Source organism: Salmo salar, chromosome 14 (assembly GCF_965601325.2).
Source record: "Salmo salar chromosome 14, fSalSal1, whole genome shotgun sequence".
Classification (NCBI taxonomy): Eukaryota; Metazoa; Chordata; class Actinopteri; order Salmoniformes; family Salmonidae; genus Salmo; species Salmo salar.
The window spans coordinates 25,657,785-25,925,000 of record NC_138304.1 but is presented as its reverse complement, the minus strand read 5'-3'; the positions used below and the strand labels follow the sequence as shown (position 1 = coordinate 25,925,000).

The following is a 267,216-nucleotide window of genomic DNA, read 5'->3' as shown; positions in this document are numbered from 1 at the left end:
TCAAACATATTTCTTTTACATTTTTGAATATGAACTCAACATTATCCAATCCATTTTAAGTTATTCCTGCATTTTTTATGTAGTTGTAATTTCCCAGCCAATCTGGTATAAAATTATGAAAAATATGTGTAGCCTTTTTGGCTGACAGCTTTCCTGTCCCTGTTTTGAGCTGTTGTAGGCTACTTAATAATATCATCTTCAGAAGGAGTAGTTGGCTCCAGAACAAACAGTGCGTAGGCCTAAAGATAGTCTCAAGGGCCACAGTGAGTGTGTTGTTTTGAAACAATCTGAGGATCTCGTCTTAAATAGCTGTATGTATAGCCTCACTCATGTAATGCAGCTAAACTAGAGCTACTTCAAAGACTACAAATGCCTTCTTGTGATTTGCCTGTAATGGTGGCATGTCCATAGTTTCACGTCATCTATTTTTGTTAGATTGTATTCCACCCTTTTTGGGGGCCAAGTGTTAATTTCAGCTATTGTTGATTTCTACCTAAATTCAGATGTTTGGAACAATGCTCATGCTCAGTTATCAACCATTGCAGAGATGTGTTGGTCCTTACCTCTGAATACATCTCTGTGTATATGTCAATCAGAGCATCTCCAAGAAGGACCCGGATCTCTGGGAGCTCTGACTCAGGGACATGCTCCACGATAAGATTCCACACTGATTGTGGACATTCGGTTTCTTCCATGAGGAACTTTATCTAGAAGTTGAAAGGTATAACAGAGGGAATAATGTAAAGTAGTCAGTGAAATACTGTATGTCTGGGCTATAAGTATTTTGCGTCCTAGCCGGTTTGCAACAAGGATGCGAGCGTGGCTTGGTTGCCTCAATTGCCTGGCATTGGTAGCTAACGTTAACTGGAATTGGGTAATGTTAGCTAGCTAGTTTGTCTGGAATAAGGGTATTCACAAGAACGTCCAGCGTCTCAGTAACACCATTCACTTAGTTATTTAATGCACGTTACATTTGTGCTTAAATTATACATTTTACAACTGTTCAGAGGAACTAACATGCTACTAAATAAAAATAGTAAACTCACCTTGTTGCTTTCTGTATCCAGTGTAAGCGTTCTTGTCTCCAAGGCAGAAATATCGCGAGATCACTCTCCCTCTACCTCATCTTGGAATAAACTATTTTTAACACAAGGCTGATGTAAATAAAATGTTGAAAAGTTTAATTTTGGGCCGTGAAAATCCATGGGAACATTATTACTGCTTAATATAATAGGCTGCAGATTTCTTTATTTTTACTTTCAAATGTCATTACCAAGATTGAATACAAAAGTCAAACAAGAGGTATTATCTATATAACAACCACATTCATCTTAATTCATCTGTTAATTCATCAAATGGTACGATAAAAAATAAGAAGTTAATATTATCTCAAAGCGGTTCAAATATTGTCTAGACAATGAATAACAGTTATTTCTGTAGGGGAAACCCCCTTCTCATAATTTGACCATAAATGAGTAGGCTATAGCTCACAGAGAGTTGACGGAAGAGCAGAGTATGTGCACTAGACTAGGTTGTCACGTGTGAATTGTATAACCCACATAGAGGCGTAATAACTTTCCCTCTGCAAGTTTCTGCCTCTGATCTGTGAAAGACCGGGAGTCGAGAACATAACCTTAGAAAAGTTTTAGGCTAGGACACCTGAAGAAATGTTGTGAGGACGTTATATTCTGCAACAATGTGGCAGATATTGCTCTATAACCATAAACACTAAAGCACATTTTGGAATTTTTAAATCGTGGACACTGGAACACAATCTTTTTGTATTTTTTGTATTGTTTTTTTGGTCATGAAAATGTTTTCAAATAAGCACTATTCGATGGGGATTATGCGTTCCGTGATGTCTCTACTGTTCTGTGTCCAGGTCGGTCCGGCTTTCTCTGTAGCTGGACAGGAGAACACTTGTGATGCAAACAGCAGCGTCTACTATGTAGGAGAATGGTATTTTTTAGACTCGGACCACTGCACGCAGTGTGAATGCACCACAGAGGGGTCTTCTTGTGCAAGGACGGAATGCACCTCTTTGCCCACCGCTTGCATCCATGTCAGCCACTATCCCACTGATTGCTGCCCAAGATGTGAGAAGATAGGCTGTGAGTACCGGGGAGAGGTGTACGAACTGGGACAAAACTTCCAGGTAGGCTACAATAAATATTGACGTACTTATCACGATATGATCAGGTGAATCTTTTTCTCGAATGAATAAAAATAATATTTCTGGGTTGTCACTTCTCAAATGTCTATTGAGTTGACTGATGTATATTGATTTGCCTCTTACTGTCATGATGGTCGTTCTGTCTGTGCGCAAATACACACCTCCAAACTTTGGAGATATTATTCAAAAGTAAGGTATTTTATTTCCTGTTCACAATTCTCTTGTTATACACTATATATACACCCAATCAAATGAGTGGATTTGGCTATTTCAGCCACACGTTGCTGACAGGTGTATAAAATCGAGCACACAGCCATGCAATCTCCATACACAAACATTGGCAGTAGAATGGCCTTACTGAAGAGCTCAGTGACTTTCAACGTGGCACTGTTATAAGATGCCACCATTTCGACAGGTCAGTTAGTAAAATTTTGAGTTGCCCTGGTCAACTGTAAGTGCTGTCATTGTGAAGTGGAAACATCTAGGAGCAACATCCACTCAGCCGCAAAGAGGTAGGCCACATAAGCTCACAGAACAGGACCGCTGAGTGCTGAAGCGTGTAACGCGTAAAAATTGTCAGCACAAAAACTGTTTGTCAGGAGCTTCATGAAATGAGTTTCCATGGCCGAGCAGCTGCACACAAGACCTAGATCACCATGCGCAATGCCAAGCAAAGGCTGGAGTGGTGTAAAGCTCGCCGCCATTGGACTCTGGAGCAGTGGAAATGCATTCTCTGGAGTGATGAATCAGCTTCACCATCTGGCAGTCCGACAGACAAATCTGGGTTTGGCTGATGCCAGAAGAACGCAACCTGCCCGAATGCATAGTGCCAACTGTAAAGTTTGGTGGAGGAGGAATAATGGTCTCGGGCTGTCTTTCATGGTTCAGGCTAAGCCCCTTAGTTCCAGTGAAGGGACATCTTAACGCTACAGCATACAATGACATTCTAAATGATCTATGCTTCCAACTTTGTGGCAACAGTTTGGGTAAGGCTCTTTCTTGTTTCAGCATGACAATGCTCCCATGCACAAGCGAGGTCCATACAGAAATGGTTTGTTGAGGTCGGTGTGGAAGAACTTGACTAGCCTGCACAGAGCCCTGAATTTAACTCCAGGCCTAATCACCCAACATCAGTGCCTGACTTCAGTAATGCTCTTGTGCCTGAATGGAAGCAAGTCCCCACGGCAATGTTCCAACATCTAGTGGAAAGCCTACCCAGAGGAGTGGAGGGAGGCTGTTATGGCAGCAAAGGGGGGACTAACTCCATATTAATGCCCAGGATTTTGGAATGAGATGTTTGATGAGCAGGTGTCCACATACTTTTTGGTCATGTAGTGTATGGCCTAGAATAACTCACCCAGCAGTATGTTTTATAGTATTGTCTTTACTGAAACATATCAGGGTGTCGGGCTGTTTTTGGCACTGCATGCTGATGAAATTTTGAATATGGCTAATTTGCTCTACCGAGTGGTTTGTTATAGAACTACCACTGCAGCTATGAAGGCCTATTGGTCGTCTTTTATTATTATTTTTTATTTATTTCACCTTTATTTAACCAGGTAGGCTAGTTGAGAACAAGTTCTCATTTACTACTGCGACCTGGCCAAGATAAAGCAAAGCAGTGTGACACAAACAACAACACAGAGTTACACATGGAATAAACAAACATACAGTCAAAAATACAATAGAAAAAGTCTATGTCACGAGTGCTGTCTTCGAATTCCCTGTCATAAATTAGCCAAGGCGCAGCGTGCCGGTAGTTCCACATATTTTATTTGTGAACTTGAACAAAACAATAAACAGGTGAAACTGAAACAAACGTGACATTCTGGGGCTGCTCACACACAGCTGCACAAAAACAACATCCCACAAAAACACAGGGAAAAATAGACTGCCTAAGTATGGCTTCCAATCAGAGACAACGATAGACAGCTGCCGCTGATTGGAAACCATACCCGGCCAAAACATAGAAAACAAAACATAGAATGCCCACTCACCTATCACACCCTGACCTAACTAAACAGAGAAAACACAGCTCTCCTAGGTCAGAGCGTGACAGTCTATATACAGTGTGTGCAAATGAGGTAGGATAAGGGAGGTAAGGCAATCAATAGGCCATAGTGGCGAAATAATGACAATATAGCAATTAAACACTGGAGTATAGATGTGCAGAAGATAAGTGTGCAAGTAGAGATACTGGGGTGCAAAGGAGCAAAATAAATAACAGTATGGGGATGAGGTAGTTGGATGGGCTATTTACAGATGAGCTATGTACAGGTGCAGTGATCTGTGAGCTGCTCTGACAGCTGGTGCTTAAAGTTAGTGAGGGAGATATGAGTCTCCAGCTTCAGTGATTTTTGCAGTTCGTTCCAGTCATTGGCAGCAGAGAACTGGAAGGAAAGGCGGCCAAAGGAAGTTGGCTTTGGGGGTGACCAGTGAAATATACCTCCTGGAGCGCGTGCTACGGGTGGGTGCTGCTATGGTGACCAGTGAGCTGAGATAAGGCGGGGCTTTACCTAACAGAGACTTATAGATGACCTGGAGCCAGTGGGTTTGGTGATGAATATGAAGCGAGGGCCAGCCAACGAGAGCATACAGGTCGCAGTGGTGGGTAGTATATGGGGCTTTGGTGACAAAACGGATGGCACTGTGATAGACTGCATCCAATTTGTTGAGTAGAGTGTTGGAGGCTATTTTGTAAATGACATCGCCGAAGTCAAGGATTGGTAGGATAGTCAGTTTTACGAGGGTATGTTTGGCAGTGTAACCGATGTGAAATGGCTAGTTAGTTAGCGGTGGTGCGCGCTAATAGCGTTTCAATTGGGTGACGTCACTCGCTCTGAGAGCTGAAGTAGTTGTTCCTTGCTCTGCAAGGGCCGTGGCTTTTGTGGCGCGATGGGTAAGGATGCTTCATGGGGTGTCAGTTGTTGATGTGTGCAGAGGGTCCCTGGTTCAAGCCCAGGTTGGGGCGAGGAGAGGGACGGAAGCAATACTGTTACAGCAGCCTGGGTGAAGGAGGCTTTGTTGCAAAATAGGAAGCCAATTCTAGATTTACTTTTGGATTGTAGATGCTTAATGTGAGTCTGGAAGGAGAGTTTACAGTCTAACCAGACACCTAGGTATTTGTAGTTGTCCACATATTCTAAGTCACAACAGAACCGTCCAGAGTAGTGATACTGGATGGGCGGGCAGGTGTGGGCAGCGATCGGTTGAAGAGCATGCATTTAGTTTTACTTGCATTTAAGAGCAGTTGGAGGCCACGGAAGGAGAGTTGTATGGCATTGAAGCTCGTCTGGAGGTTAGTTAACACAGTGTCCAAAGAAGGGCCAGAGGTTTAGAGAATGGTGTCGTCTGCATAGAGGTGGATCAGAGAATCACCAGCAGCAAGAGCAACATCATTGATACAGAGAAGAGAGTCGGCTCGAGAATTGAACCCTGTGGCACCCCCATAGAGACTGCCAGAGGTCCGGACAACAGGCCCTCTGATTTGACACACTGAACTCTGTCTGAGAATTAGTTGCTGAACCAGGCGAGGCAGTCATTTGAGAAACCAATGCTGTTGAGTCTGCTGATAAGAATGTGGTGATTGACAGAATCGAAAGCCTTGGCCAGGTCGATGAATACAGCTGCACAGTATTGTCTCTTATCGATCACGGTTATGATATTGTTTAGGACCTTGAGCGTGGCTGAGGTGCACCCATGACCAGCTCGGAAACCAGATTGCATAGTGGAGAAGGTACGGTGGGATTCGAAATGGTCGGTGATCTGTTTGTTAACTTGGCTTTTCGAAGACCTTAGAATGGCAGGGTAGGATAGATATAGGTCTGTAGCAGTTTGGGTCTAGAGTGTCTCCCCCTTTGAAGAGGGGGATGACCGCGACAGCTTTCCAATCTTTGGGGATCTCAGACGATACGAAAGAGAGGTTGAACAGGCTAGTAATAGGGGTTGCAACAATTTCAGCGGATAATGTTAGAAGGAGAGGGTTCAAATTGTTTAGCACGGCTGATTTGTAGGGGTCCAGATTTTGTAGCTCTTTCAGAACATAAGCTATCTGGATTTGGGTGAAGGATAAATGGGGGAGGCTTGGGCAAGTTGCTGTGGGGGGGTGCAGTGCTGTTGACCGGGGTAGGGGTAGCCAGGTGAAAAGCATGGCCAGCCGTAGAAAAATGCTTATTGAAATTCTCAATTATCGTGAATTAATCTGTGGTGACAGTGTTTCCTAGTGCAGTGAGCAGCTGGGAGGAGGTGTTTTTATTCTCCATGGACTTTACAGTGTCCCAGAACTTTTTGGAGTTTGTGCTACAGGATGCAAATTTCTGTTTGAAAATGCTAGCCTTTGCTTTTCTAACTGCCTGTGTATATTGGTTCCTGCCTTCCCTGAAAAGTTGCATATCGCGGGGGCTATTCGATGCTAATGCAGTACGCCACAGGATGTTTTTGTGCTGGTCAAGGGCAGTCAGGTCTGGAGTGAACCAAGGACTATATTTGTTCCTGGTTCAATTCTTTTTGAATCGGGCATGCTTATTTAAGATGGAGAGGAAAGCACCTTTTTTTATTTTCCCCCTTTTTTCCCCCAATTTCGTGGTATCCAATTGGTAGTAGTTACACTCATCACTGCAACTCCCGTACGGACTCAGGAGAGGCGAAGGTCAGGAGCCATGCGACCCACGAACACAACCCAACCAAGCCGCACTGCTTATTGACATAATGCACATCCAACCCAGAAGCCAGCCGCACCACTGTGTCACTGTACACCTGGCGACTTGGTTAGCGTGCACTGCACCCGGCCTGACACAGGAGGCACTAGTGTGCAATGAGACAAGGATATCCCTGCCAGCCAAACCCTCCTCAACCCGGACGACGCTGGGCCAATTGTGTGCCGCCCCATGGACCTCCCAGTCGTGGCCGGCTGCAACAGAGCCTGGGCTCAAACCCAGAATCTCTGGTGGCACAGCTAGCACTGCAATGCAGTGCCTTAGACCGCTGCGCCACCCGGGAGGCCCCAGGAAAGCACTTTTAAAGAATAACCAGGCATCCTCTAATGACGGAATGAGGTCAATATCCTTTCAGGATACCCGAGCCAGGTCGATTAGAAAGGCCTGCTTGCTGAAGTGTTTTAGGGAGCGTTTCATAGTGATGAGGAGTGGTCGTTTGACCGCAGACCCATTACGGACGCAGGCAATGAGGCAGTGATCATGGTTGGATACAGCAGAGGTGTATTTGGAGGGCAGGATGGTTAGGATGATATCTATGAGGGTGCCCGTGTTTACGGATTTTGGGGTTGTACCTGAGAGGTTCATTGATAATTTGTGTGAGATTGAGGGCATCAAGCCTAGATTGTAGGATGGCCGGGGTGTTAAGCATGTCCCAGTTTAGGTCACCTAACAGCACAAGCTCTGAAGATAGATGGGGGGGCAATCAGTTCACATATGGTGTCCAGGGCACAGCTGGGGGCAGAAGGTGGTCTATAGCAAGCGGCAATGGTGAGAGACTTGTTTCTGGAAAGTTGGGTTTTTAAAAGTAGAAGCTCAAATTGTTTGGTTAGTAAGACAGAACTCTGCAGGCTAACTCTGCAGTAGATTGCAACTCTGCCCCCTTTGGCAGTTCTATCTTGTTGGAAAATGTTATAGTTAGGGATGGAAATTTCAGGGTTTTTGGTGGTCTTCCTAGGCCAAGATTCAGAAACGGCTAGGACATCCGGGTTGGCACAGAGTGCTAAAGCAGTGAATAAAACAAAATTAGGGAGGAGGCTTCTAATGTTAACATGCATGAAACCAAGGCTTTTACGGTTACAGAGGTCAACAAATGAGAGCGCCTGGGGAATGGGAGTGGAGCTAGGCACTCATGGCCTGGATTAAACTCTACATCACCAGAGGAACAGAGGAGGAATAGGCTAAGGGTACGGCTAAAGGCTATGAGAACTGGTCGTCTAGTACGTTCGGAACAGAGAGTAAAAGGAGCAGGTTTCTGGGCACGGTAGAATAGATTCAAGGCATAATGTACAGACAAAGGAATGGTAGGATGTGAATACAGTGGAGGTAAACCTATGCATTGAGTGACGATGAGAGAGATATTGTCTCTAGAAACATCACTTAAACCAGGTGAGGTCAACGCATGTGTGGGAGGTGGAACTAAAGGGTTAGCTAAGGCGTATTGAGCAGGGCTAGAGGCTCTACAGTGAAATAAGGCAATAATCACTAACCAAAACAGCAATGGTCAAGGCATATTGACATTAGGGAGAGGCATGCGTAGCCGAGTGATCATAGGGTCCAGTGAGTAGCTCAGCGGGCAGGAGACACGGCGATTCAGACAGCTAGCGGGCCGGGGCTAGCAAGCTAGCAGAAGAAGGACGAGGGACGTAGTGATGGAAGAAGTCTGTTGTAGCCCTCTCGTGCTGTTACTGTCGGCAGATCAGTCGTGATGGATCAGCAGGGCTCCGTGTGGTAAAAGGGTCCAGACCAATTGGCAAAATAGGTATAGTGGCCAAAGAATTTGTCCGATGGGCCTCTTCAGCTAACAGTCTGATATGCTCTAGACAGCTAGCGGGCCGCGGCTAGCAGGCTAGCAGATGGGCATTCAGGGGACGTCGCGACGGAGGAGCCAGTTGAAAAAAACCCTCAGGCAGATTACGTCAATAGTCCAGTCATGATGAATCGGCGGGGCTCCGTGTCGGCAGTCAAAGGGGTCCAGGCCAATTGGCAAAATAGGTATTGTAGCCCAAGGAGTGGCTGATGGACCTCTTCGGCTAGCCGGGAGATGGGCCTAGCAAAGGCTAGCTCCAGGCTAATTGGTTCTTGCTTTGGAACACAGAGACGTTAGCCAGGAGTGGCCACTTGGATAGCAGCTAGCTATCTGCAATGATCCAGGACAAAAGGTTCAGTGCTTGCAGTAGGAATCCGGAGATATGGAGAAAAATAAGTCCGATTTGCTCTGGTTTGAATCGCACTGTGCAGACTGGCAAGAGTCGTTCGGGCTAAAGGTTAGCTGATGACCACTAGCAGTGGCTAGCTGACTACTAGCTAGTAGCTAGTTAGCTGGCTAGCTTCTGTTGGGGGTTCCAGTTCAAAAGTAAAGAAAATAGCAGATCTATACCACATTGGTTGAGGCGGATTGCAGGAGAGTATGTTGAAGTTGAGGTTAAGAAAAATATTTTAAAAATATATGCATAGAAATAAGATATAAAAAGATATATATAAAGATATATACATGGGACACAACAAGACGAAGACAAAGACGTCTGACTGCTACACCATCTTGTTTGGATACAGTATAGCTGGTTTATTTTACACCTGCTCAATTAGGTTAGTAGCTGAAAAGCTGTTACTGACAGGGACTGTAACTTGTGGAGATACTGCCACATGGAGGCAGTATGCTGCTGTTAAATGCTGAATCTTGCTACATTTACAGCCAGTCTATTGAAATGTGACAGTGCAGATGTAAATTGAGAGAACAGATATAGACATAAATCACCCAGTTGATATTGAGATTCTCCTGGGGGCACATTGTAAATGTTTTGATAATCTCCTTCATGGTCCTCATCCATAATATTGAATGGGTTCTTCAGTCATATTTGTTGTTTGTTTCTAATTGCATCTATGTTTCTTGTTTGTGATTAGGTTGCTGTGCTATTGATTACATACAACTCTTTGTTGTCTGTTGCTGTAACCAGCAGAATCATTAGCCACTGTTCAACCTGCTTGAAGAATAAACTCCTTTGCTTCAGTGGAAAGAGGAAAGCAGAGCCAACAAAGCCAAGCAGAAATTCAATACCCCCTCAGTCAATGAATTAGAATATGAAACGACTCTGGCAACAGAAAAGCCAAGCCAGTGAGATTTACTCTTGGCTCATTGTCCTCTTGATGAGGTTATTATGGTTAATGGGCGATCCCTAAGGGGATAATCAGAGGCCCTCTGACACAGCACTGGATGAGCTAAGAGACATTAAGCCCAGAGCCTCATGGTGTTATTTTCTTCCACTTCATTTAACCCAACCTCTGTATCTGAACCACATGCAGAGATGCTGATAAACATCCAATACCGTGACAGGGGAAAACATCTGTTAACGCTTTACATGAACTCAATACAATAAAATATACATTACACATAACAGTACCAGTCAGAAGTTTGGACACACCTACTCATTCAAGGGTTTTTCTTTATTTTGCTATGTTCTACATTGTCGAATAATAGTGAAGACATCAAAACTATGAATTTTATTTTTTTATTTCACCTTTATTTAACCAGGTAGGCAAGTTGAGAACAAGTTCTCATTTACAATTGCGACCTGGCCAAGATAAAGCAAAGCAGTTCGACACATACAACAACACAGAGTTACACATGGAGTAAAACAAACATACAGCCAATAATACAGCAGAAAAATAAGTATATATACAATGTGAGCAAATGAGGTGAGATAAGGGAGGTAAAGGCAAAAAAAGGCCATGGTGGCAAAGTAAATACAATATAGCAAGTAAAACACTGGAATGGTAGATTTGCAGTGGAAAAAAGTGCAAAGTAGAAATAGAAATAATGGGGTGCAAAGGAGCTAAATAAATAAATACAGTAGGGGAAGAGGTAGTTGTTTGGGCTAAATTATAGATGGGCTATGTACAGGTGCAGTGATCTGTGAGCTGCTCTGACAGCTGTTGCTTAAAGCTAGTGAGGGAGATAAGTGTTTCCAGTTTCAGAGATTTTTGTAGTTCGTTCCAGTCATTGGCAGCAGAGAACTGGAAGGAGAGACGGCCAAAGGAGGAATTGGCTTTGGGGGTGACCAGAGAGATATACCTGCTGGAGCACTTGCTACAGGTGGGTGCTGCTATGGTGACCAGTGAGCGGAGATAAGGGGGAACTTTACCTAGCAGGGTCTTGTAGATGACCTGGAGCCAGTGGGTTTGGCGACGAGTATGAAGCGAGGGCCAGCCAACGAGAGCGTACAGGTCGCAGTGCTGGGTAGTATATGGGGCTTTGGTGACAAAACGGATGTCACTGTGATAGACTGCATCCAGTTTATTGAGTAGGGTATTGAAGGCTATTTTGTAAATGACATCGCCGAAGTGAAGGATGCTTTGTTGCGAAATAGGAAGCCAATTCTAGATGTAACTTTGGATTGGAGATGTTTGATGTGAGTCTGGAAGGAGAGCTTACAGTCTAACCAGACACCTAGGTATTTGTAGTTGTCCACATATTCTAAGTCAGAACCGTCCAGAGTAGTGATGCTGGACGGGCGGGCAGGTGCAGGCAGCGATCGGTTGAAGAGCATGCATTTACTTTTGCTTGTATTTAAGAGCAGTTGGAGGCCACGGAAGGAGAGTTGAATGGCATTAAAGCTCGTCTGGAGGGTAGCTAACACAGTGTCCAAAGAAGGGCCAGAAGTATACAGAATGGTGTTGTCTGCGTAGAGGTGGATCAGAGACTCACCAGCAGCAAGAGCGACATCATTGATGTATACAGAGAAAAGAGTTGGCCCAAGAATTGAACCCTGTGGCACCCCCATAGAGACTGCCATAGGCCCGGACAACAGGCCATCTGATTTGACACATTGAACTCTATCAGAGAAGTAGTTGGTGAACCAGGCGAGGCAATCATTTGAGAAACCAAGGCTATTGAGTTCGCTGATGAGGATGTGGTGATTGACAGAGTCGAAAGCCTTGGCCAGGTCAATGAATACAGCAGCACACTATTGTTTCTTATCGATGGCGGTTACGATATCGTTTAGGACCTTGAGCGTGGCTGAGGTGCACCCATGACCAGCTCTGAAACCAGATTGCATAGCGGAGAAGGTGCGGTGGGATTCGAAATGGTCGGTAATCTGTTTGTTGACTTGGCTTTTGAAGACCTTAGAAAGGCTGGGTAGGATAGATATAGGTCTGTAGCAGTTTGGGTCAAGAGTGTCCCCTCCTTTGAAGAGGGGGATGACAGCAGCTGCTTTCCAATCTTTTGGAATCTCAGATGACACGAAAGAGAGGTTGAACAGGCTAGTAATAGGGGTTGCAACAATTTCGGCAGATCATTTTAGAAGGAAAGGGTCCAGATTGTCTAGCCCGGCTGATTTGTAGGGGTCCAGATTTTGCAGCTCTTTCAGAACATCAGCTGACTGGATTTGGGAGAGGGAGAAATGGGGAAGGCTTGGGCGAGTAGCTGTGGGGGGTGCAGTGCTGTTGACCGGGGTAGGGGTAGCCAGGTGGAAAGCATGGCCAGCCATAGAAAAATGCTTATTGCACTTCTCAATTATAGTGGATTTATCAGAGGTGACAGAATTTCCTATCCTCAGTGCAGTGGGCAGCTGGGAGGAGGTGTTCTTATTCTCCATTGACTTTACAATGTCCCAGAACTTTTTTGAGTTTGTGTTGCAGGAAGCAAATTTCTGCTTGAAAAAGCTAGCTTTGGCTTTTTTAACTGCCTGTGTATATTGGTTTCTAACTTCCTTGAAAAGTTGCATATCACGGGGGCTGTTCGATGCTAATGCAGAACGCCACAGGATGTTTTTGTGTTGGTTAAGGGCAGTCAGGTCTGGAGAGAACCAAGGGCTCTATCTGTTCCTGGTTCTAAGTTTCTTGAATGGGGCATGCTTATTTAAGATGGTGAGGAAGGCATTAAAAAAATAAAAATAACCAGGCTGTTACGGCTTGGTAATCGTGGAGGAGGAATGAGGCGCAGGAAGCAGCGAACACAGGGTAGTGGTGTTTTTAATATACACTCACACAAAAAACAAATGTTCCCACACACAGGGGAGAAAATACATACGGCGTCCAACAACGTCGACACGAACATAAGCCGTCTAACAAGAAACAATCATTAATCCCGCACGAACAGGAGCGGGCCAGCTAAACTAAATAGCCCCTCTAATGGCTAATTGACCACAGGTGTCACAAAATAAAAAAAGGGAAAAGCAAAAGGGAATCGGTGGCAGCTAATAGGCCGGTGACGACGACCGCCGAGCGCCACCCGAGCAGGAGGGGGCGCCACCGTCGGTGGGAATCGTGACACAGGCATCCTCTACTGACGGGATGAGGTCAATATCCTTCCAGGATACCCGGGCCAGGTTGATTAGAAAGGCTTGCTCACTGAAATGTTTCAGGGAGCGTTTGACAGTGATGAGTGGAGGTCGTTTGACCGCTGACCAATTACGTATGCAGGCAATGAGGCAGTGATCGCTGAGATCTTGGTTGAAAACAGCAGAGGTGTATTTAGAGGGCAAGTTGGTTAGGATGATATCTATGAGGGTGCCTGTGTTTATGGCTTTGGGGTGGTACCTGGTAGGTTCATTTATCATTTGTGTGAGATTGAGGGCATCAAACTTAGATTGTAGGATGGCTGGGGTGTTAAGCATGTCCCAGTTTAGGTCACCTAGCAGCACGAGCTCTGAAGATAGCTGGGGGGCAATCAGTTCTCATATGGTGTCCAGAGCACAGCTGGGGGCAGAGGGTGGTCTATAGCAGGCAGCAACGGTGAGAGACTTGGTTCTGGAAAGTTGGATTTTTAAAAGTAGAAGCTCAAATTGTTTGGATAGTAAGACAGAACTCTGCACGCTAACTCTGCAGTAGATTGCAAGTAGATTGACTTCCTAAGCCAGGATTCAGACACGGCTGGGACATCCGGGTTGGCAGAGTGTGCTAAAGCAGTGAATAAAACAAACTTAGGGAGGAGGCTTCTAATGTTAACATGCATGAAACCAAAGCTATTACGGTTACAGCCCAGGAGTGGCTGATGGAACTCTTCAGTTGGCTAGCTCCGGAATAATTGATGTTAGCTCCGGGACTGACGTTAGCCAATAGTCACTCGGGTAACAGCTAGCTAGCTGCAAGATCCAGGTGTAAATGTCCAGAGCCTGCGGTAGAAATCCGTAGATATGGAGAGAAAAATAGGTCCGGTATGCTCTGGTCTGAGTCGCGCTGTACAAAACTGGCGATAGCTTTTCGAGCTAAGGGATAGCTGATGACCGCCAACCGTGGCTAGCTGAACTCCAACGTTAGCCAGTGAACTGGCCAGCCTCTAGCTACTCTCTTGGCTAGTTTCTGTTGTGGATTGCAGATTTGAGGTAAAAAAATAATAATCGGTGATGCGAGTTGCAGGAGTGTGTTTTGAGGTTGAGTTTTTAGAAAAAAATATATAAAAAGATATGCGACAAAAAGATGTAAATATATATATACACGGGACACGACAAGAGGAGGACAACGGACGTCTGACTGCTATGCCATCTTGGAATCAATTAACACATATGGAATCATGTAGTAACCAAAAAAGTGTTAAACAAATCAGAATATATTTTATATTTTATAGTTTTCAAAGTAGCCACCCTTTGCCTTAATGACAGCTTTGCACACTCTTGGCATTCTCTCTACCAGCTTCACCTGGAATGCTTTTCCAAAAGTCTTGAAGGAGTTCCCACATATGATGAGCACTTGTTAGCTGCTTTTCCTTCACTCTGCTGTCCAACTCATCCCAAACCATCTCAATTGGGTTGAGGTCGGGGGATTGTGGAGGCCAGGTCATCTGATGCAGCATTCCATCACTCTCCTTCTTGGTCAAATATCCCTTACACAGCCTGGAGGTGTGTTGGGTCCTGTTGAAAAACAAATTTTAGTCCCACTAAGCATAAACCAGATGGGATGGCGTATCGCTGCAGAATGCTCGGGTAGCCATGCTAGTTAAGTGGGCCTTGAATTCTAAATTAATCACAGACAGTGTCACCAGCAAAGCACCCCCACACCATCAGACCTCCTCCTCCATGCTTCACGGTGGGAACCATTAATGCGGTGATCATCCATTCACCTACTCTGCGTCTCAGTGGCAGTCCTCATGAGAGCCAGTTTCATCATAGCACTTGATGGTTTTTGCTACTGCACTCCAAGAAACTTGAAAAGTTCTTGACATTTTACAGACTGACTGACCTTCATGTCTTAAAGTAATGATGGACTGTCATTTCTCTTTGCTTATTTGAGCTGTTCTTGCCATAATATGGACTTGGTCTTTGGTCGAGTGCCCAGTCTCAATAAATGACAAATAACATCTTGGGAGGTATTTTCTGTCCAACTGCTCATGTCTAACAGTGATACAGTATCTGCCATTAGCAGTCTAAAGAACACTGGTAGGACTATGCCTGTGGTTGCATCCCAAATTACACCCTATTCCCCTATGGCTTCTGGTCAAAAGTAGTGCACTATAAAAGTAATAGGGTGCCATTTGGGACACCGTCCTCTGTCTCTGACAGCCTGTGTTCTGTTCTGTGTGATTGGCAGCCAAGTGAGTGCGAGCAGTGTACCTGTGACAGTGATGGCATCGCCCGCTGCCTGGTGGCAGACTGTGCCCCACCGCCCTGCGTCAACCCTGTCAACACCAATGGGAAGTGCTGCCCTGAATGCCCAGAGGGTGAGTGAACTGACCTCGTGGTTATTACATAGAACCTGTGAACGGATTACACATTTTTTAAAGATGTCCAGGAGAGACAGAGAAGTGGGTAATCTCCTGTGGATGATATAGAACATTAAGGGAAATAGGGAAAGAAGGAACTTGTCTAAGTATGTCTCACCTAAGTAGGAGCTAGCATATCCATCAGTATCAATATCAGCTAGCTACAATCATGATTCCTAAATTATAATTAGCAAAACTCACTCAAATAACACCTATTTTTCTCCACACACGCTTACAGTAAGTGGCTGTGCGATATCAAAGGTCATCAAATTCTTTATTGACAATGAAGCATTCTATTTTATTCTACTCTAGGCAAGGGAAGATGAGAGAGGGCTAGATACAGGGAAGATGATGTTCACATTCCTCACATTGTCTGTTCTCTGTGCAGAAACAGTTGTTCATAATTGACCGCTTATTGTGATTGATGCCTGCCGTTAGTTTTGTCACATTACTGTTGTCAGCACCACAAGCAGCAATATACTGTATGAACGTGATCATTTATCCAAACAAATAGAAGTAGTGGGGGAAGAATAACTGTATCAGCATGAAATAATGCTCTTCACACACCGTTACCAATGACCGATCCACTCTCTCCTGTTCTACTGAGACACACAATAGCTATTTAAAAGGAAGTTTATCGAGTTGGAAAATAGCCAGTTGAAGATGCTTTCATGGTTTGATTTTAGGTGGTCTATGACCGCACAATTAAGTGTTCATAGTTTTTTCAATTACAGTAATTCAGAGTTAATCAAGTCTTATTGTCTGTAGTTCAACTTCCACTGAAAATACCCTCTCCTCTTTACGGTAGAGGTGACAGTTATATCCTCATGGAAAGAGAAGTACAATGCAAAATATCACAACCAAATGGCAAGTCAAGAGAAATGATTGTGTGTTTCCCCAGGGCCCAACTGCTATGTGGATTTGACCCGCAGCCATGTGATCCCAGGGGGGGAACCTGTATGGGTGGACTCCTGCACAAAGTGTCGCTGTCACGACTCAGGTGACGCTGGCTACTGGGAGGGCAACCGCTTGGCCACCTGTGCTCGCGTACATAACTGCACCCCTGAAGAGGCTAGCCAGAAGAACTGATGAAGTAGGACCAGTCATTTGCCCCGGTGTAGGGTGAAGCTGCCCCTAGACAGTGATCTTGCATTTCCTCCCACCAATGGTTAAGGTTAGGATTGGGGCAGGGTAAGCTGATCCTAGATCTGTACCATGGGGAAACGTCACCCCAGAATGCTTTTCCCCTGAAGGTTAGGTGGTTATCAGCAGGACTAGAAGAGGAAGAGACACTAACTGACATACTGTATCATGTAGTACCAATGTGGATCTATTTGCGTTCTCTTGTCTAAACCTAAAACTATTTCAAATGACTATCAATGAATGAACTTGTGAAGTGGCAGTTCACCCTCAAATCAAAGTTTGTTCAGACTTAAGAAGTGGTCTAATGTCAAGATGAGTTCACGTCCCACACAATCTGCTGTCGATACATAAAACGTATGCATGCATGACTGTAAGTCGCTTTGGATAAAAGCGTTTGCTAAATATTATATATATTATGTTATAAGCTCCAACTATAAGCCTCCATCCCAAATGAATGGGAAACAATGGCACTATCTATTTTTTGGGAGATGGAGGCAGATAGCTGGATCAACACAACAGATGGTTTGGGACCATCTCATGATTCTCATCTTGATATTAAGACCACTTTTAAGATCTGAAAACACATCTGATTAACTTAGATTTGGGAGTGAACTATCTTTTCAACATTCCTTGACAAAAACATTTCCTAATGTAGTTGAAGGAGGGGGCAGTTTGACCCAACTTAAACTGTATGTATACTGTAAACAAGGATTAAGCCAGTGAAGTAGTAAATGTATATTTCTACGCTAGTTAAACTGTTTCGATGTGATGTAGATTATAGAGACTATCCTACATTTTGAGATGTTACACTTATTGGAAGATTTTATTAATTGAGGTATAACGTCTCCATTGCATTTAAATTTGATATGAATGGAACATTATAGATATGATAAAATAGGTTCTGAAAGCTAAATGTCACGTCCTGACCAGCAGAGGGAGGTATGGTATCAGTTTTGGGTCAGGATGTGGCAGGTTTTTTGTATGTTAAGGGGTTTGTGTTGGTGATTAGACTCCCAATTGAAGGCAGGTGTGTTGAGTTGCCTTTGATTGGGAGTCTTATATAGTGGTGTGTGTTTTTCTTTGGGGATGTGGGTAGTTGTTTTTGCGCTGCGTTTTGTATAGCCTGCAAAACTGTTGCTGTCGTGAGTATCATTTATTGTTTTTTCACTGTGGATGCTTTGCTTGTGTCTCATTAAAAGAAAATGAGTATCCACAACTCTGCTGCATTTTGGTCCTCTCTTCAACACCACGACATAACCTGTGACACTAAAGGCTAGTGTAGGAAACATTAAGTAGTGTATGAATATTATAGTTTTGTAAACTATAAACAACTCACTATCAGAATGTCAGAGACCCATAATTGTATAAAACTGTCTCAATTTTGCTGGACCCCAGGAAGAGCTAATGGGGATCCATAATATACTGAATAAACATATAAAGGCAACATATAAGAATCTGTCAATTTTAAATAAATGTATTAGGCCCTAATCTATGGATTTCATATGACTGAGAATACAGATATGCATCTGTTGGTCACAGATACCTTAAAGGGTAGGGGTGTGGATCAGAAAACCAGTCAGCATCTGGTGTGATCACCATTTGCCTCATGCAGTGCGACTCATCTCCTTCGCAAAGAGTTGATCAGGCTGTTGATTGTGGAATGTTGTCCCACTCCTCTTCAATGGCTGTGCGAAGTTGCTAGCTATTGGTGGGAACTGGAACTTCCAGGAATTGTGTACAGATCCTTGCGACATGGGGCTGTGCATTATGCTGAAACATGAGGTGATGGCAGCAGATGAATGGCACGACAATGGGCCTCAGGATCTCGTCACGGTATCTCTGTGCATTCAGATTTCCATTGATAAAATGCAATTGAGTTCTTTGTCCATAGGTTATGCCTGTCCATACCATAACCCCACCGCCACCATGGGGCACTCTGTTCAGCAAACCGCTCATTCACACGATGCCATACACATGGTCTGCGGTTGTGAGGCCAGTTGGACATAATGCCAAATTCTCTAAAACGACGTTGGAGGTGGCTTATGGTAATTGAATGTTAATTTCTCTATCTGGCAACAGCTCTGGTGGACATTCCTGCAGTCAGCATGCCAATTGCACTCTCCCTCAAAACTTGAGACATCTGTGGCATTGTGTTGTGTGACAAAACTTCACATTTTAGATTGGCCTTTTATTGTCCCCAGCACAAGGTTCACCTGTGTAATGACCATGCTGTTTAATCAGCTTCTTAATATGCCACACCTGTTAGGTGGATGGATTATCTTGGGAAATGAGAAATGCTCACTAACAGGGATGTAAGAAAATTTGTGCACAAAATTTGAGATAAAGACTCATTTTGTGCATATGGAACATTTCTGGGATCTTTTCTTTCAGCTTATGAAACATGGGACCAACACTTTACCTGTTGGGTTTATATTTTTGTTCAGTGTAAATACAAATACAAACAAATTGGTATGAACATGAAAACTACACGCTGTTCACATCCATTTTGAAGGGACCATTGCGTGAAAAATCTAAAAAGGAGAGAAACTGTTCTTCTGTATGTTTGTGTGCAGCATATTGGTCCATGCTGGCATGAATAGACAATATAGATAGACTACATGGATAGACTATATGTGTGTCACGCCCTGACCTGAGAGAGCCTTTTTTATGTCTCTATTTAGGTTTGGTCAGGGTGTGATTTGGGTGGGCATTCTATGTCCTTTTTTCTATGCTTTGTATTTCTTTGTTTTGGCCTGGTATGGCTCTCAATCAGGGACAGCTGTACATCGTTGTCACTGATTGGGAGTCATACTTAGGCAGCCTGTTTACCTTTGTGGTTTGTGGGTAGTTGTTTTCTGTTTTGTACATTTTGTGACCTGACAGAACTGTTGGCTGTCGTTCATTTTCTTGTTTTGTTTGAAGTGTTATTAAAATATTATTAAATCATTAATATGAACACTCACCATGCTGCGCTTTGGTCCCCTTCTTCTACAGACAACAAGCGTTACAGATACACTACATGGATAGACTACATGGATAGATATACTACATGGATAGACTACATAGATAGACATACAAATCATTCAAATCCAGACGGAAAATATTTACACAAGAAGCAACCTAATATCACACAGTAAACTCTGGATAGATTAATGATGGATAAATATGGATAGACTACATGGATAGACTATAGAGATAGACTACATGGATAGAGGACATGGATAGATAGACTATATGGATAGACTACATGGATAGACTACATGGATAGACTACATGGATAGATCAAATCAAATCAAATGTATTTATATAGCCTTTCGTACATTAGCTGATATCTCAAAGTGCTGTACAGAAACCCAGCCTAAAACCCCAAACAGCAAGCAATGCATGTGAAAGAAGCACGGTGGCTAGGAAAAACTCCCTAGGAAAAACTCCCTAGAAAGGCCAAAAACCTAGGAAGAAACCTAGAGAGGAACCAGGCTATGAGGGGTGGCCAGTCCTCTTCTGGCTGTGCCGGGTGGATATTATAACAGAACATGATCAAGATGTTAAAATGTTCATAAATGACCAGCATGGTCAAATAATAATAATCATAGTAGTTGTCGAGGGTGCAACAAGCACGTCCGGTGAACAGGTCAGGGTTCCATAGCCGCAGGCAGAACAGTTGAAACTGGAGCAGCAGCACGGCCAGGTGGACTGGGGACAGCAAGGAGTCATCATGCCAGGTAGTCCTGAGGCATGGTCCTAGGGCTCAGGTCCTCCGAGAGAAAGAAAGAATAGTAGTCGAATAGATAGTCGAATAGATAGTCGATATGGATAGACTACATGGATAGACTACATGGATAGACGACATGGATATACTACATAGATAGACTACATGGATAGACTATATAGATAGACTACATGGATAGATAGACTATATGGATAGACTACATGGATAGATAAACTATATGGATAGACTATATGGATAGACTACATGGATAGACGACATGGATATACTACATAGATAAACTACATGGATAGACTATATAGATAGACTACATGGATAGATAGATTATATGGATAGACTACATGGATAGATAAACTATATGGATAGACTATATGGATAGACTACATGGATAGATAAACTATATGGATAGACTATATGGATAGACAACATGGATAGATAAACTATATGGATAGACTATATGGATAGACGACATGGATATACTACATAGATAGACTACATGGATAGACTATATGGATAGACTACATGGATAGATAGCCTATATGGATAGACTATATGGATAGACTACATGGATAGACTACATGGATAGATAGCCTATATGGATAGACTATATGGATAGACTACATAGATAGACTACATGGATAGACTACGTGGATAGACTACATGGATAGATAGCGTATATGGATAGACTATATGGATAGACTACATGGATAGACTACATGGATAGATAGCCTATATGGATAGACTATATGGATAGACTACATAGATAGACTACATGGATAGACTACGTGGATAGACTACATGGATAGATAGCGTATATGGATAGACTATATGGATAGACTACATGGATAGACTACATGGATAGATAGCCTATATGGATAGACTATATGGATAGACTACATAGATAGACTACATGGATAGACTACGTGGATAGACTACATGGATAGATAGCCTATATGGATAGACTACATGGATAGACTACATGGATAGACTATATAGATAGACTACATGGATACACTACATGGATAGACTGTATAAATAGAGTACATGGATAGACTACATGGATAGACTACATGGATAGACTAAATGGATATACTATATGGATAGACTATATGGATAGACTACATGGATAGACTACATGGATAGACTACATGGATAGACTATATGGATAGACGACATGGATAGATAGACTACATGGATAGACTACATGGATAGACTATATGGATAGACGACATGGATAGATAGACTATATAGATAGACTACATGGATAGACTACATGGATAGACTATATGGATAGACTACATAGATAGATAAACTATATGGATAGACTACATGGATAGACTACATGGATTGACTGCATGGATAGACTATATGGATAGACTACATGGATAGACTACATAGATAGATAGACTACATGGATAGACTACATGGATAGACTACATGGATAGATAGACTATATGGATAGACTATATGGATAGACTACATGGATAGAGTATATAGATAGATAGACTATATGAATAGACTATATGGATAGACTATATGGTTAGACTACACGGATAGATAGACTATATGGATACACTACATGGATAGACTATATAGATAGACTACACGGATAGATAGACTATATGGATACACTACATGGATAGACTATATAGATAGACTACATGGATAGACTACATGGATAGACTATATGGATAGACTACATAGATAGATAAACTATATGGATAGACTACATGGATAGACTACATGGATTGACTGCATGGATAGACTATATGGATAGACTACATGGATAGACTACATAGATAGATAGACTATATGGATAGACTACATGGATAGACTATATGGATAGACTATATGGATAGACTACATGGATAGACTACATAGATAGATAGACTATATGGATAGACTACATGGATAGACTATATGGATAGACTATATGGATAGACTATATGGATAGACGACATGGATAGATAGACTACATGGATAGACTATATGGATAGACTATATGGATAGACTACATGGATAGACTATATGGATAGATAGACTACATGGATAGACTATATGGATAGACTATATGGATAGACTACATGGATAGACGACATGGATAGATAGACTACATGGATAGACTATATGGATAGACGACATGGATAGATAAACTATATGGATAGACTACATGGATAGACTATATGGATAGACTACATGGATAGACTACATGGATAGACGACATGGATAGATAGACTACATGGATAGACGACATGGATAGATAGACTACATGGATAGACTACATGGATAGACTATATGGATAGACTACATGGATAGACTACATGGATAGACGACATGGATAGATAGACTACATGGATAGACGACATGGATAGATAGACTACATGGATAGACTACATGGATAGACTACATGGATAGACTACATGGATAGACTTTATGGATAGACTACATGGATAGACTTTATGGATAGACTATATGGATAGACTACATGGATAGACTATATGGATAGATAGACTACATGGATAAACTATATGGATAGACTACATGGATAGACTATATGGATATACTGCATGTGTAGACTATATGGATAGACTACATAGATAGACTATATGGATAGACTACATGGATACACTACATGGATAGACTACATGGATAGATAGACTACATGGATAGACTACATGGATAGACGACATGGATAGACTACATGGATAGGCTACATAGATAGATACAGTATATGGATAGACTACATGGATAGATAGATTATATGGATAGAATATATGCCAACATCCAAGCCTTGTCATTTCAGGAAAGGCTCTGATTACACCTCTCCAGTCTACTCTCCTAATGTCTCTTGATTATGTTATTGAATTGTTGTACATTGTTTATCTTTTATCCATGCCTTTTGTAACTCCCTCCATCTTTCGTTAAAAACCCAATGTTAACTTACAGTAAGTGAAAATAAAGTGTCTTTGTATGTCCTTATATGTCCATTAACTATACTGTCTACAGTGTGTTGCCATTGTTGTGTAGAATGATGTTTATTACACACTGGATGTCTTGTCAATAAGGGGATGCCAGTGGTTCATTGTTCTATTTCCCCAAATCCCTGTTGTTGACAGTTTGGGGACAGTGCTGGCATCTCAACAATAGCTGTTAGGTTTTCTGTTTAACCAAGGTGGTGTGGATTTCTCTCTGAGACAGTATGAACATAGTTCTAACACAACCTAGAAATGATCCTTTCGTTGTAATGCATCCACTGATGGGAGCGGGGCTTGGTCCATACTGCTATTAGTAAATATTATATTGTTGATGATAATTCCAAAAATGTGCACCACATTATTAGAATTTGGCTAACGCAAACAATTTCTAACCTAGGCATAGCCTCCCCTTAGAGGAGCAAAGTCGTTTTAGTGTTTCAATTTGAGCCGCAATGCAGTGTGGTGTTTCTTATCCTCGCTCTGACATAAATACTTACTAGTCGAAAGAACAGCAGTGGCTCAACCATTATAATTACTGATTTATAAAAAATTCTAATACAACTTTTTTTTACCGCTACCAATTCCACTTTGTCTTTAAAAGCAGAAGGAGTTCTTTCTTCAGTCTCAGCACATTTTCTATTTTCTATTACGCCCCAAAGACAGAGTGAATGAGAAATGTTTAAGAAGTTTCTTTGAATGCCATGGCAACTGGAAACTATGGAGGAAAAAAACTATTATTAGCCCCCATTGTCAGGACCGTGGACAGATCCATCCCAATGGCACTACTGTTCCCTACTTAGTGCACTACTTTTGCCTGAAGCCCTATGGGCCCTGGTCAAAAGGGGCACTGGACAAAAGTAGTGCACTATAAAGGGAATAGGGTGCAATTTGGGATGCAGTTGACAACATGCATGTGAAATCTGGCAAGGAAAAACAAACCAATCACATAAGTGTATCTCATTTACCATCAGATTTATTGATTGTATAGAAAAAGTAGGTTTGATATGACATTATGCATTCTATATAAGATATAATATTTTCAACATTCAATGTACAAAACCTAGATAGATACAGTAAATCTTTAAAAATGCACTCAGGCTTGAAGACCTGAGGCAGTCAGTAGTTGATGTTGTTCTCCAATGCCCTCATCCTATCTTGTTCCTGTTTCAGTTACCCACCACTTCCTTTAAACGACGGCTCTGACAATTAGGGAAAAGATTGCTCAATGAGCATTAGGTTCAAACATATAAGAAGGAGGAAGCTGTGCAATGTCTGCCAACAGGAGATGGATGAAGAGAGAACTTCAGACACACTCCAAAGGGTGGATAGTACATTAGCATTCCATCTGTCAGCTTTTCCTACTCAAGGCTGCATCAAAAACATGGTCAACGAAACAAGCTGATTCCCAGCAATTATTAGCAGGACAAACTGACAAACTGACAATTAGCAGGACAAACTGAAGATAATAATAGTTGACTGCGGGGAGGGTGGGAGCAGAGGGATGCAGCCAAAATGATTCCCTATTGCCTACATAGTGCACTACTTTTGACCAGGGCCCATAGGGGCCCCATAGTGCACTATGTGGGGAATGGGGTGCCATTTGGGACGCAGACGAGGAGTGATGCTTTATCACTGATTCATAGCTGGCGAGTTGTGAAAGAGAGAAACAGTCCTGGGAAGGATGTCTCTAAGCTTATGCTGAAAGGTCCCCCTGTCAATACGCATCATATCAAATCTATATTATACAGTACCTACAATGTTATACCACAGTCACTATGTGTGGGGTAGTGGGGCAGAATACAGCCTATAGGCCAAACAAGATAATATCATGGATATACCAATATGATTCATGATTAGATTGATACAATAGAACCAATAGGATGTATTATTCCTGTTATAGCCTACTTGGTTCATGATCTCCGTATAGATATCAAGTCAACAGAACAGACTGAGTTCTATTATACGTTTTCCTCTGTTCACAACACAAATTACATTATAATGCCTGTCCATGCACCTGTAATGATCGCTACGAGCTGTTGAGTGAGTCTACAAGTCTGATATGTACAGAAATCCCATCCTGTGGTCTACCATATAGTAAACCAAATATCCAACCATTTCTTGGACTGGAGTTATGATAAAAAAAAGTCAAATGATTTAATTTAATGAAACCAGTGAATACAACTTCAGTACCAAGTTTTTTTTTCGGGGTTGTGTGCTGCATCAGTAGTGAGCTCGTTCTGTTAAACAGATTTTAGGTAATGAGGATGCTAGCTATATGTAAAAGCTCCTTCCCAAAGTTCCAAGTAGTATATTTAGCCTTTTGGAAAATTATTCCCTCAGCATTGAACATAAAAGCAGAAGCTTGGCAGCCTGATGAATCATACTATACTGGGACCATAGGCAGGAATATGTGAAATTCTAAGTCCTGTGGTCCACAGTCATCAGAGAGCAGTGCATACACAGTACATCCATTTGACAGTTACATTTAAATAGAGTAGTGTAAAAGGACATCAGTCTCCGGTGTTGAATGGGGAGTAGAGCATTCACTTTGCGAGGTGCTCTCTTTTCCAAGGGCGCAGCAACTCACACCAGTAGTAACAAACTGAAAAATGAAAAAGCAGAATGAGAGAGAAAGGAGAGAAGAGAGAGAGAGAGAGAGGATTGTTGAAATACTGCTGATATTTCTATAGAGGAGCTGTGTGCTTCAGATACAGCTGTCTGTGTATTCATCAGATGGCCAAGTACAGAAAAACATTGTGGTGTTCACAGACACACACGGCACAAAGAGAGAGATATGGCCTTGCCAGAGAGAGGAATAAAAGGCAGTGGAGGGTGTTGTCGAGAGAAAAAAGGGAAATGCACTCTATCTTTAAAAGACTCTTAAAAATAAACAGAGGGGAAACTGGTTGGTTGGGGCATCTCTAGATACTCACTGCCTCAAGCCTGGCCAAGAAAACCATTGATAATACAAAAAGATTTCCCCGTCACTTCACACAACAGGAATGTCATTAAAAAAAATCCCAAAATGCAGCATTCCTTATCATTGCCCCTCATAAAAATTCTGAAGGCATCAGTTTGGTGTTTAGGCAGTACAAAAAAAGGAGAAGAGAGTGAGAGAAGAGAAAGCTTACTTACTTAAGACGTTAAAAGGCTTTCATACACTGGAGGTGTTAATAGTAATACGATATTAGATTTGTTCTTACTGTATGTGGGCTAGTTTTCCATTTATTCTCGGGGAATCCACCCTGAGGAAATAACTAACTTCCGTTGTGTCCTTATCACCTCAGTGCAGTGTGCTTCTGCCTTTGAATGGATGGAATGAATGCTACAATGCAAATATTCACCATACTAGACTCTCTATCAACATCATTCACAATTTCCACTACTAGGTTATCAATGCCTTATCATTTTATTAATTTCGAAACTAAAACTAAAAAATTGAGTAAAGAGTCTTGTATTTTGAGCAAGAGATGATCCTCTTCTAAAACTGCCGGTATCCATTGTTAAACAGCAAAGGTTTAACCTCCCATCACTATCTACTGTAACCTTTGTGAGTGAGAATACGTCCGAACACGTCTGATGATCACCAGTTAGAACCCTGCCAGAAGTTCATCTTCTGTTCTATTTACTGGACCTCTCTTCTCCACAAACAGGTCCAAACCAGGTCCTTAGATAGTCATACCCATCCACTACTAGGAGGTCTTTATTCACTATATGTCTCTCAAACTTGTTTCCATCCACAGATAGTAACAATTCTTTGTCACAAAAAAAAAGAGACCAAAGAGAGACCGGAGTTGGTGCACAATGTCGCTCTGCTCCAGAACCATTTGTCAATGGCAGAGACATGGGAAATGGAGAAAGCCTGCGTTAGATGCAGGCACAGACAGTACACATTCATTTTGCGCCAATATAGTATGTTCTGATTGACAGATAGATTCTCACAGAGAGATCAGGGCTGCTCTTCTTGGTTCTGCTCCAATAACTCTGAATCCCAAACCCAACCCCCAGCGTGTCAACAATCCAATGTCGATATGACTCCCCTTGAACCCTGGACATCCTCATCCCTGTTGCTGTGTGTTTCATGTACAGTATGCACATTTCCAGAACAGCACTGTGGCTCCAGCCAGGAGAATGAATCTGATCTAATACATCCCCCCTCTTCATCTATTCCTGAGAGTTAGTCCCCCCAGAGTCAGCTGGTCAGCGTCCCAGGTTGGAGGCCTGCCGTAACCATTGAGCTGTGAGCAGTGTTGGACTGCAACAGGTATGTATCTCCACTCAGAGTGGGCTGTGAGGGATCTGGGCGGGCTCCTAGCCCAGGTCAGTGGGGGGTATCTGGGTCTGCGTCGGGCTGAGGGAGGTGGAGGCAGAGATGGAGGCTCTCTACTGTGCATTATCGTTCTCTGCCCCATCTCCCTCCCTCTCCATGTCCAGGCCGGGTCTCTCTATCTCTCTATCCCCTGAAAGGCCGGGGCGGGGGCTTGCCGATCTCCACAGAGATGTTGGTGTAGAGAGGGTACTTCTTAAACTGGAGCACACGGTACGTTAACGTGCTGATCCCGTCTCTCTTCATAGTGTTCTTGGTGTTCTGGATCTTATTGAATCTGGAGAAGATGAAGAAAAAACTCATTATTATTATTACAGGGAAATGTTATCATTGTAGCAAGCACTGAAATGTTATTTTATGTTTTACTTTTTCATCATGGCTAACATACTGTACAGGTTGGTTTTGCATGTTTCTTGTTATTCCCATATTGGACAATAGGTGGTGATATGGGCATGTATTGGAACTCAGAGGACACATACAGGAGTCATCCAGCTGTAACAGTCATCCATTGTCCAATGCCGAGGCTACAATGCCCAATGGTTTTCTCAGATGTCTTTTTACTGTTTGAGAAGAACCATGGAGAAACTGCCTCAGTAGCTGTGTGCAGCGCATATCCAATCTTCAAAGAAATGTGAATGGCTCAAACAAGATGTATTTTTATGTGCTTTGACATTAACCCACTTCGACACAATCCAAGTCAACCCAAGAAGAACCCTGCAGCAGCAGCTAAACAGAGATTTCTATAGACACAGATCTAGTCAGGAATCTAAATTAAAGCTAAAATACTTTTAGGCTATGAGCCCTTTAAATGACAGGGGAAAGAGTGACAGAGAGAGAGGGGGGAGAGATTTATCTATAAAGAGGAGAGAAGATTAAAAAGCCTGACTGTGCTCTACTACTGTACTTAATCAGTCTCTCAATGATCTCACAACGAGGCCTGTGTTGGAGAGATCTGAGATATTCTCACATATTACTTAAATATGGACTGTAATAGTGGAAAACGGCATCTCTCAGAGTAAGGAGTCACACTAAAAGCTTCCCTAATTCATGTTTTGGTGCCTACTTATTTAGGCAAGGCAGCAGGCAAAAAAGCCATAAAACCACCACTTAACATGAGATGATTTATGATTGGATATTTGATGATGACGCTACTCTGTGGAAGGAGGAAGCCTTGAATCCACTGATTTAATATGCATGAGCCCCGGTGCAAGGCGTGCTAACTAATCTTTTGGACTTGTGATGAATGGTAGGCTTTCTTCTTTTGGCAAGCCTAATGTCTCATTACCATGTCTAAACCACATCTCCTACTTCCTACTGACCAAACAGAGCAGGGTGGGGGCAGTAACAGAGCTATAGAGGTAGTCAACATGAATCAACAAAAACATCCATGTTGGTAAACAGTAAACACTGACCGCAGTAGGAGATTAGAACCACTCTCTCCTGGATACACTGATGGATGCCCTGGAATGTGTGGAGGGTAAGATTGGTTTTCTAGCAGAATCTGCATAATTGTGGTAAACAAGGCTAATTTGTTGAGCTAAGAGTAATTTTGGAGGTCATAATGCTTTATCATGCGAGGACAGGTACAACATAATAATCAGAGTGCAAGGATAGAATAATGAGTTTTTTTTCAGGAAATAAAACAATTTTTAGAGACAGTGATTTAAAAAAAAAATATATTTATATTTTTTATTAGGATCCCCATTAGCTAACGCCGTAACGCTAGCTAATCTTCCTGGGGTCCAACACCAATTAACAAGACATTACAAACAACCACAATCAAGACTTCACAAACATTCAACAAGTAGACAATACAGACAATTAAAATACCTGACAGGAAACACATTTAACATTCAGTTGATGCTTTCTATTTGCTGTCCAGTCATATGGTCTATAGCATTAGATGTTTTTTGTAGTCTTTTCTTGAAGGTGTATTTACTTTTTGCCTGAAAAATATGGATTGATAAAGAGTTCCGTTCAGCTATGGCTCTATATAAAACTGTAGATTAAGGCGATTTGTCTTTGGCTTGGGTTGTCTTAGCTGCCCCGAATTTGCCTGTCTGGTTTGGTGGTTATGCGTGTTGCTAGTATGTACTAACTGGCCTTAAAAATACTGTGTTTAAAAAAATATATATAACATTCCAAAAGAAAATCAGAAGACTGGATAGTAATTTGTTTTTAACGTGAAGCCATGAGAGATTCTGATGCATTTGGATAAAATTATTATTATGACCTTATTATTAAAACATCAGAGGCTTTAATATCTTAACTCCAGTGAACCGGGCTAAAGGCCCTAAACATACTGATCAAAGCACCTTAAAACTCCTCAATTAATACCCAAGAATAAAGAGGCAAACTTCAACAGCACCAGTCCAGTAAATACGCTGGCAGAATTTTGAGCAGTGCTCTCTCTTTAAAAGGTTTGGCTATAAAAACCCAGATCCTTTCAAGGCCTTTCTACTTTCCTCCATTTCAAAACCCAAATCTCTCATTATACAAATCAAAACACTCTTCAAATAATCCCCATAGCATTTTAATGAGGGACAAACCTTTTTTTTGGGGGGGGGGGGGGGGGGGGGTGTCCCTAATAGGGCTTTCTCTGTCTTTCTTTCCTCTTCAAGACATGAATGAATAATTTATTGGCCCCAAATAAATTGTATACATGGCACCTCAACTTTTGCTAAAGCCGAGGCTCATGGATCAGAACCAAGTCAGGCTGGAGAATAAATAAAGCTTTGTTAGAAATGCCAGTCAGCGGACGAAAGGCTATCTATCTATCTATCTATCTATCTATCTATCTATCTATCTATCTATCTATCTATCTATCTATCTATCTATCTATCTATCTATCTATCTATCTATCTATCTATCTATCTATCTATCTATCTATCTATCTATCTATCTGTCTATCTGTCTGTCTGTCTGTCTGTCTGTCTGTCTGTCTGTCTGTCACACAGTGAGTCAGTGACAGATTCAATCAACCTAGTCATTGTCCTGTTGGAAGGTGAACCTTCGCCCCAGTCTGAGGTCCTGAGCACTCTGGAGCAGGTTTTCAGCAAGGACCTCTCTATACTTTGCTCTGTTCATCTTTCCCTCCCTCCTGACTTGTCTTCCCATCCCTGCCACTGAAATACATCCCCACAGCATGATGCTGCCACCACCATGATTCACAGTACAATCTTGGTTTCATCAGACCAGAGAATCTTGTTTCTCATAGTCTGAGTGGGCTGTCATGTACCTTTTACTGAGAAGTGGCTCAGTCAGAGTGACCATCGGGTTCTTGGTCACCTCCCTGACCAAGGCCCTTCTCCCTCGATTGCTGAGTTTGGCCGGTCGGCCAGCTCTAGGAAGAGTCTTGGTGGATCCAAACTTCTTCCATTTAAGAATGATGGAGGCCACTGTGTTCTTGGGGACCTTCAATGCTGCAGACATTTTTGGTACCCTTCCCCAGATCTGTGCCTCGACACAATCCTGTCTCAGAGCTCTACGGACAACCTCATGGCTTGGTTTCTGCTCTGACAAGCACTGTTAATGTGGGGGACCTTATATATACAGGTGTGTGCCTTTCCAAATCATGTCCATTCAATTGAATTTACCACAGGTGAACTCCAAACAAGTTGTAGAAACATCTCAAGGACCATCAATGGAAACAGGATGCATGTGAGCTTAATTTCGAGTCTCATATCAAAGGGACTGAATAATTATGTTTTTTTTAACACATTTGGAAAAAACAAAAACAAAAACGGTTTTCGCTTTGTCATTATGGGGTATTGTGTGTAGGTTGATGAGTAAAAAAATAAATGTAATCCATTTTAGAATAAGGCTGTAACAACAAAATTTGGAAAAAGTATTTGCGAATGCACTGTACATACACTACAGTACGTTACAAAAGTATGTGGACACCTGCTAGTCAAACATCTCATTCCAAAATCATGGGTATTACAGTTTTTCTCCATTGGTTTGGCTCATTTCTTGAAACAGAAATGACATTCTCAAAACTACATGGACAAACCTCCAAACCACTTGGCAATTGTTCACAACAGAATTGAATTTCTCATTCATTTCATCAAATTGCAAATGTCTAAGTACATGTCTCAATGTCTCAGTACATCTTTGCAAATGATTAAGTACATGTAGCCTACATTTAGCACAATTTCCAAGTGAATAGATCTTATCGATCTAAACTGATTGTTGATTCTCAGTCTAATGGTTGTTCGCTCCAAAACGTGTCAGCGTCATTTCATTGTATAAGTCATCACATGCACAATAGTCTGTTCAATTGTCAAAATTAGTCAAGAACATAATACCATGAATACCATATATGAATCCCTTGGAACATTTGATACATTTATTACAGCAATTGACAGTCAGGTGAAACTAGACTAACGAAGGAGGAGTTTCACACATCTCAGATGACCAATCAAACAGTATGTTTAGTTACCTGACAGGTGCTGTCCATGACTGTGAATGCTGCCAAACATGTATGTAAAGAGCTTGACCATGCAGGACCAGTACAATTTCTGAACATGGAGGCACCTGGCCAAGTAAATGAACAAGGGCAACTGCCTACTCGAGGAAGAGGAAGAGGAAGAAGAAGAGGAGGAGGAGGAGGAGTAAGGGTGCGTGGTGGTGGAATAGGGGGAAGAGGCCGAGGAGCACAAAGACACCATGCTGTCCCGGATGAAATTCGGGCCACAATTATAGACCATGTCATCAACCATGGCCTCACAATGGCGGAGGCAGGTCGCCGAGTGCAGCCTAATGTGCCTCGCTCAACAGTCATCCAAACCTTTCGCAGGGAAAACAGGTATGTAGTCAGTCAATGATGTAATTATATGTTGTATAGGACAGGACACTGTGCATAGAGCAATAAATATATTTATTTACACATTTACCTATTCATTTAGTGTGTGTGTGTGTGTGTGTGTGTGTGTGTGTGTGTGTGTGTGTGTGTGTGTGTGTGTGTGTGTGTGTGTGTGTGTGTGTGTGTGTGTGTGTGTGTGTGTGTGTGTGATAGGCCTACAGTAATATCTTACCTCAATGGGATGTTATGATACTAAAAATGACAAGAAAAACATTGGAGAAAATAAACTATGGAATAGTTTATTTTCTACAGTATTGATGATACAGTTTACAGTAGTATTCCAGTCACTGTGCAGTGATGCATTAGAATTGTGGTAAAGTTACTGTAAGTAAAACAACAATACAATTACATAGGTAACTCATTCTGTAAGGAATATATAAGGTACACATTACGAATGGAGTGTTGTCCTTTGACTTCTATATCTAGGATTGGACGACAACCTTGCACGGGTGGCAGAGGAAAACTTCTCAATGAACAACAAGAACAAGAGATCTGTAACATGGTGATGGCAAATAATGCCATCACATTGAGACAGATCCACGCTGCAATCCTACAAGACAATGCCATATTCCAAAATGTCAACTCTATAAGCAACTCCACAATAGACCGGATATTGAAGAAGCATCAGATGACAATGAAGCAAATTTACAGGGTACCATTTGAGAGGAACTCTGATAGAGTGAAAGAGCTGCGGTACCAGTATGTACATGTAAGTCAGTTACTGGTTGTCCATCATTATAACCTTTTTACAATTAAGCAGTGGTTCCCAAACTTTTTTGGCTTCAGTACCCACTTTACCTGATTTGTGTATCCAGGTAATCCAGGTATGGAAGTATTTGATTTATCTGACTTCAACATTTCGCCTAAAAACTGCAGCTTACTGTATGATGCAATTATCATTATAATCCTTATTTTGAAGAATATAACATACAATAAGAAAAGGGGTCAAAGAGCTGCAATTAGTGCCTCCCATGTACATCTATCTAATACTGTGGGTTTTACTGTAACATTTCAGTAAGTCTAGTCATTGATGATTTCCCCCTCCCCTTTCTGTCAAATACCCCCTGTAGTACCTCTGCATAGGGGTACATGTACCCCAGGTTTGGAACCACTGGAGTAGTGGCCAGTAGTATATTGAACTTGTGGAGAACATAAAACATTCCTATGTAATTGTCTGTAACTGTAGTGTATGACTCTTCTGTATGACTGATTTGATGTTTTTCTTTTTTTACGCTATTGTAGAGAATAATGGCATTGGAAGGAAACGAGACCCATCACATCCTCGTGTTTGTGGATGAAGCTGGCTTCAACCTGGCCAAGGGCCGAAGACGTGGCCGTAATATTATTGGCCACCGGGCCACGGCGGATGTCCCAGGCCAGCGAGGGGGCAATATAACTATGTGTGCTGGCATATCTGAGAATGGTGTGGCCACTCACATCCCCAGTCTTGACCCATACAATACACAGAAGCTCCTAATCTTCTTGGACCGCCTTCATTTTGATTTGATCCCTGAAAATGAGAGAGGTCTCATAGGGCCTCACCTACCACAATATGTCATTGTATGGGACAATGTGAATTTCCACCGTGGCCCGCTCATCAGGGCCTGGTTCACTACTCATCCAAGGATGGTCATGGTGTTCCTACCACCTTACTCTCCTTTCCTCAATCCTATTGAGGAGTATTTCTCCGCTTGGAGGTGGAGAGTGTATGAGCATCGGGCTCAAGATCAGAGGTCCCTGCTCCATGCAATGGACGCTGCGTGTGAGGATATTACAGGAGATCAGTGTAGGGGATGTTTGCGACATGCACGCCGTTTCTTCCCTCGTTGCATCGCAAGGGAGAATATACGCTGTGATGTGGAGGAGAATCTGTGGCCAGACAGACAGCAGTGTGTGGATGGCCAGGAGGGTGAGGATGGTGGCCAGGAGAGGGAGGGTGAGGACAGCGACCAGTGAAGAACTGTTAGTTGTGAAACTCCAGCTTTATTTACAGCACTGTAGGCTGCATATCATTTTCATTGTTTTTTGTTTGTGTGTTTATATTACAGTATATTATGCTGTATACATTTTCTTTTTACTCTGATGTATGGAAGTTACTTTATGTGTGTGAATGATAATGGTTACAATTTCCTTGGCAGTATGAGTGCAATGTGTGATGTCAAACCTTGGAGGCTACTCTTACCCTAAAATCCTATTTCTTTTTTTTCAGTTTTATACACAATTGTATTCTGTTAGCTGGACAAAAAACAGTACAGTAACCATTGTCAATGAAGGACTGGGCTAAGACTGAAAGGTGGACATGAGGGATATTTCAATGGTCCTCTGCCATAGTGACAAAACATCTAAACATTTTGACTTGCAGTGCTTACACAATGCCAAAGGGACAAAGCATTTTGGGGGCACTGACTGTTTAAATGAGAAGGACATTTAGTTTTGGTTAAAGCACCAAGAGTGTTGAGAACGTCCGGTCTGTTTCAAGAAATGAGCCAAAGCAATTGAGAAGGATCTTTGCCATTTTCGTGGCACTGACTCTTTATATGGGAAAGGAATTTAGTTTTGAAGCATGAGTGAACAGTTTTAGGAGAGATATGAGCTTTTGCAAGTGAGCTATAGTGTTGTGCTGAACTGTAAGACTGTTTTGCCAAATGATCTTAGAGTTTTGAGAATGTAATTTCTGTTTCAAGAAATGAGCCAAACCAATGGAGAAAAACTGTAATACTGAGTTGGTCCCCCCTTTGTTGCTATAACAGCCTGCACTCTTCTGGGAAGGCTTTCCACTAGAGGTTGAAACATTGCTGCGGGGACTTGCTTCAATTCAGCCACAAGAGCTTTAGTAAGGTCTGGCACCACAACCCCAGGTGTTAGATGGAGTTGAGGTCAGGGCTCTGTGCAGGCCAGTCAAGTTCTTCCACACCGATCTCGACGAACCATTTCTGTATGGACCTCGCTTTGTGCACGGGGGCATTGTCATGCTGAAACAGGAAAGGACCTTCCCCAAACTGTTGCCACAAAGTTGGAAGCACAGAATCGTCTACAATGTCATTGTATTCTGTAGTGTTAAGATTTCCCTTCACTGGAACTAAGGTACTGCTCCAGAGTCCAATGGCGGTGAGCTTTACACCACTCCAGCCAAGTCTTGACATTGCACATGGTGATATTTGGCCTGTGTGCGGCTGCTTGGCTATGGAAACCCACTTCATGAAGCTCCCGACGAACAGTTCTTGTGCTGACGTAGGCAATTTGGAACTCGGCAGTGAGTGTTGCAACCTAGGACAGACGATTTTTACACACTACGCACATCAGCACTCGACGGTCACGTTCTGTGAACTTGTGTGGCCTACCACTTTGCGGCTGAGCCGTTGTTGCTCCTAGACGTTTCCACTTCACAATAACAGCATTGACAGTTGATCGGGGCAGCTCTAGCAGGGCAGAAATTTTACAAACTGAGTTGTTGGAAAGGTGGAATCCTATGACGGTGCCACGTTGAAAGTCACTGAGCTCTTCAGTAAAGCCATTCTACTGCCCAATGTTTGTCTATGGAGATCGCATGGCTATGTGCTCGATTTTATACACCTGTCAGCAACGGGTGTGGCTGAAATAGCCGAAGCCACTAATTTGAAGGGGTTTCCACATACCTATGTGTGCAGGATAGCTACATCTCTTATAAATATGTTATAAGTAGGGTGACCACATGTCCTGGATTCTGTTGGACAGTCCCATATTTTGTCCCTTTGTCCTGCATCAAACAATCATGTCCCACATTTTATCAACACATTCAAACACCACTAATTTACAAAAAAAGGCCGATATGTCCCGTATTTCAGTCAGACATTCTTACTTGTATCTTTTGCAGCAGGGAGGGAGAGGCAAAGCGAGAGGTTTCACTCTCGCCAAAATCTTCCAAAATAAGCCCAATGTGTTTCTATGGGCTTATTTTGGACCTAAACTTGTCGCCTGCCTTCCCATCTTTGGGACAACGACTGCCATAGTTAGGGCGGAGACATAAGCATCGCGTCATAATAGATCTGTTTGCAGTCATGTTGAATTTTTTTATAAGATGTATATCATAAGGATGTGGTACTGGGGATGTTAAACACTTCTCCAATCGTTGTTGAGATCTGATATTCTGCGCAGCGCAAGGTCAGACGTAGGCCAATGTAATATTGTCAATCAATCACATTGGTCAAATCCTTTCGATCTAAATTCCAGCTAAACTTGGAAAGAATGTTTAACTACTTACAAAAAGCCTGCTTCTGACGAAGAGCTACAAAAGTAAGTAAATAGCCGTATTAGACTGAAAAGATATTAGGTGATTTCGTTCAACTTGTGAGGTTCTCCATGCTCATTAGTTGCTCATTCAACATATTTGCTGCTACTTCACTCAATCCCGGTTTCAAAGTGTTACATTCCCAGACCAACCAGAAATGTTAACTTGGTCAAGTATTCCCAGACGTTCATAAAACAGCCACACACATTAGGTATCTCGTTACTGCATGACTACATTTTGAGCGAGGCAAAGGAGTCGCCTATAGTTGTGCTTCAATTAGCTTGTTCGGTGCAGTGTGAGTTTTTTTTTTTGAGGGGGGGGGCTGCCAAATAATAAATATACCATGCTTTTTCCCCGCAATGGGGTATTTTAAATGATTGGGGTATTTTAAAGTATTTTAAAGATTCAAGACAGGCGCAATGGGACCCTATTCCCTATATAGTACACTACTTTTGACCAGGGCCCTGAGCCCTATGGGCCCTGTTCAAAAGTAGTGCACCATAAAGGGGATAGGGTGTCATTCAAGATGCCTCATGTTGCATGGTAAGAACTTTGATCATGTATTACCCCATCAACTTGTCACCACACAGCCACAAGCCAAACGGACAACAGCATGCTTCCCTGGCTCTGTCAGCACAGCAAACCCCTCTTACATCAATGTGTTTCAATTCATTAGGCGCAGTCATAGGCGTGGGAAGTAGTTTGGAGGTGGGGGTGCTGCAATATTTATTGGGGGGTGCTGGAAAAAAAAGTTTTGCCCGCGCTGCAGAGGAAGAGGTTTCGCTCTCGCCAAAATCTGTACAAAATATATTGATCCTATTATTATAAAAAAATATATATATATATATATATAATAATATTAATAATATTACATTTTTTTTTATTCATATTTTTTATGGGGTGCTGCAGCATCCTCAGCACCCCTACTTCCCACTGCTATAAGCGCAGTAACAACAAATTCCTTTTAATTCAGTTATTCTCTCATCTCCCATGGAAATTAGTTTATCACGCTCTCGAGCTTGCGATGCAAGGGGTCTGCATTGGTTCATTATTAGTAATGTATGAGGCACTCATCAGAATGATTGTTGTTTTCTGTGGCTGTTATCTTCGCACACTGGGAGTCCTAGGGACTGAGAGTTCATGGAAAACAAATAACAAGAGTAGCCCAAGGATTAAATGGCCACCCGTGGTTTTTTGGCCTTTCTATCATGGTAAGAGCCAGCAAGGGGGTTAGATGTGATCAATAAAAGTCTGTAAATTCTACAGTGAGTCCATTCATGCAATGCAATAACTGTTTTGCAAATTGCAGCTCAGCTCTGTAGGGTTCTGGCTTTAGGAACAATCACAACTAACAGCGCTGCATATAGCCATGCTGTTATCGATCTGCTCTTTTTAGAGTCATTGATGGGTTGGCTATTCATGCATGAAAGAGCCCTCTTAGTGGTGAATAAACAATGATAATCAATTTCTATGAGGGGTTATTTTCCTGCCAAATCTATGGGATGGGGGATTCATCTTAGAGCAGCCTTCAACCGTAAGATGGTAGTATAATGTGTGAGTGTGAGACAACCTTTATCAAAAAGACAACTTTGGTAACTGAGAAAACAATAGCTACAGAACCTGCACTTTCTGTACCTTCTATAGTTAGAATGAATGCTGTGTTTAGGGAGGAAAAGACAGCCTGGTCCTAGATCTGTTTGTGTTGTCTTGCCAACTTCTATGTCATTGTTGGCAAGACAGCACAAACCGATCTGGGGCCAGGCTAGTGTCTAGGGAGGAATCAAAGGCAAACCTTTGTGGGTTGGGTTCATTGTGCTTGTCTCTTTCGTGTTTGATCATCCTGTAGCGGCCGATCCGGACGTCCGGTCGAACCACCTTCATCCCGTTGAGGGTGATCCTACAACAGAGGAGTCATGCTTTAGAAAGAATCAGTTAGAGTGTGCCTCCCAAATGGCAGCTTATTCCCTACATAGTGCACTACTTTTGCCCAAACCCCTATGGGCCCTGGTCAAAAGAAGTACACCACATAAGAAATACTGTCGGTTGCCAATTGGGAAGTCATAACTGCTCCAAAGCAGCTGTAGCAATGCCAGCCATGACGAGCCACTGCAATAGCAATCTCGAGTTAAGCTTCAGCTGTAATGCAACAGAAATGGGGTAAAGCAAGGCACTGACTGTACAAACCAATCTGTAGACAACCAATCTGTACAAACTATCCTAGACCTAGATGGAGGAAAATAAGAAATTATATTCATTCACGCAGCGACATGGAACCGTGTGTGTGTTTGGGTGTTTACAATGTTTGGTCCCCAAGATGGGATGAAATGGTTATATTTCACTCTGTAATGCTCTGATTCATTCTAAATCTCCTGTGTTATTGGTGCAGCCAAGCCTGACAGTTTGTATCTGTGGGCCTCGCTCTTACTGACTGACAAACAAACAGCAAAACACATTGCTTCTGCATCCCGCCATCAAAGCCTCATTAGCCCAGATGAGAAGAAAATGCCAAGCCAGTCAAAGAAAACATTTATGAAAACAAATTCAGTAGAACAGATTGAAGAGAATCCAGGCTCTTCCCATTAAGTGTCTCTTAGCTTTCCTGAAGAGACCAGCCTAAGCCGCCATGCTAACTGTCTTGGAAAACAAAGCCATTTGTTTGAGTAAAATGCTGCTTCCAGCTGCTTGATTGCTTGAAGAATGAGGTCATTATAATATCCCCCCTTGCCTCTTTATCCGTGTAAAGCCCCTGGATAAAAAAAAATGACCCTCCCTGCATTTGTCATGTGAGCCTCACGTTGCTCCAGCTGGGTCACTAAGCTAGCTTCTGCCTCTCTCTCTGAACCTCCCTCTTTCTCTGGAGTACACGGAGATCAATAACATAAACAGTGTGTTTGTGCGCACGTGAGTGCGTGTTTGTCTGTCTGTCTGTCTGTCTGTGTGTGTGTGTGTGCGTTTGTGTCCGTGTGTGTGTACAGTAAGGGTGTTTGTGTTGTGTTAGGGTTTGTGTGTTTTCTGCAAGTAAAAACAGTGAGAAGGTTTGGTAATACATAATGCAGAGAGTGGATTCAAAATATTCCCCTTGTGTATTCTTGACCCAGAAACAATAGCACTAAGGATTACCTGTTTAAAAACCTCGTATAGGTTAAAATCAAATGTTATTTGTCACACATTTCAACAGGTGTAGACTAACAGTGAAATGCTAACTTACAGGTCCTTTTTCCAAAAACGCAGAGTTAAAGGCAAAAAAATTCAAATAGAAATAGTGACACAGTGAATAACAAATAACAATGACAAGTAAAAACAACATGGATATATACAGGGAGTACCAGTACCGAGTTGATGTGCAGGGGTATGAGGTAATTGAGGGAGCTATATACATATAGTGGCGGCAGGTAACCTAGTCGTTGGAGCGTTGGGCCAGTAACTGAAAAGTTGCTAGATTGAATCCCCGCGCTGACAAGGTAAAAATCTGTCGTTTTAAACAAGGCAGTTAACTCACTGTAGGGTTAAAGTGACTAGGCAACAGGATAGTTAAGGCAGCAGTGGGTAGCTATTTAGCAGTCTTGTTTAGAAGAACTGAAGTGGGTGTCTGGGATGATGGTGTTGTGAGCCATGACCAGCCTTTTAAAGCATTTAATGGCTATAGATGTGATTGCAACAGGGCAATAGTTATTTAGGCAGGTTACCTTGGCGTTGTTGGGCACGGGGACTATGGTGGTCTGCTTGAAACAAGTTGGTATTACAGACCGGGTCAGGGATAGGTTGAAAATGTCAGTGAAGACACTTGCCAGCTGGTCAGCGCATGCGCTGAGTACTCATTCTGGTATTCAGTCTGGCCCCCCCGGCCTTGCAAATGTTAACCTGTTTAAAGGTCTTACTCACATACGCTACAGAGAGAGAGTTCACACAGTCGTCTGTAACAGCTGGTGCTCTCATGCATGGTTCAGTGTTGCTTGTGCCACTGACTTAGTCAGCTTTAATTCCAGTTTGTCTACAAATTAATAACTGATATGTTGGATTCAGGTCTCCATCTCAATCAAAAATCTGAGTTAGAGAACAGCACTAAACCGAATAAAACTTTAAATGCACTTTAAATATTATTGAACTTACATTTTTGGTTGAGATGGAGACGTGCATCCAACTGGAATTAAAGGCGACTAAGACAGTGGCACAGATGGAATTATCCAAGCAGAGGATACATCTCCTTCTAATGCTGATATTTGGTTGTGTCGACAAACACAATTCAATATCACTAAATATCATTACATTTGAAATCAACCAGAGCTTGAAACCCTAGGCATATTGTATTGTCTATTTTTAGTTGAATTCTTGGTTGATTTGAAACAATATTGTTGACTATATAGACCTAAATAGCATCATTTATGATATATGAGTGATAAAATATGGTCAAATTTAATTTTCTCTGTTAAACGTAACCTTTAGAATGACTTCGATAGCAACAGTGAATCTATTTCATTTTTAAGTGGAGATCTCTCAACAATAACTCTCACGATAGCAAAGTCAGGGACAAATATCATAGCTAAGCAGGGCTGGGTTTGGTTAAAACCCTGGATGAGAGACCAAAGGGTAGCTATAGATAGATAAATTCTCCAGAAATAAGTGCTGCCCAGCCTATTGTATGTTGCTCTGATAGCGGATATAACGTTGAAGATCTGACATTGTTTTAAAGGTACAAAGGTTTGTCTATATTGAAATTTGGTTACCATGATGACATAATCCTGTGGTTGAAATTTCATCCTCAAAACAACCTGTTCACATGGATGACTTTTTTTCAAATCCAATGTATTTTCCACGTAAATTCCATGTCACAATATGTTGACAAATTACATTAAAACAACATTGATTCAACCAGTTTGTGTCCAGTGGGATGGCTCTGGTCAAAATGAGTGTACTGTGTAGGGAATATGATGCCATTTGGGATGAAGCCTACTGTATGCAACAGGGTGGCATTTAGCCTAGTGGTTAGAGCGTTGGGCCATTAACTGAAAGTTTGCTAGATTGAATCCCTGAGCTGACAAGGTAAAAATCTGTCGTTCTGCCTGAACAAGGCAGTTAACCCACTGTTCCTAGACAGTCATTGTAAATAAGATTTTGTTCTTAACTGACTTGCCTAGTCAAATAAAAATGCAACCAGAACAGGTATGTATACCTTGCTCATTTAGGGCTTGGCAGAAGCTACTAAAACTAACTGGGTCTGTGTTAAATACTATATACCTACATGATTATCATTCAGTCCAGCTGGAAACTGAACTATTCAGTGACTTATTTGGCTTCAGGACATTCTGTAGTGTTAACTGTGGTTTCAAGGTATCAGGTTGAAAAAGCTTCAACCATCTGCAGTGATTTCAAGGAGATAAGAGGGCAGGCAGGGGGATGGGCACAGTCTCAGCTATATCTCCCAATCAATGGTTAGGCTTGGCTGGGTAATCCAGGTGTGAGTTAATCAATACTATGGTACTTAGTTTGCAGAGTAAGCTGAGGATGTTGGGTCCTTAAGGACCACCAAGTGTCTGAAAGAACTTTCAAAAGAATTGATTTAACTAGATTTTTTTCTACCAAAAGAAGAATGGACCGACATCAGGAGGAGGTAAGGCATACATCCTTTTTTTGTACCATTTCTTTACTTTAGGACAAGTTGAAGAGTAAATATTTGGACACGTTCCGGGAACAGTCTTCACCAGAGACCTTGATTGATTGCAAGATGTAGTGTCCGTGACATGAGCTGTACTGTATGAAACATGGGCCAACAACATGGGCTTCTGACAGGTTTTCTTTATAATTTAGTGTTCTGTTTAGTCACAAGCCATGGGGATCCATGTGCTGCTGCTGCACCCTTCGACTCATTAGCTTGACTTCTCTCTTCCATGCTGCTGTCTCAGACCAGCGAGCACACAAAATTGGCTCAATCGTATTGAACAGCGCTGTGTGCCAAGGATCTGTGGGCCCTTTCATTCAGAACCAGATTCCTTGAACTCCATCAAACCTTTTCAAAACTCTCAGAGGGGCCATGATGAAGAGAAAGCATTGAGCGATATAATATAATAATATAATACAAAGCATTTTCGGTAGAAAATAAAAAGGAGAGGAAAAACAGCCCTCTGACCTTTCACAACAGATTTTTTTTATATCTGTTCTTCACTCTGCTTTCAGGCACAATGACATAAGATTTTCTTTGTCGAGAAGCAAAATATCTGTTTCCCTAAATTAACATTGCCCTTGAACGCAAAGTATTATTCAGGCATAGCGAAAGGGGAAGAAACAGAAGCACGATTACATTGTCAGTTGTGTGTATGGTTGATGTATGGTTGACATTCCTGCAAAATGGTTTCTCTCTCTCAATACATACACATTGCAATGCTTGTCCCTTTGTTGACTTCCTTTGTATTCTCACATTGCCACTGATATCATTCACTCTCTGTGTACTTGTTAAATATTGCAACAAAAAATAATTGTTTTCCTGAGTGGTAATTTTGATACACATGTCTGGACAGCTAATTTGGCCTTGCGTGCCCTTTTGATTGAATTAATGAAGAATTTCTCTAGCTTTTTTTTCTCCATTTCTCTCCAGTCTTTATTAAATGCATTAGACTCTTGTAGTCCAGGGGAATTGGAATCTGCGGCATTACCTCATCAGAACCGAAATGAATGGAGTGCTGCTGAGAAAGAAGCCATTGGGGAGAGATGAGGAGATGAGTGGAACGAACCTGAAATCGCTCATGTTGGATTGAGTGTGTGCTCTGTCTGTCTTGCTGACTGCAGTGGTTCAATCTCTGCTGCCTGCCTGCCCACTCTCTATCCACTCCCTCCTGTCTCCCTCTAATTAGAAATAGCACACAAGGGCAATCGTGAAATGAGAGTCCTGCCAAAGCTGGCATTTTTCTCCTCTATCTCCCTCCCTCTATTAAAGATGTAAATGAAAATGTAAAGACAGAACACAATAGAGTGACACTGTGCACTATGTAAATGTAGAATAGATAGTGTCTGGACTGTTGATGTTTGTTAGGGAAAGTCCTATGATAGTTAACGTATTTACGGACCACTTATGCCCATGAAATAGGCTATGACTTGGGATTGTATATTTCTCAGTATCAGCCAGGTGTACGTCTAGGCCAGGGAGAGCACTTGTCACCAGACAGAGCCTGTCTGTCTGTTTGTCACAAGAGACAGTCGGAGCTCTGACAGTTAGTCACCTTGTAGTAGAAGTAAATATGAGGGAACTAACTGTCCCTCCAGGTCCCTGTTTCACTGCACAGATGCTGACAGCCAAGGAGTTGCCCATCCAAGACACTGGATGGATCTGCTGCTCTTCAGTTGTACGTACATGCCCAGGAGGGGTGATAGGAGGGATGATAGAGAGAGCACAGTTCCCGCTCAGCCCAGTCAAAACTGTTCGCTGCTCTGGCACCCCTATGGTGGAACAAGCTCCCTCACGACGCCAGGACAGCGGAGTCAATCACCACCTTCTGGAGACACCTGAAACCCCACCTCTTTAAGGAATACCTGGGATAGGACAAAGTAATCCTTCTAACCCCCCCCCCCTAAAAGATTTAGATGCACTATTGTAAAGTGGTTGTTCCACTGGATATCATAAGGTGAATGCACCAATTTGTAAGTCGCTCTGGATAAGAGCGTCTGCTAAATGACTTAAATGTAAAATGTAAATGTTTTTTAAGTATCCTTCCATTCCTGTTGCTGGTCTCAGGGTGAAAGGGCTCTACAGGAAGCAGGGAAAATACTGTCATCTATCTGTTTTGTCCAGTAATGCCAAAATCACCTCCAGCTATTTCTGTTTACCCTTCCTTCCTTTACTGAATGAAACTGTATAGTGATGACGGAGCTCAGTCTCAGCTCTATCTCCCAATCAATGGTTAGCCTTGCCTGGGTAATCCAGGTGTGAGATAATCAATACTATGGTACTTAGTAAACTGAGGATACTGGGCCCTTAAGGAACACCATAGAGTTCAATTAAGTGTCTGAATGTACATTCAAAATAATTTCATTAACTAGATTTTTTCTAACAAAAGAAGTAGAATGGACAGACATCAGGAGGACGTAAGCTCAAAGCAGTCCATTAAAATAACGCCAGAAAATAACCCCCCTTTTCCCTTTAACTGTTTATTTGAGATGGGGTAAATCAACCCAGGCATTTTTCTGAAGACGTATGATTATTAAAAAAAAGTGGAGAAGTTGGCACCGTCTGTAACATGAGGTATTCCCTCCAAGCAAATCATAAGGGATTTTCCCCAGCAGGTTGTGACAGCATGCCACAGTTCCAAAAAGCACTACAATTAACAAGGAACTCCCCACAATATTGTGCTGCAGTTCACGCAAGGCTCTGAGTGCACTACCGTGCATCACCACTAGTTGTGCTATGCTATCACTGGAGTTACAACACAGTATAGCCTCTGCAGTCTAACCAAGATATGATGTAAATGACAAAATGGAAATATCACAAAATACACTTTGAGGTCTTAACACATCTTAATACATTATGAATCATACATTGGGGGCGGCAGGTAGCCTAGTGGTTTGAGCGTTGGGCCAGTAACCGAAAGGTTGCTAGATTAAATCCCTGAGCTGACAAGGTAAAAATCTGTTGTTCTGCCCCTGAAAAAGGCAGTTAACCCACTGTTCCTAGGCAGTCATTGTAAATAAGATTTTGTTCTTAAGTGACTTGCCTAGTTAAATAAAGGTTAAAAAAAATCATGATTCATAAAATATATGTTTTGTCTTTACTGCTCTAACAATAACTGTGGTTCGATTCTTGGTGACTGTGCTCTTCTGAACTACAATATGTCAACACAGTAACACACTACTCCCCTTAATCACTCTAATCCCAGTTAGCCTCTCTCATTGCTGGAAGATCTGTTGTGCTACATCACAGAGTGTGTGAGGCATCAGCTATTATTACAATATGGGATTGTGAGCCAGTATGCCAGTGCCACATAGTGCACTCCAGGCAGGTGCAGTCCCTGCTTTAGGCTGAACCCACTGAACCTTACTGTCACAAAGGAATCACACTCTCTCTTTCTCTACAAGTCATAGGAGTCATTCCATGTCATTTCAGCAAGCAATGACACCCACCATCTCAGATTGTTCTGAAGTTTCTGTAGATAAAAACAGGTAATATTAGCATTCATTAAACATTATTTTGTTGAAATTGTATTTGAGCATATGGAAATGAAAGGTGCTACACATATTTTTTTATATATTTTTATTTTAGCATTGTAATTTCAGAAAATGTCCATAACATATCTGCCACTAATATTGGAATCATAGTGTTTCACAGTATTACTTACATGTCAGTGTTGAGATTGTCTGTGATATTCACCTATTGATTTCTCCCGCCGGAGCGCCATTTGTTGTCATATTGGGAAAGCTGTTATGACTTTGTGGCTGGGTTTTCTACATTACATAGTATGGAGAAGCAATACTACAAGCCATAGCGTCATGCTACTTGTCAAACATAGAGAACTGGTATACTGGTTGTTGGGGTGGGATTGGCATAGGGTATGGGGGGTCCGTGGGTGGCTTTTGACATTTTGTTGCAATTCCTTTGTGGCTTACTCATTGGTAGGAAGAAGTTTGGTCCAAATCGGATGTTGGGTACTATATTTATTGAATATTATCTGAATCCTATAAATTAAAATGGCACATTTGGGTGCAATCAATTAGTTTAATTTCTCAGAGATCAAATTATATTTAAACAAAATAATGTTTCAGGAATGCTAATCGTATCTGTCACTAACTACAGAAACGATTTCAGAACAATCTGAGATGGTAGGTGTCAAAATCCTCTTTCTTGTGTTTTTTTTTAATATGGAATGACCCATATGCTAGCCTACAAAGAAGATGTAATTTTAAAGAGAGAAGAGCGCTGTCACTGACATCCCTTGGACCTCTGATCAACAGACTGTGGGCACGGCCTCAAAGCACTGAGCAGGGACATGGACTCCCCCGAGCTGGGATTGTGTTGGCAGGCCCCAATTTGGGCTAGGATGCCATGTCCTGTAGCAGCTAGACCCAGGGAAAGGAGCCATCCCCACAGGGGCTGTAAGAGAGGGGGAGAGAAAGAGAGACACCAGCAACAGCCCAGGCCCCATCACTCACACATCACCATCTCACTGAGTGCCTAGGGGAGAGACCTACAGCATCCCCCTAGGCACAGCTCAGTCTGGGGCTGTATCCCAAATGGTACCCTATTCCCTATATAGTGCACTACATTTAACCAGAGCCAAAAGTAGCACACTATATAGGGAATAGAGTGCCATTTGGGATACAGCCTGAGTCTATTCACTCTGCGGCAAGCTAGCCTAACACCATCATCATCAGTCCCCTCTCTGCCTGGCCATGAGATCCAGTGTATATTCAAGGACATTTCAAATTGCTTTATATAAAATTGTATTAAAACAAGTGAGCCCTGAAAATGTTCTAGATTTCAATGAAAGACAACCTTTATGCTCTTTTATATATGCTTATTTTGGTGTCTACAACGTTGAATTTAGCCTTTCATGCTCATGTATTGGCATAAGCAGCAGCATTCAGGAGGATAATATCCCAGCGCATCCCACATCATCCACTGAAACAAAAATAGCTCTGTTGAAGAAAACATCTCAGGGGAAATCTTGATGCTTTAATGGATCAAATCTATGGCAGCTACTATCATGCTATTAAAGTTTTGACCGTCTGTGAGCTAGCAGCACTGCGAGGGAATGTGGTCGGGAAGAACAATGACATTCTATCTGGACATTCAGGAAAAAAGTATTTCAATGATAAAGTAAAGTGACAGGCCAGGCATACACTTTGCGTTTAATAAGACCTGTAGCTGTGCCTACTTCACTCTTTTAATACCTCATCTGTGCCTTTAGAATGTTATCAGCATTAAATAATTCAAAGCTGTTAAAGTACAGCTGTTAAAGTAGCGATGACTGATACTGCTCCCGAGTGGCGCAGCAGTCTAAGGCACTGCATCTCAGTGCAAGAGGCATCATTACAGTGCCTGTTTCAAATCCAGGCTGTATCACATCCGGCCGAGTCCCATAGGGCGTTTGGCCAGGGTAGGCTGTCATTTTAAATAAGAATTTGTTCTTAACTTACTTGCCTAGTTAAATAAAGGTAAAAGATATTCTAACCAATATGCAAATTACTGTATCAGCTATAATCTAAATGTCAAATAAATTGGCTGCACCATTCTTTTTCTGGTACTGTGCTGGGATTGATGGGTGTTTTTGGAATATTTCTGCTATGCAGTCTTACCTGTTATAGATATCGTCATCCTCTCCTCCCCAGCCCCAGTACTCGTTGGGGAAGCCATTGATCTTGAGAAACTGTTTTTTGCTCAGCCCAGAAACCCCGCCAAAGTACCCCGCGTAAGGAAGCCTGCAAGGGGAAAATAACTGTCAAAGCATTGAGGCGGTTGTCAGATTTGAGGTTTATTACAGATCCTGGATTTTTTTTAAAACAATCCTGTCAAATATGGATACTCTACTGTATTGCATTCAAGACAACAGAAAATTACAACATAACATATTTTGTATTCATGCACTTTATGTGTATACTGTAAGAATGGGAGAAGAAGTAACTAAATAAAAAAACATAAATTAACAATGTATTGTTTCTATAGCTACAGTAGCTCGGATTGCTTCAAAAGTTAAAGAGAAAAAGTGTCACTTGATGTGAGGTGCTATTATTTATGCACATGACGTGAAGATATGCAGAAGGTTTGGAGATGGAGAGAGAGCCTTTCTACAGAGCCCCATTGTAATGTTGCACGGTGCAGAAGGTTAGCCGAGTATCATGGCGGGTGCCTGGAGTCTGCCTCAGGCCAGTGGTGAGTGTGTGTGTGTGTGTGTGTGTGTGTGTGTGTGTGTGTGTGTGTGTGTGTGTGTGTGTGTGTGTGTGTGTGTGTGTGTGTGTGTGTGTGTGTGTGTGTGTGTGTGTGTGTGTGTGTGTGTGTGTGTGTGTGTGTGTATGTGTGTGTGTTTGTGACGTCAGACAGAGCCAGCGACAGGGAGCTTTATGTAAAAAGACAACAAGCAAAAAACTAATGAGGACATCTGCTGTAGCAGCAGCCTTTCACACAAACAATATAGAGAAAATGTTGTGTGTGTGTGTGTCCTTGTATGCGTGCATCCGTGTCTGTGTGTGAGTGCTTGCATGCATGTGTGTTTCTAAGCAGCCTATTTGCTGGAGGATGTGTGAGTTATTAGAGAAAGTAATGTTGCAGCCAGGAGAAAGCCCCTCTAGTGTGAATTCCATACAGTTTAGAAATGGGATTATCATCACAGTTTATTGATATTAGCAGTCAACGCTGGTGCATTGAGGGACTTGCATAAGATGTCTAGCAAATAGGCTGCTTAGTCCACATGCACTGGATAGAAAGCCTGGCTAGATGCTGAGGAATTGTGTTCAATCAATCTGTCACAAATTATACAGTAATTCTAATTCCATATCCAAGCAGGTAAAATGGCATTGGGGTGAATTTGTCTGTTAGGCATGGGTGTCTTGAGGGCTTTTTGTAACTATATGTCAATTTGAAGGCTATAAAGTATGTGGATAGGGCTGAGTTAGATGTGAGAAAAGGCTAACTTTAACTCAAGTTGATGTTCACTGACATCAGAATGAAGCAGTGGGTATCAGTGTACAGTAGGGGCAGGACAAATTCACTGGATAAAGTTGTGGGTATTCAATTTGACATTAAAATGCTTGTGTTATCAACAGCAGGTAAAGTTATTCGTAAAATGATACCACCAAAAAAACGTCTTGACTCCTGACAATAACAAAAGCGATATAGAATAATGTGTTAGGATTGGGTTGCTCTTTGGCCCCACACAGAAAATGAAACATCAGAGAGCGCTGGGCGAATTTTCTGGATTCCAATGAAAGACAGAGGGAAAGTTCACCTTAAAGTCAGTCAAAAGAACTGGAGATGAGTCTCCAACAGTACTTTTGGTTACATCATCCTGTACAGATCATGTGTGCAGTCCCAAAAGAATATCTTCAAACTTTTATATGAGGACTATCCCTTTAAAAGCATATACCTTTACAAATTAATAAACTTAAGATGGTAGGAGAATAGGTTCAGAAAATGAATAACAGATTTATTTTAGAGTAAATATACATGAGAGTGAGAGTACACAATACAATTGACCTACCTAAAGCCAAACTTGTCCATAGCGATGGCAAAGTGTCGTGGCTGGTCGTAACAGTGGTAGAGGTTACGGTCGTCCATAGGGATGAGGTCCACGTCGCTGAAGATGAAGCAGTCATACTCTGCATCCTTCAGGGCCTCAGTGTAGCCCACGTTCAGGAGCTTGGCTCTGTTGAAGGTTTCCTCACCAAGCTGCAAGATAACATCGAGAAAAAAAACTGGTCAGAAACTGATGGACACTGAGATTTAAGTGAATTCAGTTATATTTTGCCATAGTTCATAATGGGTTCTGAAGGATGAATTTGCAAGCCTCAATTTAACGTGTTGATTGATGTTCCTGTCAGACCATCTTGTGCATAAGGACAGTTTAGACAAAGGTCCATGTTGTAAAGAACTCTACATGAAGAATGGCCGTCATTAGATGTCTGACATCTAAAAATAAACAATGTTATGTAAAGAAAAATTACACATCACAACATGCTTCGCTTATTTTGATTACAGATCCAATCAGAGTGTCGCAGGTCAAGTACCGTACCAGTTTTAACATTTGAACTCATAATCTAGTTCAACACATAATCCCTTGTAATCCTGTAATACCTGAGATGCAACCAAATAATCCTCAGGTAAAATATATTGTTACAAATCCACTGGCACTGGCATTCAAAACATGAACTCCATTTGAGGAGACATGGGGTTTGGTAAGCACATTAACTTGGTACAAACATATCACTGAGGACAGTTATCAGTAAAATGAGATCAACAAGGTCAACACATTTATGACAGTTTTTTTTTGTTTTTATATCTTTTTTTGACAAGATGTCAACCTATATTGGCTTCATGCAAATCTGTTTTTAGATGTAATGTAGCTAAGAGCTGTACAATACATTAAAAACATATTGTACGTCATTAAAAAGTAGGAAGCAAAAATATTCTGTTACAAAAAGTTTCTCCTCCCAGTTCTTGCAGAGAAGATGATAGAGTGTCTCTCTTTTGCAGCCTCTGGTTCCAATCAATACTTATGTTCATTTTAATATTTTCAATGGCACGAAAAAGGGAACATTAGAGACTTGTGGCTTTATCCGACAGACAAAGACCGATAAGGTAATATATCTTTAAAATGCCAAATTGCCTTTTTTTTCTCCAGTTGGTGAGCTCATTAAACATTATTGGAGTCATTTTTATTGCTTTAATAAGACATGTTCCCCCTGAACCATCAGGCATCGCTAGCAAATGGAGCTGTATATCTTGTGTAATCACAAGGCTGTGAGGAACATTCACATCCATAATAGGGACGACAGGACTGCACACCCACCATTCTGCCACCACAGAAGAAGAGCGCTGGTGTTAGGATGATAGGATCAGGAGACATGGGTTTCAAACAGATGGTTAGAGAATCTGAATGGGACCTGCTAATTAAGCAATCTCATCACTCAGCACAACAACAGAAATTTCCTGAGTATTTTTCTGGGTTATTCTGAAATATTAATTGTCCAATATTTCATGCATTTCAGACTGGAAAAGGTTTTCATGTTAATTCTTGTGTTTAAACTTCACCAGCAGACATGGATCTGTCTGTGTGGTCAATCTACAAAAAGTAACCTTCCTAGGATGAAAAGACACTGGCAGTAGCCTTAAGGTGAGGGGATTCCTTAAACATTGACAGAACAAGGAGGAGGAGCTAGAAAATATATATATATTTTTTTATAATTCCAAAATTCGAACTATAGTGTAGATAGTGTAACTATATTTAGTACCTAAAATGACTGATGTTGGGGCGTATGGTACTGTCCAGTCCACCATTACCTTCAGCCCATACCTGATACACAACGCATCCGTAAAAACTCCACAACTTCCAAGAACAGGAGACAGAGAGATAACTTTCCCTTCCATCTTACAGTATTGTCCTGTCCTGGCTCTCTCTGGCAGCTCAGTGGTGTTCTCTCTATACATGCCCTGTGAGGCAATCAACCCCATTATCTTTATCTGATAATCACCAGGATAACTCATCAGGGCTCTCCCTCTGTATCGCCACTGTGTTGCCACGCTGACGCTGTCTCCCTCCAACTCTCCCAGCTGGCTGACCGACCGCAGTCGCAGTCAGACGTACCTGGACAGTTGCTATGGAGACAGATTAGGTCCAACCTTCAGACCCAGCGATGCCTGGCTCATTCTTGAGTGATTGCATTCAGCGTTGTCGGATGGACTGCCGCTGTGCGCTGAGTTTATCAGTCCCTAGCAGACTGACCCTATCACCCATCGCTGCTATCAATGCAGGGTGAGGGAGGTCACCAGTGAGAGTTAAACTAGATTGAGGGCCGTCACTTGCTGACCGTGTGTGTGTGTGTGTGTGTGTGTGTGTGTGTGTGTGTGTGTGTGTGTGTGTGTGTGTGTGTGTGTGTGTGTGTGGTGTGTGTGTGTGTGTGTGTGTGTGTGTGTGTGTGTGTGTGTGTGTAAGGGAACAAGTGGCATAATAAGGTAAAGCATGACACTATCAGATAAAACTCAAATATGCACTCTGTTTTAAGATGATACACTGTTCAAGATCTAACAACCTGCTGATGTTGTTTTTGTAAACTACAGTATCTTTGATTTGGGGTTGTGATCTCCTCTTCACGTCAACATCTAGAATTCTAGCACGCTCATCAAAGCTCCATTAGCGGTTGCTTTCATAATAACCATATTCCACCATAGCATTGGCTTTATGAAAGGCTCTTACAAGGGAGAGGTGCTGGCTGGCGAAGGGCCAGGCTAACTAATTTCCAGTAATGAATCAGGGCTATTGAAGCAAAGACGATTCCCGTCATAATAAAGGCTACGCACTCCGGAGAATTCAATTGGAGGTTCTCTTTGTCTCATCAATAGCTTTACATCGCAAGTCACACTGTAGGAACATGACAAAACAGGCCATAAAATACTGTGCGAGACATAAGACATGGACAAGCACGCAATTATCTCACGAAGCCACTGAGGCATACAGTACATGTACACACATCGATCCAACAGTATGCTGCACTCTGATGCTGTGCTGCTGCATAAGCTGCATAGCTGGTCGAATATAAAGCAGAGAGATTGCAAGTAGCACGGCCATTCCAACATGAAAGTCAATATCAAATGGCTTGACATACTGTGCCTATCTATCTTAAGATGAATGCATTAACTGCAAGTCGCTTTGGATAAGAGCATCTGCTAAATTACTAAAATGTAAAATGTAATTCAAACCTCCCTTGAGGATTAAAGAGTTTTTGGTACAAAACATAAAACATAGCGCATGAATTAAAGAAACTATGGCTAGGTACTGTTCAGCAGGACTGTACACTGATAAACAAGCAGACTGTAGCATTTGGAATGTTGTGACATGACAGCATAGGTCACAGTAGCTTTATGGGAGGTTTGATGGCATGTGTCACTCAGTGGAGATCAGCACACATCATCAGTCATCCAGGCAGCGACAGCCAACCAGGACTGTCCTTCACTCACTGTGTTGTTCTCAAATGGCTTCTGCCAACATGTCCCTGAATTAGACTGAGACAAGCAGCACTCAGGCCATGGGGAGCAGGTGGTAACTGCCGCGTCACGAAGGCAGGAGTCACAGGAGTCAGACGTGCCAAATGATCACGGAGGTGGAAAGAGAGGATCTACTGGACCACTCTCAACAGTTTCACAAGCTGAGCCAAGACATTCTACCTTGTTGCATTCCATGTTAACTGGGCCAGGGCCAGGGCCAGGTGCCTGTGGATGACTCTCTGGGTGGGTGAGTCACGCATAGTGTTGATGGCTTCAAATCACTTTGTATTAGGAGCAATTGGGCACAAGCTGCCTCGCAATAATACTGACGGAGGCTCCTCAAATCCCCCTGTCACTGTGAGTTATACCCCCGTTCGTTGGTGTTATTGCTGCTAAGAGAAGAAAAAGGTCTGGGGCTTCTGCTGTGTAAGCGTGCACGACAAGCCCTGCTAATTTGATTGCGATGTTCTCGTATCTGTCCGGATGCATCAAGCATGCATGGCATGAAAAGACCGCTTATCCTGCCATTTACTTTTAAGGCAATTCTCCACATGCAACTAACTGGATCTCAGGCGAGCATGCCACAAAACATTTGGAAATATCATTACCAACATCCCACAAAGAAGGACCTTTCTGCTGTAGTATTGGTATACAAGAGATAGTGAATGAAACAAACTACTAGCCTACATTTGGTTCACATCAGCAAATAATTAATTTCTTGGTTTCACTGTAGGTTTGTGTGAAAGTGCCTTTAATAACCTTGGATAGTCAACTGAACATGAAAAGGTTTCACCCCAATCAGAGAAACCAGTTAACATCTCTTTGATAGCTGATTAAAGAATAGATGTAACATAACTGTAATCGCATATCCCTTTCCATTACCAACTGCAACATGATACACTAAGTATTATGAAAGAGCATATTCTACTCTTAGGGAAGAGAGAGAGAGAGAGAGAGAGAGAGAGAGAGAGAGAGAGAGAGAGACGGAGGGACGGAGGGACGGATGGAGAGAGGGAGAGAGAGACGGACGGACAGACGGAGAGAGGGAGAGAGAGACGGACGGATGGACGGAGAGAGGGAGAGAGAGACGGACGGACGGAGAGAGGGAGAGAGAGATGGACGGATGGACGGAGAGAGGGAGAGAGAGACGGACGGACAGATGGAGAGAGGGAGAGAGAGACGGACGGACAGACGGAGAGAGGGAGAGAGAGACGGACAGACAGACGGAGAGAGAGGGAGAGAGACGGACAGACAGACGGAGAGAGAGGGAGAGAGAGACGGACAGACAGGTGGAGAGAGAGGGAGAGAGAGACGGACAGACAGATGGAGAGAGAGGGAGAGAGAGACGGACAGACAGACGGAGAGAGAAGGAGAGAGAGAGACGGACAGACAGACGGAGAGAGAAGGAGAGAGAGACCGAGAGAGAGAGAGAGAGAGAGAGAGAGAGAGAGAGAGAGAGAGAGAGAGAGAGAGAGATTCTGGGCAATTCTGTTTTGCATGGCCTCGTTGATCAACAGACACCATTATAGGATAAAGTATCCCATAGAAAAACTGGGGGAAAAAATGATCCAACAGGGAAAAGCGACACAGGACAAGATACTCTTCAGAAGTACACAAGGTGAGTGTTGTCAGGCGTCTATTCCATTGGACATGTGATATGAATATCAATCCAAACTAATTAAACCTGTTAGTTATACATGGCCTGGTTTGAAATTGTAACAGACATTAGCAAAATGGAGCAGTCTCCAACTCATCGGCTGTAGTGTTATTAATACACCATGGCTTCCACTTGGACGGTCTCCCAAATGGCACCCTATTCCCTACAAAGTGCACTACTTTTGACCAGGGCCTATAAGGATCTGGTCAAAAGTAGTGCACTATATAGGGAATAAGATGCCATTTGGGACACATCCTTGGTTATTAACTGGTGCAGTGAGATACTGATAAGGCTTTTACTGGGCCGAGGGAACATAAATCACCTATTTTTAAATAAACGTGGTTGATGTTACATAAAGAGATAGTGCCTGTGTGATGTATTAGGAATTTTAAAGCTGTTGTTTATTCATGACCATACATACAGGGTCAATACATTTTGAGACAGCGGCAGGGGCGTCATGCACCCAGGATTTTAGAGGGGGCACAAAGTACATGAAAATGGATGGGGTTGGAGAATTCTGCATTTTTCAAACACCTGAAACAGATTTTTCCTGCAATCTAGAGCCATAATCATAATACCTAATTGTATATAAAAATATACGTATTTTTTTCTGCCTAGGTTATCAAAGCATACCTCTTTACCTGTTCAAATGCCATTTTAATGAGGATGTCATTCTGACTGTTGTAAATCACACATCTCAATATAATGCACTAACATGCCTAGGATGCTAGACCAACCAAACAGGATTCTAGGTACACCAAACATGATGCTAGGCTAACCAAACAGGATGCCAGGCCAACCAAACAGGATGCTAGGCCAACCACACAGGATGCTAGACCAACCAAACAGGATTCTAGGTATACCAAACATGATGCTAGGCTAACCAAACAGGAAGCTAGGCCAACCAAACAGGATGCTAGGCCAACCAAACAGGATGCTAGGCAAACCACACATGATTTTTTTCTCTTCCAGGATGGAAGGTGGAGAGAGGTGATGGACTCCTTTCTCTGTGGTGGATGGATGGCTTGCTGTTAAACGACTGGATGGTTCACTTTCAACCATGTCCCCTGAGCCGGAAACAACTACTATGTTTTACTGTAGCATGTAGACTTGATCTATCTATCTGATGACATGCAAGTGTCTCTCTACTGTCTCTGTTTGACGAAGATGCCGGCAAAGGGATTTCCTTCCTATCTTTTCCATTTCCATTTTAGAGCATATTTTAACTGTAACATAGCTCCTCATGATACCTGCATATCTCTGGATCAAGTACAGTACTGTTGGCACTTTCAATTGTATGCTGTATCACAAATGGCACCCTATTCCCTAAATAGTGCACTACTTTTGATCAGGCTTTGGTAGTGCACTATGTAGGGAATGTGGTGAAATTTCTGACACAGCCCTACTGCTAGTACTGTATTATTCCATTTGTTAATTAAAAGGCTGTCCACAAGAGCTTCTATAAGAACTGCCTATTCATTCCCCTTCACACAGATAGGAGAAATTGAATAGGAATGCCACTCTCTTAAATTAACCTGTTAACTGGAAAAAAAGGATGTTGTTATCCCCCACATTGACCACATTCATTCCCCCCCAAAAAGATACAAATATATATGTTTTGTCGTCACATAGGTGGAGTAAAATGTGTTGTTTTACAGGGTCAGCCTCCTCGCTCAAGGGCACATCAACAGATTTAAGAACTGTAGCACTAATAATACAGATAACTGTAGCACTCTTTTCACTTCAGTAAACTTGACCTTACAAATAAAACGTGGTTGGAAGATTTGTAACTATCCTCCTAGTACCTAGGGTTGCAAAGGGTCGGAAACTTTACGATAAATTTACGAAATTTTTCATGGGAAGTTAAACCCTGGAATTTGGTGAATTTTGCTTAAATTCATCAACAAAGTTAGCTTACAACAGTCAACCTTTTTTGTGGGATACACATAAGGCAATTCTAGTGTCTTGTGGCATATTTTGGTTAAACTATCCCCAATTCAATGGAATTGCAACCCTCTGCTTGCACAGTGCATTATTCCATCACATGTGCAGCTAATTCTCTGTCACAACTTCCGCCGAAGTTGGGTCCTCTCCTTGTTCGGGCGGCGCTTGGCGGTCGGCGTTGCCGGTCTTCTAGCTATCATCGATCCATTTTTCATTTTCCATGTGTTTTGTCTTGTTTTTCCTCACACCTGGTTTCAATTCCCTCAATTAATTGTTGTGTATTTAACCCTCTGTTCCCCCCCATGTCTTTGTGTGGGATTGTTTATTGTAGTGCTTGTGCACGTTCCCCGTGAGCGCACAACGGGTTATTTGTGTGCCCATTTATCTTGTTGTTCTGGATGCCGTTGGATGCCGTTCATTTTCCATGTGTTTTGTCTTGTTTTTCCTCACACCTGGTTTCAATTCCCTCAATTACTTGTTGTGTATTTAACCCTCTGTTCCCCCCATGTCTTTGTGTGGGATTGTTTATTGTAGTGCTTGTGCACGTTCCCCGTGAGCACACAACGGGTTATTTGTGTGCCCATTTATCTTGTTGTTCTGGATGCCGTTGGTTTTGCTTAATAAATCTCTGGTTATTACCCAGTTCTGCTCTCCTGCGCCTGACTTCTCTGCCGCCAATTACGCACCCCGTTACAAAATCCCACACCCAACATATGGAGTCAGCAGGAGCAGGTGCCCCTGGAATAGGGGTGGAGGAGCGCGTCCGGGAGCATGCGGCGATGCTCCACCATCTCCAAACTATGGACCGCTGGGGGAGACAGGGAGTTCCTCCAGCGCCTCCACCAACACAACCAGGGTCTCCACTACTCGCGCCACCTTCATCCGGTCCCAGTGGGATTCGTCTTGCCCTTCCCCGGGAGTATGAAGGGACGGCTGCACGCTGCCAGGGTTTCCTGTTGCAGCTCGACCTCTACCTGGCAACCGTCCACCCGGCTCCTTCAGGTCGTGAGAAGGTGTCCACCCTCGTCTCGTGCCTCTCTGGGAAAGCCTTGGAGTGGGCCAACGCCGTGTGGGGAGAAGGAGATGCGGCGCTGGACCATTTCGAGGATTTCACCCGCCGCTTCCGGGCAGTCTTTGACCATCCACCCGAGGGTAGAGCGGCGGGTGAACGTCTCTTCCATCTGAGGCAGGGGACAAGGAGCGCCCAGGAGTTCGCCATGGATTATTGGACCCTGGCCGCCGGCGCGGGATGGAACGATAGGGCCCTGATCAACCACTATCGCTGCAGTTTGCGTGAAGACGTCCGTTGGGAGTTGGCCTGCAGGGACACCACCCTCACCTTCGACCAGCTGGTGGACCTGTCCATTCGGCTGGATGACCTGCTGGCCACTCGCGGACGTCCAGATCGGGTTCTGTCGGTTCCATCCCCCAGCACCGCCGCTCCGGTGCCCATGGAGCTGGGAGGTGCTGTGCTTAGGGAGACAGGAGGAGGTTCCGGCTCGTGCACCATCTGTGGCCGCAGAGGTCACACTGCTGGTCGGTGCGGGGTTGGTTCCTCTGGGGATCGAGGCAGCAGGCAGGGCACTCTGGCATCATCCAAGGTGAGCCGGCACCCTTCTCACCCAGAGCCCTCTATTGCACACATGTTTTTGTATGTTTCTTTTCCTGAGTTTTCCCCGCATTCCCAGCATAAGGCGCTCGTCAATTCAGGCGCGGCTGGGAATTTTACAGACAGATCGTTTGCCCTTAGTTTAGGGATCCCCATTGTTCCCGTGGCTGTGTCCTTCCCCGTTCACGCCTTAGACAGTCGACCATTAGGGTCAGGGTTGATTAGGGAGGCCACCGCTCCTCTGGGTATGGTGACGCAGGGGGTCACAAGGAGAGAATCAGTCTCTTCCTCAATGACTCTCCTGCGTTTCCCGTGGTGCAAGGCCTACCCTAGTTAGCTTGTCATTACCCCACTGTTTCTTGGCAATGGAGGGCTCTCACGGGGTGGTCGCGAGAGTGCTCGGGGAGGTGTGTAGGGGTTTCCGTTGGTGCTACTACGGTGGAAAGTCCAGACCAGGTCTCCACCGTGCGCATTCCCCCTGAATATGCTGATTTGGCTCTAGCCTTCTCCAAAAAGAAGGCGACTCAATTATCACCCCATCAACGGGGCGATTGTGCGATAAGTCTCCTGGTAGACGCTGCACTTCCCAAGAGTCACGTGTATCCCCTCTCACAGGCGGAGACGGCAGCTATGGAAATATATGTCTCCGAATCCCTGTGTCAGGGGTACATTCGGTCCTCCATTTCACCCGCCTCCTCGAGTTTCTTTTTTGTGAAGAAGATGTAGGGAGGTCTGCGCCCGTGTATTGACTACCGAGGCCTAAATCAGATTACGGTGAGGTACAGTTACCCGCTACCTCTTATCACCACGGCGATTGAGTCAATGCACGGGGCACGCTTCTTCACCAAACGAGATCTCAGGAGTGCTTACAACCTGGTGCGTATCCAGGAGGGAGACGAGTGGAAGACGGCGTTCAGTACGACCTCAGGGCATTATGAGTACCTCGACCTGCATGGGCATGGTGTAGTGGTGTATATTGATGACATTCTGATAAACTCCGCTACACGCGCCGAGCATGTGTCCCTGGTGCACAGGGTGCTTGGTCGACTGTTGGAGCATGACCTGTACGTCAAGGCTGAGAAATGCCTGTTCTTCCAGTAGTCCGTCTCCTTCCTAGGGTACAGCATTTCCACCTCGGAGATGGAGAGTGACCGCATTTCAGCCGTGCGTAATTGGCCGACTCCCACCACGGTAAAGGAAGTGCAGCGGTTCCTAGGGTTTGCCAATTACTACCGGAGGTTTATCTGGGATTTTGGTCAGGTAGCGGCTCCCATTACCTCACTGCTGAAGGGGGGCCCGGTACGTCTGCAGTGGTCAGCTGAGGCAGACAGGGCTTTTGGTCACCTGAGGGCTCTGTTTACCTCGGCTCCCGTGCTGGCCCATCTGGATCCCTCTTTGGCGTTCATAGTGGAGGTGGACGCGTCCGAGGCTGGGACAGGAGCCGTGCTCTCTCGCGCTCGGGTACGCCATCGAAGCTCCGCCCCTGTGCCTTCTTCTCAAAGAATCTCAGCCCGGCGGAGCGAAACTATGACGTAGGGGACCGGGAGCTGTTGGCTGTCGTCAAGGCTCTGAAAGCGTGGAGACATTGGCTTGAGGGGGCTAAATACCCTTTTCTCATCTGGACTGACCACTGCAATCTGGAGTACATCCGGGCAGCGAGGAGACTGAACCCTCGCCAGGCAAGGTGGGCCATGTTTTTCACCCGTTTTGTTTTTTTTCCTTTCCTACAGACCAGGTTCCCAAAACTTGAAGGCAGACGCACTGTCCCGACTGTATGACACAGAGGAGCGGCCCATGGATCCCACTCCCATACTCCCGGCCTCCTGCCTCGTGGCGACGGTAGTGTGGGAGCTGGATGCGGACATTGAGCAGGCGTTACGTGCAGAGCCCGCTCGCCTCCAGTGTCCCGTTCCGTCTGCTGTCCGTGACCGGTTGATCTATCGGGCCCTCCTCTGGTCATCCTGGGATCAGTCGGACGGTGCACTGTTTGGTTGGGAAGTACTGGTGGCCTACCTTGACCAAGGACGTGAGGGTTTATGTTTCCTCCTGCTCGGTGTGTGCCCAGTGTAAGGCTCCTAGGCACATGCCCAGAGAGAAGCTACACCCCTAACCCGTTCCACAGCGGCCTTGGTCGCACCTGTCGGTGGATTTTCTTACTGACCTCCCCCCCTCACAGGGAAACACCACGATCCTGGTCGTTGTGGATCGTTTCTCTAAGTCCTGTTGTCTCCTCCCTCTGCCCGGTCTTCCTACGGCCCTACAGACTGCGGAATCCCTGTTTACTCACGTCTTCCGTCACTACGGGGTGCCTGAGGATATAGTGTCTGATCGGGGTCCCCAGTTCACGTCGAGAGTTTGGAAGGCGTTCATGGAACGTCTGGAGGTCTCGATCAGCCTCACCTCGGGTTTTCACCCCGAGAGTAACGGGCAGGTAGAGAGAGTCAACCAGGATGTGGGCAGGTTTCTGCGGTCCTATTGCCAGGACCGGCCGGGGGAGTGGGCGGCGTTTGTGCCCTGGGCCGAGATGGCGCAGAACTCGCTTCGTCCCTCCTCCACTAACCTCTCCCCCTTTCAGTGCTTATTGGGGTACCAGCTGGTTTTGGCGCCGTGGCATCAGGGTCAGACCGAGACTCCTGTGGTGGACGACTGGTTCAGGCGCGAGGAGGAGACATGGGTGGCCGCCCATGTTCACCTCCAGCGAGCCGCGCTGCACCAAAAGACCAGCTCGCACCGTCACCACAGTGAGGCCCCGGTGTTCGCACCGGGGGACCGGGTCTGGCTCTCGACCCGAAACCTTCCCCTTCGCCTGCCCTGCCGGAAGCTGGGTCCGTGGTTTGTGGGGCCATTCAAAGTCCTGAGGAGGGTGAACGAGGTGTGTTACAGGTTACAGCTTCCCTCTGATTACCGTATTAACCCTTCGTTCCATGTGTCTCTCCTCAGGCCAGTGGTGGCTGGTCCACTCCAGGAATCTGAGGTGCGGGAGGTTCCTCCGCCCCCTCTGGACATCGAGGGGGTCCCGGCGTACTCCGTTCGTTCCATCCTGGATTCGAGGCGTCGGGCAGGGGGCCTTCAGTACCTTGTAGAGTGGGAGGGGTACGGCCCGGAGGAGAGGTGCTGGGTTCCGGTTGCGGATGTTTTGGACCCTGAACTGCTGCAGGAGTTTCACCGTCGCCGCTGGAGCCGCGCGTTAAGGGGGGGTACTGTCACGACTTCCGCCGAAGTCGGCTCCTCTCCTTGTTCGGGCGGCGTTCGGCGATCGACGTCACCGGCTTTCTAGCCATCGGCGCTCCATTTTTCATATTCCCATTTGTTTTGTCTTGTTCCATTGACACCTGGTTTTCATTCCCTAATCACACTGAATGTATTTAGTCCTCTGTTCCCCTCCATGTCTTTGTGTGAAATTGTTTTGATGTTAAGTGGGTATTGTTACACGCCAGACTTTTGTTTATGTTCCGTGTTTTGGGCACGTTATATGTAGTTATGTGCTTTCGTTTGGATCGTAATAAAAAGTGCGCCTGTTAACTACACTCTGCTCTCCTGCACCTGACTTCGCCTCCAGTACACACCCTTAACAGTATTATTATTAATTTGCCTATATTTCCGTTAATTCCATATATTCCCATTAATTCCCACGGAAAGTTTCCACCTCTGAATATTCCCCAAAATGTGCAACCCTACTAGTACCTTCAGGCCTATGCACAGATACATAATTAGAAATGCAGCTACGTGTCTGTGAAAATCCTTACTTCAGTCAAGATGAGAGCGTCTACACCTGGCGAGCAGCAGTCTTTGCGGGACCACATGTAGTAGTACTATCAGAATGATACGAATGTTAATGAGTACTGTACTTGGTCCCGGTGGTGAGAATTGGAACATGATCAAGAGCCTTCAGAATGCTCTCTTTCATTATTCCAAGAGCATCTGTCTCATCATGTCTCGTGTTGCTTTACACCATGTGTTGAGAATCATTGAAATAGAGAATCATCATCCTATTAACGACTAGAGAAAACATTGTATGAAATCATGTTCCTCATGATGTGTTCCAAGCACAAATCATCTCAATGCAGTCAAATGGTGCGCTGGTAAATATATCCTACCTGGAAAAATCGAAACACGTTCTGTTAACTATATCATAATTGCGGTATGTTATTACTGTAAATCCAATATCGTACTGTTTATTGAATGTTTGAGCCTGGGAATTTTTTTATTTTTTTTTATGGATTTACTCAGACCGGCAAAATTTGTTTTGGTAAGGGTACAGCGGGGTGTATATAAAACAGAAACATTCTGTACTGAGCATTCTGGCTTCATACCGCACCCGTCATAAAATATTGAACATGTGAACATGAAGCTATTGATGCATTTGCTGGGTGGTTGAAGGGGGATCCTTGCATGGCAGGATTTGATTCCATTTCATTTCTTTGTAAATTGATTCCACCTGAACTGTGTCAATTCTCAGTGCCCTGTACAACAATGTGATTTGATGGGGGTAGCCTAAATCCTTCTATATATTTATCTCAGGTCAGTCAATAATTAAAGCATGACAGAAGCTGACCAATTTACCACTGCTTTAAAGGTCAGCAATATGGAGAACAAACAATGGCTACGTCCCACATGGCATCCTAGTGCCTTTAAAGTGCACTACGTTTGACGAATCGAATGCGAAAGTGCACTTAAAGCTTCTTGTCTACGTCAACATTGTAGTGCACTATAAAAGGAATAGGATGCCATTTGGGACACAGATCTCCTGCTGTGGCCCCTGCTGTCTATAGCAACTTTCAGTATGGACAGTTTAGATAGGTGAACCCCCAGTTCCATAGCCTCAGGAGCCCAGAGCAGTCTGCTGCCTGTGTGTCCACCTCGACAACCTCAGTGTCAGAATGGTAAAAACGCAACGCATTCTGTCCACCTACAGTAGACAAACTCACCGTCAGAATAGAGAGGCAACGGCCCTGCAGCAAAACATACTGCAGTATGGACACTTTACTACAAGCAATGGAAGGAGATGCCATCCATGGTTGATGTTAACCCTTGTCATATTACTGTTGTTATCACTTTGTTGGCATCATCATGTATGCTGCGTTTGCAGGATTTTCCTACTGATTTGTGTTTGACCAATCAAATATTTAAATACTAAATCCACTCTCTTCAGTTTAGCAGACCCCAGACATTTTTAGATGGTTCATTATTAATATCTTGACCATGAAAAAGATGAATAAACTGCATCCAACATGTGCATTAGACATTATTAACAACATCAATAAATGTTCCAATAAACATGAGTGAATAAAGCTGTCTGACAATCTAAAATGTAATTTTGTAAATGTCAAAAGAAGCAACTTGATCATTCCTACATTATTGCTGTCAAACAATCACAATAAAGGGGGCACATACACTGAGTGTACAAAACATTAAGAACACCCCCCCTTCACCTTCAGAACAGCCTCAATTCAAGAGCATGGACTCTACAAGGTGTCGAAAGCCTTCGAAAAGTGATGCTGGCCGCTGTTGACTCCAATGCTTTCCACAGTTTTGTCAAGTTGGCTGGATGTCCTTTGGGTGGTGGACCATTCTTGATACACACAGGAAAATGTTGAGGCAAAAAAAAACTGCAGCGTGACAGTTCTTGACACAAACCGGTGCGCCTGGCATCTACTACCATACCCCATTCAAAGGCACTTCAATATTTATACAATCCATGTCTCAATTGTCTCAAGGCTTAAAAATCCTTCTTTAACCTGTCTCCTCCCCTTCATCTACACTGATTGAAGTGGATTTAACAAGTGACATCAATAAGGGATCATAGCTTCCACCTGGATTCACCTGGTCAGTCTATGTCATGGTGTTCTTAATGTTTTGTATACTCAGTGTATAAAGAGAGAGGACATTAGGCAATTAAATAATTAGTCTTTAATTTCCTAAATGGACCTCATTCTGCTCCAGAGAACCAGTAATAGGATTGTGTATTTAAACCCTGGTGTGTGTGTGTGTGTGTGTGTGTGTGTGTGTGTGTGTGTGTGTGTGTGTGTGTGTGTGTGTGTGTGTGTGTGTGTGTGTGTGTGTGTGTGTGTGTGTGTGTGTGTGTGTGTGTGTATGTGTGTGTGTGTGTGTGTGTGTGTGTGAGAGAGAGAGAGAGTGAATAGCAGGATTTACAGTTAGATGACACTGCTTTTACACTTTAATTACCCATCCAATTACACTGAATAAAACAGGGAAGTGCACACATACAATTTAATAAATGGATGGCATGACTCCACTTCTATCCATAAATGACATGGATTCAAGTATGGCAAATGCCATTAGAAAAATCTAACAACTAAGACCCAGAGTAGTACTTAGGAGATAGAAGGATAGAAGATCCATCCGTTACAGTGACACTAGGATTTCATTGATTACATGAATATGACAGAACGAGACCATTGTAGGTTTGAGCTTGTTAGATTTGTCCTTTGTTGTGGAATAGATACAGATCCTGATGAATTCATTGCTTAACATGGCTCCCCTTAGAGAGTACTGGAGCTCCAGATCAAATTGCTATTTCAAATCTAACATCAAACAACAGCGCAGGTAAGGTATATCATAAAATACCTCTAAAAACTTGAATCATTAATGCATCTGTCTAGACAGACAATTGAAAACAAATTCATGGTCTAGGTTGTTTGGGGTTGTTTTGTATTCATCTCTGCCTTTAAAATAAGTATCTGGTGAGCTGTATTGGAAATACAGTCATTATTTGTAGCTCATTGAGTGTGCAGACAACTGTCCTTGATATAGAGAGTGAATGTGTGATGTAAATACAAGCAGGTATGAGTAGACCCAAGTAGCCAATACTACATGCGGATACAGTGCCTTGCGAAAGTATTCACCCCCTTGGCATTTTGTTGCCTTATAACCTGGAATTAAAATAGATTTTTTGGGGGGTTTGTATCATTTGATTTACACAACATGCCTACCACTTTGAAGATGCAAAATATTTTTTATTGGGAAACAAACAAGAAATATTACAAAAAAAATTGAAAACTTGAGAGTGCGTAACTATTTACCCCCACAAAGTCAATACTTTGTAGAGCCACCTTTTGCAGCAATTACAGCTGCAAGTCTCTTGGGATATGTCTCTATAAGCTTGGCACATCTAACCACTTGGATTTTTGCCCATTCTTCAAGGCAAAACTGCTCCAGCACCTTCAAGTTGGATGGGTTCCTGCTGGTGTACAGCAATCTTTAAGTCATACCACATTCTCAATTGGATTGAGGTCTGGGCTTTGACTAGGCCATTCCAAGACATTTAAATGTTTCCCCTTAAACCACTTGAGTGTTGCTTTAGCAGTATGCTTAGGATCATTGTCCTGCTGGAAGGTGAACCTCCGTCCCAGTCTCAAATCTCTGGAAGACTGAAACAGGTTTCCCTCAAGAATTTCCCTGTATTTAGCGCCATCCATCATTTCTTAAATTCTGACCAGTTTCCCAGTCCCTGCCGATGAAAAACATCCCCACAGCATGATGCTGCCACCACCATGTTTCACTGGGAGGATGGTATTCTCGGGGGGATGAGAGGTGTTGGGTTTGTGCCAGACATAGTGTTTTCCTTGATGGCTAAAAAGCTCAATTTTAGTCTCATCTGACCAGAGTACCTTCTTCCATATGTTTGGGGAGTCTCTCACATGCCTTTCATTTTTTTCTATAAGCAATAGCTTTTTTCTGGCCACTCTTCCGTAAAGCACAGCTCTGTGGAGTGTACGGCTTAAAGTGGTTCAATGTCCAGATACGCCAATCTCCGCTGTGGAGCTTTGCAGCTCCTTCAGGGTTATCTTTGGTCTTTTTGTTGCCTCTCTGATTAATGCCCTCCTTGCCTGGTCCGTGGGTTTTGGTGGGCGGGGCTCTCTTGGCAGTTTTGTTGTGGTGCCATATTCTTTCCATTTTTTAATAATGGATTTAATGGTGCTCCGTGGGATGTTCAAAGTTTCTGATATTTTTCTATAACTCAACCCTGAGCTGTACTTCTCCACAACTTCGTCCCTGACCTGTTTGGAGAGCTCCTTGGTCTTCATGGTGCCGCTTGCTTGGTGGTGCCTCTTGCTTAGTGGTGTTGCAGACTCTGGGTTCTTTCAGAACAGGTGTATATATACTGAGATCATGTGACAGATCATGTGACACTTAGATTGCACACAGGTGGACTTTATTTAATTAATTATGTGACTTCTGAAGGTAATTGTTTGCACCATATCTTATTTAGGGGCTTCATAGCAAAGGGGGTGAAAAAATATACACGCACCACTTTTCTGTAAAAAATGTAAACAAGTAATTTGTTTCATTTCACTTCACCAATTTGGCCTATTTTGTGTATGTACATTACATGAAATAAAAATAAAAATCCATTTAAATTACAGGTTGTAATGCAACAAGGAAAAATGCAATGCACTGTATGTAATGGTTCCATTGAGGTTAAAGACGGCATTTGAAAAAGAGATGCTATTTTATTCTGCAGTAAACCAAACAAGCTATTGAACTGATCTACCAAACAGTCAAGAGCAAATGCAGCCAATTCTGAGATCATATCTGAGTTCCAACCGTATCATCATCCTCATCCTCAATATCCACAAAGTCCAACAGACACCCTACAATCACAGTCCGTCACTGGTTATTCCTGACAGTCAGTTTCCATTACTGCTTGATATTTGTGACTCATGTTCTCATTTCAGGACGACCGACCATCAAGACAACAGCTGTGGTATAGCAGGCCAGATCCTGCTTGTGTCCCAAATAGCACCCTATTCCATATATAGTGCACTACTTTTGACCAGATCCTATGGGTTCTGGTCAAAAGTAGTGCACTATAAAAGGAAATAGGGTGTCATTTGGGGACATAGTCCCCGAGACCCTGAGAGCGTGATGAGTGAACAGAGTAAAGGGCTCTCCTCCTCTCTTCTGCTCTCCTCTCCCTTTCACCTCTGCTGGTGCATGATGGATTAGGAAGGCTGTGTTGGATCCAGGGGGCGAGTAGCCTTGTCCGTCCCTGACTGGCACTCCGATAAGCTCGGAGGCTGGCGCGGTGGAGAGGGAGAGGATGGGAGAGAGGAGAGGAGGGAAAGAGAGAGGAGAGGGAGATTAGGAGAGAGGAGAGAAAGGGGGACAAAGGGTGAGAAACACACCCACGGGACCTTTCTTCTTTGAAGGACAGCCCATTACATGGTCAGGGTTGAGCGCTGCCGACTGGACAAGCCCTGCATACACAGTGATGTGATTGTGCTGACGCCCACAGGTCATAGCTCATCTCACCCCCACCCCCCTTGGCTGCATGGCGTGGACTAGCGTTAGCACCTAGCGGCTGATTGAACTGGCTTCAGGGGGTCAAGGTGCCAGACGTCCGTTACTCACGATTAGCCGTGTTCCACTCCAGCGGCTTGTAATTGCAGTCAGGTTTCATTGAGTTTGCAGGAGGCAGGCTCTCTATACCCCGGTGGTGAAGCCTCTAGACTGTCGTGGAAGTACAGTATATAGGTTGTGACCTGACACTCCCTCAATAATAAGAACATGTCATGGAAGAGGATATTTGATCGAAACTTTAACACACTACTGCTCTACTAAGTTCAGGTAGGTCTGTCAAAGTCTGTGCAGGCTATGTTTTTAAAATGTAATCAATGTGGTGTAGTGGTGTCAGAACGTGCGTGCAACTGGTCAACTAGAGTCAGGTGCAGGAGACCAGAGATGAGTGAACAGGCACACTTTAATTGGCGGAAGCAAAAGTCGGACGCAACAGCGTCACAACACTCCAGCCAAAGGCAAAAGTGAAATAGCGCACTGGTCACAATCAATAAAGAACAACAATACAATACCACGGGTTGAAACAATACCCGGAAAAAACCCAGCCTGACGTGTCACACAATAAATGTAACGAACAATTACACACACAGATATGGGGGGAACAGAAGATAATATACACGTAGATGATGAGGGAATGTAAACCAGGTGTGCGGGAAAACCAGACAAAATAAATGGAAAATGAAATGTGGAGCGGCGATGGCTAGAAGACCGGTGACGTCGACCGCCGAGCGCCGCCCGAACAAGGAGAAGAACCGACTTCGGCGGAAGTCGTGACAAGTGGTCGAAGACAAATTTAGTTTCTCTACTGTATCTGTCTCTTGATGAAATGATTTAGATTTTATAGCCCAGGAACAAACTGTGTAATTTAGTATTAAGCGACCAGAGAGGTCACAGGGGTGTGAGGGAAGAAAGCTGAAAGGCATTGAGATTGAAGGACGTGTCGAACATCTTGACAAGATGCACTTCCCGGTGGTCTATTTAATTTTTCATGAGAGGCACATAGAGCTTCAGCCCTGAAAACAGAAACGTCAGGCTAGGGAGTCCTTGAGAATAACAATATCTGATACTACACCAATCAATAATATGAATCATTTTAGCTGAGAACTGAAAAGCTCTATTGACAGGAGAGCTTTTTCTCACAGATTAGATATGGAGTTTTCTTTCCCACCTCTACCATGAATTTGATTGTCTAACTCCACCGCTATACTGTACATTCTGTATATTATAACGAGGAGTGTTTGTTCAACACTATAGGTGTTTATTTGAATGGAGCTTGTTTGGATGTTATCACACATATGAGGGTGCTGATAATGCACTGGACATAGTTCTGACAATACATTTGGCCTAGTTCCTTCCATGGAGTGTTTAACATATTATATGGGTTTTCTGCTGTTGGAAGGTCATTATTTTATCTCACTGTCTCTGCGATTCTAGAGTCCTCAAGCTTTAGCAGTGGTGCAGAAATACAATCCTGCACCACACCAGAGAGTGAGAGAGACGTCCTCCCAGCAAAGCACGCTGTGCTAAGGATTATTTTAGACATTCTCAGATAGAGGTGGGAGAGAAATAGAGAGAGAGAGAGAGAGAGAAAGAGAGAGTGAGCACAAGAGTCCCCTTCCAACAATACAAAGACAGCAGGAGTACCAGTCAGTATGCAATGTTTAATCTTGCCTATCCTTGGAATTACACTCCACAACCATTGGCATTACAGGGACGTAATATAATATGTTTCCTTCCATTATGTTTTATTTATGACGGGCTTAATAGATTAACAATTGAGGAGGGATTGATTCAAGGCCTCGTCGTTGAAAGAGTGAGAGAATTGTTGGAAGGTTTATTACAGAATCAATTAAGTTTACCCCCGGCTTACACAAAGCCCCAGCACCATCAGCATGCTATGGTTTGCTGTCACTCTGAGTGGCTCCTATCCTGCCTCTGATAAGGATTGCTGGCTTGGCAGAGAACAACAGGCAACCCAAATAATATTAATATTAGAAATTGGAGGCAGGAAGAATGAATCACCTTGGAATATGAATGACATTTTCACCAGGTTTTTACGGTGATTTGTCAGTGTCATGGGAATTGGGCAGGATTTTCCTTGTCTCATGAATAGCGAGGCTGTCAGACACAGAGAGAAGGGCGAGATTGTATATAACAAAAGAGGCACTGTATAAATATCATGACATTTCAACCCGAAAGAGAGAAAGAGAGAACCTGAAATTCATAGTGCGAAGCGACAGGATTCCTTAAGTCATTTCTGTAGTTAGCTAAATGAAAAACTCTAATACTTAGGCTGTCACACCCTGATCTGTTTCACCTGTCTTGTGCTTGTCTCCACCCCCCCCCCCCCACCAGGTGTCTCACATTTCCTCCCATTATCCCCTGTGTATTTATACCTGCGTTTTCTGTTGGTCTGTTGCCAGTTCGTCTTGTCTTGTCTTACCAGCGTGTTCTCCCGTTTGCCAGTTTTTCAAGTTTCTGTTTTCTAGTCCTCCCGGTTCTGACCTCTGCCTGCCCTGACCCTGCCTGCCGTTCTGTCACTTGTTGACGCTGTCTTGGATTACCGACCTCTGCCTGTCCTGGACCTGCCGTTTTCCTGCCCCCTGTTTTGTAATAAACATCTGAGATTCTAACTGTCTGCCTCCTGTGTCAGCATCTGGGTCTTATCCTGAGTCGTGTTATATGCTAAATCATGATCCCTCCTGTGTCAGCATCTGGGTCTTATCCTGAGTCGTGTTATAGGCTAAATCATGATCCCTCCTGTCTGCATCTGGGTCTTATCCTGAGTCGTGTTATAGGCTAAATCATGATCCCTCCTGTCTGCATCTGGGTCTTATCCTGAGTCGTGTTATAGGCTAAATCATGATCCCTCCTGTCTGCATCTGGGTCTTATCCTGAGTCGTGTTATAGGCTAAATCATGATCCCTCCTGTCTGCATCTGGGTCTTATCCTGAGTCGTGTTATATGCTAAATGATGATCCCTCCTGTCTGCATCTGGGTCTTATCCTGAGTCGTGTTATAGGCTAAATCATGATCCCTCCTGTCTGCATCTGGGTCTTATCCTGAGTCGTGTTATAGGCTAAATCATGATCCCTCCTGTCTGCATCTGGGTCTTATCCTGAGTCGTGTTATAGGCGAAATCATGATCCCTTGAACATAGTTTATATTTTACTTTATTCATCACTTGACTACCACATCTAATGGTATCCACATGTAGTCATCCTTAAGATTCCCGTTTACACAAGAAAAGTGTTGTCTTGAGACTACCACTTTATGATCATCTACCATGTTCATTGAGCTGTAAGTCCATTTATTTTATGGTTGTCGACTAAACCTTGAAGACAGTTTTTCTTTCTCTCTGCGTTCTGCTTTTAATGGGAAGAAGTGGTAAATAACAGAAGAGAAAGGGAAAGGAAAGGGGGATACCTAGTCAGTTGCACAACTGAATGAATACAACTGAAATGTATCTTCTGCATTTAACCCAACCGCACCGAATCAGAGAGGTTGGGACCTAAGTACTCAGCCAATAAAATAAAGCCTCAATTACCTCTTTATTAATGCAGCATATGGCAATAGTGTACATCAGCTCTCTTTGGGACTTTTTCCAAGCAAATGGGTACCAACGTACATCATCATCAAGTCATTGGCCTTTTCTCTTCTTCTATATTAAAAGACTGATAGACATCCTCGGTCTTCAGTGTAGTAATATTGTGCTTGCTCCTACTCCAAGCCCACCAATCATTCCAAATGTTCGTTCCCTGTCATCTTTGAGAATGATTCACCTCTTTCCCTCTCCTTCCTCTGTACTCTGAACAGAGACTTCTGTGTAATACTCTGCACTCCAGTTATGAACAGCCCAGTTCAGAGCCAAACTGGCTGCCTGTTTCGCTTGGTCGGAGAGTGTAACGCAAGTAACTTTACACTGTCTGCTCTCCGCTCTGCAAAACAGTACGAGTGGTTTTTAGAACACACAGTGAACACACAGTGAACACACAGTGAGGGCCGAAAGAGTTGCTCATAGGATCAATATCCTATTCCTTGGTCAACTGCACAAACCTCCTCCTTTTCTGCTTTTTCAACTCATACCAGTGGAGAGAGAAAAGTGTGCCAGATGAAGAGTGTATCACAATCCCACACTGGGTTATTAGACCTGAGGAGGAAAATACACCAATAAAGAGAGGGATAAGCCTTTCTTAAGTCTGAGCAGTTTATCAGGAGATTTCTTAAGTCTGCCTGAAAATTATGATTACCTCTTATGGGGGGGGGGCTTGAATTTCTGTACTACTTGGGTCAAGGAAAGATACCTAAAGGTTCATCAAATCAAAATCAAATCAAATTTTATTGGTCACATACACATGGTTAGCAGATGTTAATGCGAGTGTAGCGAAATGCTTGTGCTTCTAGTTCCGACCATGCAGTAATATCTAACAAGTAATCTAACAATTTCACAACAACTACCTTATACACACAAGTGTAAAGGAATGAATAAGAATATGTACATATAAATATATGGATGAGCGATTGGCCGAACGGCATAGGCAAGATGCGGTAGATGCTATAAAGTACAGGATATACATATGAGATGAGTAATGTAGGGTATGTAAACATTATATAAAGTGGCATTGTTTAAAGTGACTAGTGATACATTTATTACAATAAATTTTTAATTATTAAGTGGCTAGAGATTTAAGTCAGTATATTGGCAGCAGCCACTCAATGTTAGTGATGGCTGTTTGATGGCCTTGAGATAGAAGCTGTTTTTCAGTCTCTCGGTCCCAGCTTTGATGCACTTGTACTGACCTCGCCTTCTGGATGATAGTGGGGTGAACAGGCAGTGGCTCGGGTGGTTGTTGTCCTTGATGATCTTTTTGGCCTTCCTGTGACATCGGGTGGTGTAGGTGTCCTGGAGGGCAGGCAGTTTGCCCCCGGTGATGCATTGTGCAGACCTCACTACCCTCTGGAGAGCCTTACGGTTGTGGGCGGAGCAGTCGCCGTACCAGGCGGTGATACAGCCCGACAGGATGCTCTCGATTGTGCATCTGTAAAAGTTTGTGAGTGTTTTTGGTGACAAGCCAAATTTCTTCAGCCTCCTGAGGTTGAAGAGGTGCTGTTGCGCCTTCTTCACCACGCTGTCTGTGTGGGTGGACCATTTCAGTTTGTCCGTCATGTGTATGCCGAGGAACTTAAAACTTTCCACCTTCTCCACTACTGTCCTGTCAATGGATAGGGGGGTGCTCCCTCTGTTGTTTCCTGAAGTCCACGATCATCTCCTTTGCTTTGTTGACGTTGAGTGTGAGGTTATTTTCCTGACACCACACTCCGAGGGCCCTCACCTCCTCCCTGTAGGCCGTCTTGTCGTTGTTGGTAATCAAGCCTACCACTGTAGTGTCATCTGCAAACTTGATGAATGAGTTGGAGGCGTGCATGGCCACGCAGTCATGGGTGAACAGGGAGTACAGGAGAGGGCTGAGAACGCACCCTTGTGGGGCTCCAGTGTTGAGGATCAGCGGGGTAGAGATGTTGTTTCCTACCCTCACCACCTGGGGGCGGCCCGTCAGGAAGTCCAGGATCCAGTTGCACAGGGCAGGGACGAGACCCAGGGTCTCGAGCTTAATGACGAGTTTGGAGGGTACTATGGTGTTAAATACTGAGCTGTAGTTGATGAACAGAATTCTTACATAGGTATTCCTCTTGTCCAGATGGGTTAGGGCAGTGTGCGATTGCGATTGCGTCTGTGGACCTATTGGGGCGGTAAGCAAATTGGAGTGGGTTTAGGGTGTCAGGTAGAGTGGAGGTGATATGATCCTTGAATAGTCTCTCAAAGCACTTCATGATGATGGAAGTGAGTGCTACGTGGTGATAGTCGTTTAGCTCAGTTAGCTTTCTTGGGAACAGGAACAATGGATAGAGACTAGAGACAAAATAATTGACACTTTTTGCAATAGATGGGTTAGTTGACAACGTCACAAAAACAATGTGCACGCTTCAATGGGTCAGAAGTCCATGTGTTGTTGCGATTCTGTGTGGCCAGATAGCTAGCGACAATGACAAGAAGCTTCCATATGAGGAAACGTAGTTGGTTTGTTTCAGTTAGTTTCATATTGTTCTTGATACCATGACTTGTTTAGAGATGTTTTGACTGATGCCACGTCTATGCTAATATGGCAAAAAATTCACTAGCTATCTAACCAACAACTGTAATGATGTATTTGCTCATTGTGCAAATGTATTTATGTTTTCAATAAACATTGGAGACCAAATATAATTTACATGTTGTCAACACTAAGCCAAACCTGTCTGTTTTGCTACATAGTTGCGCGCACATGGGTTTTGTTGCTAAATAACCTACCCGTCTATAAGGTTCCATTCTTTTGAAATGCTAAAAGTGTCAAGATCAATTCCATTATGATACTGATATGAAGTAGTCTGCCTCTGATGACCTCACCATCTCAGGGGGGAGAGATAACCATGTCCTGTGTTGATAATCACGAGGAGTTCAGCCTATAGCTTCAGTTTAGATAACATAGAGGGCAGCATACATAAAGCCCTCAGCAAATTCCAGTACTTGTAAATTGTAATGACTATGAATAATTTGCAAATCATGCAGGTAGTTAAAGCATACTTTGATTGTTCTAGCATGGGCACCATACTGTGTTTGTGGAAACTGGGATTTAAATGATATCATTCAAGTGGCTATGCATGTCTTCTGATACAAGTATTGAAATGAATCTCATACGATCTCTATCCAAGGCTCCAAGCAATCTCCATGTCACCACTAGGACAAGCAGCATCCTCTATGACTGCAGGCTTTAGTCTGTGTGACCAACACCCCCTCTCTAACACGCATGTCCCAGCCAGCCAGCTAGTGCTGATCACGGAAGCATCAGATGAGACAGCACAGAATCAATCACTCCACCGCTGCTTTGTAGATCAGCTGTCACACTCTGTTCTGTCACGCATGTCGGTGATACTTAAAGATTATGATGAAACGCTAATGATGATATCATTATGTTACGTCATATGGTATTGTTTCTAATCATCTAGTTGAAAATGGAATCTAACCTAACATATATTCTCCAGTGGACAGCATCTTCCTTTCCTCTTTTCAACAGCATGTTAACAGCACCGCCAGCAATATTAAGTGTTCCTTTTTTAGTCCCCCAATCTGGGCCTCCTTCCAGTGAACATGATGAGCATCATGGGGGCGACAGGCAAACGTTGGCATTGGTTCCTGGCAGGTGTTACAGCTCTGCAGCAGCTAGACTCAGACCCCACCAGAACCACGGACACCACGTCCAGCCGCCCACGCAGAACATACTGTTATAACAGTAGCTATGGCTGTCCAATGGCTGGCTGTCCTTAGTGTCCTTGGTAAGTTATGAATAAACTGCTGAGTCTCTATCTGAGATCAGATAGGAGTCCACTGGGTGAACAGGGAGGGTTATGTATCTGTCTGCCAGGCTTTCCCCCATTTGTTTTCCCACTGGTCATTTTAGGCTACATGTGATATGTGATGCCATGTCATGTGACGCCATGATGCCATGATGTGATGCCTAAGCTCATTGCACAGTAATGGGGTTGAAGCTCTTTGCTGCACCACCTGTGTCTGTGCATCTCCTGGAAGAGTTCACATGTTCAGAATCAGATTAGGAGCAGAGGAGAGTAGACCCTCTCTTCTACTGAGTGACAGAGCTGGTATTGAATAAGCACTAAGGCTGCTGGCCCGGGGTGTGGCAGCTGGAGAAGATATCTGTCTGTCTCTGGTGAATTTCCCTCAAACAACTGTTTTGACTCATAGGACATGGCAGAAATGATCTGCAAGCATGATAAACTGGGAAATTATCCTGTTTTCCTCCCAACTGCTCTGCTTTCTCCCCACCGCTCTGAGTAAAAGGCTCCGACTTACAATCATTTAACACTCTGGTGCGCGTGATGGATAAAGTGTCCTCCTACGAGAGAGGAGGATAAGATAGTTGAAATGGCAGCAGCAGAACGGTGTGGATGCGATTAGTGAGTCAAAATCCCTTGTATCCTTGGTCTCTGGTTGCCTTATGATTGTCAAGGCTTCTCTCCCTCCTCTGGTTGCGTTGTTGTGGGAGGGAGTAGATCCCAGTGCAGCCATGGTGTGAAGCCCCTATTATAGTAACAATTATAGAGCAGCACTCACTATCTGACTGAGCCATACGTAGAGAGTTAACCTAGGAAATAAAACTGCCATGATGTGTACAGTGGTTCCTCGTTTAAAAGTTGCGCCATACTACATATAGTGTGCGGTATGCTGTTTGGTACGCGTCGGCGAGTTGCGGTGCTTGCCGTTAATGCTCATTTGAAGCACTAGAGGCATTTTTGAGCACATCTACTTCATCTAGATTTTTCGTCATTATTTTATTAACAAAAACACAAAGATGTTGATGAAAAAATACTGTATATGCTTCTTTCTATTGGCTATACAGTTAATAAATCATGACTTATCGTAAGGTTGTTTTGATTATTATGTGGAGTATAATAACTTGACATATTTCTAGGGGGTTGATGCATTTTATTTAGGGCAAATCAGGTCTGTGATATTCAGTTAGATATTTAAAATTTTAGTATTGTGTCAGGTGAACGTACTATAGTGTACCAATTATTATAGGCCATCAGTATTTACAGTATTCTCGCACCTTGCTAGTGCATTGTGAACCGCTATTAGACTATCCTTTTGTAAATGAATGGAGTGGTGAATGTTTCTGTCCGAGTCTCTCTCCTCTTGCACTATAGAGTCCTGCATCGGGCAAGAAAATCAGCTGGCGGGTGGTGCCAGAGTTGAGAGAGAACATGGGTAAATACAATGGCGCAATTACACTTGATTTTCGAAAAACAAGACACTTCTTCCTTTACAGCCCTACATTGTTTTAGCTGTATTTGTTGGCTAATTGAGGCTTTCATTCAAGTGGTGAATGGAATATTTTTGCAAATTAAATAAAATGTAGGATTTTTGCAGCCTATATATGATTCTGGGGATTGTTTATTTAAGTTTCAATTAAACAATTGTATTATCAAAACAATACTGATTGTAAACATCTTGTTTTGTTATGTCGGCTATAGGCTTTCATTGGGTTATTATAGAAGACTCTTTTAAAGAGATTTGAGTTGTAACCAACATAATAACCAATCACGACGAGACATCGCCAGCTGTGAACTCTACAGCATGATTCAGACAACCAAGGTGAATGTGACTGTACATCAAATGTTCCAATGGTAAAACATTGGAGAACTATTATTTCACCTGCCACCATAACTTTACCTACTCTTAATTCTTGCCTTATATGTTGGCATGCATAACGTTATTTAACCAATTCTGATATTTTGAATGTTGTGATAGGTATTGCACTGAATCATACAGTACTATGCCGATTGAAAGCAGAATTTTGATAATACTACCGTTATATCAACACACTCGTTACTCCCATTCAAAATCACTTTCGCATGCGCTCCAAAGGAATAACTTGAAATAACATGATATAGGTTAATGAAATAATCAAAAGACATTTTTTTATTACTTCTTAGCATAGTGGTTATAAGTATTGTAGTACATGGTACACAGACAGTATTTCATAGCTCTCTCAGGCTCAATACTGAGCTTAGTCACAATGGTAATTATGTTGCACAAAAACAAAGTCAGATATATCACAAAACACTAATTTGGAGGGACAGGTCGTTTTAGGCTTTATTTCAAAAACACATCAAGTCACAAACCAGAGACGCAACTACACTCTTAGAAAAAAGAGTTCCAGAAGGGTTCTTCGGCTGTCCCCATAGTAGAACCCTTTTTGGTTGCAGGTAGAACCCTTTTTGGTTCCATGTAGAAACCTCTGTAGAAAGGGTTCTACATGGAACCCAAAAGTGTTTTACCTGCAACCAAAAATGGTTCTTCAAATGGTTCTCCTATGGGGACAGCCGAAGAACCTTCTAGGTAGCACGTTTTATTTAAGAGTGTACCAATAAATGAGTCTACAAAAATGTAATCAACAGAAAATAAAAAAAGAATCAAAGCTTTTCCCTGCAGCTGGTGGTTGGTGTCTTGGTGTGTCAATCCTCTGGGAGTGAGGGACTTTACTTTGTCACTGTTGCTAATGGAAATTAACTCTATATGAAACGGATTACATTATATTTAATATACATATGCTGCTTGGATAATGTTATGTGCTTCCAGCATCTGACAGCTCAAATGGTGATCTGCAAATTCCACTTATTAGGCTAGATAAGAATTCCCACAATGCCTAAAACTAGTCCAAAACCAAACAGGCAGGTCACCCTTAATTATGGGTCAACAAACAAAAGACTGTGAAAAGAACTCTGTTCTGCTCATCATCCAAACATTTGCATAGCCTAAATAATAGCCTTGCTTTTCACAGTACAATAGCTACAGCTACAGCTACAGTAGCTGTTCAGGGAGAATAGACCGGATGGAAATGAAAGGGGATTGCATGCACGCACGCACATACTCTTCTTTTCTGCTTCTCTGTTCCCAGTGCAGAAGAAGAACCAGCGCAGCATTAATGATAGAGAAGATGAGGCCTCTGACATGGATAATAACGGAGATATGAGAGCCTGGGACATAAATCAAGAGACACGTTGGGCTGAACTGAGCAGGTGGAACCAAAACGCCTGTTCCACAGAGGGAGTGACTAGGGTGCTGCACCCACTGGAAGGATTGACGGAGGACATCAGAGCACATTACCCAGCATCCTCCCCTGAATGGTGGAATTGTACGAAACTTCTATTGTCTCATGGTGAACAGGGGTGGACATGGAGGGGCTGGGGCACTTGAAGTTGAACGATCCTGCCCCTACATGAATAAGAAGCTCCTTTGACCTTTCTTGAAGTGTTTTGGGAATGGAATGTGTCACTCAGTGGACGGACAAGGATGAAACAGCAGCGTGCATTGGATTATTCATCTCGTACTGGAAAAGGTAGTGAGGCACAGCATTATAATTCCATAATATCTATGGTTCAATGGCCCACTTTGTTGTGTGGCTAATATCTATTGATAGTTAAAGTTACAGTAGGTCCAGGGTAGAAGAAGCGGATCCTAAATCAGTTGATCCTAAACACTGACCTGGGTTATGATATAGATGCCGTAGTCGATCTTCTGCCGTCGTAGGATGGGATGTAGGTAGTGCAGCCAGTACTTGAGGTGGTTGTCTCTGTGTCTGAACGGGATAATGATAGCCACCTTCTGTTTGGCGCGGCAGTCCGGTGGGGTGTACTTGCCCCCCTCCGTCACGTTGGGGTTCTCCTTCTGCACCCGTTCCATCGTCATCTGGGAGGCAAACTCGATGAGGAGGCGGCCCACTGGAGAAAGAAAGAGGGGATGCATTGTCGACATCAAAGTCAACTGGAATGTGCAAATACAGGTAAATGCCTGTGGGAACGCAATGTTTACAGAATTCATGAGAAGGTTGCTTCTGAAAAGCAGTAGTACCAATAGCTTTGAAATAAAAACACCTAAGACTTAACCTTCAAGTATTCTCTCACTGGAGATGAAAATACATGGAAAGCAATTACGGAGCTGCAATGCCCATCTAGAGCCACAACAACAAACACTAAACTCTAGTCTTAGCATTCTAATGATCAGTCTACTCTACAACAAACCATTCCTTTGTCTCTGGCCACCAAAGGGAGTGCTGCCTACCACAACTCCACCATATCATGAGGTAATCCACTTATAATTGATGTACAGGTAACTGCCCAAATAATGGAAACACTTGAGTAAATGAGGGATACAAAGTATATTGAAAGCAGGTGCTTCAACACAGATGTGGTTCCTGAGTTAAGGAAGATACATCCCATCATGATTAGGGTCATGACAGCCTTGGTTTCTCAAATGATTGCCTCGCCTGGTTTACCAACTACTTCTCTGATAGAGTTCAGTGTGTCAAATCGGAGGGCCTGTTGTCCGGACCTCTGGCAGTCTCTATGGGGGTGCCACAGGGTTCAATTCTCAGACCGACTCTCTTCTCTGTATACATCAATGATGTTGCTCTTGCTGCTGGTGATTCTCTGATCCACCTCTACGCAGACGACACCATTCTGTATACTTCTGACCCCTCTTCGGACACTGTGTTAACTAACCTCCAGACGAGCTTCAATGCCGTACAACTCTCCTTCCGTGGCCTCCAACTGCTCTTAAATGCAAGTAAAACTAAATGCATGCTATTCAATCGATCACTGCCCGCACCTGCCCGTCCGTCCAGCATCACTACTCTGGACGGCTCTGACTTAGAATACGTGGACAACTACAAATACCTAGGTGTCTGGTTAGACTGTAAACTCTCCTTCCAGACTCATATTAAGCATCCCCAATCCAAAATTAAATCTAGAATCGGCTTCCTATATCGCAACAAAGCATCCTTCACTCATGCTGCCAAACATACCCTCGTAAAGCTGACCATCCTACCAATCCTCGACTTCGGCAATGTCATCTATAAAATAACCTCCAACACTCTACTCAACAAATTGGATGCAGTCTATCACAGTGCCATCCGTTTTGTCACCAAAGCCCCATACACAACCCACCACTGCGACCTGTACGCTCTCGTTGGTTGGCCCTCGCTTCATATTTGTCGCCAAACCCACTGGCTACAGGTTATCTACAAGTCTCTGCTAGGTAAAGCCCCGCCTTATCTCAGCTCACTGGTCACCATAGCAGCACCCACTCGTAGCACGCGCTCCAGCAGGTATATCTCACTGGTCACCCCCAAAGCCAATTCCTCCTTTGGTCGCCTTTCCTTGCAGTTCTCTGCTGCCAATGACTGGAACGAACTGCAAAAATCACTGAAGCATGAGACTCATATCTCCCTCACTAGCTTTAAGCACCAGCTGTCAGAGCAGCTCACAGATCACTGCACCTGTACATAGCCCATCTGTAAACAGCCCATCTATCTACCTCATTCCCATACTGTATTTATTTATTTATCTTGCTTCTTTGCACCCCAGTATCTATACTTGCACATTCATCTTCTGCACATCCACCATTCCAGTGTTTAATTGCTATATTGTAATTACTTTGCCACCATGGCCTATTTATTACCTTAACTCCCTTATCGTACATCATTTGCACTCACTGTATATAGACTTTTTTTCCTTCTTTTTTTCTACTGTATTATTGACTGTATGTTTGTTTTACTCCATGTGTAACTCTGTGTTGTTGTATGTGTCAAATTGCTATGCTTTATCTTGGCCAGGTCACAGTTGCAAATGAGAACTTGTTCTCAACTAGCCTACCTGGTTAAATAAAGGTTAAATAAAAAAATAAAAAAATAAAAATGTATCAAAATGCTGGGCAGGCCATTATTTTGGCTACCATGGCTATGCCCCCATAGGATGACAATGCCCCCATCCACAGCACACGAGTGGTCACTGAATGGTTTGATGAGCATGAAAATGATGTATTGGAGATTCTGGAGGGGTGCTTGAGACAGTGTTTTCCACCACCATCAACAAAACACCAAATTATGGAATTTATTGTGGAGGAACGGTGTCGCATCCCTCCAATAGAGTTCCAGACACTTGTAGAATCTATGCCAAGTTCCATTGAAGCTGTTCTGGCTCGTGGCGGCCCAACGCCCTATTAAGACACTTTAAGTTGGTGTTTCCTTTATTTTGCCAGTTACCTGTATGTACTACGCGCTGAAAAGCATGATGCATTTGTTGAGAGCGTGAACAAACCTAACGGAATGTGGCTCATCTAGACAGACACTCCATATTATCTGAGTCATCGACAACGCAGGGTGAGTCAGATACCAAACTGTATCATTCTAGAGTATAGCCTGTTATGCCTGAATCCACTGCCAAACATACAAGCTGTGTCTCAAATGGCACCCTGTCCCCTATATAGTGCACTACTCCATAGGCCTCTGGCCAAAAGTAGTGCACTACATAGGGAATAGGATGCAATTTCTGGACACATAACCACAACAAGCCCTCATCCCAGGTATGCTCCCTCTCCCTCCTCATATTTCCCACTAGGTGCCCTCCCTTCATCTACCCGTCAGTGTTACAGAACGATTCATTAATGTGAATAGTGGACATAGCAGGAGAGGAGCTGAACCTCACTAATGGGATGATAATTGGAACACACACACGGTGCACACACACACACACGGAGCACTCTCTCCCTCTCTGCTAGCGAGGAGACTATTAAAAATAGGCATAAACAAAAACTAAGCGGAAACACAGAGAGCAACACATCATCATCCTGCAACACTGAGCAACGGGTCTGTTTTTATTGGCCGTGTTAGTTGTTGAGTTATTGGTGATGGTGATGTCCCCACTGTTATCATCAACAGCATCGGTATTAGTGTAACATCACCGGTATCCTCTATGTAAATGCTTGGTTAGATTCTATTGTAACCATACATAACCAGCATACAGTATAAACCACAACAATACTGTAAGTGACAAAAATATCAATTATTGTTGAGTCACACCCCGCTACCATGCATTACATAGAGCACAAGGAACAGATCAAATGAATAATACAGTACAAGCTTAAAGAGGCCTCCACATCACCAGTGAATGGAAGCACTTGGACATTGGGATTTGCAATGATACTTGCTAATTATGTGATTACAAAAAGTTGTAAATTATAATCACAGTATATGATTCTGCTATCTGGGACATGGTCCAATCTTTGGAAGATCACTTGGTCTCAGAATAATATGGAAGTAGTAAGGGCACAAACTAGCATCAACATTGACCCAAAGCTGGTAGCATGCAGGCTATAGTTAGCCACAAACCACTATACAGTAGCCAATATAGCCACATTTGATGAGGATGCAGGCTGTGCACAAATTGGACTTTGTAATTGGAAAGAAACGAGGTCAAGATTGTTTACAGGAGTTGAATGCGTGGCATCTATTTGCAGCAGTAGTCCTTTGCTGTTTCCTCCTCTCTAGCCTGTATTATTAAAATAACAAAATCTGCAGCCCCTGGGTCAGTTTGTGGGAAGCATATTTGGCTGTAATTGAGTTTTCTGCCTGGCCTTAGGATAATACACATTTAATGAAGAAAGGTCTCATGTTCTCTGGCCATGCTCATTTCTCTTTCTTTCTCTATCTCCATTTACATCCATAGTTCTGTAGTCTCCATGACAATATACACATTTAGATGTTTGAATGTCATTACTCCTCTTTGACGATCCCACTAACAGTGCCCCCTCAGATCAGTTCCGTACACCCCACCCTGTAATTGCCTATTCTTCAGACAGAGAGCAGAGCAGCAGCAGAGAGAGAAAAGAGTGCTTGTGTCCACTTTTTATAAGATGCAAAAGGCCAGCCACCTAATTACCAGCCCTCTCGGCCTTTCCCTAAATTCACCACACCACCGCTGTTCTCTGCTGTTCTCCCCACTGTGTCCCCATTCATTCTCTATCTCTCCAACCGACGGCCCCTTTTGAAGAGATCCCACTACAAAGGCAGATTGGGATCCAGCGACTTTTAATTAGCTGCTTAATGTGAGAAAAAAGGCATGCTGTCAAAGAGGCCGCTGGCTGCTGCTGGAAAGGAGCCTCCTGCTCCTCAGCTTGTGTGTGTGTGTGTGTGTGTGTGTGTGTGTGTGTGTGTTGTATTAGGGGCTGCCAGGGCAGTGTTAGTAAGCATTTTATTTTCCTCTGTGTGTGCTGCTGGGGGTAAATCTAATGCAGTGAAGTGAAGACTCTATAGCTACAGTAGATAAGGGTTTGGAGTGAATGTAACCTTCAGGCTGGTAAATCCCTATTCCAGACTACAGTTACAGTAAATTGATGTGACTGAAACCTGCATGCTGGTAAATCTCTGTACAGGCTTCGATACAGTTACATTACAGTAGATTGATAGGGTGTGAAGTGACTGTAACCTGCAGCCTGGTACATCTTTATACAGGCTCTATACATCTCTGTCTATACAGTTACTGTATATATGGGTTTAGAGTGAGTACAGCATGTTATATATCTATACAGGCTCTATCTATACATATAGTGTAGATATGAGTTTAGAGTGAATACAACCTGTTATATCTCTATATGTCTCTATCTATACAATTACTGTAGATAATGGTTGAGAGTGAGTACAGCCTGGTATACTATACAGGCTCTATAAGGCTCTATCTATACAGTTACTGTAGATATGGGTTTAGAGTGAGTACAGCCTGATATATCTCTATACAGGCTCTAAAGGCTCTATCTATACAATTACTGTAGATATGGGTTTAGAGTGAGCACAGCCTGGTATACTATACAGGCTCTATAAGGCTCTATCTATACAGTTACTGTAGATATGGGTTTAGAGTGAGTACAGCCTGATATATCTCTATACAGGCTCTATCTATACAGTTACTGTAGATATGGGTTTAGAGTGAGCACAGTCTGATATAGCCCTATACAGGCTCTAAAGGCTCTATCTATACAGTTACTGTAGATAGGGATTTAGAGTGAGCACAGCCTGGTATAGCTCTATAAGGCTCTATCTATATAGTTACTTTAGATAAGGATTTAGAGTAAGTACAGGCTGGTATAGCTCTATAAGGCTCTATCTATATAGTTACTTTCGATAAGGATTTAGAGTAAGTACAGGCTGGTATAGCCTCTATCTCTACAAATACTGTACATTTTACATTTTAGTCATTTAGCAGACGCTCTTATCCAGAGCGACTTACAGTAGTGAATACATACATTTCATGCATTTTATTTTTTTGTTCTGGCCCCCCGTGGGAATCGAACCCACAACCCTGGCGTTGCACACACCATGCTCTACCAACTGAGCCACAGGGATGGCTGTAGATATGGGTTAAGAGTGAGTACAGCCAGTTATATCTCTAAACAGGGTCTATCTACACAGTTACTGTAGATATGGGTTCAGTGTGAGTACAGTCTGGTATATCTCTATACAGATACTGTAGATATGGGTTCAGAGTGAGTACAGCCTGGTATAGCTCTATACAGATACTGTAGATATGGGTTCAGAGTGAGTACAGCCTGGTATAGCTCTATACAGATACTGTAGATATGGGATGAGAGTTAGTACAGCCCGGTATAGCTCTATACAGGCTCTATAAGGCTCTATCTATACAATTACTGTAGATATGGGTTCAGTGTGAGTACAGTCTGGTATATCTCTATACAGATACTGTAGATATGGGTTCAGAGTGAGTACAGCCCGGTATAGCTCTATATGGACTCTTTCTACACAGATATTGTAGATATGAGTTGAGAGTGAGTACAGTCTAGCATAGCTCTATACAGATACTGTAGATATGGGTTGAGTGTGAGTACAGTCTAGCATAGCTCTATACAGATACTGTAGATATGGGTTGAGAGTGAGTACAGTCTAGCATAGCTCTATACAGATACTGTAGATATGGGTTGAGAGTGAGTACAGTCTAGCATAGCTCTATACAGATACTGTAGATATGGGTTGAGAGTGAGTACAGTCTAGCATAGCTCTATACAGATACTGTAGATATGGGTTGAGAGTGAGTACAGTCTAGCATAGCTCTATACAGATACTGTAGATATGAGTTGAGAGTGAGTACAGTCTAGCATAGCTCTATACAGATACTGTAGATATGGGTTCAGAGTGAGTACAGCCTGGTATAGCTCTATACAGATACTGTAGATATGGGTTGAGAGTGAGTACAGTCTAGCATAGCTCTATACAGATACTGTAGATATGGGTTGAGAGTGAGTACAGTCTAGCATAGCTCTATACAGATACTGTAGATATGAGTTGAGAGTGAGTACAGTCTAGCATAGCTCTATAGAGATACTGTAGATATGGGTTGAGAGGGAGTACAGTCTAGCATAGCTCTATACAGATACTATAGATATGAGTTGAGAGTGAGTACAGTCTAGCATAGCTCTATACAGATACTGTAGATATGGGTTGAGAGTGAGTACAGCGGGTGCCAGTGCGCTGCTCCTCCTGTGGTGCAGAGTACAGACTGCATCTCCTGAAAGCCAGCCAGGCAATAAGCACCAGCACCACCATGACTGTTCTGTTGTTAAGGCTCTAAGAGTGGGCTGATAGATTCCCAGCAGATCTGGATGGAGGGAGCAGCAGATAAATGTATCCTCTCCGGCCACCTGGGGAAAAGCCATTCGACCCCAGTGAAATAGATATCATGACATCAACCCAGGCCTTTGTTTCCTTGTGCTCTCTATGGTTGCATTAGTATCAGCAGAATTTAGGCAACAGTGTGAAAGTGTTCAGTACTGTATTGTACTGTGATGTGTTGTACTGTATTGTTTTGCACTATATTGTACTATACTGTAAAGTGGTGTACTTAACTGCACTGTAAGGTAATGTATTGTACTGTACCTGCCCTCTCCCTGTGCCCACAGCTCTTTCCCCCTCCCTGTGCCGTTCCGTGCTGGGGCTTGTGGGGGTCTGTTAGCCAGGAGCCATGCTGTTATATAACACCCACACAAATAATGCAGTGTGAGAGACAACACGCTGCGTGAGCAGAGGGAGACAAATCCTGCCTGAACACTACTGTGCTGCTGCTGAGAGCATGGCTCCTACCACTACTACTGTATCAGGGAAAGGTGCTGTGGCTGGGGCTGGGGAGAGGGACAAGGACAAGGAAAGGTGCTGTAGCTGGGGCTGGGGGTGGGGAGAGGGACAAGGACAGGGAAAGGTGCTGTGGCTGGGGCTGGGGAGAGGGACAAGGACAAGGAAAGGTGCTGTGGCTGGGGCTGGGGAGAGGGACAAGGACAAGGAAAGGTGCTGTAGCTGGGGCTGGGGGTGGGGAGAGGGACAAGGACAGGGAAAGGTCCTGTGGCTGGGGCTGGGGAGAGGGACAAGGACAAGGAAAGGTGCTGTGGCTGGGGCTGGGGAGAGGGACAAGGACAAGGAAAGGTGCTGTGGCTGGGGCTGGGGCTGGGGAGAGGGACAAGGACAAGGAAAGGTGCTGTAGCTGGGGCTGGGGAGAGGGACAAGGACAGGGAAAGGTGCTGTGGCTGGGGCTGGGGAGAGGGACAAGGACAAGGAAAGGTGCTGGGGCTGGGGCTGGGGAGAGGGACAAGGACAGGGAAAGGTGCTGTACCTGGGGCTGGGGAGAGAGACAAGGACAAGGAAAGGTGCTGTGGCTGGGGCTGGGGAGAGGGACAAGGACAAGGAAAGGTGCTGTGGCTGGGGCTGGGGAGAGGGACAAGGACAAGGACAAGGAAAGGTGCTGTGGCTGTGGCTGGGGCTGGGGAGAGGGAGAAGGACAAGGAAAAGTGCTGTAGCTGGGGCTGGGGAGAGAGACAAGGACAAGGAAAGGTGCTGTGGCTGGGGCTGGGGAGAGGGACAAGGACAAGGAAAGGTGCTGTAGCTGGGGCTGGGGGTGGGGAGAGGGACAAGGACAGGGAAAGGTGCTGTGGCTGGGGCTGGGGAGAGGGAGAAGGACAAGGAAAAGTGCTGTGGCTGGGGATGGGGAGAGGGACAAGGACAAGGAAAGGTGCTGTGGCTGGGGCTGGGGAGAGGGACAAGGACAAGGAAAGGTGCTGTGGCTGGGGCTGGGGAGAGGGACAAGGACAAGGAAAGGTGCTGTAGCTGGGGCTGGGGCTGGGGAGAGGGACAAGGAAAGGTGCTGGGGATGGGGAGAGGGACAGGGACAGGGAAAGGTTCTGTGGCTGGGAAAAGGGACAAGGACAGGGAAAGGTGCTGTAGCTGGGGCTGGGGAGAGGGACAAGGACAGGGAAAGGTGCTGTAGCTGGGGCTGGGGAGAGGGACAAGGACAAGGAAAGGTGCTGTAGCTGGGGCTGGGGAGAGGGACAAGGACAGGGAAAGGTGCTGTAGCTGGGAAAAGGGACAAGGACAGGGAAAGGTGCTGTAGCTGGGGCTGGGGAGAGGGACAAGGACAGGGAAAGAGGCTGGAGCAGGGACTGGGGAGAGGCCCTGGGACGGGTGAAGGAGAGGGGCAGGGACAGTGACAGGGACAAGGGAGGGGCAGGGATAGAGAAAGGGACAGAGATAGGGGATGCTGGAAGCTGTTCTTTCTTTCTCTCTCTCTGTCTCAAGGAGATTAGTAGTATCTGAAAATCTCCTTTACCCAGATCAAGATACAAGCAGGACAATCCAATCCTCCCTCCACATATTTGGCACCCAGGGTGTTGTAGAAACCCAAATGGGGCCAGGAGACCCAATCCCTTCATCTTTCTCCAAATACAAATTAGATTTTTGTGCAGTACCAGAAGGGGGGGGGGGGCATCATGGGTAGTGATTCTCCCTCCTGAGGCAGTTCACAAGACCAGAGCTGAGACCACTAGGCCCAGACTACCTGTTCCCCGGGTCGATAGTACACTGGTGCCCACAACGGCCCTTTCGGGGATAGTGCTACACTATTCTCACTAGGGTAGATATGTGCTGTGTACAGGGACATCCTGTAGGTACGGTGCAGGGTGGGACAGATAGAGCATGGCAGAGGGACGAGGGACAGGAGGGAGGGATGGATGGATGGATGGAAGGAGAAGCAGATGGAGGAAGGGTGTAACACAATGCTGCACCCTGGCAGCCGGAGAACCGGAGGATAGACATAACGAGAAAGAGAGGGGGGAGGACAGAGAGGAGTGTGTGATAAATGTGTTGTTTTGGCTACGCCTGATTAGACAGCTGAACTGTGACCTGTGGCGAGCAGAACTGGCCATGCCAGGCAGCACCCCTGGGAGAGGTTTTTCACGTTCTAATCTGCCCTGGCAGGGCCAATGACAGGTGGGCAGCAGGGCACAGTGGCCAATAGCTAACCCCCAACAGTAGCTTCCATCCTAACACCACCCATGGTCACACCAGGGCACCACATGTGGAGTGGAGCTGGGGGTTAGACAGGCAGGGGTCTACTGGGATGATGGTTGTCTGCACTGGCTACAGTACAACCACCATCCAAATGATACTCATGGAAGTGGACGTTGATACATTGGATTCTGACAATATGAGTTGAACACTCTTTATCCCGACCAGAAAAAAAGGTGCCATTCCAATGATTTAATCTGGCTCTGCCCTGTGTCACCTCAATCCAAGGCAAATTGTTCTCGCACTCTTCTTTCATCTCTATCCCCTCTTCCAACCAACCAACCAACCAACCACTTATCAGACAGTGTTTTTTAATGCAAGGCTGTGCTTAAAGTCATTCAATGTTTGAATTTCAAACACATCTAGTCCCCAAATGACTGACTACTTCAAAGGCTTGTGTTTAAAAACAAACTCCCATGGCAGCGGACGTGGAGTATTGGGTTACGGAGAGCTCGATAGATATCACATTGTTTAATTGAGCTGCTCTTTGAAAGAGGTGATGAGGCAGAGGTGAACGCAGCTCAGCTCATGCTGGATCTGATGTTTATAGCATTTCACTGAGTGCCTGCCTGGCAACCGGAACAGAGGACACACCTCCGTCCCAAATGGCACACTGTTCCCTATTTAGTGCACTACTTTAGACCAGGGCCCATAGGGAATAGGGTGCCATTTGGAGTGCAGACACCGTGTCAGGACAGGACAGACAGTTATCTAAGAGGTTAGATGACATTTGAGAGTGTTAAGAGCCTGTGCTATGCCATAGACTGGGGCTAGATAGAATGAGGTGAGGTTACAACCTTTGTCATCGTCAGCAGCATGACTCAAACCCATAGCCAACCGTAGCCGACAGTACAGAGAGCACTGCAATCACTGCCAACATAGTATTGGCCTAAAGGGCATTGCCATTCAAGTAAAAGTGTGTGTCTATGCTTATTCTTAGCCCAATGTGGGATGCAATAAAATATCAGGACAAAGCACTCTACCAGAAAAGCAGTAATGATGAGAGAAAGAACAGCTGATCCCATTGACCAGAGAGAGAGAGCGAACGAGAGAGTGGCAGACAGGTCTGAGAAATGAGGCGATATCCACCTGCTCACCAGGGGGCAAACTGACAGACTGGCTCTTCCATGGGAGAGTCTGCTGCACCTGGGGATCCACCACTACCACTTCCCTCACCATCCAGTACAGAGCAAACGATGCCTGAACCACTCCAATACTGCAACAGCAGGGGCAATTTCATCAAAATAGGCAATAACTGTCAGCACCATGGCAAATGATGGTGTCCATCTGTTAAGTAGTGTGTGTTATTTATTTATCTGTTAAGTAGTGTGTGTTATTTATTAAGCGTTGGAATTGATGGTGGCACGGTTGAGGTAAACGCTATCATTACATGTCTGATCATTTCTTTCAGCGTTTGTTGGAAAGACTCATGCCCAGGCAATGAAGGTACTTTTTCATTCCTAAAACAACCAGGGAAAAAGTGACTTGGCCTTAGAGAATAAGCATCAGCTGAGTGTCTGAGTCATAAAGATCCTATTACATATGTAATTCTATGGTCTGTGTAATGTAATTTACTAAAAAGAGAGAGGAAGTCAGAATGATAGCGGACTGGGCAGTAACAGTCATTAAGGGCTGACCTGCTCATGCTGTTGTTGTTCCATGCTGAATTGATGTCTATCTGGAGTAATACGAACAGACACAACGCTGTGATTCGCTTCCACTCCGAGACAGCACGCATGCATGCACACACACATCCCGAAGACTTAAATTACAGGACAAACCACCTTATGAAAACACTGCCTTATGGGAAATATAGCTATTCAAATATAAAACAAAAAATTAATCTAGGCCTACGTTTCAGGAGAAACATTGCTTTCATTAACACATGAATACAGCTCAGCCTGGAAGAAAGCTAATTGAAAAACCCAACAGCTAATGTTTTCATGGTTTTGCATACCTACAAACAATTCTTGTACTGTTTACTTTGATCATGTGTACTGTGTAAGAGCACGCCATTCACAATCAATACTGAATGCAATAGACTAAATAATGCTTTTCAGTCTCCAATGGGCGTCTCTTTACAAAACCACCTTTAACATTTAATCTGAACACATTCCAGACGGTATTGATGTAGATGGTGGTGATGATCGTGATGATGGTGACAGTCATGATGATGACAACAATAATGATAATGGTAATGATGTCTATGGTCATATCCGACAAACATCAGTCCCCGGACCATGGATGTGATTTTGAGAATACTGTACGTAAGCATAAATGTGACCCGTTTCCAGAAGCTAGGCGTATGTCGCACGTCACTACTTCACAGGAGAGGCATTGGAATTATTATTTCTTTTTTTATCAAAATTATTTTTTTGTCAGAAATGCCATCTGGAACATGTGAACTTTCATGTGCCTTAATAACAAACTTGCATGCCATCTATAATTATGAATAAAATTGATAAATTATGAGCCTAGTTGGATTAGCCACCGGAAAAAGACAGGACACTTCCCGCTAACCATGATTGGCTGAGATAATGGATGGGCTAGACACGCCGAGAGTTCGGATTCGTCAGCTATGTACAGTAGCATGCTTCTGTCTATAACATGAGCTGCTCAGTATGTGTAGATACTCCTTGCTACTGCAGCTTTTTTGAAAGATATAACGTTAGCCATGAAGAACTGCAAAAGTGTTGCTACTGCTCTCAACAACATTGCTGCCCTGAATTTAACAGGCGCTATAGACAAAGATCAGTGGGAAAAAGTTGTGATGACTACTTTCTGCACACGGTCAGTGTGAACCGGAGTGACTTGACATAACGGGCCAAACAAGCTGTAGCTAGCTACAAACAAAACAGAAAAGACCCAGGATGTCTTACTTAGTTAAAGCCGTGAATCGTTCATCCACGTACACGGGCAAGAGTCTAGCAACATTTGCAGATATTATAGGTTTCGAATTTTGTCAGAAAGTCGTTTCATTGCAAGGTAAAGTGTACTGTTAGCTAGCTGGTGAACGTTAGCTTGCTGGCTTGCTAGCTAAAGAAATCCCGCTATGCCCTCCGACGAACCATCAAACAGGCAAAGCGTCAATACAGGACTAAGATCGAATCATACTACACCGGCTCGTCGAATGTGGCAGGGCCTGCAAACTATTACAGTGACACGAGCCTACCAGACGAGCTAAATAACTTCTATGCTCGCTTCGAGGCAAGTAACACTGCATGAGAGCACCAGCTGTTCCGAATGACTTTTAAACAGGTCAACATTCACAAGGCCACAGGGCCAGACAGATTACCAGGATGTGTACTCTGAGCATGCGCTGACCAACTGGCAAGTGTCTTCACTGACATTTTCAACCTCTCCCTGACTGAGTCTGTAATACCTACATGTTTCAAGCAGACCACCATAGTCCCTGTGCCCAAGAATACTAAGGTAACCTGCCTAAATGACTACCGACCCGTAGCACTCATGTCTGTAGCCATGAAATGCTTTGAAAGGCTGGTCATGGCTCACATCAACACCATTATCCCAGAAACCCTAGACCCACTCCAATTTGCATACCGCACCAACAGATCCACATATGATGCAATCTCTATTGCACTCCACACTGCCCTTTCACACCTGGACAAAAGGAACACCTATGTGAGAATGCTATTCATTGACTACAGCTTAGCATTCAACACCATAGTGCCCTCAAAGCTCATCACTAAGCTAAGGACCCTGGGACTAAACACCTCACTCTGCAACTGAATCCTGGACTTCCTGAAGGGCCGCCCCCAGGTGGTAAGGGGAGGTAACAACGCATCTGCCAAGCTGATATTCAACACAGGAGCCCCTCAGGGGTGCGTGCTCAGTCCCCTCCTGTACTCCATGTTCACTCATGACTGCAAGGCCAGGCACGACTCCAACGTGATCAAGACAAAGGAGATGATTGTGGATTACAGGAAAAGGAGGACCGAGCACGCCCCCATTTTCTTCGACGGGGCTGTAGTGGAGCAGGTTGAGAGCTTCAAGTTCCTTGGCGTCCACATCACCAACAAACTAACATGGTCCAAGCACACCAAGACAGTCGTGAAGAGGGCACGACAAAACCTACTTCAGGAGACTGAAAAGATTTGGCATGGGTCCTCAGACCCTCAAAAGGTTTTACAGCTGCACCATTGAGAGCAACCTGGCAGGTTGCATCACTGCCATATTTTACAGCTGCACCATCGAGAGCATCCTGACAGGTTGCATCACTGCCTGGTATGGCAACTGCTCGGCCTCCGACCACAAGGCACTACAGAGGGTAGTGCGTATGGCCCAGTACATCAGCGGAGCCAAGCTTCCTGCCATCCAGGACCTCTATACCAGGCGGTGTCAGAGGAAGGCCCTAAAAATTGTCAAAGACTCCAGCCACCCTAGTCATAGACTGTTCTCTCTGCTACCGTACGGCAAGCGGTACTGGAGCGCCATGTCTAGGTACAAGAGGCTCCTAAATAGCTTCTACCCCAAGCCATAAGACTCTTGAACAGCTAATCAAATGACTTCCCAGACTATTTGCATTGCCCCCGCCCCCCCAGAATGTTGCTGCTCTCTGTTATTATCTATGCATAGTCACTTTAATAACTATACCTACATGTACATGTTACCTCAATTACCTCGACAACGGTGCCCCCACACATTGATTCTGTACCGGTACCTCCTGTATATAGCCCCGCTTTGTTATTTACTGCTGCTCTTTAATCATTTGTTATTCTTATCTCTTACTTTTTTTTAGGTATTTTCTTAAAACTGCACTGTTGGTTAAGGGCTTGTAAGTAAGCATTTCACTGTAAGGTTGTATTTGGCACATGTGATTTGATTATTTTTGACCCCTTTTTCGTGATATCCAATTGGTAGTTACAGTCTTGTCCCATCACTGCAACTCCCGTACGGACTCGGGAGAGGTGAAGGTCGAGAGCCATGCGTCCTCTGAAACACATCCTTGCCAAGCCGCACTGCTTCTTGACACACTGCTCACTTAACCCGGGAGCCAGCAGCACCAATGTGTTAGAGGAAACACCGTCCAACTGGCGACTGTGTCAGTGTGCATGCGCCCGGCACGCTACAGGAGTCGCTACAGCACGATGTGACAACGACATCCCGGCCGGCCAAACCCTCCCCTAACCCGGACGACGCTAGGCCAATTGTGCGCCGCCTCGTGAATCTCCCGGTCGCAGCTGGCTGCAACACAGCCCGGGATCAAATCTGGATCTGTAGTGACGCCTCAGACCTTAGGCCTTAGACCGCTGCGCCACTCGGGAGGCCCAAGGGTGTGAAAGATGCTGAATGGGTGTAGACAACGAAGAGCTCCCCAGTAGGTGTACCAAAATATTCACGGGCCATTTTCTCAAAAGTGGTTTAGCAACTTTCAAAGCAGAATTACTTTCCCATTGTTCCTCAACAGCAGTGTATGATATATAATTTTCTAGCTCTGATTCTCTACTTTTGTCCAACACCATTTCAAATTTCTTTGCTACATAAGACCGAATTGAGGTCGGTCGGTCACAAATGTGGATTCGGCTTCAGACGGCGATTAGAATAGAGAAGCCGGAGAGGGATGTCAGCCCAGGTGCATTGTGGGATTGAACTTTTGCCATGGGCCCTGATTCAGCTCCATCCTGCTTTAACTGAGTTTTTGCATTTCTCTACGATAAAACCTAGGCAACCGGATTCCATCTTCTCTATGGCCAGTGAGACAGATTTGATTTACAAACAGGCCGGAGCCCGGGCTATAAAAGAGACAGCTGAAAGAGAGACTAAGAGCAGCTAGAAGGCTCCTTTTGTTTCAGACCGCCAGCTGCCCTCTCTCCAGTCAACATGCTCTTTCATGTGGAGCCACAGAGAGAGGGGTAGAGAGAATGTGTGAGAGAGATTTGGAGAGAGAGAGAGGTTTGGCAAGAGAGAGAGAGATCGAGGGATAGAGAGAGAGGGATGGATGGAAAGAGAGTGAGAGAGAGAAAGAAAGAGACAAAGAGAGACAAAGATAGAGGATAGGGATAAATCCACCTCTATAAGTAACCTATCTGGATCTCATTCATCCTTGTCAAAAGTGTTGTTTTTTTCCTTAATGAAAATGGCCTTTGACCGTCTGCAGTTAAATCACTCACAATAAGGCAACAATTCTGTTGTAAACGTCATAAAGTGGCAATATGTAACTTTTGGGGCGACTCGACCAAATTCACATAGAAATGTGAGTTATAGATCTATCATTCTACTTGAAAGCAAGTCTAAGAAGCGGTAGATCTGTACTATCTAAGTGTGCTATTTCTATGCTTCCCGTTCTTCATTTTTGTTTTGCGTCTTTTATTTTCGGTTTTGTGCACCAGCTTCAAACAGCTGAAACAACAAGATTTTTGGTTATGGAAATTATATTCCACAGCGGTTTAAATACTACAATGATTTTCTACACTATGCTAGCTTATCTTTATGTCACATAAACTGAAATTGAGCAAACCATTAGAGATTTAGCAACCAGGAAATGGCAGAGCGATTTCTGCATAGTGCAACTTTAACACATATGAGGTAGACTGGTCTTTCAGGTAGCCAACATGTCTGTGTTTCAAAGAGAATGAAAACGTTCTGGTTTAGATGCAGTCTTCAGTTGGTAAATACATCCCAAACTGGCTCTTACTGGCTTGAATAAAGTTCATAACAGAACTGAGATGCTGACTCAAGTTAGGGCGATATGGCCTAAAACTCTACATTTTTTCAAACTTTTTCAAGCAATTCACGATATATATATCTAAAAAAAAAAAAAACATTTTCTCTAAATTAAGTTTGTTGTACAATTAAAGGTCAAATCCACTGCATTTAAAACAGTCATAAATAATCGAATCTAATGAATTCAGAGTTTGTGTAATTATACCTCGGCTGAATATATTCCTTCCACAACCATAAGACCCAGTACTAATAAGTACATTATTTTATCAAAATAGTTGTACCTGCTTTTTTTTGCAATAATCACTGATCTGGCTTTCAGGTCTGTCTATAAAAATGCCCTTTAAATTACAAATTTAACCAGAACCATGCATAATGCACATTCACCAATAATGTAGCATGCATTACAATCTCTCAAGCACAAGCATACGTGCTAGTGAGTAGCCAGCTAATATTCATATTTCAAGTTTAGCCAACTTGTATCTAGGTAGAATTTCACTGTCTCTGAGTTCAGCTAACAAGGCAAAACAGTTGAATTGTTATGAAGACAACCTTGTGTCTGTCTCCAACTGTTTGAACAGCATACTAACCTGTCCACTTTGTTCAGATGTTGAAATCAAGTGGCCTACCTTATTTCTCAAAATGAGAACGAGTTGCAATTTCCTTATATAATAGTTTTATGCTTATCACACATATATAAAACGCAGACTAAACAGCTAGTATAACAATCTTTATTTGACTAAAATGCTGCTAGCGGTACGTGGTACCGTAATGCGTACACGACAAACTGAGCATACATTTTCCAGAATGAATGTTCATTGGTACAGTACATCCGTTTTAGTAGTGTCTGCTCTGCTCGAAATGTGAGGAGTTGAAACATAAACAGGGTATGGTTCGAAAGGTTCATTTCTATTACAGTAAAATAACGTCTCCTTGTGTTTTGGTGTCCATATGACCCATTCTGTTGGGCCAAGCCTCAAATGCAAATAGCGAGTTGAAACCTCTTCAGAGAGGAAGAAGTGACCTCTGATCTTTGTTGTTGTGAGTGGTAGGGGGAGGGGCTTGGGAGAAAGAGGCAACGCGTGAGGTTTCACTCTCGCCAACATCTGTCCAAAATAAGCCCAATGTGTTTCAATGCGCTTATTTTGAACCTAATCTTGTCTCCTGCCTTCCCGCCTTTGGGATAATAACTCCCATTGTTAAGGCGGAGACATGAGCATCTCGTCATTATATACAGATCCTTGGTGTACATGGGAAGGTGCACAGCACAGAAGGAGCGAACAATACAATACCAAAATGACAACATGAGCTCAAGCGGACATAAACGCTTATAAAAATGAAAAATACAAAAACAAACTAAATTCTGCGATACTGGCATTTGGAATATCACGCAAAAACATCAATTCGAATTAATCAAATTAATTTGATATATCAGCCAGCCCTAACTCAGGTAATATACAGTATATAAAACAGGATTGAAATGGGATCTCATGCAAATACGCATTGAAATGATTATAGTCAGAGAGGGGGCGGACATTGAAAGAAGGAGAAAATGCAGTATATAAAGACATCAGATCCTGTTCCATATTTCAGGTGAGTGACAATCAAACAATTGCCATCCGTAATAAAACTAGACCTCCAATAACAACATTGGAGTTATTAACTGATGGTGAGACGATTATATAGACTTTTAATCAAAAGTCTGACGTGTGTCAGGGTACTAGGCAAAGAAGCCTTTTTCTGCCAAGCCCTGGAAATAGTGAACTCTGACAGTGCTTATATTAGCATAACCGAAACATTTATGAGGCCCCACATTGGAAATCTGCATGGGTGTATAGATTGATGAACAGCAGGATAAACATACTCGGTGATGGATTGACACAAAATGAGAGCAGCAGACTGTAAAGAAGAGGGGAGTAAGAGGAAAAACACAGGAAGTGATCCCCTGTGTTTGTACACTCATCTCCTCCTCTCAGCACTGCCTCTCCTCTGGCCGGGTAGGTACTTCTCTCTCAAGGCTGACTGTGAAACTATACAGCTTCCTTCTTGTGATCTCTCCCCCCTTTCCCCTCAATCTGTAGACTGTGTTTAGAGCATCACAGAGTGAATGCTCCCTACAACACCCCTAACGTTAACACCATTTTACATTCACACTTTAGTCATTTAGCAGACGATCTAATCCGGAGCGACGGGTGGACATATGTTCACACTTTTTCATACTGATCCTCTGTTGGAATCAAACCCACATACATGCCGTTGCAAGCGACATGCTCTACCAATTGAACCACACGGGACAATTCAATTGTTTGTGTTCCAAACGGCCCCCTATTCCCTATTCAGTGCAGGTGCCATAGGGCTCAGGTCAAAAGTAGTGCACTATACTGTTAGTATACTGTATAGGGAATATGATGCCATTTGGGACACACACAATGACTGACTGTACAGAGTGGACAGGCAAAACGAATAAAGAGAGTGATTATGACTGACTACTAGGCTGTTTGATTAAAACATATTTCACAACTGTGACAAACTTAGCTATAACCTATAGCCAATATTGGCTTAATATGATAGCACTATAGCAGGGCTCCCCAACTAACAGCCAGGGTTTCCCAATTTGTGATTTTATTTGGCTACCAATAAAAACATTTTTTTTGGGGGGGGACATAAAAGGCTGCTAAAACACCAGAAAACCAGCTCCAAGTGATATTTATTTTAGAAATCTGGTCCAAAGTATTCCCAAGCATAATAGAGAGATACACTACCACACCAAAAGTATGTGGACACCTACTTGTCAAACATCTCGTTCCAAAATCATGGGTATTAATATGGAGTTGGTCCCCCTTTTGCTGCTATGACAGCCTCCACTCTTCTTGGAAGGCTTTCCACTAGATGTTGGAACATTGCTGCGAGGACTTGCTTCCATTCAGCCACAAGAGCATTAATGAGGTCGAAAACTGATGTTGGGCGATTAGACCTGGCTCACAGTCAGCATTCCAATTCATTCCAAAGGTATTTGATAGGGTTTAGGTCAGGGCTCTGTGCAGGCCAGTCAAGTTCTTCCACACTGGTCTCGACAAACCATTTCTGTATGGACCTCGCTTTGTGAATTGGGGCATTGTCATGCTGAAACAGTAAAGGGCCTTCCCCAAACTGTTTCCACAAGCTGTTTGCAAGCACAGAATCGCCTAGAATGTCATTGTATGCTGTAGCGTTAAGATTCCCTTCACTGGAACTAAGGGGCCTAGCCCGAACCATGAAAAACAGCCACAGTCCATTATTCCTCCTCCACCGAACTTTACAGTTGGCACTATGCATTCGGGGAGGTGTTCTCCTGGCATCCACAAAACACAGATTCGTCCATCGGACTGCCAGATGGTGAAGCGTGATTCACCACTCCAGAGAACGCGTTTCCACGGCTTCAGAGTCCAATGGCGGCGAGCTTTACACCACTCCAGCCGACGCTTAGCATTATGCATGCTGATCTTAGGCATGAAGCTCCCGACGAATAGTTATTGTGCAGATGTTGCTTCCAGAGGCAGTTTGGAACTCAGTAGTGAGTGTTGCAACCAAGGCCAGACGATTTCTATGCGCTACCCGCTTCAGCACTCGCCGGTCCCATTCTGTGAGCTTGTGTGGCCTACCACTTCGCGGTTGAGCCATTGGTGCTCCTAGACGTTTCCACTTCACAATAACAGCACTTACAGCAGCTCTAGCAGGGCAGAAATTTGAAGAACTGACTTGTTAGAAAAGTGGCATCCTATGACGATGCCACGTTGAAAGTCATTGAGCTATTCAGTAAGGCCATTCAACTGCCAATGTTCGTCTACGGAGATTGCATGGCATTATTCTAAAATTGATTAAATAAATAAAAAATCCTCATCAATCTACACACAATACCCCATAATAACAAAGCAAAAACAGTTTTTATTATATATTTGAAAAAATTCTGGAAATACCGTATTCACATAAGTATTCAGACCTTTAGCTATGAGACTCGAAATTGAGCTCAGGTGCATCCTGTTTCCATTGATCATCCTTGAGATGTTTCTACAATTTGATTGGAGTCCACCTGTGGTAAATTCAATTGATTGGACGTGATTTGGAAAGGCACACACCTGTCTATATAAGGTCCCACAGTTAACAGCACATGTCAGAGCAAAAATCAAGCCATGAGGTCGAAGAAATTGTCCGTAGAGCTCCGAGAGAAGATTGTGTCAAGACACAGATCTGGGGAAGGGTACCAACAAATGTCTGCAGCATTGAAGGGCACCAAGAACACACTGGCATCCATCATTCTTAAATGGAAGAAGTTTGGAACCACCAAGACTCTTCCTAGAGCTGGCCACCCGGCCAAACTGCGCAATCGGGGGAGAAGGGCCTTGGTCAGGGAGATGACAAAGAACCCAATGGTCACTCTGACAGAGCTCCAGAGTTCCTCTGTGGAGATGGGAGAACCTTCCAGAAGGACAACCATCACTGCAGCACTCCACCAATCAGACCTTTATGGTAGAGTGGCCACTCTTCAGTAAAAGCCACATGACAGCCCGCTAGGAGTTTGCCAAAAGGCACCTAAAGGATGCTGTGGGGATGTTTTTCCGCGGCAGGGTCTGGGAGGCAGGGACCAGGACAACAACCCTAAGCAGACAGCCAAGACATCGCAGGAGTGGCTTCGGGACAAGTCTCTAAATGTCCTTCAGTGGCCCAGCCCGAACCCGGATTTCAACCCGATCGAACATCTCTGCAGAGAAGAATGTGAGAAACTCCCCAAATACAGGTGTGCCAATCTTGTAGTGTCATACCCAAGAAGACTTGAGGCTGTAATCACTGCCAAAGGTGCTTCAACAAAGTACTGAGTAAAGGGTCTGAATACTTATGTAAATGTGATATCAGTTTTTATTTTTAATAAATTAGCAAAATGTCTAAACAGTTTTTGCTTTGTCATTATGAGGTATTGTGTGTAGATTGATGAGGGGAAGAAAAAAACATTTTAATACATTTTAGAATAAGGGTATAACGTAACAAAATGTGGAAAAAGTCGATGGTTCTGAATACTTTCCAAATGCACTGTATATCTGTTTGGGCTTCTTGCGGCAAATTTGCAGTCTACAAATGATTTGTAATTATGTTCCAGCCCCCTGACTATCCGCGTAAGAAAAAAATCGTCCTGCGGCTGAATCTAGTAGATGAGCCCTGGACTATAGTATTACTGTTCCAGTGATAGGTCAGTGTGGTTAAGTGTGTTTGTTCTTTCCATATAAACCCCTTAATGGTAGCTGAGTGAGTTGGAAGTCGTGCATCATTTTACTGCATTTCCCTCCTCCACTCTGAAATGTAGCTCCCTTGGCGGAGGTACGGCAGTCAAATGGTAAATTGGCACCAGAGGCAAAGATTAACACAAGCTATTAGCTACACGTACAACTTTATCAGTTATTTGAGACTTCTCATCTCCTCCCAGCCCTTATCACAAGTGACAAAGAAGTAATTTGTAGGGGAAACAGCAAGTTTTCTTGGGAAGAGTTTTGTCATTAGTGGTTAGTTAGAAGGCCAGCACCAGTACTACAGCAGTGACATGGGGGTTTATGGCATGTTGTAGTACTGTATGTCTCATTCCGGAATATTCAGAGCCAGACTGCCATACCCAGAAGCTAAAACTCTAGAGCACTCCTAATTAATACTTAGTGAGGCAACATTTGGCAAAGTTTAAAACATAATCCCAATTCCTCAGAGGGGGAAAAGGCCTTCCAAACTTCTGCTGTTCTATTTTGTATTGCATGTTATTTTTGCCTACCACCTATAATGTTTACAGAAAAGCTAGGAGTTACTACCATCCAAAAAAAGTCAGAAGGCAAACCTTTACTGCCTTTACTGCCTTTTCAGTGGACAACAGGTCTAATTCTTAAGCAATCAGGAGTAATTTCATTAACATAATGTAACACTTCAATATCTGCAAGTGTTTTGAATCGTGGAGCAATAAGTAGCCAATACAGACTCATTGTAGGGCACCCTAGTGAAAAATAGAAGCGAAACACTCAAATCCAATAAAAGTGAAAAGCACAGCCTTGATTAGCTTACATTTTTTGCCCTCGCACCGCACAGTATGCTAAACAGTAGCTGGTAGCTACAATGAAAAACCACTACCTCTTCATTAACTTCAAGAGCCTCTCTCTCAGAAACTATGAGTCAAACATTAGCATCGCAAAAAGGACAAATATGGCCAGGTGTGGTTTGGCAGCAAGGTGCATCGCTGCATCTACGGCAGAGTCAAAGGGAGAGAGAGACAGAGAAACAGAGACACAGAGAAAGATTGAAACAGAGAGACAGAGAGAGTGACACAGAGAGAGAGACAGAGACAACGACAGAGAGGGAGAGAGAGAGAGAGAGAGAGAGAGAGAGAGAGAATAATATTTCCACCAGATTTGATAATAGCCTGACAGTGATAGAGGAGACTGTGGTCCCATCCCAAAGACGGGTGGCAGAACCAACCAGCCAGTCTCAGTCTAATTGGGTCAGAGGACATAAGGTTTGGGCCCTCAGTGGGCCAATCCCTATAAGCACATGGCCGTGGCAGACACGCAGGCAGACCAGGCAGCGCCAAATGTAGAACTGGGCCAAGTACAATCCCTGTACCTTACCAGCAGGATGGTTATCTGAGCAGAAAGGCCTGGACAAGCAAATAGCTTGACTACCACCCCAAAACTGGACGCCTGGTACCAGCAGCAAATGAATCCAAAGCAGTATGTTTTACACAGAAGACTAAGGAGAGAGTGGGCTGTATGTCATTGAGTGACGCTAGAAAATGTACTGTAAGACTATCTATCCTTGAGTGTGATTGAAGTATACGGGCATAGACTAATTGATTGAGTGTAATAAACATTATGAACACCTCCACTTTACATGACATAGACTGACCAGGTGAATCCAGGTGAAAGCTATGATCCCTTATTGATGTCACTTGTTAAATCTAGTTCAATCAGTGTAGATGAAGGGGAGGAGACAGGTTAAAGAAGGATTTTTAAGCATTAGTCAACATGGGCCCTTTCAACACCTTGTAGAGTCCATGCCCCGATGAATTGAGGCTGTTATGAGGGCAAGAGGGGGGTTGGAACTCAATATTAAGAAGGTGTTCTTAATGTTTTGTACACTCAGTGTATACTATACATGTCCAATAGCAACAGTCGTATTCTGTTTCTGCATTATCAACTTTCATGTCAGATATCTAATCTCTAATACCTGACACTCAATGTATTCAGATGAATTCGATGGAAGATGTCAAGAGCACTCAATAACATGATTACAGTAGTAAGATTAAAAAACCTTAACTTTTTTCATTTCATAAGTGCCTTGACAGATAGTCTTTTTTTTGTCTGGCACCTGCCAGCAGGAATTCTCAAACAAGTGCATCACCAAAAATTACTATAGGCCTATTCATTTATTGTGTGGAAGCAGAGTCTGCCGCTGCCAGTGCAGTCTGTACAGAGTGTAGGCTAGTCTTACCACTGTGTGAGCATGATCAATACCATGGATACTGCTACTGCTGCTGGCTTACTCTAAATCCAGCAGTGTTGGAGGCTTCTCAAATGGCACCCTATTTTTATTTTATTGAACCTTTATTTAACTAGGCAAGTCAGTTAAGAACAAATTCTTATTTACAATGACGGCCTACCAAAAGGCCTCCTGCTGGGATGGGGGCCTGGGATTAAAAATAAAAAATAAATACAATATAAATATAGGACAAAACACACATCACAACAAGAGAGACAACACAACACTACGTAAAGAGAGACCTAAGACAACAACATAGCAAGGCAGCAACATATGACAACACAGCATGGCAGCAACACAACACAACAACAACATGGTAGCAACACATGGTAGCAGCACAAAACATGGTACAAACATTATTGGGTACAGACAACAGCACAAAGGGCAAGAAAGTAGAGACAACAATACAACACACAAAGCAGCCACAACTGTCAGTAAGAGTGTCCATGATTGAGTCTTTGAATGAAGAGACTGAGATAAAACTGTCCAGTTTGAGTGTTTGTTGCAGCCCTATGTGCCCTCGCCAAAAGTAGTGCACTAAAGATGGAATAGGGTGCCATTTGAGACGCAACTGTTGACGTATTTCTACCTGGATATAGCCTAATGCTTGGTGGATCTGCGTCTACCCTTCTCTCTATGCAGGTGGACTATTGAGCTAGTCTCTCGTCACAAGACTTCTGGAGATTTGGTTGTGTTCCCGAGATCAACAAGAACTAACAATTAAGTCACAATTTGTTAAGGCCAGTGTTTTAAGTCAATTTGGTGTTAGTTACTGGATGGTATTGCCAACTTTGTTAGCAATACTGGGTCTTCTTAAAAAACAAACAGTTAATGCTAAAAACATATATAATGGAATCTGCCAATACTTGTTGCCAACTGAATATATTTAGTAACAGCCTTCCAAATCTCTTGACCAATAAGCAGGAGGTAGAGAAGGCACTTCGCAGGCAGGCAGAAGAGACGTGGGACATGATGGTGAAGAGACGTGGGACCTGCTATATATACTGTACACTGAACAAAATATAAGCGCAACACGCAACAATTTCAAAGATTTTACAGAGTTACAGTTCATATATGGAAATCAGTCAATTGAAATAAATTCATTAGGCCTTAATCTATGGATTTCCCATGACTGGAGATACAGATATGCGTCTGTTGGGCACGAATACCTTAAAAAAAAAAGGTAGGGGCGTGGATTAGAAGACCAGTCAGCATCTGGTGTGACCACCATTTGCCTCATCCAGCCCGACACATCTCCTTCTCATAGAGTTGATCAGGCTGTTGATTGTGGCCTGTGGAATGTCGTCCCACTCCTCTTCAATGGCTGTGTGAAGTTACTGGACATTGGCGGGAACTGGAATACACTGTCGTACACGTTGATCCAGATCATCCAAAACATGCTCACTGGGTTACATGTCTGCTGAATATGCAGACCATGGAAGAACTGGAACATCTTCAGCTTCCAGGAATTGTGTACAGATCCTTGTGACATGGGGCCGTGCATTATCATGCTGAAACATGAGGTGATGGCGGCGGATGAACGGCATGGCAATGGGCCTCAGGATTTCGTAACGGTATATATGTGCATTGAAATTGCCATAAATAAAATTGTGTTTGTTGTCCGTAGCTTATGTCTGCCCATAACATAACCTCACTGCCACCATGGGGCACTCAGCAAACCACTGGCACTCAGCGAAACGCTTGCCCACACGACGCCATAGACAACGCCATACACACTGTCTGCCATCTGCAAGATGAAACTGGGATTCATCCGTGAAGAGCATAAGTCTCTAGCTTGCCAGTCAGTGGCCATCGAAGGTGAGCACTTGCCCACTGAAGTCGGTTACAATACCAAACTGCAGTCAAGTCAAGACCCTGGTGAGGACGACGAGCACGTAGATGAGCTTCCTTTAGACGGTGTCTGACAGTTTGTGCAGAAATTCTTCGGTTGTGCAAAGCCACAGTTTCATCAACTGACTGGGTGGCTGGTCTCAGACGATCCCGCAGGTGAAGAAGCCGGATGTGGAGGTCCTGGGCTGGCATGGGTTGTGAGGCCGGTTGGAAGTACTGCCAAATTCTCTAAAACTATGTTGGAGGCGGCTTATGGTAGAGAAATGAACATTAAATTCTCTGGCAACAGTTCGTGGACATTCCAGCAGTCATCATTCCAATTGTGTTGTGGCATTGTGTTGTGTGACAAAACTGGACATGTTAGAGTGGCCTTATTGTCCCCAAGTGCACCTGTTTAATGATCATGCTGTTTAATCGGCTTCTTGATATGCCACTCCTGTTAGGTGGATGGATTATTTTAGCAAAGGAGAAATGCTCACTAACAGGGATGTAAACAAATTTGTGCACAAAACTTAAGAGAAATACGCTTTTTGTGCGTATGGACATTTCTGGGATGTTTTATTTCAGCTCATGACACATAGGACCAACGCTTTACATGTTGCGTTTGTATATTTTTTCAGTATACATGTGTTTTTATGTAGTTCTGTCCTTGAGCTGTTCTGTCCTTGAGCTGTTCTTGTCTATTAATGTTCTGTATTGTGTCATGTTTTATGTTTTGTGTGGACCCTAGGAGGGGACCGCTAATGGGGATACCAAATATATAATGCACCGAGAGAGAGAGAGAGAGAGAGAGAGAGAGAGAGAGAGAGAGAGAGAGAGAGAGAGAGAGAGAGAATATTTCTGCCACTAATGAGAAAGAAAAGAAGTCAAGCCAACTCTCTGGCACATATAGCCAGGATGAATGGCTGTGTGGTCTACAGTTCAATACCAACTGTAGGGAGAAATATGCATTAACCTTCATAACAGCTTGTCACGATGTTGCATTTCTGGGAGGTCGTACACTCTTTGGCCACTTATTACAGAGCCGAAACCAATTGATCAATCCAAGGATACATCCATAGTTGTGTCTCTATGGATATAAATCTTTGGCTTTTCCTGTTTTCTGGCAATCATTTCAGCGTAAAATGAATTGATCTATGTGAGTTATTTAGACACACCCAGAGCCATGATCAGTATATCTCTATCTATGCTCTGGATACACCACAAAAGATCTTGCTTCCGCGGTGATTTTCTGCTAGGTTTTTGACTTTCGTCTTGCAATTACCCATTCTGTCCACATTCTGCTGTGCTATTCTAATGTCCAGCCTTAACAGCCTTCCTCCCAGTCTACCAAAAGTCCAGATGATGTATGAGCTGGCCTTCTAACCGGTGGATGTCTTTCACTAGACTCTAAAGAGAATTACCGTAAACTGTTCAGCTGGAGCTGAAATTAACAAGCCCTGGCAATATTGCAGCCTGAGCACCCAGATAAAGCAACCAGTACAATAAAGCGTTCCTCTATTACTTTGATTGTGACCAAGGCAATATAGAGAGAGAATCACTTGTCTAAGCTATTTTCTTATGCTTAACATTGAAGAAATGGCAAATCACAACAGCAGTGACAATCAGCTAAATTCTGCTGCTTCTGCGATTGACAGGTGCAAATCAAATGGAGGAGCAAGGAACGGAAGATATGTCAACATCATCTGTATGGGTTTTGTTTGTTTCATTAGTCTCTAGATTTACGACTCTCGACAGCCCACTCAGACATTCATAATCAACAGAAGATATTCTCCAGATTCAACCTTCAACAACATTCAGTCTTTATCAGAAAGAAAAGGTAGCTAGTCACAAAATGTACTCAAAAGGTTGAAAAAGCATTTCATTCTTCAGTTTCAAATGGCCCTACATTGAATCCAATCTAAAGTTGATATTGAGCGATGTTGTTGTAATCCTTAAGCAGCTAATTAAGTGTTGTTACATGTTTTAAATTGCATTAGTTCTAATCAAATGAATGCTCCACAGCCTGGGTCCCCCACAAATATTGCCCATGATTACAGAAACAGTGTTTTAAATGTCAACACCATCTGTCAAACATATTAAGGACTAATTTCCAGATTAAACAATGTTCCAAATGTCAAAGGCAACTGTCAAGCAACTGTCAGTGATTATCCGTTGTGAAAACGTTGGATTATCCAAGACATGAGTCACAGCAGGGGCACAGTAGAATTTTGGCATGCATGGGGTACTGAACATTTTGGGACAGTTGGTACAGTATGCCTGCCTGCTCCATTCGTTACCTTTGGTCCATTCACTCGGGGCTAATGGTTCACATACACGCACACTGCTGTCAAGGCAAGATGGCGCCGCAACAAGGATAAATAATGACAGATTTGATACAGGATGAGATGTGGGATTAAAGCTACATTTTGATTTTGATTGAAAACGACCACTAGCATCAGTAAATAGCCTTACATGACTCAAACTGGTACATCATCACATCTACAGTAAATGCACAAATGTAGCCTATGCATTTAAAATAAATACTGTACTTCACTATTACTTGGGCAACTGGGAAAACTTCAACAAAGAACCCCAATTTAATCAGAATCAAAATGTATATTTTCTGTGATTTATGGAACTGTTAAAGATGAATTCCTTACAACTCCTGGTGTTACACCACAGAGAGTTTTTTTCCACTAGTGTCCTATGTGGTCACGTCAGAACGTAATTGGAGGAGCTAAGGAGTTGTAAGTGGGACTCTGGACCACTGAGTGAAGGAGTCAGAGGTTGCAGTCTCAGGTGGGTCTCTGCTACACTAGACACTTTATAGATGGAACGGCTCAGCTGTGGTTGAACCACTGATAGTACGGTAAATGAGACTGTCTTTCAAGGAGGTTCGTCTGAGGCACTGTAATCACTGTATAGAAAGTGTTCTTTTAGATAGTCTTGCGGTCGGAATTCTGACTTCATCCAATACATATTACTGTACCACCCTTCCGCACTACACACACTATACAACCTTATAAATCAAACATGCCATTTATTTTCTTTCAAAGGAAAAAACTGTTTACATTTCTGCTAGAACTGAGTAGATCTGTCTGTAAGACATGCCCATGATAGACAAACCCCTGTAGAGCATAGCATATTGAATATTCATTACTGTATTAAATCAGTAAAATGTTTACCTAATACATAATCTCTCATCAGCCCTGCAAAAAAAAAAAAAAACCTTTCAAGAAGACAACTGGCTTTGGGGATATAATCAGATACAAACAATTCCCATTGAACACTAACATCCACATCATTGGTCTGTGTTGTCCACTACAGTTTACTACATAAAGTAGATATTAGATGACGTACGTAGATGTAAATTCTCTAATATGCTCCACCTGGCTGTTCTACTCAGGCCCTGTGTCTGCGTTGCTCCATATGACCTTCTAAATGCTGCCATTTCCCCACAGGGCCTGAGACTCACCACTGACATACAGGCATTCTTCCTTTTCTCACATTAGGGCTGCTTCCCTCCCTCGCCCACTCCCATCAAGCCCAAATGGCACCCTATTCCCTTTATAGTGCACTACTGTTGACCAGAGCCATATGCACTATAAAGGGAAAAGGTCAAAAGTAGTGCACTATAAAGGGAATAGGGTGCTATTTGGGATTTATGTATCCTCTGGCCTATATTTTAACAAACCTAACGCAATGATAAATCTAGCGGTAGAGTTATATATTAAGTGGTGTGTCAGAAATATCTTTGCTATTTTCATAACCGGAATTATGAGCGCAGAGGCTGGTGGTGGAACGAAAAGGCTAGGTTTTGAAGACTTAACATGTTGTCGGTGTGTCGAGGCTTGGCCCCTCACTGGCCAATCAGAACGTGCTCCATGGCTAAATATGTGGTTGCTTCAATTTGAGTATTTTATGTATTGTGTTGCAATCAACTCCAATTCCACCCAATTCTACCCAAGAATAGTAAAGCCCCCTTTACTGGATCAAATAGCCGACCAATCAGCCTGTTACCAACACTTAGTAAACTTCTGGAAAATAATTGTGTTTGACCAGATACAATGCCATTTCACAGTAAACAAATTGACAACAGAATTTCCGCATGCTTATAGGGAAGGACACTCAACAAGCACAGCACTTAAACAAATGACTGATGATTGGCTGAGAGAATGATGATAAAATGATTGTGGGGGCTGTCTTGTTAGACTTCAGTGCAGTGGAAGCCTCTCAAATATAATCCAGTTAGAATCAGGAATTCCCCAGGGTAGCTGTTTAGGCCCCTTGCTTTTTTCAATTTTTACTAACGACATGCCACTGACATTGAGTAAAGCCAGAGTGCCTATGTATGCGGATGACTCAACACTATACACGTCAGCTACTACAGCGACTGAAATGACTGCAACACTCAACAAAGAGCTGCAGTTAATTTCAGAGTGGGTGGCAAGGAATAAGTTAGCCCTAAATATTTCTAAAACTAAAAGCATTGTATTTGGAACAAAACACTAAACCTCAACAAAATCTTGTAATAAATAATGTGGAAATTGAACAAGTTGAGATGACTAAACTGATTGGAGTAACCCTAGATTGTTAACTGTCATGGTCAAAACATATTGATGAGGTAGTAGCTAAGATGGGGAGAAGTCTCTATATAATAAAGCGATGCTCTGCCTTCTTAACAACACTAACAACACTATCGCACCTTGACTACTGTTCAGTCATGTGGTCAGGTGCCACAAAAAAAGGACTTAGGAAAATTGCAATTGGCTCAGAACAGAGCAGCACCTTGGATGTACACAGAGAGCTAATATTAATAATATGCATGCCAATCTCTCCTGGCTGAAAGTGGAGGAGAGATTGACCTCATCACTACTTTTATTTATGAGAGGTAATGACATGTTGAATGCAAAGAGCTGTCTGTCTAAACTACTGGCACACAGCTCGGTCACCAATGCATACCCCACAAGACATGCCACAAGAGGTCTCTTCACAGTCCCCAAGTCCAGAACAGACTATGGGAGGCAAACAGTACTACATAAAGCAATGACTACATGGAACTCTATTCCACTTCAAGTAACTGACGCAAGCAGTAAAATTAGATTTAAAAACAGATTTAAAAAACACCTTATGGAACAGCGGGGACTGTGAAGCAACACAAACATCGGCACAGACACATGCATACACACACACACACACACACACACACACACACACACACACACGATAACATACGCACTATACATACACATAGATTTAGTACTGTAGATATGTGGTAGTGGTGGAGTAGGGGCCTGAGGGCACACAGAATGTTGTGAAATCTGTGAATGTATTGTAATGTTTTTAAAATTGTATAAACTGCCTTAATTTTGCGGTACCCCAGGAAGAGTAGCTACCAAATACAAATTTGAATGTTAGTTCGTAATAGCCTAGTTTGTTAAATAGCCTAAAAAAAAAAAAATATTTGCTAAATATACATGGCTTTCTGTCACGACTCCTACCGTATGTAGCTCCCACTCCTGTTCGGGTGGCGCTCGTCACCGGCCTACTAGCTGCCACTGATTCCCTTTTCCCCCTTTTCGTTTATTGTGTGCACCTGTTTTTGGTTTGGGCTGATTAGCCACCTGCTCTGTGTGCGGGATTATTTGATCATTGTATAGCTTGTGAATGCACGCTCATTGTGTTTTGAGGTGCGAGTGTGTATTTTGCGCTGACCTGTTCTGTCCCATGTGTTTGGGCACTTTGGTTTTTTGTGTGCGCTCTAGTTCGCTGTTGGGGCGGCTTGTGTTTTGCCGTTGTGTGTTTAATAAATAACACTACCCTGCATTCTCTGCTTCCTGCTCCTGACTCTGCACCCACTACGCCCAAGCGTTACACTTTCATTTGGAAATATATTGTTAACATAGCATTCACACTAATATAGGCCTACTGTAAAACGTATTATGACTGAGCCATGGACATGCCAAATGTCACTATTGATAAGACCTAAAAGATTGTGAATAATTCTTATCAAATTCTAATAAAACGAAACATCAACTAGTTTTAAATAGGCTATGTGTAAATACAGTTACAGGCACCATTATTGCTCCCTGTGGGCATATAATATTAGGCCTAAGACAATGTACACTATGGAGGGTTTTACGCACATCCAAACTTTTCACAGGAGCTGTGAAAAATATCCAATATAAAGAGAAAGGGGGAATGTCCAGACACCGTTACTGCTCCCAAATATATATAGCTATTGCCTACCATTGACATTGATATGGCCAGTCGTGACTTTTCCACGTGAAAGGTAAACAAACAAACATGCAAATATAGCCTACAAGAGGATTCAGCACCACAGACAGCGATTGGAATTCCAGCGATTTGACAGTAAGTGAAAGATGCATTTTTGGACAAAATGATAAACAAAAAACAACAAGCAATCTTTTAAATAACTTAATGTTCCTAAACAGGCTTCCTACAGTCACAGACACCTTTCATTCAAGCTGGAAATCTTTGCCAATGGGTGTGCGTGTGTGTAGGCTACCTGCCCCTCCCCTCTGAAGCATAGGTTACTGTAGCCTACTGACAACATTAGAAGCATGAATCAGAAATTAGGGAGAGTTGTGGATTAACTTTTTCAATTCAAGTTATCACATTTCACATTGGGTTTATTAACTACAAAAAGGTAAGATGTGTTTTAATTATAGTGCTGCTAGCTAACATTTTCTCTGGTGGTCCAACGTTAAACCAACTTGGAAGTTCAACGATATTGAAAGTTCCCACATAGAAGCCACTCCACGTCCTCTAGCACTGGCCTTTTATCCCATGTTGTCCAATGGCACTTACCAGTAAACAATTCAGTTATACACCGTTATGACATGAATAATTGAATCCAATGGAAAAATCATGCTCATCCAACCATTCAATGACCTCTCATGCTCTATGGGTGGGGGCATTGTCATCCTATGGGGGCAAAGCCATAGTAGACAAAATAATGGCCTGCCCAACATTTTTATACATGACCCTAAGCAGGATGGGATGTTAATTGCTTAATTAATTCAGGAACCACACCTGTGTGGAAGCACCTGCTTTCAATATTCTTTGTATCCATCATTTACTCAAGTGTTTCCATTACTTTGGCAGTTACCTGTATTATAATGCACCAAACATAAACCTACTGTACGCTTCATAACACTGATGTGAGGTAAACAGTTAAAATACAGAAATATTGTCATGATCATGTCATATCATGAATCTATGGATAAACTACACTAGTAAACTATAAAGTGACTATAAAGAGAAATGTAGTCTAAACCTTGATCTTCCCTTTGTAACTGGTATATAATAGTCTGCAGTATCCCTTCATTCTAAGGCAGATTGTCACTCAAACAATTCTTCATTTACTTTTATGTAAATATGAGGAAACAAATTCAACAGAGATTTCTATTTTTAGCTAGTTTGCCTGACTACCTTGTCCAAGTCTAACAGGATCATTTAATTGGAGGGAATATCTGCTATCACGTGATGGACAGATACAGTGGGGCAAAAAAGTATTTAGTCAGCCACCAATTGTGCAAGTTCTCCCACTTAAAAAGAAGAGAGGCCTGTAATTTTCATCATAGGTACACGTCAACTATGACAGACAAAATGAGAAAAAAATATCCAGAAAATCACATTGTAGGATTTTTAATGAATTTATTTGCAAATTATGGTGGAAAATAAGTATTTGGTCACCTACAAACAAGCAAGATTTCTGGCTCTCACAGACCTGTAACTTCTTCTTTAAGAGGCTCCTCTGTCCTCCACTCGTTACCTGTATTAATGGCACCTGTTTGAACTTGTTATCAGTATGAAAGACACCTGTCCACAACCTCAAACAGTCACACTCCAAACTCCACTATGGCCAAGACCAAAGAGCTGTCAAAGAACACCAGAAACAAAATTGTAGACCTGCACCAGGCTGGGAAGACTGAATCTGCAATAGGTAAGGAGCTTGGTTTGAAGAAATCAACTGTGGGAGCAATTATTAGGAAATGGAAGACATACAAGACCACTGATAATCTCCCTCAATCTGGGGCTCCACGCAAGATCTCACCCCGTGGGGTCAAAATGATCACAAGAACGGTGAGCAAAAATCCCAGAACCACACGGGGGGACCTAGTGAATGACCTGCAGAGAGCTGGGACCAAAGTAACAAAGCCTACCATCAGTAACACACTACGCCGCCAGGGACTCAAATCCTGCAGTGCCAGACGTGTCCCCCTGCTTAAGCCAGTATATGTCCAGGCCCGTCTGAAGTTTGCTAGAGAGCATTTGGATGATCCAGAAGAGGATTGGGAGAATGTCATATGGTCAGATGAAACCAAAATATAACTTTTTGGTAAAAACTCAACTCGTCGTGTTTGGAGGACAAAGAATGCTGAGTTGCATCCAAAGAACACCATACCTACTGTGAAGCATGGGGGTGGAAACATCATGCTTTGGGGTTGTTTTTCTGCAAAGGGACCAGGACGACTGATCCGTGTGAAGGAAAGAATGAATGGGGCCATGTATCGTGAGATTTTGAGTGAAAACCTCCTTCCATCAGCAAGGGCATTGAAGATGAAACGTGGCTGGGTCTTTCAGCATGACAATGATCCCAAACACACCGCCCGGGCAACGAAGGAGTGGCTTCGTAAGAAGCATTTCAAGGTCCTGGAGTGGCCTAGCCATTCTCCAGATCTCAACCCCATAGAAAATCTTTGGAGGGAGTTGAAAGTCCGTGTTGCCCAGCGACAGCCCCAAAACATCACTGCTTTAGAGGAGATCTGCATGGAGGAATGGGCCAAAATACCAGCAACAGTGTGTGAAAACCTTGTGAAGACTTACAGAAAACGTTTGACCTGTGTCATTGCCAACAAAGGGTATATAACAAAGTATTGAGATAAACTTTTGTTATTGACCAAATACTTATTTTCCACCATAATTTGCAAATAAATTCATTAAAAATCCTACCATGTGATTTTCTGGATTTTCTTTTCTCATTTTGTCTGTCATAGTTGAAGTGTACCTTTGATGAAAATTACAGGCCTCTCTCATCTTTTTAAGTGGGAGAACTTGCACAATTGGTGGCTGACTAAATACTTTTTTGCCCCACTGTAAATGGCTAATTGCTGTATATCTTTCCTCTTGTCACTTAAAGCCATCTTGTTACAACATTCTTTGACGGTGATATGACATTTTATTTGACTTTCATAACCTTTTTTCTAGCTACCTTGACAGTTCACCCGTTTGTTAAAACTACACTAATCAGACAGTTGTCAGTTTGCGGGAGTACAGTGTTGAGGACAATTTGTCAGAGCTGCCAGTCTGTCACACTATATCCTGTGGCATTTCTCTAGTGAGGAATGCTACAGACAATTTGACAGACTGACTGAGTTATAGCTCTCAACCAGAGAAAGTATAAACAAACATAACTTAAAACACTTTGATGAAGCAATACTAGAGATGAGTCATGAGTGGTAGTGGAGGGTACCTATTGCTAAACATGATCCAGGATAGATATACAATATGAAAAATATCCACATAGGAATCCTCGGTCATAAGTGAACAAAATAAATTGATCATGGTCATTTGGCCTTCTAAAATGTCAAAGCGCTGCAACATCAAACTACAATGCATCATAACATCTGTACACCACTAGCCAAACCCCTCATCCTATTATGTATTGTTCATGACCATCCGGCTAAGCTTATTGTATGAATAGGTCCATGGCTAATTCAATTGGGCTGGCTCAAATCCTTTGATCTTTTCAAGGCTCACATGTACAGTACAGGTTAAAACTCTGTGACACGGCATACCTCCGCATGCATTAGAGACAATGCATTATAAATAAATTGATCAATTATAAAGCGAAGCATGTTTCTACAATTCCTCTTATTGAGAACAATCCACATGCGGTATGGTATTCTATATGAAGTAATGCAGGCAGCAAGATGCTAAGAGTAGTATATATACTGTATGTGGAGACCTTTGTGTCTTTTCTGTATTTTCATTCTGTTGCTGTGGCTTGCTGAGAGAGAGATAGAGAGAGAGGAAAACAATTCTGTTGCCTTGCAGATGACAATATCAAGCCTGTTTTGTCATTTATCATTTAGAGAGCTAGAGGTTCATCTAGTTAGGCCAGGCATATCTTAATGGTTGCCTGGGAGTGGAGGAGGAACGAAAGGGACGGAAGCAATTTTCTATCCCCGCTAGACGCACAAACCCGGAGCCTTGCTTTGGCGTTCATTGATTCTGTGTCCACTATTCTCCCCGAGACGCTGACCTGATGTGACAATCTTAATACCGACACCCCATTAAATATCTGAAAATATATATTTACAGAATCCACAAAGCATCTGGGCAGGCCAAAAGTTCATCACAACAAGATTGTCCTTTGGATGCAGTAGGATGAGGATAGGAAACCATCTAATTTATATGCAGTTAAAGTGCCTATTATGCTATTATGGTGTCCAGAGCACTTTAGTGTCATTGTCGGGCTGGTTTTGTATGTCTCGCTGGGTAATTGAAGCTGGTCGTCTGTATCTGAAGGGACAGTCACAGTATTATTGAACACATTGCAGTTTGAGCTGAGATAATGAACTGTTCTCTTTTCAGAGCCCGGTCGTTTCTCTTACATACTGTATGTCATAACATGTCCGTTTCCTAATTCACCATCTGGGCTGAGATCGATGACGGTCTTAGTTTGCTCCAGGAAGCACTCACAAAACGTTACAGTATTCACTCATAGGGAATGCGAGCGGATAGAACAGAGGAATAGATTAAAAATGTACTTCCACTATCACTATTCCCTGTTCTAGGAAGAGAGAGCACCCTAAACGAAGACCACAGTCCCAAAGAGACCACACTCCTAAAAACATAAAGTGTTGTTTCTAGCCACCCAGCACATGCCATTGTTCTTAACACAATAACAATGTCAGCCAGTAAGATGAGCCAATGAACCTACTCCTATGACACCGTCCTCCCAACCAATCAATTTTACGCTAGGAGGAGGATCACTAATTACATATGCTGCATCATGACCTAAATATTCACTGAGCATTTGGAAGGTAGCAGGCGGGAGGCTGGGGGGTTAAGGGGTGAAAGGTAGCAGGCAGGAGGCTGGGGGGGGGGGGGGGGGGTTGTTGAAGGGGTGGTGAGGGCTGGTGCTGACTCTCCTCTAGATCAGGGTTTCACAACCCTCTCCTCGGGGACCACCAGACGTTTCACATATTTGTTGTAGCCCTAAACTAGCACACCTGAATCAATTATTCCACTATAACCAAACCCTTGACTAATTGAATCAGATGTGCCAATTCAGGGCTACAGCAACTATGTGAAACGTCTGGTGGTGTCACATTCGTCGTAGGAATTGGACCAAGGCGCAGCGGGAATGTGTATGCTCATCTTTTATTACGAAGAAAACCAAAACAAACACTTAAACAAAAATAACCACGAAAAACAGTCCTGTAAGGCACACAGCTTACATACGGAACAACTACCCACAAAAACCCATGGAAAAACACCCCTACTAAATAGGACCTTCAATTAGAGGCAACGAGGAACAGCTGCCTCCAATTGAAGGTCAACCCAATAAACTAAGCATAGAAATACAAAAACTAGAACGAACATAGAAATATACTAACATAGAACATTAACCCAAAAAAACCGAAACACGCCCTGACCAAACTACAATAACAAACAACCCCTTTTACTGGTCAGGACGTGACAGGTGGTCCCCGAGGAGAGGGTTGTGAAACCCTGATCTAGATAACGCTACAAAGATCTTCCTCATAGAGAGAAGGCCCTCATCCTCTGCCCTCCCCCAGTGCCAGTCCCAGACAGGGAAACATGAATAAATACAAAACCCCAGTGTCAGGCCACCATTATAACGGAAAAGACGCTAATTTAAAAAGTGGAAATGGGGGAAGAAAGAGGCAGGAAAAGTTTGAGGATAAATAAGTAAAGAGAGTGCTCTCCTTTTCCTGCCTGAAGCTCAAAGGAGCAGTGCATACAGCTAAAAGTCACTTACTGCATGCTGTACTGTGACGGGGGGAGGCGGGGGGGGGCACCACTAATGGGGTTTTAGGGAGATTCACAATATATACAGTACCAGTCAAAAGTTTGGACGCACGTACTCATTCAAGGGTTTTTCTTTATTTTTACTATTTTCTTCATTGTAGAATGATAGTGAAGCAGTCGTGGAAAAAGTACAAAATTGTCATACTTGAGTAAAAGTAAAGATACCTTAATAGAAATAGACTCAAGTAAAAGTGATCCAGTAAAGTACTACTTGAGAAAAAGTCTAAAAGTATTTGGTTTTAAATATACTTAAGTTTCAAAAGTAAATGGAATTGCTCAAATGTTCTTAAGTATAAACCATTTAAAATTCCTTATATTAAGCAAACCAGGCGGCACAATTTTACTTAAAAAAATGTAATTGATGGATAGCCATGGCAACACTCAAGACATAATTTACAAACAAAGCATTTGTGTTTAGAGAGTCCGCCAGATCAGAGGGAGTAGAGATGCCCAGGGATGTTCTGTTGATAAGTGTGTGAATTAGACCATATTCCTGACAAAATGTAACGAGTACTTTTGGGTGTCAGGGAAAATGTACGAAGTAAATAGTACTAGTAGTATTATTTTCTTTAGGAATGTAGTGCAGTAAAATTAAAAGTTGTCAAAAATATAAATAGTAAAGTAAAAGACTTAAGTAGAACTTTCAAGTATTTTTACTTAAGCACTTTACACCACTGTAGTGAAGACATCAAAACACATGGAATCATGTAGTAACCAAAAAAGTGTTAACCTGTTAGGGCTAGGGGGCAGCATTTGCACGTCTGGATAAAAAAAATGTACCCGATTTAATCTGGTTACTAATCCTACCCAGTAACTAGAATATGCATATACTTATTATATATGGATAGAAAACACTCTAAAGTTTTTAAAACTGTTTGAATGGTGTCTGTGAGTATAACAGAACTCATTTGGCAGGCAAAACCCTGAGACATTTTCTGACAGGAAGTGGATACCTGATGTGTTGTACTGACTTTAAACCTATCCCATTGAAAAACACAGGGGCTTAGGAATATTTTGGCACTTCCTATTGCTTCCACTAGATGTCACCAGCCTTTACAAAGTGTTTTGAGTCTTCTGGAGGGAGATCTGACCGAACAAGAGCCATGGAACGATGATGTCCCATTAGACACCTGGCGCGCGAGTTCATGTTGGGTACCCTCGTTCCAATACGTTATAAAAGAGTATGCATTCGTCCACCTTGAATATTATTCATGTTCTGGTTAAAAAAGGCCCTAATGATTTATGCTATACAACGTTTGACATGTTTGAATGAACGGAAATATATTTTTTCCCCTCGTTCATGACGAGAAGTCCGGCTGGCTTAGATCATGTGCTAACTCGACGGAGATTTTTGGACATAAATGATGAGCTTTTTTGAACAAAACTACATTCGTTATGGACCTGTGATACCTGGAAGTGACATCTGATGAAGAGAATCAAAGGTAATGGATTATTTACATAGTATTTTCGATTTTAGATCTCCCCAACATGACGTCTAGTCTGTATCGCAACGAGTATTTTTCTGGGCGCAGTGCTCAGATTATTGCAAAGTGTGATTTCCCAGTAAGGTTATTTTTAAATCTGGCAAGTTGATTGCGTTCAAGAGATGTAAATCTATAATTCTTTAAATGACAATATAATATTTTACCAATGTTTTCTAATTTTAATTATTTAATTTGTGACGCTGACTTGACTGCCGGTTATTGGAGGGAAACGATTTCCTCAACATCAATGCCATAGTAAAACGCTGTTTTTGGATATAAATATGAACTTGATAGAACTAAAAATGCATGCATTGTCTAACATAATGTCCTAGGAGTGTCATCTGATGGAGATTGTAAAAGGTTAGTGCATCATTTTAGCTGGTTTTATGGTTTTGGTGACCCTGTCTTTGACTTGACAAAACATTACACACAACTCTTGTAAATGTACTGTCCTAACATACTCTAAATTTATGCTTTCGCCGTAAAACCTTTTTGAAATCGTAAAACGTGGTTAGATTAAGGAGATGTTTATCTTTCAAATGGTGTAAAATAGTTGTATTTTTGAAAAATTTGAATTTTGACATTTATTTGGATTCAAATTTGCCGCTCTTGAAATGCACCTGCTATTGATGGAGTGCACCACGGGTGGCACGCTAGCGTCCCACCTAGCCCATAGAGGTTAAACAAATCAAAATATATTTTAGATTTTAGATTCTTCAAAGTAGCCACCCTTTGCCTTGATGACAGCTTTGCACAGTCTTGGCATTCTCTCAACCAGCTTCATGAGATAGTCACCTGGAATGCTTTTCCAACAGTTTTGAAGGAGTTCCCAGATACCGTTGCAAGAAAAAGTATGTGAACCCTTTGGAATTACATGGATTTCTACATAAATTGGTCAGAAAATGTGATCTGATCTTCCTCTAAGTCACAACAATAGACAAACACAGTGTGCTTAAACTAATAACACACAAATTATTGTATTTTTGTTGTCTATATTGAATACATAATTTAAATATTCACAGTGTAGGTTGGAAAAAGTATGTGAACCTCTAGGCTAATGACTTCTCCAAAAGCTAATTGGAGTCAGGACTCAGCTAACCTGGAGTCGAATCAATGAGACGAGATTGGAGATGTTGGTTAGAGCTGCCCTGCAATATAAAAACCACTCACAAAATGGGAGTTCGATATTCACATGAAGCATTGCCTGATCTGAACCATGCATCGAACAAAAGAGATCTCAGAAGACCTAAGATTAAGAACAGTTGACTTGCATAAAGCTGGAAAGAGTTACAAAGTATCTCTAAAAGCCTTGATGTTCATCAGTCTATTAACCTCTTGGGGCTAGGTGGGACGCTAGCGTGCCACCCGTGGTGCACTCCATCAACAGCAGGTGCATTTCAAGAGCGGCAAATTTGAATCCAAATAAATGTCAAAATTCAAATTTTTCAAAAATACAACTATGTTACACCATTTGAAAGATAAACATCTCCTTAATCTAACCACGTTTTACGATTTCAAAAAGGTTTTACGGCGAAAGCATAAATTTAGAGTATGTTAGGACAGTACATTTACAAGAGTTGTGTGTAATGTTTTGTCAAGTCAAAGACAGGGTCACCAAAACCATAAAACCAGCTAAAATGATGCACTAACCTTTTACAATCTCCATCAGATGACACTCCTAGGACATTATGTTAGACAATGCATGCATTTTTAGTTCTATCAAGTTCATTTTTATATCCAAAAACAGCGTTTTACTATGGCATTGATGTTGAGGAAATCGTTTCCCTCCAATAACCGGCAGTCAAGTCAGCGTCACAAATTAAATAATTAAAATTAGAAAACATTGTTAAAATATTATATTGTCATTTAAAGAATTATAGATTTACATCTCTTGAACGCAATCAACTTGCCAGATTTAAAAATAACCTTACTGGGAAATCACACTTTGCAATAATCTGAGCACTGCGCCCAGAAATATACGCGTTGCGATACAGACTAGACGTCATGTTGGGGAGATCTAAAATCGAAAATACTATGTAAATAATCCATTACCTTTGATTCTCTTCATCAGATGTCACTTCCAGGTATCACAGGTCCATAACGAATGTAGTTTTGTTCAAAAAAGCTCATCATTTATGTCCAAAAATCTCCGTCTCGTTAGCACATGATGTAAGCCAGCCGGACTTCTCGTCATGAACGAGGGGAAAAAATATATTTCCGTTCGTTCAAACATGTCAAACGTTGTATAGCATAAATCATTAGGGCCTTTTTTAACCAGAACATGAATAATATTCAAGGTGGACGAATGCATACTCTTTCATAACGTATTGGAACGAGGGTACCCAACATGAAGTAGCGCGCCAGGTGTCTAATGGGACATCACCGTTCCATGGCTCTTGTTCGGTCAGATCTCCCTCCAGAAGACTCAAAACACTTTGTAAAGGCTGGTGACATCTAGTGGAAGCAATAGGAAGTGCCAAAATATTCCTAAACCCCTGTGTTTTTCAATGGGATAGGTTTAAAGTCAATACAACACATCAGGTATCCACTTCCTGTCAGAAAATGTCTCAGGGTTTTGCCTGCCAAATGAGTTCTGTTATACTCACAGACACCATTCAAACAGTTTTGGAAACTTTAGAGTGTTTTCTATCCATATATAATAAGTATATGCATATTCTAGTTACTGGGTAGGATTAGTAACCAGATTAAATCGGGTACATTTTTTTTATCCAGACGTGCAAATGCTGCCCCCTAGACCCAACAGGTTAATGGAGAAAGTTCAGCACTGTTGCTACTCTCCCTAGGAGTGGCCGCCCTGCAAAGATATCTGCAAGAGCACAGCGCAGAATGCTCAATGAGGTTAAGAAGAATCCTAGAGTGTCAGCTAAAGACTTACAGAAATCTTTGGAACATGCTAACATCTCTTGATGAGTCTACAATACGTTAAACACTAAACAAGAATGGTGTTCATGGGAGGACACCACGGAAGAAGCCACTGCTGTCCAAAAAAAACCATTGCTGCACGTCTGAAGTTTGCAAAAGTGCACATGGATATTCCACAGCGCTACTGGCAAAATATTCTGTGGACAGATTAAACTAAAGTTGAGTTGTTTGGAAGGAACACACAACACTATGTGTGGAGAAAAAAAAGGCACAGCACACCAACTGCAAAACCTCATCCCAACTGTAAAATATGGTGGAGGGAGCAACATGGTTTGGGGCTGCTTTGCTGCCTCAGGGCCTTGACAGCTTGCTATCATCGACAGGAAAATGAATTCCCATGTTTATCAAGACATTTTGCAGGAGAATGTAAGGCTATCTGCCCGCCAATTGAAGCTCAACAGAAGTTTGGTGATGCAACAGGACAACGACCCAGAATACAGAAGTAAATCAACAACAGAATGGCTTCAACAGAAGAAAATACAGCTTCTGGAGTGGCCCAGTCAGAGTACTGACCTCTACCTGTGGCATGACCTCGAGAGCGGTTCACACCAGGCATCCCAAAAATATTGCTAAACTGAAACAGTTCGTGAAGAGGAATGGTCCAAAATTCCTCCTGACCACTGTGCAGGTCTGATACACAAATACATAAATAATTTGGTTGAGGTTAATGCTGCCAAAGGAGGGTCAACCAGTTATTAAATCCAAAGGTTCACATACTTTTTCCACCCTGCCCTGTGAATGTTTACACAGTGTGTTCAATAAAGACATGAAAACGTATAATTGTTTGTGTGTTATAAGTTTAAGCAGACTGTGTTTATAATGACACAAGGCGAGACCCAGATGCAGACCCAGGAGGCAGATGGTTGGAGTCTTACAATATTAATTCATCCAATAGGGTAAGGCAAGACAATGGTCGTGGACAGGCAAAAAGGTCAAAACCAGTTCAGAGTCCAAAAGGTACCAAAGGGCAGGCAGAATCAAGGTCAGGGCAGACAGGATGATCAGGCGGGAAGATAGTCCAGAGTCAGGCAGGGGTCAAAACCGGGAAGAATATCAAAAAGAGAATAGCAAAAGGAGATTGGGAAAAACGATGGTTGACTTGACTAACATACAAGACGAACTGGCACAGAGAGACAGGAAACACAGGGATAAATACACTGGGAAAAATAAGCGACACCGGTGGGGGTGTCGACAATCATAGGATTCGACACCTAGGGACGCCACCTGACGCCACCTGGCGTCGAACCTGGGCGCATACCTGGCTGACCGGGGTGTCGGCGGTGGAAATCGGCGATGAGGGCCGGGTCCAAGATGTCTTTAGCAGGGACCCAGCACCTCTCCTCCGGGCCATAACCCTCCCAGTCAACCAGGTACTGGAAACCCCTGCCCCGTGGTCAAACCTTCAGGAGGCGTCTCACCGTATATGCTGGCTGGCCACCGATAACCCGGGGGGGGAGGGATGGGCCTGGAGATAGAAGACAAAGGACAGTGAGACACAGGCTTAATTCTAGACACATGGAAGGTAGGGTGAATACGAAGGGTACGGGGGAACACAAGATGGACAGCAGTGGAACTCAGGACTCTGGAGATGGGAAAAGGACCAATGAACCGGGAAGACAGCTTGCGGGACTCTATCCGAAGGGGTAGATCCCAAGTGGAAAGCCATACCCTCTGCCCAATGCGGTAGCGGGGAGCTGGGGTCCGGCGATGGTCCGCTTGTCGACGATACCTGGAGTTGGTCTTGAGAATAGCCGCCCTGGCTCTTCTCCAGGTACGTCGACAGCGGAGGACAAACATCTGGGCTGAGGGTACGCTGACCTCCTGCTCTTGTTCAGGGAAGAGTGGAGGCTGATACCCCATGGAGCACTCGAAAGGGGAGAGTCCTGTGGCAAAACTGGGAAGAGTGTTCCGGGCATACTCCACCCAGACCAGTTGACGGCTCCAGGTAGTGGGATTGGTTGAGACCAGGCACCTTAAGGTGGTCTCCAGGTCTTGGTTGGCTCGCTCCGACTGACCGTTAGTTTGGGGATGGAATCCGGGTGACAGGCTGGCCCGACGACCCAATAAGGGTGCAGAATGCCTTCCAGAACTGAGACGAGAACTGAGGACCCTGATCGGAGACCATGTCAACTGGGAGTCCAAGGATCCGGAAGAGATGCTGCACCATAAACTGGGCCATCTCCTTGGCAGAAGGTAGTTTGGGGAGAGGGATGAAATGGGCAGTCTTGGAGAACAAGTCGACTACCGTCAGAATGACAGTGTTGCTGTCAGACGGAGGGTGCCCAGTGACAAAGTCCAGAGATATATGAGACCAGGGACGATGAGGAACCGGTAGTAGCTGCATGAGGCCAGAAGGAGCTTGCCATGGAGTCTTGTTTTGAGCACACGCAGTGCATGCGGTGACGAAGGTAGAGACATCAGGGACCATTGTGGGCCACCAGAAATGTTGTCGAAGGAAAGCTAGTGTATGACGGGACCCTGGATGACAGGTCAGCCTGGAGGAATAAGCCCATTCCAGGACCCGGGACTGGACTGGGTTAGGGACAAACAGTCAGTTAGCAGGGCCCTCTTCAGGTCCAGGCTGGGAGCGTTGCGCCTCGTGAACCAGGTTCTCAATACCACAATCCACAGTGGCAGCAAGGCATGAGGTGGGGAGAATGGTTTCGGAAGTCGAGGGTGTGGCAGAGGAACTGTATAGGCGGGAGAGAGCATCAGGCTTCACATTTTTAGACCCTGGATGGTAGGAAATGGTAAAGTTGAATCTGGTAAACAGGAGGGCCCACCGGGCCTGCCTTGAGATGAGGCGCTTGGCTGAACGGAGATATTCCACGTTTTTATGGTCAGTTCACACCAGAAATGGCTGTTCTGCTCCTTCCAGCCAGTGCCTCCACTCCTCCAACGCCATCTTCACCGCCAGGAGTTCTCGGTTGCCAACATTGTAGTTCCTCTCAGCAGGAACTACGATGGGACAGGAAAGCACAGGGATGAAGCTTTTGGTCCTGGGATGATCGCTGGGACAGGATGGCCCCCACTCCAAAAACCGAAGCATCCACTTCCACCACAAAGGGGTCCAGATGGATGAGGATGGGTGCTGTTATGAACTGATGCTTCAGGTCCACAAAGGCTTTGTCGATAGCTGGAGACCATTTGAACGGTACCTTGGGGGAGGTGAGTGCTGAGATGGGGGCCGCCAGGGTGCTGTAATCCCGAATGAAACGGCGGTAGAAGTTTGCAAAACCAAGAAACCGTTGCAACTGCGCCCTGGACGTTGGTTGAGGCCATTCCACCACTGCTTTCACCTTTCCAGGATCCATCTGAACATTGCCCTCAGCAATGACATATCCCAGTTAGGTGATAGAAGAGCGGTGGAACTCACACTTCTCGGCTTTCACAAACAGTCCTCCAGGAGGTGCTGAAGGACCTGTCTGACATGGAGTACAAAACAGGATGTCATCCAGGTAGACGAACACAAACCGGTTTAGCATGTCCCGAAGCACATCATTGACCAAAGCCTGGAAGACATATCGTCCACTGGCTGAGTTAAAGGCTGTCTTCCACACATCCCCCTTGCGTATCCGAACCAGGTGGTAGGCATTCCGAAGGTCCAACTTGGAAAACATGGTAGACCCCTGGAGAGGTTCAAACGCCGAGGAGAGGAGAGGTAGGGGGTAACGTTTTTTTGACAGTGATATTGCTAAGTCCCCGGTAGTCAATGCATGGGCGCAGGGTCTTGTCCTTCTTCTCCACAAAGAAAAACCCTGCGAAAAACCCAGGAGATGCAGACGGACAGACAGCCCCAGTGGCCAGAGACTCTTCTATGTACTCCTGCATAGCAATGGTCTCTGGTCCGGACAGAGAGTACAACCGACCCCAAGGTGGTGAAGTGCCTGGGAGAAGATCAATGGCACAATCATAAGGACGGTGCGGCGGAAGGGAAGTAGCACGTGCCTTACTGAACACTTCCAGGAGGTCATGGTATTCCGTGGGGATATCAGAGACATATACAGTCTTGCTAACCTCCTGAGGAAGGCGACTAGGGGAAGGATGTGCTGCTTGAAGGCAGTGAGAATGGCAAAATGAGTACGGGAAAAACACGCTGGTTGACATGACTAAAATACAAGTCGAACTGGCACAGAGAGACAGGAAACACAGGGATAAATACACTGGGGAAAATAAGCGACACCTGGAGGGGGTGGAGACAATCACAGAAACAGGTGAAACAGATCAGGGTGTGACAGTGTTTGTCTATTGTTGTGACTTAGATGAAGATCAGATCAAATTTTATGAACAATTTATAGAGAAATCCAGGTAATTACAAAGGGTTCACATACTCTTTCTTGCCACTGTATGCTGAGCACTTGTTGGCTGCTTTTCCTTCACTCTGAGGTCCAATTCAACCCAAACCATCTTATTTGGGTTGAGGCCGGGTGATTGTGGAGGCCAGATCATCTGATGCAGCATTCCCCCACTCTCCTTCTTGGTCAAATAGCCCTTACACAGCCTGGAGGTGTGTTGGGTCATTGTCCTGTTGAAAAACAAATGATAGTCCCACTAAGAGCAAACGAGATGGGATGGCGTATCGCTGCAAAATGCTGTGGTAGCCATGCTGGTTAAGTGTGCCTTGAATTTAAAAAGAATCACAGACAGTGTCACCAGCAAAGCACCCCCACACCTCCTCCTCCATGCTTCATGGTGGGAACTACATATGCAGAGATAATCCGTTCACTTACTCTTCGTCTCACAAAGACACGGCGGTTGGAACCAGAAAACTCAAATTTGGACTCATCAGACCAAAGGACAAATCTCCACCGGTCTAATGTCCATTGCTCGTGTTTCTAGGCCCAACCAAATCTCTTCTTCTAATTCATGTCCTTTAGTAGTGGTTTCCTTGTAGCAATTCGACCATGAAGACCTGATTCATGCAGTCTTCACACAGTTGATGTTGAGATGTGTCTGTTACTTGAACTCTGTGAAGAATTTATTTTTCCTGCAATCTGAGGTGCAGTTAATTGCCGATTTCTGAGGCTGGTAACTAATGAACTTATCCTCTGCAGCAGAGGTAACTCTAGGTCTTCTGGGTCTCCTGTGGCGGTCCTCATGAGAGCCAGTTTCATCATAGCGCTTGATGGTTTTTGTGACTGCACTTGAAGAAACATTCAAAGTTCTTGAAATGTTGAAATTATCCGGATTGACTGACCTTCATGTCTTAAAGTAATGATGGACTGTCATCTCTCTTTGCTTATTTGAGCTGTTACTGCCAAAATATGGGCCTGGTCTTTTACCAAATAGGGCTATCTTCTGTATACCAACCCTACCTTGCCACAACACAACTGATTGGCTGAAACGCATTAAGAAGTTAATAAGGCACACCTGTTAATTGAAATGCATTCCAGGTGACTACCTCTTGAGGGAGTGTGCCAAGAGTGCGCAAAGTTGTCATCAAGGCAAAGGTTGGCTACTTTGAAGAATCTCAAATACAAAGTATATTTGGATTTGTTTAACCTTTTTTTGGTTACTACATGATGCCATATGTGTTATTTCATAGTTTTGATGTTTTCACTAGTATTGTACACTGTAGAAAATAGTCAAAATCAAGAAAAACCCTGGAATGAGTAGGTGTGTCCAAACTTTTGACTGGTACTGTATATCTAAAAATATGTTTTCTCTAAATAAGAGTTGTTTTACAATTAAAGGTCAAATACACTGCATTTCTGGCTTTCAAGTCAGTCTATAAAAATGACCTTTTTTATTACAAATTTAAATAGAACCATACATAATGCACATTCACAAATATCTTCTTGTGTCAGGCTTTCGGCTATAGAAACTGAACACAGGTCTCATCAAAAATCTCTCAAGCCCACATGCTAGTGATTAGCCAGCTAATCTTTATATTTCAAGTTTAACCAACTTGGATCTATTTGCTAGCTAACAGTTCAACAGTTGAATTGTTATGAACACTCCCTTCTGTCTGTCTCTAACTGTTTGAAACGCATGTTAGCCTGTCCACTTTGTTCAGATGCTGTACGCAAGTGGCCTACCTTGTTTCTCAGAATAAGAACGAATTGCCAATTCCTTATATAATTGTGTTTTATGCTTATTGCACATTTATAAAACACAGACTAAACTGCTAATATAACAGTCTTTGGCTAAAATGCTGCTAGCGGGACATGGTACCACAATGCCATGCGCAACGAACTGAGCATGAATTTTCCAGATTCAATATTCATCAATGTTCATGTTGTAGTAGTGTCTGCTCTCAATCTGAGTAGTTGAGACATAAAAAAGGTATCTTTAGAAAGGTTAACTTCAACTCTTTTACAGTAAAATCATCTCAATGTCCCTATGACCGATTCTGTTAGACCAAACCTCAAATGCAAATAGTGAGTTGAAACCACTTGTAAGAGAGGAAGAAGTGATCTCTCAACTTTGTTGGTGTGAGAGGCAGCTGGAGGTGCTTGGTATGTGTAAACCATAGAGGAAGAGGCAAAGCCTAAAACCTGTCCAAAATAAGCCCAATGCATTTCTATGGGTTTATTTTGAATAAAAACTGGTCACCTGCCTTCCCGCGTTTGGGACAACGACTCCCATTGTTAGGGCGGAGACATGCAACTCTTCATTATATACGGATCTCTGGTGTAAATGAAGAGATGCACACAGCACAGAAGGAACGAAAGAGACAAGACCAAAAATACAACATGAAAACAAGTGGACATAAACGGTCTTAAAAACGAAAAATAACAAAACCTTGATTCTTCCGATACAGGCATTTGGAAAATCGCGCAAAAACATACATATAAATTAATCAAATTAATTTGATATATTGCCCAGCCCTAGGTCACTATACTGAGAACTTTGGTGGTGGATCTCCTGTATTGGTGGCTATGCTTCACATACAGTTGAAGTCAGAAGTTTACATACACTTAGGTTGGAGTCATTAAAACTCGTTTTTCAACAACTCTACTTTGTGCATGACACAAGTAATTTTTCCAACAATTGTTTACAGACAGATTATTTCACTTATAATTCACTGTATCACAATTCCAGTGGGTCAGAAGGTTAAATACACTAAGTTGACTGTGCCTTTAAACAGCTTGGAAAATTCCAGAAAATGATGTCATGGCTTTAGAAGCTTCTGATAAGCTAATTGAAATCATTTGAGTCAATTGGAGGTGTACCTGTGGATGTATTTCAAGGTCTACCTTAAAACTCAGTGCCTCTTTGCTTGACATCATGGGAAAATCAAAAGAAATCAGCCAAGACCTCAGAAAACAATTGTAGACCTCTACAAGTCTGGTTCATTCTTGGGAGCAATTTCCAAACACCTGAAGGTACCACGTTCATCTGTACAAACAATAGCACGCAAGTACAAACACCATGGGACCACGCAGCCGTCATACCGCTCAGGAAGGAGACGCGTTCTGTCTCCTAGAGATGAACGTACTTTGGTGTGAAAAGTGCAAATCAATCCCAGAAAAACAGCAAAGGACCTTGTGAGAATGCTGGAGGAAACAGGTACAAAAGTATCTATATCCACAGTAAAACACGTCCTATATCGACATAACCTGAAAGGCCACTCAGCAAGGAAGAAGCCACTGCTCCAAAACTGCCACAAAAAAAAAGCCAGACTACGGTTTGCAACTGCACATTGGGACAAAGATTGTACTTTTTGGAGAAATGTCCTCTGGTCTAATGAAACAAAAATAGAGCTGTTTGGCCATAATGACCATCGTTATGTTTGGAGGAAAAAGGGGGAGCCTTGCAAGCCGAAGAACACCATCCCAACCGCGATGCACAAGGGTGGCAGCATCATGTTGTGGGGGTGCTTTGCTGCAGGAGCGACTGGTGCACTTCACAAAATAGATGGCACCATGAGGAAGAAAAATGATGTGGCTATATTGAAGCAACATCTCAATACATCAGTCAGGAAGTTAAAGCTTGGTCGCAAATGGGTCTTCCAAATGGACAATGACCCCAAGAATACTTCCAAAGTTGTGGCAAAAGGACAACAAAGTCAAGGTATTGGAGTGGCCATCACAAAGCCTTGACCTCAATCCCATAGAAAAATTGTGGGCAGAACTGAAAAAGCGTGTGTGAGCAAGGAGGCCTACAAACCCCACTCAATTACACCAGCTCTGTCAGGAGGAATGGGCCAAAATTCACCCAACTTATCGTGGGAAACTAGTGGAAGGCTACCCAAAACGTTTGACCCAAGTTAAACAATTTAAAGACAATGCTACCAAATACAAATTGAGTGTATGTAAACTTCTGACCCACTGGGAATGTGATGAAAGAAATAAAAGCTGAAATAAATCATTCTCTCTACTATTATTCTGACATTTCACATTCTTAAAATAAAGTGGTGATCCTAACTGACCTAAGACAGGGAATATTTACTCTGATTAAATGTCAGGAATTGTGAAAAACGGAGTTTAAATGTATTTGGCTAAGGTGTATTTCAACTTCCAACTTCAACTGTACATGCACTGGACACCAAACTAATGCACTATGACACATTTTGGCCTGGAAGATAAATTCAGATGTAGTGGCCTTCAGGATCTGAAACATTACTGTGTAAGTACAGAAAAGGTCAAGACTTGTATTTTGATTTGATGGAGCCAGGTAGACATTCCGAACAGTGTCATTTCTCAAAGCAGTGTAATGGCTTTGTTCAGCTGACCTACAGTAGTAGATGTATAACCCCAGACCTGGTAATTACATGCTAAGCAAACAGACATCCATCAACTTTGCACTCTCTCTGAGTGATGATCCTCCTTCAGAAAGCAACACTACCACAGCAGTGATTGGTGTAATCCAACGGGGAAAAATACCAATGACAAGCCAGGGAGAAAGACTGGAGCTGTCTCCTCTGATGGGGAGTTGTGTCAGTCCCCTCAGACTGAACTGAAAACCCAGCAGAATTTGGCATTAGGGTTGGTTCAGTGCCCGGCATCCAGCAGCATAGGATTGGCTTTAGTATTAGTACAGCAGGGAAGTTAAAAAGACTGAAATCAATAAACCTATGGACACCAACTCCAATATAGGCAACAACAAAAAATGTGTATGCCTCAATGAGTTCTAAATTACATTATTTGTTGGAAGTGATAACACCAGCACTGCACCAGCATAGTCCTCCTGTCTGGCAATGCCAGGGTTGTGGGTTTGATTCCCACGGGGGACCAGTGCGGAAAAATAAAAACAATTATGCATTCACTAATGTAAGTCGCTCTGGATAAGAGTGTCTAGGAAAATGTTATAGCTCCAACATTCGTAAAATACTGCAACCCTGTCAGGCAAATATTCCATATTTTGCCATTACAATTTGTTTTGTTAAGAGGTTGCAGAGGTTGCATACCCACAATGACAGCTGACTGACTGCCATTAAAGCTGACCAAATTCATATAGAAATGTGAGTTATAGGTCTGTCATTCTCATTGAAAGCAAGTCTAAGTAGCGGTAGATCTGTCCTTTGTGCGCTATTTCTATGCTTCCCGTTCTTATGTTTCGCTTTTGTATCTTTTACTTTCAGTTTTGTACACCAGCTTCAAACAGCTGGAAATAGAATATTTTAGGTTACTGAACATAGATTTCACAGCAGTTTAGATGGTACAATGATTCTCTACACTATACATTGCTTGTTTTGTCATATAAACTGTTATTAGGCAAACTATTAAAATTTTAACAGACAGAAAATGGTCAAGCGATTTCTGCATATTGCACCTTTAAGGGAGGGAGGGAGGGAGGGAGGGAGGGAGGGAAGAGTGCGAGAGAGAGGGAGATGGAGAGAGAGAAAGCTGCAATGGAATGGAAGCCCACCGCAAGTCCAAACACAAGCAGCACCTGTCAGCTGGGTTGGGAGTCTCCCCCGTCTCGCCCTGGCCATGGCCCCCTCTCCCTGGGGCCTCCCTCCCTCTCCCCTCCACCATCATCTATCTATCTGCACCTGGCTGTGACTAACACAGAGGCATTCTCAGTCTCTGACTCTGTCTGCAATTCATTACCACCCCAGGCACCTACTCCATCATTGAGAGAAGAGGCAAGGAGGGAGGAAGGCTAGGCAGCTAGCTACCTGGGCTGGCCATGAAGCACCAGACCACGCAGCCTCCTCTCCCTCCATGCTAGGGAAAGAGAAGGCAGTGGCAGTCACAGAGTCATATCAAATCTAATTCAATTGAAATAGCCTAATTACAGAACGGGTAATTGCATTCATTATGGACTCTATGAAAAGTTGATTCACATTCATCTGGATAATGAATCATTATTCTGATTTGGGATTTTGACATTGTAGATAATTGGTCGACAACAGCAACAAAAATGTATCAAACGGACTAGTTTACTGATATGGAATGGTTGAACTACCATAATGTGCCTAACAACACAGTAACACTAATTCATACACACACTTCAGATCTATCTACATGGTCAAGAGAAGTGTCAGGTTCAAAGTGTTAATTTCTTCCACTTTGAATCTGTCATAGTGGGGTCATTAAAACAGCTCCATCAAGCCACCCAGACAACAGCAGATTAGCTACTTAAGCCTTCCTACAGCAGTTTCCCCAGGCAGACATCTCTGTAGCAAAGACAGTGATTATCTGAGAATACCCTACACACAGAGCAACGCTGAGATAAACAGAATTACACAACGCACCTCGTTGCTTGCATCTATTCTAGCTAGACAAAATGCGAGGTCATGAATGAAAGTTAAAGCTGGAGCTCTGTTCTTTGCAATCACACAATGCACTTACGGACCGTGGTAAAGCCCAGGCTTTGTAACAAGCTTTAGAGCCAGTGCATCAACCACTCATTGAGGGTAGGAGGGAGGGTGTGTGTGTGTGTGTGTGTGTGTGTGTGTGTGTGTGTGTGTGTGTGTGTGTGTGTGTGTGTGTGTGTGTGTGTGTGTGTGTGTGTGTGTGTGGGCCAAGTGGGGGGGGGTCTAACAGTAAACAACCACTCAGTGCTGATGTGTCTCCTAAAGACATCCAGTCAACAACTGTAAAGTCAGTGGAAACCTCAATCAAGAGAAATAAAGAGGGAAACAGATGCATAGAAGTGGAGGGTCATGAGACAAAGAGTTGGTTTGCCCACAACTCCCTCAAGACCTCTACTTAAAACTCATTAGCAGGAGCTGAGTGGCAAAGGCCTTGTGCTCGCAGGCATATCTAATGGCATAATGAGCAAGAAAAGCCTCGCAATGACAAGGAAGTTAATGAGGTTTTCTGCTGATGAAGGGAATTCTTACAAAGGTAACTGGGATTTCCCTATCGCAGCAGCTTTAAATTGAGTTTGCTGAAAGCCTAAAAGGAATAACTCTAACGCCACACAGCCATATATCTTAGTTGACTATATTTTCCAGTATTTGAAAGAATACTGTTGTGTTAGTCTTTCCAACGTCGCGTTGGACTAGTGGTGTTTCTTTGGATGAAATATATATTAGAGCCGAGAGTGCTGACAGTAAATCCATTTTATGTTTCACCCGGGCAGCCCAGAAAACCCACAGAAACACTAGCTTTTACAGTAATTGGAGTAAACATTCCATCCACTACATTTTAGAATAGAAAGTGGTTGCCAGAGAGCCTGCTGCTCGAACACATGCAGGCCTCTATCTCTCTGACATCTATTTTCAAATTACAACACACTATACTAATTAGAGTAATTAACTATTACCAAAGCCCCTTGTTCAGATTTCCTAATGATGATAGTATCTGATCTGTGCTATAATAACTGCTCCGGTCTGGTTACGCATCAACCACAGTAGTTAAACAAATATATCTGAGCCAGCACAGTATAGTTCGGGTCGGCATGGTAATGTGAACAGGGTACTATTTCATTAGTGTAAAAGGGGCTCCTCAACTACCTAGACCAGGGGGTATCTCCGGGCAAGGTGGTATAGGCTTGGTAGTCGGCGGCGTGTGGTTTCCCTCGGGTCGTATGGTGGGCAGCAGCTGGTCTGCGGTGGCCAGGTAGCTGGCGTAGGTGGCGTTGGGCCGGCTGAGGTTGTAGTAGTAGTGGTGTCCGTTGCGGCTGGCGTTGCGGCCATTGTTGAAGCGGCTGAAGATCTGGTCGAAGCGCTGGCTGTAGACGTCGAAGTAGAGGATCATCATGATGACGAAGTGCACCAGGCAGAGCAGCAGGACAGCCTTGCAGATGCGCTCCAGGGTCCGGCCCAGCATCAGCCGAGTCATGGTCGAGCCTGTCGCCCCCGCTGCACAGCCTGGGGCATTCACTCGGTCGGTCCCTCCCCTGGGCCTGGACTGCTGCACACTGGCTCCCACTATCACCTAAGGAAGGACCAGGGAAAAACATGATGTTAAAATTAAATATATATTTTGTTGCCATTCAGGTTAATTAGGCCTAACACAGGAAAAGAGCAGTAGCCTTATCGAATTATGTCTGTCCATCCTTTCTACAGTATCTGTATATTATATGTCATGTACATGTTGAAAAGAAAAGACAAATCAAGGAATAAACCAACAGCACCCATTTTGGTAGTAAAATCCAATGTAGCCAATAGCCCATTCCAGCCAACAATGTGATTTGAAAAACACTTATAATTATAGCTGTGAGTAGCAATGAACATGGTTCACAGGACGACAGAAAGGAGACAAGATCAGTTGGATAACAAAGCAAGCACTATCATGTAGGAACTATCTTCTCTATGTGCAATCAGTGAAAACATGACCATGTTTATTAAAGACTGATTTAATGAGTCTAAATACAACATCTGGAGTGAATCTGATGTATGGTTCATGAGGAGAAGATGATTGCAGATGATTTTGAGCATTAAAGTTACATATGCAAAGAATGAGTTCAGTGTTGTCCATCTTAAGGACGTCTATTACATTTTAATCACTTAGCAGATGCACTTATCGAGACATACAGGAGCAATTAGGGTTAAGTACCTTGCTCAAGGGCACATTAACAGATTTTCACCAAGTGCATGATAGTGATGACAAGTTTCAAGTTGATAGACCACTGTGAAGTGGATTTGCAGTGGTTTAAATGGACACATAAAATCTGATTTTTTTACAATCCAAATATGGTGTCATTTGGTCCTATATGTTTTGCATATGCTAATATGCATCTACTGGTTTAGTGTGGCAAACTTTGAAGGCATAATCGTTATTTTCTCAAACTCTTTAGGGACTATTGTGATGAGTCCAAAGACCAAATTTGGAGTGAATCTGACTTTTAGTCCAGAAAGTCAGATAGTTATTAACTAGATAGTTATTATTATTTAGTTATTATTATTTTAAGCATGAGCGTTACATAGTCAAAAAAGTCAATTTCTATTATCTTTAAGATATCAATGCCAAACTTAACACGGTTCTTCATGGGAATGTCTTTGATGACCCTAAGTTTCAAGTTGATAAGCCATTGTGGAGCAGTGGTGGGAAAAGTACCCAATTGTCATACTTGAGTAAAAGTAAAGATACCTTTATAGAAAATAACTCAAGTACAAGTGAAAGAACACGCAGTAAAAAAAACTACTTGAGTAAAAGTCTAAAAGTATGTGGTTTTAAACACATAAAGTATCAAAAGTAAATGTAGAAGTATAAATCATTTCAAATTCCTTATATTAGGCAAAGCAGATAGCCAGGGGCACGCTCCAACTCGCAGACATAATTTACAAACGAAGCATGTGTTTAGTGAGTCCACCAGATCAGAGGCAGTAGGGATGACCAGGGATGTTGTAACGGCTGTCTACGGAAGAAGTGGACCAAAATGCGGCGGAGTTAGGGTTCGTCATTTTTAATGTTACGAACACTATGCAATTAACAAAACAACAAAACTGACAGCCAACACAGTCCTGTCAGGTGCAACAACAGTGACAAGCACAATTACCCACACCCCACAACGGAAACGTAGGCAACTTATGTGTGACTCCCAATCAACCACAACCCTCTACAGCTGTGCTTGATTGGAAGTCACACGGCCAAAATTAAATGAAACAATAAAACACTTACTCCCTTCTGCCACGTCCTGACCCAACTACACCCTCTACTGGTCAGGACGTGACAGTACCCCCCCCTCAAGGTGCAGACCCCGGGATGCACCTACAAAAAGGAAAACACAAAAAAAATCCCCAACAAAAAGGAACACCTAAACAATAAGGGAGGGAAGGGAGGGTGGCTGCCGTCACCGACGGCACTGTGCTACACCCTCCCTCCCCAACCCACCTATCCTGGAGGTGGCTCAGGTGCAGGACGTGGACCTCGCTCCACCTTCGGCGTCACCCACTCTGTTGGCGCCGATCGCTGCGCCGGGCAGACTGGCCACTCGGGCTGACCCTGGCAGACGGACCACTCGGGCTGGGTCGGAAGGCATGCGGGCCACTCGGGCTGGGCCGGAAGGCATGCGGGCCACTCGGGCTGGGCCGGAAGGCATGCGGGCCACTCGGGCTGGGCCGGAGGGCAGGAGGAACACTCGGGCTGGGCCGGAGGGCAGGAGGAACACTCGGGCTGGGCCGGAGGGCAGGAGGAACACTCGGGCTGGGCCGGAGGGCAGGAGGAACACTCGGGCTGGGCCGGAGGGCAGGAGGAACACTCGGGCTGGGCCGGAGGGCAGGAGGACCACTCGGGCTGGACCGGAGGGCAGGAGGACCACTCGGGCTGATCCTGACAGGCCGGGCACCCTGGCAGATCAGGGCAGGCGGGCACCTCTGGCAGAACCGGGCAGTCCGGCCACTCCGGCAGAACAGGGCAGTCCGGCCACTCCGGCAGAACAGGGCAGTCCGGCCACTCCGGCAGAACAGGGCAGTCCGGCCACTCCGGCAGAACAGGGCAGTCCGGCCACTCCGGCAGAGAACAGGGCAGTCCGGCCACTCCGGCAGAACAGGGCAGTCCGGCCACTCCGGCAGAACAGGGCAGTCCGGCCACTCCGGCAGAACAGGGCAGTCCGGCCACTCCGGCAGAACAGGGCAGTCCGGCCACTCCGGCAGAACAGGGCAGTCCGGCCACTCCGGCAGAACAGGGCAGTCCGGCCACTCCGGCAGTTCAGGGCAGTCCGGCCTCTCTGGCGACTGTTGACTGGCGGGCTTGACCAGGATAGGGAGATCCATTGGAGGACTGGTCCGTGGAGGAGACACGGGCTTGACCAGGATAGGGAGACCCACTGGAGTACTGGTCCGTGGAGGAGGCACGGGCTTGACCAGGATAGGAAGACATGCAGGAGGCTTGGTTCTGGGTGTAGGTACAGGATGTGCAGGGCTGGGAAGACATGGAGGAGGCCTGTTTCTGGGCGCAGGCACAGTCTTTACCAGACAACCAGCACGCACCTCAGGACGAGTATGGAGAGCTGCCTCAGGTGACATCATACCCACGACACGCTCATTAGGGCGAATGCCGTACTTTATGCACCACACTAGCAGCTCTCTCATCTCTCTCTCTCCTAATTTTCCCATTAACCCCGTCACAGTCTCTGTCTCATAGCCCTCGCTCACCTCCAATGTCATCCCGACTGGCTCTGGTTCCGACCTCAGCTCCACCGACTGTCCCGTGTGCCCCCCCCCAAAAAAATATTGGGGCTGCCTCTCGCGCTCGTTGCGCTCTCTCTCCTCGTAGTATCGCCTCTCCGCTCTCGCCGCTTCAATCTCCCACTGCGGGAGGCGATAATCCCCAGCCTGAGTCCATGGTCCCTCTCCGTCCAGGATCTGTTCCCATGTCCATTTGTCCATAACGCAGTAGTCCTGCTGCTCCTTCCTCTTCCGCCGCTTGGTCCTGGTTTGGTGGGTAATTCTGTAACGGCTGTCTACGGAAGAAGTGGACCAAAATGCGGCGGAGTTAGGGTTCGTCATTTTTAATGTTACGAACACTATGCAATTAACAAAACAACAAAACTGACAGCCAACACAGTCCTGTCAGGTGCAACAACAGTGACAAGCACAATTACCCACACCCCACAACGGAAACGTAGGCAACTTATGTGTGACTCCCAATCAACCACAACCCTCTACAGCTGTGCTTGATTGGAAGTCACACGGCCAAAATTAAATGAAACAATAAAACACTTACTCCCTTCTGCCACGTCCTGACCCAACTACACCCTCTACTGGTCAGGACGTGACAGATGTTCTCTTGATAAGTGTGAATTAGACCATTTTCTCTCCTGCTAAACACTCAAAACGTAACGGGTACTTTTGGGTGTCAGGGAAAATGTATGGATTAAAAAGTACATACTTTTCTTTAGGAATGTAGTGAAGTAAAAGTAAAGTATAATCTGATTTCCTGATTTATCAAAAACTCAGCCTTATCTTAACCAATCCCTAAGCTTTTTTCAAACTAAGTGAAGAGACGTACCATGGGCCTACACATTGAATTTGGTGTTATTTTCCAAAATGTCCAAGATGGAGGAAAATATATCCTGGCGGACCTTATGGGTTTGATCAGCATGAGGAAAGACATCTACATACAATGGTTCAACTCTCTGGGTCAAACAAGGTGGTGGACATGAGGATTTAAGTGAGACTACGTATAACAGCGCCACCTATAGGTCAATCGGTGCCCGTCCTTTTGACCAAGTTACTCATGGCTTCTAGTTTCTGTGTGCCAAATTACCAATCTATGCTTGAGCTTCGATGTGAACCCCTAATAATAAAATGGCTTGACTGGGCATGCAAGAAGAAAGAGACAAAGAGGAAATGACTCTCTGTGGCCCATCAAAACCTCCACCGCGAACAACTTCAATTTGATAGGTTTTTTCAATCAAGCAGAGAGAGAATTGTCTGAGCCAAGCAGAGAGGTGGGTGGTTTGTAAGTAAACCGACTGAGCCTTTAGCCTAAGGGCTAACACCCTATGCGCTGCTCGATCCCTAGGCGGGATCACAGGTGGAAACATCAAGGGGAAAGCACCTGATATCACAGATTACTGCTTGGATCAAGCCTAGCAGATAAATAGATGCCCAAGCTGCAATGTAAATTCAAATCAAATTTGATTAGTCACATGTGCCGAATACAACAGTGAAATGCTTACTTACGAGTAGAGGTCGACCGATTAATCGGAATGGCCGATTAATTAGGGCCGATTTCAAGTTTTCATAACAATCGGTAATCAGCATTTTGAACACCGATCATGGCCGATTACATTGCACTCCACGAGGAGACTGCGTGGCAGGCTGACTACCTGTTATGCGAGTGCAGCAAGGAGCCAAGGTAAGGTGCTAGCTAGCATTAAACGTATCTTATAAAAAACAATAAATCTTAACATAATCACTAGTTAACTACACATGGTTGATGATATTACTAGTTTATCTAGCTTGTCCTGCGTTGCATATAATCGATGCGGTGCCTGTTAATTTATCATTGAATCATAGCCTACTTCGCCAAACGGGTGATTTAACAAGCGCATTCGCGAAAAAAGCACTGTCGTTGCACCAATGTGTACCTAACCATAAACATCAATGCCTTTCTTAAAATCAATACACAAGTATATATTTTTAAACCTGCATATTTAGTTAATATTGCCTGTTAACATTAATTTCTTTTAACTAGGGAAATTGTGTCACTTCTCTTGCGTTCTGTGCAACAGAGTCAGGGTATATGCAGCAGTTCGGGCCACCTGGCTCGTTGCGAACTGTGTGAAGTCTATTTCTTCCTAACAAAGACAGCCAACTTCGCCAAACGGAGGATGATTTAACAAGAGCATTTGCGAAAAAAGCACAATCGTTGCACGAATGTACCTAATCATAAACATCAATGCCTTTCTTAAAATCAATACACAGAAGTATATTTTTTTAAAACTGCATATTTAGTTAAAATAAATCCAGGTTAGCAGGCAATATTAAACTAGGGAAATTGTATCACTTCTCTTGCGTTCATTGTACGCAGAGTCAGGGTATATGCAACAGTTTGGGCCGCCAGGCCCGTTTGCGAACTAATTTGCCAGAATTTTACGTAATTATGACATCACATTGAAGGTAGTGCAATGTAACAGGAATATTTAGACTTATGGATGCTACTCGTTAGATAAAATACAGAACGGTTCCGTATTTCACTGAAAGAATAAACATTTTGTTTTCAAAATGATAGTTTCCGGATTTGACCATATTAATGACCTATGGCTTGTATTTCTGTGTGTTATTATGTTATAATTAAGTCTATGATTTGATATTTGATAGAGCAGTCTGACTGAGCGGTGGTAGGCAGCAGCATGCTCGTATGCATTCATTCAAACAGCACTTTCGTGCGTTTGCCAGCAGCTCTTCGCTGTGCTTCAAGCATTGAGCTGTTTATGACTTCAAGCCTATCAACTCCCGAGATTAGGCTGGTGTAACCGATGTGAAATGGCTAGCTAGTTAGCGGGGTGCGCGCTAATAGCATTTCGATCGGTGACGTCACTCGCTCTGAGACCTTGAAGTAGTTGTTCCCCTTGCTCTGCAAGGGCCGTGGCTTTTGTGGAGCGATGGGTAACGATGCTTCGAGGGTGGCTGTTGTCGATGTGTTCCTGGTTCGAGCCCAGGTAGGAGCGAGGAGTGGGACAGAAGCTATACTGTCACACTGGCAATACTAAAGTGCCTATAAGAACATCCAATAGTCAAAGGTATATGAAATACAAATTGTATAGAGAGAAATAGTCCTATAATTCCTATAATAACTACAACTTAGAACTTCTTACCTGGGAATATTGAAGACTCATATTAAAAGGAACCATCAGCTTTCTCATGTTCTCATGTTCTGAGCAAGGAACTTAAACGTTAGCTTTTTTACATGGCACATATTGCACTTTTACTTTCTTCTCCAACACTTTGTTTTTGCATAATTTAAACCAAATTGAACATGTTTCATAATTTATTTGAAGCTAAATTGATTTTATTGATGTATTATATTAAGTAAAAATAAAAGTGTTCATTCAGTATTGTTGTAATTGTCATTATTACAAATAAATATATATATTTTTAATTAAAAAAATCGGCCAATTAATCGGTATCGGCCGTTTTCGGTCCTCCAATAATCGGTATCAGTATTGGCGTTAAAAAATCATAATCGGTCGACCTCTACTTACGAGTCCCTAACCAACAATGCAGTTTAAAAAAATATGCATAAGAATAATAAATACAATTAACAAGTAATTAAAAAGCAGCAGTAAAATAACAACAGCGAGACTATATACAGAAGGGTACCGGTACAGAGTCAATGTGCGGGGGCACCGGTTAGTCGCAGTAATATGTACATGTAGGTAGAGTTATTAAAGTGACTATGCATGGATGATAACAACAGAGAGTAGCAGCGGTGTAAAAGAGGGGGGCAATGTCTGGGTAGGAATTTGATTAGATGTTCAGGAGTCAATATTAATAACAATAACGAGGCTATATACAGGGGGTACCGATACCGAGTCAATGTGCGGGGGTACAGGTTAGTCGAGGTAATTTGTACATGTAGGTAGGGTTAAATGGACTATGCATATATAATAAACAGTGAATAGCAACAGTGTAAAATCAAAGGGGGGGAGGGGAGGTGTCAATGTAAATAGTCAAGGTGGCAATTTGATTAATTGTTCAGCAGTTTATGGCTTGGGAGTAGAAGCTGTTAAGGAGCCTTTTGGACGTATACTTGGCACTCCGGTACCGCTTGCCGTGCGGTAGCAGAGAGAACAGTCTGCGACTTGGGTGACTGGAATCTTGGACAATTTTTTGGTCCTTCCTCTGACATTGCCTAGTATTTAGGTCTTGGATGGCAGGAAGCTTGGCCGCAGTGATGTACTGGGCCGTACGCACTACCCTCTGTAGCACCTTATGGTCGGATGCCGAGCAGTTGCCATACCAGGTGATGATGCAACCGGTAAAGATGCTCTTGATGGTGCAGCTGTAGAACTTTTTGAGGAACTGGGGACCAAATCTTTGGGAGAAAAGGCGTTGTCGTGCCCTCTTCACGACTGTCTTGGTGTGTTTGGACACCAAGGAACTTGAAACTCTCGACCCGCTCCACTACAGCCCCATCGATGTGAATGCGGGCGTGTTCGGCCCTCCTTTTTCTGTAGTCCACGATCAGCTCCTTTGCCTTGCTCACGTTGAGGGAGAGGTTGTTATCCTGGCACCACAATGCCAGGTCTCTGACCTCTTCCCTATAGGCTGTCTCATCGTTATCAGTGATCAGGCCTACCACTATTGTGTCGTCAGCAAACTTAATGATGGTGTTGAAGTCGTGCTTGGCCATTCAGTCATGGGTGAACAGTGAGTACAGGAAGGGACTAAGCACGCACCCCTGAGGGGCCCCTGTATTGAGGATCAGCTTGACAGATGTGTTGTTGCCTATCCTTACCACCTGGGTGCGGCCCGTCGAAGTCTAACCTCTATGGGCTAGGTGGGACGCTAGCGTGCCACCCGTGGTGCACTCCATCAACAGCAGGTGCATTTCAAGAGCGGCAAATTTGAATCCAAATAAATGTCAAAATTCAAATTTTTCAAACATACAACTATTTTACACCCTTTGAAAGATAAACATCTCCTTAATCTAACCACGTTTTACGATTTCAAAAAGGTTTTACGGCGAAAGCATAAATTTAGAGTATGTTAGGACAGTACATTTACAAGAGTTGTGTGTAATGTTTTGTCAATTCAAAGACAGGGTCACCAAAACCATAAAACCAGCTAAAATGATGCACTAACCTTTTACAATCTCCATCAGATGACACTCCTAGGACATTATGTTAGACAATGCATGCATTTTTAGTTCTATCAAGTTCATATTTATATCCAAAAACAGCGTTTTACTATGGCATTGATGTTGAGGAAATCGTTTCCCTCCAATAACCGGCAGTCAAGTCAGCACCACTAATTAAATAATTAAAATTACAAAACATTGGTAAAATATTATATTGTCATTTAAAGAATTATAGATTTACATCTCTTGAACGCAATCAACTTGCCAGATTTAAAAATAACCTTACTGGGAAATCACACTTTGCAATAATCTGAGCACTGCGCCCAGAAAAATACGCGTTGCGATACAGACTAGACGTCATGTTGGGGAGATCTAAAATCGAAAATACTATGTAAATAATCCATTACCTTTGATTCTCTTCCTCAGATGTCACTTCCAGGTATCACAGGTCCATAACGAATGTAGTTTTGTTCAAAAAAGCTCATCATTTATGTCCAAAAATCTCCGTCTTGTTAGCACATGATCTAAGCCAGCCGGACTTCTTGTCATGAACGAGGGGAAAAAATATATTTACGTTCGTTCAAACATGTCAAACGTTGTATAGCATAAATCATTAGGGCCTTTTTTAACCAGAACATGAATAATATTCAAGGTGGACGAATGCATACTCTTTTATAACGTATTGGAACGAGGGTACCCAACATGAACTCGCGCGCCAGGTGTCTAATGGGCCATCATCGTTCCATGGCTCTTGTTCGGTCAGATCTCCCTCCAGAAGACTCAAAACACTTTGTAAAGGCTGGTGACATCTAGTGGAAGCAATAGGAAGTGCCAAAATATTCCTCAGCCCCTGTGTTTTTCAATGGGATAGGTTTAAAGGTAATACAACACATCAGGTATCCACTTCCTGTCAGAAAATGTCTCAGGGTTTTGCCTGCCAAATGAGTTCTGTTATACTCACAGACACCATTCAAACAGTTTTAGAAAATTTAGGGTGTTTTCTATCCATATGTAATAAGTATATGCATATTCTAGTTACTGGGTAGGAGTGGTAACCAGATTAAATCGGGTATGTTTTTTTATCCAGCCGTGTCAATACTGCCCCCTAGCCCTAACAGGCTAGGATCCAGTTGCAGAGGGAGGTGTTTAGTCCCAGGGTCCTTAGCTTAGTGATGAGCTTTGTGGGCACTATGGTGTTGAACGCTGAGCTGTAGTCAATGAACATCATTCTCACATAGGTGTTCCTTTTGTCCAGGTGGGAAAGGGCAGTGTGGAGTGCGATTGAGATTTCGTCATCTGTGGATCTGTAGGAGCAGTATGTGAATTGGAGTGGGTCTAGGGTTTCCGGGATGATTGTGTTGATGTGAGCCAAGACCAGCCTTTCAAAGCAATTCATGGTTACCGACGTGAGTGCTATGGGGTGGTTTAGGCAGGTTACCTTCGGTTTCTTGGGTACAGGGACTATGGTGGTCTGCTTGTAGGTATTACAGACTCGGTCAGGGAGAGGTTGAAAATGTCAGTGAAGACGCTTGCCAGTTGATCAGCGCATGCTCTGAGTACACGTCCTGGTAATCTGACTGGCACCGCGGCCTTGTGAATGTTGACCTGTTTAAAGGTCTTGCTCACATCGGCTACGGAGAGCGAGATTACACCGTCGTCCGGATCAGCTGGTGCTCTCATGCATGCTTCAGTGTTGCTTGCCTCGAAGCGAGCATAAAAGGCATTTAGCCCATCTGGTAGGCTCACGTCACTGGGCAGTCTATAATTTTTTTACTCTGGTTGCACATGTGAGATGCTGGAAGAAATTAGGCAAAACGGATTTAAGTTTCTCTGCATTAAAGTTCCAGGCCACTAGGAGCGGCGCTTCTGGAATAGCATTTTATTGTTTGCTTATGGACTTATACAGCTCGTGCGGTCTTAGTGCCAGGAGGGCAGTGGAAGGGGGGCAGTGGGATGGAACACCTCTATCAACGTCAGAACCAACTCTCTCTCACCCAGTCTGGACTCACTCATTGGTTGTCTCGCAGACTTGCACACAAAAATAATACAGTGATGCTGTCTGTTTGATGAGGAAGCTATAAATGGTGTACCAAATATTCTGCTATTGCTGTAACTCCCTAGTAGTTTACAGCCAATATGACTTCCCAATATGACTTCTAAGGCAAACTTCAAATACTATAACATATTGACTGACCTGTAGTTGTAAGTTCAGTAATAAATTGACTTGGCGAAGATCCTCTGTATTTCAATCGAAATGGCAAATGCTGTCTCAAAGAACAATTTTGTACATCCAACAGTACAGTTATAATTCTTGTAAAATATTCACCAGAGCAAGACTGACCTCATGGAGGAGTAGGCTAGTTGGTGAAAGCTTTAGAAGCCTTATCATCTCTACATTAAGAATAGGCCACTCTAGACGGCTGAAACACCACACTGTTAAGAGGCATGAGGTCAAACAAAGACAGATTAACCTTTAGAAAGCCCACACAAGTTTAGCACTTCTCTCACTAACATTAAAGGCAAGGCAACATAATTTCGAATAAAAAATAATGCAGGATTTTATTTACAATAACATGTCTGAGCTAAAAAGAGCATAAAAAGAGCACAATAGCCTATATGTGAAGTCGAACCAGGCTTTAGCACTAGAGAACGTCAACACGGGATCAAGATAATGGTTTAGAAGCCAGTGTCTAATGAATAGTTAATTCCATACCCTTGGACACTAAATGGATGCTGATAACTCTTTTAGGCTTTTAGAGTTAACCAACACACCAGTAAAGCCCTACAAATGTGCTGGCAACAAATGTCTACAGCATGTATATGTTCAAATTTGAATAGCGTGATGGCTCTTGATGTGGCTCCTAGCTAATCTTTCAGTGCATAATTCATTATAAAATAGCTAGTTAGTCTCTCTACCAGGACCGTCTCCCCCATGACAGATATATTAAGACTAAATGTCGTAAACAACATTGATACTGGCCAGTACAAGTTATTTATCACTTTATTGGCATCGGCGGCTATTGCTGCAGCGATGATGAGTAATATGTTCAATCCCTGTTATGTTGTTTGTGGTGTCATCTCCGCTCTGCACAGATTACTGTTATCACTCAAAGCTGTCAATTAGGAGTCTTACACTTACGCAGTAATGTTACAATGGATGTGTTTAAACTCCAAAACAACCCCAATAACAGTGAGAGCGAACAGTACCCACAAAATCAATGGCAGTTCATGTACCTTATTGGGTGAGTCATCATCTGTAGAGTTTGAGATTTGACATAAACCAAGGATTTGTGGCTGACCCCCTAGTAAAGTGCCTTCAGAAAGTATTCATACCCTTTGACGTATTCCACATTTTGTTGTGTTAAAGTCTGATTTCAAAATGTATTAAATATAATTTTTTTCTCTCACCCATCCACATACACAATACCCCATAATGACAGTGAAAACTTGTTTTTATACATTTAGGCAAATGTATTGAAAATGAAATATCTAATTTACATAAGTATTCACACCCCTGAGTCAATAATTTGTAGAAACACCTTTGGCGGCGAGTCATTTGGGGTAAGTGTCTAATTGTTTTGCACACCTGGATTGTATAATATTTGCCCATTGTTCTTAAAAAAATTATTCAAGCTCTGTCAATTTGATTGTTGATCATTGCTAGACAGCCATTTTCATATCTTGCCATAGATTTCCAAGACAATTTAAGTCAAAACCGTAACTAGGCCACTCAGGAACATTCAATGTCATCTTGGTAAGCAACTCCAGTGTAGATTTGTCCTTGTGTTTTAGATTATTGTCCTGCTGAAAGGTGAATGTCTCCCAGTGTCTGTTGGAAAACAGACTGAACCAGGTTTTCCTCTAGGATTTTGCCTGTGCTTATAACTATATTTTGTTTCTTTTTATCCTAAAAAAATTCCCTAGTCCTTGCCAATGACAAGCATACCCATAACATGATGCATCCACCACGATGCTTCAAAATATGAAGAGTGGTACTCAGTGATGTGTTGCGTTGGATTTGCCCCAAACATAAAGCTTTGGTGTGGGGGCTGTGCTTTGGCAAAGTGGGTGGGGTTAAATCCTACCTGTTTGGCCCTGTCCGGGGGTTTCATCGGATGGGGCCAAAGTGTCTCCTGACCCCTCCTGTCTCAGCCTCCAGTATTTATGCTGCAGTAGTTTATGTGTCGGGTGGCTAGGGTCAGTCTGTCACATCTGGAGTATTTCTCTTGTCTTTTCCGGTGTCCTGTGTGAATTTAAATATGCTCTCTCTAATTCTCTCTTTCTCTCTCTCGGAGGACCTGAGCCCTGGGACCATGCCTCAGGACTACCTGGCTTGATGACTCCTTGCTGTCCCCAGTTCACCTGGCCGTGCTGCTGCTCCAGTTCCAACTGTTCTGCCTGCGGCTATGGAACCCTGACCTGTTCACCGGACGTGCTACCTGTCCCAGACCTGCTGTCCCAGACCTGCTGTTTTCAACTCTCTAGAGACAGCAAGAGCGGTAGAGATACTCTCAAAGATCGGCTATGAAAAAGCCAACTGACACTTACTCTTGTGTTACTGACTTGTTGCACCCTTGACAACTACTATGATTATTATTATTTGACCATGCTGGTCATTTATGAACATTTGAACATCTAGGCCATGTGCTGTTATAATCTCCACCCGGCACAGCCAGAAGAGGACTGGCCACCCCTCATAGCCTGGTTCCTCTCTAGGTTTCTTCCAAGTTTTGGCCTTTCTAGGGAGTTTTTCCTAGCCACCATGCTTCTACACCTGCATTGCTTGCTGTTTGGGGTTTTAGGCTGGGTTTCTGTACAGCACTTTGAGATATCAGCTGATGTAAGAAGGGCTATATAAATACATTTGATTTGATTTGATTTGAACTACAATGATCCATCCTCAGTTTTCTCATATCACAACCATTAAACTCACCATTGGTCTCTTGGTAAAATCCCTGAGCAGTTTCCTTCCTCAACTGAGTTAGGAAGGACGCTTGTATCTTTGTAATGACTGGGTATATTGATACACCATCCAAAGCCTAATTAACAACTTCACCATGCTTTACCATCAAAGGATATTCAGCAGTTTTGTATATATACATATATTTTTATATACTGTATCTACCAATTGGCCCTTCTTTGCAAGGCATTGAAAGACCCGTTCTTTGTGCTTGAATCTCTTGTTTGAAATTCACTACTCCATTGATGGACCTTACAGATAATTGTATCATGTTAATCACTATTACTGAACACGGAATCAGTCCATGCAACTTATTATGTGATTTGTTAAACACATTTTTACTCCAGAACTTATTCAGGCTTGGCATAACAAGGGGTTGAATATTTATCGACTCAAGATATTTCAGCTTGACATTTTTTATACATTTCTAAAATGTTCTACAAACAAAATTCCAATTTGACATTATGGGGTATAGATGTGGTAAAAAGGTCAATGGAACTCGACCAAAACAATGGAAATACCATGGAAACTCGTGAGGGAAGGATGCCGTGGGGGAAAGATCCCGAATCTCCAAATTGCCCCCACCAAAATAACCTACATTTAGGCTATTGTTTATGTGTGTATTTCACACTATGTTGAGGTGAAAATCGGAGTATAATGCTTGTATGGATGTCAACCCCCATACATGTTCATATCATCGTCACCAATCAACTCCACTACAGTTAAAAACAACTTTGACTACCACCACTGATTTATCTATGCTAATATAGCTATGCTACCAGCTTACACTGACGGGAGTTAGAATTTAGCAGTCATTTCTTCTAAACCTGAAAAGGGACTACTTCTAAATCAAAAACAGCCAAATACATGTATCTCCAAATCAGACGTTAGTAACAACATTGTGGGCCTGTTATAATACATAAATCATGACGGATTTGACTAATATCCACTTTGTTAGGTCAGTTTGTTGAATGTGCGCCAATCCGTCGTCCTTCTTCTAGCCCCCACGGCCTGCGTTCCCCATTGACCTCTTTACCACATCTATTGCGTATAGATCAGTGACACAAAATTTCAATTTAATCAATTTTATATTCAGGCTTTAACAACAACATTTGGAAAAAGTAAAGGGGTGTGAATACTTTCTGAAGGCACAGTAGATTACAAAGTACTCATTAGTGAATTGTTTACATTATGTTAAAGAGCAAAAGCAAATCCAGAGCAGCAGTGAGAGATGGTTAAGTAGTAGGTTAGATATTTAGAGTATAGCCCTTAAGCAATAGTACTCCACTGTTAAATTGTTTTTGTCAACACAGCTGGGGGAATGCGGATGTGAAATAAAAATATAAACTCCAGATGTGAATAACTTTGTTATTTCTGTCTTTATATTATTATTTTTCATGTTACTATTTCATTATTACTCAATAATGAGCAGTTGTCAGACAGAGAAATGTGTTAACAGCTGTTATGAAGAAGATGTCCAAAATGTGGCGTTTTAAAAGGGAAAACATTGGGTAGGATTCTAGCCTAGCACTAGCCTCTACCTGCTCTGCTCCGCTCCAAGGCCCTAGTGCATACCACCACACAGCCCTCATGGCCTCATCAAATATGCATAAGACATGGTACACTTGATAACATTGGGCAAAAGTGTAGCATTGGAGCATTTCCAGCACTAATGTAGTAAGCACTGGCTTCTCTTTAGCTTGACACCTCAAAAACATACAAACAATGCAGTGCTATATCGTTTACATCGTCATGACAAAGTATACTGAACAGAAATATAAACGCAACATGTAAAGTGTTGGTCCCGTTTTCTATGAGCTGAAATAAAATAAGCTGATTAAACAGCATGATCATTACACAGGTGCATCTTGTGCTGGGGACAATAAAAGGCCACTCTATAATGTGCAGTTTTGTCACACTATGCCACAGATGTCTCAAGTTTTGAGGGAGCATGCAATTGGCATGCTGACTGCAGCAATGTCCAACAGAGCTATTGTCAGAGAATTGAATGTTCATTTCACGACCATAAGCCCCTCCAACGTCGTTTTAGAGAATTTGAATGTACGTCCAACCGGCCTCACAACTGCAGATCACACGTAACCACGCCAGCCCTGGACCGCCACATCCGGCTTCTTCACCTGCGGGATCATCTGAGGTGGGGGGGAGGGGGGCCTGGCTGCCCAGTCGGTGGACCTGGCTCCCATGTGGGTGGGCCTATGCCCTCCCAGGCCCACCCATGGCTGGGCCCCCATGTGAAATCCATAGATTAGGGCTTAATGAATTTATTTCATTATATATATATATATATATATATATATATATATATATATATATATATATATATATATATATATATATATATATATATATATTTCGCTTAGATGTGCTAAATCTAAACAGTGTACCAAATTATTCAACTCAGTTTCTCCAAGTACCATCTCGCAATGCGCCATGTGCGTCTGTGGGAAAGGGCAGTTGTTGCCATAGCAACATACTCTGCACTCTCTCTGGGCAGAGGACGGACTATAAATTTCACTCGGTGAGATAGACTCCTAAATTGATCGCGATTTTACAGCTGGCTAGCTAGCTACTTCACATGCTGATATTGACTTTGGTGTTCTTGTGTGTAGCTACGTTTGCTAGCTCGCTACCAAGCTAGCCAGCCAGCCTAGAGAGAGCATTGCATTGTGGGGTTTGTAGTCGACTTGAGCTGCAACAGATTTCCACAACTATTTTCACGTTGCTACCAACCTTGTTATAACGGCAAAATGAAACATTTGTTCACAAAAAAACATTGTTTTCGCATATTACTGTTATTTAACACTGTTAATCATACGAATTTGTGATTTGGTGTGTATTATCACTTTAAAACCACTCTCAGAGGGTGTGTCAGTGGGAGTTGAATGGCTCACATACATAATCCATGTCTCAATTGTCTCAAGGATTAAAAATCCTTCTTTAACCTGTCTCCTCACCTTCATCTACACTGATTGAAGAGGATTTAACAAGTGACATCAATAAGGGATCATAGCTTTCACCTGGATTCACCTGGTCAGTCTGTCAGGGAAAGAGCAGGTGTTCCTAATGTTGTGTATACTCAGTGTAAGCACCCACCTAATTATTTGATTAGAAAAAAAGAATAACTAACGTTGTGCCATATGCCAGTTTCCAACAAACAAGTCCTCATGCATGTACGAGGGGCATTACTCATGGTTAATGTATACTGTATGCTCAGTGAGGGAGGGACATGTAATGATGGCTGGATTTATGTCCTGGTGCGACCTGTAGGTATGTACTTCACAGAATCTGGTTTTACGTTGATAGGAGTGCCGAGGTCATTTCTCTCACATGATCTGTGCAGTAAAATAGGGAGCATGTAATGTATGTGTCGTGTGACATTGAGGACTGATTCTCATGTTCATAGCATAGTGAAGATAATAGCAATTCTGTAATGTATTGTATTAATTAACTTCATAATGCAGTGTAATTGAACAAATAAATCACATGTACGCCCGCTCAGAAAGGCTAGCTGTACTCACAGCACTTTCCACACAATGATTTTCACAATTGCCTATATCATTCAAAATGTGTCGGCAGGAGTAATGCCTAAACATAGCCCTGGTTGTCCTGTAAAAAGGCCATGACATGCTGTGTAGAAAACCCACTGATGAGTTGCTCCCTTGATAACACAGCCACTGCTGCCTGTCACCCGTGTATGTACACGCTGTTTTGGTAACACATCAAAACACACTCACTGCAGAGGAGATCTGGGTCACCCAAAATAGTGTGACAACACAACACTGAGCTTGGTGACATGTCCATTGTCAAAACCCTGAGTAGATGCAATAGAAATGTTCATTGTCCACATGCTTCTGCTTACTTGCTTATTCTAAGATACTATGTAGATTTAGGCCTATTTATAGATTTATGTTGAAAATGTATTACACCATTATGCAGATAATTGCCACCTGATAAGGGTGTAAATGGAATAGAATAAAATAGAAGCTGTCGGCCTACAAAATGTGCAAAGTACAACATGTTCAAAATGCAAAGGAGGCATGGGCATATTCTAATGCAGCGTTTACCAAACTAGGGGTCGCCTGATTTGAAAATGGGGTCGCGAGAGAACTCAAATAAAATAGATACAATTGCGCTTGGTTCATAGAACCGGGGTTATGTCAGTAACCTCCGGTATCCGATAGATGCGGTTGTAACAAATGTGGCTCTATTTTTTGAACCGTTTAAAGTACAAAATAATATGACACCATCACTGAAAGACTCACAGAAACATGCATGTCCCTCTACAATACCCACAAGCCTCATCAGAACAGAGTGGACAAGACCAGGCACTAAATCGGACTGGGGGGAAAAGAACATAATCAATGACGACGTTCTTTTCTACACAGAAGATCATACAAAATTATTGAACTTCCCAATACCTTTCTGATGCATTTTACTCACTTCAAGAGATACTTCCTACAGATTGAAATACTGATTGTAATAGACCGTCTTAGGCCCAATTAAAAAAGTAAACATTGGCCGTTGATTACATCACTTTTTTCAAATGGTGGGGTCACATTTTTTTTTATATCACAGTGGGGTTGTGGGCCAAAAATGTTTGGAAACGTCTGTTCTAATGAATAACACATTGCACCTTGTCTGTTATATCAATGTAATAGCATTCCTCAATTTAAACTGTGATATGCCATCAGCACATTTCTAAAAAGCTGTTTTTGCTTGGTCATAATGGAGTATTGTGTGTAGATTGATGAGGGAAAAAATCTATTTAATCCATTTTAGAATAAGGCTGCAACGTACTTTCCAAATGCACTGTATATGCATTATACACATATGCACTATACATCAGCATTCAGAATACATACAGGCATACAAAAAGAAACATTATTAAAAGCAATGCCTTGCAAGGAGACATCACATTAACAAAACAATTTCAAGGATATATAATAAAACTAATGCTCCAATTAGCATGGGTTTTTGTTTAATGTAACATTACACAGTCGGCACAAGACATATTTCAGTCCCAGGGAGTCATACAAGGAGTCAAAGGTGTTTCTTGTCAAATGACTACGAGACTAAAGACCAGATAAACAGAGACAGTGCGGGGTGTGAAGGGCAAGCTGTGGGTCACTGCCCTCTTGTCTGGAATCTCATCTTGCTCATGCCAACCACTCTGGGGTGGGAACATCCCTCACCTTCTGACTGGCACAAACACTCCTCTGTGCTGCTCCCCTGGGGGAAAGTTAGGCCTGCTTTATACAGTATAGGAGCTGTAAACAAACAGCTCGCTCATTAGCCAGAATTAGGTGACCGCCTATGGCGGCAGATTGACGAAGGGGGCATTTTCTGAGCTAAACTGACCAAGACGCACCTCCAACAACAACACATAAAACCTCACATAATTCTTCCCAAAAACAATGACAATTTCTCTCAACCAGTGGCATATGGGATGATTTTTAGGTGAGCGCTGATGACGCCCTTTGATAAGCAGTGGCCACTTTGTCAAAAGCAGGGGCGCAAAATATTCCCAGCGCTCCTCTCCAGGATGCTGTTGGAGAGATGTATCTCTGTAGTGCTCCAACAACGTTCCGTCCAAAAGAATTATCTAACACAAATCATGTAGCAGATATAGGATATGGTAGAAAGCGTATGTGGCCTTTTCTGTAGCCTAAAGGCTGGAGATAAAATGTATGACAATGTAATGAGACAGACACGTTTTACATCATGCTGTCACGTCCTGACCAGTAAAAGGGGTTATTTGTTATTGTAGTTTGGTCAGGGCGTGGCAGGGGATGTTTGTTTTGTGTGTTTCGGGGTTTTTGATTTATGTTCTATATTTTCTATTTGTATGTTTATTCTAGTTTTCTATTTCTATGTTGTGTTTTTCAATGACCTCCAATTAGAGGCAGCTGGTTGTCGTTGTCTCTAATTGGAGGCCATATTTAAGTGTGTTCGTTTTTCACTTGTGTTTGTGGGTGGTAGTTTCCAGTATAGTCTGTGCACCTTATTGGACTGTTTTCGTCGTTTGTTTTGTTTAAGTGTTTTTCCTTCAATAAATAAGAAGATGATAAATATACCCACTGCATTTTGGTCCACTCCTTACGACGAACGTGACACATGCAGGTTTCTCCGATCAAATAGCCTAACTTAAATGGCGCTCAATCAAAAAAAATGCGCTGTCATGTTAACAAACAATGCCTAAAACTGGACAGGTCAAAGTAAAATGGACAATATGGAATGAACAGTCACAACTGCTGTTGTAAATGGACAATCATAACTGTCATCTGTAAATTAAGTGAAAAAGAAAATACTTCTAAATTTCCTGCTGTGTAAACACACCGCAAATAGGCATGCGATAACTCCTGATAAGTTGGGTAGCTGATATTAAGAGCTTAAATACCCAAATTGTCACAGGAATCAGGAATAATAAAGGCAACGCAATCGCCTGTTTTACAAACGGTGGGCCTACCACATGGATGGGCATTCACAAAATTCCGTTGTAGTCCGACATGGTAGGCTACAACCCAGTAAGCACGAGACGTGTTTGGTGCTTTACAAATGGCAGGCTTACCACCTAGATGGGCATTCATAAAATACAATTTCAGGCAACACTGTAGGCTACACCTCAGTAAGCACGGCCCGAGCCGACACCTTTTGGACGTCTTTTGTTGGTGCAGTTCCGGACCAGCCTTGATTTACACATCCACGGACATTGGATTTTGGTCCGGACCAAATGTGAACCAAACATCGGCTGTGAACCAATCATAGACGCCGATGTTTGGTTCAGATTTTGTCTGGTGAGACCAGGCTTGATTTGGCACAAACATAGACATCTATAAATGATTTATTTTCAACTTTCATTCAAAACCTAAAGTGAACTTAACTTCAACTTCCGGTAAATACATCTTTTAGATGGCTTTTCAACATCATTTTGCTTACTGGGAACGATTCTAGTTTTGCAGTGGCATTTTTTGGTCTCGCCTATGTCGGCAGAACGGCAAGGACCGGCCCTGAGAACAAAATACATTCCAGAAATTACCTGGCACTATTTCTAGGAAGCAAACGTGTGTGAATACTTGGGCTTGAGATATTACTTTGGGATGGACAGATATGGAAATTATAAGCTGGTATTGATAACCAATATTGTCTTCTTGGCCATTATGGCCAATGCACTGATTCAGAAAATTTGTAAACAAATAATTATCTTTCACCTGCACCCATACAGAATAACACAGAGGGGTAAAACAAAAACAAAAGTGGTGCAATTGAAGGGGAAGAACTATTGATAATGCATGTTGTGTAACATCACAAACAGAGATGTTCTCACAGCTGGAGGACTGGAGATGATCCCCGATATCAGAATTCACACTCACACCCGATTACCATCAACACCGTGTAGCACTGAGCACACGCACAGTTCAGCCTGTTGACTCTTGTCAGAAGCACTGCACGTTTCACATTTCAACAAATGGAAAACGGACTGACACTCTTGTCAAGGAAGGTCTGTCGTGCTTCTACTAAGAAATCCGGATAAAAAAATAATTCAGGCTACATGCCAAATATTCATATCAAATATTTGACTAGTGAACTAAGCTATTTATACATCATTCAAGCTCTAACACTGTAGTGCAATGATCCTATGATGTTCTCCCACCAAGGTTCTCATAATAATACAGTACTGTTCAGTACTGCTGGATTTGACTCACGGGACATTACATTAATCTACAATGACAGAGAAGCTGACAGCAGGATTCCACAGAACTCTGTACAAGCGGGTATCACATTACCACTGTGCTTCCTTTCATGTGATAGGTCTACACTCTGAAGAGCACTGGTTATGACATTCTTATCATATATTATATGACATTGTAAGCATTTCTTTCATACTTTTGTTGAGATTGCCATCTTCACCAGAATGTAGCCAAGTCTATTTTGGCCATGCTCCAGAGTTGCTAAGCTCTAAAGTCTCCACCATCAAATATAGACTTGCCTTGCCTCACTCTCTGCTTCTTCAGATCCACAAAGCCCCCCCAAAAATTAACTGCTTGGGTGGAAGGAAGGTTTCATTGGGACAGCCTAGGAGTCACCGTAGGTTTTGGGCCATCTCAGACATAATTCTCTGGTTTTTGCCTTAATAACTGGCTATATTGTTATAATGAGCACAAAGGGTTTTGTTACAAACCATTTCACATCAAGAACTATCATTGTATGTATATTGTGCCATGCCGTCATTAATCATTTGGGGGGAAAAGTGCTTTGCAATGCAATGCAATTGATGATTACTCCTATCTGCATTGATCCATAGTAATCTAATTTTAAAGTGTACCTCTCGCTTTCGGACTGTTAATTAATCAATGTACGCAAGGACACATCCTTTGAGATTTTGAAAGAAACTCACAATTTACAGCTCTGAATAGCCTGTTTTGCTTTTTACAAAACACCAAGAGCGAAACACCAAGAGCGAAACAATCTTCTCTAACTGCACCTTTGTTGCTCATGCCTGGCTGTTGCCATGGCAACAAATCTCAACATTGAATGTTGTATCAAAATTTCAATTGCAGTCCTCCTAGGAACAAAGCACTGGTTTATTCTATTTCATCAATTTAAACTTCAAAACGTGCAAGGTCAGTTGCTCAAGTATTCTTTGATGAATGAGAGACAGAGTCGTAAATCCAGTGACGCTTCAGATAAGTCAAACAAAGGACCAGATTCTGTGAAGATATGTGGCTATCCAGTTGTGTAAGAAACAAGTGGCAAGTCCATTAAGTGAATGGCACTGCTATACCCCCAGGGCCGGTTTAAAGCTAGATGCTTACCGGGGATGAAGCCCCTGGGTCCAGGCCTGTGAGGGGCCCAAAAGGCAGCAAGAAATGAGTAAAATAACAGAATTAAGGAAATATATACTGTATATATTATATATACAGTATATATTATATGTAGTATATATTTTATATGTTTTTTCACTGCAACCGCCAACCATAGGAAAACTCAGGAGCCCGCTCTCAATGAGTGTAGACAGCCTGCCGCTCTGCTAATCATCAGATGGGGGGATGAGAGGAGGTAGGGGGCCCACGTGTCATGCCTTGATTGGGTAATTGATTAAAAAAATGAAGCAAAAACTGCATAATAAATAAATGTGACTGGTCAATTGTGTGATTCAGGGGCTCTCAATGTTCAAAATACACCAGAGAGCATAATTTAGCCACAGAGGATCAATAGCTTAGAAAAAATTATTGTGGATTAAGTTTGATCACAAGCACATACAGTGAGGGAAAAAAGTATTTGATCCCCTGCTGATTTTGTACGTTTGCCCACTGACAAAGAAATGATCAGTCTATAATTTTAATGGTAGGTTTATTTGAACAGTGAGAGACAGAATAACAACAAAAAAATCAAGTAAAACGCATGTCAAAAATGTTATAAATTGATTTGCATTTTAACGAGGGAAATAAGTATTTAACCCCCTCTCAATCAGAAAGATTTCTGGCTCCCAGGTGTCTTCTTTACAGTTAACGAGCTGAGATTAGGAGCACACTCTTAAAGGGAGTGCTCCTAATCTCAGTTTGTTACCTGTATAAAAGATACCTGTCCACAGAAGCAATCAATCAATCAGATTCCAAACTCTCCACCATGGCCAAGACCAAAGAGCTCTCCAAGGATGTCAGGGACAAGATTGTAGACCTACACAAGGCTGCAATGGGCTACAAGACCATCGCCAAGCAGCTTGGTGAGAAGGTGACAACAGTTGGTGCGATTATTCGCAAATGGAAGAAACACAAAAGAACTGTCAATCTCCCTTGGCCTGGGGCTCCATGCAAGATCTCACCTCGTGGAGTTGCAATGATCATGAGAACGGTGAGGAATCAGCCCAGAACTACACGGGAGGATCTTGTCAATGATCTCAAGGCAGCTGGGACCATAGTCACCAAGAAAACAATTGGTAACGCACTACGCCGTGAAGGACTGAAATCCTGCAGCGCCCGCAAGGTCCCCCTGCTCAAGAATACATGCCCGTCTGAAGTTTGCCAATGAACATCTGAATGATTCAGAGGACAACTGGGTGAAAGTGTTGTGGTCAGATGAGACCAAAATGGAGCTCTTTGGCATCAACTCAACTCGCCGTGTTTGGAGGAGGAGGAAGGCTGCCTATGACCCCAAGAACACCATCCCCACCGTCAAACATGGAGGTGGAAACATTATGCTTTGGGGGTGTTTTTCTGCTAAGGGGACAGGACAACTTCACCGCATCAAAGGGACGATGGACGGGGCCATGTACCGTCAAATCTTGGGGGAGAACCTCCTTCCCTCAGCCAGGGCTGGGTATTCCAGCATGACAATGACCCAAAACACACGGCCAAGGCAACAAAGGAGTGGCTCAAAAAGAAGCACATTAAGGTCCTGGAGTGGCCTAGCCAGTCTCCAGACCTTAATCCCATGAAAAATCTGTGGAGGGAGCTGAAGGTTCGAGTTGCCAAACATCAGCCTCGAAACCTTAATGACTTGGAGAAGATCTGCAAAGAGGAGTGGGACAAAATCCCTCCTGAGATGTGTGCAAACCTGGTGGCCAACTACAAGAAACGTCTGACCTCTGTGATTGCCAACAAGGGTTTTGCCACCAAGTGTTAAGTCATGTTTTGCAGAGGGGTTAAATACTTATTTCCCTCATTAAAATGCAAATCATTTTATAACATTTTTGACATGCGTTTTTCAGGATTTTTTTGTTGTTATTCTGTCTCTCACTGTTCAAATAAACCTACCATTAAAATGATAGAGTGATCATTTCTTTGTCAGTGGGCAAACGTACAAAATCAGCAGGGGATCAAATACTTTTTTCCCTCACTGTACAGGTATCTGCCAAAATTAAGGAAACACCAACATAGTGTGTCTTAAAAGGGTGTTGCGCCACCACCAGCTACCAGAACAGCTTCAATGTTCCTTGGCATAGATTCTACAAGCGGACCTAAGCCTATGAAAAAAACTAAAACAAAGGGCCTATGATTTCTTAAAATCAGGCCCTGGTCACCCCTCACCTGCTTTGACCACCCTGAGGGGGCTCTCAGGCTATGGACCACAATCATTGGAATGCACGAAGGCCACTTGCCTCAAAAGCTCCAGACAACAGCATCCGTCCAGCAAGGTTCTCCATCAAGTGTAATCCTAAGGGGAAGCCATGCATTGTGAATGATAAGAGATTTCAAATTGGGACTGTTGCCATCAGATTGAATAGGTTAATGAGTACTCGTGTAAACAACTTGGTGGTGTTGCAACACAAAAAATAAATGAGTTACATATGAGGAGCTAAAATGATTTGAGAGCAAATGTGAGAGCAAGTTCCAGGATCATAAATAGTATTGGTGTGTTGGCAGCCTACAGATAGCCTATGCTTACCTTTTTTACAGGGAGCCCGTGTACACTTAAACTGATAAATGTAGGCGCACACAAAGACATTTTGGACCACAATGAAAAATATTTGAGGTAACAAGATGTTTTCTTTGTAGTAGTGGTGCAAGCATGGCGGTCATGAATAGTGGGGCAAGTGGGGCTCCTGAGTGGCGCAGCGGTCTAAGACACTGCATCTCAGTGCTAGAGGTGTCACTACAGACCCTGGTTCAATCCTGGGCTGTATCACAACTGGCTGTGATTGAGAGTCCCATAGGGTGGCGCGCAACTGGCCCATGGTCTTTCGGGGTAGGCAGTCATTGTAAAATAAGAATTTGTTCTTAACTGACTTGCCTAGTAAAATAATAACTTGTGCTCAGTGTATTCTCCATAGCACTTAGGGGCTGTGGTAGTGAAGTAATCATTGCAAAAATTATGATATGGGTGATTCTTTTTTTTTGTAGGCACACTGGTGCGCCTACATTTTGAATCCAGGTCACACAGCAACACATTTAGGTGCATATGCAAGTAAAATGGTAGCACTGTAGAGCCCTGCCACATTGCTAGAGTGCACAAACTAAAATCAAGTAGTGCTCAACATATTATTCCTGAATAGTTTGTGATCAGGCGGGATATAATTAGTGTGAGACTTGTGTGGATAGAATTCATCTATGATCAGTTTGGCCCTACAAACCCTATCACATCAATGCACAAAATGACACAGTGGGTAAATGTTACATGGACAACTAAGATGAGGAACAATTGCAATGATGTGACAACCAGATTCTGATCAAGAGATAGTGATATCTATTTGTGTAGCCTATAATTTCAGCATATTCAGCAAACAATGTTATATGGTTACATATACAGTATCAATCAAAAGTTTGGACACACCTACTCATTCAAGGGTTATTCTTTATTTTTACTATTTTCTACATTGTAGAATAATAGTGAAGACATCAAAACTATGAAATAACAGATATGGAATCATGTAGTAACCAAAAAAGTGTTAAACAAATCAAAATATATTTTATGTTTTAGATTCTTAAAAGTAGCCACCCTTTGTTGTGATGACATCTTAGCATATTATTGGCATTCTCTCAAGCAGCTTCATGAGGAATGTTTTTCCAACACTATGAAGGAGTTCCCACATATGCTGAGCACTTGTTGGCTGCTTTTCCTTCAGTCTGTGGTCCAACTCATCCCAAATAATCTCAATTGGGTTGAGGTCGGGTGATTGTGGAGGCCAGGTCATCTGATGCAGCAACATTACTCTCCTTCTTGGTCAAATAGCCCTAACACAGCCTGGAGGTGTGTTTTGGGTCAATATCCTGTTGAAAAACAAATGGTAGTCCCACTACACGCAAACCAGATGGGATGGCGTATCGCTGCTGAATGCTGTGGTAGCCATGCTGGTTAAGTGTGCCTTGAATTCTAAATAAATCACTGACAGTGTCACCAGCAAAGCACCACAAGTCTAATGTCCATCGCTCGTGTTTCTTGGCCCAAGCAAGTCTCTTCTTCGTATTGGTATCCTTAGTAGTGATTTCTTTGCAGCAATTCGACCATGAAGGCCTGATTCACAGTCTCCTCTGAACAGTTGATGTTGAGATGTGTCTGTTACTTGAACTCTATGAAGCATTTATTTGAGCTGCAATCTGAGGTGCAGTTAACTCTAATGAACTTATCCTCTGCAGCAGAGGTAACTCTGGGTCTTCATTTCCTATGGCGGTCCTCATGAGAGCCAGTTTCATCAGCTTGATGGTTTTTGTGACTGCACTCAAAGTTCTCAACATTTTTCAGATTGACTGACCTTCATGTCTTTGAGTAATGATGGACTGTCGTTTCTCTTGGCTTATTTGAGCTGTTCTTGCCATAATATGGACCTGGTCTTTTTCCAAATAAGGCTATCTTCTGTATTAGAGGTCGACCGATTGTGATTTTTTTTTTAAATTTCGCCGATACCGATACCGATTATTGGAGGGCCAAAAACCCCGCTGCCGATTGATCGGCCGATTTTCTTTATTTATTTGTAATAATGACAATTACAACAATACTGAATGAACACTTATTTTAACTTAATATAATACATCAATAAAATCAATTTAGCCTCAAATAAATAATGAAACATGTTCAATTTGGTTTAAATAATGCAAAAACAAAGTGTTGGAGAAGAAAGTAAAAGTGCAATATGTGCCATGTAAGAAAGCTAACGTTTAAGTTCCTTGCTCAGAACAGGAGAACATATGAAAGTTGGTGGTTCCTTTTAACATGAGTCTTCAATATTCCCAGGTAAGAAGTTTTAGGTTGTAGTTATTATAGGAATTATAGGACTATTTCTCTCTATACCATTTGTATTTCATATACCTTTGACTATTGGATGTTCTTATAGGCACTTTAGTATTGCCAGTGTAACAGTACAGCTTCCGTCCCTCTCCTCGCTCCTACCTGGGCTCGAACCAGGAACACATCGACAACAGCCACCCTCGAAGCAGCGTTACCCATGCAGAGCAAGGGGAAAAACTACCCCAAGTCTCAGAGCGAGTGACGTTTGAAACGCTATTAGCGCGCACCCGGCTAACTAGCTAGCCATTTCACATCGGTTACACCAGCCTCATCTTGGGAGTTGACAGGCTTGAAGTCATAAACAGCGCAATGCATTGCGAAGCGCGGCTGGCAAATGCACAAAAGTGCTGTTTGAATGAACGCTTACCAGCCTGCTGCTGCCTACCACCGCTCAGTCTGACTGCTCTATCAAATCATAGACTTAATTATAGCATAATAACACACAGAAATATGAGCCTTAGGTCATTAATATGGTAGAATCCGGAAACTATAATCTCGAAAACAAAACGTTTTTTTCTTTCAGGGAAATACGGAACCGTTCCGAATTTTATATAACTGGTGGCATCCCTAAATCTAAATATTCCTGTTACATTGAACAACCTTCAATGTTATGTCATAATTATGTAAAATTCTGGCAAATTTGTTTGCAAAGAGCCAGGCGGCCCAAACTGTTGCATATACCCTGACTGTGTGCAATGAACGCAAAATGACACAATTTCACCTGGTTAATATTGCCTGCTAACCAGGTTTAAAAATATAAACTTCTGTGTATTGATTTTAAGAAAGGCATTGATGTTTATGGTTAGGTACAGTCGTGCAACGATTGTGCTTTTTTCGCAAATGCGCTTTTGTTAAATCATCCCCCGTTTGGCGAAGTCGGCTGTCTTTGTTAGGAAGAAATAGTCTTCACAGTTCGCAATGAGCCAGGCGGCCCAAACTGCTGCATTTACCCTGACTCTGTTTGCAAGAGAAGTGACACATTTTCCCGAGTTAAAAGAAATTCATGTTAGCAGGCAATATTAACTAAATATGCAGGTTTAAAAATATATACCGTAATTTCCGGACTATTAAGCTCACCTGAATATAAGCCGCACCCACTGAATTTAAAAATTGTTATTAATTTGAACATAAATAAGCCGCACATGTCTATAAGCCGCAGGTGCCTACCGGTACATTGAAACAAATGAACTTTACACAGGCTTTAACGAAACACGGCTTGTAACAAAAATAAATAGGCTTTAACGAAACACGGCTTGTAACAAAAATAAATAGGCTTTAACGAAGCACGGCTTGTAACAAAAATAAATAGGCTTTAACGAAACACGGCTTGTAACAAAAATAAATAGGCTTTAACAAAACACGGCTTGTAACAAAAATAAAAAGGCTTTAACAAAGCAAGGATTGTAACAAAAATAAATAGGCTTCAACGAAACACGGCTTGTAACAAAAATAAATAGGCTTTAACAAAACACGGCTTGTAACAAAAAATAAAACATTTGCAGTAAACAGTAGCCTACCAAGAAAGTCATTGGTCACTATCTTCCTCCTCCTGTGCACTGAAACCATCTCCTTCGGTGTCGGAGTTGAATAGCCTCAGAATTGCTTCATCCGATATTGGATCGTTTTCATTGTCGCTCTCGTCACTTTCATCCGGAGGCAAATCCCCCGCTGAGCCCTCTTCAACACGCAGCAGTCCAGCCTTTCGAAACCCGTTGATGATAGTGGATTTTTTGACAATGCTTTACGCTGTCAGGACCCACAAATTTGAAAGCGGGAAAAATCCATATATTAGCCGCGTCATTGTTTAAGCCGCGAAGTTCAAAGCGTGGGAAAAAAGTTGCGGCTTATAGTCCGGAATTTACGGTACTTGTGTATTGATTTTAAGAAAGGCATTGATGTTTATGGTCGGAGCAACGTGTACCTAAGCGATTATATGCAACGCAGGACAGGCTAGATAAACTAGTAATATCATCAACCACGTGTAGTTAACTAGTGATTATGATTGATTGATTGTTTTTTATAAGATAAGTTTAATGCTAGCTAGCAACTTACCTTGGCTTCTTACTGCATTCGCGTAACAGGCAGGCTCCTCGTGGAGTGCAACGTAAAGCAGGTGGTTAGAGCGTTGGACTAGTTAACCGTAAGGTTGCAAGATTGAATCCCCGAGCTGACAAGGTAAAAATCTGTCGTTCTGCCCCTGAACAAGGCAGTCAACCCACCGTTCCTAGGCCGTCATTGAAAATAAGAATGTGTTCTTAACTAACTTGCCTAGTTAAATAAAGGTCTAAAACAATAAAAATACAAATGTTTACAAAATCGCCGTCCAAAAATACCGATTTCCGATTGTTATGAAAACTTGAAATTGGCCCTAATTAATCGGCCATTCCGATTAATCGGTCGGCCTCTATTCTGTATAACACCCCTACCTTGTTACAACACAACTGATTGGCTCAATTGCATTAAGAAAGAAAGAAATTCCACAAATTAACTTTTAACAAGGCATACCTGTTAATTGAAATGCATTCCAGGTGACTACCTCATGAAGCTGGTTGAGAGAATGCCAAGAGTGTGCAAAGCTGTCATCAAGGTAAAGGGTGGCTACTTTGAAGAATCTCAAATATAAAATATATTTTGATTTGTTTAACACTTTCTTGGTTACTACATGATTCCATATGGTTACTACATGATTCCATATGGTTACTACATGATTCCATATGTGTTATTTCATAGTTTTGATGTCTTCACTATTATTCTACAATGTAGAAAATAGTAAAAATAAAGAAAAACCCTTGAATGAGTAGGTGTGTCCAAACTTTTGACAGGTACTGTATACACACACACACACACACACACACACACACACACACACACACACACACACATCGATACTTAAATGAAAATGGCTGTATAGAAGTAGGTCTCTATTTCATGAGTTTATTTGCTATAGCCAATCTACACAATTATCATTTCAGCTACATCTTCTTATAACTACACTGAACAAAAATATAAACGCAACATGCAACAATTTCAAACATTTTACTGAATTACATGTATACGGAAATCAGACAATTTAAATGAATTCATTAGGCCCTAATCTATAGATTTCACATTTTTTACATTTACATTTTAGTCATTTAGCAGACGCTCTTATCCACATTTCACCCATTTCATTTCATGCATTTTTTTGTACTGGCCCCCGTAGGAATCGAACCCACAACCCTGGCGTTGCACACACCATGCTCTACCAACTGAGCCACAGGGAAGGCACATAACTGGGAATACAGATATGCATCTGTTGGTCACAGATACCTTAAAAACAATGGGCCTCATAATGGGCTTCAGGATCCTATCACAGTATTTTTGTGCATTCCAATTGCCAATCGATAAAATGAAATTGTGTTCGTTGTCCATTGCTTATGCCTGCCCATACCATAACCCTAACACCACCATGGGGCACTATGTTCACAACACAATTAGCATTAAATTCTGGAAACAGCTCTGGTGGTCATTCCTGCAGTTAACATGTCAATTGCATGCTCCCTCAAAACTTGACACATCTGTGGCATAGTGTTGTGTGACAAAAGTTGTGAGTGGCCTTTTATTGTCCCCAGCACAAGGTGCACCTGTGCAATGATCATGCTGTTTTATCAGCTTCTTGACATGCCACACCTGTCAGGTAGATGGATTTTATTGGCAAAGGAGAAATGCTCACTAACATGGATGTAAACAAATTTGTGGACAAAATTTGAGAAATAAGCTTTTTGTGCGCATGGAACACTTCATGAAACATGCGACCAACACTTTACATGTTGCGTTTATATTTTTGTTCAGTGTAGATACCAGTGGAGAGCGCAGGATGGATCTTTCCATCGCTGCTTCCAAGGACCGTTCTGCTTATTGAAATAATGTTGTTGAACGTGTGGGTCTCTTGAAAAAAGGGACGTTGCAAATGCATGTAGAATCGCGGGTCTAGGATGCTTCAGCAAAATGTGCATGACACCAAAGCAAATTGTATAACGAAAACATCAATAACCACAATTAAACATATAAATGTTGATAAATGGAGATGTTTGGGATAATAAAGAAGAATCAAGATGGCAGGCTAAATTAAAAAATACAAGGTAAACAAAAGAACGAAATGTGATGAACAAATGAAATATAATAGTCTTACCTTGAGGTGGCAAGCAATCCTCCTCTCTTCTATGAATGCATTTCCTTTTTGTTGCACCAAGCTTTTATATGAAATCTGTAAATGTCATAAAAAAAAAACTAAAATTACAAAAATCCCTCACAAAAAATGCACGTAATAAAGCATGGATCCCGTTTTATTTCTGATGATAAAATCGGTCATTTCATTTTTCGTGCAGATACTGTTAAAAACGTTTTGCCATATAAAAGACATGGCAGATATGAATGCCTCATTTTGTTTGATCATTTACGGAGGGCAATATGCCAAATATAGTGCAGTAAATCTTCTATCTTCATAATTCAGTCAATCCGTTAGGTTTGGTGTTGATATGAAGCAAAAAGGAGACTGTAGCAGGTTCATCTCGCTCTCTTCAGTACGGAGTCTCAGTTGGTCCAAACTCCCGGTTATTCTGCCACCAGAGGGAGCTTACACTATGTCCTATCAGCATTGCACATCTCTAGTAGTTTGCAGCTAAAAAGACAGGACAACAGTAAGTGTAATATCGTCAATTTGATGTCAATAAAAGTAAATTAATTAATATAGCAAATGTTGCTGTCCCCACTTTTGTAAACGTAATTAAGCAATAAGGCAGAGGCATACGGTGTGATAGGTCCCCAGTAAATGTGCAAATGATTTAATATATAGCGCCATCTATCGAAATTATAGATAGAGTAGGACTGGGACATAAGGAAGATCATTACAGAAACAATTTTTTTTTTAAACGACTTACATCCAGAAGAGGATGGGTCATACCGCTGAGCCAGGTTCCTCTACGTTTTTTTCCTTTTAGGGAGTTTTTCCTGGACACTGATTCCACCCCTGCTTGCTCTGAGGTCTAGGCCAGGCTGCCCTACCAAGCAAAAACTGCTCATTTGGTCAAAAAAATAGTTAATGTCATTTCTGATACATGAAATACATGCTTAATCATGGGGACAAGTATCCTGCCTATATTGTATTGTGTTTTGGAGAAAATGGGGGTCATGCTGTGAAACCAGAGTAAATAATAGCCATTTTTCTCAGTTCCACACTATGAGCAGTTAGTGCCTTTTTGCTTGGTAGGGCAGCAGGTATCTCTAAAGCACTTTGTGACAACTGCTGATGTAAAAAGCTTCATAAAATACAGTTGATTGAACGGTCAGTTTGGTGTATTTTATTCTTTCAAGGACAATTAAGTCAAGAGGACCCACTTTTACACATGACAAAACAATGGATTCACCACAACATATTAAACACAGTCACTAAAGACAGAGGCATGGTCTAGAGATCTTCATGGTCTAGTGATCTTCATTTACATGAGGAATGACACACCACTACAGTACAGGTGGCCAACCAAGGACCTAGTCTCTCAAAGTAAGACATGAGCATTCATGGCCCTCTCTCAAGCAGCATACTTTGAAACCAACAACAGTTGGGACTTACAGTCCAAATGTTATCCATTGAAGTAAAATGCTTCAGTACCAAGGCTCTCCAGGACCAAGATGACCACCCCTGTATTACACCAAAGGTCATTAAGGAATGTTCAAAAGTAAGGAATGAACACCGCTGAATCATTTAAATAAAATGGTTGGTAAGGAGAGGATGGGGACTCAGTGTGAGCCCTCCATAAGTGCATCTCAAATGGCACCCTATGTCCTATATATAGTTGACAATAGACTCAAGGATTGTATTTAACATTTAAAGGCTCAATCTAAATGTCTTAAAATCAGTAGCGCTGGTGGACATAGATGTTGCAGCTAATTCAATAAATTCAAAAAAAATTCAACAAAAGCACGACTAAGAAAAAGGCCAACCGGTCAGAAGTTCTTATCGATGTTCTGCTCGAGTACCATCTCTCCAAAATAATACATGTCAGCCCATTCAAAAGACAAGGAGCTTGGCATATCCAAGCTCAAAGTTACACAAAAACAGAAGGAAAGCAGAATAATGTACACGGGTTAATGGTCTTGAAGAAAACCGCTACATTTCTCACTCTCCACAGATAGTTAACAGGGGGTTACAGACCAATCTGAGAAGGAAAGAACGAAAAAAAATAGATGGTCACTTAAAATCAAATACATGTATATTCAGCCACAGCTCATTCACTGTGGATAAAGACCACTTGCATCAACAACAAAAAATCTGACAACCCAAGCTAAGGTACATAGAATGGTAAACACCCTCATAGTTCACAAAACAACAGACCCTTTATATACACACACACACACACAAATGTACTATTCTCATTTTTAACCAATCAGAAGCGAAGAGTGCCAACCAAAATGGTATGCATACATCCACACAAATTAAACGAATGACAGCTGACTAATGTCAAACAACCAAGAATTACCATTTCAGAGTAATATCTCTTTAGATCACCTTTGTATCAATACATTTTGATTCATTTAGTGTTACTATAGTACTGGTTACTTACACCAGTCATTGATAAATATATAGTAACTGAAACTAGTGAAAAACATTATGGATTACATTAGCCATAAATATAATAATTTGCTTTGTTATACCATGACTTTTGCATACTAACATTTCAATACTTCAAACAATTTTTTTTACAGGCATTTATCACAATTCCATGTAATGAACAGAACAGCTCTTTACGGATTTGCGTTGGCTCATGAAACTAACTTCCTTCATACTGGACACATATTCATGAAAAGGGCATCCATGAGTTTATCTGACTCTGGGGAAGTAGACAGGGCCTCATTGCCAAAATATGGCTTTAAAGAAATCCAATAAAAATAAATTATAAATGTCCCTACTACTACTGAATGTAATTGATACAACAGTAAAAGTATGTGGGGAATGCCCAGAGGTTTGCTAGAGATTAATTACTTTTTTCCTATAACTACGGTAATACGAACATGAATTTTATTCAAAAGGGATAGGATTTTGTCTTAAACACTTGCAGTTTAATCTAACCTTTCGGTTGCATTCCTTTAAGACAAAATGGTGCAAATATGTCACTCTTCAGCAAATGGTTAAAAACAATCACAGACAAAAAAGACATTTCAATAATTTACTATGTATTTACACAATCCATCTGCTTCTCCAGCTTTGTCTTCCATTGATCTTGTCATCGTGATCTTATGTCTTGCGGATACATCTTCTAGTCACCCATTTTTACTTTCGACGTCTATAAGAAAATACATATATTTGATTATGTAATAAGAAAAAAACTAGAAGAAGTAAACCTATATTCAGTTCATGCAATCAGCTACAGAATGATTATGCTATTCAACCAATCAAAGGATGAAAACTGTGTCAAAAGAATGTCAGTTACCTGCAAGATGGCTACAATCACTCCAAATAGCCCAATCGCACTGCCGAAGATTTCCACAATAAGGATTTTGACGAAGAGGCTGCCGTTCTGGGCATCAGCCAGGGCGGCTCCACTCCCAACGATGCCAACACAGATGCCACAGAAGAGGTTGGAGAAGCCCACAGTAAGACCAGCACCAAACATGGAGTAGCCTGTCAGGAAAGAACACTATCAGCACAGTCTTTACTTTATAGCCTGAAATTGTATTTTATCATTTACAATGTAAATGTAAATGTAAATCATTTGAGCTATTGAAGCCAATGGCAAAATGTGTCTACTTTACATCTAATGTTGAGTTTGCCTTTATATCATTGGAAATTAAGAACACGTTCGACTTCCAATCAACGACTAGCCTGAGTGCCATCATGCCAACTCCTTGTCACTCATGGTCATGCCAAACAGGCTAATTAACAACCAATGTCGGCAATTATCTTCTTACCTGCTTGGTAGTTCCTTGCACCAATGGTCTCTGGTGTAGTGCCGCTAAAGCTCTATAAAGGGAAAGATGAGGTGGAAAGAAATAGAATGATGTCTCTAATAAAATTGGAACTGTCTACTACAGTATCATACATCAGTAAGCCTGAAGAAAGATTCAAGGCCGTTCTCCAAGATGGCCCTTCCTGAGGCTATGGCTAGTTATCACAGGTTCAGTCCCTAATGGTACCCTATTTCCTATTCATTGCACTACTTTTGACCAAAAGGAGTACACTATATAGGGAATAGGGTGCCATTTGGGATAAAAACATCTTAATACTATATCATCATAGTCACTAGTGATAAGTACTTTACACCACTACTTAAGTCGTTTTTGGGGGGGGTATCTGTACTTTACGATTTCTATATTTGACAACTTTTACTTCACTACATTCTTAAAGAAAATCATGTACTTTTTACTCCATACATTTTCCCTGACACCCAAAAGAACTCTTTACATTTTGAATGCTGAGCACGACAGAAAATGGTCCAATACACACTCAAGAGAACAACCCTGGTCATCCCTACTGCCTCTGATCTGGCGGACTCACTTAACACAAATGCTTCATTTATAAATTATGTCTGAGTATTGGAGTGTGCCCCTGGCCATCCGTAAATATTAAAAACAAGAAAATTATACCATCTGGTTCTCTTACCTTTGATAAGTAAAAATATTTTTGCAAATACATTTACTTTTGATATTTAAGTATATTTAAAACTAACTAGACTTTTACTCAAGCAGTATTTTATTGGGTGACATTCACTTGAGTCATTTTCTATTAAGGAATCTTTACTTTTACTCAAGTATGACAATTGGGTACTTTTTCCCCACCACTGTTAAAAAGGACACAAATGATTATCATATCATAAGCCACCTCTCATGCTTACCTCAGCCATGTTACTTATCACGATTGCCATGATGATCCCATATATAGCTACGGCCTCGCAGAAGATAATGCTGTGGGGACAGGACGAGACAATAGCATTTAACACAATACATTGATGGGAAAGACTGCGGTCTTATCAATACAATACATACAGTTGAAGTCAGAAGTTTACATACACCTTAGCCAAATACATTTAAACTCAGTTTTTCACAATTCCTGACATTTAATCCTAGTAAAAATCCCCTGTCTTAGGTCAATTAGATTCACCACTTTAATTTAAGAACTTGAAAATGTCAGAATAATAGTAGAGAATTATTTATTTCAGCTTTTATTTCTTTCATCACATTCCCAGTGGGTCAGAAGTTTACATACACTCAGTATTTGGTAGCATTGACTTTAAATTGTTTAACTCAAATGTTTTGGTTAGCCTTCCACAAGATTCACACAATAAGTTGGGTGAATTTTGGCCCATTCCTCCTGACAGAGCTGGTGTAACGGAGTCAGGTTTGTAGGCCTCCTTGCTTGCACACACTTTTTCAGTTCTGCCCACATATTTTCGTTAGGATTGAGGTCAGGGCTTTGTGATGGCCACTCCAATACCTTGACTTTGTTGTCCTTAAGCCATTTTGCCACAACTTTGGAAGTATGCTTGGGCTCATTGTCCATTCGGAAGACCCATTTGCGACCAAGCTTTAACTTCCTGACTGATGTCATGAGATGTTGCTTCAATATATCCACATCATTTTCCTCCCTCATGATGCCATCTATTTTGTGATGTGCACCAGTCCCTCCTGCAGCAAAGCACCCCCACAACATGATGCTGCCACCCCCGGGCTTCACGGTTGGGATGGTGTTCTTTGGCTTGCAAGCCTCCCCATTTCTCCTCCACACATAACGATGGTCATTATGGCCAAACAGTTCTATTTGTTTCATAAGACCAGAGGACATTCTCCAAAAAGTATGGTCTTTGACCCCATGTGCAGTTGCAAACCGTAGTCTGGCTTTTTTATGGCGGTTTTGGAGCAGTGGCTTCTTCCTTGCTGAGTGGCCTTTCAGGTTATGTCGATATAGGATGCGTTTTACTGTGGATATACACTGCTCAAAAAAATTAAGGGAACACTTAAACAACACAGTGTAACTCCAAGTCAATCACACTTCTGTGAAATCAAACTGTCCACTTAGGAAGCAACACTGATTGACAAATGTCATATGCTGTTGTGCAAATGGAATCGACAACAGGTGGAAATTATAGGCAATTAGCAAGACACCCTCAATAAAGGAGTGGTTCTGCAGGTGGTGACCACAGACCACTTCTCAGTTCCTATGCTTCCTGGCTGATGTTTTGGTCACTTTTGAATGCTGCCGGTGCTTTCACTCTAGTGGTAGCATGAGACGGAGTCTACAACCCACACAAGTGGCTCAGGTAGTGCAGCTCATCCAGGATGGCACATCAATGTGAGCTGTGGCAAGAAGGTTTGCTGTGTCTGTCAGCGTAGTGTCCAGAGCATGGAGGCGCTACCAGGAGACAGGCCAGTACATCAGGAGACATGGAGGAGGCCGTAGGAGGGCAACAACCCAGCAGCAGGACCGCTACCTCTGACTTTGTGCAAGGAGGAGCAGGAGAAGCACTGCCAGAGCCCTGCAAAATGACCTCCAGCAGGCCACAAATGTGCATGTGTCTGCTCAAACGGTCAGAAACAGACTCCATGAGGGTGGTATGAGGGCCCGACGTCCACAGGTGGGGGTTGTGCTTACAGCCCAACACCGTGCAGGACGTTTGGCATTTGCCAGAGAACACCAAGATTGGCAAATTCGCCACTGGCGCCCTGTGCTCTTCACAGATGAAAGCAGGTTCACACTGAGCACATGTGACAGACGTGACAGAGTCTGGAGACGCCGTGGAGAACGTTCTGCTGCCTGCAACATCCTCCAGCATGACCGGTTTGGCGGTGGGTCAGTCATGGTGTGGGGTGGCATTTCTTTGGGGGGCCGCACAGCCCTCCATGTGCTCGCCAGAGGTAGCCTGACTGCCATTAGGTACCGAGATGAGATCCTCAGACCCCTTGTGAGACCATATGCTGGTGCGGTTGGCCCTGGGTTCCTCCTAATGCAAGACAATGCTAGACCTCATGTGGCTGGAGTGTGTCAGCAGTTCCTGCAAGAGGAAGGCATTGATGCTATGGACTGGCCCGCCCGTTCCCCAGACCTGAATCCAATTGAGCACATCTGGGACATCATGTCTCGCTCCATCCACCAATGCCACGTTGCACCACAGACTGTCCAGGAGTTGGTGGATGCTTTAGTCCAGGTCTGGGAGGAGATCCCTCAGGTGACCATCCGCCACCTCATCAGGAGCATGCCCAGGCGTTGTAGGGAGGTCATACAGGCACGTGGAGGCCACACACACTACTGAGCCTCATTTTGACTTGTTTTAAGGACATTACATCAAAGCTGGATCAGCCTGTAGTGTGGTTTTCCACACTACTTTGAGTGTGATTCCAAATCCAGACCTCCATGGGTTGATAAATTGGATTTCCATTGATTATTTTTGTGTGATTTTGTTGTCAGCACATTCAACTATGTAAAGAAAAAAGTATTTAAGAAGATTATTTCATTCATTCAGATCTAGGATGTGTTATTTTAGTGTTCCCTTTATTTTTTGAGCAGTGTAGATACTTTTGTACCTGTTTCCTCCAGCATCTTCACAAGGTCATTTGCTGTTGTTCTGGGATTGATTTGCACTTTTCCCATCAAAGTAGGTTCATCTCTACGAGACAGAACGCGTCTCCTTCCTGAGCGGTATGACGGCTGCGTGGTCCCATGGTGTTTGTATTTGCGTACTATTGTTTGTACAGATTAACGTGGTACCTTCAGGCATTTGGAAATTTCTCCCAAGGATGAACCAGACTTGTGGAGGTCTACAATTGTCTAGCCGATCAGAAGCTTCTAAAGCCATAACATAATTTTCTGGAATTTTACAAGCTGTTTAAAGGCACAGTCAATTTAGTGTATGTAAATTTCTGACCCACTGGAATTATGATACAGTGAATTATAAGTGAAATAATCTGTCTGTAAACAATTGTTGGAAAAATTACTTCTGTCATGCACAAAGTAGATGTCCTAACCGACTTGCCAAAACTATAGTTTGTTAACAAGAAATTTGTGGTGTGGTTGAAAAACGAGTTTTAATGACTCCAACCTAAGTGTATGTAAACTTCCGACTTCAACATACACATCAGTCCAAAGGACAGATTTCAACCAGTCTAATGTCCATTGCTCATGTTTCTTGGCCCAAGCAAGTCTCTTCTTTTTACTAGTGTCCTTTAGTAGTTTCCTTGCAGCAATTTGACCATGAAGGCCTGATTCACAGTCTCCTTTGAGGCATTGATCAAATCAAATCGTATGCCACATGCACCGAATACAACAGGTGTAGACCTTACAGTGAAATGCTTACTTACAAGCCCTTAACCAGCAATGCAGTTAAAATAAATAAATAAAATAAAAAAATATACCCCAAAAAAAGTAAATAATAAGAAAAAAAAAGTCACAAATAATTAAAGAGCAGCAGTAAAATAACAATAGCGAGGCTATATAAAAAGAGGGTACAGGTACAGAGTCAATGTGCGGGGGAACCGGTTAGTCGAGGTTGAGATGTCTGTTACTTGAACTCTAAAGCTTTTATTTGGGCTGCAATTTGAGGCTGGTAACTAACTTATTCTCTGTAGCAGAGGTAACTCTGGGTCTTCCTTTCCTGCGGCGGTGCTCATGAAAGCCAGTTTCATCATAGCGCTTGATGGTTTTTGCAACGGCACCTGAAGAAACTTTCAAAGTCGTTGAAATTTTCCAGATTGACTGACCTTCTTGTCTTAAAGTAATGATGGACTGTCGTTTCTCTATGCTTGTTTGAGCTGTTCTTGCCATAATATGGACCTGGTCTTTTACCAAATAGGGCTATCTTCTGTATACCACCCCTACCTTGTCACATCACAATTAACAGGCTCAAACACATTAAGGAAAGAAATTCCACAATTTAACATGGCACACCTGTTAATTGAAATGCATTCCAGATGACTACCTCATGACGCTGGTTGAGAGAATGCGAAGTGTGCAAAGCTGTCCAGGCAAAGGGTAGCTACTTTGAAGAATCTCAAATCTCAAATCTATTTTGATTTGTTTATCACTTTTGTGATTACTACATAATTCCATATTTTTATTTTAACCTTTATTTAACTAGGCAAGTCAGTTAAGAACAAATTCTTATTTTACAATGACGGCCTACACCGGCCAAACCCTCATGACGCTGGGCCAATTGTGCGCCGCCCTATGGGACTCCCGATCACGGCCGGTTGTGATACAGCCCGGGATCGAATCAGGGTCTGTAGTGATGCCTCTAGCACTGAGATGCAGTGCCCTAAACCGCTGCGCCACTCGGGGACCATATGTGTAATTTCATAGTTTTGATGTCTTCACCATTATTCTACAATGTAGAAGATAGTAAAAAATTAAGAAAAACCCTGGAATGAATAGGTGTGTCCAAACTTTTGAATGTATATATACACAGTACGCAAATACAGACAAAAATTAAGCCTAGATTTTGACTAAAAAGCATTTTTACTTAATAAATGAAACTTAATCTGAGACTGAGAAACCGGCCCATAATGACATATTTTCACTTTGAATATCTTACCTGACCAAATTCTTTGTTTTAATCCGTGGTGCTTTTACACCACCTCCTATGATGCTGGAACCCGTGATGTAAATGCCCCTGTAAAACAAGGAGGACAAAATTCATTATGAACATAAAACTAGGTTTGGATGATACCTGGGGGACCTCTTCTACAATATGTTATTCAAAATATTGCAATATCCGATATAATCGTTTTGCGGCGTTAATGACTAGATTATTCCAGACTGTGTAATTTACAGTTATTTTCAAAATTATAGTCGCATTCTCACTTAATAATCTTAGTTTGGTGAAAAAAGAATGCTTAGTTAATTAAATGTAGACATCATTTAACACATTGATACCGCTTAACTAATAAAACTGCACAGTATTGATTTGTAAAGTTCAAGTAGAGTATAGTCTAGCACATCACAATATATCGTCAATGTCAAATCACTATATTCGATTTAATCATAAAAATTGGACCAACCCTACATAAAGCAGAACATAAAAACAGTGATACACTAAAATAATACTCCTGCCATCCAGGAGTAGTAATTTAGCCTGCATGAAATAGGGAAGAGGATGGGGACAAGACACGAGTTGCTATTTGAATTTTCAAGTCTAATTTCAGAACTTCCCTATTCATATTGGACAATCTCTTCTGATGCAACATTCAAAAGGGGGAAATTAAGAATACTCACCAAGCTGCTCCGACAACAGAGAGCGAGATGGCCAAGCCAATCCCAAGGTTCGCCCACATAAAGGGCGACGTTTCTGTCAAGAACCTGAGGGAGAGAGTACCATTTTACCATGAAAATCAAACAATCTAAGCTTTAGTCTAGGTCAACACTTCTGAAATACCACCTGACTGGAATTCTATTAGTAATCAGCACCAGACTCAGAATGTTAGCCTATATTCTTATGCCTATGATATATCCTACTGTTCTAACTAAGACAAGAGACTGTCATACTAACCACGCCACATCGAAGCGGAATCCAAGGTCGAAGATTGTGTAGCAGATACCTGAAAAATATCACCAACGCAGAATAAAAGTGGAAACGTTTCCATGAGTTTATGCACTGTATGTACATGTATGTGTGTTGCAGTACAGAACAGTTCTGTACAGTACATGCAATGTCAAGCCACTGAGTTACAGAACCAAATTGTGCCCGAGAAATTATAAAAAATGTCAGAAGGTAAGTGTGATAGTTCACCCTCACACGAGAAGTGCTTAGGTTCCTATTTTTCTGACTGTAGAAACTAAGCTAGCTTGATTTATTTAGCCATGTTGTGGTATATACGTTTTCTATAGTAAAAAGTTATGCTGTTAGTGCAGGGTAGCCTTATATTATGCAGTCGAACATTAGTTAGTTTACTCGCTTGCTAGTTAACATTAACTAGTTAGCTAGCTACGTTACTTCCTGTAAGCATTTTGTCAAATTCTTACAAACAAATGGCTAAACAAGTTTTTGGACGGCAGGTCCACAAGCGTAAATAACAATATACAATGCAAGGAAGCTAGAAAGCTAAATAACTAGGGATCCTGAAACATTATGACATATGTGAACTAGCCATCACATCACTGCAGAGCCAACTTAACTACTACTAACTAGTAGCGCAGCGGGATAACGTCACGTTAGTTAGCAAGTCAGCACAGTATCTGTCAAGCAAAGACATTCACAATCAATAAATACAAACGAGTGCTTTTTTAATTAAATAAAGTATATTTTTGCCATCATCATTAGCTAACTAAACCCATTACATTAGCTAGCAAATATACAACGTTGTCTTACCGACGATGAGAATAGTACTCCAGAAGGCCAAAGTGACCCCGGTGTAGAGAATGGCGTGTCCGTTCATGATCCACTCAATCACCCAAACCGCGATATTTTGCGGGCGATCTCACAACACTACCTTCAGGTTGGTGTTTACAATTGACGACAAACGGTCTGAATAATATAAATAATGCTATTCACCCCCAGAAATCGTATAACTGGAGAAGAAAAATCGAACCATCAAAAAGGGAAGGAATGCAGTCAGCTGATCGAGTTTGACTTGAGCATGTGACTGTAATAACAAACGTCATTCTACTTCCTGTTTTCCAAAGCCGCGGGAGCTTCAAAGCAGTCTCCACTGGTCATGTCTAGAAGGGATACCGATTTTGTCAAATTAATTAATGAAATGTTATTTTCGTGTCAAATCGCCAATTGGCAACCCATCCCTTACGGGATTAATTGACACATAAACAAACATTACAATAATTCACTATGGTAATTAAATGATAATTCTTCTTCCGGTGTTCTCTGCATTGCATAAAGAGTGAAAAAAATATATAATAATCTATACATAATAGTAAATAAGGTTATCCAAACAATAATTACGTCCCTAGAGCAGTAAAATAATATACATACATATATACATACAGACAGACAGACAAATAAATAAATACAGAAATAAAAAGAAACATAAGTCACTTGAAACCAGTCTGGCAAAAAAAAATATATATACATATGGGAGACAAGCCTATACACAATCTATATACACACACATGACATTTACCACATAGAAGCGAAATATTTTTACAATTTAATTCTAGGTAGCCCTTTTTCTTTTATTCCAGGATTTATCTAAATACACAATGGACAAAAAAACACTTAAATGTCTCCTCATCACTCAGCCACATAATGCCAGTGTATATCTGGTGTGCTTTCTGGAATAAGAGCAAGCGTATATCGTAGAGGATGAACTGAGATTCATTCTCTATTTCTTCAAGGTTACATAGTCTTTCCTCTTCCATTTCACCACAATACTGACCTGTTTCAATACGCAGACGCAATATCCCTGATCTTACCTGTTTCAATACGCAGACGCAATATCCCTGGTCTGACCTGTTTCAATACGCAGACGCAATATCCCTGATTTACATGTTTCAATACGCAGAGACAATATCCCTGATCTGACCTGTTCAATACGCAGACGCAATATCCCTGATTTACCTGTTTCAATACGCAGACGCAATATCCCTGGTCTGACCTGTTTCAATACGCAGACGCAATATCCCTGATTTACATGTTTCAATACGCAGAGACAATATCCCTGATCTGACCTGTTCAATACGCAGACGCAATATCCCTGATTTACCTGTTTCAATACGCAGAGACAATATCCCTGATCTGACCTGTTCAATACGCAGAGACAATATCCCTGATCTGACCTGTTTCAATACGCAGACGCAATATCCCTGATTTACCTGTTTCAATACGCAGAGACAATATCCCTGATCTTACCTGTTCAATACGCAGAGGGAATATCCCTGATTATAGCTGTTTCAATACGCAGAGACAATATCCCTGATCTGACCTGTTTCAATACGCAGAGGGAATATCCCTGATCTGACCTGTTTCATTACGCAGAGGTAATATCCCTGATTTGACCTGTTTCAATACGCAGAGGGAATATCCCTGATCATAGCTGTTTCAATACGCAGAGACAATATCCCTGATCTGACCTGTTTCAATACGCAGAGACAATATCCCTGATCTTACCTGTTCAATACGCAGAGGGAATATCCCTGATTATAGCTGTTTCAATACACAGAGGTAATATCCCTGATCTGACCTGTTTCAATACGCAGAGGTAATATCCCTGATCTGACCTGTGCACATAGTGATCTCTTGCTTTTAGGTAGGTTATACATGATATATCGCTCACACACAAATTCACCCATAATCAAACAAAAGGTTCTCAATTTGGGTTTATGATTAATCTCCTCCACCCGTTTTTTCAGTATTGCATCAGTTGTTTTTTAATCATATCTATGTCTCCCTTAATTCGTTTTTTGTACAGACTGTTGAAAAAGGTCAGACATTTTAGTTGTCCAGGCTGTCTCTATGGACAGATCCCATTGAAAAACTTTACTAGCTATTCTGGCAGTCTCACCATACACGCATTCCATCTCACGTCACAGGGTTCCCAGTCCATGTCCCCAGTTATTGCAAGTATAGGTGCAAACTTGTGGACACCTAAAAAGTAACATACTGCTCTGTTATGGACATGTTCCTTTCTAAAATACATCTTAGCACCCCACACTCCTGATGAATAGTCCAGAACAGGACACACGCATGTCTGATACAGTTTGGAATACGTAACATAACCAATATCTTTGAGTGTTTTTGTTTTTCCTATAACTCCCCCAAGAGCTCTACTTTCTGAGTCGGTCATGTTCCATTTAGAAAGGAAATATGTTCATCAATAAAAATACCCAAATATTTCTAAATGCTTGTAAATTCAAGAATGTCTCACCAAAACAAAACTGAAAAACACTTCTCTTAGTACCTGGTTTGATAAAATGCATTATCTACAGTGAGGGAAAAAAGTATTTGATCCCCTCCTGATTTTGTACAAAGAAATGATCAGTCTATCATTTTAATGGTAGGTTTATTTGAACAGTGAGAGACAGAATAACAACAAAAAAATCCTGAAAAACACATGTCAAAAATGTTATAAATTGATTTGCATTTTAATGAGGGAAATAAGTATTTGACCCCTCTGCAAAACATGACTTAGTACTTGGTGGCAAAACCCTTGTTGGCAATCACAGAGGTCAGACGTTTCTTGTAGTTGGCCACCAGGTTTGCACACATCTCAGGAGGGATTTTGTCCCACTCCTCTTTGCAGATCTTCTCCAAGTCATTAAGGTTTCGAGGTTGACGTTTGGCAACTCGAACCTTCAGCTCCCTCCACAGATTTTCTATGGGATTAAGGTCTGGAGACTGGCTAGGCCACTCCAGGACCTTAATGTGCTTCTTCTTGAGCCACTCCTTTGTTGCCTTGGCCATGTGTTTTGGGTCATTGTCAGGCTGGAATACCCATCCACGACCCATTTTCAATGCCCTGGCTGAAGGAAGGAGGTTCTCCCCCAAGATTTGACGGTACATGGCCCCGTCCATCGTCCCTTTGATGCGGTGAAGTTGTCCTTTCCCCTTAGCAGAAAACACCCCCAAAGCATAATGTTTCCACCTCCATGTTTGACTGTGGGGATGGTGTTCTTGGGTTATAGGCAGCATTCCTCCTCCTACAAACACGGCGAGTTGAGTTGATGCCAAAGAGCTCCATTTTGGTCTCATCTGACCACAACACTTTCACCCAGTTGTCCTCTGAATCATTCAGATGTTCATTGGCAAACTTCAGATTGGCATGTATATGTGCTTTCTTGAGCAGGGGGATCTTGCGGGCGCTGCAGGATTTCAGTCCTTCATGGCGTAGTGTGTTACCAATTGTTTTCTTGGTGACTATGGTCCCAGCTGCCTTGAGATCATTGACAAGATCCTCCCGTGTTGTTCTGGGCTGATTCCTCACCGTTCTCATGGTCATTGCAACTCCACGAGGTGAGATCTTGCATGGAGCCCCAGGCCGAGGGAGATTGACAGTTCTTTTGTGTTTCTTCCATTTGCGAATAATCGCACCAACTGTTGTCACCTTCTCACCAAGCTGCTTGGCGATGGTCTTGTAGCCCATTCCAGCCTTGTGTAGGTCTACAATCTTGTCCCTGACATCCTTGGAGAGCTCTTTGGTCTTGGCCACGGTAGAGAGTATGGAATCTGATTGATTGATTGCTTCTGTGGACAGGTGTCTTTTATACAGGTAACAAGCTGTGATTAGGAGCACTCCCTTTAAGAGTGTGCTCCTAATCTCAGCTCGTTACCTGTATAAAAGACACCTGGGAGCCAGAAATCTTTCTGATTGAGAGGGGGTCAAATACTTATTTCCCTCATTAAAATGTAAATCAATTTATAACATTTTTGACATGCGTTTTACTTGATTTTTTTGTTGTTATTCTGTCTCTCACTGTTCAAATAAACCTACCATTAAAATTATAGACTGATCATTTCTTTGTCAGTGGGCAAACGTACAAAATCAGCAGGGGATAAAATACTTTTTTCCCTCACTGTATGTTTTTGTCTGGTTGATCATGGGTCTCCATCTTTTACACCAATTGACTGCACATTATAACATTTTCTGCAGGTCTTGTTCAGTTTCTGCCATCAAAATAATATCATCAGGATATAAAAGGATACTTAGCATTTCATCATCATATCTTACACCAATATTTAACTGTGTCATTTATTTTATAAACAAAGCAAACAAAGTCCTGTAGTCCCGTTCAGTACAACGAGAGTTGTATTACACAATGTCGAGTTCTACAGCAGACTGGACTTGATTTCCATAGAATCACTTGATGGCTAACTACAATTTGCCAGTAAATATACTTTCTACTGAGCACTACATTCATTACATGATGTAATAACTATAACTATAGCAATGGGAATATGGCCTGAGAGATAGAAAAAAATAACAAATTAATCGGCTGCTTAGATTTAATTTGTATAATTTTTTACTTTAAAAAACAACAAAAACAACAAATAAGTGGAACTCATGCTAGAACGGGCCAATAGGATCTCGCTAGCTCGTGCTTGGCTCTTGTAAGGGGTACGTAACTGGTGGCAGGGAAGTCAGACGCAGGAGAGCAGAACTTGGTAATAGCCGGAGCAGTTTAATAGCAAAACCAACGGCATAAAAAATAACAAGATATGGGTACAAAAACCCGTCGCGCACCAATCACCACGTGCACAAGCACTTACAATAAACAATCCCACACAAAGACATGGGGGGAACAGAGGGTTAAATACACAACAAGTGATTGAGGGAATTGAAACCAGGTGTGAGGAAAAACAAGACAAAACACATGGAAAATGAAAAGTGGACCGCCGAGCGCCGCCCGAACAAGGAGAGGACCCAACTTCGGCGGAAGTCGTGTCAGCTCTTCCCACCTCCTTGCTTGTTCTGCCCACCATGACTCATTTGTTCCCATTGGAAAGGACAGGCTGTGGTCCATCTTGGTTTAGATAAAAAAAATCTTTGGCCAAATGCTCGCTGGTTTCCCTTGCAGTCAGTGCTACTGGCGGCAACAATGTCATACTCTTTTGGAGCAGACAGCATCAGATAGATGTCCTACACATACAGAGACAGATGGGCACTGTTTCGCGCCCTCAGATGCTTTCTCCGGTGAGATACAGTACATTCAGCCTCTTGCGAATTGAAGAAAAATTATGAAACGCAGAGAGATGAAAAATACATATTTTTTTCTTGGTCTATTTTTTGGGGATCCCTTGCTTCCCTTGGCATCCATAAATACACGCCACTGGGCTGTTACAATGTACTGATATCCTCTCTGGGCTAGGTGGGACGATTTCGTCCCACCTACGCAACAGCCAGTGTAATCCCGTGGCGCGATATTGAAATACCTTAGAAATGCTATTACTTCAATTTCTCAAACATATGACTATTTTACACCATTTTAAAGACAAGACTTTCGTTAATCTAACCACACTGTCCGATTTCAAAAAGGCTTTACAACGAAAGCAAAACATTAGATGATGTCAGCAGAGTACCCTGCCAGAAATAATCAGACACCCATTTTTCAAGCTAGCATATAATGTCACATAAACCCAAACCACAGCTAAATGCAGCACTAACCTTTGATGATCTTCATCAGATGACAATCCTAGGACATTATGTTATACAATACATGCATGTTTTGTTCAATCAAGTTCATATTTATATCAAAAAACAGCTTTTTACATTAGCATGTGACGTTCAGAACTAGCATACCCCCCGCAAACTTCCGGTGAATTTAGTAAATTACTCACGATAAACGTTCACAAAAAACATAACAATTATTTTAAGAATTATAGATACAGAACTCCTTTATGCACTCGCTATGTCCGATTTTAAAATAGCTTTTCGGTGAAAGCACATTTTGCAATATTCTGAGTAGATAGCCCGGCATCACAGGGCTAGCTATTTAGACACCCACCAAGTTTAGCCCTCACCAAAGTCAGATTTACTATAAGACAAATGTTATTACCTTTGCTGTTCTTCATCAGAATGCACTCCCAGGACTTCTACTTCAATAACAAATGTTGGTTTGGTTCAAAATAATCCATAGTTATGTTCAAATATCCTCTGTTTTGTTCATGCGTTCAAGACACTATCCGAAAGGGTAAAGAAGGGTGACGCGCCCGATGCGTTTCGTGACAAAAAAATTCTAAATATTCCATTACCGTACTTCGAAGCATGTCAACCGCTGTTTAAAATCAATTTTTATGCCATTTTTCTCGTAAAAAAGCGATAATATTCCGACCGGGAAACCGTGTTTTAGTTCAGAGAGAAAATAAAAACATGGGGTCGCCTCGTGCACGCGCCTCAGTCTCATTGTCCTCTGATAGAACACTTACCAAAGGCGCTAATGTTTTTCAGCCAGGGGCTGCAAAGACATCATTCAGCTTTTTCCCGGGTTCTGAGAGCCTATGGGAGCCGTAGGAAGTGTCACATTACAGCAAAGATCCTACATTTTCAATAAAGAGAGTCAAGAAGCCCAAGGAATGGTCAGAGAGGGCACTTCCTGTACAGAATCTTCTCAGGTTTTTGCCTGCCATATGAGTTCTGCTATACTCACAGACACCATTCAAACAGTTTTAGAAACTTTAGGGTGTTTTCTATCCAAAGCCAATAATTATATGCATATTCTAGTTTCTGGGCAGTAGTAATAACCAGATTAAATCGGGTACGTTTTTTATCCGGCCGTGTAATACTGCCCCCTAGCCCTAACAGGATATAAGTGGAAGCATGTGGCATTCGGCTGTCTCTGTGCTGTGGTGGCACGAAAACCATATTGGAATTTTTCAAAAATACATTTAAAACACTTAAAACGTTTTGTGACTTTACTTTTATTAATCTGATGACTGTTATTTATCTAATCAACTAACTATGTTTAATTATTACCCGATTAAATGAATCATGTAACAATTAACTCATTAGGAATTTGGGGCACCACGAGAGCGGTTGTTTAAAGAGTTACCATCTCCCGAATTAAACTCTAAAGGTCTTTACCTATCACATCCATAAAACAGTAAACTTATTAATCATAACCCCGTATCATATCATCATTCTGAACAGTCGTAGCCACTTATCGTCGATACATTTTAGGAACTATTCTCACAGTAATCCTATACTTTGAACACAAACTGCCGCCCATTCGGAGTGAGAAATAATGAATGTATTTACATTTAAATGCCTTTGTTCGCCATGGATCTCTGTCGGAACCAACCCTCTTTAGGAAGGGTGTTGGCCTTTCCGCGGCACGCTTGTAAGGCTCTGATTGTCCAAAAGGGGTCCCCCCCTCCCCCGTCTTCTACTGTTGTTCACTCTGGAAGATGCTCCTTGGAAGATAGGCTAGCCGGCCGTGTCGATGGTTCCCATTGGTGATAAGAGTAGTAGAATACGGTGATTTGAGAAGAGTAGTAGAACAGGATGGTTTGAAGAGTAGTAGAATGGTCCCACTTAAATTTGCTTTTCTGGTTACTTTACTTAGGATGGCTAATCACCCGTACCAGGGATTGTCCAGGAGGTGAGCTTCTCACCTCTACCTCGTGTTGATATTCAGAATTCGAACCTCTTTGGATGTGAGCTGCAGCTCGATGCCTTTCTGGTCTCAATGCAAAAATAAAAGACCAATCCTTTTATGCACTCTGGTCGAAAGGGACGGTTCCGTCAGACTGACACTCTCTCTGACCTCATTTGGGGCGTGGCTACTTACTGTGTAAAGTTTATAGGAGACAAATTATCTCTTTTGGCTCCTAAAATCACATTATTATCTTAACAAAAATACTTTCATCATTGTTTATATTCCCTGCACAACGTAAAGGATAAAGACTTTCTACATGTAGTGTAGAACTTTTCAAGTTACAGTGTTTCCTTTATAACACTTTTAATGACATCACAAAATAACAATCCATATGACATTATTATTCTTTAGATATCTGACCATTCTCCACATTTCTATGTTAGAAATATTGTTCCAGCTGTAGAACGTGTTAGAGTTTTGGCGGGAAATGTCTGTGAACAGAGGAGCATTCCTGTGTGAATTTGGAGAGGGATGTTCTCTCTCCCTGATTGACAACAGGGCATGAGGTGTCATCCCCCCATCAGCTCCCTCCTCCCCTCTGTGGGTGAGTGAGGGTCTGGTTACTGTCATCCATTGCCAAGCTGATCTGACCCATTCGGATCCTCACAGGACAGTCATGACAAAAATAGTTTAGCTCTTTGAAAATGTATTTATCCAGAATTTTGCTTAAAAATGTTTTTTTTTCACCACAGCAGGTTTTAGTGCAGTAGGAAAAGTGCCTGTGAACAGGGAGTGTTTAACAATAGCTTGCACTTCTTCAGATATGCAATTCAAAACTGTTTTGAAGAAGGTGGTGGGGATAGGATCAAGACGGCACATAGAAGGCTTGAGTTGTGATATCATTTTCCTGAGCATGTCTGTGTCAACCAGGGAAAATAAATCATTAATGACTTTGCGTGGTAGACTAGGGCACATATCATCAAACTTCTCATCAGGTCTTGCTTGTCTGATACCCAGCCTAATGTTTTATCTTATCTCTGAAATATGCCGCAAACTCACCACATTTAGATGTGAGGGAAAGTTCACATAGGTTTGTGGGGGTAGGATTTATCAACAGTTTAGAAGAGCACTCTCGAATTATTCTGATTATTAGTGGTCAAGTTAGAAAAATGAGCCCGTCTGGCATTTCTAATGGCCAAGTTGCCGTCTCAGAATATCATAATGAACCTGCAACTTTGACTTACTCCACTTTCACTCTGCCTTTCTGCAATTTCTCTTTAATTGATTCGTTTCCTCACTCATCCAAGGGGCTCTCCATTTGGATGTGGCATTTATCAACCTTACTGAAGCTATGGTATCAATGGTTGCCCTCAATTCACTATTCAAGTTATCAACTAAATCATCACAAGAGGATGGCAGAATAGGTGATGGAGTATTGTTCATACACTCAATAAAATCTGTAGCAACTTCAGAGGATAGATAGCGTTGTGCGCTACTGGTGTAAAAGTCAGGTGCAGGAGAGCAGAGAGTATTGTTCAGGTGCACACTTTATTAGGCAGAAGCAAACAACCGTAGGACGCAACTGCGTCAAACAAACCTCCAGGCGAAAGCGAAAGTGTAAAGCCCGACAAAGTCACAATGAAGCAAAAATGTTTAACAATATAAACATACTACGGGTGAACATGGTACCTGAAAAAAACAGCCTGGCACGTCACACAAAAACACGTAACAAAGAACAATTCCACACAAAGACATGGGGGGAACAGAGGGAATATATATGTAGTGTGATTAGGGAATGTAAACCAGGTGTGCGGGGAAACAAGACAAAACAAATGGAACAATGAACAGTGGAGCGGCGATGGCTAGAAGGCCGGCGACGTCGACCGCCGAACGTCGCCTGAACAAGGAGAGGAGCCGACTTCGGCGGAAGTCGTGACAGTTTCCTAATAATGCGTTCAGTATTACCCTCTGCTATGGGCAACAAGGTAGTAGTGATCAGATAAAGCAACATCATCATCAATAGAAAGCCCCTTGGTAATAACCAGGTCCAGAGTAGGGCCGCAGTTATGGGTGGGCCCAGTAACATGTTGGATAAAGTCCATAGAACTCAAAAGATAATAATTCATTCAATGGTCTTGGAGTCAGGCTCTTTGTCAACATCAATATTTAAATTACCCAACACAATGATTTATCATAGTTCTCAAGGACAATAGACAATAGTTCAGAGAAATCAGTAAACAATGTGGAGCAGTGCTTTGGTGGCCAATACAGGGTTATGGCCAACACTGGTGGCTGACATTTAAAAAGCATAGCATGATGCTCAAAATACTGAAAGTAGCCAAACGAAATGTTCTTACAATTGAGCGCATTTGTAAAAATAGAGGCTGTCCCCCTAACCTTTTCCCTTTTTTGATAGAGTATGAAAAGCTGTAGTCCAGAGGGGAAGCTTCAATAAGAGCGGCACTACAGTCTGAAGACAGCCATGTTTCAGTGATAAACAACAACTTTGCGCTCAGTAATGAGGTCATTCACAAGAAATGTTTTACTAGTGATTGCTCTAACATTTAAAAGCACCATATTCCATGAGTGTGGGCCACTCTGCGCCTGGGGCATCTGCCTCGAGGTAACCAATGGAGTAAGAACCAAATTATTAACTTTACAACCATGTTTTCCAATCTATCAGAATGGTAGGAGATGATAGTTTGTATAAACTCAATAGAAGGTGTAGTTAAAAGAACATAATATATTAGGTTACTCACAATAACCATATTGCCATTTCTACAATAGCTGATATACTTTCCAAGTCCTCTGTTGCGTATTCTGACAGGGAGAACTGGAGCACTACCACACCCTGTCCGTCAGTCTTTAAAACAGTTTGCGATGTTGCTGGAAATAATCCTGGAACCCCTGCTGATAGGGTGAATATGAAGGATGCCGTATAGCACTAACCATCATTGACAACATGTATTTCTATTGTTAGAGTGGTCACTAGAATATCATGTCAATATAATAGATAATCTTTGCTGATACTTAAAATACCTATCCAGGCTTTGTAAGATCTGTGTCAGCAATGCCTGGTCAGAACACGGCCATTCTCTTGTCTTTTATAAAATGAAGTTATTCTATTTTTATTCTCGTCTTTTACTACAGCTACTTTTTGTATGATACATACTTCCCTCGTCAAACAAAATGCATTTCATGTTTATTACAGCAAGTAGAATAAACTGTACAGAGGCATTGTAGAAAAAGGAAATAGCCTAAACATGTTGGTCTCATGATGAAAGCTAAATTCTATCATATAAACTTTCTGGGTTATATTTTTCAACTATCGTAAATAAAGACATAATTTCAAGCAAAGATTTTGCTATACTGAGACTTTGCCTCTTCCACTCTGTTTCCTGTAAGCAAAGACTGTGTAGGAATCGTTCATACAGTTGAAGTCGGAAGTTAACATACACTTAGGTTGGAGTCATTAAAACTTGTTTTTCAACCACTCCACAAATTTCTTGCTAACAAACTATAGTTTTGGCAAGTCGGATAGGACATCTACTTTGTGCATGACACGAGTAATTTTTCCAACAATTGTTTACAGACAGATTATTTCACTTATAAGTCACTGTGTCACAATTCCAGTGGGTCAGAAGTTTACTGTGCCTTTAAACAGCTTGGAAAATTCCAGAAAATGATGTCATGGCTTTAGAAGCTTCTGATAGGCTAATTGACATCATTTGAGTCAAGTGGAGGTGTACCTGTGGATGTATTTCAAGGCCTACCTTCAAACTCAGTGCCTCTTTGCTTGACATCATGGGAAAATCAAAATAAATCCGCCAAGACCTCAGAAAAAAAGTGTAGACCTCCACTATGTCTGGTTCATCCTTGGGAGCAATTTCCAAACGCCTGAAGGTACCACGTCCATCTGTACAAACAACAGTACGCAAGTAAAAACACCATGGGACCACGCAGCCGTTATAACGTACTTTGGAGTGAAAAGTGCAAATCAATCCCAGAACAACAGCAAAGGACCTTGTGAAGATGCTGGAGGAAACAGGTATAAAAGCATCTATATCCACAGTAATACGAGTCCTATATCGACATAATCTGAAAGGCCGCTCAGCAAGGAAGAAGCCACTGCTCCAAAACCGCCACAAAAAAAACCAGTCAGGAAGTTAAAGCTTGGTCGCAAATGGGCCTTCCAAATGGACACCGACCCCAAGCATACTTCCAAAGATGTGGCAAAATGGCTTAAGGACAACAAAGTCAAGGTATTGGAGTGGCCATCACAAAGCCCTGACCTCAATCCTATAGAAAATGTGTGGGCAGAACTGAAAAAGTTGTAGGCTGTGCTTCGATTATGATATGGTTCGGCATGTAAAGGTTTTTTCGTCTGGTCACATACAGCTGATGTGTTGTGCATTGAAGTCCACAAGCGAAGGGAAAAGGTGAGAGGAGGAAAGCACAGAGATGCAACAAGGAATGCAACGTGGCTGCTATGAAAGTGAACTGTGTTTACGCATGTTCAGGGGTGTATTCATTCTGCCGATTGTGTTGAAAAATGTTTTTAAACGGAAACAAAGGAATGAATTGGGAATAAACATAACTGAATTTGTCCAATAAAACTCTCGTTCGCAACTGGTGGACTAATGATTACTCTGTCCATGTGTCACTGTCACCTACATTTCTTCTCTTGACCTGTGTGCACCTACTTTGTAAACTTTAACTCATAGGCTATGTTGTAGCAAACTCATGATGGGTATAGTATAGGCAAAATTAGAGTATCCTGTAATAGCCTAAACCTATCGATGTTACATTGAACTGGATGAATGGAATATGAAGCAGTACTGGAGTGCCAAGTCTAGGTCCAAAAGTCTCCTTAACAGCTTCTACCCGCAAGCCATTAGACTGCTGAACACCCGGACTATTGACCCCCCCCCCCCTTTGTTTTTACACTGCTGCTACCCGTTTACCGGTCCCCCCTGTAAATAGCCTCATTATTGTTATTTCATTGTGTTATTTTTTTATTTAAAAAATGTACTTTAGTTTATTTTGTAAATATTTTCTTCACTCTATTTCTTGAACTGCATTGTTGGTTAACCACTTGATGGCACTAAATCCCTGGTTGAATGTGCAAATGACTTGACCAGATGGACTGGTGCTTTTCTGAACCATAAAATTGAATGTTATGTTCAGAAAAGGATCTGTTTACAATTGATGCATTGTTATTTGTACATTTCAAATTCAGTCTGTAATCAGTCAAATGTATCATTTGAACGTTCAACCTATTATGTAGCCCTACGTAAAATAAATTAACAAATTGTATGATGTTCTTGCCTTTCATCAGACTGATGTCACAGTGACTGTCACAGCCAGAAAGAGACAAAAGAGCATGCACAAAATCCAGGGTTTGTCAAGGGAAAATATCAGTAGTTTTATCCTTTAAAAACCCTGCAATCCATGAAACCTTTAATTCATTCCATTCGCCTGCCCTTTTTAAATAGACATGTGCTTTGCTATCCACTCGAAGAGGCACCACACAGCCTGAAATTGATATTTGAAGTTACATTTATTTTTATACTGGTTGTTGGATTTTTCTTTCAAAATGTCTGTGGACTTTTATATAAAACAACATTCTTGGTTCAGTATAATAGCCTACATAGCTGGATAGATCCATTTAGATTGCTAAGCATGAGAGAAAAAAGAGATACATTGAATTGGAATTAGTGCATAAGTTATCTTTATTCATTCAGAGCACACTAAAGCTCAGCTCCATAAAGCAAAAATGAATCTGACATTTTGCAGATGGAAGTCGATGAGTGTCATAACCAGACCAACATTATAAACTGGGTATAGAACTAAATAAACAAAGAATGCTGCCTATATGGAAGAACATAATGTGTTATGGTGATATGTATCAACAGACAAAGGGAGTGAACACCTGTATTCAGATGTACAGAAACGGTAGCTAGGTTAATGACAGGCCCACTGTTGCCATCTAGCTGACATCACGCTATTTTCCAAGTCATCGCGTATTGTTAGAGTCTCATTGTGTTCTGTTCTCAATTGGTAATGTAAGATTCAATCACCGATGCATGAGCTCGCATGTGCCACAAACATCAGTGGGTATTTTCCTCTGTGGATGCTAGCATATGCCTGTCAGACTGAACATTTTAATTGAGAGAAGATGTCCCTTAGACTAATTAACCTACTCTGAAAGGGTGATGTGAGCAGTAAACCTTCTAATCATTCCATTTTCCACCCAAATATATAATTTTACTCTATTCTTACCAAACCACACTTGAATTTTCTTCCTCAGAAGTGATGTAGGCCTGCACATATTTACATACAAAATATAAATGAGCTCAGCCTAGAGAAGGGTCAAATGTACAGCAGAATAGATGTTATAGCTGGAATTATGCAGTTTTATAGCAGAAAAAAGATAACTGAATAAAAATGTAATCTTAGCTCTGAAATCTTAGAAGCGTTTACAAATGTCAGACTTGATTTGAAGCTTCAGTTGAATTAATTTAGTGCTATCTACATTTCAGTTCCTATGTAACTACAAAGTTGTTACTACAGTTATTACTGTGTAGTTACACACTGTAGGTGTTACAAAACAACTTATTCGCAAACTTTTTATTGTAGGATGCACTTTCCCACTTATGTTATTTTCTTTTAAGATGAAATATTTGTTATGACACAGCAGCATTTTACCAGAAGAATTGGCAATATATAAGGTTGTCCCCATTGAAAGTGAATAATGGTCTTTTTCAGCTTGGTCTAGTACAATTTAATTTTTTATTGTGCTTTCCATGCTGTAGGAGGAGAATGCAGCCACGGAACACACCATTTTGACTAAAACAAACTAGAAACAAAACTATTCATGATGTTCAAAACCCTGTGAATGGTACAGAGTTATGGTATGGTTAGGGCTTTTCGTATCATCAAACATACAATGGATAATTACATTTTACAATACACTTACAACCGTAGGCCTATGGCAAATATATATTGTGGGTGGTGAGGTTACTGAACCTTGCTATATCTTAATATAATCAAAAATGTTCTTCTTTCTCGATCCAAATCTTTGGGAGGCAGATAGATAACATCTCAGAGGTGTTGATCCTTTCCTATAGTACCTGATGGTCTTCTTTCATCCTTCCTGCAGTCCAGTCTCCTTTAATGCCTTATTCACAGCCTGGCCTTCGGGAATTGACAATAGTTTAGTATAGATAACACTATGTAGGTCTTATCTTATACTGTATATCATGTCCATAACTAGTTTGTGGATAAAAGCCTGTAAAGAGCCTGGAAGGAGGTCAGCAAAGAGTCAGTGTATGTGTGATTTGAAAACCTTTGTGTAGAAATTGGTAGCAAGTCCCCAGCCTAACACAAGATTCACATGCTATATGATGAACTATGATAAAGTATTTGATAAAGGCTCTATGTAACATGACATGGAAGCAGGCCTAGGAGTTTTGTTGAATTACATTTCTATGAAAATATGAATACATGCCTGTCTAGTGCACTGCTACAGTAAGGTGGTTTTAAAAGCCCTTCCTTAGCTTGCTGAAGGGCAAAATGCATTAGTGCACTACTCAGTACTAATACCAGTAAGGTAGAAATTGTCTCTTCAAACTTAGTTCTTCTTTTTGTCATTACCGCCATTTCCTACATTGGAGGCCTACTTTACTCCACTGTACTGCACTGTACTGCACGGTATCTGTCCTTGGTCATCGTGATAGGGTATGATGATTGTCATCAAAGGCAAGTATATGTCTATTAGAGTCAATCTTTATTCAAATCTATTTAATAAACACACACCTGCAGGCAGGTTTGTTTGTGAAAGTGTTTTGCCCAGTATCTTTATCTCAGGTTTAGATCTGACCTCTAGCTAAGAGAATATATTCACTGAGTGTACAAAACATCATGCTCTTTCCATGACAGACTGACCAGGTGAATCCAGGTTAAGGCTATGATCCCTTATTGATGTCACCTGTTAATTCCACTTCAATCAGTGCAGATGAAGGGGAGGAGACGGGTAAAGAATGATTTTTAAGCCTTGAGACATGGATTGTGTATGTGTGCCATTCAGAGGGTGAATGGGCAAGACAAAATATTTAAGTGTCTTCGAACGGGATTTGGTTGTAGGTGCCAGGCGCACCGGTTTGAGTGTGTCAAGAACTGCAATGCTGGCAGGTTTTTCATGCTCAACAGTTTCCCGTGTGTATCAAGAATGGTCCACCATCCAAAGCACATCCAGCCAACTTGACTTTAGAGCATTAGAGTCAACATGGGCCCTTGTGGGAAGCATTAGAGTCAACATGGGTCAGCATCCCTGTGGAATGCTTTTGACACCTTGTAGAGTCCATGCCCCAACATATTGAGGGCAAATGGGGTGCAACTCAATATTAGGAAGATGTTCCTAATGTTTTGTACACTCAGTGTAAATAAATTGCTCTTTTACCTGTTTCACGGGTGTCTTTGGAAAGTGAAGTCGGTAGACAATTTTAGCAATGTTTCCTTTCAAATTCTACTTTACCTCAGGGATATATTTAAGCACATTCATAATATGCTGTTTTAATTGCATATAATGTGTTCACGCACTGCAGCACTCTATCTTCTGTCTTTATCAATCCTTTCACTGCAGACCAAGCTGAGATGAAGCTGCTTAATGAGCAGAGCTGCCATTATAGGATGTTGTTTTACTCTCACCCTTTTAAAAGTGATTAGATATATTTGTTAAACTGTTGACGTTGAAGAAATGTGCTGCAATCAGGGTTGGGATTTGTTCTGCGAAAAAGTAATTAAATATTACTTGTTACACTTCACAAAAGTAATCTTGTTACATGACAGTATTTCTTCGCATGAAAAGTAATCTATTACATACATATATCCATTCAGCACGGAGCGCCACTATAGGCCTACCTGTAGGCTATCAGATGAGCGAAGGTGTAGATTTTCCTTTAGTACTTCGTGATTTCCGCATTGTTTGGTTGATTTTGTTAGACTTACATGCGTCCTTGATGATTAGTAATCCCTTTTGATTATATGCCTTTTATTTCAATGGATTATTATGTGTAGGATTTCACTCACTGAAATTAGTAACATAATTTTCAATTCTACTGTATGCAGGCTATTTAGTGAATAATAATGCATTTCCTTGTGATGTAATATTGTTATACAAAATGAGTGCCTTTTGATATTTTTTGTATAAATTGTGCACCAATATGGAATTTGAACAGCTTATTATATTAAATGAAGTGCCCTTTAATATAGACCACATAGAGAATTCAATAAATCCGATTTTTTATATATGAATAAAGATTTGCTAAAGTTCCAAAATCCATCATTTTGACATGTCCGTCCATGCACCCTCTGTGACTTCTAGGGAGATTTTAACCCACTTATTTTAAGTAATAAAAAAAACTGTCCCTCGTCAGCCATAAAATAACTACCGTGGTAGGTTTTGTGGGTTTTTACACTCTTATACAGGTGTCATAACCAGCCATAAAATAACTACCGTGGTAGGTTTTGTGGATTTTTACACTCTTATACAGGTGTCATAACCAGCCATAAAATAACTACCGTGGTAGGTTTTGTGGATTTTTACACTCTTATACAGGTGTCATAACCAGCCATAAAATAACTACCGTGGTAGGTTTTGTGGATTTTTACACTCTTATGTAGGTGTCATAACCAGCCATAAAATAACTACCGTGGTAGGTTTTGTGGATTTTTACACTCTTATGTAGGTGTCATAACCAGCCATAAAATAACTACCGTGGTAGGTTTTGTGGATTTTTACACTCTTATGTAGGTGTCATAACCAGCTATAAAATAATGCAATAGATATCACAACAGGTGTAAATATATGGGTCATGACAGTGTTATGGACCATGTTATGACAAGTTATTTCAGCTGTAATGCCATTATGACATTGTTATGACCGTTTCATAAAGTGTTATGACACTGGGTGTCAAGTAAAGTGTTACCTAAACTTCTATAGCTCTTTTTATAATAGAAATCTCAAAGCGCTTCATAAGCAAAAAACAAACAAACAAGCAATATATAATGACAGGTCAACCAATAGAGGCCATGTTTTTAAAAGCTGCATCCTTTGCAGATGGAGAGGGTCAGTTCATGGCTTGAGCGGAGGGAGCTGGTCAGAGTCTGGTAAATGATGGTGATGGAGTCTGCTGATGATCTTAGTCTGGGAAGCAGCCTATGTCATTTAGCCACTGAACCTCTCCTCTTCCACTCTGTGAAGCACCCACTTGGGTGATGCCACAGCAACTCTGGGCGCCAGAAAGCTCACCACACAAAGTGAAAAATAGTACTCAGTCTTCCTCACAATGAGCCCTCTGCCTCAGAACAGCTGTATTCCTCCATCTCTTAACTTAATTACTTTATATTTTCCCACTATAGTATTTTTTTGTTTATTTAACCTCTTGAGATGGGAATATATACAGTTGAAGTCGGAAGTTTACATACACCTTAGCCAAATACATTTGAACTCAGTTTTTCACATTTCCTGACATTTAATCCGAGTACAAATTCCCTGTCTTAGGTCAGTTAGGATCACCACTTTATTGTAAGAATGTGAAATGCCAGAATAATAGTAGAGAGAATGATTTATTTCAGCTTTTATTTCATTCATCACATTCCCAGTGGATCAGAAGTTTGCACACACTCAATTAGTATTTGGTAGCATTGCCTTTAAATTGTTTAACTTGGAGCAAACGTTTCGGGTAGCCTTCCACAAGCTTTCCACAATAAGTTGGGTGAATTTTGGCCCATTCCTCCTGACAGAGCTGGTGTAACGGAGTCAGGTTTGTAGGCCTCCTTGCTCGCACAAGCTTTTTCAGTTCTGCCCACAATTTTTCTATAGGATTGAGGTCAAGGCTTTGGGATGGCCACTCCAGTACCTTGACTTTGTTGTCCTTAAGCCATTTTGCCACAAAAGTACGCTTAGGGTCATTGTCCATTTGGGAGACCCATTTGCGAGCAAGCTTTAACTTCCTGACTAATGTCTTGAGATGTTGCTTCAATATATCCACATAATTTTCCTCCCTCATGGTGTCATCTATTTTGTGAAGTGCACCAGTCCCTCCTGCAGCAAAGCACCCCCACAACATGATACTGCCACTGGGATGGTGTTCTTTGGCTTGCAAGCCTCCCCCTTTTTCCTTCAATCATAATGATGGTCATTATTGCCAAACAGTTCTATTTTTGTTTCATCAGACCAGAGGACATTTCTCCAAAAAGTACAATCTTTGTCCTCATGTGCAGTTGCAAACCGTAGTCTGGCTTTTTTATGGTGGTTTTGGAGCAGTGGCTTCTTCCTTGCTGAGTGGCCTTTCAGGTTATGTCGATATAGGACTCGTTTTACTGTGGATAGATAGTTTTGTACCTGTTTCCTCCAGCATCTTCACAAGGTCCTTTGCTGTTGTTCTGGGATTGATTTGCACTTTTCGCACCAAAGTACGTTCATCTCTAGGTGTCACGGGTGTCGTAGGGTGAAGATCAAGACGCAGCGGGAAAATATATACTCATCTTCTTTTTATTTGGTGACGGCTCCTGTGCTACACCCCCCCCCCCCCCTCCCCAAACCTCCTACAGTAGAGGTGGCTTAGGCTCAGGCCTTAATCCCCTACCTGACCAAACCAACCCCACTGCATACTTTTGCCAGAGGCCAGTCACTGAAGACCCTGGACTGTCCTCTGGGAGCTCTGGACTGTAGGCCAACTCTGGGAGCTCCGGACTGTAGGCCGACTCTGGGAGCTCTGGACTGTAGGCCGACTCTCTCGGTTCCGGACTGTAGGCAGACTCACTCGGTGCCGGACAGTAGGCCGTCCCACTCGGTTCCGGACAGTAGGCCGTCCCACTCGGTTCCGGACAGTAGGCCGTCTCACTCGGTTCCGGACAGTAGGCCGTCTCACTCGGTTCCGGACAGTAGGCCGTCTCACTCGGTTCTGGACAGTAGGCCGTCTCACTCTGTTCCGGACTAGACACTGTTACCGGATACTCTGGACGAGGTACTGTTGCTGGATACTCTGGACGAGGTACTGTTGCCGGACACTCTGGACGAGGTACTGTTGCCGGACACACTGGACGAGGTACTGTTGCCGGACACTCTGGACGAGGTACTGTTGCCGGACACTCTGGACGAGGTACTGTTGCCGGACACTCTGGACGAGGTACTGTTGCCGGACACTCTGGACGAGGTACTGTTGCCGGACACTTTGGACGAGGTACTGTTGCCGGACACTCTGGACTGGGACTGGGCTGACGCACTGGAAGCCTAATGCGTGGGGCTGGTAGTGGAGGTACCAGACTGGGGACACGCACCTCAGGGCTAGTGCATGGAGCAGGAACAAGACGAGTTGGACTGGGCTGACGCACTGGAAGCCTGGTGCGTGGTGCTGGTTTAGGAGACGCCAGACTACACATCTCAGGGTCAGCACGAGAAGCAGGAACTGGATACACCGGGACATGGGTAAGCACTGGAGGTCTGGAGCGCACCTCTTGCACAACCCGTCCTGGCTGGATGGAAATAGCAGCCCTGCACAAGCGGAGTGCTGGTACAGGGCGAACTGGGCTGTGCAGAGGCCTGATGGTTGCCGTGTGTAGAGCAGGCGTAGGGTAGCCTGGGCCTAGGAGGCGCACTGGTGGCCAGATGCGTTGTGCAGGCATACTCCTTCCAGGCTGGATGCCTACTCTAGCACGGCACTTGCGAGGGGCTGGGATCGCTCGCACCGGACTGTGCGTGCGCATAGGAGAGATCGTGCGCACTACCGCATACTCCGGCGCTCTCCACGCCAAATGCTTCCCATAATAAGCACGGGGAGCTGGCTTAGGGCTCACCCTTGGCCCAGCCAAACTACCCGTGTGCCCCCCCCAAACAAATAATTATTGGGGGTGCCTCTCGTGCTTCCCCATCGGCGCGTACAAAGCTTCATACCAGCGCCTCTCCACCTTGGCTGCCTCTATCTCCTCCGGTGGGCGACGATATTCCCCAGCCTGGTGCCAAGGTCCAGCCCCGTCCAGAATTTCCTCCCATGTCCATGATTCTACTGGGCACTGTTGCTGCTCCCTTCTCCGCTGCTTTTTTGGTTGGTGGGAGATTCTGTCACGGGTGTCGTAGGGTAAAGACCAAGACGCAGCGGGAAAATATATACTCATCTTCTTTTTATTTGGTGAAGAAGGAAAACACAATAAACGTATACAAAACACAAACGAACTGGACAGTCTTGTCAGGCACACAGCTAAACAAGCACAATCTCCCACAAAAACCCATGAAAAACAAACTCCTAATTATAGGACCCTCAATCAGAGGCAACAATAACCAGCTGCCTCCAATTGAAGGTCCAACCCCAATTAACTAAACATAGAACTACAAAAGACTAGACAGAACATAGAAATATACTAACATAGAACAATGACTAACAAACCCCGGACTAATAAATCATATACCCCCTCTACCTAAACACATACACAAAACACACCCTGAACCACATAAAACAAACACCCCCTGCCACGTCCTGACCAAACTACAATAACAAATAACCCCTATACTGGTCAGGACGTGACACTAGGAGACAAAACGCGTCTCCTTCCTGAGCGGTATGATCGCTGCATGGTCCCATGGTGTTTATCCATGCATACTATTGTTTGTACAGATGAGCGTGGTACCTTCAGGCGTTTGGAAATTGCTCCCAAGGATGAACCAGACTTGTGGAGGTCTACGATTGTTTTTCTGACGTCTTGGCTGATTTCTTTATATTTTCCCATGATGCCAAGCAAAGAGGCACTGAGTTTGAAGGTAGGCCTTGAAATACATCCACAGATACACCTCCACTTGACTCAAATTATGTAAATCAGCCTATCAGAAGCTTCTAAAGCCATGACATCATTTTCTGGAATTTTACAAGCTGTTTAAAGGCACAGTCAACTTCGTGTATGTAAACTTCTGACCCACTGGAATTATGATACAGTGAATTATAAGTGAAATAATCTGTCTGTAAACAATTGTTGGAAAAATTACTTGTGTCATGCACAAGCTAACCGACTTGCCAAAACTATAATTTGTTAACAAGAAATTTGTGGAGTTGTTGAAAAATGAGTTTTAATGACTCCAACCTAAGTGTATGTAAACTTCTGACTTCAACTGTATATATATTTTAATATAAAAAGTTGAACAGTTGAACATGTACTCTTTATGACAGAGTGTTAAAATCAGGTGAAATCAAACGTTTTTTGTTTGTTTACCAAGTTACGACCCATTTAACATTTGGGGGTGATTTCCCAGAAATGGATTAAGCCCAATTTGTAAGTCGCTCTGGATAAGAGCGTCTGCTAAATGACGTAAATGTAGTCCTGGACTAAAAAGCATGTTCAATGGAGAATTTCTGGGAATGTCTTTTCATGTCTGGGAAACCAGCCCTTAATATTGTCTCCACTCTATCTGTAAATAAATGAGATGCGTCCACCTGCTATAACAGCAGCTCTTGGAAGCATATACATTAAAACCAGCTTGGAAGGTACTTTACCCTCAGAGAGAGAGGCTAACACTTCCATTACCTCATTTTCACATTCCCTAAAATGCATTCCACCATGTTGGCAGCAAGTCTGAATAAATTACAGAGCAATTTTTATCTCAAGGACTGTTGTCATATGACGCATTTGTTTTAATGGGCTCACTCAACATTACTCTCTGTACATGATCAAGGCTTCTTCTCCAGTCTTTTCCCATCCAAAGGCCAAGGGCACTCAGTGATGTAGTATAAAAGGTTTAAACTGACGGAGACAGAGACAGTCACAGATGCAGGCGTACGCAGCAAATTTGCTCTCTTTACACTCCAAAGGGAATCTAATCTCTCTTTCTCAAATGGAGAACCAACCGGACCCATAGGTTATTATCATCATAGATTGCCTTTGACATACCCAGTGGGAACAGAGAGAGAGGACACTTCCTACTGAAACAGAAATAGAGGACACTTGCGTGATAATAATTTAAACGTGTGAGGGGGAGATCGTTTTTGAATTGCCATTGATATGAGACAACACCAGCTGGAAAAAGAGAACATTTTTTCATTGTATCACATTGTCCATGCAGACTCTAGAACCTGAACATTATAAACCAGCGTTTCCTCAGACTTGGTCCTGGGTACCCCAAGGGGTGCACATTTTGGTTTATTCCCTAGCACTACACAGCTGATTCAAATAATCAAATCTTGATGCTTAATTGATTATGTGAATCAGCTGTGTAGTGCTAGGGTAAAAATAAAAACGTGCACCCCTTGGGGACCCGAGGACCGAGTTTGGGAAACACTGCTTTAAGCAATGAACATTATAAACCTTCATCCTCATTAAGTCTTCTTTGTTAACGCTATCTCTTCTTCACAGAAGCGTCTTGGAACATAAATAATCCGATGTGAAGGACGACCTGAAACAATGAGAAAAATGATATGAAAGTCCAAAAAGCAATTTTGATGTGAAGCCTCATTAAACATTCCCAACAGCTACTGTTAGCTTATGAAATATGACCGTGGGGACTGAGTACATCCTCATAATTTATGACTAGCATAACCCACCAGCTTTCATGTACTGTATCCAGTGGCAATTTCAGCATGTAAATATTGGTGGGGCAAACTCCCCCAAACTTTTGGGGGATGGATGCCAGCAAAGCCACTACAAACACAACACTAAATAATACATGAATTGTACTACAACGGTGACAAACGGTGCCCACAAACTGTTAGGGCCTACATAAAGCTGTCCCAACAGCAGAGCTTTCTTTTCAGCACCATGGAGTAAATCCTTACCAGCGCTGCACCTGGCTAATAGCGGAGCCTTGTCTTGCAGCAAAACAGTTCATTCATTTACTGCCTTCTAAAAACATCATAGCTGATATGGCTGACTAGCTTAAACAAATGTGGTTTCTACTGACAATTGAGATGTACAAACTATGGCATAAGGGAACGATGAGCGGATAAGAGGTAATCCGTAATTTTGATTAAGACAATAGAGCGAGCTAAAATGGACGTAGTCAATATAACTATTTGTTCAGCACTTTTGAAATGTACAGCGACAGAATTCAGAACACGGGCCGTTCTTACAGTATTCTCCCTATACACCAAGTCAGAACCATAGGATAAATAAAGAGGACATATAAGCAGACAATGAAAGCTCTTTAAATATTTGATGATGACATTTCTCAAAAACAGGCTATAGGCTACATGTGTACCGCCAAGTCAGAACACTTGGCTAAATTATGAGGGGGAAAGGGACCAAATTATTAGGGTGAGGCACATGGGCTACTAACAGCTTACTACTCAACATATACTTGGTATTACTTTCTTAGCTACAGTATATACATCTCCCTGGAATATTACATAATTAATGCAGCAGCATACAATACATTTTTGGACTCACCATTGTGCTGTGCTCACTTGAACAGGAAGGTGGTTTGGCGGTCCTTCTTATGCAGCACCTGCCCAGAATGACGGGTTGCCACTGACTGTACTGTAGATTTTGGAAGTAAGTTACTACAGCATACAGATACACTCTTCAAAAAAAGGGTTCCAAAAGGGTCCTTTGACTGTTCCCATAGGAGAACCTTTTTTGTTTCCAGGTAGAGCCCTTTTGAGTTCATTGTAGAACCCCCCGTGGAAAAGGTTCTACATGGAACCCAAAAGGGATCTATCTTGAACCAAAAGGGTCCTACCTGAAACCAAAAAGTGTTCTTCAAAGGGTTCTATGGGGACAGCTGAAAAACCCTTTTAGGTTCTAGATAGCAACTAAGAGTGTACTATAAATACCTATATTATTATTAATGTTCAGGCCTTGTTTTGTACCAGCATGTGCTATTCAGTACTCAGCATGTGCGCTGTTGCACATGAGTATGATGTTCATACATTGATGTTGGCAGATGAGAATGACGTCCGTATATTGCTTTATATTATGTCCGATCCATATTTGATCCACAAATCCACAAAAATTTGTCCATGAATTTGAAAAAAAAAGTTCCGTACTATATCTGAGAACAACAGCCTCTGAAAGCATGTATTTTTTTATAAAAACGACAAACATACGATCAATATGTTGTGTAATGTATTACTCTTATACCTATCATAAGGGGACAATAGAATCCTGGTCAGATCAAAAAAATGAGGCAGGAATGGATGCAAACTAGTTCGTCAGCACATACGATATTTACAGACATGCAACTTCTCTTATCTGTTTGCAAATGGTTCATATGAAAGCTGAAAAGTGAATTTCTCACTGCTTACTGCTTAAGTGGCACCAGAGTGCTCCCAATATGAGATCTGTTGATCAGGCCTTCTTGTACTTACATGCTTTGCATTGCGTTTATTTGGGATGGCTCTTGAAATAAGACGCGGATCCCAGATGCAGTTTGTACATCATGTTTTGTCCACTGATATGCACCTGTTGTCATATAACACACTTGTTTCAATGGTCTCACTTAACATTACTCTCTGTGCATGATCAAGGCTTCATCCACAGTCTTTTCCTATCCAGAGGCCAAGGGCATTCAGTGATGTAGTATAAAAGGTTTAAACTCACGGAGACAGAGACAGTGACAGATGCATGTACGGCGTACGCTGCACATTTGCTCTCTTTACACTCCAAAGGGAATTGAATCTCTCGTTCTCAAATGGAGAACCAATCGAACCAATAGGTTAGGAAATTAAAAACAAAAAGCTATGGTTTAAGTGAGAATAGATATTGGTCTGAAGCTGAAAAAGAAAGGAAATCATGAGCACTACAATGCCTACTCCACCCATGCTCTACCAAAGTTTTACAGCACACAGCTTTGACCAACTACAGTAGCTCTGTTGTTATTGTACTTCAAACTATGTGTAGGCAGGTTGCTTAGGATTCAAACCTTCTCAAACAGCCTAATTCATACTCTTAGAGTGAGGTAAAGTATTGGATTCTTCACACAGCACAGTAAGACATTATCCCATTACTCCTTTCATGTTTTTTTTATTAAATTAATGCAAGCTTTGCTTTTAAGACCATCAAGATTGATTGAGCTGTTTTGTCTTGTAGTAATGTGGTGCATGCCTGTATTTCCTTAATTCTTTATTTTAGTAAAACATGTAATAAAATAAAAAAATCTGCGGTGCTCTTTTGAATTTCCTTTATTTTTCGGCTTTAATTTCCTGGGTTTTTCACCGGAAGGTGATTATGCAGCATTATTATGCCACATTATAATTATGCAATAAGGCCTGAGGGGGTGTGGTATATAGCCAATATACCACAGCTAATATACCATGCCCTTGATTAGCATTGTCTAGTCCAAATATGGCATGATTCCACTATTTGTATCAGTTTTAATCACTTTCAATGGGGTGTCATGGCGTTGGACTGATGGGGGAGGTTTATGACCCCCATAAATACCTTTCCCCTTTTTCCTCTCTCTACTCTACCGATGTGACTCCAGTAAGCTTTTATTAACATTGAGAGAGAGTCTGGTGACATCAAAAGATGGGAAACGGAAACATATTTAGGTAATCCAACCAGTTGAAAATATGCGTTGGGACTTAATGAATATGATGTCAGTTCATTTGGCGTCTGAGACATGATTACTGATGATAGGACGACAAACTGTATCTTGGAAAGTCTACACATTCTAGTTCAGATTCACATTGTTGTGCAATTTAAATGTTTAAATGTGAAACTATTTGTGAAAAGATGAAACGTAATTTTAGCTCCTAAATGAGAGAATTGGTTTTCATGTGTGAACTATGCTCAACTCAGTGGCCCCGCCCATGTGAACAGACTGTGGTTGTAAACTATGGAACACGGCCCTCTCTCCCAACCCTATATAAGCCCCTTTACGAAAGTGGAACTTTCTGTTCCGAGGACGTTAGGGCGACAGTCCTACGTTAAAAGGGCTCAGATAATAACCTAACGAAATTTGCATCCAATTTCAACGTGAAGATGACGGTCAACACGCCAAAAGGATGAATTTTGACTATACCAGCCAGAATATAACATGAGCTTAAAAGTATGGCAACTTGGTATGAACTTTGAACTCTTATTCACTCCAGAAGTGATACCTCCTAGCCGTTGAGTTAGCAGCAGTCACTGTAAACATGGGCTAGGAAAGGACGGACGACATTTCCAGTCTAACACAGACAACAATACTACAACGTATCCAGTTTACCACAAGAGACATTCTTCAGAGGACCAAAGATCCATGCTGGACCAACCCGCCTTCTATCGACGACCAATCTACCGAAGCGCAGCTCAGAGTAAATATTTATTGCATTCTCCTTTTTCAAATGGGCGGTTATTTAGAATGCATAAGATACTGTATTTACGATAGCATAGCTGCCTTCGGCCTGATAGAGACACAAAACCTTTTCGCTCCTCAGTCTTCCCGCTCTTTCACTCAAACCCAACCCCCCTTTCTTTGTGTAACCAGCTGTCATATCTGCTCCATATCTGTTTTCCTTTATGACATAATCTGCAATCAATGTATGATCCATTCTGTATAGATGTAATTCTGTGTGATTATTTGGGTATTTAGTAAATAAATAATTAAACCAAATTTTGTATTGCTGATTCAACTTGTTAGCCAGGGTTCGTGACGATAACCAAGAATTTACAACTTTCAGATGAGACTGAATAAGGTGACGAATGAATATTGACTGCTACTGATGTAAAAGATTACTAGGTCTTTAAGAGTTTATTTGGAAGATAACAGCTCTATAAACATTATTTCATGGTGCCCCGACTTTCTAGTTAATTACATTTACATGTGGCAGGTTATATTACATGTGGCAGGTTATATTAATTACAGAGAAATTATTTTATAGAATAGCATGTCATGTGACTTAATCCGGCATAGCCAAAGACACGACAGGGGATTTTTATTTTGAAGGCGAACCGCAAATTGCACTATTGTGGCTAATCCTTATTGTGCCTAGTTTCACACAGGTGTTCACAGCGGGACGTCGGCGGTAAGATAGCGTACAGGACATAAAGTGTGCCCTTGCCTTTAGGCGGATCCATTTGTGGTTTCAGGTTGGGTGAGAAAATAGTTGGGTGCAGTTGAATCAGTGAAGGTAACCGGTATGGGACTTGTGATATTTGCTTTTGTCTCTTCTGATCAGAGGGAGCAGGCACTCTGTGTCACACAACTTGGGTCAAGATCTGTTTCTTGCTGTGTTCTTAAGAAAAGGGCACCATTGAAAGGAGTGATTTCTGGGGTAGCGTTATGAGTGGAGATTGAACAATTGAAGTTGAAGATTCCTGGTGTTTGTGACACCCGCCGTTTGGTTCGTCACCGACCTGGGGGGGGGTGCATGGTGAAACAGAGGGGCTCACTGTCAGTCCTTTTGAGTTTCTTTCGGTCTTTACCCGACAAAGTCATGTTAGGATACATCAGTTATCCCGTTAGAGCTTTTATGACGAATCCACTGCATTGTTTCAAGGGCAACATTTATAGTCATTTTGCAGCAGTGTGTAGGAAGTAGATTCCAATATAGTGAGCAGGAGGGTATGGGACAGAAGATTGTGCAGTTTCAGTGGATAAAGTTGTGTGTGCAAACTGTAGGGTTGCCCATGTTGCTAGGGATCGGAAGTGTACGGTGCGTGAGAGGCAGGTTGAAGTGGCCAGAGTCAGAGTAGTGCAGAAGGTGTTGTATGCTGAGGCAGTGAAGAAAGTAGAGGAGGATGGGTCAAGGGTGAGGGATACTGAGAGGATTCCAGTGAGTAGTACATTTGTGCGAGCACAGAGGGATAGGCCAAAGAGTGATTTATGCTTCAGTAAGGTTGGCTTCTTAGCCTTCATAGCAATGGTTATCAACTGTACTGCAGAAATGGAACGTGAATCACATGAAATATATGTAGTGGTGGCAGCTGGAGAGATGTATTTGAGTATCATTGCAACTCCACGAGGTGAGATCTTGCATGGAGCCCCAGGCTGAGGGAGATTGACAGTTCTTTTGTGTTTCTTCCATTTGAGAATAATCGCACCAACTGTTGTCACCTTCCCACCAAGCTGCTTGGCGATGGTCTTGTAGCCCACTCCAGCCTTGTGTAGGTCTACAATCTTGTCCCTGACATTCTTGGAGAGCTATTTGGTCTTGGCCATGGTGGAGAGTTTGGAATCTGATTGATTGATTGTTTCTGTGGACAGGTGTCTTTTATACAGGTAACAAGCTGAGATTGTGCTCCTAACTTTTTCTGAGTTTTCCCCGCATTCCGAGCATAAGGCGCGGCTGGGAACTTTATAGATAGATCGTTCACCCATATTTTAGGGATCTCCATTGTTCCCGTGGCTGTGCCCTTCCCCGTTCACGCCTAAGATAGTCGACCATTAGGGTCAGGTTGGATCAGGTAGGCCACCGCTCCTCTGGGCATGGGGACGCAGAGGGGGCACAAGGAGAGAATTAGTCTCTTCCTTATTGACTCACCTGCGTTTCCCGTGGTGCTAGGCCTACCCTGGTTAGTTTGTCATGACCCCACTGTTTCTTGACCACAGAGGGCTCTCACGGGGTGGTCGCGGGAGTGCTCGGGGAGGTGTTTAGGGGTTTCCGTTGGTGCTACTACGGTGGAAAGTCCAGACCAGGTCTCCACCGTGCACATTCCCCCTGAATATGCCGATTTGGCTCTCGCCTTCTCTAAAAAGAAGGCGACTCAATTACCACCCCATCGATGGGGCGATTGTGCGATAAATCTCCTGGTAGACGCTGCACTTCCCAGGAGTCACATGTATCCCCTCTCACAGGCGGAGACGGAGGCTATGGAAACATATGTCTCCGAATCCCTGCGTCAAGGGTACATTCGGTCCTCCACTTCACCTGCCTCCTCGAGTTTCTTTTTTGTGAAGAAGAAGGAGGGAGGTCTGCGCCCGTGTATTGACTATCAGGGTCTGACCCAGATCACTGTGAGGTATAGTTACCCGCGACCTCTCATAGCCACAGTGATTGAGTCAATGCACGGGGTGCGCTTCTTCACCAAACTAGATCTCAGGAGCGCTTACAACCTGGTGCGTATCCGAGAGGGAGACGAGTGGAAGATGGCTTTCAGTACCGCCTCAGGGCACTATGAGTACCTCGTCATGCCGTACGGGTTGATGAATGCGCCATCAGTCTTCCAAGCCTTTGTAGACAAGATTTTCAGGGACCTGCACGGGTGTAGTGGTGTATATTGACGAGCATGTGTGCGCAGGGTGCTTGGTCGCCTATTGGAGCATGACCTGTACATCAAGGCTGAGAAATGCTTGTTTTTCCAGCAATCCGTCTCCTTCCTAGGGTATCGCATTTCCACCTCAGGGTGGAGATGGAGAGTGACCGCATTTCAGCCGTGCGTAATTGGCCGACTCCCACCCCGGTAAAGGAGGTGCAGTGGTTCTTAGGGTTTGCCAACTACTACCGGAGGTTTATCCGAGGTTTTGGTCAGGTAGCGGCTCCCATTACCTCACTGCTGAAGGGGGGCCCGGTGCGTTTGCAGTGGTCGGCTGAGGCGGACAGGGCTTTTAGTCACCTGAGGGCTCTGTTTACCTCGGCTCCCATGTTGGCCCATCCGGATCCCTCTTTGGCGTTCATAGTGGAGGTGGACGCGACCGAGGCTGGGATAGGAGCAGTGCTCTCACAGCACTCGGGTACACTACCGAAGCTCCGCCCCTGTGCCTTCTTCTCGAAGAAGCTCAGCCCGGCGGAGCGAAACTATGATGTGGGGAACCGGGAGCTGTTTGCTGTCGTCAAGGCCTTGAAGGCGTGGAGACATTGGCTTGAGGGGGCTAGACACCCTTTTATCATCTGGACTGACCACCGCAATCTGGAGGCAAGGTGGGCCATGTTTTTCACCCGTTTTGTGTTTACACATTCCTACAGACCAGGCTCCCAGAATGTAAAGGCAGACGCATTGTCCCAGCTGTATGACACAGAGGAGCGGCCCATGGATCCCACTCCCATACTCCCCGTCTCCTGCCTGGTGGCGCCAGTAGTGTGGGAGCTGGACACAGACATAGAGCAGGCGTAACGTGCAGAGGCCGCTCCCGTCCAGTGTCCCGCTGGATGTCTGTGCGTCCCTTCTGCTGTTTGTGACCGGTTGATCTATTGGGCCCACATGTCACCCTCCTCTGGTCATCCTGGGATCGGTCGGACAGTGCGCTGTTTGAGCGGGAGGTACTGGTGGCCTACCTTGGCTAAGGACGTGAGGGTTTATGTTTCCTCCTGCTCGGTGTGCGCCCAGTGTAAGGCTCCTAGGCACCTGCCCAGAGGTAAGCTAGACCCCTTACCCGTTCCACAGCGGCCTTGTGCGCACCTGTCGGTGGATTTTCTGACTGATCTTCCACTCTCACAGGGTAACACCGCGATCCTGGTCGTTGTGGATCGTTTCTCTAAGTCCTGTCATCTCCTCCCTCTGCCCGGTCTCCCTACGGCCCTACAGACTGCGGAGGCCTTGTTTCGTCTTCCGGCACTATGGGGTGCCTGAGGATATAGTGTCTGATCCCCAGTTCACGTCTAGGGTCTGGAAGGCGTTCATGGAACGTCTGGGGGTCTCGATCAGCCTTACTTCAGGGTTTCACCCCGAGAGTAATGGGCAGGTGGAGAGAGTGAAACAGGATGTGGGTAGGTTTCTGCGGTCCTATTGCCAGGACCGGCCGGGGGAGTGGCAATAGGAGAATTGCTGCGTGCTCCCGGACACGCTCCTCCACCCCTATACCCGGGGTACCTGCTCCTGCTGACTCCATAGTATTGGTCCGTAATTCTGTAATGCGATGCTACTGGCGGATATTATGTTATACAATACATGCATGTTTTGTTCAATCAAGTTCATATTTATATCAAAAACAGCTTTTTACATTAGCATGTGATGTTCAGAACTAACATACCCACCGCAAACTTCCGGTGAATTTACTAAATTACTCACGATTAACGTTCACAAAATACATAACAATTATTTTAAGAATTATAGATACAGAACTCCTTTAAGCAATCGCGGTGTCAGATTTTAAAATAGCTTTTCGGCGAAAGCACATTTTGCAATATTCTGAGTAGATAGCTCATCACAGGCTAGCTAATTTGACACCCACCAAGTTTGGCGCTCACTAAACTCAGAATTACTATTAGAAAAATTGGATTACCTTTGCTGTTCTTCGTCAGAATGCACTCCCAGGTCTTCTACTTCAACAACAAATGTTGTTTTGGTTCCAAATAATCCATAGTTATATTCAAATAGCTCCATTTTGTTCATGCGTTCAGGTCTCTATCCGAAGGGTGACGCGCGAGCGCATTTCATGACAAAAAAATTCAAAATATTCCATTACCGTACTTCGAAGCATGTCAAACGCTGTTTAAAATCAATTTTTATGCTATTTTTCTCGTAAAATAGCGATAATATTCCAACCGGGCGACGTTGTATTCATTCAAAGGCTGAAAGAAAAAAATGGAGAATTCTCACGAACGCGCATCTCCAGTGTCACTGTTCCCAGCCTGACCACTCACCAAATCTCCTGATGTTCTTCGCCCAGAGACAGGAGACACATCATTCCACTTTCTGGCGCCTTCTGAGAGCCAATGGAAGCCTTAGAAAATGTCACGTTACAGCAGAGATGCTGTATTTTTGATAGAGATGCAACAGAAGGATAAGAAATTGTCAGACAGGGCACTTCCTGTATGGAATCTTCTCAGGTTTTGGCCTGCCATATGAGTTCTGTTATACTCACAGACACCATTCAAACAATTTTAGAATCTTTAGAGTGTTTTCTATCCAAATCTACTAATTATATGCATATTCTCGTTCTGGGCAAGAGTAATAACCAGTTTAAATCGGGTACGTTTTTTATCTGGCTGTGCAAATGCTGCCCCCTAGCCCCAACAGGTTAACCCCTCGTTCCATGTGTCTCTCCTCAGGCCGGTGTTGGCTGGCCCGCTCCAGGAGTCTGAGGTGCGGGAGGTTCCTCCGCCCCTCTGGACATCGGGGAGGCCCCGGCATACTCCATTCGCTCCATACTGGATTCGAGGCGTCGGGCGAGGGGCCTTCAGTATCTCGTGGAGTGGGAGGGGTACGGTCTGGAGGAGATGTGCTGGGTTCCGGTCGAGGACGTGTTGGACCCTTCAATGCTGCAGGAGTTCCACCGTCTTTGTCCGGATCGCCCTGCGCCTCGCCCTCCGGGTCGTCCCCGAGGCCGGTGTCGACACCCTGCTGGAGCCGTGCGTCAGGGGGGGGGGGTACTGTCACGACTTCTGCCGAAGTTGGTCCCTCTCCTTGTTCGGGCGACGTTCGGCGTCACCGACCTTCTAGCCATCGCCGATCCACTTTTCATTTTCCATTGGTTTTGTCTTGTCTTCCATCACACCTGGTTCCAATTCCATCAGTTACATGTTGTGTATTTAACCCTCTGCCCCCCCCCCCCCCCCCCCATGTCCTTGTCCGTAATTGTTTGTTGTAGTGTATGCTGGTATTTACCGGGTTTTGTTTTACCCATTGATTGTATTATTCTGTTGATGGTGGTTTATGGTTATTAAACACAACCGTTGTAAATCAGTTTCCGCTCTCCTGTGCCTGACTTCTCTGCCGCCAGTAGCATCGCATTACACATGGGCTACTAACAGCTTACTACACAACATACACTTAGTATTACTTTCTTAGCTACTCTATAAATATCTCCCTGGCATATTACATCATTTATGCAGCAGCAAACAATACATTTTTGGAATCGGTGGACTCACCGTTGTTGTCACGGTTGTCGTTGGGAAAGGAGGACCAAAATGCAGCAGGATTGTAGATGCTCATCTTGACGTTTTATTTAACTAAAAAATACGAACACCAAAATAACAAACAACGAACTCACGATCAACACAACAGTCTTGTAAGGCTTACTCACGCTAACCAAGAAACAGGCAAAACAAGAAACAATCTCCCACAAAATACAAATCCAAACACACCCTTATATATAGGACTCTCAATCAAAGGCAAAGAGACAACACCTGCCTTCAATTGAGAGTCCCAACCCCAATTAACTAAACATAGAAAAAGATACACTAGACTAAACATAGAAATACATGAATATGACACAGTGCCCAAAAACCCCGGAATACATAAATCAAATGCCCTTCTACAACAACAACCACCCCGAACCACATAAAACAAATACCCTCTGCCACGTCCTGACCAAACTACAATAACAATTAACCCTTATACTGGTCAGGACGTGACAGTTGTTGTGCTGTGGATTTGCCAGTAGATTCCTGATGTAATTCACGACGATGACTGCTTGTCTAGCTTGCTAGCTAAGATTTTGAAAATATGTCCTGTCCAATCAAAGCTACAGTAGATATAACGTGATTTGATGTCATTTTATCTGTGGCCAATGACCTTGAGCCTTCTTGGATAGGCACTTCTAATGTAAATCTATGGCTTTCTAGCTCTCCCTGTAGATTTTGCGGTGACGTAGTGTCCCCATGAGTGACAGAACACTGAGCCAATCACGGCACAACTAGAGAAGATTACCAACCCCTACGCACTGTATTTTCCGCTGGATGCACCTCCAACACAGAAAGCACTAACCTAGGCTGAAACACCTGCATTTTGGAGCTGCGTTACTCAAGAAAGCAAAAAAGAGACCATGTTTGTATACAGCTTTATTAACTCAATACATCATTTTTACATTGTTTGCAAACTGATATGTGGCACGTACTAACGCCAAAATAACATGCAAAACAGGCAACAACAAAAAAATATACAGTGTATATACTGTGTATATATATATATATATATATATATATATATATATATATATATATATATATATATATATATATATATATATATATATATTTATCTAAACAGGTGGGGCTCAAAACAGGTGGGGCTCTTCCTACCTGCCCTGAATGACGGATCGCCACTGTACGTGATACTCAAATTTTCTGTAGAGGTTGCTACAACCTAACCTATGAATTAAAGTTTACAGTGTAGGTGCACATAGGTTGAGAGAAAGAAATAGGGTGTAATCATTAGTCCAACAGTTGCAAATGAGAGTTTCTATTTGACAAATTCAGGTATGTTTATCCCCGTTATGTCCCGTTTGATTCTGTTTAAGAAACTTTTTTGAACAGAATCGGCAGAATGAATACACCAGTTCACCCAGTTCACTTTCAACGCAATCACGTGGAATTCACCAGTTCACCCAGTTCACTTTCATAGCAATCACGTTGTATTCCTTCTCGCATCTATGCACTCTCCTCCTCTCACCTTTTTTCTTCGCTTATGGACTTCAATGCACAACACATCAGCTTTATGTGACCAGGCGAAAAAACCTTTCCAAGCCAAACAATATCATAACTGCTACACACAGCCTACATTGAATGTCACCATATTAGTTAACGTAACGTCATTGTCAACATAGCTAATAGAACTAACACGTTAGTAAACCTGCTACAATCATGCAGTAACGTTACAGTGTACAGTCAGTAAGCAATTTACCAGTTACTCCGGTGGCAATGCATTTGTAAAACCAAATGCTTACCTTGACTTGGAAGAGTTCCAGTGTTGTGTTGGATAGTCATACCCAGCTAGCTAACATAGCATCCCTCTGTTTGAGCCGGCTGTTTGAGTAGGCTAAACTAGCTTGCTGCACTATAGCTCTCTCTCTCTCTCTGTTGCTTCTCCTTAATTTTTGAATAAATTAATTTGTTCAGAACTGTTCAACTATTGTCTTTCACTCTCTTTGCTTCAACTACTCACCACATTTTGCTAGCTAGCTGTAGCTTATGCTTTCAGTACTAGATTCATTCTCTGATCCTTTGATTGGGTGGACAACATGGCAGTTCATGCTGCAAGAGCTCTCATAGGTTGGAGGATGTCCTCTGGAAGTTGTCATAATTACTGGGTAAGTCTAGGGAAGGGGTTGAGAACCATGAGCCCCCTTGGTTTTGTATTGAAGTCAATGTACCCAGAGGAAGACGGAAGCTAGCTGTCCTCTGGCTACACCATGGTGCTACCCTACAGAGTGCTGCTGAGGCTACAGTAGACCTTAATTGCAAACAGTGTGTTTTAATCAATTATTTGGTAATGTGGATATATTTAGTGTAGTTTTATCTAAAAAGGATAACTTTAAAATGTTTTGCCATTTTTATTTGTATGAAATTCACTGAGGAGGATGGTCCTCCCCTTCCTCCTCTGAGGTGCCTCCAGTGGTCTGAACACAGATGTACATGAGTGTATTGAGGGAAGAATAGCAGTCAATGGTTTGTTGTTCTAGCACAATTCTAACCTGGTTATTAAAGGACACCGTTGGACTATAAGTAGGGAAAATACATTGATTTTGGAGCTCTTCACATTTTGTCATCAAACACACCATTCTCCATGTAGACTATCTTCACACATACCCGCTTACATTGGTTGCTAAGTGACTGTATGAAGCTTCCCACACACATTCTCCGAGTTTTCACTTTACTTATGCTCCACTGAGACAGTTGAGTCACATTTTCTTTATTTTTAACACAGTTATATTTGTTTTATAGGCTGTGAGACTGGGTTTATAGTTTTGGTTTCATGCTTACAAAGCCAATTGAATGTTGCTGGAGAGAAGAAAGATTTCACAGTATGTTAATTAAATCAGACTTCATTAAAGAACAACATGCTGAGAGATGATTATTATCTAACAGCATGAGTAGTTTCAACTCTTATACATGATGGGGCAAAATATGTCCCCACAATCACAAATCGTTCATGTCTGACAGGAGAGAAATTGAGAACATTTATATTTCCCTGTCATTGAAAACATAAAACTTTTTTGCTTATGAGAAACCGAACACAAAGTGGGATTAAAGAGAAAAACATCACTTTTTTACAGTATCATTTTTCACACCAATGTGCATTTAACCAATTGTATTATATGTTTTAGTGCTATATCGAAAGAATCCTTACCTAATTCCCCCAAAATAGGCGAGAGCGTTGTTGCTGTAAATTAACAGTGAGTGTGGGTTTCTGTTTCAGCCCCCTGAGGATTGTGAACCCCAGGTAGCCTTGTTGACACCAAGGCTGTGCTCCCTGTATCTTAAAGTTTAACCACCTACTGCATTCCAAATGTTGACAAGGATCCGGTGCATTGACAGATCATGAATGCAAATGTGTTTCAGCTTCTGGTGACCTTCAGAACAGCTCAGCACCTTAAACTCGGGGTTAACTCTTTTAAAATGTAAAGCCTTACTTTGGTATGGAGCTTGACATGCTGGGGGGAGAAGCCATGTGGTTTTACAATGGAGACATACTGTAGCCTATCACCTGGCAGCCCTTACAAAAAAGTTATGCAGGAATTCAACCCTTTGTGAAGGAATTGTGAAGGTGTCCTGCCGGAATCCTGTAGGATTGACACAATTCTGCAGGAAATGTCCCGGATGCTCCTGCAGGACTCCAGCAGAAGTATGACTTGTCCTGCAGAAATGTTAAAAATCCTGTACAAACATGACAATTCCTGCAGGAATGCTGCAGAACTGAAACCTGCAGGATTTTGATATTCTTGCAGGATATGGCAATTCCTGCAGGACCAAGTAAATTCCAGCACAAATCCTGCAGGATTTTGATATTCTATTACTCTCACTCTTGTTACAAAATATGCTTTTACCATATTTATTCAATCTCATATTTTCTTTCTCCTTTGAATCATGTTTTATGCAGTACTGGTGTAATGGACAATCAAAAACATCCACTGTTGCTGCATTGAATAATAACATTGCCATGCAATGATATCTTATGCTTTCTCTCCAATCTTTTGAAAGAATGTGGATTGTCTAACAGGTAATTCTCTGAAGGATGGGGAATGGAAATGGCCCTGAAAATCTTGTGGAATTACCTGCAGGAATTTTACCTGCAGAATATCCCACAGGATTTTGGACAATTCCAGCAGGTAGTCCTTCAGGAAAAGATTCTGCAGGATATATTTGAGGACTATCTCCAGGATTCTGGTAGGATTGTTTTCCCGAAGCACTACCTGCATGATTCCTACAAGATCCTGCAGGAATTGTCCTACAGGAAAGTGGTGCTGAAAATCCTGTGGGATATCCTGCAAGACTTCCTATTCTTGCAGGATATAAACATGAGAAGAAAAAAAGATCAAAGCAACATGCAACAATTTCAAAGATTTTACTGAGTTACAGTTCATATGAGGAAATCAGTCAATTTAACTAAATTAATTAGGCCCTAATCTATGGATTTCACATGACTGGGAATACAGACATGCATCTGTTGGTCACAGATACCTAAATAAATGGGCCTCAGGATGTCATCACGGTATATTGGTGCATTCAAATTGCCAATCAATAAAATACAATTGTGTTCGTTGTCCGTAGATTATGCTTGTCCATACCATAACCCCACCGCCACCATGGGGCACTCTGTTCACAAAGTTGACATCAGAAAACCGCTCACCCACCCAACGCCATACATATGGCCTGCGGTTGTGAGGCTGGTTGGATGTACTGCCAAATTATCTTAAACGATGTTGGAGGCAGCTTATGGTAGAGAAATGAACATTAAATTCTCTGGCAACAGCTCTGGTGGACATTCCTGCATTCAGCATGTCAATTGTATGCTCCCTTAAAATCTGTGGCATTGTGTTGTGTGACAGAACTGCATATTTTAGAGTAGCCTTTTATTGTCCCCAGCATAAGGTGCACCTGTGTAATGATCATGCTGTTTAATCAGCTTCTTGATATGCCACACCTGTCAGATGGATGGATTATCTTGGCAAAGGAGAAATGCTCACTAAAAAGGATGTAAACAAATTTGAGCACAAACTTTGAGAGAAATAAGCTTTTTGTGCATATGGAAACTTTCTGGGATCTTTTATTTCTCTCACACCCTAATCTGTTTCACCTGTCTTTGTGCTTGTCTCCACCCCCCCTCCAGGTGTCGCCCATCTTCCCATTATCCCCTGTGTATTTATACCTGTGTTCTCTGTTTGTCTGTTGCCAGTTCGTCTTGTCAGGTCTTACCAGCGTTCTTTCTAGTTCTGTTTCCTAGTTTTTCCCGGTTCTGACCATTCAGCCTGCCCTGAGCCTGCCTGCCATCCTGTACCTGCCTGACTCTGACCTGATTATGAACCTCTGCCTGCCCTGACCCCGAGCCTGCCCGCCGTCCTGTACCTGTCTGACTCTGACCTGATCACAAACCTCTGCCTGCCCTCAACCTGGCCTTGCCTGCCCTGTGTTTCTAATAAATATTTTGAGAACTGTACTATCCGCCTCCCATGTCTGCATCTGGGTCATATCCCGAATCATGATAATATCAGCTCATGAAACATGGGTCCAACATTTTACATGTTGCATTTATATTTTTGTTCATTGTATATACCACAAGATTTTTCATGCAGGATTTCTGTAGGACTTTTTTGTAAGGGAGGAGAGTATTTGTCCTGAAAAAAGAATGCATACCTCAATGCTAATTTCATGATGACATACCATATCACCATAACATGACGAAACCTGTGGTAATGCTAATTTCTACGGATGTACCTGTACATGTACAGTACAACATCCTATTGAATTGCAGCAAAATTATATTTACTATCATTATTCACAGGTAAATGTCTGATAACAAGCTTCATATTTTGGATCTTAAGAAAATAGCATCAATATTTAGAAAGACTCCTTGGCACTAAATTGCAGAATTGTATCTTCGAATTTAACTGTAAGTGCTGAATTTATTTTCGCAAACACTTCATTTGTATTTCTTATATTTACTATGGATATGATCGATACCATATGATAAGACAGCTTCTGACTGCATTGAAAGCAGAGTGTATGAGGTAGCAAACTCTGGATAGGGAAAATGTTGCTAGGAGACCTGACATCACCTATTTATTCGACAATCAGGCAGTTGCCACGTGCGTCCCTGCTCAGTATAAAGCCAACGGGATTTCGTCCTTGAGTAGAAGCAGTTTAGGAGGCAGCTTTTGCAATGAGGTTGGAAACACCACTGTGAGTGTGAGCTCAACAGAAGTCTACTCTACAGTCAGACTCATTCTAAACATAGACAGATCTAGGGACTCCTAAGAACACACCTGAGCCTTTAAGACTCCCCAATGTTATCTGGACAGATATAATACTTTTCAGTAGTTAAAAGGGATTTATTATACACAAGTTATCACCACAAGGCTACATTTGAAGATCTTCGACTTCTTTTCACACATCAAGATGTTCCCTCCAGACGTGTGGAATTCTACAGTCCTGATGTGGTTCAATGCGTCTGAGCTGAATGCTTCTCTGGAGAATCCGGAGGAGGGGGAGCACCCATTCCTGACGGACGCCTGGCTGGTGCCTCTCTTCTTCGCTCTCATCATGCTGGTGGGGCTCATCGGGAACTCTCTGGTAATCTATGTAATCTCCAAACACAGGCAGATGAGGACTGCCACCAACTTCTACATAGGTAAGCGAGACCAAATGATTTCCCTCACAGATACAAAGGTTTTTCCATTTATAATACCCTGAACATCATTATTCTTGTGGATTGTCATGAAACTTGTTCTTTGTGTGTTACTGTCATAGTCAATGTTATGTCAAGTATGTTGCCCAGAGAAATAGTTTATTTCCACTGTAAACTAGGACTAATGATGCCTGTATAATCATTCAGCCTAAATGACTGTATTTGTCTTTTTATGTTAATGGCTGTAAATTAATATTGTCGATAGTAACCTTATCCATACTCTGGTGAATGTACCTATACAGTACTGTATACATACAGACTACATATTAAATATAGGGATCATGTGTCTATACTAAATAATGGATCTTGTTTGACATTGGAAATGCATGTGTGGAGTGGAGACGTGATACATCAATGGAGCTCATGTAGAGATATGATGAATTAACCATGAATGTGGACAGCATTATTATCTCTGTGCTTATAAATAACAATGATGGCATCAACATGCATGTTTGTGTGAGTGCACGTGATGTGCGCATATGTCTGTGTGTGTGTTTGTGCGTGTGTGTTTGACATGACTGACAAATATCTCCATGGGTGGCAACGCTCAAGCCCAGCAGGTCCTGTCCACCTGCAGTGATAAGACTACTCCATGGCAGTGAAACAATGATATTGCTCATCATTTCAGAAAGAAATACTGCAGTACGCCCCGACCCATGTGTATTTAGCTTTCTGATTTTTGTGAAATAAATTGGCTCTTTGATGCCAATGCCAAAATACTTGGTGGCATGCCTTTGACTCTTTAACACAACAAGGTATTTATTCAAATTAATAGCTTTATGACTCAAATGTTCAAATGGTTATTTTATGTTGCAAAAGTGTGTTAATCAGTAAGATATTAATGAGTTCCCTCCTAACTGAGCTTATTTCTACAGCTAACTTGGCTGCCACAGACATCATCTTCCTGGTGTGTTGTGTCCCGTTTACAGCCACTCTCTACCCGCTCCCTGGGTGGGTATTTGGGGACTTCATGTGCAAATTTGTTGCCTTTCTACAACAGGTAAATCACTTCAATAAAACACATTGCCTCTGGTCACAAACTTCTATCCGTTTTTTAATATAAGATAACAAATAGCCAAAATATATTTGCTGTGCATGCAATGATGGAATTTCTCACCATAATGTCATTTGGGTAGCATTACCCTCGACTGGACCCCTGAGGTACTTGTCCTATTAGTCTGAATAATTCATTTTTTTTGTCTGGTGCCAGGCTGTACTCAATTAAATTACATAACTGCAATATTGAACTTGCAGTGCAATTTCATTTACCCGGTAGAGGTTCATGCTCATTTTTCAACATAGTATTTTTAAATGCAATTTGAAAACCAATATATGTTTTTTATTGTTTTATATTAAAGCAATCAGTTTGAAAAATAAAATCAAAATGCACGTCTTATCTGAGCATCTTTCTATGCTCCTACTCCATTTGGAGACAGATTGGTTAAAGGACAATTATCCAAACCACAAGCTAGAACTAACACATTTTAATTTCACTGGTAGAATCAGAAAGTTTCGACTTCCTCCTGTATTTGTCTGCTCATAGTAAACCACGAAATCATAGTAAACCGCCCGCTAAGGTGGATGGGGCGTGCCGACAAACAAAAAATGATGGCATTGTGTACTGACGAACAACACACAGCAATCTCAGAACTTCCGTAGACCTGTTTTTCACTTACGTTTGTCATTACGCCTGTGTGGTGTCCTGTGCTAATTACAAACGAGCGAAAATGAGTTATCTTTCACCGTGCTACCTACCAGAGATTTCCCCTGATGGTGTCAGTGGCTTGCGGCTATCGAGAATGATGGCGTGCATTACGGTGACCAAGGATTATCAGAGGGGTTTTCAGGCTGAACTGTTGGGGAATCCATTTCGACGACAGCTGAGAGGTGATGTGATACCATCGATTTTTTTATTAGATTTTTTTTTATTTCCTGCACAACAAAATGGAAGATTCTCGATAAGATGTAACCTAATATGAACTAGCCTTGCTGGACTAGCTAAATAGCTAGCTGACGTTACAGTGCTGTATACTATAGAACTCTGGAAGCCATCAACTAAATCATAACGTTAGCTATCTTTTTTAGTATGCACACTGTCAATCAATTTCGCCTATGCCATGGTAGTCACTGCTAGACTGGTAACATTTACATTCACGTCATTTAGCAGACGCTCTTATCCAGAGCGACTTACAAATTGGTGCGTTCAACTTATGATATCCAGTGGAACAACCACTTTACATACTACAGCTATATATATTTTTTTTTTAGGGGGGGGGGGGGGGGTGTTAGAAGGATTACTTAATCCTATCCCAGGTATTCCTTAAAGAGGTGGGGTTTCAGGTGTCTCCGGAAGGTGGCGATTGACTCCGCTGTCCTGGCGTCGTGAGGGAGCTTGTTCCACCATAACTACCAAGGGCAGAATAAACATGTTTGTTCTATCTTTGACCAACGTAAACTACATCATTTTAGCAAATAAGATTAGCGCAATCTGGTAGCTATCTATTCCCTCTTGCCTGGAAAACACTCCTTTTAGTAAGAATAGAATTGTCGACATAGCTAAATCACTCTGTGTGTTGGTAACGTTAGCAGTGTTGACTGTGTATAATCGTCTATGGTTGGTTCTCATCCAGTCTCAGCTGGATATACATTTTGCTGACAAACTTAATGAAGCTAGTTAGCAGACAATATTGAAATGTCCATGTTAGGTATAGGAAATTAGCCAGTCTAATAGTGATCAGTACAATTAGTGGGGTGGTTAAATTGTGTATTGTTGTGCATTTTGTTGTCGGTGGTACTGATCAGCTTCCAACCCCAACTCTGCAGGTGAAGGCAAATTGGCAAAAACATTTACAAGCTGACGACTAAGAGAGCTCAATTTAAAGTACACATGGTATTAACATGAATTGGGTAGTTTTTGTTTGGTTTGTGTTATGGGATTACAGGTGGTTAAAGGTAGCCGGAGGACCACAGAGTACCTTCCAGACCATGCAATCAATAATAATAATAATTTATAATTTTTACCTTTTCAGTTATGAACACATTCTTATTTACAATGACGGCCTACTGGAGAACAGTTAACTGCCTTGTTCAATGGCAGAACAAATTATTTTTACTAGAGGTTGACCGATACCGGTTTATTGGAGGTCCCAAAAAAAGCCGATACCGATTAATCGGACGATTTTAAATAAAAAAAAAAATGTATTTGTAATAATGACAATTACAACAATACTGAATGAACACTTATTTTAACTTAATAAAATCAATTTAGCCTCAAATAAATAATGAAACATGTTCAATTTGGTTTAAATAATGCAAAAACAAAGTGTTGGAGAAGAAAGTAAAAGTGCAATATGTGCCATGTAAAAAAAGCTAATATTTAAGTTCCTTGCTCAGAACATGAGAACATATGAAAGCTGGTGGTCCCTTTTAACATGAGTCTTCAATATTCCCAGGTAAGAAGTTTTAGGTCGTAGTTATTATTGGAATTATAGGACTATTTCTCTCTCTGCGATTTGTATTTCATATACCTTTGACTATTGGATGTCCTTATAGGCACTATAGTATTGCCAGTGTAACAGTATAGCTTCCGTCCCTCTCCTCACTCCTACCTGGGCTCGAACCAGGAACACATCGACAACAGCCACCCTCGAAGCAGCGTTACCCATGCAGAGCAAGGGGAACAACTACTCCAAGTCTCAGAGTGAGTGACGTTTGAAACGCTGTTAGCGCGCACCCCGCTAACTAGCTAGCCATTTCACATCGGTTACACCAGCCTAATCCCGGGACTTGATAGGCTTGAAGTCATAAACAGCACAATGCTTGAAGCACAGCGAAGAGCTGCTGGCGAACGCACGAAAGTGCTGTTTGAATGAATGCTTACGAGCCTACTGGTGCCTACCATCGCTCAGTCAGACTGCTCTATCAAATCATAGACTTAATTGTAACATAATAACACACAGAAATACAAGCCTTTGGTCATTAAAATGGTTGAATCCGGAAACTATCATTTCGAAAACAAAACGTTTATTCTTTCAGTGAAATATGGAACCATTCCATATTTTATCTAACGGATGGCATCCCTAAGTCTAAATATTCCTGTTACATTGCACAACCTTCAATGGTATGTCATAATTAATTACGGCCTTTGTAAGGAATAAATGGACTTCACACAGTTCGCAATGAGCCAGGCGGTCCAAACTGCTGCATATACCCTGACTGCTTGCACGGAACGCAAGAGAAGTGACACAATTTCCCTAGTTATAAGAAATTAATGTTAGCAGGCAATATTAACAAAATATGCAGGTTTAAAAATATATACTTGTGTATTGATTTTAAAGAAAGGCATTGATGTTTATGGTTAGGTACATTGGTGCAACGACAGTGCTTTTTTCGCAAATGCGCTTGTTAAATCATCACCCGTTTGTCGAAGTAGGCTGTGATTCAATGAGAAATTAACAGGCACCGCATCGATTATATGCAACGCAGGACACGCTAGATAAACTAGTAATATCATCAACCATGTGTAGTTAACTAGTGATTATGTTAAGATTGATAGTTTTTTATAAGATAAGTTTAATGCTAGCTAGCAACTTACCTTGGCTTCTTGCTGCCCTCGCGTAACAGGTAGTCAGCCTGCCACGCAGGCTCCTCGTGGAGTGCAATGTAAGGCAGGTGGTTAGAGCGTTGGACTAGTAACCGGAAGGTTGCAAAAACGAATCCCCGAGCTGACAAGGTAAAAATCTATCGTTCTGCCCCTGAACAAGGCAGTTAACCCACCGTTCCTAGGCCATCATTGAAAATAAGAATGTGTTCTTAACTGACTTGCCTAGTTAAATAAAGGTGTATAAAAAAAAAAACATTTAATCGGCAAATCGGTGTCCAAAAATACCGATTACCGATTGTTATGAAAACTTGAAATCGGCCCTAATTAATCGGCCATTCCGATTAATCGGTCGACCTCTAATTTTTACCTTGTCAGCTCGGGGATTCGATCTAGCAACCTTTCGGTTCCTGGCCCCAAGCTCTAACCACTAGGCTACCAACCCCTTTTTAAACCTTTTCGTTTTGTAAAACTCTGGTTATCTGGAGTTATTAATCTACAGTGCCCTGTGGAACCACTATAAAATGAATATGGATATTTTATATCAGTCTTCTAAATTTGTCTGCCTTTATGGATTCACAGAATATATTTATATAAGCTGTACAGGGCTCTGTAGCATAAAACAGATGCTTGGCATCCAGATATGTCAAAATCTAAAATACAGGGTAGTGTACACTATTTAACGCTACTGGGTATTCAACAACAATGTTATATGGTAAATGTAACATCCATTTATTTTTATTTTTTATTAACAGTGTAGCACAGTTCAGTGCAGGAGTGGCTTCGGGACAAGTCTCTAAATGTCCTTGAGTGGCCCAGCCAGAGCCCGGACTTGAACCCAATCAAACATCTCTGTAGAGACCTGAAAATAGCTGTGCAGCAACGCTACCCATCCAACCTGACAGTGCTTAAGAGGATCTGCAGAGAAGAATGGGGGAAAAACTCTCCAAAATGCAAGTGTGCCATGCTTGTACCATCATACCCAAGAAGACCCAGTGCTGTAATTGCTGCCAAAGGTGCTTCAACAAAGTACTGAGTAAAGGATCTTTAATACTTATGTAAATGTTATATTTCTGTTATTTTTTTGTAAATTAGCAAAACATTTAAATAAGCTGTTTGCTTTGTCATTATGGGGTATTGAGAGGGGAAAAACAATTGAATTCATTTTAGCATAAGGCTTTAACAAAATGTGGAAAAAGTCAAGGGGTCTGAATACTTTGCAGAGGCACTGTAGATATGGCTACCGGTAGTCATTTACCAAACTTAGCTAGCTACCTAGCTAAGTTAGCAAGCATAAAAATTATTGGATTTCCCCCACCACTGTAACACAATAGTATGTTAGCCAGCAACACACAATATGTGTTTCAGTAGATAAACTAAAGTTAGCCAGTGGGCTAACTTCATTAATTAGGCACCATATCGGTCATCTGCCCTCTTGGTCCTGGCATCGGCTGTAGCTGAGCTTCTAACGTTAGCAAAGTCCAACTCTTTGTCTCGAATCCTTTTCGCTATATTCCGGTTGAAACGTATGGTTGAATATCACCATGTAGCTGATATAAACTATCAAAATAAAGTTGCATACTCCATGTGTAATCTCCCAGCAATTTAATGGGTATTAACCAACGTTTCGGCTTCAGGGTGACCCTGAAGAAGGCACAGTGATGCCGAAATGTTGGTTAATACCCATTAAATTGCTGCGAGATTACACATGGAGTGTGCGACTTTTTTTATTTTGATAGTTTATTCGCTGTTAGTCAGCACCTCCCCACAAACTATTATTCTGGGTGTGCGTCAGCTCATGTTATTTTTAATCTACCATGTAGCTGATGGTAGTCCTTTAGAGTTGTAGTCCTTTAGAGACTGGAAAAAATGTATTGTATATTTAGCAATGAATTGCTAAAAGATGTCCACTAGCTCTATCAAATAAGGACAACCATATCTACACGCACAAATGTATAGTGCGATCAGTATAACAGAGCCTTCGCAAAATGGCACAAAGCAGGTCTACATTTATTCAATACACCGGAAGCCGTCATAGGGTGTATCATTCAGCGTGCATAGCCCAGATCTGCCTTCCTCCTGGGAAATTGTGTGAAACACATCTCACGGTCCTAGAAATGCCTCGGACATGATGAAAACAAGCCCAGATTCCGCCAGGGTGAAATTCCCCTTTAAGACTGGTTGGTTATGAATCTTGACTTGATTTGGGCAAGTGAATGATGAATCACTGTCTATATAAAGAATGGAGACAAACAGTCCATCAGACTTCTTGCGGTTAACCACAGCTTCAAGCAGGTTTGCATGATTAAAACTAATCTGTCGGCTTGTCAAATGACTAAAGTTCCGAGCATAGATGGACAGAGACACCTATCCTAGCATCCAATCTCAGCTGTCAGTGTAGAGTGTTTAATTATCACCACAGTACAGAGTAATGATATTTTCTAGACACAGAAGTCTGTCAAAAACACAGTACAAAAGTGCAAGGTGCAAAAATGCAATGATGAGCAAGGTAGAAGAGAGGTTTTCGCAGCATGCACCACGCTATCGTCAGTCAGAGCTCTCTCTTCACCACATGAACCGTCATCAGCCACCAGGGGGTATCTGTGAGCTTTGTCAATCCCAAACATCTCATTAAACCAGTACTTTCACTGAATGACCTTGGCTTTACAAGTCAGCTAGCCACAGGATGTTATCAACACATTTCATTGTGTTGAACTGACTATATCGAACCAGTGACATTCCATTGGAAATATATTTGAAATGTCTCAATTTAAGGAGTGTGAAACATAATGTGTCTGTGGGTGTCTTGAAAGGTGCAAATACATTTATTATTATGTGACGGTTTGAAAATTTACATTTACATTTTACATTTAAGTCATTTAGCTTACGCTCTTATCCAGAGCGACTTACAAAATGGTGCATTCACCTTATGATATCCAGTGGAACAACCACTTTACAATAGTGCATCTAAATCTTTTAAGGGGGGGGGGGGGTTAGAAGGATTACTTTATCCTATCCTAGGTATTCCTTAAAGAGGTGGGGTTTCAGGTGTCTCCGGAAGGTGGTGATTGACTCCGCTGTCCTGGCGTCGTGAGGGAGCTTGTTCCACCATTGGGGTGCCAGAGAAGCGAACAGTTTTGACTGGGCTGAGCGGGAACTGTGCTTCCTCAGAGGTAGGGGGGCCAGCAGGCCAGTGGTGGATGAACGCAGTGCCCTTGTTTGGGTGTAGGGCCTGATCAGAGCCTGAAGGTATGGAGGTGCCGTTCCCTTCACAGCTCCGTAGGCAATCACCATGGTCTTGTAGCGGATGCGAGCTTCAACTGGAAGCCAGTGGAGAGAGCGGAGGAGCGGGGTGACGTGAGAGAACTTGGGAAGGTTGAACACCAGACGGGCTGCGGCGTTCTGGATGAGTTGTAGGGGTTTAATGGCACAGGCAGGGAGCCCAGCCAACAGCGAGTTGCAGTAATCCAGACGGGAGATGACAAGTTAAATCATGACTAATGCTCAACAAAACTTCTACATAGACTCTATCAAATCTTATTTGTCACATGCGCTGAATACAACAGGTGTAGGTAGACCTTACCGTAAAATGCTTACTTACAAGCCCTTAACCAACAATGCAGTTCAAGAAGTAGAGTTAAAAAACTATTTACTAAATAAACTAAAGTAAGGAAATTACACAACAATAACGAGGCTATATACAGGGGGTCAATGTGCAGGTGTACAGGTTAGTCGAGGTAATTTGTAAAGTGACTATGCATAGATAATAAACAGCGAGTAGCACCAGTGTAAAAACAAAGAGGGAGGTCAAAGTAAATAGTCCGGGTGGCCATTTGATTAATTTTTCAGCAGTCTTATGGCTTGGGGGTAGAAGCTGTTAAGGAGCCATTTGGTCCTAGACACACCAGTACCGCTTGCTGTGTGGTAGCAGAGAGAACAGGCTATGATCATTTTTTGGGCCTTCCTCTGACACCGCCTAGTATATAGGTCCTGGATGTCAGGAAGCTTCACCCCAGTGATGTACTGGGCATGACGGTCAGATGCCAAGCAGTTGCCATACCAGTGTAACCGGTGTGAAATGGCTAGCTAGTTAGCGGGGTGCACACTAATAGCATTTCAATCGGTGAGGTCACTCGCTCTGAGACCTTGAAGTAGTTGTTTCCCTTGCTCTGCAAGGGCTGCGGCTTTTGTGGAGCGATAGTTAATGATGCTTCGTGGGAGGCAGTTGTTGATGTGTGCAGAGGGTCCCTGGTTTGAGCCCAGGTAGGGGCGAGGAGAGGGGCGGGAGCAAAACTGTTACACCAGGGCAGTGATGCAACCGGTCAGGATGTTCTCAATTTGTACAGCTGTAGAACTTTTTGAGGATCTGGGGACCCATGCCAAATCTTTTCAGTCTCCTGAGTCCTTTGTTTAGCATTTTCTTAGTCATCAAAAGGACCAGAGCTGTTGCCAGATGATGTATATTTTTGCCAGTCAAATCGATAATTTACTCCCCCACAAATGCTAATATCCCTGCTGCTGTGCACCCACATAAAGAAATTACTATAGTATACTACGGTATAAATACACTGAACAAAAATATAAACACAATATGCAACAATTTCTAAAATGAGAGTTACAGTTCATATAAAGAAATCAGTAAATTTAAATAAATTCATTAGGCCCTAATCTATGGATTTCACATGACTGGGAATACAGATATGCATCTGTTAGTCACAGATACCCTAAAAAAGAAAGGTAGGGGCGTGGATCAGAAAACCAGTCAGTATCTGATGTGACCACCATTTGCCTCATGTGGTGTGACACATCTCATAGAGTTGATCAGGCTGTTAATTGTGGCCTGTGGAATGTTGTCCTACTCTTCTTCAATGGCTGTGTGAAGTTGCTGGACATTGGGGGGAATTGTAACACGCTGTTGTACACGTCAATCCAGAGCATCCCAAACATGCTCAATGGGTGACATGTCTGGTGAGTATGCAGGCCATGGAAAAACTGGGACATTTTCAGCTTCCAGGAATTGTGTACAGATCCTTGCGACATGGAGCCGTGCATTATCATGCTGAAACATGAGGTGATGGTGGCGGATGAATGGCACAACAATGGGCCTCAGGATTTCGTCATGGAATCTCTGCATTCAAATTGACATTGATAAACTGCAATTGTGTTTGTTGTCCGTAGTTTATGCCTTCCCATACCATAACCCCGCCGCCATCATGGGGCACTCTGTTCACAACATTGACATCAGCAAACCACTCGCCCACACATCTGCCATCTGCTCGGTACAGTTGAAATCGGGATTAATCTGTGAAGAACAGCTTGCCAATGGCCATCGAAGGTAAACACTTGCCCACTGAAGTTGGTTACGACACCGAACTGCAGTCAGGTCAAGACCCTATTGAGGACAACTATCCCTCAGATTAGCTTCCCTGAGACGGTGTCTGACAGTTTGTACAGAAATTCTTTGGTTGTGCAAACCCACAGTTTCATCAAATGTCCGGGTGGCTGGTCTCAAGCTGGATGTGGAGGTCCTGGACTGGCGTGGTTACACCTGGTCTGCGATTGTGAGGCCTGTTGGACGTACTGCCAAATTCGTAAAAATGACATTGGAGGTTGCTTATGGTAGAGAAATTAACGTTCAATTCTCTGGCAACAGCTCTGGTGGATATTCCTGCAGTCAGCACACTCACTCAAAACTTGAGACATCTGTGACATTGTGTTGTGACAAAACTACACATTTTAGAGTGGCCTTTTATTGTCCCCAGCACAAGGTGCACCTGTGTAATGGTCATGCTGTTTAATCAGCTTATGTATATGCCACACCTGTCAGGTGTATGGATTATCTTGGCAAAATATAAATGCTCACTGACAGGGATGTAAACATTTGTGCACAACATTTTTGAGAAATAATATTTTTGTGCATAGCATTTCTGGGACCTTTTATTTCAGCTCATGAAACATGGGACCAACACTTTACATGTTGTGTTTATATTTTTGTTCAGTCTAATATAATATTCACTGAAGTGTTTTTGCAGTGAATACTGTAATATTTACTGTAGTACACTAGTCTTTACAGTATAGTAAAGTATAAATGCAGTAGTAAAATAACTAGTATTTACTATGGTAATTCATGTAATGTTTTTGCAGATTGTATTATACTGTTGTATTTACTGTAGTGTTTTTGCGGACTGTAGTATACATTAGTATTTACTGTTGTGATTTTTAGATATTACTGATGTATTTCCTACAGCGTTTTTGTTTTATTATCTTTGACATGCAATTGGAGGCGTTCTCCTTGAGGAAACCTACTGGAGAAATGTTCCATAACCTGTAGGTAGGGAGGTAAGACTAGGGTCTGAACAGATAGTTCAGAGCTTTTGCTCTTTTCTATAATCTGTAGGGAACACTAGATATGGTCTATATTTGGCATGTAGGTTTCTCACTTATGGGTGGCACAAATTGGGGTAGGGGAATGGTGCAGTGTATATGCAAATGAAATACTTTTTTTGTGGGCACTGTGTAAGTGGGAGGATGAATTAATGCAAACGTTGTTGAAACCATTTTAATATCAGTTTGAATTCTTTGCTGTTTTGTGTTAATATGTTGATTGTTAATTTATTATATATATTTTTTTCAACCCACATGCAGTGGTTCTCTTTGTTCAGGAGGCTAATGCATTCTGTCCCTACATTATGACAAGAGTAGGGCACTTATCTTCGGATCAAAGATGAACACCGGAACAGGCCCCCTTTTGCTCTTCAATGAAAGACAAGGGCGCTAGATAGATCAAGTACTGTAGTTACACTGAACTATGTCACTACTCCCACTCTGAGTGATGTGTAACAACAATACATTGTTTAGAACCTGCTTATCCGTTAACACAGATTGTCACCGACCCTCGAAGGCATCATGCAACCATTCAAGTTTTTTTAAGGGGGAACTGATGTCCAAATTCAAAATGATTTGATTAATTCTGTGTGAAAGAAACTAGATCGTTTGTACTTTTATCCTATACATTCATAAAATAATGTGAATGACACTTGTGGTAACTGAGGAGGATGAGTTAATAATGATTTGAGATACATTTTCATTACTTCCCAGTGTGAGGACAGGCAGATGTAAAATTCTTAATCTTGTTTAACCTGCAAACAGCCAAGATTAATTTGTTACTTTCTTTTCTCAGGTGACTGTTCAAGCCACCTGCATTACACTCACTGCTATGAGTGGGGACCGCTGCTATGTCACAGTCTACCCCCTGAAGTCCTTACGCCATCGCACTACACGAGTCGCCATGATAGTCAGCATCTGCATATGGATCGGTAAGTCAGGTGCTACCCTAACTGAACTTATAGCAAACCATGGATTTTTGGTTCAAAACATTGTGAACACTAACATTTTCTACAAAATTCAACTAATGAAATGTTGTTTTTTAAAGGTTCCTTCATTCTATCCACCCCGATTTTCATGTACCAGAGGATTGAGGAGGGCTACTGGTATGGACCGAGACACTACTGCATGGAGAGGTTTCCCTCTAAGACCCAGGAGAGGGCTTTCATCCTGTACCAGTTCATAGCTGCCTACCTGCTACCTGTCATTACCATCTCCTTCTGCTACACACTCATGCTGAAGAGGGTGGGCCAGCCGTCAGTGGAACCAGTAGACAATAATTACCAGGTATGGAAAGAACCTTACTTTGGGTGTTCCTTTATGACAGTTTACAACTTTAATAGGTGCACTCCTTTGTCAAGGTTACACAATGAACGCATGAGTTCATATTTGGATCCCTTCCAATTTGCAGGTATTCTACAGTATGTTAATATAGACCCTTAGCCTGTGGCCATGATTTGACCTACATACAGTTTAGGTAATTTCTAAGCCCATCACAGTAGTAGTGAGGTAACTTCAATATTTCTACTACAGGTCCACCTGTTGTCTGAGAGGACCATCACACTGAGGAGTAAGATCTCCAAGATGGTGGTGGTGATTGTCCTCCTATTCACCATCTGCTGGGGGCCTATACAGCTCTTTGCCCTGTTCCAGTCCTTCTACCCCAACTACAGGGTCAACTATGCCACCTATAAGATTAAGACCTGGGCTAACTGCATGTCCTACGCTAACTCCTCCATCAACCCAATCGTTTACGGCTTCATGGGAGCCAGTTTCCGCAAGTCTTTCAAGAAGACTTTCCCCTTCCTGTTCAAACACAAAGTTAGAGACAGCAGTGTCATGTCGCGCATGGCTAACGCAGAAATCAAGTTAGTTGCTGCAGAGGAAGGCAACAACGATGGGAAATGAAATGAGCCATGGTCAGAGTGAGCTTCCGGGGGACAGAGCTGCTGGAGATTCAGTTCACTGTGCACACAACCAAACATACACATGATCGACTGCTGTGAATGCACACTGCTCAACATAGCCTGCTCATGTCAAACCAGGAAGTCTGAAAAGACAGACTGAATGGAGCTAGTAGGCTGAGTGGGCGGGGAGCTCACCTTGAATGACTGTTCTTTGAAAAAGTCTAGCAACATGGATGCAGTGACATGTCAAGCATATTTGCTGATACACAAAACAACTCAAACATCATTGAAATTGCATGCAACTTCCAAGCCTGTCATACATCACATCATGGTGTCACTCCTGCTCCCTACCTCCAGTGCTCGATGTCACCGGTCTACTAACCACCGGTCCTGGCAACCGACATTGCGCACGCCTGCTCGCCATTATTACACACACCTGCACATCATTTGCTCCTTGATTACTCCCACTTTATTTAGCCCTCACTTGTCATCAGTCATTAGGTGGGATTGTGCTCTCGCACGTTCATACGTGGCTGATATTTTGTTCTTGTTTATCATTTCATTATTAAACTCACCTTCTGCACCTGCTTCCTGACTCCCGCTGTATATGTTACACATGGTTTCGCAAATTATTTGTTTATCCAACTGTTTGGTTATTGTAACAGCATCAATATAGACAAAATGTTGGCTGTATAATTTAACTAGCTAGCCCAAATTAAATTGTCAGCACTGTTTATCAAGCTAGCTAACTTGATCATCTTGGACATTTTCAGTTGAAACTGTACAGGGTGAGGTCTGGGTAACTTTCATTAATTAATTAATATATATATATATATGTATGTATGTATATATATGTATATGTCTGTGCAAATGTTTTGGGCAGGTGTGAAAAAAAAATTCTGTGAAGTAAGAATGCTTTCAAAAATAGACATGTTAATAGATTAGATTTATCAATTAACAAAATGCAAAGTAAGTGAACAGAAGACAAATCTACATCAAATCAATATTTGGTGTGACCACCCTTTGCCTTCAAAACAGCATCAATTATTATTGGTACACTTGCACAAAGTCAGGGATTTTGGTGTGCCTAAAACTTTTGCACAGTACTGTGTGTGTGTGTGTGTGTGTGTGTGTGTAAAGTATTCAGACCCCTTGACTTTTTCCACATTTTGTTATGTACAGCCTTATTTTAAAATTGCTTAAAAAAAAATTCCCCCCCTCACCAATCTATCCACAATGACAAAGCAAAAACACGTTTTTGGACATTTTAGCAACAACAAAAAAACATACCTTATTTACATAACTATTTAGACCCTTAAATATGACACTCAAAATTGAGCTCAGGTTTATCCTGTTTCCATTGATCATCCTTGAGAAGATTTAACAACTTGATTGGAGTCCACCAGTGGTAAATGCAATTGATTGGGCATTATTTGTAAAGACACACACCTGTCTATAAGGTCCCCCTTTGACAGTGCATGTCAGAGCAAAAACCAAACCTTGAGGTCGAAGGAATTGTCTGTAGAGCTCCGAGACCGGATTGTGTAGAGGCACAGATCTGGGGAAGGGTACCAAAGAATGTATGCAACATTGAAGGTCCCCAAGATCACAGTGGGCTCCATCATTCTTAAATGGAAGAAGTTTGCAACCACCAAGACTCTTCCTAGAGCTGGCGGCCCGGTAAGGTTTTGTATTTGGTGCATGTGAGAAATAAAAACAATTCTAGGAAGAGTCTTGGTGGTTCCAAACGTCTTCCATTTAAGAATGATGGAGGCCGCTGTGTTCTTAGAGACCTTCCATGATGCAGACATTTCTGGTCTGATTTAAAACAAGATTGAACTCTTCAGCCTGAATGCAAAGCATCACATCTGGAGGAAACCTGGCACCATCGCTATGTTGAAGCATGGTGGTGGCAGCATCATGCTGTGGGGATGTTTTCCAACAGCAGGGACTGGGAGACCAGTCAGGATTGAGGGAAAGGTGAATGGAGCAAAGTACAGCGAGATCCTTGATGAAAACCTGCTCAGGACCTCAGACTGGGGCAAAGGTTCACCTTTCAACAGCATAATGACCCTAAGCACACAGCCAAGACAACGCAGGAGTGGCTTTGGGACAAGTCTGAATGTCCTTGAGTGGCCCAGCCAGAGCCCGGACTTCTATGTGAGACCTGAAAATAGCTGTGCAGCGACACTCCCCATCCAACCTGACAGAGCTTGAGAGGATGTGCAGAGAAGAATGGGAGAAACTCCCCAAATACAGGTGTGCCAAGCTTGTAGCTTCATACCCAAGAAGACTCGAGTCTGTAATCACTGCCAAAGGTACTTCAACAAAGTACTGAGTAAAGGGTCTGAATACTTATGTAAATGTTTTATAAAAGTGTTTTATTTTTAATACATTTGCTAAAATTTCTAAACTTGTTCTTGCTTTGTCATTATGGGGTATTGTGTGTAGATTGATGAGGGGAAAAAATGATTTAATCCATTTTAGAATAAGGCTGTAACGTAACAAAATGTGGAAAAAGTCAAGGGATATGAATACTTTCTGAATCGTGTGTGTGTGTATAGAAAATATATATCTGCCAGACAATGTTTATATGTCATGACTAACAATGATGTCAAGTTTGTATGAATTTTCTGTTTGGCATGTCTCTTGATGTAATGACATGACAACTGCATCTGCGTTTTTGGCAACCCTTTCCATGCTTTTGTTCCATGCGGGCTGAAGACCTAGGTAGCCAGTTACTAGCTAACACTTAATCTCGGTTACCCAGAAATGAAATTCTCACAAAAATATTTTCACAGTTTACACACAGTCTGTCCATGAGAGATTAGCTAACACTAGTAACACATGAAAGCTTAAAACTATAAATATCTTTATTTCTAATCTTCTAGATGATATTTTCTGTCACGCTGCAGTCATTTTGGCACCAGTAGACTAGCTACCTAGCCATGTAAAGCACACCCCTCTGTGATGTTAAAATCACATGTTATTTGTCACATGCACCGAATACAACAGGTGTAGACATTACCGTGAAATGCTTACTTACAAGCCCTTAACCAACAATGCAGTTCAAGAAATAGAGTTAAACTATTTACTAAATAAACTAAACTGAAATAAAATAAAGTAACACAAGAAAATGACATCACAATAACGAGGCTATATACAGGGGGTACAGGTTAGTCGAGGTAATTTGTAAAGTGATTGCATAGATAATAAATAGCGAGTAGCACCAGTGTAAAAACAAAGGGGGGTCAATGTTAATAGTCCGGGTGGCCATTTGATTAATTGTTCAGCAGTCTTATGGCTTGGGGGTAGAAGCTGTTAAGGATCTTTTTGGTCCTAGACTTGACGCTTCGGTACATCTTGCCGTGCGGTAGCAGAGAGAACAGTCTATGACTTGGGTGACTGGAGTATTTGACAATTTTTTGGTTACAAGTCGGTACTTATTTAAATGAGAGAATAACACTTTACCATTGCTGTATTAAAATTAGTTTTTTTGTGATGTCACAAAAATACCTTAATAATCCTGCCTCCAGAATCCAAGTGTCTGAAATGGGGGACGGGACCAGTAACTTTATGATCAAACTTTATCAACGTAGAAGCAACAATAATTTTTCATACTTTGGTAGTCCTACTTTGATCTGGTTTCATCCAAATATCATTACATTTTTTGAGTTAAAAAAAGGTGACCACGAAGGCAGAATGATCACAATGATATGAAAATACAATTATACTAAAAAAAGTTATGGAAGTCACATACAGTATCTCACAAAAGTGAAAACACCTCACATTTTTGTAAATATTTGAGTATATCTTTTCATGTGACAACACTGAAGAAATGACACTTTGCTACAATGTAAAGTAGTGTGTACAGCTTGTATAACAGTGTAAATTTGCTGTCCCCTCAAAATAACACAACACACAGCCATTAATGTCTAAACCGCTGGCAACAAAAGTGAGTACACCCCTAAGTGAAAATGTCCAAATTGGGCCCAAAGTGTCAATATTTTGTGTGGCCACCATAATTTTCCAGCACTGCCTTAACCCTCTTGGGCATGGAGTTCACCAGAGCTTCACAGGTTGCCATTAGAGTCCTCTTCCACTCCTCCATGACAACATCACGGAGCTGGTGGATGTTAGACCTTGCACTCCACCTTCCGTTTGAGGATGCCCCACAGATGCTCAATAGGGTTTAGGTCTGGAGACATGCTTGGCCAGTCCATCACCTTTACCCTCAGCTTCTTTAGCAAGGCAGTGGTCGTCTTGGAGGTGTGTTTGGGGTCGTTATCATGTTGGAATACTGCCCTGCGGCCCAGTCTTCGAAGGGAGGGGATCATGCTCTGCTTCAGTATGTCACAGTACATGTTGGCTTTCATGGTTCCCTCAATGAACTGTAGCTCCCCAGTGCCGGCAGCACTCATGCAGCCCCAGACCATGACACTCCCACCACCATGCTTGACTGTAGGCAAGACACACTTGTCTTTGTACTCCTCACCTGGTTGCCGCCACACACGCTTGACACCATCTGAACCAAATAAGTTTATCTTGGTCTCATCAGACCACAGGACATGGTTCCAGTAATCCATGTCCTAAGTCGGCTTGTCTTCAGCAAACTGTTTGCGGGCTTTCTTGTGCATCATCTTTAGAAGAGGCTTCCTTCTGGGACGACAGCCATGCAGACCAATTTGACGCAGTGTGCGGCGTATGGTCTGAGCACTGACAGGCTGACCCCCCACCCCTTCAACCTCTGCAGCAATGCTGGCAGCACTCATACGTCTATTTCCCAAAGTCAAACTCTGGACATGACGCTGAGCACGTGCACTCAACTTTTTTGGTCGACCATGGCGAGGCCTGTTCTGAGTGGAACCTGTCCTGTTAAACCGCTGTATGGTCTTGGCCACCGTGCTGCAGCTCAGTTTCAGGGTCTTGGCAATCTTCTTATAACCCAGGCCATCTTTATGTAGAGCAACAATTCTTTTTTTCAGATCCTCAGAGAGTTCTTTGCCATGAGGTGCCATGTTGAACTTCCAGTGACCAGTCAGTATGAGGGAGTGTGAGAGCAATGACACCAAATTTAACACACCTGCTCCCCATTCACACCTGAGACCTTGTAACACTAACGAGTCACATGACACTGGGGAGGGAAAATGGCTAATTGGGCCCAATTTGGACATTTTCACTTAGGGGTGTACTCACTTTTATTGCCAGTGGTTTAGACATTAATGGCTGTGTGTTGTGTTATTTTGAGGGGACAGCAAATTTACACTGTTATACAAGCTATACACTCACTACTTTACATTGTAGCAAAGTGTCATTTCTTCAGTGTTGTCACATGAAAAGATATACTCAAATATTTACAAAAATGTGAGGGGTGTACTCACTTTTGTGAGATACTGTACATAATGGGAAACCTAATAGACACTATGGTTAAACTGTATGAGCAGTCCACGGTGACCTCAAAATGGGTTTGAGGCCATTTTGTTATCAGAAGTACACATTATGTTAACAAGTCTTTATTATTAACCCAAAGCTGTGAAAGGATTGCACCCGATTTACAAATTTTTTCAATGGCGAGATTTATGATGATAGCTAGGAATTCCACATGAATGGCACAATGAGACCGTCTGGAGGTACATTTCAGGCCAATTGAATGGGTGTATGGACAACAGTGATGTGTCAAAGCCTGCTAAATTAGGGGCATAGTCAATGAGGCGTGGTGAGTGTTTACTTTACTATTATGTTCCAGACTGGCACTTCCCTTTACACACTGTGCACAGGTACCAGGAGCCAGGCCATATCATAACTGGCCAGCCCTTACATTCCCACAGCGTTATTTTGTGACTTATTAGTCACCGATCGTTTCCTTTTCCTCTGACCGCAACGTGTCTTTGTTTGAATTGCAGATCGAAACATCTGTACTTTTCTGGCACCATTTTGGCATTGAGTTGAAAAGTTACGTTGAAAAGGGAATAAGGGATTTAGAAAGGAGTGAAGACAAACAGAACTAAGGTCCTTGGAAACTAGGGAAAACTGAACAGATTGAGATTGAATTCTGTACATAAATATTTTTTTATTTTTCTTACTGCATATACACTTGAATGCAGTTTAGTCCCTGTGAAAATACATATTGTCTTTAGGCATTTCAGATGTCTGTACATTTTGTTTTGGTTATCACGCCACTTAAGTGTTTTAAAAAAGCCTTTATTGTAGACTTGCCTTACAGTATTTGCAGTATTTATTACACAGGTATATTGATCTTACCCTAAGGTCTATGACTCATGTAACGTTCACTGTCTTGCTAATGCCTGTAGGCCTCAGGATTGGGCTCAATTTGGAATTGAATTGAGAATGCCTCAAATTCCAATTCAATTCTTGAATTTGAATTGAACTAGTAAACAGGATCCAAAATAGCAATTAAAATTTGAATTAATGGGCATTTAATGAATTAAAATTCTATATTAGGTAGTCTATTCAAATATACATATTGTCCATAAAACATCAAACATATTGTTATACACATGCATATAAAATATTGTTGAACAATTGATTTTCAGGACAAACTCTTAAAATTAGTGATCAAGGAAAACAAAACCTGTATGCGAATATTCTGTTATTACATTTCATTAATCACTTAAAAAAAAGTTGACTCGGAGACCTTAAAAAATAAGCCAAACAAATGAAATGGTTGGTGGAAATATAATTGCCTATTTTAAGCACTAAGGTTAAAATAGTATTTGAACATTGTTTCCAGAGAAAAATTATACATTCATGGTATCTTGCAGTGTGACCAGTCAGATTCAATGAAATTCACGTTCTTTGACTGAGAGAAATTTCTTTGAATTGCACAGAATTAAATTGTACTTCCTGTCACTCAAAATTAAATTCTACATCATGTGGGTGTGGCCATTTCAATTCAAATTTCAACTCCAGAGTTGAAGTCAATTCCAAAATTCTGAATTGAGCACAACAATGATGTGTACAGTACTGTGGATTTAACCACTGTTTTTGATTATATATGTATTTTTTGCCTTGGTGTAACCAGAAATGTGAAAAGCACTTATCGTTGCCTTTGTTACTAACATTACAGTATGATGTCCAGCAAATGCAAACATACAGAAGATAATGTACTGTAGCTTTAACAGTGCTACTTGTTCATTTGTTGCCCTGTCTTGCAACTTTACATACACTGTACATAATACAATTATGAAATTGTATGTGTGATTTCTGTGTTATTTGACTTAATGCATTAAAGAGGACCAATGAAAGCTTTCCTGGGGGGTTTTATAACCTACCCATTATATTACTGTATGTGGTTGGACTTATTTAACCACCTCTTCAAAACCATTCAAAGGAGATCTGTACTGAACCATTACAGTTGAGAGAAACCTGCAGATACGACTGAAATGGCAACCCAACGAAATGGCAACCATTAAACCATGTGACAGAAAAGGTCACATCTTTCTGCTTGACCTGACTACCTTGATAGCATATTATTATTCATATATATATATATATATATATATATATATATATATATATATATATCACCGCTTGAAAGTTTGGGGTCACTTAGAAATGTCCTTGTTTTTGAAAGAAAACCATTTTCTTTGTCCATTAAAATAACATAAAATTGATCAGAAATACAGTGTAGACATTGTTATTGTTGTAAATGACTATTGAGGCTGGAAACGGCAGATTTTTTATGTAATATCTACATTGGCAAACAGAGGCCCATTATCAGCATCCATCACTCCTGTGTTCCAATGGCACGTTGTGTTAGCTAATCCCAGTTTATCATTTTAAAAGGCTAATTGATCATTAGAAAACCCTTTTGCAATTATGTTAGCACAGCTGAAAACATGTTGTCCTGATTAAAGAAGCAATACTACTGGCCTTCTTTAGACTAGTTGAGTGTCTGGAGAATCAGCATTTGTGGGTTTGATTACAGGCTCAAAATGTCCAGAAACAAAGTACTTTCTTCTGAAACTCATCAGTCTATTCTTGTTCTGAGAAATGAAGGCTATTAAATGCGAGAAATTTCCAAGAAACTGAAGCTCTCGTACAATGCTGTGTACTACTCCCTTCACAGAACAGCGCAAACTGGCTCTAACCAGAATAGAAAGAGGAGTGGGAGGCCCCAGTGCACAACTGAGCAAGAGGACAAGTACATTAGAGTGTCTAGTTTGAGAAACAGACACCTCACAAGTCCTCAACTGGCAGCTTCATCAAATAGTACCCGCAAAACACCAGTCTCAACGTCAACAGTGAAGAGGCAACTCTGGAATGCTGGCCTTCTAGGCAGAGTTGCAACAAAAAGAAAACCTTAAAATGGGCAAAATAACACAGACACTGGACAGAGGAACTTTTGCATTCCAAGTGTATCAGTCAATCAGCCAATCAATCAGTCACTCCAATCTTAATTCCAACTCTCAGATGTCCATAGACTAACCCATCTTTCCCAGTACACTTCCATTTTATTACGGTATTTCCTTTTGCAATACATCCTTTTATTTGACCTTGATATTATTGTTATGCAATTGTTTTGGCAAGTACCCCGATGGGCCCTATCATTGACAGGCAGAATATTCATTATACTGTTCAGTAACTTTATATCCATACTGTCTGAAAGGTTCACAGTAAGACAGCTCACCAATATCTCATGACACAAGGAAGGATAGGAGCTGTCTGCTTTGTGAACAGCCCACTATCATTCAACAGGGAGACACGTTTTTCTTTCTTCTTTGTAAGCAGAGAGAACATTCAATCTAGGATTATGCGCTTTCCCTACTTGCTCGCACAAGTTCTCAGCATTCTTTCAGGCTGACAGACAGACAAATAACACATTTTAATTTCTCTGGCTTTGGGTTTGGATGCCTAACTCTCTCACTTTCGGGCTACTCCCAACACAACACTACTGTCCGGTATTGTTCTTCTCATGAACAGGAAATGTGCACGTCACGCCACACCGCTCAGGTCATACCCCACTGGCCATGCACACTGTGAGACAGATAGAAGACTTGACAGATAAGCCATCTTTCGCCACCCAGGGTGTCATCCAATCCGGACGATTGTGGTAGCGTGCAGGGTCATAGAACTTGTCTATGTGTGGCAGCACAGTGAGAGAAACAGCAGAGGAGCTCTAGCCAAGTACGATGCTGAGAATCATCACCTTCAGCTGGTCAGTGGGGAAATATCATTTCCCATAGGAAATTAAACTAAGGGTTTGGAACTGTAACAAGAGGAATAGTGGGAATGGGTGGAGAATAGCCGTCTCCCGTAGGTTCACAATACTGAGGGAAGCAGTGTTGTGGTCAGACACCCATTCAATAGCCAGTAGCCTAAGTGAGATTGATTGGAGATGCATATTTGATGTCAAACTGTGACAGGTATTCTACTCCCTGCTGATGCATGGTAAACTGATAGTATTACAGTATAATTTCCACCCATACTGTAGCATTCCAGCCTCACTGTGTGTGTTCTGCAGCGATGCAAATACAGAGACACTCCAGTAATTCAAGTTAACACTGCCAGGGTAATACAAGTGGGAAGATTAAACTCTTGTTGATGACAACTGTTGTGTTCATGGCTCAAAATGATGACTTCTGCAGTGAAAATATTGATCTTGTTTCTATGGGGTCACCACAGAAAATATTTTTTCTAAATACATTTGTGGGTGGACAAACAGTGTGCCTAGGGTTTTACAGGCAAACAAATGTCAACACACCCATGAAATGAAACAATGCTGACAGCAGTCAGAGACAATAGCCATTTTGAGCACAACTGCTAATAAACTTCCTGGTTTTGTGTCTCGACGATTCCCCAGAACTCTATTGCATACCTACTCTACGTAAACTGAGAGTATTGTAGGAACATTGGCAGATACACCTGAGATTGTGATTGTAAACCATGGATTGACCTGTTCGACTCTGGACATTATGGCATTTCCCAGGAGCCTTTGTAGCTACCCAGCTAGCAGATTTGGTTCCTTGGAAGTTGTGGGAACATACGTTTTTGGTTTCCTATTGGTCCTGGGAACAAAGCCATAACTTTAGTGAAAATTTTGCATGTTCCGAGAATGTTAGATTTTAGGTTGCACGACGGTTCAGAGAACGTTTTACTATGGTTCCCTGAAAATGTTCCTGGGTGGTTTTATCAGTGTTCTGAGAAAATAAATTACAGGTTATTTGAAGGTAATTAAATAACGTTCTGTGAATATGTTTCAATAAGACTTAATAACACTACTAGCTTAATTTGGGTTAACTGTTTTGAATTGCAAGCACAGATAAGTTTGCTTAGGCATTAATCATGCAAACACATGTATTTTTTATTGTGACACGGCATCAGTGAGATTCAAACCTATGATCTTCTGTTCTCTGTCCATGGAATTCTCTGTCCACTGTGCCAACTGGATGGAGCCAGCATGCCATGTTTGTTTTCTACTCATACTAAGCTGTTCATTTTAGTCTATGCAAACAGTCCCCATTTCAAAAGAAACAAGCACTTAAGATCAGTTGTGGCCAATTAGTGGCTGCGACCAACACACCTGGATACGCTTAACAAGATAGATGATGGAGAGAGTTTTGTTGATGCTGAGACATAATGTATATGTTTTTAAATAACATTCTTAGAAGGTCCTTAGAACGTTACAAATGTTTTCTTGTGTTTTTTTATGGAAAGTTTTATTTATATTCTGTCACCATGGCTATAAATATAACCATGAGGAAACCTGCAGAAAACATTATGCTGAAGTAATGAAATTCCCACGGGAAAACGTTGTTTCTTAACGCACTCTGAATGTTCGGAGAACATGACTTTGAATAGAAACATGAGGAAACCTGTAGAAAACGTTATGCTGAAGTACGGAAATTCACACCTAAGAAACATATGGTTCTAGCTGGGTACTGACTACGGTCAAAACATTAGTCAAATAACGTGTGTTTTGCATACACATTACACTTGGCAATTGGAATATTTATACTTTTATGACCCGTGAACTTTATGAGGGAGATATTCTCATTCTGGGTGACAGACGGACCATGCACTTGGGGGGAAATACATCCACTGCAGAGAGCCAATGTAACTTGGGGACAGAGCCCAGGGTTGAACAGCAGTAAATTACACTTGTAGAAATAATACACCAACAATGACCTGCTGAGGAGGCTAATCCACCGTAGGGGTTTTTCTTGGCAAAACATGTTCTTTGAGAGAGAAAAATACAAGTTTTATTCATGTTATTGTGTTTTTTAAAGAGACTTGACTTACCTTGGGTAATGGCTCTAACTGGGGAAGAGACTGAGAGGACCTGTGTGGATATCACTCACTGCTGCCGTGCTGACCCTAAAACCCACATCAGACTGATGTCAGGCCCCAGTTGGATCGGGTAATAGATGGAGAATGAGAAGCGAAACGCTCCTACTGTTCCTACTGTTTTTAGCACAGAGACTCAAACATTTTGGTTAGCTTTTTATTTTTCTGACCAACCCCATTCTCAGACAGAAAGCCGGGGAGCAGCAAGCACAGCAACCTGCAAACACTTTGTCTAACGGAGAGGAAAAACATTGTCAGACTCAGAGCTGGAAAGAGGAAAGGCAGCACTGCAGTACAAAGAGCCCATTCTAATGGTGTGGGTGCCCCTCCACCCTGCGTCATAGTCAGAGCACAGGCAGGAAACTAGTGCGCCTCTGACACTGCACGGGCCGTGCAGGGAGGGACGTCTGGGGGCCCCTGGCTGCAGCAGACCCAATGAAACCCAATGAGGTTGTCTAAAAATAAACAGCGGAAGACGTTTATTTTCATTTTTCCAGTTTATTTGGGCTGAAATTAATATTGTGCCCCAAAATATCAGCTGGACTCCAGTGGGGCATTGCATGTGTTAGCTCCTACACATGCCCCCTGAGTATTAGGGATATTAAACATGTTAGAGCCTTTCAGGTATGATTAGTGCCATCATTGTTATTACTAGTGGTAGTGAACTTACGCTGGTGGGACCAAGCTAATGAACCGACTGGGGAAAGTGTGAAATGTGAATAGTGCCGATACTATCATTCCAGTCGCTGACCATTAGTTTCTTCCACTACGACTTTGGCAGTGGATCTGTGTTTGGGGCTCATTGCCTTGCCTTACTGTGTGTTTGCAGCCCAGAGGTAGGCTGCCAAGCCACCTGGAGCAGGTATTGTATTATTAATGTGGGTGCCAAGAGACACTTAAAGTGCAGCCGCTCAGTCTAGCACAGACACCCATGTCTGAGATCACACACTGACAATTCACCTGGGAGGTGTCTAATTGCCACAGCATCAACCGGATACATCACCTACACTTTCAATCCAACAATGAACTTCCCTGGCCATTCTCTGTGCGGACTAGCATTACCTCTCAGAACATGCTGAGGTTTGAACAAAGGATGATAGGAGCATTTTGAAGCTTCTTTGACAATGAAAAGCCTTTACTGTAGAGTAGACTGTACGTCAGACAAGACACCCACAGAGGGACATGTAAAGTGAGTTTTTAGCTTGTTGAGTAATTCAATATGTCAGAGTTAATTATGAGGCTGGTATACCGTACGAGGAATTCTCTGTAGTCTATCTCTGAAATGACAGACCCTTAATTTGAGCCAGTTTACTACAGTAGGGAAATAGTCCTGCAGCAACAGGAAATGTGAATTATTATGTGGATTATAATTAATGTGATTTTTTAGGGGTTGATACATTTCTCATTATGGCAAATCATGTCTGAAATTTCAAATTGGAAATGACAAAGTTTGACAAAGTTTTTAAAAACTCAAGTACACTACAAGTTTACATTTCCTGCAAAATTCTCAGCAACAAAAGGGATATTAAAGTAAGATCCTACATCTGTAGGACGCTACTTCCCACTGGGCACAGACGTCAATTTATGTCTAGTCCACGTTCGTTCAACGTCATTTCATTGAAATGACATGGAAACAACGTTTATTCAACAAGTGTGTGCCCAGTGGGCTTTAACTTTCTGGTGTCTACAGTAACAAAACACTGAACGTTGGACAGATATGAACTAAAACAGAAAACATGGCGCTGTTGAGGAAATTAGGTAATTCGTTATTTGGTAGCGGTCCAAGATGTTATGACATGAAATTTGAGGATTATTCAATAGACCACATAATTTCAATTTGTGCGCTGCAAATTGTAGACACAATGGTTTAATTTGATACTTCCCCACGTCCCTCCTACATCACATGTTGTATATCGATTTGATCCTTCAGCTTGGAATGCCAATTAAATAATCGCTCAAGCAAGTAAATTCATTTTTCAAGTAATTAAAGATAAAAAGATAATTGAATCTAGCAGGTAATGAAAGTGTGCCTGTCTGTAACATAATAGCTTCTACTTGCTTACGCAAACAATATTAAAAGGGAACCCTATGCTTTTAGTGTGATATCTGCCACAAACCAATCAAATTCTTTATTACTATTTTACAGTACTGTATGGAAGTATACAAAATAAATAAGAATATAAAGACAAACAATATTTAATTTCTTGCTTCAATGTAACACAGCCAATTTTACAAGTTTTTTGGTTAATTGCTTTTTATTGAAGATCTCTAAATTGCTTTAAAGAGCATGTACTTCACCTAATAAAATAAAATAAAGAACTGTATAAAACTGAACTTGAATATTTCATTACAAATGCATAGAATACGAAAACAGAAATAAAGTATCAAAATCATTTTAGACAATTAATTACAAATGATGTGCAATGACAAGGATAACTAACATCCATCATTTATACACTTTTTAAAGGTCGTAATTAATCAATACGTATTACTTCGGAATTTATCATACATTTTTTAAGTTCTGAGTTAATTATGGTGGGGGCATTTTGATAAGATTCTATCTAATATTGAGTAGGCATGCTTTCCACACATCTACAGAATTATTCTCCCAGCAGACTGACATACAGACAGGGGTCAGGTTGTGATGACCCACTGCCATACCGTGTTATGAAGTCATTACACAGAACGTAATGTAATAAAACACGCTACTGCCATGTTCCAACACAGCCCCAGTCGTTTCATGGAAATAACAAATCAGTTCAGACTGACTGAGCCAAGCTAAAAATGGCTTTAGCTGTCAAAACAATTCCTGCTAATGTGAATGAACGGAACCAGTTAAATGTGTACCTTAAAGTGCACTGCTGTATTCTGTTGTTCATTTACAGTCTGTCAAAAACTGTGCAGAGTGAGGGATAAGCGAGTGAGTTAATTTACTTAGTAGGTTAAAGTTAATTGTGAAATGTAACAGTAGTGGAAAAAGATAAGACAAACTGATTGCATCTGAAATCCCTAGAATGGATAAACTACCATTAAATACACAAAATGTACAGCCAAACAAGTCCATTTCCTGGCTTGTGTTGGTGTGTACAGCCAAGAAAGTCAATTTCCAGGCTTGTGTTGGTGTGCACAGCCAAGAAAGTCAATTTCTAGGCTTGTGTTGGTGTGTACAGCCAAGCAAGTCCATTTCTGCCCTTGTGTTTGCATCTACCCCCCCCCCCCCCCCCCCCCCACATTAGATTTATTAACTACAAAAAAGTAAGATGTGTTTTTAACTCTGGTGCTGCTCTGCACACACAAGCTTGTCATGTAGCTAGCTAGCTTACTCTGGTCCAATGTTAAGCCAACTCTCTGATCTTCAAAAACATTCAAAGTTCCTCCATAGAAGCCACTCTTCTGTGAGCCTAATTCAGATAATGCATGTCATAACAAGATGCCCAGCCCTTCAAGCCAAGCCTCCACCTCCACCCTCTCTTGCTCTCTCCCCTACGCAAAATTTCAGTTGCATCTCACGCCCTACACTTGTCCATCGTGCATGTTAACAATTATGTCTTGCCCGCTCCATAGCAAGCTGCTCAATCCGCATTGATTGCTGAAGTAATTTAATGTCGAGCTAAATGTAAAAAAATATATATATATTTCAAAGGTTTAAAAAGGAACAGAAAGGAACGATATAAACCGGTACTTTTACTCAACGCAATAACGTGGGGGTTGATTCATTCCAGTTGGTTGGAAATGATTATTTCCTTTAATACGAAGATGGAAATGAAATAAGATTAGAGCCTGTTGCAAATCTCCTTTCAGTGGAGTCATTCATCATCATTTCTGAGTGTGGATTACATTGAGTACCCAGTATGTGGGAGGAAGACAACTTAATTGCTGAACAGAGACAGGCACGCCACTTTAATGTGAATGCAAAGCCTGTTTATTCAGTCAATGCACTTATTCATGATTATTGTTAAAGAGTGCAGTTTTTCCATTTTATGGTGCCAAAGCAGGTCACATTTAATGACTTGAATCGCACTGCGCTTCTCATGCGTATGACAATATACTATAGTTTCATGGATGTATTTTCTGTTGGAAAGACATGAAGGCAGTGCAGTTTCTCCTTCAAAACATTGTGGTCCAAAACTTTCCTTCCCGTTTCTTTGCATCTCACTGCACGCAGACTGAGACCTGGAGCAGCCTTGGAAACACGGTATATGGGCAATTGCATGATATCAGCCATCTCTGGTTTCAGAAGCACTGGATGATCTATCTCTCTCTCTGCATCACTCTTCATTCATTGGCCAAACAAGCCCAGTGGAATAGCATTGGTGGTCACACCATTCCTCTTTGTTTTCATCTTTCCTGTGTGACTCAAGGTAGCATTGTGGCACACTCAAGTGCCTCATTACCAGCTGCATATTGACAGTGCATTCTGCTTCAAATAGACCTTTATTTTACTACCCACAGTGGAGCTGGAGCAGGACAAAGGTTTTCCCTCTCTCTCAGTTGGAATAGAGCTGTCACGTTCCAGAATGTTTCATAATACGCCAATGGCAACTTAACCTCCATGTTCCAAATTCATTTTTATTTGTGTTTTTGCATAGGGTCGTTTGAATGATGGTGGAAGGGCAGTGGTGGTAATAGAGGAGGGTAGAAGCATATCCGTTGGCACTGAATGAAGATCCCAGCAGCCCTCAGCCCTGTGCCGTGAGTCATTCATCTTGAACAGGAACATAGCTGATCACTGAGTCACCGTGGGTTACACCCCTCCAACATAGCCCCAATCCAGTCACACAACCAGTTCTCTCTCTTTAACAGACTGATGCACTACAACAGGCTCCTCTTGCTCAGTCACACGCCCAAGCTGCCCCACTCCAAGTTGAAGAAAGTTAATGGCCTTTCCGTGGACTCATAAGCTACCGTATCATTCAATATTGTATTCTGAGTGTATTTAATAGAAAGCCAGGAAGTAATACTACACCACACACTGCATGTGTGTAATGCAAATGCAAAACAGGTTCCTGAATAATCAGACACATGATTGTAGGCATGCAATTTCTGATCAAGTCCATTATGTATGAATACCTGCCACTATATGTATGGGTTTCAATAGAAATGGCATATTGATGTTGCCTGCGTTGACAATTTCAATCTGTAATGCTGCCAACAGCCTACAGGTACTGAGCTGTTTCCTTTAGAGCTTCTTTGCCATAGCAATTGCAGTTATTACCTGGACTCAATACATATCTCATAGCAATGTGTATGGACACATATCAGGCTTGAATCACATTATGATTTCCATCTGAATATACAAAGAGAGAGAAATACAGCAAACAAGACAAAATCTTACATGAGCATCCCGCCCTGTCAAACACTCAGTTTTAATGCCGAACCCAAGTTTTGAGGAAAGAACATTTTAAGCAGTTTGCAAGAACATGCAAAATTGCTCTTTGGATGTCCCTGTCAAGATGCAGCTATCGAGTCATTACATCACTTCCCACTAACCATGCTTGGTGCCATATAAGGTCACAAGGTGCCTTCATATAAAACAATGAATTGTAGTTTTGATTTTGGCGGATAGTTTTTTTACTTGGAAAACACCAACAGGTATTTTCTTTAACATCCTGTGGCTCTTTAACATCCTGTAGCTCTATTGCTCCTGTGGCGCAATAGAGCACCTGACCCACAAGACATTGAAACAATGCCTTCCTGAACTAAGTTTCTCACATGATGGCTGTGGCTATTCCAGTAAGAAACTGACATCATTCACTTCTTTTCCATTTCACAGACCTCAAGGAATTAAGGATGGAGAGAAATGTAATGAAGTGATTAAGGGTGTGGATACTGGTTGATAAATGTGCTTTTAGGTCACTAACAGTCGCTCCTATTCATTTTTGTCTTTAGTTTTACTGACAATATTCTGTGCCAAAATTATGACACTTCTGTTAGATAAATCAAGAGACATTTTCTAGACCTTTGTAAAACCCATTTAACAGATGTAATAAATTTAAGTTGAAAACAACATTTGGATAGATGTATAAGCAGTAAAGCGTGAGAATATTTTATTCCTGTTGGCTTTGATATTCCACAAGGAATTTTGATATTTTTAAAATATTGACCCTACAAATAGAGGACAATATGGTTCTTTGTGATATTTTCCCATTTAAGGATCACATGCTTGTGAATCATCAAGCCTGGGTACCCACTTAACTACAGCTATACATCATGTATTCCATAGGGGCAGTGTTTTCTCTGCCAAAGAGGTCTGACTATACATTTTCCACTGCTTAGTTGCACTGTGATGCGCTGCACCTTAATGATTCTGCGAACCATTATAGAGTCCTAGCAGAGCTAGGCTGGGTTGAGGAGTTAGCACTCCCAAGTAAGTCAGTTCCACCTTTGTGTCACAAGATCTGAGACACAGAGGCTGCATTTACACAGGCAGTCTAATTCTGATCTGATCTGATTAGCCAATAGAACACTTATCGGCAAAAGGTCAGAATTGGTCTGCCTGTGTAGACCCAGCCAGAATCATTATGTGGCAACAGCTATAACCTGGGGCACTGTAGGGTTTGATACCAACCTGAAACAGGAGTCAACGTCAAACAAAATTTACAATTTACATGCCAGGTTTTGGGGGTTTTAAAATTGATTTGAATTATTATCATGAGAATTATAGTAGATATGATGTCAACGTATTCAATTCTACCCAGTTATTTTATAGATTGAGTTAAAACAAAAACACATATCGTACATGCAACTCCAATGGTTACATTGTTCTTGTCAGGTCCAACCCACTGGGCACACACTGGTTGAATCAACATTGTTTCCATGCCATTTCAACAAAATTATGTTGAACCAATGTGGAATAGACATTGAATTGATGTCTATTCCCAGTGGGAATATTCCAACATCAAGGGTGTGCAGGCAGGCACCACGAATATCATTTGGCTGTGTGTCTGGGGCTGATCTCATGTACGTCCCTGTAATGAGGGCTGACTTGAGGAAGAGTAGTGCACTCTGGCTAACGTTACCCCGAGGAACTTTGTCACTCATTATGCATTGACAATGAAGATGAAACAATTAACTGCCTATGCGGAATTGGAACTCTCATGAACACCCAAATGAACGCAAAAAAATGCACATACAACAGTTTGCCAGGGATACATTCTGAAGACAAACAAGTATCATACACTACCTCACTGTGATAAGTGGACAATAAGGTCCCCGACAGCTGGCTCCTAAGCCACTCAGACAGGAAACATGACATGGTTCGCTTTACAATGAGCCAGGTAGTGCTAATGAAAACCAGGTAGTATGTTATTCCACCCTCTACTCCTCCACTGACACATTAGGAAGTGATAACAACGCAACAAAGCATCCTTCACTCATGCTGCCAAACATACCCTCGTAAAACTGACCATCCTACCAATCCTCGACTTCGGCGATGTAATTTACAAAATAGCCTCCAATACCCTACTCAACAAGCTGGATGCAGTCTATCACAGTGCCATCCGTTTTGTCACCAAAGCCCCATATACTACCCACCACTGCGACCTGTACGCTCTCGTTGGCTGGCCTTCGCTTCATAATCGTCGCCAAACACATTGGCTCCAGGTCATCTACAAGACCCTGCTAGGTAAAGTCCCCCCTTATCTCCGCTCACTGGTCACCATAGCAGCACCCACCTGTAGCACGCGCTCCAGCGGGTATATCTCTCTGGTCACCCCTAAAGCCAACTTCTCCTTTGGTCGTCTCTCCTTCCAGTTCTCTGCTGCCAATGACTGGAACGAACTACAAAAATCTCTGAAACTGGAAACATTTATCTCCCTCACTAGCTTTAAGCACCAGCTATCAGAGCAGCTCCCAGATCACTGCACCTGTACATAGCCCATCTATAATTTAGCCCAAACTACTACCTCTTCCCCTACTGTATTTATTTATTTTATTTATTTTGCTCCTTTGCCCCATATTATTTATATTTGAACTTTGAACTTTCTTCAAACTACAAATCTACCATTCCAGTGTTTTACTTGCTATACTTTATTTACTTTTCACCATGGCCTTTTTTGCCTTTACCTCCCTTATCTCACATCATTTGCTCACATTGTATATAGTCTTATTTTTTTCTACTGCATCATTGATTGTACGTTGTTTTACTCCATGTGTAACTCTGTGTTTTTGTATGTTGTCGAACTGCTTTGCTTTATCTTGGCCAGGTCGCAATTGTAAATGAGAACTTGTTCTCAACTTGCCTACCTGGTTAAATAAAGGTGAAATAAAATAAATAAATAAAAATAACCTATCCCAGTAGCCTAGTTAACCTAACCTATCTGCCACACAGTAGGTCAGAGATGTCACTGTTCAGAAGCTTATTGGCAATATGAAAAATAAGCTTTCCTTGCCTGAGAAACGATGATTCAAACCAAGAACAATTCATCAGTGGAAAATATGCTAATATAAAGATGGTTTTGCAGTGATTGCTTCAAGATAATCCATACAGTAGCAAATATCCCAGTATATAGTTTATGCAGTTCTGGTTATAGCCCTTCAAAGTGCTGCTGTGTACGTCACAAATGGCACCTATATTTCCTATTTAGTGCCCTACTTTTGACCAGAGCCCTATGGACCCTAGTAAAAAAATGGTACACTATAAAGGAAGGGTGGACATGCCTCCGACCAGAGAGGCCATCTCAGGTCATTAGACATGTCCCTGAGATACACATCTAAATTTGTCATCTGAAAGCACCTCAAAGCCATACGGTCTCTAATTCATGTCTATTCTGAAAGTATCAGTCAGTCGCCACTTGATCCCCGTTCCAAACCACACAATGAATCATGGGGGGAAATGAGTGAGAGGAGAGTGGAGGACAGAAACCGACATTCAATCGGAGGAACGATTTGGAGCTGAGAATCAGAGAGATAATTAACTGTAGTACTGGAGGCACGGTTCAGCGAGGATCCTGGAACAATAAACTGGAGCTGTCAGATGAGCATGGTGGTCCGACAAAAATCACATTTTAATTCATCTCAGGTTTTTGGGAGAACCTCCAGTATCCTGTGAGGGTATCAGACTATGAATGATAAATACTGTTTGTGGGTCTTTAAAACAAGCTTTATTTTCATTCAAATTTTGTTGGAACGAAAAATACATGTATATTTATTATTCATAAGATAATTACTTACTTAGGCTACTACTGTATGGGATACATTTACTTCAATGGAATCTGCTGGTTCCATATTATACCACTTCAAGGCTTTCAATAAATGGTCTATTCTATGTAGACAATGTAGAAATAACGTCAAACTGTACAAGACCACAATATCCCATTATTTTCACATATAATACACAGTGCCTTCAGAAAGTATTTACACCCCTTGACTTTTTCCACATCTTGTTGTGTGATTAAAATGTATTTGATTCTATTTTCTTGTCAATGATCTTCACAAAATACTCTGTAATGTCAAAATGTAAGAAAGATATTTTACAAATGTTATAATTTATGAAAAATAAAGCACTAATATATCTTCATTATATAATTATTCAACCCCCTGAGTCAATACATGTCAGAATCCCCTTTGGCAGCAATTACAGCTAAGAGTCTTTTTGGGTAAATCCCACCTGGATTGTACAATTTTTTTATTTTTTATTATTCAAGCTCTGTCAAGTCGATTGTTGATCATTGCTAGACAGCCGTTCTCAAGTCTTGCCATAACTGTAATTAGGCCAGTCAGGGACATTCAATGTCTTGGTAAGCAACTCCAGTGTAGATTTGGCCTTGTGTTTTAGGTTATTATCCTGCTGAAAGGTGAATTTGTCTCCCAGTGTCTGTTGAAAAGCACACAGAACCAGGTTTTCCTCTAGGATTTTGCCTGTGCTTAGCTCTATTCCATTTCTCTTTATCCTAACAAAAACCTCCCTAGTATTACATGATGCAGCCACCACCATGCTTGAAAATATGAAGAGTGGTACTCAGTGATGTGTTGGATTTGCCCCAAACATAACACTTTTTATTCAGGACAGAAAGTTAATTTCCTTGCCACATTTTTTGCAGTTTTACTTTAGTGCCTTATTGCAAATAGGATGCTTCTTTTGGAATAGTTTTATTCTGTTCAGGCTTCCTTCTTTTCACTCTGTCATGTTGTTGATCCTCAGTTTTCTCCTATCACAGCCATTAAACTGTAACTGTTTTAAGGTCACCGTTGGCCTCATGGTGAATTCCCTGAGCGGTTTCCTTCCTCTCAGGCAACTGAGTTAGGAAGTTACGCCTGTATCTTTGTAAATGGGTGTATTGATACGCCATCAAAAGTGTAATTAATAACTTCATCACGCTCAAAAGGATATTCAATATCTGCTCTTTTTTTTACCTATCTACCAGTAATACCTTGCAAAACATTGGAAAACCTCCCTGGACGTTGTGGTTGAGTCTGTGTTTGAAATTCACTGCTCGACTGAGGGGCCTTACAGACCTTATAGATAATTGTATGTGTGGGGTACAGAGATGAGGTAGTCATACAAAAATGATGTTAAACACTATTATTGCAAACAAAGTAAGTCCATGCAACTTATTAAGTGACTTGTTAAGCACATTTTTACTCCTAAACGTATTTATGCTTTCCATAAGAAAGGGGCTGAATACTTATTAACTCAAGACAATTTAGCTTTTCATATTATTTAATTAATTTGTAAACATTTCTAAAAACTAAATTCCACTTTGACATTATGGGGTATTGTGTGTAGTCCAGTGAAACAAAATCTCAATTTAATACATTTCAAATTCAGGCTGTAACACAACAAAATGTGAAAGAAATCAAGGGGTGTGAATACTTTCTGAAGGCACTGTATCTACAGAATTTTTACATTCTAAGAATATGGATTCTTTGTAATCGTGACTGAACGTATCATCTCATTTATTTGAAAAATTACAAGAACATTCGGTTAAAATGTTTAGCATTTGCTTTCTATGTGCGAGTTGATAATTTTTTCACCATTTTCCGAAGTAAACAGAGGCTACTGCAAATTAGCTGTAAACCTAAAGCCCTGCATACACTCTTTCAATCAATGTGTTCACAATTCATCCCAAAGATGGGAAGCTAGGCATTATTGGTTAATGTCCAAAGCCAGGGACATTAGTGGAGAGAGACAGTCGGCATGGCCTGGCTCTCCAGATGGTTCTCCTTCAACACTGGGCTTTGTGCCAGCTTAACCAAAGTCACCAGAATCACAAAGGAAAGAAAGCAGGCGAGAGAGGATTTGCAATAGACAGTTTTTAGGTCAAATGTCATATACCTTTAATGTACACAACATTGGTTTGTTCACCTTGCTAGGTTGAGGTTGAGATGTTCAGCTGCAGAGACCAGTCTACGCAATTCAGCTGGTTAAACAATGGGAAAAAGACACTTGTCAAAGGACCAAGTGATTAATCATTTTAAACAACAGGTGATACTACTAACCAACACACTTTAAACAAATATGGCCCATAGACTCTCTGGAGCTATGATAGTTGATCAATGGAGCTATAATGGCATGTTGAGAATCACAATCTTGCCATTTCCTTTAATGAACAGATCGTTATGATGAACGGTCTCTACTGTACAGCCAGTCAGGGCAGGGTGTTCCAGCCTGAGGTCGGTCTCTATGCTCCTTATGAAATTAGGCCCATGTCTGAGGGGTCAACTGAGGTAGGGCCTATGACTAACTAACGAACAGAGGATGCACAGCTCGACAGCTCCACACACCATCTGGCCATTATCTGGCCATTATCAGTGAGAGTGATGACCCCAGGGCCCAGCTGCCTGCCATGCCAGACTCAGACCAGAGCAGACCCGAGGAGGTTAGGGTCTGGGACTAAGTGTGGGAAAACAACATGGTTGTATCAGCCCAGCCGTACTCCACTCTGCTCTGCATGGTCCGGGGCCATAACAATAGTCTACTTACAATGTAGCCTACACCAGCCAGACATAAAGAGTCTGCCTGCCCCAGGACCATGACTCATTGTTTAAGCCTTTCTGCCTGTGACATGGCGAAAGGAAATCAGATCCAGATGCCGACAGATATCCATAAACCAATGGTGGCCGGCACACACGACACTCAGCCCACTCCTCTACACTGAACAATCTGCCCCACTGACAATGGACTCAGGTGCATCCCAAGTGTTCACCTGAGAGGCTTGGTATGCCCTTTTGCTTTTTTGTTGTTATTGCTTAATACTGTATATTCCGAAAATAATTCTAAGTTAGAGGTTTATTCCAATTTGAAATGCCACTGATCTGGGTCGGGTACATTTATAAAAGGTGATCTGGGATGAATGCATTCTAATTTGGTGACGATAATTGCAGTACAATTCCAGGAAGAGAGATTGCCCAACTGAGTCATGACAATAGATTTTTTCCTGATACATCTCCATTGACGTAATAACATTCGCCAACAAGGGAACAAAACATTTTTTTCATCTAGTCACACTGGCTGGTCTCATCCAAGAGAGAACACCCACATTAAATATGTAGGATTTTAATTTGAGCCAGTTTGCTACAGCAGGAAAATAATCCTGCAGCAACAGGAAATATGAATTATTATGTGGATTACAATTAATGGATATTTTTCTAGGGGTTGATACATTTTTTTGTAAGGGAAAATCATGTCTGAAATGTCGAAGTGGAAATTACACATTTCAGAAGCCTTTTTAAACCTCAAATGCACTACAGATTTTACATTTCCTGCATTGCATGAAATTTCTCCTTCAACAGGGTGAACAAATAAGATCCTACATCTGTACAAGATATCTTGACTCTGGGTCTGTCTCTGGGTTCTGGACATTGTCATCCTTGAAATTGGTCCATTTCATCTCTATTGTCATATTGGATATTAATTTAGTGCTGTGAGACTTTCATCTTCATTTCAATCAGCATCTTCCAGCTTTCTTTGTACACAATGATCTTGGGAAAAAATGACATTGAACAACACAAAGACTTCCACAGACTGACTGATAGTACTGCAATCATTAAATTAACTATTTCAGATCTATTGTGTAGAGCATATTCAATGCAGAGGCACATCGGTGTACATTGATGCACCCTTTTGTTAAAACAGAATGAGACTTATTTTTCTAAGTTCATGGCAGAATGCAGCACGAACCAGTCTCCAAGCTAATTTCTCAGTAAAAAAATCTATCTTGTCATGTGCAGTGTAAATGCTGGAATCTAAAGCCTTCAACTGAAAAGGTTACCCTTTACCCGCACGATACGTGTAAATGCACGATTTGAGAGCCTCCATAAAATATAAAGTATAACGGGGGAAGCGAGGAGGAAACAAAGTGCAATGCTAGGCTGTATTACATAAATACTCATAGAATAAATATTGTCTTCAAAAGGTATGTCCACTTATCTCTTGACATTCATTTGGTAGAGTATTACTTTCCAATGGAATCTATTAAAAAAGAAAAGCACATAAATCAACAAGATATGAGGGATGAATCATGAACCACTGGGTGATTTTAACATTCGCAATGAATGGTAGGTAACAAAGTGATTCATCTTTATACTTGTATTGACAAGGCCTATAAGCAATTTATCTTCCCGTGGTGGACAAAATTAAAGGTGTAATATGCAGAAATTGCACCACCATTTTCCTGTTTGCTAACATTTTAATAGTTCACCTAATTTCAGTTTATGTGGTGAAACAAGCAGTCATTGTGTAGAGAATCACTAAATATTGTATTTTCAGCTGTTTGAGGCTGCTGTACAACACCAAAAATAAAAGACGAAAAAACTAAACTTAAGAAGGGGAAGCATAATAACAGTCGCACATGAAACAGATCTACAGCTTTTCAATGTGAATTTGATGGGGTCGCCCAAAAATATTGCAGCTTTAAGGGAATATACATCAGTGTTGGGGGATTATTAGTAGATATGGTGAAGACTTTGTGTCATGATGACATTGTTCATTATATTACCATACATAGCCCATGTTTTCTATAAAAGTTAGTTACAGTATCATCAATCTCTGGGTACAAACATAACCTTGAAGAGTGCAGATAGTGTGGCAGGCAGGTAGCCTTAGTGGCTAAGAGTGCTGGGCCAGTAACCAAAAGGTTGCTGGTTCGAATTCCTGAGCTGACTGTGTGAAAAATCTGCCAATGTGTCCGTTAGTAAGGTACTTAACCCTAATTTCTCTTGTAAGTCGTTCTGGGTAAGAGTGTCTGCTAAATGTAAACATTTAATGCCCTGCATTACTGATGCAGTTCATTACTTTTTTCTGAGTTGCCTAAATCATTGTATTTATGAAGCACAACATTTTTCTTATCTAGATATGTGTGGATAATGCCTTAGATCCAACCTTGCAATATTGTCATACAGCTAAATGCTCATACACAAATTAAAAATATATATGTTATAACCTGTTTAGGATAGGGGGCAGTATTTTCACGGCCGGATGAAAAAACATACCCGATTTAAACTGGTTACTACTCTTGCCCAGAAACGAGAATATGCATATTATTAGTAGATTTGGATAGAAAACACTCTGAAGTTTCTAAAACTGTTTGAATGGTGTCTGTGAGTATAACAGAACTATGGCAGGCAAAATCCTGAGAAAATTCCAAGCAGGAAGTGGAAAGTCTGAGAATTGTAGTTCTTCTTTCGATTCTCTATCGAAACTACAGTATCTGTGGGGTTACGTTGCACTTTCTAAGGCTTCCATTGGCTCTCTAAAGCCTTCAGAAAGCGGATTGAGCCTTCTCCTGTCTCTGGGCAGAGTATAGTAGCTCAGTTTCTCAGTGGTCTGCCTGGTGACAAAGAGATTGGATATGCGCATTCCTGCGAGCACGCTGTTTTTTCGTTTCCTCCTTGAATGAATACACTATTGTCCGGTTGGAATATTATCGCTATTTTATGATAAAAATACCATAAAATTTTATTTTAAACAGCGTTTGACATGCTTCTAAGTACGGTAATGGAACATTTTGACTTTTTGTGTCTCGAAATGTGCTCGCACGTTACCCTTTGGATAGTGACCTGAACGCACGAACAAAATGGAGGTATTTGGACATAAATATGGATTATTTGGAACAAAAACAACATTTCTTGTGGAAGTAGCAGTCCTGGGAGTGCATTCTGACGAAGATCAGCAAAGGTAATACAATATTTCTAATACTAATTCTGAGTTTAGTTTGCCCCGAACTTGGCGGGTGTCAAAATAGCTCGCCGTGATGGCGAGCTATGTACTCAGAATATTGAAAAATGTGCTTTCACCGAAAAGCTATTTTAAAAACTGACACAGCGATTGCATAAAGGAGTTCTGGATCTATAATTCTTAAAATAATTGTTATTTATTTTGTCAACGTTTATGATGAGTATTTTTGTAAATTCACCGGGAGTTTTTGGTGGGAATACATTTTCTGAACATCACACGCCAATGTAAAAAGCTGTTTTTGGATATAAATATGAACTTGATTGAACAAAACATACATGTATTGTATAACATAATGTCCTAGGAGTGTCATCTGATGAAGATCATCAAAGGTTAGTGCTTCATTTAGCTGTGTTTGGGGTTTTATTGACATATATGCTTGCTTGGAAAATGGCTGTGTGATTATTTTGGTCTATGTACTCTCCTAACATAATCTAATGTTTTGCTTTCGCTGTAAAGCCTTTTTGAAATCGGACAATGTGGTTAGATAACGAGAGTCTTATCTTTAAAATGGTGTAAAATAGTTGATTGTTTGAGAAAACTGAATTGTGGTATTTTAGTTGTTTTGTATTTCACGCCATGCGATTCCATTGGCTGTTGGCTGGGGGTTCCGCTGGCGGAAGGGCCTGTCCACAACAGGTTTAACAAGTTTTAGCTTTTGACAAAGTCACCACAAACCACAATACATCTGTATAGGCCTAATACAACATCAGAAAAATAAGAACATCAGTCATTTTGACATTTGCAAATAAAACATAGGAGACTGCTACATCTGTTAACTTAAGTTGAATTTATCTTCAAGTAGTAAAGCTATTATATTAACAAAATAGGATATTCTACAATAATGACTTATTCCCATTTGAAACCTGACATCCATGTGTAGGCCAAAAACAAGTATTGCATTACAATGAAGCTAGAATTCTGTCAGCCAAGGAGTCAAGGGTAAATGGATCCAAGTGTAATGTCGTTGACCCATGCCATTGCTTGCGCAGCCTGGTCTTTTCAGCTTGACATGTGCCCTCATGTGAATAATGGTGTTTGCATTTTCCCTACATTCTTCTTTTAGACTATAACTCGTCACATAATAGAACATATACATCAGTAGGGCATGACTCAAACAAATGACACCTTATTTATTGTAATCATCACAAAATTGTTGAAACTTGTCCACTCAGTTTAGCTGCTAATTCCTGACATCAGTAGTAAAGTAGAATATGTCCTTTGTGTGTGTCACATCCTGACCATAGTAAGATGTTATTTTCTATGGTAGAGTATGTCAGGGTGTGACAGGGGGTGTTTTGTGTTTTTCTATGTTTTCTATTTCTATGTTCTTAGGTTCTAGTTTTTGTATATCTATGTTAGTTTGTTTGGGATGATCTCCAATTGGAGGCAGCTGGTCCTCGTTGTCTCTAATTGGAGATCATACTTAAGTAGGGTTTTTTCTTCCTGGGTTTTGTGGGTGATTCTTTTTGAGTAGTGTTTTGTTTCTCCTCTGCGTCACGGTTTGTTGTTTTGTCATTTCAGTTATTTGATGTATTGCATAGTTTCACAGAGTAAATAAAATGTGGAACTACACACACGCTGCACCTTGGTCCTCTCCTTATGACAGCCGTGACAGAATCACCCACCACAAAAGGACCAAACAGCATGCCCAGGAGGAGCAGGGATCCTGGGCCCGGGAGAGGAATGAATGGAGGACGTCCTGGACTTGGGAGGAGGTAATGGCAGGGGACAAGACCCTGCCATGGAAGCAGGTGGAGACAGCGAGGGAGGAACAGCAACGTTACGAGGAACTAGCACGGCAACAACGGAAGCACGAGAGGCACCCCCAAAACATTTTTTGGGGGGGGGGGCACACGGGGAGTTTGGCAGCGTCAGGGTGGAGACCTGAGCCAACTCCCCATGCTTACCATGGGGAGCGAGTAAAGAAGCAAGCATCGTGTTATGCGGTGCTGCGCACTGTGTCACCAGTGCGTATTCACAGCCCAGTGCGTCCTGTGCCCGCGCCCCGCGTTTGCCGGGTGAAAGTAAGCATCCAGCCAGGACGGGTTGGGCCAGCTCTAGGCTCGAGACCTCCAGTGCGCCTCCAGGGTCTAGTATATCTTGTGCCTGTCCCACGTACCCAGCCTCCAGTGAGTCTATCCAGCCTGGTACGCCCTGTTCCTGCTCCCCGTACTCGCCCTGAAGTGCGTGTCACCAGTCTGGCGCCACCTATGCCAGCCCCACGCATCAGGCCTCCAGTGCGCCTGCCCAGTCCAGGGTGTCCTGTTCCTGCTCCCCGCACTCGCTCTGAGGTGTGTGTTACCAGTCTGGCGCCACCTATGCCAGCCCCATGCATCAGGCCTCCAGTGCGCCTGCCCAGTCCGGGGTGTCCTGTTCCTGCTCCCCGCACTCGCCCTGAGGTGCGTGTTACTAGTCTGGCGTCACCTGTGACAGCCCCACGCATCAGGCCTCCAGTGCGCATTCCCAGTCCAGAGCTTCCGGCGACAGTTCCCAGTCCAGAGCTTCCGGCGACAGTTCCCAGTCCAGAGCTTCCGGCGACAGTTCCCAGTCCAGAGCTTCCGGCGACAGTTCCCAGTCCAGAGCTTCAGGCGACAGTTCCCAGTCCAGAGCTTCCGGCGACAGTTCCCAGTCCGGAACCTCCTGAGACGGCCTACAGCCCGGAACCTCATGAGACGGCCTACAGCCCGGAACCTCCTGAGACGGCCTGCAGCCCGGAACCTCCTGAGACGGCCTGCAGCCCGGAACCTCCTGAGGCGGCCTGCATCCCGGAACCTCCTGAGACGGCCTGCAGCCCGGAACCTCCGGAGGCGGCCTGCAGCCCGAAACCTCCTGAGGCGGCCTGCAGCCCAGAACCTCCTGAGGCGGCCTGCAGCCCGGAACCTCCAGCGGCGGCCTGCAGCCCGGAACCTCCAGCGGCGGTCTGCCTTCGGCAACGATCTACAGTCCGGTTCCTCCGACGACGATCCACGGTCTGGTGGTACTGAAGCAGAGGGATCAGCGGGTGGAGCGGGGGTTTTTGATTTAATGACTCATATTAACCATGGTGTCAAAAGGTGTATTGGAGGCGAAGTGAGGTGCAGGAGAGCAGAGTATAATGAACAGGCGCACTTTTATTATAGTTCCAAAACGAGAGCACAACATAAATCAAACGCGCTCAAAAAACAGAACATAAAAGTAAAGCGCGTAAACTAACACCACATAACATGAAACAATTACACACAAAACATGATGGGAAACAGAGGGTTAAATACAAGCAGCGTAATTGGAGAAATGAAAACCAGGTGTGTATGGAAACAAGACAAGACAAATGGATATATGAAAAATGGAGCGGCGATGCCGAACGCCGCCCGAACAAGGAGAGGAGCCGACTTCGGCGGAAGTCGTGACAGTACCCCCCCCCCCCCCCCGATGCGAGGCTCCAGCAGTGCGCCCGACACCGGCCTCGAGGACGACCCGGAGGACGAGGCGCAGGGCGATCCGGCCGGCGACGGTGAAACTCCCGCAGCAGTTCAGGATCCACAACATCTGCAACCGGAACCCAGCACCTCTCCTCCGGCCCCTACCCCTCCCACTCCACGAGGTACTGAAGGCCCCCCACCTGACGCCTCGAATTCAGGATGGAACGAACGATGTACGCTGGGGCCCCCTCGATGTCCAAAGTGGGCGGAGGGACCTCCCGCACCTCAGATTCCTGGAGCGGACCAGCCACCACCGGCCTGAGGAGAGACACATGGAATGAAGGGTTAATACGATAATCAGAGGGAAGCTGTAATCTATAACATACCTCGTTCACCCTCCTCAGGACTTTAAATGGCCCCACAAAGCGCGGACCCAGCTTCCGGCAGGGCAGGCGGAGGGGCAGGTTACGGGTTGAGAGCCAGACCCGGTCCCCCGGTGCAAACCCGTCTCACTGCGGTGACGGTCCACGCTGGCTTTCTAGCGACGCGCGGCTCGCTGGAGATGGACACGGGCGGCCTCCCATGTCTCCTCCTCGCGCCTAAACCAGTCGTCCACCGCAGGAGTCTCGGTCTGACCCTGATGCCACGGTGCCAGAACCGGCTGGTACCCCAATATGCACTGAAAGGGGGAGAGGTTAGTGGAGGAGTGGCAAAGCGAGTTCTGTGTCATCTCGGCCCAGGGCACAAACGCTGCCCACACCCCCGGCCGGTCCTGGCAATAGGACCGCAGAAACCTGCCCACATCCTGGTTGACTCTCTCTACCTGCCCATTACTCTCGGGGTGAAAACCTGAGGTAAGGCTAATCGAGACCCCCAGACGTTCCATGAATGCCTTCCAAACTCTCGACGTGAACTGGGGACCCTGATCCAACTCTATATCCTCAGGCACCCCGTAGTGCCGGAAGACGTGTGTAAACAGGGCCTCCGCAGTCTGTAGGGCCGTAGGGAGACCAGGCAGAGGGAGGAGACGACAGGACTTAGAAAAACGATCCACAACGACCAGGATCGTGGTATTTCCCTGTGAGGGAGGAAGATCTGTTAGGAAATCCACTGACAGATGTGACCAAGGTCGTTGTGGAACGGGTAAGGGATGTAACTTACCTCTGGGCAGGTGTCTCGGAGCCTTACACTGGGCACTCACCGAGCAGGAGGAGACATAAAGCCTCACGTCCTTAGCCAAAGTGGGCCACCAGTACTTCCCAGTCAGACAGCGCAATGTCCGACCGATCCCCGGATGACCAGAGGAGGGAGACGTGTGGGCCCAAGAGATCAACTGGTCACGGACAGCAGACGGAATGTACATACGCCCAACGGGACACTGGAGGGGAGCGGGCTCTGTACGCAACGCCTGCTCAATGTCTGCATCCAGATCCCACACGACCGGCGCTACCAGGCAGGAGGCCGGGAGTATGGGAGTCTGATCCATGGGCCGCTCCTCTGTGTCATACAGCCGGGACAGTGCGTCTGCCTTCTTATTTTGGGAACCTGGTCTGTAGGATAGGGTAAACACAAAACGGTAAAGAGCATGGCCCACCTTGCCTGACGAGGATTCAGTCTCCTCGCTGCCCAGATGTACTCCAGGTTGCGGTGGTCAGTCCAGATGAGGAAAGGGTGTTTAGCCCCCTCAAGCCAATATCTCCACGCTTTCAACGCTTTAACCACAGCCAACAACTCCCGGTCCCCCACATCATAGTTACGCTCCGCTGGGCTGAGCTTCTTCGAGAAGAAAGCACAGAGGCGGAGTTTCGGTGGCGTGCCCGAGCGCTGTGAGAGCAAGGCTCCTATCCCAGCCTTGGACGCGTCCACCTCCACTATGAATGCCAAAGAGGGATCCGGATGGGACAGCACTGGAGCTGAAGTTAACAGAGCTCTTAGTTGCCCAAAAGCCCTGTCTGCCTCCTCAACTCCTCTAACTGGGGTACCTGCTCCTGCTGACTCCATTGAAGGTGTGTAATTCTGTCAAAAGGTGTATTGGAGGCGAAGTCAGGTGCAGGAGAGCAGAGTATAATGAACAGGCGCACTTTTATTATAGTTCCAAAACGAGAGCACTACATAAATCAAACGCGCTCAAAAAACGGAACATAAAAGTAAAGCGCGTAAACTAACACCACATAACATGAAACAATTACACACAAAACATGATGGGAAACAGAGGGTTAAATACAAGTAGCGTAATTGGAGAAATGAAAACCAGGTGTGTGTGGAAACAAGACAAGACAAATGGATATATGAAAAATGGAGCGGCGATGGCTAGAAAGCCGGTGACGTCGATCGCCGAACGCCGCCCGAACAAGGGGAGGAGCCGACTTCGGCGGAAGTCGTGACACATGGATTAATGTATTAATTTATTCCACTGGATTAGCCTTAACACAACCACAGTAACAGTACATATTGAAGTAAAGCCCCTAAAATGTATCTACATACCACAGAATTCTTAGCTATATATTAGCATAGACAGCTGCAGGAACTTAAAAATTATATCAAATCTATTTTGATGACAAAGATACTTGCACCCTCAATACAAAAAACAAAGAGTCTTAGCGGGCCTTGTGGACTGCGGTTGTAAACATCTGCTGGAGCACACAAGCCTCTGTTTAAGTGTTTCCATATTGCCAGCCTGCCTTGAAGTTTAAGTTTACATTTGACCTCTGCCTTACAATTCACATACTATTATACTATATATTAAAAGGTCAACTTTGCTGTGTGTACACTCACTCAGACAATGTAAACTCAAGCAGCCTAATTTTGTTTACAGCCAGTGAAGTTGTTTATTGAGTACGTCTGAACATAAGAGACTGTTGGGATTCTGATAAAGAGCAGCAATGTCACTGTGTATCCATATAGCTAGTTCATTCATTTACAAATAGTGAAGCCAAGCTGAACACCAATTAACTCTTTGTGGGACTAAGTGAGATACAGAGGGATGCAGATGTGGATGGTAGACTAGACTGAATAGAAGGGGGAAGGAATGCTTTATTGTTATCGAGCCACTCTAACTCGAAAACTGAATATCTGATGTTGGCGCTGGCAGCCAGTCACCCATTAACATTCTACTTCAGAGCAACCTAATGTTACTCATTGAAGTGAAATTAGGCCACACGTAACCACATTTGCTTGATCTTCTAGCAGCTACTCTGGGCTTAGTTTGAAACTTCAGAGACGTCGGAGGCAAAAGCGCAGATTCATCTCTAATTGGGAACAGGATCGATTGGGACTAGCACGGTGCTAGTCCCATAACAGCCTGATCTTTGGCTCTGACACTATTTTATTGTTATCATGATTTCATTTGACAAGCAGTAGGGCCTCCAAATGACACATTAGAAATGTATTTTGCAAAAAACAGATGCTGCTGGGAGCAAGGGCCCCATCGCAGGTCATCACATAGGATCAGTATTGCAACTGTCACAGTAGCGCTGTGGCAACAGAACCTCCCTGCTAGTCTGATCAATTTAACACTTCATTCTATCAAGCTGTTACTAAAAACAGCAATACTGACAATCCTCCTTATAACATAATCCATAATAATGTTGATAAGATGCATAAAGTATATCACAGAAGTCCCTGAGTATAGGGGATAAAGCATTAATGCACTGTTTAATTTATTTGAATAAAGACAGCTGAAACCAGAGATATGTGTTTCGTGTTTATTTCATAACATTTAGACATATCCCACAGCGGTGGCGGATAGATCATATCATCGCCACAGAAAAATATATTTTCTCTTTTCTCACTTTTTCAAAATGACATTTGAACAAAGAACGCAGTTGTCTGAGCAGTAGTCCTTCTCTAGGATGGGCTAGGCTAACTGACTGTCGCCAAATCTCCCGCCTACGCAGGGTGGGGTCTTTCCAGGGATATGACTCACACACACACACACACACACACACACACACACACACACACACACACACACACAACTTCCTTAGCACTCCCACATGAAAAATAATTCTGTAGTAAACTGTGGTATAAATACTAGAATATTCACCTTAGTGTTTATGCAGACTTTTTCTGTAGTATTGCGGACAAGACTGTAGTATACAGTAGTATTTACAGTTTACTATAGTATAAATATAAAAATCTTCTGCTCTTTTCTATAACCTGCAAGGAACGCAATATACGATCTATACATAGCATTGCGGGTTTCTCACTTATGGGTGGCACAAATTGGGAGGGGAATGGGTAGGGTATATGCAAATTAAGTACTGTAGTATATACTATATTATAAACTGAGTGGTTCGAGCCCTGAATGCTGATTGGCTGACAGCTGTGGTATATCAGACCGTATACCACAGGTATGACAAAACATTTCTTTTTAATGCTCTAATGACATTGGCAACCAGTTTATAATAGCAATAAGGCACCTCTGGTTTTTGTGGTATATGGCCAATATACCACAGCTAAGGGCTGTATCCAGGCATTCTGCGTTGCATCGTGGCTACGAACAGCCCTTAGCCGTGGTATATTGGCCATATACCACACCCCCTCAGGCCTTATTGCTTAAGTAATTAATGTAGTGTTTTTGTGGACTGTAGTGATTTGCAGACATTACTGGATTATTTACTGTAGTGTTTTTGTGGTCTGTAGTATACTGTATACTGATATATATATATATATATATATATATATATATATATATCACTTGTCACCCCCAAAGCCAATTCCTCCTTTGGCCGCCTCTCCTTCCAGTTCTCTGCTGCCAATGACTGGAACGAACTACAAAACTCTCTGAAACTGGAAACACTTATCTCCCTCACTAGCTTTAAGCACCAGCTGTCAGAGCAGCTCACAGATCACTGCACCTGTACATAGCCCATCTATAAATAGCCCAAACAACTACCTCTTCCCCTACTGTATTTATTTATTTTGCTCCTTTGCAACCCAGTATTTCTACTTTGCACAGTCATCTACTGTCAAATCTACCATTCCAGTGTTTTAATTGCTATATTGTATTTACTTCGCCACCATGGCCAATTTATTGCCTTTACCTCCCTTATCTCACCTCATTTGCTCACATTGTGTATAGACTTATTTTTCTACTGTATTATTGACTGTATGTTTGTTTTACTCCATTTGTAACTCTGTGTTGTTGTTTTTGTCGCACTGCTTTGCTTTATCTTGGCCAGGTCGCAGTTGTAAATGAGAACTTGTTCTCAACTTGCCTACCTGGTTAAATAAAGGTGAAATAAATTACAATTAAAATAAATAAAGGATTCATAAATGTGCCATTAATGTGTGACAATCACCAATGTCAAATGTGACATAACCCACTATGTTGAATATGATATAAACATGTGCTTTATAAAGGATGACATGTTGTGCTGAAGGAGAGCATACGCTCAAAAGGGATGTCATGTTAGTCACATTACACATAATCTCGTTCCCAGACACTTTCGCCCAAATGAGCGTAAGGTCTGTTGGACCAACCCATGAAACTTGGCTGTCATTAGTTAGGGTTAGGTTTAAAATCACATTTTAAGAAGATAAATTGTGGAAATGGGCAGGGTTTAGCCATAATTATGACTGTGTTAAGTAGTGACGATGACAAATCATTTAGTGAGTAAGGTAATTCCTATAGATTTCTATGGTCACTCCCACAAAGGACAACTTTGAATGGTTGATATCCTAGGTTATATGTGCTGTGAGTGCAATAGCCTAGGGAAAATGTTACACTAAGAAACACTTACCTTGATGAAAGCCCCCAACCTAAAGAAATTGAAAGTGTCTTTCTTCTGGAACCAAGTTACATGTTCCTCAGTACACAAACACGCACGCAACAACAATCCATACCACGTGGTGCTGGGCCCAGTCAGTTCTTTGACACATTGGCCCACTCCCCCGCTGAAAGATCAGCCACAAAATGTCTGCACCATTGTAACACGTTATAATCAAGCCCTGGTCTCCAGCATGGGAACAGAAGAGGAATACCTGGTGTGGTAGTCTCAAGTTGGACTACCCCAAATCATCTTGTTTCTGACACACACACACACACACACACACACACACACACACACACACACACACACACACACACACACACACACACACACACACACACACACACACACACACACACACAAAAAACACAAGCTTTGCAGGTCCATCACCCATTTAAATACCTCTCACACCCTACAGTAATCTGTGGATCATGAGAGAACGTTCATAAATCAGCAGAACGTTAATAACCTATTTATTGACACTTTATGTAGTGTCCTGTTGTTTGTTGTTTGTTTGATGTGAGACACCTTCAGTCATTCATAATACATCCATAAAGACTCTATATCGCTTGATGCTGTACTTCATAAAAAGTCCGAACCGGTTGGTCATTAATATCACATACTGTACATAATGGCTTGTATCATATGAGGCTGTACTTACTATAAAGTCAGACCCCTTTGGTCATTCATAACCCATACATAGAGGCTTAATGATGTAAACACAAATGTACTAACACTTAGGGAAGTATCACTAACAGCTAAAACAAATAAACATTAAAGACATGTTCCAACTATACATTTCCTTTTATTTGTATGTTTTTAAAACAATACAAACACACAAAGTTTTAAAAAGTTCAGCAATGCTATGACATTGAACATTACACAGGGCTGTGAATAGTGTAGCTTGTCCCTGAGCTGGCGGATTAATGGTTATTGCCTCTGTTCCTGCTGGAGGTACTGCATGTTGATTCAAACCTTGAAAGTAACAACAACAAAAAGTTAGCAGGTCTGTTAGGAAATGCCTTTGTCACACCATCTGGATAAGGGCATTTCTGTGCTGCGCCAGAAACTCTAAATTGGAAGATGAGAAACTCCAATCAATTCGTATTATTATATTCCTCTTTCATTTACAAATCTCATGACGTGACTATGAGATGTGGCTGTATCTGCAGGGATTTGTATTTAGCTGAGTCTGCTAGCTAGTAACATTTTGGATAGCTAGAAATTGCTGTGAAGTCACTGAAATGGTTTAAAAAAATGATTGAGGTAGCTACAGTATGTAATCTAACTAAAACGTAACTTCAAACTAATTTAAATTTTAAAGCTTAACTTAATTGTTTTTCGCTGTCCAGTGGCAACACAAGTGGGCATTTGATTTGCTAAGTCATCACATGATCAGCGTCTAGTCAGCAACACAACAACAACAAAAAAAGAATAACGTTAGCCATGGAGAAATAGGAATATAATAATACGAATTGAATGGAGTTTCTCATCTTCCCATTCGCATTGGGAGCATTTACTTGACCCACATTTAATTCAAATGTCACTTAAATATGAACAAATATTAATCATTATTAATGTTTAGACAATTATTTTTCATATATCATGAATTAAGTCAGAGAATTGTATTCGTATTTACAGATGGCATGAAAGTTCACATGTTCCAGAAGGTATTTCTGCCAACAAAAAAAAACATTTTGATCAAATAAAAAAATATTACTTTTAAATGCCTCTCCTGTGAAGTAGTGATGTGTGACATACGCCTATCGTCTTGAAATGGGTCACATAGTGTATATGGTGTCATTTCATAGGTCTTCAAATAATACGGAATGTTGCTGGCCTTTTACTCCACCCATTCCATTGGCGGACAAATCACATCACATGTGCGCTTACTGCAGAAAACCTGCTAACCAAACAACAGTGCAGGGGCATGCTCACTGGATTAATGGGCATATACACAAAAAAAGTTCCTTAGATTTTTCCCAGACCTCAAAAGTCACCCCCTGATGTGATATAAGCATTGTTGTGAACACAGAAAATCCAATTTTGTTCTTTTTCTAATAAAAAGTGTGAAAATTTGAGGTAAACCAGAAGAGATGGGGGGGAAAAAGAAACCTGGAAAAACAAAACCAAGAAATCAGAATTTGGCATTTTTTTGCATGGCTGCACGTTAGAGTGTGAGTCATCCTGCAGCACAGCATTTTGGGGGAAGTTGAGGTCAGGTCCAATATTGACTATGCACCCAAGAGGGAAAGAGGTTGGGCCATCCGAGAAATGTTTTAGTGAAATATAATATATAACATTTAGCAGACACGTTTATCCAAAGCGACTTACAATCATGCATGAATACATTTTTACGTATGGGTGGTCCTGGGAATCAAACCTAATATCCTGGTGTTGCAATGCTCTACCAAGATGCATGACAGGATTATAAATGCTTTGTGAAGTATCAATT

The 267,216-nt window shown here is 42.4% G+C and overlaps 5 protein-coding genes across 5 annotated transcripts in view; 2 read left to right on the top strand and 3 right to left on the bottom strand.

Annotated features, from left to right (window-relative positions):
• Nucleotides 1-1,131, bottom strand: part of LOC106569089 (uncharacterized) — a 23,567-nt gene extending 22,436 nt beyond the window's left edge. The window contains exons 1-2 of the mRNA XM_014140085.1: nucleotides 1,047-1,131; nucleotides 564-707 (exon numbers count right to left, since the gene is read on the bottom strand). Of these exons, the coding sequence (XP_013995560.1) occupies nucleotides 564-695 (132 nt within the window). The 5' untranslated portion in view covers nucleotides 696-707; nucleotides 1,047-1,131. The remainder of the gene's footprint in view (nucleotides 1-563; nucleotides 708-1,046) is intronic.
• Nucleotides 1,132-1,520: 389 nt separating this feature from the next.
• On the top strand, nucleotides 1,521-17,942 carry LOC106569119 (von Willebrand factor C domain-containing protein 2-like). Its single transcript, XM_014140099.3, has 3 exons — nucleotides 1,521-2,155; nucleotides 15,412-15,541; nucleotides 16,485-17,942. Exons 1-3 carry the CDS (start codon nucleotides 1,808-1,810, stop codon nucleotides 16,670-16,672), a joined length of 666 nt encoding a protein of 221 aa, XP_013995574.3. The 5' UTR covers nucleotides 1,521-1,807; the 3' UTR covers nucleotides 16,673-17,942.
• Nucleotides 17,943-24,383: 6,441 nt separating this feature from the next.
• Nucleotides 24,384-165,335, bottom strand: LOC106569086 (beta-1,4-galactosyltransferase 2). Its single transcript, XM_014140075.3, has 7 exons — nucleotides 164,920-165,335; nucleotides 133,306-133,729; nucleotides 79,194-79,429; nucleotides 50,062-50,249; nucleotides 48,164-48,286; nucleotides 38,679-38,783; nucleotides 24,384-28,032 (listed from the first exon to the last, which is right to left on the bottom strand). Exons 2-7 carry the CDS (start codon nucleotides 133,631-133,633, stop codon nucleotides 27,882-27,884), a joined length of 1,131 nt encoding a protein of 376 aa, XP_013995550.3. The 5' UTR covers nucleotides 133,634-133,729; nucleotides 164,920-165,335; the 3' UTR covers nucleotides 24,384-27,881.
• Nucleotides 165,336-166,067: 732 nt separating this feature from the next.
• Nucleotides 166,068-176,292, bottom strand: vato (Vacuolar ATP synthase 21 kDa proteolipid subunit). Its single transcript, NM_001140549.1, is given in 8 exon segments — nucleotides 166,068-168,067; nucleotides 168,215-168,405; nucleotides 168,693-168,744; nucleotides 169,616-169,685; nucleotides 174,302-174,379; nucleotides 174,982-175,065; nucleotides 175,256-175,304; nucleotides 176,075-176,292. Coding segments are annotated over 8 exon segments (618 nt in total). The 5' UTR covers nucleotides 176,142-176,292; the 3' UTR covers nucleotides 166,068-168,040.
• Nucleotides 176,293-215,687: 39,395 nt separating this feature from the next.
• On the top strand, nucleotides 215,688-229,695 carry LOC106569085 (G-protein coupled receptor 54). The gene is made up of 5 exons (XM_014140074.2): nucleotides 215,688-216,159; nucleotides 217,092-217,216; nucleotides 227,997-228,132; nucleotides 228,249-228,487; nucleotides 228,734-229,695. The coding sequence occupies exons 1-5, from the start codon at nucleotides 215,928-215,930 to the stop codon at nucleotides 229,106-229,108; spliced, it is 1,107 nt and encodes a 368-aa protein (XP_013995549.1). The 5' UTR covers nucleotides 215,688-215,927; the 3' UTR covers nucleotides 229,109-229,695.
• The last annotated feature ends 37,521 nt before the right edge of the window (nucleotides 229,696-267,216 follow it).

Bases quoted from the DNA above. Each gene is read 5' to 3' on its own strand.
- LOC106569086 (XM_014140075.3), bottom strand. From the start codon at position 133,633: ATGACTCGGCTGATGCTGGGCCGGACCCTGGAGCGCATCTGCAAGGCT. The intron at 79,430-133,305 runs GTAGTTGAGGAG...TTCTTTCTCCAG, and splicing joins GGAGATACCCCCTGGTCTAG to TGGGCCGCCTCCTCATCGAG. The intron at 48,287-50,061 runs GTAGGTCAATTG...TTCCCCTTGCAG, and splicing joins ATGGACAAGTTTGGCTTTAG to GCTTCCTTACGCGGGGTACT.
- LOC106569119 (XM_014140099.3), top strand. From the start codon at position 1,808: ATGAAAATGTTTTCAAATAAGCACTATTCGATGGGGATTATGCGTTCC. The intron at 2,156-15,411 runs GTAGGCTACAAT...TGTGATTGGCAG, and splicing joins AACTGGGACAAAACTTCCAG to CCAAGTGAGTGCGAGCAGTG. The intron at 15,542-16,484 runs GTGAGTGAACTG...GTGTTTCCCCAG, and splicing joins CTGCCCTGAATGCCCAGAGG to GGCCCAACTGCTATGTGGAT.
- LOC106569085 (XM_014140074.2), top strand. From the start codon at position 215,928: ATGTTCCCTCCAGACGTGTGGAATTCTACAGTCCTGATGTGGTTCAAT. The intron at 216,160-217,091 runs GTAAGCGAGACC...TTATTTCTACAG, and splicing joins TGCCACCAACTTCTACATAG to CTAACTTGGCTGCCACAGAC. The intron at 228,488-228,733 runs GTATGGAAAGAA...TTTCTACTACAG, and splicing joins CAGTAGACAATAATTACCAG to GTCCACCTGTTGTCTGAGAG.